We start from the raw sequence: 288,358 nt of genomic DNA, 5'->3' as shown, positions 1-288,358 counted from the left end.
AGGCTTCCAAGCAGTGATAGGGCTGCTGAAGGGATGGGGTTTTCACAGACCTTGCTACATGGGAGAAGGGATAGGTGGACAAGGTTTTCTGGGTGCACTCTGCCTAGTGGGAACTTTGAGGAGCTTCAGGCGCCCCATCGCCCTGGCTGCATACTCAGCTCTGAGGCTCCCCCACTGTGACACACAGCCTGCTGCACCTTCCTCCTGGCGTGACGGCACCTGCTGGCAAACCAGCAGTCACTGTGCAGGCATCAGGCAAGCCAGAGGTAGGCCCACCTACAAGAGCTAGAGATGCAAAGCACAGAGCCTTACACCTGTGTGCTCATCCCACTGGCTCTGACACTGGAGACAGGCACCAGAAATGGAAATCACTAAACAGATCTTTCCTCCCCCACACACCAGCACCACTCCCCTGTGACCCCCAACCTCACTCAAGGGGCTGAGCAGCTCCAGAGACTGGAGTTTCTGGGGACTAGAGGGCACCACATAGAATATTATGAAATGTTAAAGGAACCTGATTCAGACCAAAATCTCACAAACCCCCAAAAAAGGGCCAAATGAAACTGAACTCACCAAACTTCCTGAAAGAGAGTTCAAAACAAAAATCATAAACATGTTCATGGAGTACAGAAAAATATACAAGAACTCAGGGACAAATTTAAGATGGAGATTCAATCAATACAAAATTCCATGCCTGAAATGAAACATACAATGGAGGGATTTAAAAGCAGATTAGATGTAGTAGAAGAGATGGTAAATGGAATAGAAATTACAGAAGAGGAAAACAAAGAAGCTGAGGCACAGAGAAAAAAGGATCTCTAAGAATGAAAGAATATTGATAGAACCATATGACAAATCCAAATGGACCAATATGCACATTATAGGGGTACCAGAAGAAGGAGAGATAGAAAAAGGGATAGAAGGTGTTATTGAGGAGGTAATTGCTGAAAACTTCCCCAATCTAGGGAAGGAGATATTCTCTCAATCCATGCAGGTGCACAGATCTCCCAAAACAAGGGACCCAAGGAAGACAACATCAAGACATATAATAATTAAAATGGCAAAGATCAAGGATAAAGACAGACTTTTTAAAGCAGCTAGAGAGAGGTAAAGGAGCACATACAAAGGAAAACCCATCAGGCTATCACCAGACTTCTCAACAGAAACCTTAGAGGCCAGAAGAGAATGGCATGATATATTTAATGCAATGAAGCAGAAGAGCCTTGAACCAAGAATACTCTACCTGGTAAGGTTATCATTTCAATTTGAAGGAGGGATTAAACAATTTTCAGATGAGCAAAAGCTGAGAGAATTTACATCCCACAAACCACCTCTAAGGTGCATTTTGGAGGGTCTGCTATAGATGGAAGTATTCCTAAAGCTAAATAGATATCACCAGGGGAAGTAAAACCACAGCAAAGTAGAACAATTAATTACTAAGCAGATGCAAAATCAAATCAACTACCCCCAAAGTCAATCAAGGGATAGAAAAGAGTAGAGAATATGATACTGAACATATAAAGAATGGAGGAGGAAGAAAAAGAGCCTTTAGGGTGTGTCTGTAATAGCACATGAAATGAGTTAAATTAGACTGATAGATAGTAAGGGAATTTTACCCTTGAACCTTTGGTAACCACGCATCTAAAGCCTGCAATGGCAATAAGTAAATTCCTATCAATAATCACCCTAAATGTAAACCATCTGAATTTACCAATCAAAATACCTCTGAATGGATAAAAAAACAAGACCCATCTATGTGCTGCCTACAAGAGACTCACTTCAAACCCAAAGGCATATACAGACTGAAAGTGAAGGGATGGAAAAAGATATGTCATGCAACCAACAGGGAGAGAAAAGGAGGAGTTATAGTACTTGTATCAGACAAATTACACCTCAAAACGAAGAAAGTCACAAGAGACAAAGAAGGACATTACATAATGATAAAGGGGACAGTCTAACAAGAGGATATAACTATTATAAATATCTATGCACCCAACACAGGATCACCTACATATGTGAAACAAATACTAACAGAATTAAAGGGGGAAATAGAGTGCAATGCATTCATTTTAGGAGACTTCAATGCACCACTTACTCCAAAGGACAAATCAACCAGACAGGAAATAAGTAAAGACACAGAGGCACTGAACAACATATTAGAACAGATGGACCTAATGGACATCCACAGAACACTTCATCCAAAAGTAACAGGATACACATTCTTCTCAAGTGCACATGGAACATTTTTAAGAATAGATCATATAGTAGGCCACAAAAAGAGCCTCAGTAAATTCAAAAAGATTGAAATTGTACCAACCAGCTTCTCAGACGACAAGGTATGAAACTAGAAATAAATTACACAAAGAAAACAAAAAACCCCACAAACACATGGAGGCTTAATAACATGCTCCAAATTAAGCAATGTATCAATGACCACATAAAAACAGAGATTAAGCAATATATGGAGACAAATAACAACAAAAATTCAACACCGCAAAATCTGTGGGATGCAGTGAAGGCCATGCTAAGAGGGAAGTATATTGCAATACAGACCTACCTCAGGAAAGAAGAACAGTCCCAAATGAATAGTCTAAACACACAATTAATGAAACTAGAAAAGGAAGAACAAATGTGGCCCAAAGTCATTAGAAGGAGGGATATAAGGAACATTAGAGCAGAAATAAATAAAATCAAGAAGAATAAAACAATGGAAGGAATCAATGAAAGCAGGAGCTGGTTCTTCCAGAAAATAAACAAAATAGATAATCATCTAGCCAAACTTATCAAGGAAAAAAGAGAGTCTACACACATAAACAGAATCAGAAATGAGAAAGGAAAAATCACTACAGACACGAAAAAACACAAAGAATTATGAGAGAATACTATGAAAAACTATACACTAACAAACTGGATAACCCAGAAGAAATGGAAAACTTTCTAGAAAAATACAACCTTCCAAGGCTGACCCAGGAAGAAACAGAAAATCTGAATAGACCAGCAATGAAATTGAATTGGTATTCAAAAAATGGCCTAAGAACAAAATGCCTGGACCAGATGGTTTCACTGCTGAATTTTATCAAACATTTAGTGAAGACCTAATACCCATCCTCCTTAAAGTTTTCCAAAAAGTACAAGAGGAGGGAATACTCCCAAAGTCATTCTATGAGGCCAACATTGGTCTAATACCAAAACCAGGCAAAGACACCACACACACACACAAAAATTACTGACCAACATCCCTGATGAACATAGATGTAAAAATACTCAACAAAATATTAACAAACCAAATTCAAAAATGCAGCAAAAGGATCATCCATCATGATCAAGTGGGATTCATCCCAGGGATGCAAGGATGGTACATTCACAAATCCATCAACATCATCCACCACATCAACAAAAAGAAGGACAAAAACCACATGATCATGTCCACAGATGCTGAAAAAGCATTCAACAAAATTTAACATCCATTCATGTTAAAAACTCTCAGCAAAATGGGTATAGAGGGCAAGTACCTCAAAATAATAAAGGCCATATATGATAAACCCACAGCCAACATCATACTTAACAGTGAGAAGCTGAAAGCTTTTCCCCTAAGATAGGGAACAAGACAGGGATGCCCACTCTCCTCACTTTTATTCAACATAGTTCTGAAGGTCCTAGACAACAAGGTTCTGAAGGCAATCAGACAACACAAAGAAATAAAAGGCATCCAGATTGGTAAGGAAGAAGTCAAACTGTCCCTGTTTGCAGATGACATGATACTGTACATAAAAAACCCTAAAGATCCACTCCAAAACTACGAGATCTAATATCTGAATTCAGGAAAGTTGCAGGATACAAAATTGATACACAGAAATTAGGTGCATTCCTATATACACTAATGATGAACTAGGAGAAACAGAAATCAGAAAAACAATTACATTCACAATTGAATACAAAAGAATCAAATACCTAGGAATAAACCTAACCAAGGAAGTGAAAGAACTATACTCTGAAAACTACAAGACACTCAAGAGAGAAATGAAAGAAGATACCAATAAATGGAAACATCCCATGATCATGGATAGGAAGAATTAATATTGTCAAAATGGCCATCCAGCCTAAGGCAATCTACAGATTCAATGCAATCCCTATCAAAACACCAACAGAATTCTTCAGTGAGCTAGAGCAACTGGTTCTGAAATTCATATGGAACCACAAAAGACCCCGAATAGCCAAAGCAGTCCTGAGAAGGAAGAATAAAGCAGGGGGGAATTACGCTCCCTGACTTCAAGCTCTACTACAAAGCCACACTAATCGAGCAATTTGAATCTGGCACAAGAACAGACCCGTAGACCAATGGAACAGACTAGGGAGCCCAGATATAAACCCAAGCATGTATGGTCAATAAAAATATAATAAAGGAGCCATGGATATACAATGGGGAAATGACAGTCTCTTCAACAACTGGTGTTGGCAAAACTGGACAACTACATGCAAGGGAATGAAACTGGATTACTGTCTAACCTGTTACAAAGAAATAAACTCAAAATGGATCAAAGATCTGAATGTAAGTCATGAAACCATAAAACTCTTGAAGACAACATAAGCAAAAATCTCCTGAATATAAGCATGAGCAATTTCTTCCTGAACGCATCCCCTCCAGCCAGGGAAACAAAAGCAAAAATGAACTCATGGGACTACATCAAACTAAAAAGCTTCTGTACAGCAAAGGACTCCATCAACAGAACAAAAAGGCACCCTGCAGTATTGGAGAATATATTTGTAAATGACATATCCGACAAGGGGTTAACATACAAAATATATAAAGAACTTACACACCTCAGCACCCAAAAAGCTTAAAATAACCTGATTAACAAATGGGCAGAGGATATGAAGAGACAGTTCTCCAAAGAAGAAGTTCAGACGGCCAACAGACACATGAAAAGATCCTCCACATCACTAATCATCAGGGAAATGCAAAGTAAAACCACAATGAGATATCACCTCACACCAGTAAGGATGGCCAGCATCAAAAAGACTAAGAACAACAAATGCTGGCCAGGATGTGGAGAAAGAGGAACCCTCCTAACACTACTGGTGGAAATGTAAGCTAGTTCAACCATTGTGGAAAGCAATATGGAGGTTCCTAAAAAGACTAAAAATAGAAATACCATTTGACCTGGGAAGGCCACCCCTAGGAATTTAAACAAAGAATACAATGTGGTTACTACATTCACCCATATTATCAAGTTCCCACCCATACCCCAATGCAGTCACTGTCCATCTTCTCTGTGTTACACTGTCTTCCCTGCGACCCCCCACACCATGTGTGCTAAACATAATACCCTACAATCCGCTCCTTCCTCCCACACCCTTGTAACCACTATCCCTTCTTGGAGTCTAGGAGTCTGCTGCTGTTTTGTTCCTTCAGTTTTTGCTTTGTTGTTTTTATTCCACAGACGAGTGAAATCATTTGGTACTTGTCTTTCTCCACCTGGCTTATTTCACTGAGCATAATACCCTCTAGCTCCATCCATGTTGTTGCAAATGGTAGGATATGTTTTCTTCTTATGGCTGAATAATATTCCATTGTGTATATGTACCACATCATCTTTATCCATTCATCTACTGATGAACACTTAGGTTCCTTCCATATCTTGGCTATTTTATTGTAAATAGTGCTGTGATAAACATAGGGGTGCATATGTCTTTTTGAATCTGAGAACTTGTATTCTTTGGGTAAATTCCTAGGAGTGGGCTTTGCAGGTCAAATGGTATTTCTATTTTTAGTTTTTTGAGGAACCTCCATATTGCTTTATACAATGGTTGAACTAGTTTACATTCCCACCAGCAGTGTTAGGAGGGTTCCCCTTTCTCCTCATCCTCGCCAGCATTTGTTGTTCTTAGTCTTTTCAATGCTGGCCATCCTTACTGGCATGAGGTGATATCTCATTGTGGTTTTACTTTGCATTTCCCTGATGATTAGTGATGTGAAGCATCTTTTCATGTGTTGTCCACCTGAATTTCTTCTTTGGAGAATTGTCTCTTCATATCCTCTGCCCCTTTTTTAATCTGGTTATTTGGTTTTTGGGTGTTGAGATGTGTGAATTCTTCATATATTTTGGATGTTAACCCCTTGTCGGATATGTCATTTACAAATATATTCTCCTATACTGTAGGATGCCTTTTTGTTCTGTTGATGGTGTCCTTTGCCGTACAGAAGCTTTTTAGTTTGATGTAGTCCCATGTGTTCATTTTTGCTTTTGTTTCCCTTGCTGGAGGAGATCAGCTCGGGAAGAAGTTGCTCATGTTTATATTCAGGAGATTTTTTGCCCATGTTGTCTTCTAAAAGTTTTATGGTTTCATGACTTACATTCAGGTCTTTGGTCCATTTCAAGTTTGCTTTTGTGTATGGGGTCAGATAATAATCCAGTTTCATTCTCTTGCATATAGCTGTCCAGTTTTGCCAACACTAGTTATTGAAGAGGCTGTCATTTCCCCCACTATATATCCATGGCTCTTTTATTGTATATTAATTGATCATATATGCTTGGGTTTATATCTGGGCTCTCTATTTTGTTACACTGGTCTATAGGTCTGTTCTTGTGCCAGTACCAAATTGCCTTGATTACTGTGGCTTTGTAGTAGAGCTTGAAGTTGGGAAGTGAGATTCCCCCTCCCCCTGCTTTATTCTTTCTTCTCAGGATTGATTTGGCTATGCAGGGTCTTTTGTGATACCATATGAATTTTAGAACTACTTGTTCCAGTTTGTTGAAGAATGCTGTCAGTATTTTGATAGAGATTACATTGAATCTGTATATTGCTTTAGGCAGGATGGCCATTTTGACAATATTTATTCTTCCTAGCCAAGAGCATGGGATGAATTTCCATTTATTAGTATCCTCTTTAATTTCTCTTAAGAGTGTCTTGTAGTTTTCAGGGTATAGGTCTTTTCACTTCCTTGGTTAGGTTTATTCCTAGGTATTTGATTTTTTTTGATGCAATTGTGAATGGGATTGTTTTCCTGATTTTCTTTCTGCTGGTTTATCATTAGTGTATAGGAATGCAACATATTTCTGTGTATTAATTTTGTATCCTGCAACTGCTGAATTCAGATATTCTGGTAGTTTTGGAGTAGATTCTTTAGGGTATTTTATGTACAGTGTCATGACATGTGCAAAACAGTGACAGTTTGGCTTCTTCCTTACCAATCTGGATGCCTTTTATTTCTTTGTGTTGTCTGATTGCTGTGGCTAGGACCTCCAGAACTATGTTGAATAAAAGCTGGGAGAGTGGGCATCCTTGTCTTGTTCCCGATCTTAGGGGAAATGCTTTCAGCCTCTCACTGTTATTGCAGGATTTGTGTCAAGCACCAATGAAGACTTAACACAGTGAGTCAGCTTTGGCAGACATTGTTGAGCTGGTAGCTACCTGCAGACCAAGTAGGAGAGGTGGGCCTAACTAATGTTTGTTGACTAGCTCTGAGGACAAGTTGCTCTTTTCCAAGTGCTCTCCTGATCTTCTGGTAAAGTTTGCTCCCCAAATACTTTCCATGGAAGGCTCTGTATCCTTTATCTGTTGCTGCTTAACAAGTTATGACAAATGTGGCACTAAAAACAACACTGTTCTCTGGGTCAGACATCTGGCACTGCATGGCTCTCGAGGCCTTCCAAGGCAGAGATTAAAGTGTCTGCGAGCCACCTTCTCCTTTGGGTGCTTGGGATCCTCCTACAAGTGCACATAGCCGTGGCAGAATCCATTTTCTGTGGTTGTAGGACAAAGGTCCCCATTTCTTGCTGGCTGTCACCTACGGGCCAGTCTCAGCTCCTAGAATATCATCCACATTTTCTTATGATTACACCTGCACCTCCCAACCAGTCAGGGCTTTGAATCCTTCCAACTTCTTCTTCTGTCATTAGCCAGAGAAAACTGTAAGCTTTTGACGGGGCTCATTAGATTAAATAAGGCCCATCTAGTAAAGTCAACCATACTGTATAAACATACCCACAAGGGCAGTATCTCACTGTTCTCACAGGTTCCAGGGGTGAGGGGGAGGTAGAATTCTGCCTGCCACAGCTCTCATTAGTGAGTCTGTACATGGGGACCATTAACATGTGGCAAAGCACTTAGGGTGTGGGTGCAGACGGACAATGGCCTATAGGTAGAGGATCTTGTCGTCATACATTTATATGTGATGTTTCTGCAGAAAGAAACATTCTGTATCCCACGCTTCTCTTTTTCTCCACATTCTCTTTTATTTTCTGTGCTTAGAATAGAAACCATCTTCATGTGGGTTTGCACACTTATCAGTCTGTAGTTTGTGTGACCATCACAAATCACCACTATGTTTAATGATGTTTCTTGCCTACTAGGTACAATTCCAGAGTGTTCTTTAAAGAAGATGCATCTTTATTTTCACAGATGACATCATACTCTATTTCAATATGTGACGTTCTTATGCTCTGCATTTTTTGTGGGGGGGATTAGAGAATGTTGCATGAATGGGGGGGATTGAAGCTTTCATTTATTCAACAGATCTTTTTGAGCATTTGCTGTGTGTGAAAATTGGTAGCGCCACAGGCACATGCAGAGCCAAGGTGCCTGGTCTCTTGCTGGGGAGGGTAAATGCTGGTCAGGAGGCAGCCGCACAGATACATCGCAGCATGTCTTCCTCATACGCTGAAGTAGACAAAAATGTAACAGGGGCATAGAAACTTGAGATACAGGTGTAATTTCACTTTGTCTGTTGAGAAGAGTCATGATAGCTCTCACTGTTCCAGAGCAAACTGCTATCTCAGAGCAGATTATTCTGGATGAGCCTAGAAGCAGGGATCACCAGGAATTCTGGGTATTCATTGATGGCTTTCACCAGTAGGTGAGAGGACAGGAGTCATGCACCTTGAGAGTGCATACAACTTGCCGTAATGGGAGCTTCCAGTCTGTGTTACTATGTGCGTGTGTTCAGAATTTTATTAAATGCCTAAGATACCAGAAGAAACCAATACTTGGTTCTGTTCAGCAGAATGAAAGGGATGGATCCTTAATTCGATCCTCAGCTCCTGAGAGCAGTTTTTCTGGGCCAGGGATTAAAGCAGAATCAGAATGATGAAATGTTTCCAGAATCTTGTTTTCCAAATTGGTTAGTTTTCCTCCAAACAGGTGGATCTCTCAATATATCTTCCAGGAATCTAGGCAGGCACTGGTGAATGGGCTGAAGGCCTGCATGTGAGGTTGGTGTCCTGTGGGGGCTGGGTGACCTGACTCTATAGCAGCGGTTCTCCAATGGAGATGCTGTCCCCAGGACACACTGGGCAATGACCGGAAGACACCTGTGGTGGTCCCCACTGGGATGCAGGTGCTGTGGGCATTGAGAGTAGTGGGGTCAGACCAGGAACGCTGCTCAACTTCTCACCATACCTAGGAAGGCAACACCCCCACCCCTGCCATGAAGGATTATCTAGCACAAGATTTCAGTAGTGTTAAGAAATCCTGGAGCAGACTAAAGACAGATGGTGAAATTCTCCTGAAAGAGGCAGGGTTGAAAAATGACCCCAGAAGTTGTCAAAAATAGCAGCAACCAGTTTGTTCCCAGTGGCGGGTTACCGACATGTGTTTTTGGTTTCCCTTCAGCCAGCATAGAGCGTTGGCAAGAACGTGATGCATTTCTGCCGCATTCTATTATTGTGTATCGGGATGGGTGGGAGATGGTCAGCTTCAGGCATTGACTGACCATGAGATACCTCAGTTTATGTCCTCCTTTTAAGGATCTTTACAAACAACAAATGTAGGTAGGTATATAAGTGGTAAAGTGCAGATTTTGTAAATTCACAGTTTTGTCTTTGAAAAAAATCTAAGAGTTATGCATGAATTGAGTGAGAGAGAGTGTGCATGATCCGGAGGGCTTAGAGTAACTGGGTAGGGAGAAAGCAGACCCTTCCCCTTTGGCTTTGTGCTCCATGCCCAAGTCAAAGGACAGAGTAGAGTTGGAATATGGCAAGACAGATTGATTTCCCCATGGAACCAGTAGGAATAGTTCTATTTTTCCCACCTCCCTCTAAGCCTGATGTTAGGAGGGCTTGTGAACCTCAGGTATTCATTAAAAACTCTTGAGCATAGCCTGTCAATGGGTTGTACTTACCCACCACCTTTATCCTGGAATCCTGTAGGTCAAAGGGCTGGAGATTCCTCCCTCCTGCCTCTTCTGGCCTCATCTATTTGTCAATGACACTGGTACCCAGCATAGATGGTAGAAGAGACCCTTCCCCTAGAACGTGGGTGGCTGTGCATGCCCATGCACCCCAATCAAGGACCCCAGTTGCCTCCTCTCTTCTGTTTTGAACAGGGGCAGAGAAACTGTTGGCAGTCTTTTCAGGTCAGCTGATGGGTTTGGAAGAGGGATTTCATGAGATCAGCCAGGGCTTGTGGCTTTTCCAATGGGGAATTGTGCTTTTAATTGAGCAGGTTAGTCATGGAGAAGGGTTGATAGTAAAAGCATGGACCGGCCAGGCTGGATGGTCCCGTCTTTATTACACCTTTCAGGCTCCCACATCTCTTGCACCGGCATCTGAAGGGCGCCTTCTCCTGGCCGAGAGTGCAGTCTCGCTGCTGGTCCAGGGGTGAGTGGGTCCACTGGTTCTGGAGTTGGTGGGGAGGCTGATGGTGGCAGGGTGTCTGAGACCAGGAGCTGGGTGCTGATGGCCTTGGGATTGCATAAGGTGGGGGCAATATTGGCTCTTCCTCTGTATCACCAGCAAGAATTTGCGGAGGCTCAGGCTTCTGTTGATTCTTTGTGGGCTGCTTTGTTGAGGCGACAAAGACCCTACTTTGTCCCTGCCTGCTGCAAGTGAATCGCACCCAAGGGGGAAGGGTCTGGGCAACTCCTAACTGGGAGTTAATGTATGGGAACTGATTAGGATGACCTGGATTTCTAGTGATGACCTGTTAGACTTGGTGGATTGTTGGGACATCTAGGGCCCCCTCTGGAGGCCACCCTACACTAAAGGTGGGCTATACAGATTCACACAGGGTTTTCAACCTGCTAGGAGTTCATTTTACTCTGTAGTTTTCTAAAAATTCATTCATTCCTGAAATTTTTGATCATGGTGTCAAGAACTGTGGGTTTGCTGTGCCCTGACCCCATAACGTGTCTGTGAACATGGTGTGACAACAGACAAGGGAGGGGGTGCCCCCTTCAGAGAGGAGACCAGCCAGATGCCCATCCGTTCATGCTCCTCACAGAGACTTTGGTCAGCCTTGATTAAGGTGCACCCATAAAAGTCCTGGACCAGGTTAGCCGAAACTGAGTCACCATTATGTTGTGGCAGCCGAGACCTGGGACAGAGACCCCTGCATGCCTGGACATGAGATAATACCCTGGGCACCCAAACCAAGCCCTCTCCTCGTGCCCTTCCTCACATCTTTCTGTCCCAGGGCTGCTGAAGGGGGACAGCTGGTGCCCTGAGAATGGCTCAAATTCTGACCCAACACCCGGCTCCAGGTTTCAATTCCTGACCCCAGAATGCAATGCCCTTCCTCCAGATGAACACCTCCGAATGGACTGGGGTGGGGGGTCCAAAACAGATGTCCCTCCCCCCATCACCTGCCCCCCCCCAGCATTTGATTCTATAGCATAGTAAGATGCTATAGAGTCACTATTTGATAATAGGGGGTAATGTACTAACCACAGTGTTGCTCATGTGAAACCTGAGGTTGCAAAATGAAAAAGAAGACCAAAAGGGGTGCAGTCAGGATTCACAAAAAAGTAATCTGTGATCAAGAAATGGGCATCTAGCCTTTCCAAGCCATCTCCCTGCCCCCTCAACCCATGGTCCTCTGTAATGAATGAGCTGGGCCTTCAGCAACCAGCCCTGGTGAACGGTCAGTGCTTAGCAATGAGGGAAGTGACCTGGCAGGCAGAGTCGGGGTGGAGGAGAGAACCTGGGCCCCACTGCTCCTGGGATGGAGTCCCCAGACTCAATTCTGTTTACAGCCCCTCATCGCCCCAGGGGCTGCAGTCGCCTCGCCTCAGCTGATAGAATCAGAATCACAGACACTGATGATCCCAGGACTCCATCTTCCCTGGTGAGTCTGGGTTCTTCAGGATGAGCTTCACACAAAAATAGAGAAATTACATGCACATTTTTTTAATGATATATATTTGTTTTATTATTATCACCCAGTGTAAACATTCATATTTTTTACATGAAATGGAAAAATAAGTCAGTATTAAACCTCCCTATGGACTGCAGCTTTATTTTTAAAGGACTAAAATGTCTCATGAAGTATCATTTTTATTGATGAGAAAATTAAGAACTCTTTGAAAAAGTAAATATTTAAGATTTTGCTTCAAAATAGAAGACAGCTTTTTTTTTTTAAAGGATCAGAGTGGCATTGAAATAAAACTTTCTCTAATGATATTCTACAAAACATTCACTTCACCAATTAGATTTTGTATCTGGAAAAATAACATGACCTCTCATATTTAAAAGAATGGAAGCCTTTAAGGTATTTCAAACCTGTGACCATGTATCAGCGTGTTTTTCTTCAGCATTCACATCTTCTGAGTTCTTAGGAAGGTCAGGTTCACCTTGGGCAGCTAACTCTTTCCACCTCTGTTCTTCTGGTTGATGTCCACCAGGTTGTTTTTGAAGCTCTTCAGGTCCACACTTTCAAGGGAGGTGTCCTGGAAATAGGTTCCATTGTTCATGGGGCCTTTCTTATTGGATAGTCTGCTTGCCCCATCGGAAGAAGTTTCTGCTTTTGAGGCTTCCTCTAGAAGAGGAATAATAATTTTCTCTGTTGATTCTGTCAGAAGAGAAAATGTTGGCTCTACTATAAAATCAATGAAATCTATTTGTGACTGGGCCACTGATATGTTGACTTCTGATCACAAAGTAGGGAAAATGGAAGCTCTAATTCAGCTTCATCTCCCTGTAGGAAAAACTCCTTCATCAGGGCCATGGTCCACTGTGGTGCAGCCTCCAGGATTTGGCTGGGTTGCTGATGTTTGCTGCATGGAGAATCAGGGACATGGTTTTGGCTTTGCCAATCCCTTCAGGCTGCTGCAAACTATTATATTTTTAATTTGCTGGAAATGACCCAACATGTCTGTAGACAAAACCATTTCAATCATTAGATTCTGAAGATCCCTCCAAGTCATCTTTGGATAAATTTATCAAGACATTCAGTTGTTCTTGCATAAGTCAATAAGCTACACTTACGTGGTGATTCTCAAGGTCAGAGCGATCATTATGCAAAATAGCAATATCTGACCATGTTTGAATATGAAAGTTGTTTGTGGTTCCTGTACATTCATAGTCATGGTTGGCAGCAGCAAAGACCATTGCTAAAATTTCCAGTTCAGTGAAGCATGATATAATGCACAGTTTGAGTGACATCAGTTGCATGAATCAAAATGTGATAGGGATTTTTGATAACCAACTTCAAAATTAGCTTCTGCAAAGGAAATTGGGCAAGAAACAGGAATCTTGAAATGGTTGATAAGATCATATCTGGTAAACTAAGCTTAAGTTTTTAACATTAACTGTGATTGGTACATGGTGGGGAAAGGTGAAGGTATAATATGCTGTGTTTTCCAAATTTATTTCCCTAGAATTTTTTTTCAGGAAATCCCACTTGGAGGGTGTTGGCTGGTGCTATTTGCTCCATGCCACGCCTGCACAGTATGCTGTGGCCAGAGAGGGTCATGCCACATTTTTTATTTATGCATCTGTCTCCCTGTCTGCAAAATCATCCTTGGTAGGCACAAGGACAGGATGCGGGGTGGCTTTAGTGATTGAGCTGGTCAATTTATCCACACATAAAAAACATATGGTTTAGCAAATTTTTTTTTCAGAATATGAACATTTATTACTACTCTTGTTTTCACCATCAAAACTTATGATATTGGTCTCTCCTGTGTAAGGCCAAAAGAGAGACACTGGCTACTTTGGCAACCTTAAAGCGGGGTCCAGGAAGGTCACCAACAGCATGACCTTTTCAGTCAATTCCAGCAACCAGAACTTCATTTTCTTCACTATTATTGGATACAAACGATGCGGTTTTTTTTAGCCATTTGATCAGCTGGACTGCGGCACACTTCCTGATGGAAGAATTTGGCTATTTGGCTTTTAATGTTTACTTTAGTTTTTTTTTAATGGACTGGATTTTCTTTTTATTTTGTTCTTTTAATATGACTGAACATCAATATTTGCAAATGAAAAATTTTGGAGGATGACAAATGTTCAATGAGTGCAGTCAAAAGTTATGTTTCAGACTATTTTTCACAGTTCAGGCAGGTTAATATGAAAGGAAAGTCTCCTAGAGAATGATGAGCCTTTGTAGTTTTTCCCAAACGGAACAAGGATCAGTCATGTCACCATGAATTTAATACTGGCTCTTGTGTTTTCTTTTGCAGTCTCTTAGATTTGGATTATGTTCAAGGATACATGGCCTTTTGTCTCTTAAGTCCATTTAAGAGTTAATTTCCCAGGTTTGACATTCAGCTCAGGAGTTTCAACAGCAATTAATCAGAACTGTGCCTATCAGAAACATCATTAATCTTTAGCAGACAAAAGCAGTTAATGTTTGCAACCCAACTTCAATGGGCTTTGATATCAAGTGGGAGAAACAGTTTAAAGAGTTAGAACCAAAATCTGAGAGTCACTCAAGTCCTGGAGGAAACATTTGTTTCAGCTGCAGGTGATGAGAACAGTCACTTCCAGGTTGAACACTATCTAGGTACCTGTGCATTAGGGCGCATGGTTGTCTCCTCCAGATTTCAGTCCAAAGCTGTTCTCCGCCTTCTCCCCCTGGAAGAGCTCATTTCTTTCTGATTTCAGCTGTCACCTCAATGCCTCAGTGTAGGTGACTCGTGGATTCATTCAGTTACTCAGCAGGTACCAAATTCCCAGGGCTGTAATGACTGCTGGCATAACAACTTGCATTTACTTTTTTTATTATAATTTTTTAATTAAGGTATTATTGATATACACCCTTATGAAGGTTTTACATGAAAAACAATATGGTTACTACATTTGATAAGGAAAATATTCAACACAGCCATGAAGGTCAGGAAACCACATTTTTCCTCCAGTTGGCAAAGCACTCCCAGCTTCCTCCAGGCTCCTCTTTTGCCCTGCACATGCCATGATGCCACATATCAAAATAATATAAATTGCTCCCCTTGCTTGTGCTCAGGGCTCAGACCTTGGGAGATTACTTCCCTCTGAGCCCGCCGGTGTAAAATAAACCTCAACACTCCAAGACCTCTGAGTGCCGCTTGGTTCTTCCATCAGTGATCCAGTCCAGGTTTTTCCTTGCATCCCTGAGATGAATCCCACTTGATCATGGTGTATGATCCTCCTGATGTATTTTTGAATATGGTTTGCTAATATTTTGTTGAGTATTTTTGCATCTATGTTCATCAGGGATATTGGTCTGTAGTTTTCTTTTTTTGTGTTGTCTTTGCCTGGTTTTGGTAGTAGAGTGATGCTGGCTTTGTAGAATGAGTTTGGAAGTATCCCCTTCTCTTTTGTTTTTTGGAAAACTTTAAGGAGAATGGGTATGCTGTCTTCTGGTAAAATTCAGTGGTTCAGTGGTGAAGCCATCTGCTCTTGGGCTTTTGTTCTTGGGTAGTTTTTTGATTTCCAATTCAATTTCATTTGTGGTAATTGGTCTGTTCAGTTTTTCTGTTTCTTCCTGGGCCAGTCTTGGAAGGTTGTATTTTTCTAGAAAGTTGTCCATTTCTTCTAGGTTATCCAGCTTGTTAGCATATAGATTTACATAGTATTCTGTAGTAATTCTTTGTATTTCAGTGGCATCCATAGTGATTTTTCCTTTCTCATTTCTGATTCTGTTTATGTGTGTAGATTCTCTTTTTTTCTTGATATGTCTGGCTAGGGGTTTATCTATTTTGTTTATCTTCTCAAAGAACCAGCTCTTGCTTTCATTAAATCTTTCTATTGTTTTATTGTTCTCAATTTTATTTATTTCTTCTCTGATCTTTATTATGTCCCTCCTTCTACTGCATTTGGGCCTCATTTTTTCTTCTTTTTCCAGTTTCAATAATTGTGAATATAGACAGTTTATTTGGGATTGTTCTTCCTTCTTTAAACAGGCCAGAATTGCTATATACTTTCCTCTTAGAACTGCCTTCACTGCACCACACAGAAGTTGGGGCATTGAGCTGTTGTTGTCATTTGTTTCCATATATTGCTTGATCTCTGTCTTCATTTGGTCATTGATCCATTGATTATTTAGGAGCATGTTTGTTAAGCTTCCATGTGTTTGTGAGCCATTTTGTTTTCTTCATACAATTTAGTTCTAATTTCATACCTTTGTGATCTGAGAAGTTGGTTGGTACAATTTGAATCAATCTGAATTTGCTGAGGCTCTTTTTGTGGCCTAGTATGTGATCTATTCTGGGAAGTGTTCCATGTGCACTTGAGAAGAATGTGTATCCTGCTGCTTTTGGGTGGAGTGTTCTGTAGATTTCCGTTAGGTCCATCTGTTCTAATGTGTTGTTCAGTGCCTCCATCTCCTTACATATTTTCTCTCTGGGTGATCTGTCCTTTGGAGTGAGTGGTGTGTTGAAGTCTCCTAAAATGAAAGAAACCTATAATTATTTATAACCCTTAATTAAGCTCAGTTTCAAGGTTTAAATTCTACATTTGCCTGCATTGCTAGTGATGCAAGGGAGGGATCCTTGGAGGCAAATGGCACTTTGATGTTTTAGGAGAATTGTTGGGAAAAGAAAGGGACTTGGGCAAGGGGAAGAAGAGGGAGAAGGTACAGAAGGAGGGGTGTTATAAAGATAAAGGTAATAAGGAGAAGTGGGTAGAGGGACACAACTGAAGGACAAGAGAGGCAGGTTCACTGGGGAAATGAGTCTAGTTTATCCATGCTTAAGTTTGTCAAATTGTTCACTTGCTGTGGCCAATTTGTTAGGGAAACAATTTTTGATTCATACTCTTATGCACAAAGGAGAATCAAGTCAAATTTTTTTAATAAAAAAAAAGTAAACCAATGGAGAAAAAGAAAAACAATTTTTTTTGGAGACCCCAGCATATCAATAAAAAATGTGCTGCCCATTGGACACATGGAATCTTATTTCTCTACTTTTCCAAGGTACCTCTCAAACGAACATTTTGATGAAATCAAGCATTCTCTGAAGTTGGCACTGAAGACCCAAATCATACTTGGTGAAGGTGCCATTTACAAAGGGCACAAGAATTAGGAGTGCAGTGCATACATGGAAGAAGTAGGGATTTTTCCTGCCAGAGGAGAGGACTTAGATTTAGTTAACCCCAAAAGAGCTGGTAATGGTTGCTAGAAATGTAACATTTATGCACCTCGTGTCTTGGGGCCCCAAAATGACAGTTGGCTGCCTCTGAACACAGACTTTACAATCTCCTCAGCCAGTGGAAAACCAGATAGAATTCTCTCTCAGGATACAGGATCTAGATGGAAGAAGACCTGGACAGATGGTTTGATCAGTGACCTTCAGCCAAGTTTATCCAGGTAGATGTCAGTCAAACTCACTGGTCCCAGAGGCCAACTCAAACAAGATTCATAAGGTCCATTCCTCATTCTACCCTCTGATTCTCATCATGACACACCTTTGCCCAGCACAACACAAAGCTGTAACACCAAAGACAGATGAAAGAATGTCCAGATCCCACCAAGGAGGTCAAACACATGGAGACCAAAAACAAAACCCAGGCCCCAAACTGAGAAAATATAGCCTGAAAACTCACACACAGAGCACAGTTGAGATCCAGTGCTGACTCACCACATCATCCCAGCCTCGGCAAGCTGCAGGCTGCAAGGCACGGGGGCCTCAGAGGGGACACACTTGCCTGAGGGCTGGGTTCTGCAGCAATGGACAGCTCACGCTGGGTCTTGGGAGGACCCCACGATGAACTGTCTGTAAACAAAGCCAACCAAGTGAGAATAAGCAAAGGATATTTATTCAGAGCTTGTTGGAGCAAGGAAGTCAACCGCCATCACTTGGGTTGTGGCAGAGACTCAGAATCAGGCAGAGGAGTGGGAAACCATCATTGTGGGGAATGGGAAGGCCTCACTTCTGCTCTGATTGGGGGCCATGGGCAGGGGCAAGCTGCAGTGAGCAGTCCAGGTACAGGGCATCCTCTGTTGTTATCAGGGGTATATATTTGGCTTTCTCTTTTTGGTCTTAAGTTGGGAATGGAGACCAACAGGGAAGCTCTGTTATAAATACAGCCATTTGGGGCCAACTGTTACAAGGGTTATTTAAAGTCCTGAGCTGGTTGCTAGATACTACAGTCAACTTCCTACAAGGCTAACGTACAAGGAGTAGGCCTACCTCCTGGGCTGAAAACTGTTGATACTTGGTTGGTCCTTGGGTTGATTGCTGCTGATTGTGGGACCTATTTTTATATGTGATACCTATGGATCATTTGTAATTTTAGTGTCTCACTGTAGACTGGGGGTCAGAAACCAGGTCAATGCTAAGAAAATGCGTGATCAGGGCTGGAGAGATTTTATAGACATTGATGACCCAAGGACCCCATCTACCTTGATGAGACCAGGTCCTTCAGGAAGAGCGTCACAAAAGAAGAGAGAAATTACAAGCAGATTGTCGATTTATTCATTGGAGTCCTCCACATACTCAAAATAATGTTCCACGGTAATGACAGGAAGGCCTTGGGAAGGAAAAGGCAGAGTCAGGCCTGAGGAGAGAACCTGGGCCCCACTGCTCACAAGATGGTGAGGCCCAACCCCAGACTGAGTTCCATCCCCAGCTCTGCATCCCCTGCCGGGCTTCAGTTGCCTCGCCCCTGCCATGTGGAGTAGGTCTCTGATCTCCAGGCCAGTCCCAGCCCTCGGATTCCATAACGGACCATGAAGGAAGGCCCATGTCGCCCTGTCCCCCAAGAGGCCGTCTCTGTGTCCCTGGATTTCTGGGCCTGAAGTTGCCTTCCACCCTCCTTCCCTCCCCTGCTGCTTTCCTTTCCCACCTCTCCTGATTAGCGCTCATTTCCTTGCTCCTTGTCAGCTTCTACAGGCCATATTGTTGTACAATGAGGGCACACTGGAGGAAGCCTGGAGATGCACCCCACCTTCTCCAGTTCATCCTACATGGGGAGCGCCTGTGGGGTGTGCTGGCCCTGTGGGAGACCCCACATATCTAGTGACTGTCTTGTGTCTGAAATGATCCTAGGTTCTTGATGGACATTTAAATCTCACAACACCAAACATTTTCTGAAAATGAAACACAAGATTGGAGGTAAAGGAACTTGTCAAAATACCCCTAGTCTGTGTGTGAAGAACAACATGGTGGCGCAGGCACAGGGTACCCACCAGGATTGGTGCTGGGCCCCAAAAAGTCCCACAGGGAGGGGCCTCTGGAGGCCTGAGGGAAGGTTATGGGATGGGGATATGGCTGGGCTCTGGGGCAGGGCGGTACTGTGTGGCCAGAACACTGGGATCTGAGAGGACCAGTAGCCCCCTGCCCTGCTGCCCCAGGCTCTGTTCGTGGGCCTGGGCACCTGAAGCCAGCTCAGTAGGCCATGAGAGCAGGTGTGCTGCAGCCAGCAGCCCTTCCCGCAGCCATCTAGCATCCTTGAAGCCATGGAGGCCCCTGGGCAAGTGCGAGGGTCCCAGGAAAGCAGGTGCCAGGTGGAATGTGGGCAGGGACAGAGAAACATGCCCCAGGATGTGCTACCACGTGACTTCTACACAAGGATCTGGGAGCACGTGCAGGGGCAGAGTGGAAATGTTGTCTCTGCCACGAGCCCTGGGAAAACCCATTTGATCAGGAACATGAGGACAGGACAGAAAGCTACCCACTGGATGCTGCAAGTGCAGGGGAGGGTCTGCTCCCAACCCTCCTGGCACCCATGGGAGAACTTCTCTGCAGGCTAAAGGGCAGGTGACAGAGCTGTGTCCCGCCAGAGAACCATCATCACGGAGGAACACTAAACAAAGCAGCCTCCTGCTCTGTTCCCACCACATGTTACCCCAGGACCAAAGGCTTTGGTGCTTTGCAGAGGCAACGCCAACAAGCCCTGGCTTAGGAAAGATCATCTTTAAGTAAGAAGCAAGAAAAGTTGATTATATGCACAGCACTCTCAAAACGCAAAGGCATAGTACCTCCACTATTGGGTATTTAAAATACGAGAACAAAATGCTCCTCCACACGTTTCCTTTGCCTTTCTGATACCGCGCTTCCCATCCTCAGTCTCCAGAGCTGCAGGTGGAACCCCGCTCCTCTGGCCCAAGGTAGTTCCCTACCTGGACAGTCCTTCTCTTCACTGATGCCGCTGAGGAAGCTCTCCACATCGCTGTCTTTAAAGACACAAACACAAACAGGAAGGTTATGAGAGAAAGGGGCTCCCACTGTACCTCCTCCTGTTGGAGACATGCTGACCCACAGCATCACCCTGCTCTCTCCCTGGGTCCTCAGACCTTCCCTGGGCTCCGTGGGATCAGAACCCTTCAACAAGACATTGATTACAGATGCAAAGCTTCAGATGAGAGGGAGGATCCTCCTTCAGCCTGTCACTCGGGCCATTTCCACCAGGCCATTCTCGCTCTCACCTGCAGAACCATCACCCTGAAGTTCCAACTGTTGGGGGGAGGTTACCTTCGACGTGTTGACAGGTCAGAAGCCTAGGACGCTTCCAATAAAATGGGCAATGATCACTCTGGGAAGATGGAGACGTCCTCTCCGTGTGGCGAACATCCACGGGACGATGAGGTTCTACTAAACTACAATATTCTCCACAGAGGAATCATGATTCAAAAGGAAGCCAAAACCATAAGTCACCTTGTTTTATATTTCTACTCACTTAGAGACCTCCTCTCAGCTTCCTTCCTGGCAAAGGCTTTCAGAGGAAACTAAGAGCCTATTTTGCCTTTTCCCACAGACCAGTTAAATACCATTATGGCTGCTAGTGTTTAACAGCCATTGCACAAACAGCCTTGAGGAGAATTCAACAGCCTACTCAGAGGTGAGGTTTATTATGAAATGAAGTTGTTATTGGCTGAGTCATGGTGACTCCAAATTTGTTTTGCTTTGAGAGCCCTGTGAACACTTTCCTGGGTGGGGATGGGGTTTTTTATTTATTTGTGTGTCTGTTTGTTTTTTCAGATTACTTGAGGTGTATCTGGCATACAATGAATTACAGATATTGAAATTGTACAATTCTATACATGTGGACATACATAACTATTGAGGAAGCAAGGTGATGGGATTTTTTCTTACTGGGAAAGTTCATACTGGCAACTGTGCTGCTTGGGAGGATATAAATCTAGGGAAGCAGAAGCATGCACATGTACACACTCAGAATCCCACCTTATCAACTGACATACAGACACAGCTCATCTCCCTGTACCCTACCCACCACCTGTACTACTTCTAGAAATGTGACCATAGTTCTCTGCCTGGAAAATACTATTTTTTTGTTCAATTCACCTCTAATCCTTGACAATATGGCTGTAAAATGTGCAGTGCAAAGGGACCTTTTTTTTTTAAGGAAGTTGATCCTGGCAAGTTCAGTGTAAGTGTGACACATCCCCTGGAAAAACACACCACCCCATCCCACTGTCTATCTCTCTTTCTCTCTCTCACACACACCCCCACTCATTCACAATCACACTCTGTAGAGTCGCACAAAACATCCCCAAGCCTTGTGCACACAACCTGATCCCACATAAAAGGAACGCAATCCTGGAGCACAGGCAATGGACTGAGAGGAAATGTTGTCTCTGCCACCAGCCCTGGGAGCACCTTTTTGATCAGGAACATGAGGACAGGACAGGAAGCTGCCCACTGGATGCTGCAAGTGCAGCGGAGGGTCTGCTCCCCACCCTCCTGGCAACCATGGAAAAACTTGTCTGCAGGCTCAAGTGCAGGTGACACAGCTGTGTCCTGCCAGAGAGCCACCATCCGAGAGGAACACCCAACCCAGCAGCCTCCTGCTCTGTTCCCACCACATGCTACCCAGGACCAAAGGCTTTGGTGCTCTGCAGAGGCAAAGCCAACAAGCCCTGGCCTAGGAAAGATCGTCTTTAAGTAAGAAAGCAAGAAAAGCTGATTATAGGCACAGTACTCTCAAAACCCAAAGGCATAGTACCTCCGCTATTGGGTATTTAAAATACGAGAACAAAATGCTCCTCCACACGTTTCCTTTGCCTTTCTGATACCGCGCTTCCCATCCTCAGTCTCCAGAGCTGCAGGTGGAACCCCGCTCCTCTGGCCCAAGGTAGTTCCCTACCTGGACAGTCCTTCTCTTCACTGATGCCGCTGAGGAAGCTCTCCACATCGCTGTCTTTAAAGACACAAACACAAACAGGAAGGTTATGAGAGAAAGGGGCTCCCACTGTACCTCCTCCTGTTGGAGACATGCTGACCCACAGCATCACCCTGCTCTCTCCCTGGGTCCTAAGACCTTCCCTGGGCTCCATAGTGTCAGAGCCCTTCAACAAGACATTGATCACAGATGCAAAGCTTCAGATGAGAGTGAGGATCCCCCTTCACCCTATCACTTGGCCCATTTCCACTGGGCTATTCTCGCTCTCACCTGCAGAACCTTCACCCTGAAGTCACAACTGTGGGGGGAGGTTACCTTTGATGTGTTCACTCTTCCGAAGACTAGGCGGCTTCAAATGAAATGCCCAATGACCACTCGACGACGATGGAGATGTTCTCTCCGTGTAGGCAACATCTATGGGACGATGAGATTCTACTGAACTACAATGTTCTCCACAGAGGAGTCATGATTCAAAAGGAAGCCAAAACTGAAAGTGACCTTGTTTTACATTTCTACTCACTTAAGAGACCTCCTCTCACCTTTTTTCCTGGGAAAGGCCTTCAGAGGAAACCAAGGCCCTATTTTGCCTTTTCCCACAGGCCAGTTAAATATCATTATGGCTGCTTGTGTTTAACCACCATCGCTCAGACAGGCTTCAGGACATTTCAATAGCCTACTCAGAGGTGAGATTCATTATGAAATGAAGTTGTTATTGGCTGAGTCATGGTGACTCCAAATTTGTTTTGCTTTGAGAGCCCTGTGAACACTTTCCTGGTGGGGATGGGGTTTTTTGTTTATTTTTGTGTCTTTTTGTCTTTTCAGATTATTTGAGGTGTATCTGGCATATAATGAAATACACATATTGAAACTGTGCAGTTTTATACATGTGGACATACATAACTACTGAGGAAGCAAGGTGATGGGATTTTTTCTGACTGGGAAAATTCATACTGGCAGCTGTGTTGCTCAGGGGGATATAAATCTAGGGAAGCAGAAGCACACACACATACACACTCAGAATCCCACCTTATCAACTGACATACAGACACAGCTCATCTCCCTGCACCCAACCCACCACCTGGGGACTATGCGACTGCTTCTAGAAATGTAACCATAGTTCTCTGCCTGGAAAATCCTATTTTTTGTTTAACTTCACCTCTAATCCTCATTCCAGTGGGAACCCAGAGTTAAATGGCTCCTCTAACTAAAGACAGCAAGGGTTTTCCCCAACAAGTGAGTGACTTCAGAATACGTACCACTTTCACTTGTTCCTGAAGCCATCTGCAATTACAGAAAAGAAAACCATGAGAATCACGTCACCCTACACAGGGACTGCACAGATCTTAATTCTCTAGGTGAGTTTAGCAAACCAGATAGGACACTGAGGCTGTGTCAATGTCCCCCACAGTAGGTGGAAGCTGATTTTCCTGGAGGCTGTCTCTCAAGTCCACTGAGATTGGCAATGACAAAACTCTCAATCCAAGGAGGAGAAATTGCTGCTGAGAAACAGGCTCCCCAACCACACTATTTGTATGCAGGTTTGGTGTGGCCCGTGGCAAGTGTCCTCTTGAATCAGGGGTCACTTGGCCAGAGATGACCACCCAACACTCTCCCTGCCAGAGAAACTGTATGTATCATCTGTAATGTACACTGTCAAATTTTCCACTGAATTTGATTGGAAAATGTTAAAAAGACACAGGCCAAATGTGGTGTGACTTCTGCCAGGTCAAGTCACCAAACCAGAGCTCTTTACCAAACTCGATGGCAATTTCAACCTCCCCCAAAATGTAGTCACTCAGGAATTTTCTGGTCAGCACTGATAAGAAAATGTCCCATGTGTCCTCTCCATCCCCCAAAGGAATCCACCCAATAGAACACTTTTGTTCCCAGATGAAGATGTCCTCACCTGAAATAGTCCTTTTTTACTTTTTATGACTTCCTTCTCTGGCCTGTAAAAACCTCTCCCTATCGTAGCCCTTGGGAGCATCTCTGTAGTTGCTACAAGGGATGCTGCCCAATTCATGAATCGCTTAATGAAGCCAATTAGATCTCCAAATTTACTTGGGTGAATTTTGTTTTTTAACAAAAGGAAAGATATCAAGAAAGCAACATTTCTACCTCAGAGAGAGCAACAGTCTGTTCCTCAGCAAGAGGCACAGTCTCCTCTGCCTGGTCCATAGGAAAGACCTCGGTTACTGCGTTAAGGGATAACAAGAAAGACACAGAGTAGCTGTTAGTCCATTGGTGGTGCTGCTCAAGAATGACTCAGGGAGGGATGCTTGATATGGACATGGGGCCAGAAAGTACAGAAGCAGGTGGTTACCAAGCATGACTGAACCACTGCTATGGGCCATCCCTGACAATATGGCTGAAAAATGTGCAGCGTGAAGGCACTTTTTTTTTTAAGAAAGTTGATCCTGGCAAGTTTAGTGTTAGTGGGACACATCCCCTAGGGAAACATACAACCTCATCCCATTGTCTGTCTCTCTTTCTCTCTCTCACACACACCCCCACTCATTCACAATCACACTCTGTAGAGTCACCCAAAACACCCCCAAGCCTTGTGCACAAAACCCGACACCACATAAAAGGAACCCAATCCCGGAGCATGTGCAGGGGCTGAGGGGAAATGTTGTCTCTGCCGCCCACCGTGGGAGCACCCTTTTGATCAGGAACATGAGGACAGGACAGGGAGCTGCCCACTGCATGCTGCCAGCACAGGGGAGGGTCTGCTCTCCACCCTCCTGGTGCCCATGGGAGAACTTGCCTGCAGGTTCAAGGGCAGGTGACAGAGCTGTGTCCCGCCAGAGTGCCTCCCTCACAGAGGAATATCTAACCCAGCAGCCTCCTGCTCTGTTCCTACCACATGCTACCCAGGACCAAAGGCTCTGGTGCTCTGCAGAGGCAAAGCCAACAAGCCCTGGCCTAGGAAAGATCATCTTTAAGTAAGAAAGCAAGAAAAGCTGATTATAGGCACAGCACTCTCAAAATCCAAAGGCATAGTACCTCTGCTATTGCCTTTCTGATATCATGCTTCCCATCCCCAGTCTCCAGAGCAGCAGGTGTGACCCCGCTCCCGTTGGCTCTGGCCCAAAGTAGTTCCCTACCTGGACAGTCCTCCTCCTGACTGCTGCCGCTGAGGAAGCTCTCCCCATCGCTGTCTTTAAAGACACAAAAGCAAACAGGAAGGTTATGAGAGAAAGGGCCTCCCACTCTTCATCCTCCTGTTGGGGCCATGCTGGCTCACAGCAGCGCCCTGCTCTCTCCCTGGGTCCTCAGACCTTTCCTGGGCTCTGTGGGATCAGAGCCCTTCAACAAGACATTGATCACAGATGCAAAGCTTCAGACGAGAGAGAGGATCCTCCTTCAGCTTGTCATTCGGCCTGTTTCCCCTGGGCCGTTCTTGCTCTCACCTGCAGAACCATCACCCTGAAGTTTCAACTGTTGGAGAAATGTTACCTTCCACGGGTGCAGTGATCAGACCCCAAGGCCCCTTCACACGAAATGCCCAATGACCACTGAGGGATGATGGAGATGTTCTGTCCATGTGGCCAACATCTGTGGAACAATGAGATTCTACTAAACTACAGTGTACTCCACAGGGGAGTCATGATTCAAAAGGAAGCGAAATCTTAAGTGACCTTGTTTTCATTTCTATCGTACAGCACTCATCTCAGCTTATTTCCTGGCAAAGGCCTTCTTAAGAAACCAAGACTCTATTTCATCTTTTCTCACAGGCCAGTTATATACCATTATGGCTGCTAGTCTTTAACTGCCATCACACAAACAGCCTCGAGGAGAATTCAACAGCCTACTCAGAGGTGAGGTTTATTATTAATGGAAGTTGTTATTGGCTGAGTCATGGTGACTCCAAAACACAAGTTGTTTTCCTTTGACAGTCCTGTGAACACTTTCCTCAGTGGGGATAGGAACACCATTGTTCCCATGTGATTTAGAAAGAAGGACATGGTTTTTCCCTTGGGCAATCCATTTCCCTACCCCACACTTCGTATTCTTATTCTCTACAGGAAATTGGAATCAGTATAAATCTTCATATTGGAGATCGCAAGAGTGTACCACCTGTATTAGCATGTGAGCAATCCCCGAATATTTAGTGTTTCTGCCCTGTCTGGAGGCCACCTGCAATGAGAGAAAACACTGTTGCATCACGTTCTGTGTGTACTGTGTCCTTGGTGGTTTGGCAACTATTGCAAACGAAATGAGTAACAGTAGTAAGTCAGAGGCCCCCAAAACAAGTATAGAGTGCTCCAATGGAAAAGGGCATGAGCTTTTCCTGGAGAATGTATCTGTCAAGTCCATCAAGGGAGCAATTGAAAAACTCTTAATCCATGGGGAAAAAAATTTTTTTTTGAGTAAAAGTGTCCCTACCATACAGTTTACATCCTCCCCTTCCACCACACCAAGAAAATAGTATCTAACATCTAGAATGTACGCTGTCATTTTTTTCATATCTGAACTCAACTCAAAAAGAGAGGAACCAAGAAAGCAACATTTCTATCTTAGGCAAAGACAGGCAAGCTTGCCTTGGAAGTAAATGGAGACTTTCCCTCTGCCCCGTCTGCAGGAAGCTCCTCATCCAGGCTCTCAGGGAGATCTAGGACCCAGAGAAAATGTCAACCCGTTGGTGGTGCTGTTCAGGAATTACGTGGGGATCTTTAGTGATACAGACATGGGGAGACAGTGTATGGCAGTCAGCTGCCGCTGGGCCACCTTCCTTGGTGGACAACAGGAAGTCAGCCTATAACAACTCTATTTGTAACCACCAAAACTAGAAGCAACCAAGCTGTCCTTCAACAGGTGACTGGATAAACAGAGTGATACATCCATACGATGACACATTATTCTGTAATAAATATAACTGAGCTACCAAGCCACACACACTCACAAAGACAAGGATGAATATTAAATAGAGATAAGTGAGAAAGTCAGTGTGAAAAAGTCCATAGTTTATGATTCCAACTATTTGACATTCTGGAGAAAGAAAAACTATAGAGATGATGGAAAAGATCAGTGGTTGCTAGGATTTTATAGAGAAAGGGAAGAGGATGAGTAGGTGAAACTGGATTTATGAATGATAACCTTGCTGGGTAGAGGATTCTTGGTTGTAGGTTCTTCCCTTTTAATTCATTGAATTGTCATGCCTCTCCTTTCTGGCCTGTAGAGTTTCTGCTTAGAAATATGCTTATAGCCTTCTGGAGTTTCTGTCTAGGTAACTATTGCCTATAAGATTCCCTCTTTATCTTTAATCTCCATTTCTTAAACACATTACATAAGGGGAAATGACCAGCCTCCCAGATACAGTCAATAACCAAAATTTCAGGGTTAAGTGGGAAAGACAAAGCATTTTGAGAATAAATAGGAGTCCCATTTTTTCTGTGAAATACCATCCCTTCCCATTTCTAGAATCCTGAGTCACCAGACATTTCTAGAATGATTTAAAGTCAGTTCCAGATGAAATAAAGAGCAGTAATCGAAATTCAGTTTAGAAAGTCATATTTCTCTAAGCACATATTCATCAAAATATATGTCTTTCTCTCATCATATATGTATCCTACCTACTTTTTCTCTGTGTGAGCCAAGACTATGTTCTTAGATCTCTTAATCTTTGTGAATTTGCTGAGCAATTTCTTGGTCATTGTGTGTGTGAAAAAGGTAACTTCACTAAATAATGAATGGGAAAAAAAATCACTGTGTTTTCACCACTGCATTTCTTTGATGCTGACCGAGTTAAGTGAAAAACTTATACTTAATGCTTTTCTAAATGAAGTACTTTGAATAGCCCCCTAACCGTAGGATTAAATGTGTGCATGGTTGCAGAGGCCATCTCTGCAATAATCCAGCTGAACCTGAGAGGGGTGGATGGGAGATTCAAGAAAAACACAGAGAGAGATATAAGAAAGACACAGAAACCAAAGCTGGGATCAGGATATTCACTGACCACTGGTGGCAGGCCAGTGACACGGTTTTGTTTCTGAGCACAACTTGTGCACACAACCTCTTCCTGCCACATTGAGCAGGGCAGGTGACCTCGGGGCTGCTGGCCAGCAGTGTACGGGTCTCCCAGAGGGTCTCGACACAAGTTCCCTGCAGCCCAAGGACCCTGGGACCTGGATGCGCACTTGCCTTACCTCCCTTGGTCTCTTCCTCTGACAACATATTCCCCCACCCTCCCACTCAGAAGGCTGGGTCCCCATCATTCCCAGGCCTCAGGATAAGAGCAGAATGGCAGCCCCTGAAAATTCACCTGCCTCAAGGTCACACCCTGAAACATGAGCAGGCCATGAGGCAACCTCCATCCCCATAGGCTTCTCAAGTTCCCCAAACCGCCTCCATGACCTGCATGTTTCCATGGGACAGCTCCCCAAGGGCTGAACATGTGTCCTTGTGTGTCTGCCCAGGTGCAAGCCTGGCCCCCTGGAGGAGGAAGGCTAGGCCCCACGAAAGGAGGCCTATTGGGCCAGAGTGCCAATTTGATGCTCGGAGAATGGGAAGCTTGTGAGCCATGATGGGTAACCTATTGCTGATTTTCAGGGTGCTGGCTTGCCTAGATTTAGGGATATGCCTATCCCAAGAGGGGGCTGTGGGTGAGAATGAGGGGTGGTAGTGCATTAACGGGGCAAGCTGCCCCATGGGAGGCCCCAAGATGGGGCACCGGTGGCCAGCAGCCCTGCAGAGCTGAGCTCCCCTCCCAGCAGCAGTGCCCCTGCCAGGCTCCCGCTGCTTCTGGAAGGCACTGATTGTCAGACAGGGGAGGGGTTTGCTCCAGGAGCAGCAGGTCCTCCTGACCACCCTTCTGTTTTTGCCAGCACCCTTCCCCAATACCGAGGCAGAGGCCCCCCATTACTGCCCACCAGGTATTCAGAGCCACACCTTTCCCTGGGACACTAGGGTGACCTGGGATGTGTAAGGGCTCAGATGAGTGAACACATGGACGGGGTCAGTCTAGCGCATGGTGTGGGCCATCCCAGCCCACATTTTGAGGGGGACCCGCTGCCTCAGGCTTTCAACCAAAGCTGAGGAGAGTCCCCTAGGCTGAGCCCACCTGGGGAGGGGACCCAGAGATGTCCCACTCTTCAGGGACTGCATGTCTAGCATGACCCCAGGCATGAGCATCCAGGGTACAGGGTTCATTGGGGACAAGAGAGCTCACATCTTTTTGTCACAAACATGGGTGCAGCAGGGCCAAGGAGGCCCCCAAATTTGTGCTCAGTGGGTGTGAATCCTGGACTTACGGGGCTGTCAGCCCAGGGTGGTGAGGCCCCCAGGGGTGGATGTGGTGAGGCTCAGGCTGAAGGCAGCAGAGCCGTGAGCTCAGAGGATGAGAGACCCTGGAGAGGGTGCAGGGTTGGGCTCTGGGTTTGGAGGGGAGTGTGGGGGCCCCTCGGGGCAACAGAAGGTGACTGACCCTGGGGTGGTGTGCTGGATGGGGGAAGATTTGAATGGCCGTTATCCAAAGGACAAGAAATTACAAGTGCTGGCAAGGATGTGGAGAAATGGGAACCCTCTGACACTCTTGGTGGGAATATAAATCGGTGCCGCCCCTATGGAAAGCAGGGTTTAGGTTCCTCAATCAATTGAAATAGAAATATACAACCCAGTAATTCCACTTCTAGAAATTTACCTGATGATAATAAAATCCCTGAGTTGTAAAGGTATATGCATCCCTGTGTTTATTGCTGCATTATTTACAATAGCCAAGATATGGAAGCAACCAAAGTGTCCATCAATAAATACATGGATAAAGAAGAGGTGGTACATATACAGAACGGAATATTACTCAGCCATAGAAAGAAAGAAAGCCTGCCATTTGTGACAACATGGATGACCCTAGAAGGTATTATGCTAAGTCAAATAATCCAGGCAGAGAAAGACAAGTACCATATGATTTCACTTATTTGTGGAATCTAAAGACAAAACAAAGTGAACAAAATAGAAGTAGACTCATAGACACTGAGCAATGACTGGTGGTTACCTTGGGAGAGTGGTTGGGATTAGTGGGTGGGGGTTGGGATTAGTGGGTGGCGAGCAGGAAGGGGATAAAGGGGCACAAAAGTTCTCAGTCATAATACTAGTTGCTCATGGGAATGTAACACAGCATGGAGAATATAGCCAATGATTCTCTCACGTCTTTATGTTGCCAGACAGTAACTGCAGTAGTTGGGATCAGAATTTAATAATGTGAACCACTGTGTTGTACATTTGAAACTAATATAAGATTGTATATCGTCCATACTTCAATTAAAAATAAAAGGTGTTTGAGTTTCAGCTGCATTGGGTGGGGGTCAGCGGCCCCAGCCCTGCACTGTCCAGGGGTCAACTATATATGAACAGGACCGACAGTGTGCTGACCTCAACACCTCAACACACATTCAGTGTCAGGAGCGCAGGGAAGGTTTGTGATGGTGATAGATTCCCTTTTTTGTGGGAAATGCCTCCATACTCATCTCAACCGTTCTAAATTTCTGAAGTTAATTTTAATTGATGAGGCAAAAAAAAACTGCCATATTTTCCCCAGAGCTGGGAAGTGAGAGGTGCAGAGTATAAGAGGAAATAGTATGTTTTTCTAAATGGAGAAAAGATAAGGCAACGAACTTGATAGAATAACCAAAAATAGAAATTGAGGAATAAACAAAACTATACAACATATTTATAACTCTGTATACAGACTAAATTAGAGAAAGGAAATTTTTAAAAGAAGAGAGAAATATTTTGAGAAAAAGCTGACAAGTCCATTAATAATAACTGTATTCTGAGAACATCTTTGTGAACATACCTGTACAACAATTGAAGTTTCCCATCTCAAAAGGCTCTGGGTATGAAGCTGAGAGTTTCTCACCTCTCACCAGAGTGAACTACTCAGCTCACAGTGTGGCCGATGAAACAGAACCCAAGGTGGGCATCACCACGTTACCATGGCCACAGTGCATCATAGAAGCCTGAGAGTGGATGCAGCCCCGCCCACCTCAGGTCCCAGTACCTCTGTCGAGACAAGTGTGTATTCAGTGGATAAGTGTGGCACTTAAAAGAAAGTTCTGTTTCAAGAACTGAACCCTAGTCTCACACATTATTCTCCATTTCTTAAACACATTACATAAGGGGAAATGACCAGCCTCCCAGATACAGTCAATAACCAAAATTTCAGGGTTAAGTGGGAAAGACAAAGCATTTTGAGAATAAATAGGAGTCCCATTTTTTCTGTGAAATACCATCCCTTCCCATTTCTAGAATCCTGAGTCACCAGACATTTCTAGAATGATTTAAAGTCAGTTCCAGATGAAATAAAGAGCAGTAATCGAAATTCAGTTTAGAAAGTCATATTTCTCTAAGCACATATTCATCAAAATATGTTTTTTCTCTCATCATATATGTGTCTTACCTACTTTTTCTCTGTGTGAGCCAATACTATGTACTTAGATATCTTAATCTTGTGAATTTGCTGAGCAATTTCTTGGTCATTTTGTCTGTGAAAAGGTGACTCTTCACTAAATAATGACGGGGGAAAATCACTGTATTTTTCACCACTGCATTTCTTTGATGCTGACCAAGTTAAGTGAAAAACTTATACTTAATGCTTTTCTAAATGAAATATTTTAAATAGCCCCCAAACCACAAGATTAAATGTGTACATTGTTGCAGGGGCCATCTCCGCAACAATCCAGCTGAACCTGAGAGGGGTGGATGGGAGATTCAAGAAAAACACATAGAGAGATACAAGAAAGACACAGAAACCAAAGTTAGGATGACTGCTCACTGACCAACGGTGGCAGACAAGTGATAGAGTTTTATTTCTGAGCACAGCTTATATGCACAGAAGGGCTCTGGGTTTCACGGGGGCAGGTTTGACAGTGCTGTGGACGCTAACCTGGCCAGAGATAACAGACACAGTATCTACCTACAACTCTCTGCACGATGGCATGTGCATGTGCGTATATCTGGTTGCTTGCATGTACATGTGTGCACTGGCCATGTGCCCCTCCTGGCCTCCGTCAGCCTTTTAGAGAGGACAGGAGAGTGCCCAGGCCAATGGCCAGGCTGCCGCCTCAGGTGCAGTGCAACCACCACCACCCCCAGCCTCCTTGACGGCTGCGCTTTACACATTTTCACATAGATCGTCATGTGACCCCTGGGGCTCAAACTGTAAACAGTGAGCCCACAGCCAGAGCAGAGAGAGTGGCACCTCAAAGCCCCTTCCCTTGGATCTGCATCAGCATCAGGCTGCCATAGGTTTGAGCTGTGTCTTTGAGCATCTGTGCTTCACCTGCATTTATTTTGTGCATCCGTTAAGAAGATGCACCCTAAGGTATCAGAAAAGCCTTAGGTTCTTTTGGGGGTCTGCAAATGCTCAAAAAATTTCCCTATGAATTAATGGTAATTGAATTTTGCTTCACATCATTTTGGCTTACAAAAGGATTCATATATACACTCTACTTTCAGGTATCGGGAGAAACCGGAACTAGAACCTAGTTTTTGTGGGGCTTGAAACTGACCTTCTAGGAGGATCTCTAAAACATACATATATATACACACACACATACATACATACACATGGGTGTGCACAGCTTTGGGAGGAACCCTGGAGATTAGAGCTTGCCAAACTGCACTGTAATTGCCTCTTGTTCCTTCCGTGGAAGCCCTTCCTTTCCATTTATACCTCATGGATATATCTGCATCTCTACCAGGTTGTCATACAGTGTCACTTTTGGGTTATCTTGACTCTACGTGAATTCATTGTCCGCCATGTATTGACCACTTTGTACCTACTACTTTGCCAAGTGTTTTCCACACATCCTGTTTAATCCTTTAGAAATGGGTTTCTCAACCTGGGTAATACTGTTGTTCTGGACCAGGTGATTCTTTTGGGGGAGGGGAGACGGTCTATCTTGAGAGCTCTTAAGATATTTAGCAGCATTTCAGCCTTTACCCACTAAATGGCAGTAACGCACCACACTCCCACTCCAGGTGATTAAAATATTTCCTGGCATCGCCAGATGTCCACTGGCGGCAAAATCCCTCTGGTAGAGAACCACTGCTGCTGTAGAAATACTGTTCAAAGAGTGGTTACCTGCAAAGAGGTGACCACAGAAACTGAGATGAAATGTTTAGAAATTTAACAGTTTGACATTGTTGCAACATCCAATCAAGTAGATAGCTACAGGTGTTCCTGAACTGGCATGCTTTGCAGATACACAGAGCTGCTTATTAGTCATGCACAGTAGGGCTATTTAGTGGCCTGGGACAGATTAAAAGTTACAAAAACTAGCCCTTTACCACAGTTTGAAAAACACTACAGTGGGTATTTTTGTCTTCATTTTTAAAGAGGAGGAAACACTCCTCTTTTTTTTCTGCACTTTTATAGAGGAAGAAACAGGCAGATTGTATAACTGTGTAAGGTCATGTAGCCTGTGAATGTAGATGGAAACCCAGACAGTCTGACCCCAAGCCCTGAATTCTTTTTTTTTTTACAGTGGTATATTTATTTATTTATTTATTTTTAAATTTATTTATTTTTTGGTATCATGAATATACACTTACATGAACAACATTATGTGTACCAGATAACTCCCATTATCAAGTCCCCACCACATACCCCATTACAGTCACTGTCCATCAGTGTAGTAAGATGCTGTAGAATTACTACTTGTCTTCTCTGCTATACTGCCTTCCCCGTGCCCCCCCCCAACATTATGTGTGCTAATCATAATGACCCTTTTTCCCCTTATCCCTCCATTCCCTCCCATCCTCCCCAGTCTCTTTCCCTTTGGTAACTGTTAGTCCATTCTTGGGGTCTGTGAGTCTGCTGCTGTTTGTTCCTTTAGTTTTTGTTGTTGTTGTTGTTTGTTTGTTTTCAAAATCCACATTTATGTAAAAGGTATCTTTAAAACAATGCCATGGATACTTAAAAAGGTTACCTGTAGTTTTGATTTAATATGGCCATGAAAATACAGCATTACCCATATTTTCTGTACCTAAGGGAAAGATGCTAAGTATAATGAGGATCAGATAGTCATAAAACAATAAACTTGGAAGATATTTAATGTATTCTTTCTCTGTTTACTGCTTGTTGGAGGGGTGTGGGTTTTTAAATCAGATTTTTTTCAAAATCACTAAAAATAGTCATTCAAGTACAAATAGCTATATTATTTCAATCTGAAGAGGTAAGAATATATCTTACACCTTGAGGAATGGTTAACATACAATACAGGAGGAAAATGATATAAAAACAAATTCTATTAAGTCAAGAGAATCACTGGGAAACTACATGTAATGCTATATAGACTTTATATTTCAGATTTCTAAAATAATAATTTCAACCTGTAATAACTAAAAGGGCTTTGACCTTTTAATGGTCAATTTTACTATACTTTCCTATTTTTAAATACAATATTGTCACTAAATCTAAACACAGATATGAGAACACTTTAGGAAAGAGTCCTTCTCACTCAAAATGTTACTCCCCCACTGCATATATTTAGTTTTTATACTCTTATTATGATATGCACACAATATTTTGATATTTCTGACTCACTGAGCAAATGAATGAGTTTTGCATGGAATCTGTATCATTTCTTCCACATGGATGCATCTCTATTCTTGTTCTCAATGATTTTGTCGTGAATCTCCAAGCCATCTGGTCTGTCAGCAGGGCCATTTTCCAAAATTTCTGAGACATAAATTCCTTCTGGTAATGTTTCTTCCTCATTATTCTGATTTGGTCGACCTCCTATAATATTGAATCACAATGTGTCGTTTTCTCTTTCTAACACAATGGTGAGTGGCTGGTAGTCTCCATCCAGGTCCAGGGTGCCATGGCGGGCGCAGGCCGTGCCCTGGGCGAGCCGCTTCTGCAGCTCCACAGGCCCTGGGACGCAGCCCCAGCCGCAGCAATGCGGAGGACGCAGCGCGGCACATGCACCGCCAGCTCGCAGGTCTAAGAGTTTTATGGTTTCATGACTTACATTCAGGTCTTTGATCCATTTTGAATTTACTTTTGTGTATGGGGTTAGACAGTGATCCAGTTTCATTCTCTTACATGTAGCTGTCCAGTTTTGCCAGCACCATCTGTTGAAGAGACTGTCATTTCCCCATTGTATGTCGATGGCTCCTTTATCATATATTAATTGACCATAAATGTTTGGGTTAATATATGAGATCTCTGTTCTGTTCCACTGCTCTGTGGCTCTGTTCTTGTGCCAGTACCAAACTGTCTTGATTACTGTGGCTTTGTGGTAGAGCTTGAAGTTGGGAAGCGAGATCCCCCCAACTTTAATCTTCCTTCTCAGGATTGCTTTGGCTATTTGGGGTTTTTGGTGTTTCCATATGAATTTTTGAACTATTTGTTCTAGTTCGTTGAGGAATTTTGTTGGTAATTTGATAGGGATTGCATCAAATCTGTATATTGCTTTGGGCAGGATTGCCATTTTGACCATATTAATACTTCCTAGCCAGGAGCATGGGATGAGTTTCCATTTGTTAGTGTCCTCTTTAATTTCTCTTAAGAGTGTCTTATAGTTTTCAGGGTATAGGTCTTTCACTTCCTTGGTAAGATTTATTCCTAACTACTTTACTCTTTTTGATGCAATTGTGAATGGCGTTGTTTTCCTGATTTCTCTTTCTATTAGTTCATTGTTAGTGTATAGGAAATCCACAGATTTCTGTATGTTAATTTTGTATCCTGCAACTTTGCTGTATTCCAATATCAGTTCTAGTAGTTTCAGAGTAGAGACTTAAGGATTTTTTATGTACAATATCATGTCATCTGCAAATAGTGACAGTTTGACTTCTTCTTTACCAATCTGGATTCCTTGTATTTCTTTGTCTTTGTTTTTGTTTTGATTTTATTTTGGTATCATTAATCTACAGTTACATGAAGGACATTATGTTTACTAGGCTCCACGCTTCACCAAGTCGCCCCGACATCCCCATTCACAGTCACTGTCCATCAATATAGTAAGATGCTGTAAAATCACTACTTGTCTTCTCTGTGTTGCACAGCCCTCCCTGTGCCCCGCCCCCCCACTATACATGCTAATTGTAATGCTCCCTTTCTTTTTTTACCGCCCTTATTCCTCCCTTCCCACCCGTCCTCCCCAGTCCCTTTCCCTTTGGTTACTATTAGTCCATTCTTGGGTTCTGTGCTTCTGCTGCTGTTTTGTTCCTTCAGTTTTCTTTTGTTCTTATACTCCACATATGAGTGAAATCATCTGGTACTTGTCTTTCTCCACCTGGCTTATTTCACTGAGCATAATACCCTCTAGCTCCATCCGTGTTGTTGCAAATGGTAGGATCTGTTTTTTTCTTATGGCTGAGTAATATTCCATTGTGTATATGTACCACATCTTCTTTATCCATTCATCTACTGATGGACATTTAGGTTGCTTCCATATCTTGGCTATTGAAAATAGTGCATCAATAAACATAGGGGTGCATCTGTCTTTTTCAAACTGCAGTGCTGCATTCTTGGGGTAAATTCCTAGAAGTGGAATTCCTGGGTCAAATGCTATTTCTATTTTGAGCATTTTGAGGAACCTCCATATTGCTTTCCACAAAGGTTGAACTAATTTACATTCCCACCAGCAGTGTAGGAGGGTTCCCCTTTCTCCACAACCTCGCCAATATTTGTTGTTGTTTGTCTTTTGGATGGTAGCTATCCTTACTGGTGTGAGATGATATCTCATTGTGGTTTTAATTTGCATTTCTCTTATGACAAGTGATGTGGAGCATCTTTTCATGTGTCTGTTGGCCATCTGAATGTCTTCTTTAGAGAACTGTCTACAGCTCCTCTGCCCATTTTTTAATTGGGTTATTTGCTTTTTGTTTGTTGAGGTGTGTGAGCTCTTTATATATTTTGGATGTCAACCCTTTATTGGATCTGTCATTTACGAATATATTCTCCCATAGTGTAGGATACCTTTTTGTTCTATTGATGGTGTCTTTTGCTGTACAGAAGTTTTTCAGCTTGATATAGTCCCATTTGTTCATTTTTGTGTTTCTTTCCCTTGCCCAAGGAGATATGTTCAAGAAGAGGTCACTCATGTTTATGTCTAAGAGATTTTTGCCTATGTTTTTTCCTAAGAGTTTTATGGTTTCATGACCTACATTCAGGTCTTTGATCCATTTTGAATTTACTTTTGTTTATGGGGTTAGACAGTGATCCAGTTTCATTCTCTTACATGCAGCTGTTCAGTTTTGCCAGCAGCATCTGTTGAAGAGACTGTCATTTCGCCATTGTATGTCCATGGCTCCTTTATCGAATATTAGTTGACCATATATGTTTGGGTTAATGTTTGGAGTCTCTATTCTGTTACATTGGTCTGTGGCTCTGTTCTTGTGCCAGTACCAAATTGTCTTGATTACTGTGGCTGTGTAGTAGAGCTTGAAGTTGGGGGGTGAGATCCCCACCACTTTATTCTTCCTTCTCAGGATTGCTTTAGCCATTCGGGGTCTTTGGTGTTTCCATATGAATTTTTGAACTATTTGTTCGAGTTCATTGAAGAATGCTGTTGATACTTTGATAGGGATTGCACCAAATATGTATATTGCTTTGGGCAGGATGGCCATTTTGACAATGTTAATTCTTCCCAGCCAGGAGCATGGGATGAGTTTCCATTTGTTAGTGTCCACTTTAATTTCTCTTAAGAGTATCTTATAATTTTCAGGGTATAGGTCTTTCACTTCCTTGGTTAGGTTTATTCCTAGGTATTTTATTCTTTTTGATGCAATTGTGAATGGAATTGTCTTCCTGATTTCTCTTTCTATGAGTTTATTGTTAGTGTATAGGAATGCCACAGATTTCTGTGTGTTAGTTTTGTATCCTGCAACTTTGCTGAATTCTGATATTAGCTCTAGTAGTTTTGGAGTGGAATCTTTAGGGTTTTTTATGTACAGTATCATGTTACCTGCAAATAGTGACAGTTTAACTTATTCTTTACCAATCTGGATTCCTTGTATTTCTTTGTTTTGTCTGATTGCCGTGGATAGGACCTCCAGTACTATGTTCAATAACAGTGGGGATAGTGGGCATCCCTGTCTTGTTCCCAATCGCAGAGGAAAAGCTTTCAGCTTCTCGCTGTTCAGTATGATGTTGGCTGTGGGTTTATCATATATGGCCTTTATTATGTTGAGGTACTTGCCCTCTATACCCATTTTGCTGAGAGTTTTTATCATGAATGGATGTTGAATTTTATCGAATGCTTTTTCAGCATCTATGGAGATGATTATGTGGTTTTTGTCTTTCTTTTTGTTGATGTGGTGGATGATGTTGATGGATTTTTGAATGCTGTACCATCCTTGCATCCCTGGGATGAATTCCACTTGGTCAAGGTGTATGATCCTTTTGATGTATTTTTGAATTTGGTTTGCTAATATTTTGTTGAGTATTTTTGCATCTACATTCATCAGGGATATTGGTCTGTAGTTTTCTTTTTTGCTGGGGTCTTTGCCTGGTTTTGGTATTAGGGTGATGTTGGCTTCATAGAATGAGTTTGGGAGTATTCCCTCCTCTTCTATTTTTTGGAAAACCTTAAGGAGAGTGGGTATTATGCCTTCTCTGTATGTCTGATAAAATTCCGAGGTAAATCCATCTGGCCTGGGAGTTTTGTTCTTTGGTAGTTTTTTGATTACTGCTTCAGTTTCATTGCTGGTAATTGGATTGTTTAGATATTCTGTTTCTTTCTGGGTCAGTCTTGGAAGGTTGTATTTTTCTAGGAAAATGTCCATTTCTCCTAGGTTTTCCAGCTTGTTAGCATATAGGTTTTCATAGTACTCTGTAATAATTCTTTGTATTTCTGTGGGGTCCTTCGTGATTTTTCCTTTCTCATTTCTGATTCTCTTGATGTGTGTTGACTCTCTTTTCCTCTTAATAAGTGTGGCTAGAGGCTTATCTATTTTGTTTATTTTCTCAAAGAACCAGCTCTTGGTTTCATTGATTTTGATAATTTTGATATTAGACCATTCATTTGAGATTGTTCTTCCTTCTTTAAATATGCCTGGATTGCTATATACTTTCCTCTTAAGACTGCTTTCGCTGTATCCCACAGTAGTTGGGGCTTTGCATTGTTGTTGTCGTTTGTTTCCATATATTGCTGGATCTCCATTTTGATTTGGTCATTGATCCATTGATTATTTAGGAGCATGTTGTTAAGCCTCCATGTGTTTGTGAGCCTTTTTGTTTTCTTTGTACAATTTATTTCTAGTTTTATGCCTTTGTCCTCTGAAAAGTTGGTTGGTAGGTTTTCAATCTTTTGGAATTTACTGAGGCTCTTTTTGTGGCCTAGTATGTGGTCTATTCTGGAGGATGTTCCATGTGCACTTGAGAAGAATGTGTATCCTGTTGCTTTTGGATGTAGAGTTCTGTAGATGTCTATTAGGTCCATCTGTTCTAGTGTGTTGTTCAGTGCCTCTGTGTCCTTACTTATTTTCTGTCTGGTGGATCTGTCCTTTGGAGTGAATGGTGTGTTGAAGTCTCCCAGAATGAACGCATTGCATTCTTTTTCCTCCTTTAATTCTGTTAGCATTTGTTTCACATATGTTGGTGCTCCTGTATTGGGTGCATACATATTTATAATGGTTATATTCTCTTGTTGGACTGAGCCCTTTATCATTATATAATGTCCTTCTTTATCTTTTGTTAATTTCTTTATTTTGAAGTCTGTTTTGTCTGATACTAGTATTGCAACCCCTGCTTTTTTCTCTTTGTTGTTTGCATGAAATATCTTTTTCCATCCCTTGACTTTAAGTCTGTGCATGTCTTTGGGTTTGAGGTGAGTCTCTTGTAAGCAGCATATGGATGGGTCTTGCTTTTTCATCTATTCTATTACTCTGTGTCTTTTGATTGGTGCATTCAGTCCATTTACATTTAGGGTGATTATTGAAAGGTATGTACTTATTGCCATTGCAGGCTTTAAATTCGTGGTTACCAAAGGTTCAAGGTTAGCCTCTTTAGCATCTTACCGCCTAACTTAGCTCGCTTATTGAGCTGTTATATACACTGTCTGGAGATTCTTTTCTTCTCTGCCTTCTTATTCCTCCTCCTCCATTCTTGATATGTTGGGTGTTTTGTTCTGTGCTCTTTCTAGGAGTGCTCCCATCTAGAGCAGTCCCTGTAAGATGCCCTGTAGAGTTGGTTTGTGGGAGGCAAATTCCCTCAACTTTTGCTTGTCTGGGAATTGTTTAATCCCTCCTTCATATTTAAATGATAATTGTGCTGGATACAGTATTCTTGGTTCAAGGCCCTTCTGTTTCATTGCATTAGGTATATCATGCCATTCTCTTCTGGCCTGTAGGGTTTTTGTCGAGAAGTCTGATGTTAGCCTGATGGGTTTTCCTTTGTAGGTGACCTTTTTTTTCTCTCTGGCTGCCTTTAATTCTTTGTCATTGTCTTTGATCTTTGCCATTTGAATTATTATGTGTCTTGGTATTGCCCTCCTTGGATCCCTTGTCATGGGAGTTCTGTGTACCTCTGTGGTCTGAGAGGCCATTTCCTCCCCTAGTTTGAGGAAGTTTTCAGCAATTATTTCTTCAAAGACACTTTCTATCCCCTTTTCTCTCTCTTCTTCTTCTGGTACCCCTATAATGTGGATATTGTACCATTTCAATTGGTCACACAGTTCTCTTAAAATTCTTTCATTCCTGGAGATGCTTTTATCTCTCTCTGCATCAGCTTCTTTGCATTCCTGTTCTCTGTTTTCTTGTCCATTAATGGTCTCTTGCATCTCATCCATTCTGTTTTGAAGTCCTTCCAGAGCTTGTTTTATTTCTGTATTCTCCCTCCTTAGTTCTTGCATATTTCTCTGCAAGTCCATCAGCATGGTTATGACTTTTGTTTTGAATTCTTTTTCAGGAAGACTAGTTAAATCTATCTCCCCAGGTTCCTTCTCAAGGGAAGATGTAGAAGATGTCAAAGCTGTCTGGATTAGTCTTGTCTGGATCAAACTTTTTTGCCTTTTCATGTTGATAGGTGCAATGGTGAGCTATTGACTCATCTGTCAGCTGGGAGAGCGAAGACTTTCCACTTGCTCTTGGCCTTTCTTTACTGGGATAACTGTGACCCCTAGTGACTTGTGTTGGGCAATTGCGTGTAGACTGGGTCTCTGTATCTTGCCTGGCCAGTATGGAGGAAGCTCCCTTGCTGGGGGCATGGCCAGCCTCAGGCTGCTGCTCTGCTATGGCGGGGCCCTGGAGGGGTAATGGACAGGGGGCTGTTTGGCTGTTTACCTCTGTAAGGGGTCTCAGAGCTGTTGCCCAGGGGGTTAGTGTGCCCAGAGTTCCCTGGAATTTCCCACTGCTGGACTGTGACCCAGGATGCTTCTGTCCATCAATGGGGTCCCTGTCCCTTTAAGACTTTCAAAAAGCACTTGCTTTTCTTTGTCACAGGGGTGCCAGCTTTGGGTCCCACTCAAAGATCTTACTGCCCTGTTTCCCTAGTGTCCAGGACCCCATGCATACACTGTGTGTGCGCTCTAGTGCTGATGGCTGGGGCTGGGTGTTTTGTAGTCCTGGGCTCCCTCTCCCTCCCCGCTCCAACTCCTCTCCTCCCGCCAGGAGCTGGGGTGAGGGGCCTCAGGTCCCACCAGGCTGTGGCTTGTATCTTACCCCTTTCACCAGGCAAGGACTGCAGTTCACAGCTGCAGCAGGAGCCTGAGATGCAGGCTCAGGTGGGCAGACTCTGCAGGTGGGGTGGCTCCTGGGCCCTGGCTGGCCAGCTGGCTCCACTGGTCTGCCCTTTGGCTGGGAGGGAGACTTCCCAGCAATGCTAATGCATGGGGTGGCTAGGATAGACTTCAGACCTGTTAAAATGTGCAGACCCCAGGGAGGAGGGAAGGCTGGCCTCAGAGCCTACATTTCTGACAAGCTTCCAGATGGCACCACTGTCCATACTTCAGGGAGCAAGGTCCCCAAGAGCAGGCCCTTTAAGAAGGCTAGGTCTCCTTAAAGTTTTCCAAAAAATAGAAGATGAGGGAATACTCCCAAACTCATTCTATGAAATCAACATCACCCTAATACCAAAACCTGGCAAAGACCCCACCAAAAAAGAAAATTACAGACTGATATCCCTGATGAATGTAGATACAAAAATACTCAATGAAATATTAGCAAACAGAATTCAAAAACACATCAAAAGGATCATACACCATGACCAAGTGGGATTCATCCCAGGGATGCAAGGATGGTACAACACCCAAAAATCCATCAACATCATCCACTACATAAACAAAAAGAAGGATAAATACCACATAATGATCTCCATAGATGCTGAAAAAGCATTCGACAAAATTCAACATCCATTCATAATAAAAACTCTCAACAAAATGGGTATAGAGGGCAAGTACCTCAACATAATAAAGGCCATATATGATAAACCCACAGCCAACATCATACTGAACAGTGAGAAGCTGAAAGCTTTTCCTCTGCAATTGGGAACAAGACAGGGATGCCCACTATCCCCACTGTTATTCAACATAGTACTGGAGGTCCTAGTCATGACAATTGGACAAAACAAAGAAATACAAGAAATCCAAATTGGTAAAGAAGAAGTTAAACTGTCACTATTTGCAGATAACATGATATTGTACATAAAAAACCCTAAAGACTCCACTCCAAAACTACTAGAACTGGTATCAGAATACAGCAAAGTTGCAGGATACAAAATTAACCCACAGAAATCTGTGGCTTTCCTATACACTAACAATGAACTAATAGAAAGAGAAATCAGAAAAACTATTCCATTCACAATTGCATCAAAAAGAGTAAAATACTTAGGAATAAACCTAACCAAGGAAGTGAAAGACCCATACCCTGAAAACTATAAGACACTCTTAAGAGAAATTAAAGAGGTCACTAACAAATGGAAACTCATCCTATGCTCTTGGCTAGGAAGAATTAATATCATCAAAATGGCCATCCTGCCAAAAGCAATATACAGATTTGATGCAATCCCTCTCAAATTACCAACAACATTCTTCAATAAACTAGAACAAATAGTTCAAAAATTCATATGGAAACACCAAAGACCCTGAATAGCCAAAGCAATCCTGAGAAGGAAGAATAAAGTGGGTGGGGAGGATCTCACTCCCCAACTTCAAGCTCTACCACAAAGCCACAGTAATCAAGACAGTTTGGTACTGGCACAAGAACAGAGCCACAGACCAGTAGAACAGAATAGAGACCGCAGATATTAACCCAAACATATATGGTCAATTAATATATGATAAAGGAGCCATGGACATACAATGGGGAAATGACAGTCTCTTCAACAGATGGCGCTGACAAAACTGGACAGCTACATGTAAGAGAATGACACTGGATCACTGTTTAACTCCATACACAAAAGTAAATTAGAAATGGATCAAAGACCTGAGTGTAAGTCATGAAACCATAAAACTCTTGGAAAAAAACATAGGCAAAAATCTCTTGGACACAAACATGAGCAATTTCTTTATGAACATATCTCCCTGGGCAAGGGAAACAAAAGCAGAAATGAACAAGTGGGACTATATCAAGCTGAAAGCTTCTGTACAGCAAAGGATGCCATCAATAAACAAAAAGGTACCCTACAGTATTGGAGAATATATTCATAAATGACAGATCTGATAAAGGGTTGACATCCAAAATATATAAAGAGCTCATACACCTCAACAATCAAAAATGAACAATCCCATAAAAAATGGCAGAGAAGCTGAACAGACAGTTCTCCAAAGAAGAAATTCAGATGGCCAACAGACACATTAAAAGATGCTCCACATTGCTTGTCATCAGAGAAATGCAAATTAAAACCACAATGAGATATCACCTCACACCAGTAAGGATCACCACCATCCAAAAGACAAACAACAACAAATTTTGGCAAGGTTGCAGAGAAAGGGGAACCCTCCTTCACTGCTGGTGGGAATGCAAATTATTTCAACCATTGTGGAAAGCAGTATGAAGGTTCCTCAAAATGCTCAAAATAGAAATAGCATTTGACCCAGGAATTCCACTTCTAGGAATTTACCCTAAGAATGCAGCAGCCCAGTTTGAACAAGACATATGCACCCCCCTATGTTTATTGCAGCATTATATACAATAGCCAGGAAATGGAAGGAACCTAAGTGTCCATCAATAGATGAATGGATAAAGAAAATGTGGTACATATACAGAATGGAATATTATTCAGCCATAAGAAGAAAACAAATTCTACCATTTGCAACAACATGGATCAAGCTAGAGGGTTTTATGCTCAGTGAAATAAGCCAGGTGGAGAAAGACAAGTACCAAATGATTTCACTCATACGTGGAGTATAGGAACAAAGAAAAAACTGAAGGAACAAAACAGCAGCAGAATCACAAAACCCAAGAATAGACTAATGGTTACCAAAGGGAAAGGGACTGTGCAGGAGGGATGGGAAGCGAGGGATAAGAGCAGGGAAAAAGAAAGAGGGCCTTATGATTAGCATGTATAATGTGGGGGGGGGCAGAGGGAGGGATGTGCAACACAGAGAAGACAAGTAGTGAGTCTACAGCATCTTACTACACTGATGGACAGTGACTGTAATGAAGTTTGTGGGGAGAGACTTGGTGAAGGGGGAGTCTAGTAACCATAATGTTCTTCATGTAATTGTAGATTAATGATAATAAAATGAATTTAAGAAAAAACAAGACCCTTCTATATCCTATCTACAAGAGACTCAGGTCAAACCCAAAGACATACACAGACTAAAAGTAAAGGGGTGGAAAAAGATATTTCACAAAACTAATAGAAAAAAACAGGAGTTGCAGTACTTGTATCAGACAAAATAGACTTCAAAACAAAGAAAGTCACAAGAGACAAAGAAGGACATTACATAGTGATAAAGAGGTCAATCCAACAAGAAGATATAACCATTATAAATATCTATGCTCCAAACACAAGAGCACCTACATATGTGAAACAAATACTAACTGAATTAAAAGGGGAAATAGAATGCAATGCGTTCATTCTAGGAGACGTCAGCACTCCACTTACTCTGAAGGATAGATCAACCAGACAGAAAATAAGTAAGGACACAGAGGCACTGAACAACACATTAGAACAGATGGACCTAACAGACATCTACAGAATTCTACACCCAAAAGCAGCAGAATACACATTCTTCTCAAGTGTACATGGAACATTTTCAAGAATAGACCATATACTAGGCCACAGAAAGTGCCTCAGTAAATTCAAAAAGATTGAAATTGTACCAACCAGTTTCTCAGACCACAAAGGTATGAAACTAGAAATAAACTATGCAAAGAAAATGAAAAATCCCACAAACACATGGAGGCTTCATAACTTGCTCCTATATAACCAATGGATCAATGATCAAATAAAAACAGAGATCAAGCAATATATGGAGACAAATGACAACAATAATTCAACACCATAAAATCTGTGGGATGCAGCCAAGGCCATGCTAAGAGAAAAGTATATTGCAATACATGCCTACCTCAAGAAAGAAGAACAATCCCATATAAGCAGTCTAAACTCACAATTATTGAAACTTGAAAAAGAAGAACAAATGAGGCCCAAAGTCAGTAAAAAGAGGGACATAATAAAGATTAGAGCATAAATAAAATTGAGAAGAGTAAAACAATACAAAGAATCAATGAAATCAAAAGCTGGTTCTTTGAGAAAACAAACAAAATAGATAAACCCCAAGACAGACTTATCAAGAAAAAAAGAGAGTCTACACACATAAACAGAATCACAAAGGAGAAAGGTAAAATCACAATGGACACCACAGAAATACAAAGAATTATTTGAGAATACTATGAAAAATTATATGCTAACATACTGGATAACCTAGAAGAAATGGACAACTTTCTAGAAAAATACAACCTTCCAAGGCTGACCAAGGAAGAAACAGAAAATCTGAACAGACTAATTACCAGCAATGAAATTGAACTGGTAATCAGAAAACTACCTAAGAACAAAACTCCGGAACCAGATGGCTTCAGTGCTGAATTTTATCAAACATTTAGTGAAGACCTAATACCCATTCTCCTTAAAGTTTTCCAAAATAGAAGACGAGGGAATACTTCCAAACTAATTCTATGAGGCCAGCATCAGTCCAATACCAAGACCAGGCAAAGACACTGCAAAAAAAGACAATATCCCTGATGAGCATAGATGCAAAAAAATACTCAACAAAATATTAGCAAACCGAATTAAAAAATACATCAAAAGGATCATATACCATGATCAAGTAGGATTTATTCTAGGGATGCAAGGATGGTACAGCATTCAAAAATCCATCAACATCATCCACCATATCAACAAAAAGGACAAAAACCACATGATCATCTCCAGAGATGCTGAAAAGGCATTTGACAAAATTCAACATCCATTCATAATAAAAACTCCCAACAAAATGGGTATAGAGGGCAAGTACCTCGACATAATAAAGGCCATATATGACAAACCCACAGCCAAAATCATACATAACAGTGTGAAGCTGAAAGCTTTTCCTTTAAGATCTGGAACAAGATAAGGATGCCCACTTTCCCCACTTCTATTCAACATAGTACTGGAGGTCCTAACCACGGCAATCAGACAACACAAAGAAATAAAAGGCATCCAGATTGGCAAGGAAGAATTTAAACTGTCCCTGTTTGCAGATGACATTATATTGTACATAAAAAAAACCCTGAAGAATCCACTCCAAAACTATTAGATCTAATATCTGAATTCAGCAAAGTTGCAGGATACAAAATTAATATGCAGAAATCTGTGGCATTCCTATACACTAACAATGAACTAGCAGAGAGAGAAATCAGGAAAACAATTTCATTCACAGTTGCATCAAAAAGAATAAAATACCTAGGAATAAAGCTAAGCAAGGAAGTGAAAGACCTATACCCTGAACAGTATAAGACACTCTTAAGAGAAATTAAAGAAGATACCAATAAGTGGAAACTCATCCAACACTCAAGGATAGGAAGAATTAATATTGTCAAAATGGCCATCCTGCCTAAAGCAATCTACAGATTCAATGCAATTCCTATCAAAATACCAACAGCATTCTTCAACAAACTAGAGAATCATTCTAAAACTCATATGGAACCACAAAAGACCCCAAATAGCCGAAGCAATTCTGAGAAGGAAGAATAAAGCTGGGGGCATTACGCTCCCCAACTTCAAGCTCTACTAAAAGCCATAGTAATCAAGACAATTTGGTACTGGCACAAGAACAGACCCATAGAGCAATGGAACAGACTATAGAGAGCCCTGATATAAACCCAACCATATATGGTCAATTAATATGTGATAAAGTAGCTGTGGATATACAATGGGGAAATGACAGCCTCTTCAACAGCTGGTGTTGGCAGAACTGGACAGCCACATGTGAGATAATGAAACTGGATTATTGTTTAACCACATGCACAAAAGTAAACTCGAAATGGATTAAAGACTTGAATGTAAGTCATGAAACCATAAAACTTTTAGAAGACAACATAGGCAAACATCTCCTGAATATAAGCATGAGCAACTTCTTCCTGACCTCATCTCCTCAAGCAAGGGAAACAAAAGCAGAAATGAACTCATGGGACTACATCAAATTAAAAAGTTTCTGTATGGCAAAGGACACCATCAGCAGAACAAGAAGGCGTCCTACAGTATGGAAGAATATATTTGTAAATTACTTATCTGACAAGGGGTTAACATCCAAATTATATACAGAACTTACACATCTCAACACCTAAAAAGCAAATAACCTGATTAACAAATGGGCAGAGGATATGAAGATACAGTTCTCCAAAGAAGAAATTCAGATGGCCAACAGACACATGAAAAGATGCTCCACATCACTAATCATCAGGGAAATGCAAATTAAAACCACAATGAGATATCACTTCACACCAGTTAAGGATGGCCAGCATCGAAAAGACTAAGAAAACAAATGCTGGTAAAGATGCGGAGAAAGGGGAACCCTCCTACAGTGCTGGTGGGAATGTAAGCTAGTTCAAGCATTGTGGAAAGCAATATGGAGGTTCCTCAAAAAACTAAAAATAGAAATGCCATTTGACCCAGGAATCCCACTCCTTGGAATTTACTTCTCAGATTACAACTTCTCAGATTCAAAAAGACATATGCACCCCTATGTTTTTTACAGCACTTTTTACAATAGCCAAGAGATGGAAGCAACCTAAGTGTCCATCAGTAGATGAATTGATAAAGAAGATGTGGTACTTATACACAATGGAGTGCTATTCAGCCATAAAAAAGAAACAAATCCTACCATTTGCAACAACATGGATGGAGCTTGAGGACATTATGCTCAGTGAAAGAAGCCAGGGGGAGAAAGACAAATGCCAAATGATTTCCCTCATTTGTGGAGTGTAACAGTGAAGCAAAACTGAAGGAACAAAATGGCAGCAGACTCAGAGACTCCAAGAAGGAAGTAGTGGTTACCAAAGGAGAGGGGTGTGCAGGGCAGGTGGGGAGGTAGGGAGAAGGGGATTCAGGAGTATTATGTTTAGTACACATGGTGTGGGGGATCACGGGGAGAAGAGTGTAGCACAGAGAAGGCACACAGTAGATCTCTGGCATCTTGCTGCATTGATGGATGGTGACTGCATTGGGGTATGGGTGGGGACTTGATAATATGAGTAAATGTAGTAACCACATTGTTTTTTCGTGTGAAACCTACATGAGAGTGTATATTAATCATGCTTTAATTTAAAAAAAGAAGAAAAAGAAAATGAGGCAGAAATACTGAACACCAAAGTAGTAATTGGCATAAACATTCTGAACTCATTGTCAGACCTGCCAGTCTTCAGAGAGAACCACCCAGCCAGGCATTGGTGGGGTGCAAGGTGGCCTGCCCACTTGGCCAGCAGAGAGAGGCACTGTCTGCACCTGGGACCTCTGCTTCACGTGTGCACCCACACACACACACCTAGACACACACACGTAAACACATGCAGCTATGCACGTACACACACACACACACACACACACACACTCCCTGCTTTTCTTAGCATCACGTTGAGCTTCAGGACTGCAGGATTGCTGAGCCCACGCTTCTCCTAGCTCCAGGCTTTGGGACTCACCCAAAGGGGACGCCTACTTTCCCAGAGCCATGGATTTCTCTCCTGCCCACTTATATTAAGCAACCAAGTGTCAAATATTTTAATTTGGTGCATGAAAACCTCTTGACCTCTTGTTCTTTCCCTGTGTATCTGGTCCCCCTCCAGAGCTTCAACTGCCAGGTAAGCGAGCAGCAGGCGGGGTGGAGGGACACCAGAAGTCCCAGCTGTTTCCCGGGGACCCCGGAGGGCCAGGTCCCAGCGTGGGGGCGGCTATGACATGCCTGTGTGACATCAGAAATGCTCTCCACATACTGAAAGTTACTGCCTTCACATGGGCATTTTAATTGTGTGAATTTAAAAGAATAAGAATATCACTTTATGTAAAAAATTGGAAAAAATAGATATCCCACCCCCTCACTGAGAATTTTTTTTTTCTCAGAACTACATATTTTCAAAGCAGGCCAGCAGAGTGAATGTAAACTGTGCTTCCCCTGCGTGGGAGAAGAGAACACCCCCACGCTCTTGAGACTGGCTTAAGTGGTACAAAATCCACAGGAATGTGCTGCTTCAATGCCACAGAGATCCACACCCACCCAGTTAAGTAGTCTGGGTCTGGAGGCAGCTGCAGGTCCAGGCTGGGATGAAGGGTAGGGAATCAGGGAGCATTTACCTCTCCACTGTCCAGGAGGGGCCATGGAGTGAATTCCAGGCATGGAGGACTTCCTGCAGGAAGGGTGCTTCCTCTGGAAGCCAGAATGTGTGTAGGACTTAATGAGATAGGGAAGGAGCAAGCACTCAAGGGGGCATGGGGGGGTGGCATGTGCAAAGGCCCTGTGTTAGGTGGTAGCCTGGCAAGGAAGAGGTTTTCACAGGTGGAGAGGAGAAGGCTGAGAAAACACAGGGTAAGCAAGGCAAGAGGTGGGCTGGAGCCAGGACATCCTGGGCACCAGGGAACATGGGGCACTGGGCCGTGAAGCCAGTGCCGACTCTCCCTCAGGAGCTGGGGAGCCAGTGAGAGGAAGGGGGTGACCATGTCCTTCTGCTGCAGCGTGAGGATGAATGGGGGGAAGCTGCATATGTGTATGACCATTACAGAAATTATAAACAAGAAGGTCCCAGCTCCCTCCCTGAGGAAAGCCAAGGTTGGCTTCTAGTAAAGCTGGATTTGCCTGCAAAGGGGAGTGAAGGTACATCACAGAGGGAGATGAACAGATGGAGGAAAGGACTGCCAGAAGAGGTGGCCAGTGCTGACAGTTGGCCGAGGGGCACAAGGGAAGGAAGGGGTGCTGGTTTTAGCAACGTGGGGTCCTTGGAACCCTCAGCAAGGGATATTTGGTTGGAGTAATGGGTCGAGCTGCATGGGAGAGAACTGAAGAAAGAGGGAGAAGAGGAAATAGTAACATCAAAGGAAGAAGAGGAAAGGCAGCTGTGGGCTTGTCCAGGGAGCAGCTGTTTTCTTGCTGTTATTGTGTAGACCGAGAATGAGTCTGTGAGTTAAGGGCCAAGGGGCTCTCCGGTTGGACATATTGCCTGGACCACACCCTTGCTCCCCTGCGACCTCACCACGATGTCTGTGCATGCACACAGCTTGACAGTCAAGGCACAAGGAGACGTGGACCAGAGAGCAGGGAAGAGACACATCAGCAAACTTTGGGACAGGAAACCTGGAGGAAGGGGTGGACAAATCCAAAGCTTGAACTTGAAGAGAGAGTGCGAACCCCAGGCAGCCTCAGGATCTGGGCACTGGGATGAAACTGGAGAATCCTACAACATCCAGACCCCGGAGACAGCAATACTGGATGTGGGTAGAGAGCGGCACACTTAGACCAAGTGGGAACAGCCGAACAGGAAGCTGACTGCAGACTCTTCTCCTGGCTTGGCCCCTTTCATCGCCAATGGTAAGAAAGGACGAGGAGGAAGGGTACAGACAGCAGCAAGCCTCCTGCAGAGCCGCCATCCTGACTCTCCTTCTCAGGCATCCTGGGGTTTGCTCCTGTGTTGGATTTCTTACTTCAGGGCCGGGGACTGTTCTCTTAGCTTACTCTCTCATTTTGCTGAAGCTCATCCTCAAGTAACTCCCAAGAAAGGGGGCAGAGGAGGTGAACTCCTTGCTTTGTCTGAAAACATCTTCTTAATCCCGTTGCATGGGGCTGAGGGTTGGCTGGGTGCAGAATCCCAGGCTCCACTGCTGTCAAAGCTGCAGCAAGAGGTCTAGGGCTGTTCTGCTGACCTTTTCCCAGTAGGTCGCCTGGCTTGTCTCCCCTCTGCCTGAATGCTGTCAGTCCTTCCTACGCCCTGTGTTCTGAAAGGCTGGGATGATTGGTAAGGAATCCTCTCACTCATGGTCCAGGCACCTCCTGAGACTGGAGACTTGAGACCTTCAGTTTCAGAACTGCCTTCCCCTCTGTTTTCTCTGTTGTCATGCTGAATGCTGAATTCCCTGGATTTACTCTGTAAATGTATTCTTTTATCCCCTATTTAACTTTTGTCTTTTTACTTTAATTACTGGGAAATGAGTTTTATTACTTTATCTTCCAGTCCCATCCAATGCATTTTAAACATTTCAGCTATTATATATTCATTTCCCCCCAGCCCCACCCCCAGGTTGTTAGTCTGTTCCTTTTTCATAACTCCTGTTCATGTTTTATTAATGCAGTATTATCTCTGTAGCTATTAGGTTTGTATATTTTCATTATCATAAGATCTATTTAATCACCATGAAGATCTCTCTCATGATGTTCCTGTACATCCACACCCACATCTCCCTTACCACAAGCCCCCTCTCAGTGCCTGACCTCTTGCCCCCACTACTGTTCTCCATCTCCACTTACGGCATATACCGGGAGTCCTACAGCATGTGACCTACAGAGACTGGCTTTTCACTCAGCATGATATCCCTGACATCCATCCAAGTTGTGCATCAACAGTGGATTCCTCTTCATTGCTGAGTAGTACTCCATGGTCTGAAAGACTACAGTTTGACAGCTTACCTATTGAAGAATATTTTGATTGTTTCCAGTTTTTGTTTATTATAAGAAGAACTGCTGTGAACAATCTTCTACAGATTTTCTGTGAACAGTTTTAACTCCACTGGGATGAATGCCCAGAAGTAAAATTGTGAGGGCATATGGTACTGCATGTTAAGTTTTTTAGGAAAATGTCAAACTGTCTTCCAGAGTGGCTGTACCATTTTACATTCCCATCAGAGTGATCCAGTTTCTCCATACCCTCACCAGCAATTGATGTTGGCACTATTTTTTGTTTTAGCTATTCTCTTAGGTATAGAATGAATTTCACCATGACCCTGATTTGCATTGCACCAGCCCTTATGGCCAGATGCATGTCTATTCTCCATCTGTATTCCTCTTCATGCCTCTTTTCCAATTCCTATTTGGACTGCCTTTTTTTTAACATTGAGGTTTGAGAGTTCCTTATGTTCTCCTAATACAAATCCTTTCTCAGTATATACTTTGCAAATATTTTCTTCTGGTGTATAATTTGTATTTTCTCCCTCTTAATGGGTCTTTTGCAGAGAAAAAGTTTTATTTTGATGAGCTCCAATTTATTGACGTTTTTCTTTTATGGAACATGCCTTACTGTCATGTCTATAAACTCTTCACCAAACTTCAGGTCCCAAAGATGTTTTCCTATGTTATCTTCTAAACAGTTTGTAGTTTTACACTTTACATTGACATTTATGATCTGCTTTGAGTTAACTTTTGTGTAAGATGTGAGGTTTAGGGCCAGGCACATTTTTTTTTGCTTATGGATATCCCATTGCTTCAGCAACATTTGTTGGAAAGACAATCATTCCTTCATTGAATTGTTTTTGCACCTCTGTCAAATATCAACTGACTTTACCTTTGTGGGACTATTTCTGTGTTCTCTATTCTGTTCCATTGATCTAAGTGTCTCTCCTGCCAATACCACAGTCTTGATTAATGTAGCTATGTATTACATCTTGAAATTTGATAAAGTGATTCCTCCCATGTTCACTGTTTTCAGAATTGTTTTAGCAACTTTCATTCCTTTGCTTTTCCATAGAAATTTTAGAATAATTTTGTCTATTTCTACAAAACATTTGCTGGAATTTTATTTAAACCTGTGTATCAATTCTGGGGAATTGACTTCTTTGCTGTGGTGAGTCTTTTAATCCATGAACATGGTATGTGTCTCCATTTATTTAGATCTTTGATTTCTCTTTTCAGCACTTTGTAGTTTTCAGCATACCAGTCTTGTGCATGTTTTGTTAGATTTACAACTAAGAATTTCACCTTTTTTGTGATAAGCTGTATTATATTTTTTAACTTGTTTCCATATTTCTAATTCTAACATATAGAAATACAATTGATTTTTGTATGCTGATCTTGTATCTTGCAATCTTGCTTATTAGTTAGAGGGGTTTTTGTGTGTTTTGTAGATTCTTTGAGATTTTTATGAAGACAATCATGTCACCTGCAAAGGGCAGTCTTATTTCTTCCTTTCTGTTTTATATGCCTTATATTTCCTTTCTTTTCCTTACTGTGCTAGCCAGGACTTACAGTACATGTTGAATAGAAGTGGCAAAAATGGGCATCCGTGTTGTTCCTACTTTTTCCTAGCTTCAGCGGAAGGAATTCAGTCTTTTGCCATCAAGTACGTCACCCATACGTTATTTGCGGATAGATGCTCTTATCAAAGTGAGGGAGGTCCACTCTGTTCCTAGTTTTCTGAGAATTTTATCATAAATGGATGTTTTGTCAAATACTTTTTCTGCATCAATTAATATAATCTTATGGTTTTTCTTCTTTAGGCTATTAGTATTATGAATTTTATTACTTGATTTCTTAATATTAAGCTACCATTCAATTCTTGGAATAAGCCCAACTTTGCTGTGGTAAAAACTATTTTCATATATTGCTGAATTCTACTAATATTTTTTTAGGAACATATGTGTCTATATAAGGAATATTGGTCCGTATCTTCTTTATTGGCACTGTGTATGCCTGGTTTTAATATCAAGATAATACTATATGCAATAATTTGGAAAGTTTTTATTTTCCAAAAGTGATTCTGAAGAATTAGTGTTAATTATTTTTTATATGTCTGTAGAATTTTCAGTGAAACCGTCTGGACCTGAAGATTAATTTTTTTAGAACTCATAAATAAATTCCACTTCCTGTTCAAATTGTTTATTTCAACATATTGGGAGAATTGGGGTAATTGTGCTTTTCAAGGAGTCGGTCTGTTGTATCTAAGTTGCCAAGTGCACGTGCAAGGGGTTGTTCCAGGTTTTTCCTCATCATCCTTCTGATGGCTGAGGGTGTTTCCTGGCAACTTCCATTTAATTCCCAATACTGGTCATTTCTGTCTTATCCCTTATTTTCTTTATCAGTCTCACTAGAGGTTTGTCAGTTAATGGATCTTTCAAAGAACCACCTTTTGTTTAATTTTGTTTTTCTGTTTTAAATTAATTAATTTCTACTCTTAGCTTTCTTGTGGCCTTCCTTCTGTTTGCTTTGGGTCTCCTTAGCTCTTTTTTCTCATTTCTTGAGGTGACAGCTTAGATCATTAATTTGAAACTTTTTCCATTTTCTAAATTCAGCTTTTTAAAACATTCTTTAATCAAGAAGAAAAGTTGTTGCATAGTTCCAATTCAATGAAAATGGAAGGAGGTTTTCACACATATGCATATTGTATAAAGTTGTAGAGTTTTATTGATCCCTGTAAACGTCCAGATAGCAACATTGTACCCACTGAAGGCAGTACAGTGTACCATGTTCCAGATACAACTCTGACACTCAGAAATTCAATAGCTTCTTTAAAAATTCGGACTGAAACTAGAAAAAAGATTCCCAGCCCTCCTCCCACTACAGCATCCAGACTGCACTGGCCACCCTCACGGGTAAGAGCAGGGGCTGTCTGTCTATAAAGGATCTGGGCAGGTCCCGTCCAGTCTCCCCAAACAAGCCATGCACATACCAGGTCCAAGAGCAGGTATGGGGGCCGGCAGCACCACGACTCTGCAGATGGCACCCCAACTCCCCTTCTTGCCCTCAAGGGTCAGTCCCCAGGCCCTCTGTGGGCCCCCTCGTATTGATCCACGCACAGAGGGCTTTCAGGAGGGTTGCAACTTCCAAAGAGCTAAAATAGAGCCATGAACTCCAAATGAACAGGGCATTCCCATTCTGCCACCTACCAGAGCAAATGGAACACCATTTGCCCGTCAGTTTTTTCTGCTTAAAACCCACAGGACTTGGATATTGGGTGAATGAGGAAATTGTCAATTACTATTGGCACTTACCACCCCTTCTTTCTCAACTCCCACCACCAAGCACACCATTCCACAGCCAAGAAAAAGGGAAGTTATTCACCAGTGTTGCAGACACTTGTTCAAAGGGCCCGGGGCATGGGCGGTATCACAGAACTGGTCCCAGCAGAGAGCAGACAGGTTTCCACGTACCTGCCCGTCCACTGTGGGCTGTGAATGATTGTATAAACCGGCCTCGGCTCTTTTGCTGAATTACAATGTAAACAGTCTGCGTGTAAACGATCTTCTGCGAGTGGAGAGTGCTGCTCCGTGCCCCATGGGGCATCTGGGAGGTCAGCTCCTTTCTGGGACTCATGTGACTCAAAGCATCCGGGCTGCCGAAGACTGAGTGACTGGGTGGTGGGATCCAGGTGCAGGCCTCGGCACCAGCCCCAGACCCTTCCCTCCTCTGTCAAAACAAGGGAGAGGCGCGAGGGTGCCTCCACCCAGCCCTTCTCTTGCTTTCAGAACAAAGCCCCACGTGGTGGGCCCGCCTGCTGGAGCAGCGCCGTTCACTCGCGGAAGACCGTTTACAGGCACTGTTCAGGCTTCTCCTGAACACACAGGTAGGTGCATGCGCACAGCACCAGAGACCCTGCTGCCTCCCCAGGCCGAGTCCACATCTCCCTGGCTGGCAGTTCCCAGGGAAGCTTCTGCCAGGCCCACCCCGTGTCAGGCTTGCTCATTTGCTAGAGCAGCGCGCAGAACTCAGGGAATGGCTTACGTTTACTGGCTTCGTGTAAAGGGTACAGGTCAGAAACAGCTGGATGGAAGAGATGCAGTCGGCCGGGCACGAGCGAGGGGAGTGGAGCCGCCACCCTCCCAGCGGCGGACAGAGCTCTCCACACCTGTTGTTTAGGGGCTTATGGAGGTTTCATCATGTAGGCAGCAGTTATTAACCCACCAGCATTGGAGACTCGCTCCATCCCCAGCCCCTCTCCTCCCTGTGGGTAGGAGTGGGACTGAAACGCTCTAATCACTGGTGGTTCCTAAGTCAACAATCTCCATCCTGAGCTACCTAGCCCCCTGCCCCCACCAGTAGCAGCCTCGTTAACATACAGAAGAATTTTAGGAGGTCTGTGCCAAGAACCAGGAACAAAGACCACATATTTATTTTGTATTATGCCACAGGGCCCACCTGTGTGTTCTCTATGGCTGGTCAGCCACATCCCCTCCCTCACGGGAGTACAGTCCCTCTGCAGCATGTGCCCACACCTGCACACATACATCCACATGTATGCACACCCACACAAACACACATGCATATGTGCACATTGATACACACATGCCCCCACTTGTGTATACATGCACACACATACACAGTTTCACACTTACATGAACACACACACACACACTATTGCAGCGTCTGAGTATTAGAAGCACCCTTAACAAAATACAAAACATGAAAAGAGCAATTCCTGGCATCTCGATTGACTCCTGGCTGACAGTGAGGGTGGAGAACCCTGCGCATGAAGCATAGAGACGAGGACAGGGAGGTAGGTAGTGACTGTGGAAGTCACAAAGCCATGCTTTGGTAGCTGTCTCTGTCAGCAAACGAATACCTACTGCGAAAGAGCCAGAGAGCCAGAGGCTTTATTTGGGTCCAGGCAGGATTATTGAACTGAAGGTCAAGCTTCGTTTTGCAAATCCATATCCAGATCAGTGTTTTAAAGCTGTTTCTCGCCAGTGCTGTGCAATGATTTGCATCATGGTGACCTGTCGGAGAACCACAGACCTGGGTCCCCAACATTGCCTGTTTCCCCCGGGCTCCTTTCTACCAGGCACCCTTCCCAGGCTCCCGCCCAGGGCTCCCTCTGCAGGTTTGTCCACGTCACACCACATCACCCTGCATGCTGAGGAGCGGCCCCCGAAGACCAAAAGAGGGGTGCACATATTCACTCAAGATAAGGGCTGAAAAAGAGCTACAAACCAGGGTGCTGCAGCTTAATTCTGCCCTGCGGCCTGGGAAAGGTGTTCCGGGCCCCAGGAGGCTGAGGCTGGGAGGGAAGGGAGGAGAAAAGAGGGGCATTTATAGGGCAAGTGCCTGGCCTTCTCAGCCCCTCAGCTCCTGCACGGCGCTCCTGCAGCGCTGCGGCTCTGCTGGGAAAGGTCTCCCAGTGGGTCAGAGTCTTAAAACTGGAAGTGCCTCAGCCACGCTGCACGTGCTTGCCAGGATGCAGCGCGATGTTGGGAAGGTAAATGTGTGTCTTTTTTAAAATTACAATTAAATGTGTAATATATCACAATATGTAAATATTTGTTCAAAAGATATTCAAGTGGCTTTCAAAAGTATATAGATATAAATCAGACTTTTTCTCTTATTCCTATAGGCCTAGGTTTGATTTGATAGCCTGAGCACAGAAGTGAAGATATTTTTAAATTTATTTAGCACCATTTTATTTTTATCCAATTTTTCATTTTTGAAAAATTCAAACATATAAGAAAAGGAACACATTGTATAACACCCCATTATCCACCACCTAGATCCAACAAATGCTGGCATTTTGTCATATCAGCTTTATGTTTGCATACTGGTTTGCTCAATCATTCAAAAATAAGTTTCAGATGCCAAGACAGTTCACCTTTCAATAGGTCAGCAGGCGTCTCCTAAAAATGAGGGCATTCTTCTCAATATGCATTTTGCTGTTATCACACCTAATAAGATTAACACTAATTCTGTAATATCATTCAAAACTCCATCCATATCAAAATCTCCCCCAAATTCATTCAAGCTGTTTAGTTGACCCAGTTGATCAGGGTCCATGCTTGTAATAAATGTTGCTTCTCAGCTGTTTGTATACTGGAACATTCCTGTCCTTTTCCTGATACTGATTCTTGTTAGGAGACCAGACCAGCTGACTGGAGCACGGCCCTTTCTCTGGGCTTGTCTAGTTTTCTCCCCAGTGTCATTTACCTTGCTGAGCTTTCCTTTCTCTTTCCTGTAAATAAAGTGAAGGCTACAGGCTTGACCTTTATCCCAGTTAAGCATTTTTAGCAGGAACAGCATCAGTGATGTTGTGTGCTGGATTTTACATCCCATAATGTCAGTGTGAGCAGTGCTGTTTGATCCCTCATTAAGGTGCTGACAGCTTGGGGTCTCCACTGAAAATGGAGAATGCTTTTCCTTTCCAGCTGGCACTGGGTGATTAACCAGATCTCCGTGCTTCCACCGCAGGGTGCATTAAATTGCTTTGTTCTACTCAGAGATTTCATTGAGGACGCATAATGGGCATTTCCTAAATCTCCCCTCCCTGTCTGTCCATGAGATTCCTGTAAATTCCTCATTAACCACGAATGCCCAGGGGAAGACTTACTCAACAGACTCCTAGGAAGGGCCGGTTTTCTGGAGAGAAGTAGTGAGAGCATATTGTCTCCAGGGGTTATGGGGGGCACTGAGCCCCACACCCTCCTTGTCAGGGTCTAGTGTCTGAGCTTTAATGCCAAGGGAGGTGGGACACAATACGGGTAGGGCACTGGGTCAGTGGGGATGGGAATCTTTGGGGAAAGAGCCCTGCCTGAAGAGTTTCTGGACTGCCTGTCTGTTAAATCCTGCATCTCCCTCGGTGGCACCTGCAGTAAAGAGCCAGGTGGCTTCTCGGGGCTTCTGGAGTCCAGGCCCTGAGAAAGGTTTTGGAGGCATCACCAGGCTTCAGGTTGCCCTGTCACATCTGCGTTTCAGACCTCCTCCAGTGAATAGAGACAGGGGTGCCCATCAGAACTCCAGTTGGCACCCAGTGGTGAATTAACATAGTGCTAAGCCACTACTGAGCCGGGTTGTTGATGAGCCAGCTACCCCTTGGTTGGGTGCAAGCCACAGTGGCCAGCACGCTGCATTAACCGGCCCTGGAGAGCGGCCAAAGAGCACAGACCCTCCTCTCCTTTGCTTGGCCTGACGCTGCAGGAGTGGGGAAGTGGAGGCACATTCGGTCCCACCTGCAGTTTGGGACAGAAACGGCTTCTCAGAGATTGCAGGGAACCAACACCGAGCCAGTTTGGAAGGCTACTTTGCAGAGGGGCTAGGAACAGCTCAGGCAACTGGATTAAGTGGGCACAAGGCCAGGGCAACGCCAGCCCTCCCCTGAGAGCCAGCGACAGCCAGGAAAAGCCCCCAGGGTCTCCAGGGCTCAGGGTGTGGAGAAAGAGAAGGCCGCACCAGGGGGGGTGCTCTCCTGCCCATTGGGCTACGCAGCCCCAAATAAGCATCCGCCTGTGGTTCTAGGGGGAAGGCTGGTGGAGAGCCTCCGTGGAGGCAAGGGCGCAAATCAGGGGCAGGTAAGTGGCCCTGCCTCAAGGCTCCGCACCCGGCTCCGGGTGGCCACGCAGCCCCCGACCTGGCGGCTCTCAAGGCACGGCTCGCGGACTAACAGGCCTTCTGCCTCACCCCGACCCGCAAGCTCTTGGGCCGGTGCTCGTTCCCTCCCTCCGGTCTTCACTTTCCTTTCCAACTGAAAGCTCCGCAGTCGCCGCCGGAGAAGGTAAGCTTCTATTCACACCCAAGGGACGACTCCACGGGCGCCCGGCGGGTCCACGAGCTGGGCACGCCGGGGTCTGCCCGGCGTCGACCCACAGGCAGCGCCCGTGAAGGCGGACGAGGACCGAGAACAATGGAAGAACCACCATCACAGCAATGCAGGCGCCGCGGGCCCCGGCCCAGCCCGGCCCTGACCCTGTTCCGACCGGCCCCGGCTGGGTCCTGGGCCCCGGGGACGACAGTCTGGAGTTCGCCCACGCAAGGAGCAGGGTCCGCAGGCCGGCCAAAGGCGGGGGCCGAGGGGCGAGCCGGGCCCCGAAGGGCGGCGAGACCGGAGGGCGCGGGAGGCCTTGCAGGACCCGCGAGGGGGCGGGCGCGGGGATGGGGTAGGTGGGGAGGGGTTGGAGAGACTGGGAGGTGGGAGTGTGGGCTGGGCGGTGGGGAGGAGAGGGGAAGTAGGCCCGGGTCTGGGAGGTGGGGAGGGGCCGGGGACAAGGTGGGGGACTGGGGATCGGGAGGGATTGGCGTGGGAGGGGCTGGGGAGGGGCCGGGGGCGGGGCGGGCGGCCGAGCGCAGGCCCCGCCCGCGGGCCTCCGGGGAAGTTTGCGCTGGGGCCGGCGAGCGGAGAGTCTGAAAGGGTCGGGCTGGGGACAAGCGACAGGCACTCGGCGCCGAGCGCGGTGTCTGGACTACCCGAGCTGCATTCCCGCGGCCCGGGGACGAGCCCCAAGTCCCCCGATTACCCTGGTGTCCCAGCCTAGGCTGCATGTGAGCGGAGGACGGAGTCTGAAGCTACCTTTCCAGATGGAGGTGAAAGGGCGGGGCCTGGGACGCCGGTCCCGGGGGCGCCGGTCCTGGGGGTGCGATGGGGGCGGCCGGCCCACTGTTCACATTGAATTCCAGCAGATCCCGGGCGCGACAGAGCCTGTGCGGGCGAGCGCACCACTTGGGCATTACCCCCTCCTCCAGCCCATACATTCCGGTGACCTCGCCACGGCTCCGGGACAGGGGGTGGCTCCGTTTTAGCTGCTGTTGGAGCAGTTAGAACAGCTGCGTCTTAATAACCCGAAGGGAAGAGAGGTGGCTCTTCAAGGAGACGCTCCACCCGTGGTTTTCCTGTGACAACTAAAAAGTTAGGCGCCCTCCCAGGATGGAGACTTCACATTATGGCGAACTGCGGACTCGGGGTGTGTGTGGTTGCGGTTCTACTGGAGAAAAAATCGTTCTTTTTAATTACATTCGCCACAAAATTCCATTTTTCGTTCTATTTCTGAAATGAAGCAAGCAGGGCCTGTCAGAATCCCTCAAGAAGATAAAGGCCATACAATGCAATAATGAGGCACCCACGGAAAATCAGTATGCCACTTTCATAACTGGGATACAGCCCAGAGAAAGGGCAGGACAAGGCCTTGGGCCAGATGCTGGGAACTTGGGCAAGCTTCGCCTTTTCAACCACCCCGTCTGCAAATGGTCAGTGTCTCTCTCTGGCACTGGATACTCCCGGTGACATTTCCTGGTGGGTTTTTATATTTAGATGTAAGAGGGGGGCTTCTTGTTGGATTTTTAAAGGGAACACGCTTTGCTATGCAGGTAAAGGGGAGCAGTGTGAACACAGGGTTCTCCAGGAAGATGTTTTGAAAATGGAAGGTCCTTGGCTGCACCTGGAGCTGAGGCTCTGAGTGCTTCCAGAATTAGGCATCTTTCTGAGTCTGGGCCTTAGAGGTGGCAGACACTGTTCTGAATTTTTTTCAACTTTCTTTTCTTTCTTAATGAAAATCTTGCAGGCACTGTTAAATCTAGGAATTGTGAGAAGTCCTAGAAAGAGCCAGGGCAGTAGGTTCTGCAGAAGTGTGACTAACAAGGATGGCTGTGCCCACAGCTGGTAGAGGTGGGGGTGGGGGTGGGGGTGTTGTGCTCAGGAGTGGTGGAAGTGTCTGGACCCACAATTTCTCTCTCAGCTGATGCAGAGCTCTGAAACAGAATGAATAATGCCGCCATCCACAGAAGAACCACACACGTTGGGTTTTCTCAGCAACCAGCCGTGTGGCGCCTGCTGTCTACTGCCTTTGTCACCTGAGGGCAGAGACCTAATGTGCGTAGTCAGCCCTGAGGAACCTCCCCTCCTATGTGCGCAGAATGATTTCTCAGCCAGTTTTCTCTTTGAAAACGTTGCTTTCCTTTTTGCATTTGTGAATTTCCCTAAGTGCATGACTCTCCTAATTTTCTGCCACTTGTGGATTGTCAGAACCCCCATTTCCTGTAGAAGGAGCCTTAAGTATTGGCTAAATGACTTTCACAAAATTCTGGGACTGCGTTTCCTTCCTCTGGAAATTCTAACTCGTTTAATTCCATGATATCGCTTCCATGTTCCTACAGATGCTTCAGTATCTACGGCATATGCATGTATTTTAATTTTTAAAAGTGTGAGAATTTGAACTGGCCATCATCTTGAAAATCTGAGGGTCTCTCTACTACAGAACCCTTTTTTCTGCCAGGACTTTGGGTCGTGACTCAGGTGCCGTGACACATAGCCAGCCAGGCACCCACAGACAGAATAGGTTAATGCCTTAGCCAAAACCTACCTATTTTCTCACATTTGGCTTAGTGATTCCTTTATTAGGTTTGGAGCCATTCCATATTATTTCTTTGCTGTATGTTTTCTGCGCCATTAATTAATTGCCTTAAGAGATTTTCATAAGCTCTTGGAGATGATACGATATCCTGAGTGGAATCCGGTCTGGTTTCAGTTAATACATTTCAGTGATTGTTCTTACAGTGACCGGCCACACAGTCACTTTTGTTTTGTTTTGTTTTTTTCACTCCATTTTTAAGAAATTGCAGCTGCATCTGTAAGAGCGCAGGCAAGAGGCCGGTCAGGTAAATCAGGGACAAGGTTGTGTGGTGCAGCATATGGTCCCCGGCTGGGCGATCTGGCATCTGGTCAGCACCGTGAATGGAGAGAGAGTCCTGAGTCAGTCAGCCAGGCTGTCTGGCCCTGAAGACGCCGCTCCATTCCTCTGGCATGAGGACTTCCCATTTGTTTCAGGAAAGCCCCCAGATTAACACTCCAGCATTCTGCTAGCATACTAGCCATTTGGCCCTAAAGCATGCTGGTGACACTCTTGTCACCATCTAGATGAAGAGCACAGGGAAGGGGGTTGAAAGGAGCTTGCTTAAAAAGCAAAGAGAGTAAGCCCTCCTGTGTCAGAAGCAGTTCCCTTCTGGTGGGCCAGCTGGGCACCCGGGAGAGCCCCACCGAGGCAGGCCCTGGGCTCCAGGGTTAACCCTGAGCCTTGCTGACCTGGGCGATACCTTGTGGAAAAGCCACTGGTAGCAGAAAGCCTGACGGTAGTCATGGGCTCATAGGAGCTCTGTTACTGGGCCTGGAGCACAGCACAGCCTGCAAGGCTGTGTGTGAAACCTCCCGCCTGGACCACCTCTGAAAGCGGAGTGAGATCGCCTAGGAAATCCGCAGCGAGGGAAAACGCTCTCAGCAGAGGAATTTGCTGGGCACAGAGCAATGGCCACTCACCAGTTCCTTTCTAAATTCTTTTAAGCAAGCAAAAATCTTGACTTTCCAAGAAATGTTGCCTGTTGGCCAATGTTTAGTGCTTTAATTGAGCTTGGAGGATGAACTATTTGATTCCCTGGGAGGACATGCCTTTTAAAGCACAATAGCCTACATCTGGCCGGGAGAAATTTCCCACTGTCTTACTGTGCTTTTCTTCTTTGCCTTTGCAGAGTGGGGGAGGGACGGAGACAGACCCCAGACTGTGGAAATATTTTCCTTAATTTTTTTCTTCTTTTTATAGTTTGTCTATTTTTCAAATTGACGTGTGTAGAGAGTGAATGGCCAGCCTAGAAAGCACATCTGGAACTCATCGGCCAACCCGGGCTTGCCCCTCCCCAGGGACGCACCCCGTAGGGGTGGAGGGGAGGGACACATGACTGCAACAGCAGGGTCTGACCTGGGTGACACACAGGGAGCCACCTTCGAGAAAGCGTTTATTTCTTCTTGGCAAAAAGATAAACTGCTGGTGTTGAAAAGCCTCGAGGATCCTGATTTAATGGCAAAGGGCAGTCTTCCTAGATAATGGTGTTTGGTGAGTAATCTCAGGGCTGCTCAGGTGCAATGCAGGCACCCCTCACTCACGGTGGGTGAGGCAGAGGGCACTGCAGGGGTCGAGGCCACCTGAGTGCAGCTCTTGGGGGTGCAGCCCTGCCAATGGACCCAAACCAGGCCTGCTCACAGGTGTGGCCTCTGGGAATCTGGAAGGCCACAGTGAGCACAAGCACCCCTATCCTGTCTCCCATCCCACGCCCCGGCTCTCTGAAGACATGCAGATGGTTGGCACTGGTCATGTTTCCCAGCATCAGGCCTCATGGAAAGTAAGCAGTGATCAGGTTTCTACGAGGTAAAGGCAGGTGGTGGCTGCTACGAGCCCCAGACACTCATCTTTTAAAATAAAACAAAATGTAAGTGTTTCTGTGTAAATCCTGCTCTCGGTGGGGACTTGAGCTCCCCACAAACACCAGTTTGCAGGAGGGCTGGCTGAGCCCTGAGCCCCTGCAGAGACCGTCCACATCAAAGCCCATCCTGGACACCAGCACCAGTGCTCGGAAATCCAGTGTCCCAAGGAGATACAGGTGGGTTCTCACCGTGAGGATGCCCTCCACAGCCCTCGGAGTACTGGTTCACAGCGTGTGAGCCCTGGTGTGGAGGCCACCCCATGTCCGTAGACGAAGACAGTGGTCCATCTGTCCACATGATGGGAACATCGCAGTGGAGTCACTGCCCCCCCACATCTGCGCACGGGACTGGCACCAGTGTGAGGCTGGGAGGGAGGCACCAGGGCCAGTGGGTGCCTCAGCGCTCCCTTTATGTGGAGTCTGGAACAGGCTGCACTACTCAAGGGAGTGAGAAGCCCAGCTGGTGGTCCCATGGGGTGGGGAGTGGCTACAGGGGCTGAGCTCAGGGTGCTGCGTCAGGACCCTTCTCTGTGGGTTGGGACAGGCTCTTGCCAGGAGTGCAGTGCCCAGCACGGCAGTGCAGGATGGATGTGCCGGGGAGGCCTGGTGTCCCACCTTGCCCTGAGCAGAGCTGGGAGGCTCTTGGAGATTTGGCGTGGGGAGGGGGCACTGCCTTCTTCCCGAAAACTCGAGGTCTGTGCTGCACCCCCTCATGGTGGAACCGAACTCCTCTGAGATGCTTTGACCACACAGAACGATGCTCAGACGCACCCAAAATCAGTCTGGCCTTTTGCCCAGCACTAAACTGTCAAGATGGGGCCAACTTTCTAATGCTGATAATCTGAGGAAAGGCAGCTTTTAGATTCCAAACAGTGGGATACCTTCTAGTTACCCAAAACGTGCAGAATCACGCCTCACAGTGTCCTGAAAGATTATGCCTCTTGAGTGATGAGTATTTAATTGTGGGAAATGACAGATTGTTGGGAGCCGGGGCTATGTCCCTTCCCCCACGTCTGAACGCAGCATGGGAAAGCACAAGCTTGAGAGCAACCAGTGCAGTCCTTGGAAGTTATCTGCTCACAAAAACATATCTTGTCCTTGAAGATGAGCCAAGACTCCTCACTCTGAAAATACGGAGACCTTGAGGATGTGTGAAAACACCTCCCCACCAGCGCCACCTAAGGTCCAATTATCTCCTGACCCACCCCTTACTTGCTACTTGTATAAATTGAGCCTGTAAACAATAAACTTCGCCACCTTGATCAGACATCCTGTCTTGCTGGTCATTCTTTGTGTCTCTTGCTTGTCTCATTTCTGCAGGCGTCTCCGGTACACTCCACGTTCGTCCCGCGGGCCGGGACAACAGATCAAGTATCAATGGGAACATACGCTCACCCTCCAGAGCCCTGGTTCCGGCAGGCCCCCGGCACAGGCCCTCTGCCGCACTGTGGCGGTGCTCCTGCTGCTCAGCTCTCACTGCTCGCTCGCTCTTCTGCTCTGCTCGGTTCCATCAACTCTGCACCTGCAGGGAAAGAAGAAGAAGATGCGGGTTGGTGTGGGCTTCCTCCTCTCTTACCCCTGTGAATTGGGTCCAGCAGTTTCACGGGAACTCACTTCTCCGTGCTGTGTGAACAGTCACGGGCTGGGGGTGTCTGGCGGGGCTGGGAGGTGTGTCAGCCGCCGTGGAGTCTTCCTGAAGACAAGCTTTGGATGTTTTGGGCATTCCGACCCTTTCAGAAGTGATGCCTGGAGCTCTCCTCCCCAGCTTGGTTGTAAATTCACACGTGATGTCTGCTCCTCATCCTTTTAGGGGCTACTGGTGTGTTCTTATGATTCAGACTGGTCGGGTGCCAATCAGTTACCTTCATGACTCAGCATGTTAACCACTGAAGTGCCATTACTGCTTCTGAGACAGAAACCCCTGATAGGGGTGCCGATGTCCCTGAGACATCTTGCGGCAAACTGGATGTGGCATAGTGGAGGGGTGTCCACCTGGACATGGCAGCAGGCCACCTGACATGGGGAGCACATGGAGGCCCTTGGCCAGCTGGCGAGCTCACTATTGTCCTTGGGGCACCAGGTGCTACTCCCTCAACTCCAGGGGGTGACATAGAGCATTTCTCTTCCCTACCCTGTCTGTGCCTGTTCCACAGCAGGCACACATGTGGTGCGGATGGTGCTGCCCACGTGGGGATGCTGCGCCTTGCTCAGCAGGAGGTGTGACCCTGGGGCCTGATGCTAATGGGCTACCTGTCCTGTGCCTTCAAGGCCCAGAGCCCAGCTGGCGAAGCTGGGCATGGGTTCTCCACTCACGGGCAGTTAGGGATGAGCCTCGATAAGCAGCGATAATTTACTTTTTAATTAGCCTCATGAACATGTGAATGCTCACTGGAACACTCAGGTGCTATGAGTCTGTGTTAAGTAAACCTCTCCAGGCAGAAGGCTCAGAGACTGTCAGCTGCCATAACTATTTCTAACCTTTAAGAGACAACTTGCAATTTGTTTTAAAAAGTGTTACACAGCCTCAGAGAAAAGTCAGCAGGGGCTGGGCAGGAAGAATCTGACCTGAGGCTTGAGGGACAGATGAGATTTAAATGAAAATGGATGGGGGGCTGGGGGAAAGCTGCCATTGAGTGGCCTGTCCAACTCTGGGCCCCTGCAGACAAAGTCTGTTGTCCTTGCTGGGACGCCATCCAAACTGGTGGGGAGCCCTGCCTTCTGCGCAAGGCAGCAAGGTGCCCTTGGCCTGCATAGGCCATGGTTGGGATGGTGGGTTGCAGTGTCCTATGTGGCCTCCAGGGGCACACTGTAATGGGGGAGATGCTGGCAGGTCCCCCCAGCCCTTCATCATCAGCCCAGCCTTGGAATTTGCCTGCTCCTCCCTTTGGAAGTTACGGAAGTTTCTGCCACTCTTGACATTCAGGCTGACCCCCAAGTCCTCTGCGACCTCAGACAGCTGTCACGGGGGCTGAGAAAGGGCCAGGGGGCAGTTCCAGGCAGAGCACAGGCATCGGCTCAGACACTGGGGACTGTGCGTTTCCAGAACACGCAGCACATGGAAGCTCCCAGATGTGGAAGAGATCGCTGTGAAGATGTGGAGGACTCCCCCTTCCCAATCTCCAGAACCCCAGCTCCCCTGGCTGGTGGAGGTGGGCCTGAGGGCCGGGAGCCCTGGCTGGAGCCCCCATTCCTCTTCCACAGAGCAGCTGCCGTGCTGAGCCCTGCTCCTTCCAGGGACCGAGGCCTTCTCCAGCCCTGACCGGCACTTGGAAATGAGCTCAGTGGTGGGTGAGGACTTCAGACCCCACCACACCCCAAAATGCAGAGCCCAGATGTCCATGTATCTCTGAACCAAGCTCAGATCTGTGACTTAAACATCACAAAAGTGAAAAAGAAAATCTCCACTGGATACACACAGCAGGCTGTTCTGAATTCACCTCATTTGCTCTTAATTAAATACTCCTTTTAGTTGAAAAGCAGTGAGTCCACGGAGAGCTGTGTCTCTGGTAGCTGGTCTGCACCACTGTGGATGTCACAGGAGACGATAAGCATCACCATGGTGAGGGTGCGGAGATCCAGATGGGGGCAACGGTACGACTCAGCCATCGAGGGCCTAGCCCTTGGGCTCCCCACCTTCACTATCTCACTAGTGCTCCCGGGTTGTTGTTGTAGTGCATGTGCGCCGAGTTAGTTTTGGGAGTTTAGAGTCTGTATCTAAACTGAATTTAAGCCAGGTTCAAAGCCTGAGTGCTTGCCCCTTGCTTTTTCCTCCTTTGATTGCAGGAGAAACTGATGCCACTTTTACAGGCTTGTGTTCCCTCCCGCCTTTGCTCCATGCTCAGCTGCTCACCGGAGAAGCGGCCACGTGGGCTGTGCGTGGCCTTAGGCTGGCCCTTCCTTGGCCACGTGGTCCAGCCTCAGGGCTCTGTGCCAGGCATGGCTGGGGGCCATTTGGACCCAGTCTCTGTCCCTGGCCATGGAGCCAGAGGATACCATCAGCCAGGTGGGTGCTGCCCACGGTGTCACTCTGGACTCACCAGGAAGGTTTCAGAAATCAGGCAGGTGCCATTTGGAGTCCATCCTTTTTGTCCTAAGATAATCCTGATTTTCTCCCAGTGACTGGGTGTAACGGGTTACCATTATTGGACTGGGGAGCATTTCAAAGTGCCATGAGGCTTCCGGATAGAAGTTTTATTTGGGTCTGTATGTCATCATTACCCGAGTGAGTGGCTGTGGCGCTCATGCACAGTTTCCCTCCTGGGCAGCTGCAGACACCAAGGTGCTTGCTTCGGTCCCAGTTACTTGGGAGGGGCCCTCTCCGGGCCCTTACACCACCGGCCATCCAAATGCTTCAGCATTTTGGTGCCTTTCTCCAGCTTTTGCTGCCTCTCTTATGCAGAGGTACTTTATCTCTAGCGCCCCCCTCTGATCTTTCTGCAGGAGCCTATACTCAGCACTGGCTGGGGTCTGGCCTGGGTCTCTGATGAAGCCTGAGCTGCTGTGCTTTCCCTGGAGATGGACGTTCCCAGGGCGCCCTCTGCCGGATCCTGGAGGCAACCACTGTGAGTTCCAAGTGATGGCGACCATCCTGTCAGCGCTCCCCAGACTTTCCCCCTGGAATGAGACCCTGCACCAGCATTACAACTACGTGGGCAAGCTGGAGGGCAGGCTGAGAGACGCCCCTGAGGGCAGCACACTCACCACTGTGCTGTTCTTGATCATCTGCAGCTTCATCATCTATGTTTTTGATTGCCATATGGAAAAACAATAAATTTCACAACCGCATATACTTCTTCATTGGCAACCTGGCTCTCTCTGACCTGCTGGCCGGCATCGCTTACAAGGTCAACATTCTGATGTCGGGCAAGAAGACACTGAGCCTGTCCCCAACGGTGTGGTTCCTGCGGGAAGGCAGCATGTTCGTGACCCTCGGAGCGTCCACCTGCAGCTTGCTGGCCATTGCTATTGAGCGGCACTTGACCATGATCAAAATGAGGCCTTACGACGCCAACAAGAGGCACCATGTCCTTCTCCTGATCGGGATGTGCTGCCTTGTTGCTCTCTCGCTGGGTGCCTTGCCCATCCTGGGCTGGAACTGCCTGCACCACCTCCCGGACTGCTCCACCATCCTGCCCCTCTATTCCAAGAAATACATCGCCTTCTGCATCAGCATCTTCACGGCCGTCCTGGTGACCATCGCGGTCCTGTACGCGCGCATCTACTTCCTGGTGAAGTCCAGCAGCCGCAGGGTGGCCAGCCCCCACAACTCGGAGCGCTCCCTGGCCCTGCTGCGGACCGTGGTGATCGTGGTGACCGTGTTCATCGCCTTCTGGGCCCCGCTCTCATCCTCTTCCTCATCGACATGGCCTGTGAGGTGAAGCAGTGCTCTGTCCTATTCAAGGCCCAGGGGTTCATTGTGCTGGCCGTACTCAACTTGGCCATGAACCCCGTCATCTACACGCTGGCCAGCAAGGAGATGCGGCAAGCTTTCCCGCGGCTGGTGTGCGCCTGCCTGCTCAGGGGCCGGGGTGCCTACTCCTCACCCGCCCAGCCCACGCTCGACCCCAGCCGAAGCAAATCCAGCGGTAGCAATAATAGCAGCCCCTCCCCAAAGAACAAGGAAGACCCTCCGCAAACAGCTGCCTCACCTTGCATAACAGACAGAAACGAGACTCTGCACAATGGCACCCTTTGCTAGTGAGGGCGTTTGCCCCCCGGAGCGGGGTCCTCCATCCCCTGCCTCTGCAGCTGCGACCTTATTTATTGCAGGCCTCATGTCTGGGGCTCTTCCAGAGCTGTGAACAGGACGTTTAATTTGTCAGCAATTAAAGCCTGCCCAGTGTGGACATCTGTCAAGGAGGGGACCCAAGGACTCGCCAGCCCTCTGCAGTGTAGACAGCATGCCCTGTCCGATTCAGCTCCAGAATCTACTGGAGGTGCCCAGCTGCTGCCCTCATCAGCTGCCTCCCCCTGATGCCCAGAGAGGGAAGGAGGTGGGCACATGGTGCCCGGGGTGTGTCCCCATGTGGGCACAGTATGTGGCAGCTGCATGGAGTGCCGACTGCATGGACCATGTGCTGTGTATTTGCCATGTCTGTGCTGCGGATTGCTCGTCTTCCCAGTGTCCACTGCTGATACACGTGGGAGCTGCCAGCACAGCTATGTAACAGGCTGGCCAAGTACTTTCTGATGGAAGGACAGGAGTAAGGATACAGTGGGATCGAGGTGGACATGCCAGCCCATTTCTCAGACCAACGGGAAGTCTGGTGTTAAGCAGGTTTTGGATGCCCAAATTCCCATAAAGAGGGTTTGTCCGCAGCTGGTCTCAGATGCAGGGGTCTGACCCCAAACAGTCCCAAGACATCCTGACATCTGACGGATCCTGGAGAAAACCCCCAAGCTCAACAGTGTCTGTCTCCACAGTCATAAGCTCATCCAAAATCCAAGTTAGCCAGATTACATGATTGTTTTGGGATTTTTCCAAATCACAGAAAAGCCAGCCAGCGTCTTCCAGCAGCCTGTGTCCCCAGAGAACCTGGAGAGGACCCATGAGGGAGAGCTGGAGGATGGACGCCCGGCCTGTGTCACCTCCAGCTTGCAGAAGCAGCCTTCTGTGGATGTGGGCACTTTGGCCACGAGTGCAGTGGGCAGTTTCTTTTGAAGTCGTGGAGGCCTACGAGATGGCACTGTGATCTCTTGTTGAGTTTGATTCTGTATCAGAAAAGCACCAAGTTGGTATCAGCCCTTGCCCCCACCGCCCCGCTTGGTCACAGCTGAATCGCGGGGGCTGTGAGCGTCTCCCGGCTTCTCGAAAGCTGACCCTGACAGGCACTCTTAGGGCAGCTGAAGCATCAGACAAGGCTCCCGCTGTGCATTCGTCAGAGGAATGTAAAGATGCTCTAAGCTTACTTTTTAATGGAGGTTGACCCTGTATCTTCACCTTAACATTAGTTAGAAGGCATTTTGTCCTTCCCAAGGACTCAGCAAGCCACACACACGTGTGAAGGGGAGCACACACATGTGTAGAGCTCCCACTGACATAGGTGACGTGCTGAGCTCTTTGGGAAGCAAAAACGAGACAACCTTCAAGAGGATTCTTACTTGGGTAAACCCACATCATAGCTCTTAGAGATTGTTAGGTTTGATGAGAAATTTGCCTGAGTAAAAAAGGGAAGAGAAATCTTCATTTAATTTTTGAAGAGAAATTGACTCCCGTTTGTTACCCAATGCCAGTGCCCCTCAATGAGGAACATTTCCGTGGGGCCTGGGGGATCCCCATGTACTGACCAAAGACTGTCCTCATTTTTGTTACTGATGAGATAAATCCTATTTATAAGGAGATGCTTACCAGTGGCATTTTTTTTTGCCTTCTTTAACATCGCTGAAAAGGAGCTTCTCTTATTAAATAGCTTGAGAAAACCCAGGGCATTTCTAGAAAAGTTAAGCATTAGTGTGCACTGGGTTAAGAAAACAGAGCAGGGCTTCAGAGAGCCAGAATGTTGGCTGTTCACTTTCATGTAGGTAACAAAATGACTTTAGAGCTTCCTATCTGAAGGGCTTTGGGGCTCCCTGGCTAATATTTGTAACACCTTGCATGATAACCCCAAATCCCTTTTAAGATAACACAAAAATTTCAAGCAATCTGAATGAAAAATACTTGTGTTCATTTGACATATGCAAAAAAAAAAAACAAGGATCAGCTTTAATAACAACATGTCATTCATACATATGTCTGTCCATTCATACATGTACCCCAGGGCTGGACAGCACTGAAATGATTCACAGCCGTAGGGAACTAGTGCATTCAATCTCATTCACTTAGTGGCCTTCACTGTGTCCCATGTATGTTTTCTAAAAAAGTAAAACCAAAAAGCCTTTGTTTGGACCTGTTGTTGGGAGTCATTGTAGGGGGCTAGCCCTGTGGTATGCAGAACCCAGCCTGGGTTCCCGACTGCTCCCAGAGTCTCTCCAGGACCGAACCACTCCTGGAGCCTCAGTGACCCTGCCATCCTACACCTCCACCAACACAGTGGGTGGCAGTGCGGCTTTGGGTATCAGGGTGCATGCTGCCAATGTTAGCAGGCCAGCCTGCTTTGGGGAAGGTCAGTAGAGTGCCCTTCATTAGGGAAAGGGTTGGAGGTCGTGGCAGGCAATGTACAGCTGAAAGAGCTGCAATGTTCTGTTCTGCCCCATTTGCAACAGGAAAGAAGAGTTCACAACCAGCCCCTTGCGGGCTGCTCCTTACAAATGGTGTTTTATTTAGCCTGTGTCTGTGTGTCCACCCTCTGCTTGACATAGAGAGGCCAGTGCTCCACGTAACTGGTGTGGCGGTGCCCCAGCATGGCCAATGACTGCAGCCTTCTGCCACTTTTGGTTCTGCCCAAGGCCGACTAGGCAGAAGGTGAGCACAAAGCCCCATCAGGAACACTTCTGCCAAGCTGCCGCTTTCAATCAACACCTCTGGTAGATGGGACCTGGCTTCGCTGTGATTGATAGTGTTTTAAGGGGTGTCCTGGGAACAGCAAAGTGCCTGTTTTCTGTGCAAAGGCTTCAGAACCCCCTCTTCTCCTTTGTGAGGCAATACAAGATGCACCACCCAGATGAGAGACTTTTCACAAATCCTTTATTGCCTACAGACTTATATCAACAGTCATTTAAACAGTTAACAATATAGAAACAGATGTTTCTCTCTACCCTTGACCTGTGGCTATTCTGCACTGGCAAAGAGCCTTTCACAAAAATGTATCAGGACACTTCAAGTTAAATTACCAAGTCTATGCTTTTAAGTTGTATATATGCTGGCAAACCTCAAACCCAAACGTTGTTGGTATCTGAGTCAAATACCCAAGGGTTCGCTACATAACCTGGAGCACACACCACAATTCCTGAAAGGAAGGCACGTGTTCTGATGACCAGTGGTAAGGAGGGCACAGCATTGTTTGAATGGGTCTGGCGGCCTCCCACCTGGGCCACAGCGATGGCACCCAGGGACACCACATGGCAATGCCACTTGGTTGCTATGGGAGCACAGGGACGTGCCTGGTGCATCCCCAAAGCCTCGCTTCCTGGAGGAGTGGAGTGGACTTGCCGACAGCGAGGAGAGAAGCCAGTTCTCTTCACCTGGATTGTTGAGTGTCCCAAATGTTGGCCAAATCACTTAGGTGTTATTTTTCATGGAACAGAGATTAGAAAACTGGAAATTGGTTTTGTATTTCCACTCCTCAGGCTCTAAGGACCGATTCTGTTCCAATATCCAAGTAGAAAGTGGTGAATTCGCAATAAACCCAGAGATCTTCATGGTAATTCTTTTCTGTTTCACAAAAGTTAATGGAAAAGAAAAAAATTTCAAACTATACGTATGAATGTATATAATTTGCCATCCAAATGCTTTTTAAAAAGTGATATCTTATTACACATTAAATTTACATGGAGTTCTCTCCTAATCCTTGGACTTAAACACCAAATGTTTAATTCTTGTTTAATTCTGACTACAAAGAAACATTCACATACTTAACTTTACAATATTTATTCTGGAACAAGTTATATTAAAAAGTCAAATGAACAGCGAACATTCCACTTGGCAACCGACACAGTTGTTACAGGAACAGCAAGTCAACGTTCAAAGGTGGATTTGCCCCTTAATTTCTGCTTTGTTAATTGTCGCTTGATTTGATGGTTAGAAACTGTGGTTGTGATAAAAATGTCCCAGATGAGTGTGAGTGAGTCACTTCACACGCTCGGGCCCCCAGCATGTGCTGCCCATGCACAGATTTTCTCCCTATGTAGCATTTCAAGGTGAAACAATGAAACAGACCCTTGACACTGTGGGATTCATTTCTGGCACTTTCCTCTGAGAGAGTGGCCCTCTTAGCACTCTTGGGAAGTCCTGTGTGCTTTGTGCGAACAGGGTCATCACGCAGGGAGGGTGTCTGTGACTCAGGGAGCAACCTCCCGACTAACACCAGATGTTGGGTCCAGGAGGGTGACCTGCCCTCCCCAGCCTCCCACGCCTGCTGGGACCCCCCAGTCCCAACTGCCACCAGTTTACCAGAACTGGGCCTCCAGGGTATTACTGAACTTGTCCACGCCAGCAGCAGGCTTGTTCTGCTCCTACTGATGGCAAACTCAGGCAGGAGGGACCCTCAGGAACTCACTTCTTTATCCGGGATCCCAGCTCAGTGCTGGCCACTCATGATCTACTGTGTGATGAGGCCAGAGGAGGCTGGTTAGGAAAGCCTGCATGCATCTGCACAAGGGGAGTCAAACCTTGCCCCGAGCATGCCTGTGGGGTCAACCTTGTCATACCTGCTCCTCCTCGACAGAAGCTGCTCTGCCAGATAAACACCTGGTGTCGGTCTGAACCTGCTCGTCCCCAAACCCTCCTTCTTGCCTTTATCCTCTGCTGCCCTCTCATCCTCTCCTGTCCTCATCTGCTGGCTTCTCTTCCTCATGTTCTTCTGTCCAGTCCACAATGACCCCGGGGCTGTCCCCTGGCTTGCGCCTGCTCCCTGCAGCAGCCAGACCCTTCCCTACATGTTTCTGCAGGTGCCAGGACATGCCAGTCTCCAAACTCTTAATGCCTCTTTAACTTTCTAGTTGCCCTTGTTAGTTAAAATACCAACCCCCAGAGAGGAGTCCCAAGGTGCATGTTGCATGGCTAACCAAGGGGCACATGCGCACGGCCAACCAAGGGGCACATGCATACAGGCAGGGCTGCACATAGTGACTGGCATAGGGAGGTGCATGTGGGTATATATGCAATTGTCATTCACAAGTCCGAGTATAAAGTTGCAAATTTTCTGGCTGCTATAAAATGTGCCAGTTTTAAAACTGTGCATTTGTTGCTTGCAAACTTATAAATATGTATAAACCCCATTATAAATAAATTGGGCTGGCAGATGGCATTTTATTTGCCAGCAAAGACTATATGGAGTTAAAAATGCTTATTAATCCTCCACTTTTAGAACTCACAGCATAGACCCTGGGATCTATGACATGAAGCAGCATGAAAACATAATCATAAATTGCAGGGGAAAGCCATCAATAAGGGACAGGTAAGGGCTGGCAACTCACATCTGTTGGTGGCTCTCCAAGTCTGGACCCTCTGGCAGCATCACTTGCCGTCTGTTAGAAATGCAGTTCCTGGGCCCCATCCAGACCCAGGAAGGGGTGCCCAGGAGGCTGTTGCTTGCCTTCCACTCCAGGTCTGCTTAGCGTGAAGGCCTGGGACTCTGGGCTCGGGGAGTGTGCTCAGGGGTGCACAGGACCAGCCAGGACATTGCAGCTTCCACCAGTGATGGGCTGGGCAGTGCCCACTCTCCCTGCCTGGTGGGTGTGTGCTGCTGAGTCGTGTCCAGCCCTACCTCCCACCGCTCCCCATGCTGTGGCAATGTGCCTGATCATGGTCCCCTCATCAGGCTCCTCCCCTCCCTTCCTTCCACTCCTGGGTCATCACCCAGAGAAACCACATACACTCAGACCTCCTCAGGTTCTGCTTCTGAAGGACCCCAAGTCAGAGTAAATAGAAACACTTCCTCGTCCACCTAAGACTCATGCCTTTATGCATTTTACCAAAAGGAGTATAAAGGTAAAGCCAAGGAGGAAAGGACCATTGCCTTTTCCGTCTGGGTGTGAGCTTTATGCACAAGCCCTAAAGGACCATAATAAGTCCTGTGCTTGGTCCTATTTTTGGCCACTGACTTGTTGCCACCTGAGGTGAGTCAGCTGCTTGGGCCCCTCACTGGGAAGCAGTATCTGCAGTCCCAGCACCCATGGCACTCCCCTGCTGTTATCTCGGGGGCAGCGACCACTCCAGGTGGAAACATGTGCCAGCAAGGTGAGTTTTTCACTTCATCTTTCTCAGGATGCATTTTGAAAGTTTCAGTTAAAACCAGAGTATAATTTTGAAACCCAAAGCCAAGGTGTGTGCATCCTGCAGGAACCTATGTGTAGTCTTCCCACTGTCTCCTTCCTATTCCCAGCCAGGCCATCACCGTCCGCAGGAAGGCACAGCACATGGTGTGTGTCCGTGCTCGGCCAGTGAGGGAGAACCGTCATGCTTCTGAGCATGAAGCATTCGGGAGGCAACCATCCTTCATGTCACATGTACTCATGCCCCCTCCCACATCAGGGACTCTGCATGGCCCTGCAGTGCGGTGCTGAGCCACGGCTCAGAGAAACCCAGTGATGGGCATGCAGCCACATGGCTCTTGGGAGGCAGTTCCCAGGTAGGCTCAGGGTCCCAGGAAATGTGTGACTGGCCTTCACATAGGGACTGATTCAGGGAAGTAAGGACTAGGTCTTTAGTGTTAAAGCATAACTTAAAAAGGCTGCCCAGGCATGTGATGCTACCTGGAGGAAAGCTCCCTCAGGAGTGGGGGCCCCTCAGGACCCCAGGACAGGCACAACACCAGGAGACACATGTGACAGTGTCTCCAAGCCCAGGCCCTTCTGGGGGTCACACAAAGGGCTCCTCCATCCATTTCTTTCCCTTCTCCCACCCCCGCCGGGGCCTGCCCTTCCTTCTAAGTCAGGCCTTTCCTCTGCACATGGTTTGTCACTTATGTTCTCATTGGAAATTATGTGTGGTGCACCCTGTACGGGAGACCCTCAGGACACCATGTGCATCCCACTGAGTCTCTGTCCAAAACCTGAGATGGCCTGAAACAAAACTGTTGCTCACAGGAAACACAGCACAAGGCCAAGTGGGCACCTGGTCCTCTTGCCTCTGAAAACTGCAGCCCAGAGTGGTGGCTGAAGCATGGGGGTGAGACTGGGAGTTGTTGGGATGCGTGGCCCACTAGACTGTCCCCTGGGCCCCTTAGGGTCTGAGGCATCACGCTGTGATATAGCCATAGGCAGCCCCAGGGGGCCTCAGCAAGATGAGACTGTCACTTCAAAGAGCAGGTGACCCACACCACATGGTGCAGGAGTGAGGGGGGACCAGGGGCCTCCAGACAGGCACTGTAGGACTGTCGGACCTCCCTGGGGTCAGGGGTGGGGCCTTGGAGAGGGACAGCAGCCCAGGTGGTTCAGCGCCATGTCCAGTGGCCCTGAGGCCCTGGAAGTCTCCACCCTGCCCAGGCAGAGGTATAGTGGCAAAAACCACACAGGGCCCAACTGGGGGTCCTGCACTGCAAGAGCAGCAGAGCACTAGGACGTGTGGGGGCGCCACTCAGCTCTGCTGCCATGAGCAAGGCGGTGCACCCGTGGAGCCTTGGTTGCTCCATCTGTGAGTGAGGCTCAAAGGAAAGCCTGTTACATAGTGCTTGGAGAGGAGACGGGCTCTAGCACATGTCACAGTAGGCGGGGCAGTAGGACGGACAGGGTCTAGAAAGCCCTGCCTTCTGCCACGTCACTATCTGCTTGGTAGCTACAAGAAGGGCCACTTTCCATGGCGTATTGGAAGCAGTCTAGTAATCTGAGCTTAAAAATGCATATTTTGTGACCATATTGAAGTAAAATTTGATCCCCCATAATTTAAATTTTCTAAATTGAGTCTCATGCAAAAAAAAAAAAATCATATGTATTGCTTTTCTCTATTGAGATAAACATCAGCTTCAAAGCAGAGAGCAGCTAAAACTGCAGACAACCATTGTTTCTGTCCCCCAAGAGGAGAAAGAAAGCAGGTCAAATGTTCAGGTGCTCACAGTTCTTAGCTGGCCTGCCTTATCTGCTTTGCCCTTCACATTAGCATTGTGGCCTTACACGGGGGGCATGCAGGGCTATCAATAGTCATTTTATCCATGTTTATATGTGGGTATATTCACACAAAGAAGGGCTGTGTGTCCCCACAGAGGTCGGACTCCTGTATATGTCTGTAGGGCTGCAAGCCTCAGGAGACTGAGTGAAGGGCAGTGCCCACAGCCACTCCAAAGTCCACATCATCACAGGGCATAAGCCTGAACCAGCTGCTGACCCCCATCCCAATTCAGCCCGCACTGCTCCTGTTTCTCGGAGCAGGGATCCACACTGGGACTGAACCTGAAACCATCCGAGAAGAGGCAGGTTAGTCTAGATCAGTGGTCTCAGATGCCTTCCAATTCACTGCAGACATCCTAGAAGATTGAAGTCACCTTGGATTCACTGGACCCTCAAATGACAAAATCTCCAAAGACAGCTACATACCCATTAGCTCCAGCCTCCCCTCCTTCATGGCCATCGCACCCCCAAAATGAGAAATGGGGTTCATTTAGCATTAGAACATGGATTAGTGCTCATTGGAATTTTTTAAATCTACCCTTAGCTCCTCATTCTTGAAGCAGCAAGTTTACTTCCATCCAGCTCTAAGGGTGTGGGGGTGTCTTTCTGTTGCACATCAATGGGGTGCCACTCAGTACACAGGTATAAGAGCCAGTGTTGTAGCCCCATGAGATGGTGCCAGCTGACAAATGAATCCTTCCATCTCCTAAAGAACAACATCTGTTAAATCACATGGAATATCAACCCAGATGCTTTTAAATTATAAACGGTTGCGGACGTCCTAACACCACAGGACCCTCTGGGGCATCGCAGTGCATTGCCTCGAGGGAGGGCGCCAAGGCGAGGCACTGTGCGGGGCACCCACCCCTTCACAGACTGAGGGAACACCTGCTGGAGGGGCAGCCAGCCCCTTTACCCGCCTATCACTTGGAGGCAGAGACTCAAACTGACCCCCAGAACTCCAGAGCCCCAGCTTCAGGCGAGCATAGACCCAGAAGCAACTGTGATGCAGGTGTCTCAGGACTGAGCAGACTCGCTTGCCTCCATCTCTGGCACAGCTAATACACCTGCGTTGCTCTCTGCTGGATATGAGGGGTGAGCAGTTTTATTAGCTACCAACCCATTGGCTAGAAGGGCACAGAAACCAAGATTTTGCCCCAGTTACCCCTCCACACGGACTCGTTTGTTCATCATCTGGATAAAAGCAACGGCAGCATTCACCAGGCAACATCTTCAACAGTGAAGCTTGTTTTGTGCCATATTTGGCAGTAAAATGAGTCCTCAAGAACCCCTGGACAGCCAGGGTCAAGGAAAGTGTTCCTGTGCTCAGCATGACCGGAAAAAGCAGGAGCGACACCTGTTCATTCATGCAGCTGCCTGGCTGCCCCATGCTGGAAATGCCTGCAGGCAGGTGGGATGCACACAGCCTGGGTGGGCCGCCAAGGAGGAGGGCACCGACACCCCGAAGGACCAGAGAGTCACCCTGCTTTCCGTGCAGACTGAGTCCTCTTAGGATAACATCTTGCTCTGCCACAACTCTGTTTATTACCAACCCTCCTGCTTTCCTCTATTCCCCGTGTTGTGCCTCTTAGCTAAGCCTGCAGGTAACACCTTCCTGGTGGGATTTCCCAGTGGAATGGGTCAGCTGAATTAAATTTTTGCCTGGACAACTACAGTCAGACCTTTTTTTTTTTTTTCATTAAAAACATACAGCACAGAACATTAGTCTTACATCTTTCTTAGTCTTCAAAAATATAAATATAGAGGGATACTTTGTACAGGATGTACAGGTATGTACACCTCCAATATGCACAGGAAAAGTCGGAACAAGTTGTGAACCTTGCCCTTTCTGGAACCTTCCTCCTGGGGCTTGTGAACAAGGCTCTGAGCCTGAGGGCAGCCCCAAGGTCCCGCAGCCCCACACCCAGCTACCGAGAAGGACTGGGCCCTCCTGACCACAGGTGCAGCGTCACGACAGGGTGCTGGCAGGTCATGGGTTCCTCTCCACCGGCTGCTGGAGGCAGAGCTCACTCCCAGCAGAGACGATGGGCAGGCTCTTCTCCAGGTGGTGGTTGATGAGGTGGCTGATGCTATCGAACACCCTGTCTCTTGTTCGGATCTGCGAAGGACACACAGGAAAGGCTGGTGTGACCCAAAGGCAGAAGAAGGCAGAGCCAGCTGGACCCTCTGAACCAAGGGGGAGCCTCCCAGGGTCCCCACACTTTCAGAGACAGTGTCTGCAAAGTCCCTGGTCACTGTTGCCAGCCAGACAGTTCAGTCAAGTCATCTGCCCCCGTCTGGGACTGAGCCATGGGCTCCTCCACCCTCAGCAACCAGGCACCCTCCACCAGCCTTCTCTCTCCTGACTCCTCCTGCCCCGTAGGAACCGTCCCAGACACCTCTGCCCAGCTGTCCTGCAGCACCCCACCCCGCTGGCGCCTGCAGGCTCCCCTTTCTCCTCTCACCTACCCACCTTTTCATGGGGGCCCCCAGCCAGAACATGCTACCTCCCCTGGGAACTGGGCCCCACATCGGCACCTTCAGGCCACCTCCCCCCCATCCCCAGACCACCCCAGCATGCTGCACTCCCACCGGAAGGGAGCCAGGAGTTCTGTGGGGGGAGAATGCTGCTCTTTTAGTGTCCCCCCCCCAGGGTCGGCCTGGCTGGGAAGGAGGGGCAGCGCAGTACGCCCCTGGGGGCTCAGCCCTGCAGCTGCACATGGTGCCTGCCCGCCCACTCCTACTAAAATGAATGCCTGGGGTATGGTGGGCTGGGGGGCAGGGCCCCACTTCCCTCTGCTGTCTGGGCCTGTGCGCCGGTTCCCCACCCTGAGCTACTGCGGTCCCAGTGCAGACCACACTGGCCAGGAGCTGTCTCCCAGCTCACCCTGGATGGGCCCCCTAGGGCCTGCTCCTTTGAGAGGGGGTGGGAAATGGGCAGGGAGCAGGTGCCTGCAGGTGGATCTGGGATGCCCAGCTGCCCCTGCCAGACCTATTTTGAGCTCTACCAATTAGCACCCAAAGTCAAGAGCGGAATCTTTGAAATTTCCTCTCCTGGGATCCAGCTCTGAGGTGGGCCCCTGCCCACCCATCTCTGTAAGCACCAGAGGGGAAGAGGCCCCCTCAGACCACAGGCCCCCTGAGTCCTGGACTTGAGCCTCCCTAAAGATGTAATCTGATGGGCATTTTGTAAGGCTTTCCTGCATCTTTCCATTCAGATTGTCTAATCTTCCTGGGACTCCTTAGAATTCCTGACCCAGAAAGACCCCTGGTGATGATGCAAGCAGACCCCTTCCTTGGAAGCTGGGGGCACCCAGGAATTCAGCTTGAGACTGCGTGGTTGGAGGTTCACCTTGACATCAACCCCTTACTCCCCCTCTTAAGGGTTAATACTCATTTATGTTTGGGGACAAGAGGGCTGGATGAAGGATTTATGACAGGGTGTGTCTGGGACAGCAGTCTCAACCTGAGCTCATGTCCACATTGTCTGAGGAGCTTTCAGTCACCCCATGCCCAGGCCAACTCAACCGGGTGCTTGGGGTGGGGCCCAGCTACCAGCCTCAATCCCTCCATGATTCCAACATGCTGCCCAGGCAGAGAGCCACTGGTCATTGTCCTTGGGGTACATACACTGGGCACCATAAACCCACACACATGTGAACGAGGGCCCACGAAAGAGGTAAGTCATACCTTTACTGCCTAAAGATGCAGGCCAGTTCACTTCATTCCCATGCATACCTGCTGAAACTCTGGCCTGGCTCCTGCCAGAGAACTTGCTGCCCACAGAGGTATTTGTGTGGACCCACCTACTGTGTGCTAGAGATGCCAGTCGCTGATTAAATGCACCCAGCAGCCCAGACAAACCTGGACAAACTTCTTCAGAGACCTGAAGGGATTCTGCTATAGCAAAGATACATGGGATGTTAACCCCAGACATTTCTGCATGGCAAAAAGGAAACAAAATTTGTTCTGAAAGTCAAGCTATAGAGGAATAGACTAAAACATGCATATATTGGGAAAGAAGAAAGATCTGAAATCAATAACTAAACTTCGAGAAAAAGAAGAGCAAATTCAATCCAAAGTAAGAAGAATTGTACAACGAGAGTGGGAATCAATGAGACTGAAAACAGGAAAACAATAGAGAAAATCAATGGCCTCCAAAGCTGGTTCTTAAAAAAGATAAAGTTAATAAGCCTACAGCCAGGCTAACTAAGGAAAAGAGAGAGAGAACACAAATTAGTAATATCAGAAATTAATAAAGGGTTAACACTACAACTTCTATGGACATTAAAAGGATAATAAAGGCATATTATAAACAACTCTATGCCCACATATTTGATAACCAGATGAAAAGGCCAATTCCTTGAAAGACACAGCTACCAAAACTCTTACAAAAAGAAATAATCTATATTAGCCTATAACAAAGAAATTGAATTAATAATTAATAATCTCATAATACAGAAAGCACCAGGCCTTTATAGGCTTTTTGGTGAATTCCACCAAACATTTAAAGAAGAAATTGTACCAAGTCTCTACAATCTCATTCAGAGGACTGAGGCAGAAGGAATACTTCCTAACTCACTCTATGAGGCCACTATTACTCTAATATCAAAAGCAGACAAAGATGATTCAAGAAAACTACAGACCAATATCTCTTATGAACATAGATGAAAAAATCCTTAATAAAATGTTAGCAAATTGAATTGAACAATGAATAGAAAGAATTATACACCACAACCATGTGGGATTTATCCCAAGTATGTAAGGCTGGTTCAACATTCAAAAATCAATTAATATAATCTATCACATCAACAAGCTAAAGAAAAAATCACATGATCATATCAATAGATGCAGAAAAAGCATTTGACAAAACTCATACAAGTTCATGATAAAAGTGCTCAGTAAATTAAAAATAAAGGGGAAGTCCTCCACTTGATAAAGAATATTTAGAAAAATCCTATCCTACCATAAACATCTTACTTAATGATGAGAAAGCAGAAGCTTTCCCACTAACACCAAGAACAAGGCAAGGATGTCCCCCTCATCACCCCTTTTCAGCATCATACTCAAGTCCTAGCTAGCTACTGCAATTAGACAAGAAATGGATATAAAAATTATACAGACTGGGAAGGAAGAAATAAAACTGTCTTTGTTCACAGATAACATGATTCTCTGTGAAGAAAATCAAGAGAATTGACAAAAAACCTCCTAGAACAATAACCAACTATAGCAAGGTTGCAGGTACAAGGTTAATATACAAAAGTCAGTTGCTTTCCTCTATACAAGCAATGAACAAGTAGAATTTGAAATTAAAAAATAATACCATTTTTATTAGCATCCCCCAGAACAAAATACTTAGGTATAAATTTAAAGATATATATATACACAATTAGATAAGAAAAATTACAAAATTCTAAACAAAGAAATCAAAGAGGAATGAAATAATGGAGAGATGTTCCATGTTCGTGGGTAGGAGGACTCAGTATTGTCAAGATGTCAGTTCTTCCCAACTTAATACATAGATTAAATGCAATCCCAATTAAAATTCTAGCAAGTTGTTTTGTGTATATTGACAAACTGATTCTAAGTTCATGTGGAGAGGCAGAAGACCCAGAACAACCAGCACAGCTCTGAAGCACGACAAAGTCGGAGGACTAATGCTACCCCACTTCAAGACTTGCTATAAAGCCGCAGTAATCCAGACACTGTGGTACTGGTGAAAGAACAAATAGATGAAAGGCACAAAATAAAGTGCCCAGAAATAGACACACAGAGATAATAGTCAAGTCATCTTTGACAAAGGAACAAAAGCAGTCAATGGAGCAGAGACAGTCTTTCATCAAATGGTGCTTGAACAACTGGACATCCACATGCAGGAACATTAATCTAGACACTGGCACCCTTCACAAAAATTACCACAGAATGGATGACAGACCTCAATGTATAAAGCAAAACTATAAAACTTCTATAATATAACATAGGAGAAAACCTAGATGATTAGGCATTTATTATTATTTTTTATATATGACATTAAAGGCATGATCCATGAAATAAAGAAATGGTCATTAAAATGGAAAAGTACTTATGCTTGCAAATGACACTGATGAGAATTAGAAGACAAGTCACAGACTCAGAGAAAGTATTTACAAATGACACATCTGATAAAGGATTTTTAGCCAAAACATACTAGAACTCTTAAAACCAACAATAAGAATACAACCTCCAGATTAACAGCCAAAGACCTGTACATACACTTCACCAAATAGGATATAGAGATGGCAGATAAGCATATGAAAAGCTGCTCCACATCATATGTCATCAGGGAAATGCGAGTTAAAACAATGAGAACCATTACACATCTATTAGAATGGTGAAAATCCACAACACTAACAATACCACACACTGGTGAAGATGCAGCACAGCAGAAACTCACATTCATTCCTGTTGGGAATGCAAAATGGTACAACCACTTTGGAAGAAAGACAGTTTGGTGGTTTCTTATGAAGCTAAACATACTCTTAACATATGATCCAGTAATCCTGCTCCTTGGAATTTATCCAAATGAGATGGACACATATTCACACAAAACCCTGCACATGGATGTTTATGGCACCTTTATATATAAATGCCAAAACTTTGAAACAAATCAAGACATCCTTCAGTAGGTGACTGGATAAATAAATTGTGAAACACACAGAAAATGGAATATTTCTCAGTGCTGAAAAGGAATGAGCTATGAAGCCATGAGAAGACATGGAAGAACCTTAAATGTGTATTACTAAGTGAAAAAAGTGAGTTTAGAAACTTCAAAAAACACAGTATTTGAAATGAAACATACAATGGAGGGATTTAAAAGTAGATTAGATGAGGTAAAGGGGACAGTAAATGAAATAGAAATTAGAGAACAGGAAAACAAAGAAGCTGAGGCACAGAGAGAAAAAAGGATCTCCAGGAATGAAATGAATAATAAGAGACCTGTGCGACTAACCAAAATGGAACAATATTCACATTATAGGGGTACCAGAAGAAAAAGAAAAAGGGATAGAAACGCTCTTTGAGGAAATAATAGCTGAAAACTTCCCCAGTCTGGGGAAGGGAATAATCTCTCAGATCATGGAAGTATAGATATCTCCCAACACAAAGGACCATAGGAAGACAACACCAAGGCATATAATAATTAAGATGGCAAAGATCAAGGACAAGGAGAGAATATTAAAGACAGCCAAAGACAGAAAAAAGATCACATACAAAGGAAAGTCCATCAGGCTACCAGCAGACTTCTCAGCAGAAACCTTACAGGCCAGGAGGGAGTGGCATGATATATTTAATGCAATGAAACAGAACGGTCTCCAACTAAGAATACTCTACCTGGCAAGAGTATCATTTAAATTTGAAGGAGGGATTAAACAATTTCTAGATAGCAAAAGTTGAGGGAATTTACCTCCCACAAACTTTCTCTAGAGTGTATTTTAAAGGGACTGCTATAGATGGAAGTGTTCCTAAGGCTAAATAGCTGTCACCAGAGAAAATAAAACCACAGTAAAGGAAGTAGGCCAATTAATTACTAAGAAAATGCAAAATTAAATCAACTACCCACAAAGCCAGTCAAGGGATACAAAAAGAGTACAGAATATGACACCTAATATATAAAGAGTGGAGGAGAAAGAAAAGAAGGGAGAAAAAATGAGGAACCTTTAGATTGTGTTTGAAATAGCATACTGAACAAGTTAAGTTAGACTGTTAGATAGTAAAGAAGCTGCCCTCGAACCTTTGGTAGTCACGTATCTAAAGCCTGCAATGGCAATAAGTACATATCTATTGATAATCACGCTAAATGTAAATGGACTGAATGTACCAATTAAAAGACATAGAGTTACAGAATGGATAAAAAACAAGACCTATCTATATGCTGCCTACACGAGACTCACTTCAAAACCAAAGACATACACAGGCTAAAAGTGAAGGATTGGAAAAAGATATTTCATGCAAATTATAGGAATAAAAAAGTTGGAGTTGCAGTACTTAGACAAAATAAATTTCAAAACAAAGAAAGTAACAAGAGACAAAGATGGACATTGCATAACGATAAAAGGGTCAGTCCAACAAGAGGACATAACCATTATAAATATCTGTGTACCCAATATAGGAGCACCTACATATGTGAAACAAATACTAACAAAGTTAAAGGGGGAAACAAAATGTAATGCATTCATTTTAAGAGACTTCAATGTACACTTCAATCCAAAGGACAGATCAACCAGACAGAAAATAAGAAGACAGACGCACTGAACAGCATATTAGAATAGATGGACCTAATAGACATCTACAGACCTCTACACCCAAAAGTAGCAGGATACACATTTTTCTCAAGTGCACATGGAACATTTTCTAGAAAAGATCACATATTGGCCACAAAAAGAGCCTCAGTAAATTCAGAAGGATTGAAATTGTGCCAACCAGCTTCTCAGACCACAAAGATATGAAACTAGAAATAAATTATGCAAGGAAAACAAAAAAGCCCACAAACACATGAGGCTTGACAACATGCTCCTAAATAATCAATGGATGACTGGCCAAATAAAAACAGAGATCAAGAAATATGTGGAGACAAACAACAACTCAAAAGCCCAAAATCTGTGGGATGCAGCGAAGGCAGTTCTAAGAGGAAAGTATATTACAATACAAGCTTATCTCAAGAAAGAAGAACAATCCAAAATGAACAGTCTAAACTCACAATTAATGAAACTAGAAAAAGAAGAACAAATGAGGCCCAAAGTCAGTAGAAGGAGGGACATAATAAAGATAAGAGCATAAATAAATAAAATTGAGAAGAATAAAACAGTAGAAAGAATCAATGAAACCAGGAGCTGGTTCTTTCAGAAAATTAACAAAATAGATAAACCCCTAGCCAGACTTATCAAGAAAAAGAGAATGTATACACACAAACAAAATCAGAAATGAGAAAGGAAAAATCACTACAGACACCACAGAAATACAAAGAATTATTAGAGAATACTATGAAAAATTATATGCTAACAAACTGGATAACCTAGAAGAGACTGACAACTTTCTAGAAAAATACAACCTTCCAAAACTGACCAAGGAAGAAACAGAAAATCTGAACAGACCAATTATCAGCAATGAAATTGAACTGGTAATCAAAGACCTACCATGACCAGATGGCTTCACCGCTGAATTTTATCAAACATTAAGAGAAGACTTAATACCCATCCTCCTTAAAGTTTTCCAAAAAGTAGAAGAGGAGGAAACACTTCCAAACTCATTCTATGAGGCCAGCATCACTCTAGTACCAAAACCAGGCAAAGACACCACAAAAAAAGAAAATTACAGACCAATATCCCTGATGAAATAGATGCAAAAGTACTTAACAAAATATTAGCAAACTGAATTTGGAAATATATCAAAAAGATCATATATCATGACAAGTGGGATTTATTCCACAGATGCAAGGATGGTACAATATTAGAAAATCCATCAACATCATACACCACATCAAGAAAAAGGACAAAAATCATATGATCATCTCAATATATGCTGAAAAAGCATTTGACAAAATTCAACATCCATTCATGATAAAAACTCTCAAGAGAATGGGTATAGGGGGAAAATACCTCAACATAATAAAGGCCATATATGACAAACCCACAGACAACATCATACTTAACATAAAAAGCTAAAAGCTTTTCCTCTAACAGTGGGAACAAGACAAGGATACCCACTCTCCCCACTTTTATTCAAGATAGTTCTGGAGGTCCTAGCCTCAGCAATCAGACAACACAAAGAAATAAAAGGCATCCAGATTGGTAAGCAAGAAGTTAAACCGTCACTGTTTGCAGATGACATGATATTGTACATTAAAAAACCCTAAAGAATCCACCCCAGAACTACTAGAACTAATAACTGAATTCTGCGAAGTTGCAGAATACAAAAATTAATACACAGAAATCTGTTGCATTCCTATATACTAATGATGAACTAGCAGAGAGAGAAATCAGGAAAACAACCCCATTTACAACTGCATCAAAAAGAATAAAACACCTAGGAATAAATCTAATCAAGGAGGTGAAAGACCTATACCCTAAAAACTACAAGACACTCATGGGAGAAATTAAAGAAGACACAAATAAATGGAAACACATTTCGTACTCATGGATAGGAAGAATTAATACTGTCAAAATGACCATCCTGCCTAAAGCAATCTACAGATTCAATCCAATTCTTATCAAAATAGCAACAACATTCTTCAATGAACTAGAACAAACAGTTCTAAAATTCATACGAACCACAAAAGACCCTGAATAGCCAAAATAATCTTGAGAAGGAAGAATAAAGTTGGGATGGGGATTACACTCCCCAATTTCAAGCTCTACTACAAAGCCACAGTAATCAAGACAATTTGGTACTGGCACAAGAACAGATCCATAGATCAATGGAACAGAATAAAGAGCCCAGATATAACCTACGCATACATGGCCAACTAATATATGATAAAGGAGCCATGGATATACAATAGGGAAATGACAGCCTCTTCAACAGCTGGTGTTGGCAAAACTGGACAGCTGCATGCAAGAGAATGAAACTGGATTATTGTCTAACCCCATACACAAAAGTAAACTCAAAATGGATCAAAGACCTGAATGTAAGTCATGAAACCATAAAACTCTTAGAAGACAACATAGGCAAAAATATCTTAAATATAAGCATGAGTAACTTTTTCCTGAATGCATCTCCTCAGGGAAGGGAAACAAAAGCAAAAATGAACTCATGGAACTACATCAAGCTAGCAAGCTTCTGTACAGCAAAGTACACCAACTTCAGAACAAAAAGGCATTCCCACAGTATGGGAGGCTATATTCATAAATGATATATCTGATAAAGGGTTAACATCCAAAACGTATAAAGAGCTCATACGTCTACACACTCAAAAAGCAAATAACCCTGTTAAAAAATGGGCAGAGGATCTAAACAGACACTTCCTCAAAGAAGAAATTCAGATGGCCAACAGACACATGAAAAGATGCTTCACAGAGCTAATTATCAGGGAAATGCAAATTAAAAAATATTACCCTACACCAGTTAGGAGGGCCAACATCCAAAAGGCAAGGAACAACAAATGCTGGCGAGAATGCGGAGAAAGGGAACCCTCCTACACTGCTGGTAGGAATGTAAATTAGTTCAACCATTGTGAAAAGCAATATGGAGGTTCCTCAAAAACTAAAAATAGAAATACCATTTGATCCAGGAATTCCACTCCTAGGAATTTATCCAAAGAAAATAAGATCACAGATTCAAAAAAGACATATGCACCTCTATGTTTATCACAGCACTGTTTATAATAGCCAAGATATGGAAGCAAGCTAAGTGTCTATCAGTAGATGAATGGATAAAGAAGATGTAGTACATGTGCACAATGGAACATTATTCAGCCATGAAAAGAAACAAATCCTACCATTTGCAACAAAATGTATGGAGCTAGAAGGTATTATGCTCAGTGAAATAAGCCAGGCAGAAAAAGACAAGTATCAAATGATTTCCCTCACTTGTGGAGTATAACAACAAAGCAAAACTGAAGGAACAAAACAGCAGCAGACTCACAGACTCCAAGAAGTGACAAGCAGTTACCAAAGGGGAGGGGTGGGAGAGAGTAAGTGAAGAGGGAGGGAGAAGGGGATTGAGGGGCATTATGATTAGCACACATAACGTAGGGGGGTCACGGGCAAGGCAGTACAGGACAGAGAAGACAAGTAGTAACTCTATAGCATCTTACTACGCTAATGGACAGTGACTGCAGTGGAGTGTGGGGAGGACTTGATAATATGGGTGAATGCTGTAACCACAATGTTGCTCTGTGAAACCTTCATAAGACTGTATATCAATGATACCTTAATAAAAAAAAAGAATACGTATTCAAATCGAGAATGTTGGGTGGGATGAAATTTCCAAATGAGTAGCTGGGGAGTTGGGGTATCATGAAGCAAAGAAGGCAGCCACTCAAAACAAGGCCACGTTGGGGCCTCTGGGATTGTTCTTGGAGAGAAATCCCTATTTTGGTTTAATTTTGTAAACCATTACTGCTAAAAATGTGTTACCTTTTGAGACAGAGATCCCCACAATCCCACTGCAGGTAAATGAGGACACACCCCTTCCCTGGGCTAGGAGCAAGTTTGGCTCCAAAGGGCGTGTGGTCAACGGGCATCGTGTCAGTGTCTACTAGGGAGAGGCTGGGTGGGGCAAGTGTGGGGCCAACCTCAGGACTTGAGTGTCTGGAGTAGAATGTCCAAGCTGGGGCAGCACAGGAAGAGACCAAGGTAAGTCTCTGAGCACCGTCCATCAATCCTAGATAGCACCCTCATCAAGGCTAAGCTGTGGGTGGACATCTGTACAGGGACACCGTGTGTCTGGATCTTGCTCTGCATTCAGGGCTTTTGACCTTGGTGGACATAAAGAGTGCCCAGCAGTGGAGACAGGAAGCCATGTGTGTGGGCACCTCAAGGATGAGGGGAAGTTTGGGTGATGCCAGGGTGGCAGTGGGCAGGGGGAGGAGAGCCGAGTTGCAGGCCTGTTTTGCCTGTGTATCACTGGTGAGCCTCAAAGCCCTGGCAGAGGTGGGGCCAGCGGACCAGTCCATGGAAATGCTGACATTCAAAGGGTGTGTAACCTTTTGTTCTAAGTGTATGGGGAGAGTAGTAAATACTAGCCGACAATGGCGGCTGTCACAGAGAATTTTACCATGAGGATGGCTTTCTATGTGCTCCGTGGCTGGTGAGAGCAATGGTCTCTCCAAAAACAGTGCCATCACCCCAGGGAGCCTCTCCAGAGCCCTGCTGGTTCCAGGGGCTCCCCTCTGAGGCCTCCAGGATGCCAAGTAAGTCATGGCTCAGGGAACCACGGAAAAGTTCTAATTCAGCTGCTTAAGGAGGAAGGCTGGGGCTGCCTCTCAATATATCCCCAAAGCTGTCTTCCCCCACAGGGTCCTCAGCCACCAGAGGCCACTGCAGACGCTCACAGAGGGAGGAGCTTGGGCCTGGGATGCCGAAACAGGGAGAACACAGCCATCCTGCAAAGCTGACTGACACCTTCACATAAGTCCATGAACAGAACAAACTGCAAGGAGAAGCGCAGGAGGGCGTGAGCAGTAGGCTCTCCTGCAGGCCTGGCTGGGCCACTGGGCCACATGGAGGCCCGACACCCTCACAGGCTCTTACAGGTATGACTCAGCTGCCCCCTGCTGGGCTGGAAGCCATGTGCCTTCTGTACACTCCTGTGGCCCGCAGAACACAGAAGTGGGGGCTTGAAACCTGAGAGCCAGAAGGTCCCTCCCACACTCTCTGCTGCTGCACTCCCCAGGCATTTTCTTCTCATCTGTGGAACACCACCATCCCAAAGCCCCAAAATGTATACAGCCCTGGAAGGAGGTGGAAGAAGGCAGGTCCCGGCACCCTCTAGGAGCCTGCCTTGCTCAGGGGCTTCGAGAAGCTGTACTGGAAGACCATCCTTCTTACTCAAGACTTCCACTTAAAGGCCAGGCGACGAGTCATGTGATTCACTCAGGGCCAGAGGAGACTGAATCGGCGCCTTAATCTCCATGTGTGCTTTGTAGCAAATGAGGCACGATGCCCGCGATGGAGGGCAGCCGATCACCCAGGATTCTAGACAGACCTGCTCTCCTGCTCAGCAGAGCATGCTGCCTCAGCCCTAAGGCCCAGCAGAGGCAGGCTAAGACCTTGCAGCATCCTCACCTCCAGCTGCGACCAGCTGGAACCTCAGCCTCAGGCACTGCTGTGCACCCTGACCATCCCCCAGGTTGCAGAAACCTGGGAGGAGATGCAGTGACAGGAGGGTCAGCCCTACCCCCCTGCCCACATAGGCCTGGGCCAAACTGAAGGGGAAGCTCAACCAGCCACGGTGGTTGGCCACTGGGTTTTTCTCCACTTTGGAGAGTTGGCCTTGCCCCTCTGTGTGATGTGGGTAGGCATAGCTTTCCTCGTGTGATGTACACACAAGGGTGAGAGGCTTGCCGGGGTCAGATGCCCACTCGCATCTACAACCTGAGAGCTGACTAGCTTCAGTATCAGGAGCCAGGAATAAATTCAGAGGCCAACTTGATAAGGTACCTCTGAATTGCTGACAATACTGGAAGGGCTGGTCTTTGTTAGGCCCAGAATGCCTGGGAATCTGAGAAACAACTCAAAAGTGGTGGGGATTAAAATACATACCAAATACACAGTGTAGTCTGATTTTTCAGTGAGGACATAATAATCTCACTTTGTCTACACTGCCACAGCCTCCAGAAAACTGGTGTGGCATGGGGAGGCGGGATTGCTTCTGGGGTATTTCTTCTTTTCCTATCTATTCTTAATACACCTTTCAGAAATGTAGTAGAAATTACTCTTTCACTTTATTCATCTCGGCTTCTAGGTTATCCACTTTTGTGTTTAAATGGAGTGCAAAGCAGAACAGAATCGATGGTACCACCCTGGAGGGGAGACACTACTGGCCTAGAAAATCATGGGTCTTGGTTCAAATCCTGTCTACTGCTAATTGCTGTGTTAATTCAACTGGTTACCCAACCTATCTGTGCCCTTTTTAAAAGGGTGTGTTCACTAGACCCTGGCCCTCATTTTGGGTGGTGCTAGAAGTCTGGGGGTGTGGGGGTGCAGACTGGGACCCCCCAGAGGTTCTGACTCCGCAGGTCTGGGGTGGGCCCGAGAATCTGCATTTCTAGCAGGTTCCAGGTAATGATGCTACCAGACTGGGGGCCCCTCTGAGAGGGTCTGGCTGGAAGGGCACAGTCCAAAGTCGCTGCTCACCTGCACTGTTAGCTGGACCATGGCAGCGCCTGCCTGCTTCATCCAGCCCCTCCTGTTGTCCAAACAGAAACAACGGGGCCCCTCGGGAGCTCCCCTGGGGGTGAACTGGCCAGAGGCCCTGAGCTGCAGCCCCTTCTCCCTCTCCCAGCTGGCTGCACAAGTAGTGTGCCCCATGGTTTGTTAGGTGCCACCGGTCCCCCCATCAACCCCGGGAGAAGTGTCTGGTGCCTGAGGAGAAGGAGGTTTGAGCTCCTGGGCTCATGTCTGCGGCCACCTTCCAGTGGTGCCCCTTACGGCCAGTTACTGAGTCTCTAAGCCTCTATCTCCCTGTGAAGTGGTTATCACACAGACCCGCTTCATAGGACTCTAGTCAGAATGAGGGTTAATGTGCACAAAGGATTTGGCGCAGTGCAGGGCCCTGCTCAGTGCTCAGATGTGTTTGCCCTTCCTGCTTTTCTCACCCTACTGAGCAGCCTAAGCCACCCTGGAGGCTGCAGACACCCTGGGAGTTGGGGCAGGAAGTGGGATTAACAGAGCCGCCTGCTGCTTGTGGTGGGGACAGGGGCTAGGCGCTGCCAGTCTAGGTGGGTGGGGAAGGAGGGGTGCTTTCAGGGATATTTGGAAAGTGGTCAATTCCTGAATGTGGCATGTCAGGGGGGAGGTGCTGGTGGCTGGGGCTTGGTGACCAGGCGGCCACGGGGTGTCCATGGGGCAGCTGGGGGAGGAGTGCTACCTTCTGCTGTAGGCGTGCTGGGCTCCTGGGCCTACGGAATGTTTACCGGTTAGAGCTTGTACTCTCATGCGCACACTGAACTGGTAACAAAATGATTACATTCGTCCCATTCCAAAGGGCGTGCTGGCCTGGCAGCCATTGGTGGCAAAGTCTCCTGACTGAGATGCTGGGCCCCTTGGAGCAGGCTGCACACTCAGACCTGCTGTCCTTTGTCTACTTGGGTTTGATCCCCTGGGAGGCCCTCCACCCCAGGGCTTGTGTCTGAATGCGGCCTGGCTCAGGCAGAATTGCTGACCTGCCCTGGGTATGTTGCTCGGCCTGTTCCAGATTTGAAATTAAGGTGAGGTCCAGGTCCTGCCTAGAGCCACTGACCACAATGCCAGGTCCACACGAGCCCCCAGGAGCTGCAGTGCCAAGGGTGAGGCTTGGGATAATCTATGCCAATTGCTTACATCCGTCTAGTCATCACCTTGCCCCACGTAAGCACCGTACTCCGTCCAAATACAGAGCCTAGCCTTGAATCCCTGCACAGCAGGGCTCTTAGCTGGCTTCCTCCCACCCTTGGCAGCCCATGCTTTCCCCAACTGGCCACATCAGTGTGAGGGGTACACCTGTGAGCTTCCCTGGATACCCCTTAGTCCAGTGTCCCTCGCCCCCTTTCCTTCTGGGGGGGGGGTCTAACTTCCCTCCCATTCCCTGTTGCAATGTACTCTGAAGTCCCAATCACCCCTAAGTCTGCCCACAAGTCAGCAAAGTCTGTTCCTGACAATAGAAAAGTCAAGAGGTGGAGGGCTGACCACAGCAACCAAAATGGAAGCTCATAGGACATGGTCACCAACCAGGACTTCTCCAGAGCCATGCCAGAGATGTGCAGAAAAGCTGTGGACTAGCAATAGTTCCAAGCTCCTTTGGGGCAAGACCCACTAGTCCTGGCCATCCGCATATTTACAGAGAAAAGGAGTGAGGTTCCTTACTGATATCAAGTGAGGAAGATGCTGAAATGTATATGTTTTTATTTCCTTAATCTTGTTTAATTTTGAAATCTTTGCTAGAAAATAGAGAAGCGTGAACAGCTGATGTTTTATATCATTAAATAATTCTATTTTTATAGGAAAAGCATGAGTAAAGGAATTCTAAGTTAAAATGTGAAGCTGAGTATAGGCATTGTCCTATCTTCCTCCTCAAACCTCAGGTAACTGACAATAGAGGAAGAAACTTCTAAAACAAAATAGGAGGCGAATCAGCAGAAGATACTGTGACCTCAGCACCTTGTGGGCTAGAACGAAAGATGGAAGTGCATTGAATAAAAAAGCAAGGAGGAGCAGAGTGGGTACAGGGGCCAGGCAGACACTGCAGCCCCGGGAAGACAGGAGCAGCAGCGGGAGGGAAAGAAGCCGCTGGGAGGCTCCGAGTCATTGAGTGACAGCTCTGTCATTCCTCCTTCCCACTCACTTCCTTGCAGCCAAACTAGCATTATATCTTCAGGGAAGAAGCCAGAGAACATTTATCCAAAGAAATTAAAGCGGCCTGGGCAGAACTAGGCTGTAGGTAGGTGAGGGCCATCCCCCAGGCTCCTGAGTCTAGGCTCTCCCCTCCCCATCTCAGCCTGCAGCCCTCTGACCTGTCATTACAGGTCCCCAGTGATGTATCACTAAAGCCCTTCATTCTCTCCCCACCCCATGCCCCACCTCACATGACAAGGAATCTCAGTTAGTCTTCCAATGCAATACCAGAAGACCACAGGGAGAAAGACTGACATTGATTACAGCAGAAGAGACCCACCCCAGGAAAATCAATCCAACCTGTTTTCATATATAGTGAAAATGTAGCAGGAATCTTAAGAGTGCCTGCACTGTGAAAAGACAAATCATGATGAGCAAAGAAGCACTTGGCCCTAGAAGATAATTCAGAAAACAGACAAAATTTTAACACAGCTCATATAAAGAACATTAAAAAGCAAAAAATATACTTCATCAAAAGAACAAGTTATATGAAAAATAAGACAAGATAAATTTTCTTTTTAAAAATCAAATACACAACTTGTAAAATGTAAAATTTTTATACATATGACATAGAGTTTGAAAAATCAGTCTAAGATATTTATACCTGAACCACGTGTTCTGGAAAGAAACATAGAAGGCAAAAAATTATGAAAGAAATAATATCCAACCATGAAGTGAATCAAAGTGATTTCAAAATACATTTTCAGACATGTAAGGATGAGAAAGTTCATGTCCATGCACTGTTCTGAGGAAGAACTTCAAATGAAAAGTGAGTAAAAACCAAGAGAGGAAGACATAGTATACACAACAAGATGAAACTCACCAGAAGGCCAATGAAAATATGTCCCTAGAAATATATTAGTCCACATTAGAAGAGGAAGTCAGCTGTGTTAACGTGTGTTCCAAAATAGATGGAATGAGCTGGATAATAGTAATGATGTTGTGAGGAAAACAGATCTCTTCTCTCAAGAAGAAAGCAATTAGAAACTCCAGGATTAATTTATTTCGAAACCAATTGTATAAAATATGGATACAATGGTGCATTGGGCATAGAAATATAATATATGTATAGCAAATTTGTCATTAACAGCACAAAGGAAGTGGGTGGGAGCAAAGCTTCACTAGGCTAAGGAAATAATTTCAGAGGGTAAAGTAATAATTATGACAATATATTGTCTGATTTATAACATTAATAGATATAATATGTATAACAATAATGCCACACAAAGGAGGCATGTTCTCTGACCAAAATGGGATGAAATTGGGAATCAATAGCAGAAAAAATTTTCAGAAACTCACAGGTATGTGGAAATTGAACAACAAACTCCTATACAACCAGTAAATCAATGAAGAAATCAGAGGAAAATTAGAAAATATGTAAAATAAATGAAAATGAAGAAACAACAAACCAAACTTAAAGGATGCAACTAAAGGTGAGAAATTTATAGCTCTAAATGTCTGTATTAAGAAAGAAAGATCTCAAGTCAATAACTTAACTTTCTACCTTAAAGACACTGAAAAAAGAAAAGCAAATTAGACTAACACAAGTAGGAGAAATTAAATCTTAAAGATTAGAATACAGATAAGCAAAATAGAAAATAGAAAAACAATAGAGAAAATACATGAAGCCAAAAGCTGGTTATTTGAAAAGACTGACAAATTTTACAAACCCTTAACTAGACTGACCAAAGGAAAAATGCAGAAGACTCAAACTACTATAATCAGAAATGATAAAGGGGCACATTTTCACCAACCTTATGGGAACAAAAAGGGTTATAAAGTAATACTATGAATAACTGTATGCAAACCAATTTGATTTCAGATGATATGTACAAATTCCTAGAAAGACATGAACTATCAAAACCAACTCAAGAAGAAATAGAAATTCTGAATGGACCTATAACAAATGAAGAGATTGAATGAATAAACAAAAAAACTATCCATAAAGAAAATCCCAGGACCAAATGTCTTACTATTGAATCCTACCAAATGTTTAAAGATTAATATAAATTCTTTAAAAATTCTTCCAAATAACAGAAGAGTAGGAAACACTGAACTGTCACATAGTCAGTATTACCCTGATACCAAGACTAGTCAGAGAACCCCAAATAAAACTGCAGACTAACATCCCTCATGTGAATGCAAAAATTCACAACAAAAATACTAGAAAACCAAATCTAGCAACATATAAAAAAACTTGTACACCATACCAAGTGGAATTCATTCCAGGAATGAAAGGTTGGTTCTACATCTGAAAATCAATTAATGTAATACAGCATGTCAATAGAATTAAAACAAAAACCACAGAATTATCTCAATAGGCACATAAAAAGCATTTGAAAAGATCCAATACCCTTTCATGTTAATAAATACTCAGCAAAAAAGGAATAAAAGGAAATTTTCTTAATTTGATAAAGGACATCCAAGAAAAATCCACAACCAGCATCATACTTAATAGTGAAAGCCTGGGTGCTTTTCTGTTAGGGTCAGTAAGAAGATTATAATGTCTAGTTTTGCCACTTCTACTCAATATTGTATTGGATTTTCTACTCAGGGCAATTAGTTAATAAAAAGAAGTAAAAACTGTCCATATTTGAATGGAGAAATGAAACTATCTCAATTCACAGATGACATATCTTATATATGGAAAAGCTCAAGGAATCCACTAAAATATTATTAATGTTAATAAATAAGTTCAGCAAGTTTGCAGGACACAAGATCAATGTACAAAAGTCTATTGTATTTATATACACTTGCAATGAACAGTATGAGAAAACAAAACCTTTCACAAAAATAACCAAAAAATAAAATATAGGAATAAGTTTAACAAAACAAGTGTAAAATTTATACTCTGAAAACTATAGAAAAATTGTCAAGAGAAATGAAAGCTCTAAATAAGTGGGAAAACACCCCATGTTCATGGATATGAAGACTTAACATTGTTAAGGTGGCAATACTCACCCACAACCATCACCAACTGATCTACAGATTCAACACAATCCCTATAAGTATTTCACCTGATTTCTGTGTAGAAATTGACAAGCTCATTCTAAAATTCATACAGAATTGCAAGGGCCCCTGAGTAGCCAAAACAATCCTGAAAAATAATAAAGTTGGAGGGCTTGCTCTTTATAACTTAAAACTTACCACAAAGCAACAGTAATCAAAACAGTATGGTACTGGCACAAAAATAGACATAGAGATCAATAGAATAGAATTGAGAGTTCAGAAATATAACCATACATACATAGTTCATTGATTTTCAACAACTATGACAAGTCCATTTCATGGATAAAATAATAGTCTTTTCAACAAATGTTGCTGCAAAAACTGGATATACACATGCAAAATAATAAGTTGAACCATTACCTCACCCTGTATACACAATTTAACTCAAAATGGATCAAAGACCTAAATGTTAGAGCTAAAACTATAAAAATCTTAGAAGAAAACATAAGGGTAAATCTTCATGACCTGGGATTTCACAAAGAATTCTTAGACATGACGCCAATACCCTGAGAAACAAAAGAAAAAATAGAGAAATTGAACTTTATCAAAATTAAAAACTTTTATGCTTAATGAATACCATCAAGAAAGTGAAAAGACAACCCACAGAATGGGAGAAAATATTTGTAAATCATGTATCTGATAAGCAGCTTGTGTCTAGAATATATCTAGAATATATAAAGACCTTATAACTCAATTAAAAAAATACAACCCAATTTTTAAAATGCACAAAAGGAGATATTGGGGTGATGGTATGGTAGGATACATTAGGAATCTATCTCCCCACCCAGAAAACAGTTATACAGGCAGGATCTTTCTGATGTAACTACCTTGGAACTCAGAGTCTATTGAAAGCTTACAACTTCCAAGGGAAGGTTTAAATGGTAAATTGTTGCTCATTTCAGTCAATATCAGTTGCTGCTTGGCAGCAGCACTCATCGCCACCCCCAACCCCATGGTAAGTCACTTTGCATGTGCTCCTGAACAGGTGGCACACAGCTTGTGGAAGCCAGGGTGGACGTAAAGGACCCTGTCCTCCAAATATTGGGGATCTGTGTTCTGATCACCAATCACTGCTTCTGATCACAGAGGTGCAGACAAAGAGGCAGTAGCCATTATTTTTGCAACTTTCCCAATTGTTCCAAGCCCTCAAGAGAATTCAGAGGATTGAAAGGGCCAGCATATTTTCCTTTCCTCTATTTCATCATTTTCTTTTCCCTGTTTTAGGATCCAGACATTAAAGGCTAGGACATTCTGAAGTAACTATATATATGAGGGAAATTAAAAAAATCACCATTCAGGCCCAGGGAAAAGTACAGGCTCAGAAAAGACCTGAAAATACCTGAAATTTACACCTCAGGCTGGTCCTCAGAGCCTACAGCAATCAAGCAAAGTGAAACAAAATGAACAACAACAACAACAACAACAACAAACCCTGGGAAAAGGGTGAGAATCTGATTTCCAGACCTAACACATTATTAAATTCAAATGTTCGGTGTTCAACAAAAAATCACAAGGCATAAAAGAAACAAGGAAGTGTGGCACATTCAAGGGAAAAAATAAATAAACCAGGAGAAACTGTCCCTGAGTAAGACCTGATGGCAAATCTACTTGACAAAGACTTTAAAACAGCTGTCTTAAAGACGCTCAAAGAGCTAAAGGAACATGTGGAGAAAGCTAAGAGGTGTGTGAACAGCATGGAAACATCAATAAAGCCTACTTCAGAAAACCTAAATACAAACCAGAAGGAAATTCTGGAGGTGAGAAGTACAGTAAGTGAAATGAGAAACTCACCAGTGAAATTCAAAGGCATATTGGAACAGACAGAAGAAAGAATAAGGGAACCTGAAGATGGGACAATGGAAATTATTAAGTTGGAGGACCAGAAAGAAAAGAGATGGAAGAAAAGTGAACAGAGACTAAAGAACCTGAGGAAATACCATCAAGCAGACAAACATACACACTGTGACAGTCCTACAAGGAGAAGAGAGAAAGAAAGGGAAAGACAGAATATTGAAGAAATAATGACAGCAATTTCCCAAATTTGATGAAAGAAATGAATACAAACATCCAAGTTGTTCAATGAACTCCAAGAAGCATGAATACAAAGTGACCCACACCAAGACACACTTTAATCAAACTATCAAAAGCCAAAGAGATCATCTTGAAAGCAGCAAAAAAGAAGTGACTTGTCACATACAAGAAATTCTCAATAGTATTAGCAGATTTCTCATCAGAAATTTTGGAGCCTAGAAGGCAGTGGGTTGATATATTTGAAATACCAAAAGAAAAAAACTGTCAACTCAGAATCCTACATCCAATAAAACTATCCTCCAAAAGTGAAGAAATTAAGCCATTCCCACACAAACCAAAAAGAAGGGAATTCATTTCCACTAGACTTACCCAAGATGAAATGCTAAAAAGTCCTGCATCTTGGAATGGCAGGACACTAGACAGTAACTTGTAGCATGAGGAAATAAAGATCACAGTAAAGGTAAATACATAGGATATTATAAAAGCTAGTATGATTGTATCTTTGGTCCATAACTCCACATTTTGTTCTCAAAATATTTTGAAACTAAAAATAAAAAAAGTTTTAGTTTACATTTTTGGGCATACAGCATATAAAGGTATACTTTTGGGACATCAACAATTGAAAGAAGTGGGGACAGAGCTGTAAAGGAGCAGAGATATTGTATGTTATTAAAGTTTAGATGGCATAAATACAAAATAGACTGTTACAACTTTAGAATGTTAAATGTAACCCTATGGTAACCACAAATAAAATAGCTATAGAATATACACAAAAGTTAATGAGAAGGGAATTAAGATGTTTTGTTACTCCCCAAAAATCAACTGAATACAAAAGAATATAGTAATGCAAGGAATGGGAGATGAAAACCTATAGGGTATGTAGAAAATAAAAAGCAACATGACAGAAGTAAATCTCTTCTTGATAGAACTTACTTTTAATGTAAATGGATTAAACTCTCCATTCAAAAGATAGGGATTTGCAGAATGGATATACAAATACTAATTAATACTACTACAACTAACAATAATAAAAGATCCAGTTATATGCTGTTTACAGAAGACTCACTTTAGATCCAAAGACACAAACAGGTTGAAAGTGAAAGAATGGAAAAAGATATTCCATGCAAACAGTAACCAAAGAAGAGTGAGTTAGAAATACCAATATAAGACAAAATGGACTTTAAATCAAAAAAGGCTACAAGAAATTAATAAATGTTTCAATACAGTAAGAAGATATAACAATTATAAACACTTACACATCTAAAAACAAGACCATTAAAATATAAGAAGCAAAAATGGACAGAATTAAAGGAAGAAATAGAGTTTTCCAATATAGTTGGAGACTTCAATACTCCACCCTCAGTAAGGATAAGTAAGGAAATAGAGGATTTGAGCACAATAAACCAATCAGACCTAACAGGCATATACATATCACTCTGCCCAACAACAGAATACACACACTCTTCTCAACTTCATTGGACATTTTACAGAATAGACCATATGTTAGGCCATGAATTAAGTTTCAATAGATTAAAAAAGAGAGATATCATATAAAGTATCTTCTCTGACCACACATTTAGATATTAATAATAGAAAGAAATAATTAATAAATATGGAAGGAAATAATAATAATAGAAGGAAAACAAGCATTCACAAATTTGTAGAAATTATACAACATACTCTTAAGCAATCAATGGATCAAGAAGAAATCACAAGGGAAATTAGAAAACATTTAGATATGAATGAAAATGAAAACACAACAGAGCAAAATTTACAAGACCACAAAAGTAGTGCTCAAGGGAAAATGCATAGCTTTAAGTGCTTATATTAGAAAACAAGAAAGATCTCAAAGCAACAATCTATCTTTAAGAATTTAAGGAACTAGAAAAAGAACAAACTAAACTCAAAACTAACAGAAAGAAGAAGACATAAAGATTAGAGCAGAGATAAGTGAATAGACAAAAATCAATGAAAAAAATGTTGGTTCAATGGAAAGATCAACAAAATTTAAAAACCTTTAGCTAGATCAACTAAGAAAAAAGAAAGTTCAATATAACTAATAATAGGAGATATTGCTACTGATTCTACATAAATAAAAAATAAAATCTTTTTTAAAAAGAATTATAAGAGTACTATGAAAAACTGTGTATAAACAAATTGGATAATCTAGGTGAAATGGACAAATTCCTAGAAACACAGAACCTACAAAGTTACAAAAAATGTAAATAGATCTATAACTAGTAAGGAGATTGAATCAGCAAACAAGAATTCTCCTGACAAAGAAAAGCACTGGACTTGATAACTTCCCTGGTGAATTTTCCCAAGCATTTAAAGAACTCATACCAGTCCATCTCAAACTTTTCCAATAATATGAAGAGGAGGGAGCACTTTCTGACTCATTCTCGGAGGCCAGCATTACCTTGATACCAAAGCCAGACAAATATGCCACAAGATAACAAAACAACACCAACATCCCTTATGAACATTGGTGTAAAATTCCTCAACAAAATTTTAGCAAATAAATCCAGCAGCAATATACACTATGACCACATTACAGTTATTCCTGGAATGCAAGGATGGCTCCACACATGAAAACTAATCACTGATAATCAACCCTTTCATGACATACACACAAAACACACTAGGAACAGAAAGTACCTCAAAATAACAAAAATCGCATATGAAAAACCCATAGCAAACATTATACTCATTGGTGGAAGACTGAAACCTTTTCCTTTAATATCAAGAGCAAGTAATGATACCTGATTTCACCATCTAGTGAAAACAGTAACTAGAAGTTCTAGCCAGAACAATTAGGGAATAAAGAAATTAAAGGCATCCAAATTGGAAAAGAAATAAAATGATCTCTGTTTAAAGATGATATGATCTTATACGTTAAAACCCTAAAGAGTCCACAAAAATTGTTAGAACAAATGAATTCAGCAAAGTAGTGGGGTACAAAATCAACACACACATGCATTTCTATATACAAACAATGAAAAATCTAAAAAGGAAAATAAGAACACAATTCCACTTACAATTGCTCCAAAAGAATAAAACACTTAGGAATTAGCCTAAGAAGGTAGGTGAAAACTACAAAACATTGCTGGAAGAAATTAAATCAGACAAGTCGATAAAAGGAGAGATATTCTGTGTTCATAAGTTGAAAAGTTCAGTGGAAAGATATTCTATGTTCATGAATTGGATGACTGAATATTGTTAACCTGTCAATACTACACAATGCAATTTACAGATTCAATGCAAACCCTATCAAAATAATTTTGATCTCAATGACATTTTTGGTAGAAACGGAAGAACCCATCCTAAAAGTCATAAAATCTCAAGGGACCTGAATAGGCAAAAAATAATAATTAAAACAAAACATGAAGCTGGAAGACTCACACCTCTTGATTTCAAAACTCACCACAAAGCTACAGTAATCAAAACAATGTGGTACTGATATAAAGATAGGCACATAAGTCATTAGAATAGACAGCCCCAAAATAACCCTTGCAAATATGGTCAAATGATTTTTTACTAGATTGCTAAGACCATTCAATAGCAAAAGGGCAGTCTTTTCCACAAATGGTTCTAGGAAAATGGATATTCACTTGCACAAGAATGACATTGCATCCTTAGCTAACACCAAATACCAAACACAGGGTAAAAGCTCTGAGACCTTAATTTGCAATGATTTCTTGGAGATAACACCAAATGCATAAGCAACAAAAGGAAAACACAAACATATTGGAGTTTAATGAAAGTTGTAAAATTTTGTGCACTTAAAGATACTATCAACAGAATTAAAAGCCAACACAAGAATGGGATAAAATATTTGTAAAATATGTATCTAATAAGGAATTAATATCTAGGATATAGAGGGAACTCCTAAAGCTCAACCTTCTTCTATGGTTGAGTAAACAACCCAATTCAAAAATGGGTAAAGAAACTGAACTGACATTTCTCCAAATATATACAAAGTGACTAATAAACACATGAAAAGATGTTCAACATCACTGATCATTTCAGGAATGCAAATTGAAACTGCAAGAAGATATCACCTCACACTCATTAGGATGTCTACTATCAAAAACATGGAAAATAGCAAGTGTTGGGGAGGAGGAGTAGAAACTGGAACTCTTGTGAACTGTTGGTGGGAATAGAAATGATGCAGCCACCATGGAAAACAGCAGGATGATTTTTCAAAAAATTTTCAAATTGAATTACCATATGATTCAGCAATTTCACTTCTGGATATATACTCCCAAAATTGGAAGTAGGTCTTGAAGAAATACTTGCACACCCATGTTCATAGCAGCATTTTTCACAATAGTTGAAGTGTGTAAACAATGCAAGTTTCCATCAACTGATGAATAGATGAGCAAAATGTGGTATATATAAACAATATTATTCAGCCTTAAGAAATGGAAGGATCTGGCATAGGGTACAACATGGATGAACTTCAAGGACATTATGCTAAGTGAAATAAGCCAGTCACAAAAAGACAAATCCTGTATGATTCCATTTATATGATAGCCCTAGAGGAGTTAAATTCATAGAGACAGAAAGTAAAATGGTGGTTGCAGGGGGCTGGGGTGGGGGTGGGAGGGAAGAGCAGTTATTATTAAATGGACATAGAGTTTGTTTTACAAGACAAAAAGAGTTCTGGAAATAGATGGTGGCGATGTTTGTATGAACATTATGAACATAATACCACTGATCTGTGCACTTAAAAACACTTAAGATGGTAAATTTTATGTCATATGCATTTTACAATAATAAAATATTAAAAAGAAAGAAGAAAAATAAGCAAAGAATCTGAATAGACATTTCTTCAAAGGAGATAAATAGCCAATAAGCATATGAAAAGACAACTGGCATCATTAGTTTTCAGGGAAATGCAAATCAAAACTGCAGTGGTATACCACTTCACACCCACAAAGATGGCTAGCGTCAAAACATTAAATAACAAGTGCTGGTGAAGACAGAGAGAAATTGGAACCCTCATACACTGCTGGTCAGAATATAAAATGGTGCAACTCCTTTGAAAAACTGACAGTTCCTCAAGTGATAAGTTATAGAGTTGCCGTATGACCCAGCAAATTCACCCCTGGGTATATATCCAAGAGAAAAGAAATGTCCCCATAAAAACTTGTACATATGTTTGCAGCAGCATTATTAGTAAAGCCAAAGACCATCAACAGATTAATTATAAATGAATGTGGTGTCTTTATAACTATTCATCCATAAGAAGGAATAAAGTGCTACAGCATGGTTGAACCTTGAAAACATGATGTAAATGAGAGAAATTAGTCTACGTAGTGTATGAACGGGTTAGCGTGAGAACGAAGGGCCGAAAAGCCATTTTCTGAGTACGTGACTTGGGGGAGGACGAACTGGGTAAGGCTTGATAAACAGGTTTTGAAGAACAAATTAATCATGGACACCGGGTTGTGGGCGGCTGCGACCCTGGTCGGCTTATCTTGCAAAACCAGTCTGTCTAATTGAGGAGTGGTCTTATCTTGCTCTTGCTTAACCCCAGGATGTGTGACTTGCAAAAATAATATGTAACTGTGGAAAATTACTGTGAGTTAAGTGCTTTGAAAATACTATATAAACCCTTGGCTTTGAGTGCTTTGGGTTCTTGTTGAAACCCTCTGTGTCGGGCAGACACTTGGACCCAAGCTAGCTTGAAATAAACCTCGCTGTGTGACTTGCATTATTGTGAGTGTCTTCTGTCTATCTGAGAGGTGATCGACTCCAGACCCTAACATTTTGGGGGCTCGTCCGGGATCAGTAGACCCCTCCTCAGAGAGACAGACACCCCCCCCAATACCGAGGTTTGCTCAGAAGCCACGGAAGGAGATTTGGCCACCTCCAAGAGGGGAGAACTGAAACAGGTCCTCAACCAGAGAGGCTGAAACAGGTCTCTGCCCAGTCCCAATTGAGAATTCTCACGGAAAGGAAGGAGCAGGTTACGAACCTGGAGGCTCCATTACTGGAAGTTGTGGGAGACGTCCCTGACGAGGTGGTGCCCAAATGACGTCCGCAGTGGACACCATTTGGACAGCCTGGTAAGGATCCTGAGCGTTGTGTGATTGAGATGGCACCTGTGGATGTGGTGTGGCTAATCGGCTGGTGGGTGTTTGAAAACTCAGTTCGAATTTGTATGTTTGCTTGCTTTGTGTCCCTTGTCTTTTTCTGGCTTCTTTTTGTAATAACAATGGGACAGGCTCAAGTAACACCTAAGACCCTGCTCCTGAACAACTTCCCTGAGATCCGCACCAAGGCTCACAATTATGGCGTGGAAGTAAAAAAAGGTTAAGTTTGATACCCTCTGCACTGCAGAATGGCCTACCTTTAAGGTGGGCTGGCCACCCCAGGGGACTCTTGAAAACTGAGATACTTTTAGTCAAATAAGCTAAAAGGAAAGGCAATTAGATATCAGTAACTCAAGTCTCTGTGTCAGTTTATCTGTCTGTGTATATGTTCTCTTTATGAAGAGTGTTGCTAACTGTAGTCATTATGTCTCAGCCTGTATGTTTGTGTGTCTAAGCATGTAGATAGATCAAAGATTTTCCTACCCCCGGATGGTATTAATAAAATTGATTTAAAGACAAGCGCTTGTGAAAATTGGGCATTCTAAAACTTCCAGAGAATTCTAATGGAAAATATTAAGCATTAATGCTAATTAAAATTGAACTGAAACGGACATGTCCTTATGGTTATCAGCTGCCTAAGTTTACCTAAAGTCATGTAAGTTAATGTTACCTGCTAAATCTTTCAAGAATAAAATGCTTAGAGGCTTGACTTTGTCTAATATTCAGTAAAGGTTTTGTAAGTAGTCTAGCATAGTTAAGAATGAGTAAACTAAATGTAGCAAGTGAACTTCTTAATAATAATTGTGTGTTACAGTGTGTACACCTACCTACATACAGCTTGAGAATCTTTGTGGTAACCTAAAATCTTAAAGGTTTGCTAAGTTCAGAAGATATACTTTGTGCTTAGTGAGAAATTGTGTTGTAAAGCTCGTGGTTACAGAAATTATAAAATGTGTTCGTAAATTTGTCAATCTAAAAAATGTTAGCTTAACAGTTCACAACAGCCTACTTCTCCGTGTTCACTGAAATTTAAGGTTCCTAATGGTTTAAGTTCTAATCAAAACTACTTAAAGTAATAAGGAAAACATTTCTCTATGCTAAAAGATGTATGTTTTAATAAGAGAAGGTATAAAGAATGGAAATTCATTCTGCATGCTAAAGAATGTGTCTTTTGATAAAAGACAGTAACTGTTCTAAAATACAGCTGTTTATTTAGAGGGAGAACTGACTGTAAAAGAAAGCTATAGAAAGTTTTAGAAGAATTTAATATAGTCATGCTATATAAAATTAAAGCAAATAAGTCTCAGTATCAGGTACACAACAAAATTAAAATTTTGTTTTCAGTTAAAAAGACAGTCTTCTTAACTGTTAGTCTGCTCTTAATATTGAAAGATTGCAAAGGGTTCTCTAATTGTTTTATCAAAGCAGTTTCTCATGCTTAAAGTCTCAGTGAGTTCTTGGAGTATTTAAAAAATGAGATCTTAATATTAAAAAGACTAAAAGCTAAAGTTTGTTAACAACTGTGTGACCTTCTTTATTTGCCTTTGAAGTGTTTTGTTGTCATTCTGGTTAAATAGATAAGAATTGCTTCATAGCAACCTATAATCTTATTTAAGCAAATGCCAAAGAAACTTTCTTTTGACAACATTCCAAAATCAAATTCAAAAAGGTACTTTTATCTCTAGTTAACTCTGATATTTTCCAGAGGGCCCCTGGAAGATGACAGAGGAATTTTTTCTCATTGGAGAAAGTATTTGGCTAATTTGGCTTATTTATCTGATATATATTTACCTGGAAGGCACTGTCAAAGGGAACGATGCTAAACTTTGTTACTGAACGTTTTGTGTTACAGAAATATCCAAATTTTCTTATATCAACTGTCTTATAGTAAGTTCTCGTCAAGTCTTTAACCATTGTCATTTGTAAGTCTTTCGTCATTTATAGTCACTGTTTTATTAATCCTAAACTACTAAAGAACTAGATTTCAGCAGAATAGGTATTAGTTACATAAGATTAAGTAAACTAAAGAAGATGGTTTTGTGGCTTTTTGTTTCAAATGTTGCTGATAAAGTGTTTTAAGCTTTTTCTCTTAAGCTAACAACAGTTTAGTAAATGACTAATCTTTATAAGCAGAATTGAAACTTATCTTTCTCTCTATCTGATCCCTCCAGGATTTAAAAACTTTCATTGACTATTTTTATATTTCATGGCAGTATGTTTATTTGCATAAGTTCAATAAGAACCTGCTTTCTTGTAAGAGGACCAATTAAAATCACAGATTATACTACCAAGGCTTTGACTAGAATGTCATACCTGAGAGACAGGTGCATAAAGCTCAGATATGAACAGCTTTAAGGAACAGGTTGACTTTATAAAGCCAACAAAACCCCTTGGAAGAACTGGCCTGGTACCTTGCTTACAGAGTTCCCAGCAGCCTTACCAGGTGAGTAAGGAAGGTCACTTCCCGGCAGGTGCAGGAACCTCACAGTGTCTTGGGGACATCGAGAAGAGAGGAATTCACCCAAATCTACAGGTACTGCAGGCAAAACCTGATGGCAAGTATTACTTGGCTTTCTGGCCTCAAGAGGCCTTTAAAAGTTCAATCTGAAATTCCTTACAAAAAGTTCCAGCAAAGCACATTTAAAAGAGCCTATGTAATCAATTGCTCTTCTTGCTGCACTTATGCAAATAATTAAGCCAAGTGTTAATTATTAACCTGGTTATTTCTAATAAAAATGAGGGTAATTTTAGAGAAAAGTACTGTTTCAATAATGCAATCTTACCTATACTAAATCCTAATACTAGTCATTGAGATGTAAACTTGAACTTAGAATTCTAGTTTCCCCATGATACCTGGCTATGATTCTCAATTAGAATCTTCATATTTCTAGTTCTCATATTCAGCCATGCATTCTTAATCTTGTCAAGTTTGTCCTTCCAGAATGGAAAATCCAACTCCAGATGTTGCTACTTAACTTAATAACATGATTTATTCTATCTCGTCTAGAAGCCACAAAACTGCAAATAGTAATAGAAATGGAACCTGGAATAGAAGTGCCCATCTTCCGAGGCCCTCTCAACTGACCAGTGATAGAGACCTAATTGCACCCCATACTGCGTTCCCTCTCAGCATAAAGCAGCCTGAGCAGTCATCTCCCCCTTTCCCTAGTGGCAGCTAGGGTCTTTATCTGTAGAGGGAGGAATGAGACAGGGACCATAGAGTCAAAGTCAGAGTAGGGTGAGGGCCTCCAGAGGGGACAAAGTGGGATATTTGCATTCAGAAGCAATGTAACTACATGCAAGGAAACCCCCCTACTAAAACTCTATGTTAAACATTGAGCTCTAGAATCATTCTTCAGTGAGATCAGTTAATGTTCCCCAGAATAGAAGAGGACTTGATTTATTGTTTCTCCAACAAGGGGAATATGTCCTGCGCTAGGAGAAGAATGCTGTTTTAACGCTGATCATACAGGAGTAGTAAGAGATTCCATGGCTAAAGTTAGAGAAGGATTAGCCAAGAGAAAGAGAGAAAGAGAAGCACAAGAGAACTGGTTTGAAGCTTGATTTAATAAGTCTCCCTGGCTCACCACCCTAGTTTCTACCCTAGTTGGCCCATTGATTTTACTTGTATTCATTTTAACTTTTGGCCCCTGCATTCTAAACAAACTTATTAATTTTGTAAAAGACCGTGTTAATACCGTCCAACTCCTGTTCTTAAGACAACAATATGAAAAGTTGCCCCCTCCTGAGGGCCCCTATGACTACCCTACAAATGAGCTGGATTCCTCATTGTAACAACAAAAAGGGGGGAATGTAAGAATGGGTTAGCATGAGAATGGCCATCTTAAGGGCCGAAAAGTCATTTTCTGAGTACATGACTTGGGGGAGGACGAACTGTGTAAGGCTTGATAAACAGATTTCGAAGAACAAACTAATCATGAACACCAGGTTGTGGGCGACTGCGACCCTGGTCAGCTTATCTTGCAAAACCACTCAGTCTAATTGAGGAGTGGTCTTATCTTGCTCTTGCTTAACCCCAGGATGTGTGACTTGCAAAAATAATATGTAACTGTGGAAAACTACTGTGAGTTAAGTGCTTTGAAAATGCTATATAAACCCTTGGCTTTGAGTGCTCTGGGTCCTTGTTGAAACCCACTGCGTTGGGCAGACACTTGGACCCCAGCTAGCTCGAAATAAACCTCGCTGTGTGACTTGGATTATCGTGAGTGTCTGTCTATTTGAGAGGTGGTTGACTCCAGACCCTAACAATAGTATATGATTCTACTCATAGGGAAGTCCAGAAAGGAAAAATTTAGAAAGACAGAAAATAGATTAGTGGTTCCTAAGGACTGGAGGATGGGAGGGTGGGGAGGAGGTAGCTCATTGGAACAGCATCTCTCTTTTAGGGGATAAAAACATTTCAAAACCAACTGTGGTGATGCATGCGCACATCTGCAAAAATACTATAAACCACTGCATCATGCACTTCAAATAGCACGGATGTATCCCAATAAACCTGTCTTTAAAATCTCCATGCCTACTCACGTCTAGGAAACACAGGGGACAAAGTAGATGAGATGCCCCAAGGAAGCAACGACTCAGGTCACAAGGGGACATTCTACAGACAAGTATCTGCTTCCTCCATGGAACCAGCAGCACCCAGGGAATGGAAGAAAACCTCAGTAGAATAATATGGGTCTCAGGACACCACAAAATGCACCGTGGACCATGTGTGGCTCTCGCCTCCAGCAAACTTACCAAAGCATAAAAGGAGCACCTTTGAGATAATCAGGAAAATCTGAATATGTTAAGTAATTATTTTTAGCTTGTTTGATGTAACAATGATGTTATGTTGTTGTTTTTAAAATATGCTTATTGTTAGAGATGCAAGCTAAAGCATTTACAGCAGAAATGACAGGTGGCCTGGGATGTGCTATGAAACACTCTGAAAAGCTCCTCCCTCCCTTTCCTCTTCATTCCCTTTCCATTCTGAATGAACAATCAGGCAAAAGCCAAGAAACAGGTATCTGAGAGACAGGGGGTGGCTGGCCACAGTGTCCCCTAATAGGGACCTGGAGTTCAGGCAGAGTGCTGAGTCCCCAAGGGAAGACCAGCTGGCACAGGGTGTCAGAGGCATCCATGCCAGGAGGAAGGTGGGGGCCCAGCATGTGATGTCAAAGCTGAGAAGGGGGAGGCAGAGGGGCTTGGGCTTCAGCGCGTGAATCAGGGAGGAGCAGCCCGCACAGGCAACGGCTGGGCAAAGCAGGAGGGCCGGGGCGAGGACAGTTTTTACAAAGGGGAGGGGCAGCAGCAGCTGTGATGGGGGTGCATCCTACACAGGGGAGTTAATCAAGTAGGTAAATATAATAAGGGTGAGGGGAGTCAGGTTCCCCATTGTTTTAGAAGAATTATAAATATAGAAAAGGACAAAAGTAAAATGACCTTTGTGCTGTCAGAGTGGAATTGGAAGAATTTGTGTGAACTCATGGTTTCTAATATACACAGACAGATACAGAAATAGGTATAAACCCATATGGTGCACATGTGCGTGTGTATACATATATGTGCACGCACACACGTGTGTCTGTGCGTGCATGTGTGTGTGTTTATGTGCTAACTGTGCACTTCGAGCATCTCGGAACAGCAGCACCTTCACATGCAATCAGAACATGTAGTGCCCAGGTCTTGGTCTCCCCTTGAAAAAGAATCAGGCTGAGGTTCCCCCAGCGGGAGAAGTGGCTGGTCGCAGAACTTGGCAGAGGAAGACAATCCTAATATATTTTCTGTATCAGGAGGAGGAAGGTGCTGAAAGAATGAGGAGGACATGTCAGAAGGACACAGAGGCCAGCTGGAGGAGCATCAGAATAACATGAGGGCCACTGAATAAATATAAAGCCAAATCCACAAGACAAAAACAAAAGAATAGATTGGAAGCTTGATTGGGAAGAAAGTATTCATGTAGTTTCAAAGTACCTCCCCAAATATTTATGAGTTACAAGGAAAAGACACAGTCTGCAGTGGGGAAGCCCGTGGAACGCCTCTGTAATCAGACTAGCCGACTGCATGCTCACAATGTGGGCAGCAACTCCCACAGCAGTATTTCTTTCCAAGATGTATAACCTGAACCCCAAACAAGCAAACACTGGACAGACCGGGACTGAGAGGAGTCCCGGGTTGAAGGAGACCAAGTGACATGAACACTAAACGCAGTGTGTGAATCTGAACTGGATCCTTCGCGATAGTGGACATTCCTGGGGCCACTGGTGGAACAGAAAAGGACGCTGGAGGACTGGGTGGTGGAGAGACCTGGCTGTCGACAGTGCTGTGGTCATACGGGAGAAAGCGGTTGCACAGGAGAACAGTGCTGAACAGGATAATATGATGCTTACAGGAGAATGCAGGTGTACGGTGCTCAGCGTGTTGGAGTATTTGGGCAAGTTACTCTCAAATGACTCCAAAGAAAAATTTTCCAAACTATACTTTCAAAAAATACTCCCCCAAAATTGATGGGGTGGGATACAAGTGAATCAGTATTTGAGCAACATGGCAATTTTTGCCACCAACCGTAGGCACGGGGGAGTTCATCCAGTCTGTGTTTTTCTCTCTGGTGCCCCCTAGGGAAAAGGAGAGATGTGTTGACAGAAGACGGGCGGAGGGCAGAGGGGGAAGGGAGGGAGGATCAGCGGCGCGCCCATCCCCACGGGCAGGGAGGAAGCTGATGGACCCACACAGGCTCTAGGCATCTCAAGGCATGGGAGGAGCCTCTGGAGAATCTAAAATGCTTGTCAAAAACTGAAAAATGAGCGAAATCTTTAGTTTTCAGAGTGAAATGACACCTCAAAATACTAAACCACCAGAGAACAATAAACACCCCAGTAAGAGAACTTGGAAGATAAACTGTTGGCTGTGCTTGTCTCTGGGAATCAGGAGTCGGGCAAGGAGGTGGGGGGAGACCCCAGAGAAGGACGTCCCCTGGGCCCCAAATCCCCCAACCAAGGACCAGGGGCTTGGCGTGAGGGGCCTGCGGCTCTGCTGGGGTAAACCAGGGGGGATTCCCACTGTGTTACTGCTGCACAGCCTAGGCTGACTGACAGAAGGGAAATTTGAAATAACAACAGGGCTTTAAGTGGAGGGATCGGAGGACGTTTTGTTTTCTTCAATACGCTCAGAAGAAAATTAAAACCTAATGAATGTGGGGTGTTGGATGGTTGCCGTTTTGTGATTTTGGCAGGCCCAGCATGTGCTTTCAAGCGTGCCGGTGACCTGCGGCTGCACGAGCCCATGGGACGCCCCGTAGGTGAGGCAGCAGCTTATTCAGATGTAAGAACGGCCCCTGCCTCGCCTTGCTGGGCCTTCAAGCGCAGCGGGATGAATCTGCAAGTGACTCAGGGAACAGTCTCAGACACGAGGTGGCTGACAAAGGGATTCTGAAGGTGTTGAAATGAAACGGAGGTGTTCAGAGCCCAGCACTGAGGCCGCTTCTGCAGACGCAGTCCATGGCCTCTTCCCAGCGCTCCCCGGGGCAGTGTCTCTAACCTTTCCAGGAGCCAGGGGCCCCTCCGGTGCCCTGGGGCAACCCCTGCAAGGTGGGAAGGCACATTCTTTGGTACACTTTGGAGCAAATTTAGATGCAAAACTGTTTGCATCCTTATTTCTCTGAGTAATCTGTTCTGCCAAGTTCCCCCTTTATAGTCAGGGACCAACCAATTACCATGAAAATCAGATGAATAAATATTGAAGAGAATGTGTTCATAGTCTATTTTGGTGTCCTCACAGCAAAGAAGTGACATTACATTTTTAATTAAGTCTTTAATTTCCAATTTCTTTTTCTGCTAAAGCTGTCCTCCATAGGATCAATTAAACTAGATAATCAGCAAAAAACCTCCCCAAAGGACAGTTATTAGTAGGTGTGACTTACAAATTTTCTCAGTGGTGCCACAAAATTCTGCTCCAAAATTAAACTCATATACACAGCACAGCCCGGGGTATAGGCTTGCTTGAACACCTGGTTTAACCACATCATCCCAACCTCCCTTCCTCCTTATCTCCTATATTACCTTGATACTGGCTCGTGACTGTGTATAATTAGAAGTACGTATCTTTTTTAATCATCCCTTTGTCTACAAGAAATGAGCGAGCAAAAAAAAATAACCATCTTTGGTCTATGAGATGGTATAATTTAGTTAAGTTTTCACTTTTCATTTTTAAAAAGTCTCTCAAATTTTCAAATTAAATATTTATAGCCTCACAGAATTGCTTGGATTATTTCTCGCCTGTTTTGTTTTAGAAAACAACTGAATTAATAGACAGCTTTTGCAAGTGGAGAGAATGCTGGACTGATTCTGCTCAGAAAGGCTGATTTGTGAGGCCACACCTGCCAAGGGCACCTGAGCACCTCACACCGCCTCCATGGGCTCTCAGTTCCTAATCTGCAAAGCCAGAGGTCCGTCTGTGCATTCACTTGCAGGTGCTTGTTGAACACCTACTTTGTGCTACACACCCTTTAGTACTGCGGGGGACTCCGATAAACAAGACTGCTCCCTGCCTGGAGATTATAGTCTCATGGGGGGAGACCAATTAATAAGCAATTAACAAACAAAGGAGTGCTTGTTTGTGATAAACATTTTAAAGTAAAAATAACTCAGGTAAAGAAATAGAGGTTACCCAGGGGATTCTATTTGAGATAAAATGGTGAGGGAAGGTATCTGATTTGGAGTGAACCTAGCTAATTGTAGGAGGTGAGTACAGTGCTGAGACCTTGACCCCCAAGCCAGGTGAGCACACAGAAGCAGGAAGTGAAGGCAGCAGACATGATAGAGATGGATTTCACTTGTGGACAAGGACCAAAAAAATTCCTCCAGCAAATACTAGGTATCCAAATGCAACAATGTAGCTCCACAATTACTATGTCAAGACCAAGCAGGGTGTGTGCTCTAAGATGCAACATCAGAAAAATCTGCCTATGTGATTCCACACATTAATAGACTGAAGAAAAAAAATCACATTATTATTACATTATCTCAAAAGATGTGATAGAAGAATTTGCTGAAGCTCAATACCTATACATGATAAAAGTAATTAATAATATGTATGAATTTCACAGGAATTGAGATTGACTTTTTAAACTGGTTCATGGGCATATCCCAGGTGCCAAAGAATAGTGCCTGGATTTCATAGTCACTTGGTACACATTTGTTGGTGAGTGAATGAATGAAGATATGAATAAAGTACTTTAGGCTGATAGAGATAATCTACGAGAGCTTATATCATCCTTAATGGAGCAAAACCTCACACTCTCCCTTTCAGGCTAGGAATGAGACGAGGCTGTCCTCTCTGGGTCAAGATGCCCCAGCTGGTGTGCTGGCACTGGAACCACCGTAAGGATGAGGTTGAGGTGGGAAACAAATTGCCAATGTTTGCCCTGGCTGTTCCAGAGAAACCACTGCCATCAGCGAAGCTTCTGGGCACAAGATATACCACATTCCTCTTCCTGCAGCAATAGCTGTTGAGCAAAAGTGCCCCAAAGTAACACCCCTGACACTGGGAACTAAAATCAGACACTTTAGGATGTAGCCTAACAAATGAAGCAGAAAAACTTTCTGGAAAGAATCTTAAAATTCTAACGACCATCTTAAAACTAAAGAAGAAGAGACTTAAGACATGTTCATGGATGTGATGATTTAATATGGAAAAATGTCAGCTCTCCCCCCAAAATTAACCTATAAATTCAATGTGAGTCCTATCAAAATCCCAGCATGTATTTTTGGTCACTTGATAATCTGAGGCTAAAAGCAGAACAAAGAAAAACAAAGGTCTGAGAATACTAAGACAATTTAGGGAAAGGAGAGTTAAGAGGGAGGGCTCATAGCATCCCATATGAAGACAGTTTCAAAGCCATAATGCCTAAAACAGTATGGTGGTGCCTGCACAAGGAATTAACAGGCAGACCAGTAGAGCAGAACTAGCAGTCTGGAAACATACCCCCGGCACAGAGAACTCAGTACGTGACAGGAGGCGCATCAGCAGGACAGAGCAAAGATGAGCTTTTTGGTAAATGGTGAAAGGTCAGCTTACAACATTTAAAAATTTTTGGCTGCCTATCTTATATCACCTTCAAAAGTAATTTTAGTCTGAATTAAAATGTAAATGTAGAAGATAAAACTATAAAGCTAATAGGAGAAAAATAGAAGAATAGAGTATATTTGTGATTTGTTGGTGAGGAAATCTTTTAAAACTCAAAACCAAAAATTCTTTAGAAGGGGAAAATGGACAGATTTGGCTACAGCTCAAAGACAGGCTTCTCTCTGATGAAAAATGTCATAAACAAAATTATCAGATAGGAGAGAAAGCAGGAGTATGCATGTGGAAATTCTACAGCTGAAAAAGCCAACAAGAAAACCCAGTAAGAAGATCAAAAAGAGAAATATGGGGAAAGACAGGAACACGGAATTCACAGGAGAAACCTGCTGATGAAATGCAATAAAAAGTTACACACTGCGCACTGAGATGTCACTTCACTCCTCACTCTCCCCTCGCCCCCAGCAGATTAGCCAGGCCAGCAGGAGAGGGTCAAGGGCAAGGAGCACATGGCTGCCCTCATGCTCTGCTGCTGTGCACACGGGAGTCCAGCCACTCTGGAAGCAGATGCAAAACCCGAGCGAAATTAAATCCACTCCTGGGATATGCCCCACAGAGGTGACCTGGGTGTGAGGAGCATGCGTGAGGGTCAGTAGTGCCTTCAGTCCTTCCCAGACAGCTTGGGAAGGGACGTGTGGACTGTGGCTGCAGGGAGACCCAGGCAGCCCACCCAGGTAACCATTCAGTGTACAGAAAGCACCACAGCCTGATCTCAAAGCCTTGTACCAGGGGAGAAAGGAAGAAATTAAATGGGATTTGAGGAGCAATAACATGTTTACAAATTTCTAAAATGCACAGATATAGAACATATACTTCCCCTGATGCCCGTATGTGTTAAAAACATCCATACAACTAAAGCAGATGGATTGGAAGGATCTACATTGCATTCATGGGGAATGGTCACCCAGGAGGGGAAGGCCGGGCAAAGGTGGTGTCTGGAGGGCTGAGTTCGGGACACCTGGAGTGATCCTGCGCCTCCCCAACCCCCAGCGCACACCAGCTGCGCTGAAGTCCACTTGCAGACTAAGGCGTCACCTCTACCTGCCAACCGAGAAACGCAATATTCTCAGTTACCATTCAGATCATCTAAACTTGGGTTTACTGGATAAAGTTTTAAACGGCAATCCTAGAATTTACTCAATGGTTAGGTTAATGTAATTACATTTATTAAATTCAGCATTTCTTGGACTGTGTCAGCATGAAATCAAATCTGTTTACTGACTGTAAGGTGGGATATTCAGTGAATTATTCAGACACAATAGTACCACCAGGAACAGCCAAATTGCTGTCACCAGACATCACTTCTCTGAGCGGGAGAGTAAGAGACTAATCAGTGGGGGTTTCTTGACTGCCGCCTCATCACATGCTACAGCCTGAGAATGAAAACCTCAGAATGCAGCTTTTAGAGACATTTGAGATAAATATTAAAAACCTGGGAGCTCTGCACTTTCTAGTCCACTATGAATGCATTAGGAAGGAAACTTTCTCAGTTTCTGTATTTATTTATTTTAAAGGACAAGAGAATTAAGGCTTTTAGCTCAGGGTCTAGTGATTTTCCAAGTTTTACAACTTGCACAGACCCTGACTGTGGGTCCTATAAGCCCAACTATGGCTGGAAAGCATAAGCCTTCTGCCTGGGCTCCAGGACCCTGCAGGAGGGACCATCAGGACTTCAGCAGGCAGAGGGTGGAGGAGGGAAGCTCAGTCACCCAACACAGTGGCCCAAGGGGAGACTGTTGAACGGGGCCGACATGCAGGCCCAGCTGCCCTGTGCTCACCGTGCCTTCTGGGTCCACGAGCAGCAGGTGCTTGGCCTGGCCGTTGTGCATGCCCGTGAGGACGAAGGAGCCCGGGTTGGTGGTGCTCTTCCTGACCAGGAAGTCTCCATCTCTCTTCAGCAGACCCTCAGCCTCCTTCCTGCTCATCTCCCCTTGATACCAAGGCTCGCCTTTCAGCCCCTCCAGCATCTTGGCATCCGGGGCTCTGGGGGAGACCGGGCTGATGCACTCCACGGAGGCGGCCTTGCTCAACACAGGCCCCAAGGACTGGTTCTTCAGAGCATCTTCAAAAGGTTCTGCCAACAGCATTTGCCAGCAACAAGTTAACCCCAAGAAGAACAAATGCAAAGAGAGCAATGTGAGAGATGGAAATGCAAAGGCAACTTCCACCAGAAAAGAACTAGAGAAAAACGACTGGCTGGTGATGTAACAAGACTCATCATTACACGTGTTTGAAAGCAGAGCCAAAATCTTGGCATGACTCTTCCTGATGAGTCTGCTTTCCCAAGAAAGCTAGGAGGTGTGCCCTGTACTAAGGATTCAAATACACCCTTTGCCTGATTAGTTAGAATGACTTCATTTCTGCACTCTGCAAGAGGTCATGCATACTATATGCTATCCATTTCTCTAAAATGTCAGCAAGCCTCTTTAATAAATCTGTTCTCTTCTGAATAAAACCTGCTAATACTAAACTAAATACACAGAGGAAAGAAAAGCTGCAAGGCTCTGATTTCATGCAAAAACCTAAGCCCAAGTCATCAAATGTTTATTTCAAAATCTTTGCATCAGGCAAATTTTTTAAGAGGGGAAACTGACATATATTGGATAATTTTTGTTTCACTTGCCCCAAGCTAGGAGCCCTACCTCCCCTTGACCTTCACTTGTTTCCCTCTGGAAAAGGCTCCTGCACGAGTGTCTGGGATTGAGTGGTGCCTTCATGTCCTTCAGAACACCTTCTCACCACAGGGGTCCGTGAATGGCAAGACTGTTGCTCTAGCAGCAACAATTATCAGCATCAAAAGAAGTTGCCAGGCATGTCTAATTCAGTCTCAATGTTTGATTTTCAAATAAGGTAGTATGTGCCCATTGCTATGCAAGTGTAAGGTGTGGTGATGATGATTGAGGACCACTCTACCAATCCAGGACAATGCAAGCACCGGTTCTTTCTTGGGCACAGCTACAACCCCAGAGCCCAACATTGGTCCTGGGACATAGTTCACACCCTATAAATATTCAACAAATGCTGTAAAATAAGACCAATTATTAGTACAGGATCAGCATGGTGAGGTGAATAAACAAAGCCAAAACTGGGTCATTTTGACACTTGTTAAATCATTCACAGACTTGGGGGAAAAGATGTTAAAACTGTTAGCTAAAATTGGACTTTCTTTCTATATCCAATTTTTTTCCTGATTACCTGGAGTAGCTGAAAATTTGTATTGTATTATTTCTGTACCATCACCACCAGCATCATCATCACAACCATCATCACCATCATCTCTACCACCACCACTACCATCACCGCCACCATCATTACCACGACTGCTAGAATCTTGGGAAAGTCTTTCTACATTTTTTTAAAGAGAAAGGATTGTAGTAAGTAATTTCCAGTTGCTTCCAAGCATGAGATTCTACAGTTCTGTCCCTGGTGATTTGTGTAAGTCAGATGGGAATCCAGTGTGTGAGAAACCAACATAGCTGAGAAAAAATAGACTATTGTTGTCATAATGGCACTTAAACATTAAAGCACTCAGCTGTGTCCTCACTCATACAATACCATGAATAGCAAGTGTTGAACTAGTAGTCAGGCCACCTCTTATCAGAATAACTTACTCAATTTCTAGCATTTTCTGTTTTTTCTTCTACAAAATAGAGATAATAATAGTACTAGTACTAGTATCATCTACCTGCAGGGCTGTAGCAAAAATTAAATAAAACAGCAAGTGCCTTGTTCATGGTAGAAACTCATTGAATGCTAGTCTCTTCCCTGCTTCAGGCTGTAAAGTTCTCTAGGAATTTGAAAAAGAAATTTGGGAAGGTAAGGCTCTCTGGGACTGGGGAAGCTCTTTCAAATTTCTTAACAATGATTTCCACTTCCCGTGACCAGTTCACGGAGGATAGAATTTTCCCAGTCTATATGACAACAGAAGGCTCATGTCCATCACATGGCATCGCTGTCCAACCAGCTTCCTGCCACTCCTCTTTTCTTTTCCATCCAGGCACCTGTCACTCCTTGGTAATACAGACATAGTGGTTACTTCAGCTCCATGAGAGCCTGGGTTTTGTCTACTTTGTTTTCCTGTGTAGCCCCAGTAAGGGGAATGATGCCTGGTACACCATAGGTGCTCAGTGGAGAGGAATTGGGGGAGCGGGGAGGGCGCACGTGCAGCCTACAGGAGGGCAGCTGCAGCGTCTTGCTCACCAGACTGAGCTGAGTGAAGACAGGGGCTGGACCATATTGTCTTGGCATCCTTGGCCACTGATACAGTATTTGGCATATAATTGCCAAATAGTATTTAAGTGAACAAATAAGTGAATGCATATATTTATATATCTTATTTGTCTTGATTCATGTGCAGATCTTCAAGAAGAAAGTCAATTCCAAAAAGGGGGGAAAACAGCTTTGCCTCTGGGATGCAGACAGGGTCATCATCCCAAACCATCCCCTGGAAAAGTGCAGCCAGTCACCACCATTCATCAAAACCCCGCTAGCTGAGAACTCAGTTACTGTGTAGATTTCAAATAAAAGGTAGTTGTAAAAAGCAACCTCAAGAGAGAAGAAAACCAGAGACAAATGGAAACCCACTCATGTCAAAGAGATCTTTCCGTGGGCTGCTCTCTGTGCTGCTGCCCGTGGCCGGGGCGGCCTGCGAGGCAATGTGCTGGGTGTTGATGTAGGTGGGGGCTTCTCTCGTAGGGGCCACATGGACTTTGCCCTCTGGCACGCTGTAGACATCCAAGGACCCTGCAACAAGGAAACAAGTCCTCTTACCTCCTACAGCGGAGTCTCTATCCATGCATCTGCAGTTACACCACCCAGTCTTTAGAGAAAAGCTCCCTCAGCCTCTCCAGAAGAAATTCTTCTTGTTGATCCCCACTGGTTAAATTCCTCCTTCTGAGCCTGTTGCATTCTGCTGTCTACTGGCTGGGATGCTTTCCCACCCTTCATGTCAAAATGGGACCTGCTGGCCCACACTGGTGGATGCCCATGAAGGAGAGTGCCTTGCCCTAGTCCTGACCCCTACTGGCCAGGGTGCAGAGAAGCCACGCCTGCAGCCAAAGCTGCCTCCATCTCCTCATCGCCTTTGCAAATGCCCGGGGAACAAATGTCCCAGCAGAAGAATTTTAATTACCCTTTTTTTCCTTGAAGTATAAGTGAATGCTTTGTAACTTAGGTCCATTCTAGCAAAGCAATCCTGTGCTGCAACCCCATTTTAGAAAGTTATTTCCTAATAAACTGAAACACCTTCCTTACAAAATGGGCCGGCCTTGCTGTCTCTGGCTCCAAGCAGGAGTCCCAAGATGAGCGGATGATTGAGGACCCGCAGGCAGCCTCCAAGGGACCTCCAGGCTGGCGCAAGATGGTACTGAGTCTGGCGCAGGGTACCTGCTGCTGTCATGTGAGGTGAGTGAGGGCTGTCCCCTGACCGCACCTGCTCAGGTCACTGTCAGATTCTTTCTATGGGAGCCCTGTTTCTAACACATTTACCAGGCACACTCTCAAGATCACCTTTTGGCAGTCACATCTCTGAGGGAGGTTACCTTTTCACACCCCATGGCGGTGGGGCGCTGAAGTGGCCTCAGCCCAGCTAGCAAGACTGACTCAAGGCTTTTTAAACTTCTCCCAGAACCCACTGCTGGCCTTTGGCAGCACACCACCCTCCCTGTGTGTGACCGTGTGAACACACATGTCCTGCTAAAGACTTTCTTGGGCACCATCTCCAGCACAGCCATGCACTGTCTCTACATCTATTCCTAAACATGACTTCTGTGCTTCGCAGGCTGCTCCCAGCTTACATGTCCTGGCTTAGTGGTGCTGTGTGCAGTTCACACATGCATAGATATTGCAAACAAATCAGTCTGTAAAAAGAATTTTATAAACTACTTTAAGTAGGAAAAGATGAAAGTGAATAACTCTCCTGCCGACGGCCCCTTCCCACTCAGGTGGTGCAGGTGCCAGGCTGCAGCCGGTGGACACATCCAGATGGCGGGAGAGCTGATCTTCATTAAGGGGAAAAGCTGCTGGCAAATTCAGAAGGTATGCTCTTACTTGTTTGATGAGAAAGATATTTACCGCCTTCAAATAAGAACTTGAAATGTATTGAGTTAGGAGGCTCATGTTCCAGGAACTTCTAAGGCTCAGTTTTGCCCTGGGGAGGGTCTCACAATGTCTGTTTGGGAGCTGGCTGGAGCAACTTGAACATACAGAAAAGGACCTCATTTTTAAATGAACCTAACATATTTGTCAACAGAGTAAACATCTAATGTAAATAATGTGTCTCCTTTAGTCTCCAGAGGTTATATGTCTGGGCGCATAGATAATATATAAGCACATTTCAAATGTGTGTAGAACAGGGGTGAAAACATACTTAAAGAGTGCATCTGACAAAGCTCTGACTTAGGTTTGCTGTTCCATCCTATTCTGAGGCATGACCATGTGGTGGCTTCCACCAGGCCCTCTGTGAGGTTGACTGGGCTGGCACCAACAGGCCCTCTGTCCCCTGCGGCAGGCAGGACACGAAAGGCACTCACAAGGGGGAAATTTTAAAAGTTGATTGTTATTTTCTCCCATCACAAATGGCTATAACGAAGGGAAAAGCCTCAACATTAAACCAATAAATGGTTAAATGCACACAGGAAGCATGAATTGGATCTTAATCCACGTGATGCTCCATCTCCTCCAGACCCTGCAGAGCCAGTAGCCAGGGCCCCAGAGCTACTGAGAGGAGGAAAGGAAGTTTGAAATGAAAAGAAATCTTTAAACCACACACAGATATATGCATCTGTACAAGCATATGTAAGTACAGAAAGAACTGTCTAGAGAATAGAGACTTGTGTCAGCACGTGGTTCTGAGTCATGTCTGACTTATTTTTAATGTGGGATGTAGGTGTGTGCTAGTCGCTTCGATAGGATGTGGCAATGTCCTCTGCAGCGCCCAGGGCCTGTGAGGGCCTGGTATCCATGGCGCTTTCCCTGCCTAGGTGGGTGCTGCTCCGCTCCCCTGAAGCTCCCCCTGGGAGTGCAGGGCCAGTGGCAGCTACAGGAATGGCAAAGCTACTAGTTCCCATTAGGAGCTTCTGAGGTCAGCCTGCTGGGGAGATCAGGGCAGTGCAAACACGCTTCAGAGTCTCCCCGTAAAGTCCCGTTTGAAGTGGGAGGTGCCCCTTGGGAGGTCAGTCCTTTGGCCCAATGGAGGGAAAGCCCTCCTGCCAGGAGTCAGCCTCCACAGGGCATGAGAGGTGTCAGTGCTGAGGGACAAGACCTGTCCTTGTGCCTGGTGAGGCACAACTGATGCACGGCTGGGGGCACCCCCAGCAGCCCCTATTTCCATTCTGCCATCTGTCGGGAACCTGCACCCCAAACACAGCAGATATCCCCAAGGGCTCCCTCTGCCTCCCCCTGCCCCACAGAGATAAACCGCCTCCCGGGGGCCCACTGGGAGGACATCAGTTCTGCGTGTTTCTCTTCTACCCATCTTGCCTCTCACCTTGTCTGACAGGTGTTTGCTGCCAGTCTTCACCAAATGCATCTCCTAAGTGTCTCCCCTGGTAATAAGTTTGCTCTTTTCCTGCAAACTATAGACACATGTGAATATACAAAGAGAAGTAAGGTCTTCATCTCCAGAAGGCATGCAGTGGAAGGGGCCTCAGTGGGGGTCAGCTGCATCCCCAGTTACACCAGACTTTTCCTTCATGCCCCACCGTTGGCATTAAGGTTTGAGAAGCGACTTTGTGTGGGTGCGATGAAGGCACCGCCTCTCACTGGAGCTACACACCCCCCATTTTCATTTCCCCAACAAACCCTCCCTGCATGTGGCCATAGAGTATAAGCCCTTCTACACGCAGCTGCGTCATTCAATAGACCCTACAGTAAATTTGGAGAGTTTCTATGTGGACACACCTCCCACCCAACACATACACCCATAATCATTCACACCTGGGCCAGGCCACCCAGGCCATTCCCTCTGAGTCATAGCTGTTGACACTTGATTTCAATGTTATTTTGCCACTTTCATTAGTGTTATTATTCACATAAGGTAGGTGATATAAAAAATTCCCTATTAACAAAACAGAGATCCCATAAACATTAGAAAACAATTGCCTTACTAGAATTTTGAGTTGGAGGGAAAGTCAGGGAAATGGGTAAAATAGAAAACTCATAAAATTCTAGTCATTTCAGAGGCCTACATCCACTCTCTTCGCAAGGAGTGCAAAATACCCCAGGCCTTTTAAAAGTCTTGGACTATCTCTTCTCCTCATTGTGATCATTGTATAGTGGAATTCATCCTAGGATGGAGAGGAGACCCCCCCAGACTTGTATCTCAGGAATCATAATATAGCTCCAAGGCATCTGACACCTTGTGATGCTGAATCAAAAACCTCCCTACTTGTCTGCTTTGTGCAATCAAGGGGAGAAAGTTTGTCAGTTATTTATTCTGTCAAAGACTGGAGAGAACACCAGCCTGAAAATAAAGTTGAAGGAAATAAAGTTTAGTTAGCTGCCATCCAAGAGAAAAGGTACAGGCCGTACCTGGGCTGAGTCAGGGGCGTGGGGTCTGGCTTTTAGCCGTGCATCCACAAACCCCCCTGGAGGAGGTGTCTTGCCTGGAATGCTGTTATAGTATGGGTGGTCAGGTCCGTCCTCCTCCTCTTCAGTCCATGGCTCATCCAGGCTCTGCATTCTGTTGAAAGAGGATTTTCAAGGGCTTTAGCCAAAAATTGAGATTTCAGTCAAAACCAATAAATCTAATGCTGGTACCTATTACCCAAGAAAAGAGAGTTGTCACTGCTCCCTCAACTCTCTAGGTCTCAGGCATATATGAAAAACAGATGAGCAGTTTGGTCAAATATCTCTGCCTTATTCACAGTCTTACTCTTTGGACAATTCCAGTCATATTTGATACAGGAAAGAACTTCTTTTCTAAAAGTACATTTAATTAGGAAAAAAAGAATGTGTATCTAAGAACAATCAGATCTTCAAGGCACAAACACACATTTCTATGTCATGAAATTTATCTAAAGCAAAATCAACTAAAAAAATGGAGATTTAGGGACATCAAGGAAAACTGCAGAATAAGGACCTCTGAAAATTCTCTGTTCCATTAAAGCAACAAGAAAACTGGCAAAAAAAACAAACACCTTTTTCAGAACCCTACTTAATTTTCAGAATTAGGCAGAAGCTTGCAGCAACCTAGGGAGTTCTTTTTTCCCCCAAACTGTAAGAACAGCAACTTATGGCATTTTAACCTGCCCTATTCCCACCACCATGTTAGCATTGAAAAACAACAGTACATGATCACAGTGAAAACCAGTAGCCTGACAGCCACAGAAGGGCAGAAGAGCACTGGGCTCTTTCAAAGCCCCATTCCCAGAGAACAGTCATAATATGACCTCTTTGGTCATTCCTGAGAAGACCCACTTCAGGGCTCTCTTTATTTGACCTGATTCAGAGCTGGCCCAGGGAAAAAAGCTTCCATGTCAAAATCAATTAGAGGCAATTGTTTAACATCATGGCCCCTGAGGCAATGGATAACATTTGGGGCAAAGAATAGGCTAATCAAAAAGCTTAAAAAGAAAAGCTGGGGAATGGGATATCTAGAGGGACTTTGATTAGCTCTAACATATTACTGGAAATCTAGAAGGCCACAGGTATACATAGTGCTAGTTCACATCCAGTGTTCTCTGCATCCTCAAGAAAGATGAGAAAAGGTCCTAGTTCTCACCTCTGGCTGGCCTTGCAGCTTGCACGAGCAGGAAGTGACAGGTCAGGCAGAGTGGTCGACTGCCTGGCTGAATGTTGAAGAAGTGCCCCAACACACAAAGAGCCACTCAGTAAACACTGGAAGATTTAGTGGTTCTCAACACTTAAGGAAATCTCTCTCAAATCATTAGCTGACTAGTAAATGAATCAAGCAAAGTTGTCAGTGGCCATATATGACAAAGGAACACAGATTTTACAGAGTTCATTTTGAAAAGTTATCCAAACAAACAACCTCAACAAAAGGCAACAACAAGTTCTGCTCTTCAGACTTTCCTTGGAGGTGCTGCAGGTTCAGTCCTAGACACTGCATTATAGTGAACATCACAATAATGTGAGTCAAATGACTTTTTCTTTTGATTTCCTGCTGCATATAAAAAGTTATGTTTATACTACACTGCAGTCTATTAAGTGTGCAATAGCATATCTAAGAAAGTATATACTTTAATTTTAAAACATTTTACTGCTAAAAAATGCAAATCATCATCTTAGCTTTCATTGAGTTATAATGACAGATCACAAATCACCACAACAATATAATAATAATGGAAAAGTTTAAAGTGTGAGAATTACTAAAATGTGACAGAGACACAAAGTGAGCAAATACTCTGGGGAAGATGGTGCTGATAGACTTGCTTGATGCAGGGTTTCCACAAACCTTCAGTTTGTGAAAAACACAGTATCTGTGAAGCACAGTAAAGTGAAGTGCAATAAAACAATGTATGCCAATTGTTTAAAATTTTCAGTTTCAACAAAAAAATATGAGACATGCAAAAAACAAGAAAGTGTGGCTCAACACAAGAAAAAAAAATCAATAGAAACTCTCCTTGAGGAAACTCAGATTTTAGACTAGCTGGACAAATACTTTAAATTAGCTGATTTAAATATGATCAGAATAAAGGAAACTATGGACATAAAAAAAAAATGAGGGACTCTCTTATCCCCTCCTGGTGTGAGCCAGGAGCTCTGTCCTCTCGCTTTATCTCTAAATAAAAGCCTCTCACCTCTCACTTGCTCTCCTACCCTGAGTGTTTGCAAAGTTCATTCTTTGACTCCTCAAACAAGATGCCCAGCATCATTTCTGGGGGTTTGTCTGGGATAACTTCAGAGATGGGAGCATCCTCTTCAAGTTTAAAGCCATACACGCCTCTGGCATGCATTCTGCAAGACTTGGGATCAATTTGATCCCCAAACCCTGAAAAAGAAGTCCCTTATCTTCTGCACACAAGCCTGGTCTCAATACAAACTCTCTGATTGGAGAGGCTTGGCCCCTCAGAGAAGTATACAATATAATAAGGTTATGCAGTTAATTTATTTTGCCACAAGGAAGGAAAATGGTCAAAAGTCCTGTGGACTACTACAATATAAAACTGGTTTTCTAAATCCTTTTACTGGAAATGTATTCTACTTATTGGGTTCATCATTATCATAAAAAATGGAGAGGTTTATAAACTAGACTCCCTGAGACACAAATTTATCTTCTGCAATACAGCCTGGCTTAAACGTTTCAAAAGAAAAGAATGCTTAAAGAGAAGCTTGACTTTGTCATGTTTAGTGAAGGCTTTGTAAGTAATCTAGCACGGTTGTTAGGAATGAATGAACTAAAAAAGTGTAGTAAGTGAACTTCTTAATAATTGTGTGTTACAGAGTGTATATGTATATATGGCTTGAAAATCTTTATGGTAACCTAAAACCTTAAAGTTTTGCTAAGTAGACATATTTTGTGCTTATTGAGAAATTGTGCTATAAAGCACATTTCCAGAAATTATAAAATGTGTTCATAAATGCCTCAATCTAAAGAATGCTAGTATAACAGTTTACAATAGCTTACTTCTCAGTGTTCACTGAAAGTTCTAATTAAAACTACTTAAAACAATATGGAAAACATCTCTGCATGCTAGAAAAGATGTGTGTTTTGATAAGAGGAGGTATAAAGAATGGAAATGCATTTTATTGAGGGTAAAAGAAGGTAAATTTGTTCTAAAGTACAGCTGGTTATTTAAAGAGGGAGAATTCTGAATGTAAAAAAAGTTGTAGGAAATTTACAAGAATTTAATATAGTCATATAGTCATGCTATGTGAGATTAAAACAAATTAGTCTTGATATCAAGTACACAGCAAAACTACAATTTTGTTTTCAGTTAAAAGGACAAACTTTTCTTAAACTGTTAGCCATCTCTTAATGTTGAAAGATTGCAAAGGGTTTTCTAATTATTTTATTAAAGCAGTTTTTCATGCCTAAAACCTCAATAAGTTAATGGGCATAAATTCCCCTTCTCCTATGATGCCACAAAGAATTTAACTACCATTATAGCTCTACCCCAACTGCAAAATGCCTTCAATGTGCTAATTCTCCATGCAAATAACCACAGATATGAAAGTAGTATTTTTTTCAAATCTTGGATGAGTGCATTTGGGTTACTCCAATGGCAGGATGCTTAAATCAAAAGGCTCCTCTGTGCTGGGAGCAAAGAAACCATTCTAACAACCATTGCCCAAGCTTCACCCGATATTTAGGCTGGCTTGCCAAAGACCACTGTTCACATATAATAACTTTGCAGGCTACATATTTGCTTGCCACAGATGTACAACCCACCCTGGTATCTGTTGTCCAGCCCCAGACGGCAGTCACTGGCTGTGTGGAACTAATCTCTGGCCATGGCTCCCTCCAGGGTGGATAGGGAGGTGCACTCTGGGATTTCCTTGGTTGCAAGGATGTTGGGCTAAGAACATCCTTCAAACTTCCCAAGCCTCCAACATCAATGGACTAGGAGTGTTTTTCATTGGTATAATCACCTAGCCTCCATTTTTATACCATCTCTTGGTTTAGAAGATGTAATTTGGCATATCAAAACCTTAACCAATTTTACTCAAAAGGCCTTAAATGATACTATCCAAGAGATAGCCCTCCTAAATACTAAACTTAAATTAATGCGCCAAGCAGTTTTACAAAATAGAATGGCACTAGACACCTTAACAGCAGCACAGGGTATGATCTGTGCTATAATTAAACTTGAGTGTTGTGTGTATATTCCAAATTATTCACAAAGTGTCTCTGGTTCACTCCAGGACCTCAGAAAGCAGGTCCGATCTACATCAGGCCCAGAAGTCCCATGGACTACTATTATATGGAGCTGGGTTTCTAAATTCTTTTGAAGCCATAAAACTGCAAATGGTGATGGAAATGGAACCTAGGATAGAAGCGCCCATGATCCAAGGCCCTCTCAACTGACCACTGATGGAGAGAGACCTAGCTGCACCCTTTACTGCACCCCTCTCAGCATGAAGCAGCCAGAGCGGTCCTTGTCCCCTTTCCCCTAGCAGCAACTAGGGTCTCCATCTGCAGAGGGGGTAATGAGACAGGGATTGTGGGCTCAGAGTATGAGGGCCTCTGGAAAAAAACAAAGCAAGATAACCCATTGCGGGGATTTGCTTTGGCCTGCTGGGGGGCCCAGCTTATTTTTCTGATTTTACCCAGGTGCTGCTTTCCTGCCTCTAGCCCTTAGGGATTTGCAACCTGGGCAATTTAGCAAGCAAGCCCAAAAACAATGTAGTAAAAACAGGAAGGATTCCATCTTGAAGATAAGATTGCATTTTAAAACTCAATTAGTTAGGGGCGGAGCCAAGATGGCGGCGTGAGTAGAGCAGTGGAAATCTCCTCCCAAAAACACATAGAGCTATGAAAATATAACAAAGAAAAATCTTCCTAAAATAGAGACCACAGGACACAGGACAACATCCAGACCACATCCACACCTGCAAGAACCCAGCGCCTTGTGAAGGGGGTAAGATACAAGCCCCAGCCCGGCGGGACCCGAGCGCCCCTCCCCCCGGCTCCCGGCGGGTGGAGAGAAACCGGAGCGGGTTTTTTTTTTTTTTTTTTTTTTTGGCGAGCGCTTTTTGGAAGCCTTAGAGGGACGGGCCCCCGTTGCTGGGGAGGCAGGGTGGCGGGACCGGTGAGGAGGTGCCTGGGAACGGCGCCGGAGGACAAAGAATATCCCGCGTTTCTCCCTGCGAGACCTGGGGGCGGGTGCCTGAGACCGGTGCCTGAGGACGGAGGAGGTCGCGTGTTTTTCCCCTTTTTTTTTTTTTCTCTTTTTGGCGAGCGCTTTTTGGAAGCCTTGAAGGGACGGGGACCCCAGTGCTAGGGAGGCACGGTGGCGGGACTGGTGAGCGGGTGGCTGGGACCGGCGCCTGAGGACAAAGAATATCCCCCGTTTTTCCCTGCGGGACCGGTGGGCGGGTGCCTGAGACCGGCACTTGAGGACAGAGGAAATCGCACGTTTTTCCCCTTTTTTTTTTCTCTTTTCTGCGAGTGCTTTTTGGAAGCCTAAAAGGGACAGGGACCCCGGTGCTAGGGAGGCAGGGCGGCGGGACTGGTGAGCGGGTGCCTGGGACCGGCACCTGAGGACAAAGAATATCCCGCATTTTTCCCTGTGGGACCGGTGGGTGGGTGCCTGAGACCAGCACCTGAGGACGGAAGAAATCGCACGTTTTTCCCCTTTTTTTTCTCTCTTTTTGCCGAGTGCTTTTTGGAAGCCTTGAAGGGACAGGGACCCCGGTGCTAGGGAGGCAGGGCGGCGGGACTGGTGAGCGGGTGCGTGGGACCAGTGCCTGAGGACAAAGAATATTGAGCGTTCCTTCCCTGCGGGACCGGTGGGTGGGTGCTTTTTGGAAGCCTTGAAAGGACAGGGACCCTGGTGCTAGGGAGACAGGGCAGCAGGACCAGTGAGCGGGTGCCTGGGACCGGCACCTGAGGACAAAAAAAAAAAAAAAAAAAAATCGCTTGTTTTTTCCTTTTTTTTCCTTTTTTTTTTCTCTTTGTTTCTGTTCCCTCTCTCATTGTTGCTGCTGTTGTTTTGGTGTGGAGAGTGCTTTTTGGAAATCTTAAAGGGGCAGGACAGGTCACTTAGACCAGAAGCAGGGAATCTGGGGATCTCTGGGCACTCTAACCCCCTGGGCAGCAGGGAGCACAGAGGCCCCTTACGGAGATAAATAGTCTCCTGGCTGCTCCCCCTCCAACGGGGCTCCACCATTTTGGAGGAACAGCCCCAGCCAGGCCAAGCCCACAGCAACAGCGGAGATAAACCCCAAAGCAACTGGGCAGGAAGCAGAAGCCCTGTCTGCGCACAGCTGCCCAGCATAAGCCACTAGAGGTCGCTATTCTCCCAGGAAAAGGCTACAAACCAACAAGAAGGGAAGCTCTTCCAGCGGTCACTTGTACCAGCTCTGCAAACTATCTCTATCACCATGAAAAGGCAAAACTACAGGCAGACAAAGATCACAGAGACAACACCTGAGAAGGAGACAGACCTAACTAGTCTTCCTGAAAAAGAATTCAAAATAAAAATCATGAACATGCTGACAGAGATGCAGAAAAAAATGCAAGAGCAATGGGATGAGATGCAGAGAAAAATGCAAGAGCAGTGGGATGAAGTCCGGAAGGAGATCACAGATGTCAGGAAAGAGATCACAGAAGTGAAACAATCCCTGGAAGGATTTATAAGCAGAATGGATAAGATGCAAGAGGCCATTGAAGGAATAGAAGCCAGAGAACAGGAACGTATAGAAGCTGACATAGAGAGAGATAAAAGGATCTCCAGGAATGAAACAACACTAAGAGAAATATGTGACCAATACAAAAGGAAAAACATTCGTATTATAGGGATACCAGAAGAGGAAGAAAGAGGAAAAGGGATAGAAAGTGTCTTTGAAGAAATAATTGCTGAAAACTTCCCCAAACTGGGGGAGGAAATAATCGAACAGACCATGGAATTATACAGAACCCCCAACAGAAAGGATCCAAGGAGGACAACACCAAGACACATAATAATTAAAATGGCAAGGATCAAGGACAAGGAAAGAGTTTTAAAGGCAGCTAGAGAGAAAAAGGTCACCTATAAAGGAAAACCCATCAGGCTAACATCAGACTTCTCAACAGAAACCCTACAGGCCAGAAGAGAATGGCATGATATACTTAATGCAATGAAACAGAAGGGCCTTGAACCAAGGATACTGTATCCAGCACGACTATCATTTAAATATGATGGTGGGATCAAACAATTCCCAGACAAGCAAAAGCTGAGGGAATTTGCTTCCCACAAACCACCTCTACAGGGCATCCTACAGGGACTGCTCTAGATGGGAGCACCCCTAAAAAGAGCACAGAACAAAACACACAACATATGAAGAATGGAGGAGGAGGAATAAGAAGGGAGAGAAGAAAAGACTCTCCAGACAGTGTATATAACAGCTCAATAAGCGAGCTAAGTTAGGCAGTAAGATACTAAGGAAGCTAACCTTGAACCTTTGGTAACCACGAATCTAAAGCCTGCAATGGCAATAAGTACATATCTTTCAATAGTCACCCTAAATGTAAATGGACTTAATGCACCAATCAAAAGACATAGAGTAATAGAATGGATAAAAAAGCAAGACCCATCTATATGCTGCTTACAAGAAACTCACCTTAAACCCAAAGATAAGCATAGACTAAAAGTCAAGGGATGGAAAAACATATTTCAGGCAAACAACAGTGAGAAGAAAGCAGGGGTTGCAGTACTAATATCAGACAAAATAGACTTCAAAACAAAGAAAGTAACAAGAGATAAAGAAGGCCACTACATAATGATAAAGGGCTTAGTCCAACAAGAGGATATAACCATTCTAAATATATATGCACCCAATACAGGAGCACCAGCATATGTGAAGCAAATACTAACAGAACTAAAGAGGGAAATAGACTGCAATGCATTCATTGTAGGAGACTTCAACACACCACTCACCCCAAAGGATAGATCCACCGGGCAGAAAATAAGTAAAGACACACAGGCACTGAACAACACACTAGAACAGATGGACCTAATAGACATCTATAGAACTTTACATCCAAAAGCAACAGGATATACATTCTTCTCAAGTGCACATGGAACATTCTCCAGAATAGACCACATACTAGCTCACAAAAAGAGCCTCAGTAAATTCCACAATATTGAAATTCTACCAACCAATTTTTCAGACCACAAAGGTATGAAAGTAGAAATAAATTCTACAAAGAAAACAAAAAGGCTCACAAACACATGGAGGCTTAACAACATGCTACTAAATAATCAATGGATCAATGAACAAATCAAAATAGAGATCAAGGAATATATAGAAACAAATGACAACAACAACACTAAGCCCCAACTTCTGTGGGATGCAGCGAAAGCAGTCTTAAGAGGAAAGTATATAGCAATCCAGGCACACTTGAAGAAGGAAGAACAATCCCAAATGAATAGTCTAACATCACAACTATTAAAACTGGAAAAAGAAGAACAAATGAGGCCTAAAGTCAGCAGAAGGAGGGACATAATAAAGATCAGAGAAGAAATAAACAAAATTGAGAAGAATAAAACAATAGCAAAAATCAACGAAACCAAGAGCTGGTTCTTCGAGAAAATAAACAAAATAGATAAGCCTCTAGCCCAACTTATTAAGAGAAAAAGAGAGTCAACACAAATCAACATAATCAGAAATGAGAATGGAAAAATCACGACAGACTCCACAGAAATACAAAGAATTATTAAAGACTACTATGAAAACCTATATGCCAACAAGCTGGAAAACCTAGAAGAAATGGACAACTTCCTAGAAAAATACAACCTCCCAAGACTGACCAAGGAAGAAACACAAAAGTTAAACAAACCAATTACAAGCAAAGAAATTGAAACAGTAATCAAAAAACTACCCAAGAACAAAACCCCGGGGCCGGACGGATTTACCTCGGAATTTTATCAGACACACAGAGAAGACATAATACCCATTCTCCTTAAAGTGTTCCACAAAATAGAAGAAGAGGGAATACTCCCAAACTCATTCTATGAAGCCAACATCACCCTAATACCAAAACCAGGAAAAGACCCCACCAAAAAAGAAAATTACAGACCAATATCCCTGATGAATGTAGATGCAAAAATACTCAATAAAATATTAGCAAACAGAATTCAACAGTATATCAAAAGGATCATACACCATGACCAAGTGGGGTTCATCCCAGGGATGCAAGGATGGTACAACATTCGAAAATCCATCAACATCATCCACCACATCAACAAAAAGAAAGACAAAAACCACATGATCATCTCCATAGATGCTGAAAAAGCATTTGACAAAATTCAACATCCATTCATGATAAAAACTCTCAGCAAAATGGGAATAGAGGGCAAGTACCTCAACATAATAAAGGCCATATATGATAAACCCACAGCCAGCATTATACTGAACAGCGAGAAGCTGAAAGCATTTCCACTGAGATCGGGAACCAGACAGGGATGCCCACTCTCCCCACTGTTATTTAACATAGTACTGGAGGTCCTAGCCACGGCAATCAGACAAAACAAAGAAATACAAGGAATCCAGATTGGTAAAGAAGAAGTTAAACTGTCACTATTTGTAGATGATATGATACTGTACATAAAAAACCCTAAAGACTCCACTCCAAAACTACTAGAACTGATATCGGAATACAGCAAAGTTGCAGGATACAAAATCAACACACAGAAATCTGTAGCTTTCCTATACACTAACAACGAATCAATAGAAAGAGAAATCAGGAAAACAATTCCATTCACCATTGCATCAAAAAGAATAAAATACCTAGGAATAAACCTAACCAAGGAAGTGAAAGACTTATACTCTGAAAACTACAAGTCACTCTTAAGAGAAATTAAAGGGGACACTAATAAATGGAAACTCATCTCATGCTCATGGCTAGGAAGAATTAATATCGTCAAAATGGCCATCCTGCCCAAAGCAATATACAAATTTGATGCAATCCCTCTCAAATTACCAGCAACATTCTTCAATGAATTGGAACAAATAATTCAAAAATTCATATGGAAACACCAAAGACCCCGAATAGCCAAAGCAATCCTGAAAAAGAAGAATAAAGTAGGGGGGATCTCACTCCCCAACTTCAAGCTCTACTACAAAGCCATAGTAATCAAGACAATTTGGTACTGGCACAAGAACAGAGCCACAGACCAGTGGAACAGATTAGAGACCCCAGAAATTAACCCAAACATATATGGTCAATTAATATTTGATAAAAGAGCCATGGACATACAATGGCAAAATGACAGTCTCTTCAACAGATGGTGCTGGCAAAACTGGACAGCTACATGTAGGAGAATGAAACTGGACCATTGTCTAACCCCATATACAAAGGTAAACTCAAAATGGATCAAAGACCTGAATGTAAGTCACGAAACCATTAAACTCTTGGAAAAAAACATAGGCAAAAACCTCTTAGATATAAACATGAGTGATCTCTTCTTGAACATATCTCCCCGGGCAAGGAAAACAACAGCAAAAATGAGCAAGTGGGACTACATTAAGCTGAAAAGCTTCTGTACAGCGAAAGACACCATCAATAGAACAAAAAGGAACCCTACAGTATGGGAGAATATATTTGAAAATGACAGATCTGATAAAGGCTTGACGTCCAGAATATATAAAGAGCTCACACGCCTCAACAAACAAAAAACAAATAACCCAATTAAAAAATGGGCAGAGGAACTGAACAGACAGTTCTCCAAAAAAGAAATACAGATGGCCAAGAGACACATGAAAAGATGCTCCACATCGCTAATTATCAGAGAAATGCAAATTAAAACTACAATGAGGTATCACCTCACACCAGTAAGGATAGCTGCCATCCAAAAGACAAACAACAACAAATGTTGGCGAGGCTGTGGAGAAAGGGGAACCCTCCTACACTGCTGGTGGGAATGTAAATTAGTTCAACCATTGTGGAAAGCAGTATGGAGGTGCATCAAAATGCTCAAAACAGACCTACCATTTGACCCAGGAATTCCACTCCTAGGAATTTACCCTAAGAACGCAGCAATCAAGTTTGAGAAAGACAGATGCACTCCTATGTTTATCGCAGCACTATTTACAATAGCCAAGAATTGGAAGCAACCTAAATGTCCATCTGTAGATGAATGGATAAAGAAGATGTGGTACATATACACAATGGAATACTACTCAGCCATAAGAAGTGGAAAAATCCAACCATTTGCAGCAACATGGATGGAGCTGGAGAGTATTATGCTCAGTGAAATAAGCCAAGCGGAGAAAGAGAAATACCAAATGATTTCACTCATCTGAGGAGTATAGGAACAAAGGAAAAACTGAAGGAACAAAACAGCAGCAGAATTACAGAACCCAAAAATGGACTAACAGGTACCAAAGGGAAAGGAACTGGGGAGGATGGGTGGGCAGGGAGGGATAAGGGGGGGGAAGAAGAAGGGGGGTATTAAGATTAGCATGCATGGGGGGGAGGGAGAAAGGGGAGGGTGGGCTGCACAACACAGAGAGGACAAGTAGTGACTCTACCACATTTTGCTAAGCTGATGGACAGTAACCGTAATGTGGTTGTTAGGGGGGACCTGATATAGGGGAGAGCATAGTAAACATAGTATTCTTCAGGTAAGTGTAGATTAAAAATTTTAAAAAAAAGAAAGAAAGAAAGAAAAGGGGGATTACTCCTTAACAGGATAAAACTATTGGTAAATCAAAGATCAACGCATGCTTTAAATATCCTTAATGTTGATCACTTAAAGGGTGTCAGATGATCAGCTATGGAGATACTCTTTTCTGATAATATTCCTTTCTCTTAATTAAAAAAAAAAAAAAAAAAAGCAGTTCCTGTGTGCTGACCTCCAATGAGTTCTGCACAGTGGTATAGAGGGCATGTCAAAGTGTGGGCAAAGGGTCTGTTTGTTTCTACGCAGAAGATCAAGGCCTAGCTTGGATACCCAGAAAATGAACTAAGATACGATATGAGGAGGAGCTTCCGGCATCAGCACTCTCTGGAGGACTCGTGCCGGGGGATGATCATCAAAAAGCCTCCACAGGGATCCGGACGATGCTGCGGTTGTGACTGCATCCAGCCCACCGTCTCCTGGACTTGCCATAAGAAGGAGGAGGGAGATGTCTAGGCTGGCATGTGCATACAGTGAGACAACGAATTTGACTGGATCTGTACTGTTGGAACTCAACCAGGAGTTGGGAGGGGTGCAAGTTGTAGCACTCCAAAATCTCATGACTATAGACTATCTATGGTTAAAAGAACATATGGGATGTGAACAGATCCCAGAAATGGGCTGCTTTAATTTGTCTGATGGTTCAAGTACAGTTGGACAATATCCATCATATCATAGATAAATTTTCACAAATGCCTAGGGTGCCTAAATGGTTTTCTTGGCTTCACTGGAGATGGCTGGTAATTATAGATTTGCTTTGTTTATGTCACCGTATTCCTATTATGTTAATATGTGTGTGCAAATTAGTTAGTAGTTTAAAACCTATACATAATTAAGGTACTATACAAGAAGATATGTCAAAGAAATAATCAATCCTCCCAAGTTTCCTTCATATGCTACATCTATAGCTTTTCTTATTCCTTCCTAATTACAAACCTTAAATAGAATTCGTGCCTCATATCGAATTTACCGAGTATCATAATTCCTCCAGGTGGTAAAGATACCTCGAGACAAGTGCTGGGCATAGAAGCCACAGGGCATAAATCTGCAAAGAAGTAAAAAGCTAACCTTTGCAAACAATATGGCTTCTCTCTCACTTACCAACTTTACATTTCCCTGTATGGCCCCGGAAGATGACTGGTTAGCCAGAGACGGGTAAGATTCCTCAAGGGAGGAACAACCTAAGACAGGCACAGTCGCAGGGGGGCCATCAGGTGAGAATTTGGGGATCAACAGAGGTGAGGCTCAGAACCTCACCCCCCCTGCTTTGAGAGAAATCTTCTGCATCCGTGGATGTCTTGCTGCCCTTGTCTAGCCTGGATTAATACTTAGTCCATAGGCACACACCTGATCATCTGATCATCTATATTTGCCTTCTTACAGCACTAAACTATGTTTTCTACCTTTATCTTGCATCTACCTACCACTTCAGCATTTTATTAAAAATAAAAATAATAATAATAATAGGAGAAATGTGGGATCAACATATAAATCAAGTACAAAAATCAAATGAATATTCATATTTGACCTGATGGTTTATAGGTCATATTGCATGATCAAAACCGAAAGTTTCTGTGATGAATGCCCTTGTACTGTTCACCATGTAAGAATTTATTCACTCTGTAAGAATTCGTTCACCATGTAAGAACTTGTTTGTTATGCTTCAGAAGATTGGAGACTGACGAGAATTAGGCTTGAGATGGATTAATGATTGTACATTGAGCATTGACCCCCCTGTACTGAATTTTATTGTTGTTAACAACCATTTGATCAATAAATATGAGAGATGCCCTCTCAAAAAAAAAAAAAACAACTCAATTAGTTAAAGAGTAAGTTTCTTAACATACTCTTTAACAAACAGACAATAATGCAGCCCACCTTGGGAGCAAAGCAGACAGTCTTGAGTGATATGCTCCCAGACCAGGAAGCTGCTATCCTGGGAGGACATCAGAGCAGTAAATTTCTTGTAAATAACCAGGAAGACTAATAAGAAACAATGTATCTTCACAGATAAACATTTTGGAACCACTTAGCAGGTGTGCATCCCCAGCACTTTGTCTCTCAATCACCTCTAAATCCCCTAGACAATGCACTACCCCCGGGCTCTCTTGTCCCCTCCTGGCCTGAGCCAGGAGCTCTGTCCTCTCACTTTATCTCTAAATAAAAACCTCTCACTTGCTCTCCTAAGAAAAAAGAATGAGTCTCATCAAATAGGAAATATCAATATAGAGACAGAAATAATTTTTTAAATAACCAAATAGAAATGTTAGAGTTGAAAACTTTAATAACCGAAATAAAAAATTCATACAGGAGCTCTCCAGCAGGTTTAGCAGGTAGAAGAAAAAAAATGACAGAACTTAAAGATAGACCAATGAAGACTATCCAATCAGAGGGACAGAAATATAAAAGAATTAAAAATGAGCAGAGCCTTAGAAACATATAGAACTCCATTAAGCATACCAGCAGACACATGATGGAGTTCCAGAAGGAGAGAAGAGACGAAAAGGGGTAGAAAGAGTACTTGAAGAATTAGTGGCTGAAAACTTCCCAGATTTGATGAAAACCATTGACTTACACATCCATGAAGCTAAAAAGCACTCCAAATCTAATAAATTCAGAGAGAATTCACACCTAGACACATGATAATCAAACTGTTTAAAGCCAAAGAGGGAGTCTTGAAAGCAGCAAAATAGAAGCAACTCATCATGTACAAGGGATAATCAATATTATCAACAGCTGATTTTTATCAGAAACAATAGAGGCCAGAAGGCAGTGAGATGGCATATTCCAAGTCCTGGAAGAAAGAGTGTCTATCAAGAATTCCATATCCATTTAAAACTCTCCATCAAAAATGAAACAGAAATCAAGACATTCCCAGATAAAAACCAAGAAAATTCATCACTAGTAAATATGTCTCACAAGAAATACTAAAGGAAGCACTTCAAGCTCAAATTAAAGAATACTGAACAGTAATACACATCAACATAAAAAAATAAAAACAGCATACCAATGCTTATGGGAGAAAGATAAGGGATTGATTAGTGGGGAATTTGTAGGTACACATGCCTCTATGACAAAAGATTCTCAAATCAATAACTTGAACTTCTATCTTAAGAAATGAGAAAAATAAGATCAAACTAAACCCAAAGAATATAGAGGGAAGAAAATAACAAATATTAAAATGGAAATAAATGAAATGTAGAATAGAAAAACAAGAGAGAAATCAATGAAACCAAGAGTTGGTTCTTGAAAAGATCAACAAACTTGACAGATTGACACAGGAAAAGGAGAAGACTCAAATTACCAAAAAAAGGAAGGAAAGAGGGGACATTTCTACTAACCATACATAAACAAGAAGTATTATGGGAGAAATTATTAATAATTTTATCCTAATAAATTAGATAACCCAGATGGAATGGAAAAATTACTACAGACTCAAAACCAAAACTGATACAAGAAGAAATAGAAAATTTAAACAGATCTGTAAGAGATAAAGAGATTGGATTAGTAATTAGAAAAAAAAAACACCAAACCTTACATTCCAAGAAAAGCCAAGAATCACAGGGTTTCCTGGTGAAGTCTATCAAACATCTAAAGGAGAATTAACAACAATTCTGCACAAACTCTCCCAAAAAATGTAAAAGGAGAGAATGTTTCCAAACTCAGTCTGTAAGGCCATTATTACCCTGATACCAAAGACAAAGATGCCAGAAGAAAAGAAAAATGCAGACTAATATATCTCATGACTATGGATGGAAAAATACTTAACAAACGCTGACAAACCAAATGCAGTAACATATAAAAACAACTATATGCTATGACTAAGAGAGATTTATTCCAGTAATGCAAGGTCAGCTCAACATCTAAAAATCAATTGTCAAAATATATAATATCAATAGAATAAAAACAAATACCAAATACTCATCTCAATAGACAGAAAAAACATTTGATAAAGTCCACCATCTTTACATGATAAAAATATTCAACTAATTTGGAAGAGAAGAGCATTTCTAAACCTATTAAAGGGCATCTATAAAAAGCCTACAGCTAACAGTATAGTTAATGGTGAAAGACTGGGTGCGTTCCCTTTAAGATCAGGAACATGACAAGGATGTCCTCTCTTTCCACTTATATTCATGAGTGTACTAAAGATTCTAGCCGAGGCAATTAAATAATAAAAAGAAATAAAAAGCATACAGATTAGAGAAAAGACTAGGAACAACAAATGCTGGTGAGGATGTAGAGAAAGGGGAACCTTCCTACACTGCTGGTGGGCATGGAAACTAGTTCAGCTATTGTGGAAAGCAGTATGGAAGTTCCTCAAAACACTAAAAATAGAAATACCATTTGACCCAGGAATTCCACTGCTAGGAATTTACCCTAGGAATTCAGGATCCCAGTTTCAAAAAGATAAATGTACTCCTAAGTTTATTGCAACACTATTTACAACAGCCAAGAAATGGAAGCAACCTAAGTGTCCATCAGTAGATGAATGGATAAAGAAGATGTGGTACATATACACAATGGAATATTATTCAGCCATAAGAAGAAAACAAATCCTACCATTTGCAACAACATGGATGGAGCTAGAGGATATTATACTCAGTGAAATAAGCCAGGTGGAGAAAGACAAGTACCAAATGATTTCACTCATCTCTGGAGTATAAGAACAAGGCAAAAACTGAAGGAACAAAACAGCAGCAGACTCACAGAACACAAGAATGGGCTAACAGTTGCCAAAGGGAAAGGGACTGGGAAGGGTGGGTAGGAAGGGAGGGAGAAGGGAAATAAGGGGCATAACATAGTGGGGAGGAGGTCACAGGAAAGGCAGTATAGCACAGAGAAGACAAGTAGTGTTTCTATAGCCTCTAACTACCCTGATGGACAGTGACTGTAATGGGGTATTTGGTGGAGACTTGATAATGGGGGGAATCTAGTAACCACAATGTTGCTCATGTAATTGTATATTAATGATACCAAAAAAAGGCATACAGATTAGAAATAAAGAAGTAAAACTATATCTGAGACATGATCTTATAAATAGAAAATCCTAAGGAATACATGAACACAGACATGACAGGAGTTAATAAGTTCACTAAGCTTGAAGGACACAACATCAATGTGCAAAATCAATTGTATTTTTATACATTAATGGAAAGAAATAAGAGTAGAATTAACAGTTCCATTTATCATAATATCAAAACAAAAAGGATATTTATTATTTTGGTAATAAAACTCACCAAAACAAGTATGACTTGTATGCTGAAAGTTACAGAACATTGTTGAGAGAAATGAAAAAAAATTTAAATAATTGGAAAGACATCTTGTGTTCATGGACTGGAAGGCTTAGTGTTGTTAAGATGGCAGTACTTCCCAAACTGGTCTACAGATTCAAAATCCCAATTGTCTTTTTCTGAAAAACTAGAAAAGCTATATTAAAATCGATTTGAAATTACAAGGGACCCAGAATAGACAAAACAATCTTGAAAGAGAAGAACAAATTTGGGGGACTCATACTTACCCATTTCAAACTTACTACAAAGCTACAGTACTCAAGACTATGTGATATTGGGATATGGAAAGACATATCAATGAATGGAATAAAATTGAGACTCCAGAAATAAAACCATGCAGTAATGCAGAATTAATTTCAAAAAGGGTGCCAAAACAATTCAATGTGTGAAAGAAGAGTTTTACCAACAAATGGAGCTGTGACAGCTGGATAGCCACATGCAAAAGAATGAAGTTGGATTTCTACCTCATACCACTTGCAAAAAAACTACTCAAAATGGATGAAAGGCTTGAATATAAGAGCTAAAACTTAGAAGAAAATGTAGGCATAAATCTCTATGACCTTGAATTAGGTAGTGTTTTTTTACACATAATACCAAAAGCAAAAATAATCAAAGAAAAAATAGAAGTAAATTGGACTTTATCAAAATTAAAAATTTGTGCTTCAAAGGACACTATCAAGACAGTGAAAAGCCAGCATGCAAAATGGGAGAAAATATTTGTTAATCATATATCTGAAAAGAGACATATCCAGAAAATATAAAGAATTTCTACAGCTCAACAATAAGAGACAAATAACTCAATCTTAAAAATGGGCTAAGGATTTCAGCAGACATTTCTTCAAAGTAAATTTACAAATAAGCATAAGCACATGAACAGATGTTTGACATCATTAGTCATCAGGGAAATGCAAACAAAAATCAGACTCAATAGGGCAGCTATAATCAAATAGTAATAAGGACAGTAACAAGGGTTGGTGAGAGTGTGGGGAAACTGGAACCCTCACACACTGATGGTGGAATTGTAAAATGGTGCACCCCCTTTGGAAAACAGTTTGGCAGTTTCTCAAAACATTTAGCAGAGTTAGCATGTGACCCAGCAATTCCAATCCTAGGTATTTATCTAAGTATATCAAAACATCTGTCCACACAAGAACTGTACACAACTTCACAAAAGTGTTATTCATAAGATCTAAAAGGTGGAAACAATTCAGATATTCATAAAATGAATAGGTAAAAAAGGAGTGTATATTTGTACAGTAGAGTATTATTCAACCCTGAAAGGGATGATATATGGGTTCATGCTGCAATGTGGATGAATCACAAAAACATTCTGCTAAGCATGAAGGCAGATACATATTGTATGGCTCTATTTATACAAAATATCCAAAATTGGCAAATTCATGAAGACAGAACATGGATGAGTGGTTGCCTGGGAGAATGGGTTGGAAAACGGATAGCAACTGCTAGTGGGTGTGAGGTTCCTTTTTAGGGTAATGCAATGTTCTGGAATTAGGTAGTGGTGATTGTTGCACAATCTTTGAACATAATAATACCACTGAATAACATACTTCCAAAGGGTAAATTTTACCATAAATGGGTTACATATCACATGTAAAAATGGAGCTCTAACAACATTTGGATTGTTTTTCATTGTCTTCCCTGGTTTTGTGTTGAAAATGACCTGGGGTTTTTGTAAGAAAAGTTGCAGGAAAAATCTTCCAAGGAAAATCATACCACAAAAGAAACCCCTTTCATTTAAAAGTACCATATTTGATTTCCAGTTTAAGATGGATGATGAATCCCAATCAGTTTGAGTCTCTCCCTTAGTGATTAATGCAACAAACAAAATGGAATTCATTAATAAGTGAAGCCACCCATTCACCAGCAGCAAAAGAAGAAGGGAAGAGAGAGCCATGTGCTAAAAACACAGAACTTGGGTGTTCTGGGGCAGCTGGTAGCCCGAACATGGCCGCACTCACTGCCATGTGCCTCCACACACTATCACTCCCAGCAGTGTGGGCCGCGAGGTGGTGTGTACCAGATTTTCATACCTCTGGCTCATATTTCCCAATTTGGAGAGAAACGGCCTGAAGAAGCAAGTAGACAGCCAAGGAGAACTCCTTGGAAATAGAAGCCCCTAAGTTGTGGGCCCCTGGGAACTTGGCATATCAGAAGGAAAACCCACCAGCACCCCCACAGTCTAGGATTGGGGAACAGGGCAGGGAGGGGAGTCAGGGATGTGGCAGCTGGAGCAAGGGTGGGTTCTCTCATGGCCAGGCTGTCCCTGGCTGGGACAGAAGGTGGCATATCTGTCCCCACATGTTTCCAGGCTCTCAGACCTGCTCAGAGGATGTGAGGAGCTGCTGGTCACACAAGGGGAGACAGATGTCAGGCAACCCACTCCCCCAACAAAGCAAGAGGCAGCTGCCCTGACTGCTGCCATTGTGAACGAGACATGTGATGCCCATACTTGTATTTAGAGTTGAAGGTTTTCTCAGTAGACAAGGTCTGGTCTACCTCATTTTCTTCTACCAAAACATCTTCAGACTTGATTATACAGAAAATATACAGGACCTTCATACCCAAGTATGTTCCCAGAGAAGCCTGGTAGTTCAAGGCCCCTTGACCCATTTTTGTACCTATTATTGTTACAATATGTATTTCACTTCTAGCAACATTTCAAAACTACAGAAGTAAATCAAAACACACAAGGCTGTCAAAAGTATAATTAACATAGAGATACCCACACCTCCACCACTGAGATTAAACAAGTGTGAGGATTTTGCTCTATTTGTTTCCTTTTTTTTTAGGAAATACAATTTGTCAAACTTATTTGGATGGGTAGATATGTGAAACTAAGGGGAAAATGTTAATGGTAGAATCTAGAAGGTGGGTGTACAGATTTTCTCTGTAAGATTCTCCTTGTATAATGGGACATTTCCACTAGGGAGGAAACACACTTGGCAAGTGCAGTGAAAGCCCTCTCAGCCTCGGCTACCCTAGAGTAAGTGTGTCATGTCCTTGCATGTTTGTATGCTCCTTATACACACACATTCATCCACAAACTGCAGACACAATTGTGTATGTGTTTTCAAAATTCCATTAACTTTTCATAGACATTTTCACTCCATTTAAAATTGTTGAGAGGTGGAGCCAAGATGGCAGCGTGAGTAGACCAGCAGAAATCTCCTCCCAAAACCACATATGTTTTTGAAAATACAACAAAGACAACTCTTTATAAGAGACCAGAAGACAAAGGACAACAGCCAGAACATATCCACACCTGCGAGAACCCAGCACCTTGCAAACGGGGTAAGATACAAGCCCCAGCCCGACAGGAACCGAGTGCCCCATACCCCAGCTCCGGGCAGGAGGAGAGGAGTCAGAGTGGGGAGGGAGAGGGAGCCCAGGACAGCTAAACACCCAGCCCTAGCCATCCACACCAGAGCGCAGACACAGTGCATGTGTGGGGTCCTGGATAATAGGGAAACAGGACAGTAAGAACTGTGAACGGGTCCCTGCAGCCAGCACCCTGGGGACAAAGAAAAGTGAGTGCTTTTTGGAAGTCTTAAAGGGACACAGACCCCACCGCCGGATGGAAATGTCCTGGGACACTTAGTCCAGCAGCAGGGAATCTGGGGAACTCTGGGCACTCTAACCCCCTGGGCAGCAGGGAGCATGGAGACCCATCACAGAGATAAATAGCCTCCCGGCTGTTCCCCCTCCAACGCGGCTCCACCATATCAGAGGAGCAGCCCGAGGCAGGTCACGCTCACAGCTACAGTGGAGATAAACTCCATAGTGGCCGGGCAAGAACCAGAAGCCCCATCTGCATGCAACTGCCCAGCACAAGGCACTAGAGGTCGCAGTTCTCCCAGGAGAGGAAGGCCACAAACCAACAAGAAGGGAAGTTCTTCCAGCCGTCACTCATGCCAGCTCTGCAAACTATCTCTATTGCCATGAAAAGGCAAAATTTCAGGCAGATAAAGATAACAGAGACAACACCTGAGAAGGAGACAGACCTAACCAGTCTTCCTGAAAAAGAATTCAAAATAAAAATCATAAACATGCTGACGGCGATGCAGAGAAATATACAAGAGCTAAGGGATGAAGTCCAGAGGGAGATTACAGACGTCCGGAGGGAGATTACAGACACCCGGAAGGAGATTACAGAAGTGAAACAAACTCTGGAAGGATTTATAAGCAGAATGGATAAGATGCAAGAGGCCATTGATGGAATAGAAACCAGAGAACAGGAACACATAGAAGCTGACACCGAGAGAGATAAAAGGATCTCCAGGAATGAAAAAATATTACAAGAACTATGTGACCAATCCAAAAGGAACAATATCCATATTATAGGGGTACCAGAAGAAGAAGAGAGAGAAAAAGGGATGGAAAGTATCTTGGAAGAAATAATTGCTGAAAACTTCCACAAACTAGGGGAGAAAATAATCGAACAGACCACGGAAATACACAGAACTCCTAACAGAAAGGACACAAGGAGGACAACACAAAGAAACATAATTAAAATGGCAAAGATCAAAGACAAGGAAAGAGTTTTAAAGGCAGCTAGAGAGAAAAAGGTCACCTATAAAGGAAAACCCATCAGGCTATCATCAGATGTCTCAACAGAAACCTCACAGGCCAGAAGAGAATGGCATGATATATTTAATGCCATGAAACAGAAGGGCCTTAAACCAAGGATACTGTATCGAGCATGATTATCATTTAAATACGAAGGAGGGATTAAACAATTCCCAGACAAGCAAAAGTTGAGGGAATTTGCCTCCCACAAACCACCTCCACAGGGTATTTCAGAGGGACTGTTCTAGACGGGAGCATGCCTAAGACCAAACAGATGCCACAAGAGAAAATAAAATCACAGCAAAGAAAGCAGACCAACCAAATACTAACTAAAGACAAAAAATAAAATCAACTACCCACTAAAATCAGTTAAAGGAAACACAAAAGCACACAGAATAAAATAACCAACATATAGAGAATGGAGGAGGAGGAATAAGAAGGGAGAGAAGAAAAGAATCTCCAGACAGTGTATATAACAGCTCAATAAGCGAGCTAAGTTAGGCAGTAAGATACTAAAGAAGCTAACCTTGAACCTTTGGTAACCACGAATCTAAAGCCTGCAATGGCAATAAGTACATATCTTTCAGTAGTCACCCTAAATGTAAATAGACTGAATGCAATCAAAAGACACAGAGTAATAGAATGGATAAAAAAGCAAGACCCATCTATATGCTGCTAACAAGAAACTCACCTCAAACCCAAAGACATGCACAGACTAAAAGTCAAGGGATATAAAAACATATTTCAGGCAAACAACAGAGAGAAGAAAGCAGGGGTTGCAGTACTAGTATCATAAAAATAGACTTCAAAACAAAGAAAGTAATAAGAGATCAAGAAGGACACTACATAACGATAAAGGACTCAGTCCAACAAGAGGATATAACCATTCTAAATATACATGCACCCAACACAGGAGCACCAGCATATGTGAAACAAATACTAACAGAACTAAAGGGGGAAATAGAATGCAATGCATTCATTTTAGGAGACTTCAACGCAACACTCATCCCAAAGGATAGATCCACTGGGCAGAAAATAAGTAAGGATATGGAGGCACTGAACAACACACTAGAACAGATGGACCTAATAGACATCTATAGAACTCTACATCCAAAAGCAACAGGATATACATTCTTCTCAAATGAACATGGAACATTTTCCAGAATAGACCACATACTAGCTCACAAAAAGAGCCTCAGTAAATTCCAAAAGATTGAAATTCCACCAACCAACTTTTCAGACCACAAAGGTATAAAACTAGAAATAAATTCTACAAAGAAAACAAAAAGGCTCACAAACACATGGAGGCTTAACAACATGCTCCTAAATAATCAATGGATCAATGAGCAAATTAAAATAGAGATCAAGGAATATATGGAAACAAATGACAACAACACAAAGCCCCAACTTCTGTGGGACGCAGCGAAAGCAGTCTTAAGAGGAAAGTATATAGCGATCCAGGCACACTTAAAGAAGAAAGAACAATCCCAAATGAATAGTCTAACATCACAATTATCTAAACTGGAAAAAGAAGAACAAATGAGGCCTAAAGTCAGAAGAAGCAGGGACATAATAAAGATCACAGAAGAAATAAACAACATTGAAAAGAATAAAACAATAGAAAAAAATCAGTGAAACCAAGAGCTGGTTCTTTGAGAAAATAAACAAAATAGATAAGCCTCCAGCCAAACTTATTAAGAGAAAAAGAGAATCAACACACATCAACAGAATCAGAAACGAGAATAGAAAAATCATGACAGACTCCACAGAAATACAAAGAATTATTAAAGACTACTATGAAAACCTATATGCTAACAAGCTGGAAAACCTAGAAGAAATGGACAACTTCCTAGAAAAATACAACCTTCCAAGACTGACCAAGGAAGAAACACAAAAGTTAAACAAACCAATTATGAGCAAAGAAATTGAAACGGTAAACAAAAAACTACCAAGAACAAAACCCCCGGGCCAGACGGATTTACCTCGGAATTTTATCAGACACACAGAGAAGACATAATACCCATTCTCCTTAAAGTTTTCCACAAATAGAAGAGGAGGGAATACTCCCAAACTCATTCTATGAAGCCAACATCACCCTGGTTTTGGTAAACCAGGCAAAGAACCCACCAAAAAAGAAAATTATAGACCAATATCCGTGATGAATATAGATTCAAAAATACTCAATAAAATATTAGCAAACCGAATTCAAAAATATATCAAAAGGATCATACACCATGACCAAGTGGGATTCATCCCAGGAATGCAAGGATGGTTTAACATTTGAAAATCCATCAACATCATCCACCACATCAACAAAAAGAAGGACAAAAACCACATGATCATCTCCATAGATGCTGAAAAAGCATTTGACAAAATTCAACATCCATTCATAATAAAAACTCTCAGCAAAATGGGTATAGAGGGCAAGTACCTCAACATAATAAAGGCCATATATGATAAAACCACAGCCAACATCATACTGAACAGTGAGAAGCTGAAAGCTTTTCCTCTGAGATCGGGAACAAGACAGGGATGCCCACTATCCCCACTGTTATTGAACATAGTACTGGAGGTCCTATCCATGGCAATCAGACAAAACAAAGAAATACAAGGAATCCAGATTGGTAAAGAAGAAGTTAAACTGTCACTATTTGCAGGTAACATGATACTGTACATAAAAAACCCTAAAGATTCCACTCCAAAACTACTAGAGCTAATATCAGAATTCAGCAAAGTTGCAGGATACAAAACTAACACACAGAAATCTGTGGCATTCCTATATACTAACAATAAACTCATAGAAAGAGAAATCAGGAAGACAGTTCCATTCACAATTGCATCAAAAAGAATAAAATACCTAGGAATAAACCTATCCAAAGAAGTGAAAGACCTATACCCTGAAAACTACAAGACACTCTTAAGAGAAATTAAAGGGGACAGTAACAAATGGAAACTCATCCCATGCTCTTGGCTAGGAAGAATTAATATCATCAAAATGGCCATCCTGCCCTAAGCAATATACAGATTTGATGCAATCCCTATAAAATTACCAGCAACATTCTTCAATTAACTGGAACAAATAGTTCAAAAATTCATATGGAAACACCAAAGACTCCAAACAGTCAAAGCAATCCTGAGAAAGAAGAATAAACTGGGGGGAGATCTCACTCCCCAACTTCAAGCTCTACTATTAAGCCATAGTAATCAAGACAATTTGGTACTGCACAAGAACAGAGTCACAGACCAGTGGAACAGACTAGAGACTCCAGACATTAACCCAAACATATATGGTCAATTAATATTTGATAAAGGAGCCATGGACATACAATGGCGAAATGACAGTCTCTTCAACAGATGGTGCTGGCAAAACTGAACAGCTACATGTAGAAGAATGAAACTGGACCATTGTCTAACCCCATACATAAAAGTAAATTCAAAATGGACCAAAGACCTGAATGTAAGTCATGAAACCATTAAACTCGTGGAAAAAAACACAGGCAAAAACCTCTTAGACATAAACATGAGTGACCTCTTCTTGAACATATCTCCCCGGGCAAGGAAAACAACAGCAAAAATGAACAAGTAGGACTATATTAAGCTGAAAAGCTTCTGTACAGCAAAAGACACCATCAATAGAACAAAAAGGAACCCTACAGTATGGGAGAATATATTTGTAAATGACAGATCCAATAAAGGCTTGACATCCAAAATATATAAAGAGCTCACAGACCTCAACAAACAAAAAACAAATACTCCAATTAAGAAATGGAAAGAGGAACTGAACAGACAGTTCTCCAAAAAAGAAATTCAGATGGCCAACAGACACATGAAAAGATGCTCCACATCACTAATTATCAGAGAAATGCAAATTAAAACCACCATGAGGTATCACCACACACCAGTAAGGATGGCTGCCATCCAAAAGACAAACAACAACAAATGTTGGCGAGGTTGTGGAGAAAGGGGAACCCTCCTACACTGCTGGTGGGAATGTAAATTAGTTCAACCACTGTGGAAAGCAGTATGGAGGTTCATCAAAATGCTCAAAACAGACTTACCATTTGACCCAGGAATTCCACTCCTAGGAATTTACCCTAAGAACGTAGCAATCAAGTTTAAGAAAGACAGATGCACCCCTATGTTTATTGCAGCACTATTTACAATAGCAAAGAATTGGAAGCAACCTAAGTGTCCATCAGTAGACGTATGGATAAATATGTGGTACATATACACAATGGAATATTATTCAGCCATAAGAAGAAAACAAATCCTACCATTTGCAGCAACATGGATGGAGCTAGAGGGTATTATGCTCAGTGAAATAAGCCAAGCGGAGAAAGACAAGTATCAGATGATTTCACTCATCTGTGGAGTATGAGAACAAAGGAAAAACTGAAGGAACAAAACAGCAGCAGAATCACAGAACCCAAGAATGGACTAACAGGTACCAAAGGGAAAGGGACTGGGGAGGATGGGTGGGTAGGGAGGGATAAGTGGGGGGAAGAAGAAAGGGGATATTATGATTAGCATGCATAATGTAGGGGGTGTGAGAAAGGGGAGGGCTGTGCAACACAGAGAAGACAAGTAGTGATTCTACAACATTTTGCTATGCTGATGGACAGTGACTCTAATGGGGTTTGTGGGGGGGACTTGGTATAGGGGAGAGCCTAGTAAACATAATATTCTTCATGTAATTGTAGATTAATGATAACAAAAAAAAAAGAGAGAGATAGAAAAGGGGGATTACTCCCTGATAGGATAAAACTAACTGCAAATCAATGATTAATGCATGCTTTACATATCCTTAATTTTGATCTTTCAAAGGGTGTCAGATGATCAGCTATGGAAGTACATTTTTCTGATAAAATTCCTTTCTTTTAAATAAAAAAGCAGTTTCTGTGTGGTGATCTCCAACAGGTTCTTACAATGGTATAAAGGGCATATCAAAGTGGGCAAAAGGTTAGTTTCTGTTTATACAGAGGATCAAAGCCTAATTTGGCTACCCAGAAAACAAATTAAGATATAATATGAAGAAGAACTTCCAACACCAACATCCTCTGGAAGAGTCATTCCAGAAGATGATCATCAAAAAACTTCAACAAAGATCCTGGCGCTGTTGCAGTTGCAGCTGCATTCGTTCCACCAGTTCCTGGATTTGCCATTGGAATGAAGAAGGAGATATCTAAGCTGGCCTGTACATACAGTAAAACAACAAATTTGACTGGATCTATACTGTTGGAACTCAACCAAGAATTAGGAGAAGTGCAAGTTGCAGGACTCCAAAATCTTGCTACTATAGACTATCTACTGTTTAAAGAACATATAGGATGTGAACAGTTCCCAGGAATGTGTTGTTTTAATATGTCTGATTTTTCTCAAACTATTCAAATTCAGTTAGACAATATCCATCATATCACTGATGAGTTTTCCCTAATGCCTAGGGTACCTATCTGGTTTTCTTGGTTTCACTGGATATGGCTGGTAATTGTAGGTCTGCTTTTGTTATGTAGCTGTATTCCTATTATGTTAATGTGTGCATGCAATTTAATTAGTAGTTTAAAACCTATACATGCTTATGTTACTCTACAAGAAGATATGTCAAAGAAATAATCAATCTTCCCATGTTTTCTTCCATCTGCTACTTCTATAGCTTTTCTTCTTCCTTCCTAATTACAACCCTTTAGTAGAATTCATGCCTCATATAAAAAATTACTGAGTATCATAATTCTTCCAAGTGGTAAAAATATCTCAAGACAAATGCTGGGCATAGAAGCCACAGGGCATAAATCTGCAAAGAAGTAAAAAGCTAACCTCTTCAAACAATATTGCTTCTCTCTCACTTACTAACTTTACATTTCCCTGTATGGCCCCGGAAGATGACTGGTTAGTCAGAGACGGGTAAGATTCCTCAAGGGAGGAACAACCTAAGACAGGCACAGTCACAGGGGGGCCAGCAGGTGAGAAATTGGGGATCAACAGAGGTGAGGCTTAGAACCTCACCCCCCCTCTGTTTTGAGAGAAATCTTCTGCATCCGTGGATGTTTTGTTGCCCTTGTCTAGATTGGATTAATACTTAGTCTATAGGCACAGACCTGATCATCTACATTTGCCCTCTTACAGCACTAAATTATGTTTTCTACTTTTATCTTGCATCTACCTACCACTTCAGCATTTTATTAAAAAAATAATAATAATAATAATAAGGGAGAAATGTGGGATTCACATATAAATCAAGTATAAAAATCAAACGAATAATCATATCTGACTTGATTGTTTATAGTTCATGATGCGTGATCAAAACCGAAAGTTTCTGTGATATGACTGCCCTTGCACTGTTCACCATGTAAGAACTTATTCACTATGTAAGAACTTGTTCACCATGTAAGAACTTGTTCGTTATGCTTCAGAAGATTGGAGACTGTTGAGAATTAGGCTTGGGGTTGATTAATGATTGTGCATTGAGTCCCCTATACAGAATTTTATTGTTGTTAACAACCATTCGATCGATAAATATGAGAGATGCCCTCTCAAAAAAATAGAAAAATTAAAATTAAAATTGTTGAGATTTATTCTGGCAACACATATATTCCAATCTACTATCTTTAATAGCCATTATATTAAGCCGATCCACCTATTCTCCTGCCAAAGGCCAGCTGGCCTTGTCTCTTTCTAACACTAATTCTTCTTACCCACAGGCCTGTGGGAGCTTCTCTCATCCAGGAAAAAGTGGGGCCTTCACAGGCACTTACAAAACAAATATATTAAAAGATATTTCCAAGTGGATGAGAAAAAAAATTAAGTCTCTCTTAAGAAAGTTGAAGACTTCTAGAGAAGGGCAGACACCTTCGTAATAATTGGAAGTAGATGTAGACACTGCCTTCAGGATTAAGTCACAGAACATGGCGGCCAAGGTTGGGGAAAAACTAAGTAAATTTAGGAGAAGTACAGTTGTGTTCACAGTGAACCCAGCACTGTGACAGGCTTTCCTTATGAAGGTTCAATCAGGGAAGACTAGTGAGTGCCCACTGAGACTCCCTTTCTGATGCCATAGGCTGCGTGAGCCACCCTTGTGTCCGAAGGAAACTCTGAGGTGGATTCTGAATGTTTCTTACAGATCCTGTTCGTATTTACAATTTCCTCTAACATAAACGATTTCATCCTACATAAACAACGGTCAAGCCACTATTATTCCTCTTTCACAGAGCAAGCTGCTGAGGCTCAGGCCGGCAAGACCTTGCCCAGGGCCACACAGACGCTTCCGTGTCTCAAAGCTACAGAGGCCAGGGAAGCAGCCCCCATGGGGAGTCTGATCAGACCCGTGGCTGACCTTGGTGACGGGGACAGGTAACTCCAAAACCTGTGGAAGCACACAGACCCAGGAAGGAGCCCACAGGTATGTCACGTGGCTGCAGAGCAATCACAGCAAGAACATATTACGATGCTTTGTTGGAATCCTGGCTACTGACTCCATGGTTTCAAGAAAATGTCCTTTACATTCAGAGCATCACCTGCGTGTCAGCCTCCACCTGTCGGTTTCCTGAGCCTGGCCCAGCACTGGCCAGGGCCCCAGAAAGCCCTGTGGTTAATTGTGTCTGTGCAGACTCACCTTGGGGCACTGGTTTTCTCCTTTCCTGCTTTTGTAAGAGGTACCAGTTGTAAATCAAACAGTGTCACAGCATTACTCACCGGTCATGGAAAACAGGAATCTTGGAAGGACACTGCAAGTACTGCTTAAACCGGAGCTCAAAGGCTTGTCCAATGGAGCCAATTACGTCCTGCGCCAGCCCGTCGCAGCATTCCAGAATGTGACAAGCTGTGAGAGCAGGGACAAGGCCAGTTAGGGACACGGGGTATCCCCGCCTCCTCCACACAACCCAGTCCTGAGGCGAAACCCCTCAGCAAGGGCGAGGAGGAGGGCAGGAGGGGGGAGTGCCCCTGGCGGTGCCCAGCAGCTCCACTGGGCCCTGCAGCTGTGCCCTTTCATAGTAGGAATGCATTTCTTAATAGCCTGTTTCCTCCAAAATTAAAGGTTCTCTATCTGTAAAAAATAACATACAGGCTGTTACAAGAGAAAAACTTCACTTTGTTAAATGATGTAAAAAAAAAAACTTAAAAAATTTAAAGTTCAAAGCAGTTGCTCTCAACTTTTTTACAGTCTATAAAATACCAATTCAGAATTCAAAAGAGAAACAGGGTTTGGAAGGAAACCTCGAAAGAACAAAGAACCAGATTGGACAAAGAAATGAGTTCCATTAAGGCCCATGAGCCTTAAAAAATGGAGAATCCTGGCCTGTTTGATGGACATAGAGTAAGTTGTTTGTTTACTTCCTGCTCGGAGTGAATGTCATCACCAAACGCGGCAGCTTGAAACAAGAACCACACCTTTAAGATGAATTTAAAGGAATCTCAATTAATCATGGGACCACCAGTATGTTCATCCACTCTAATGGGAGCCTGGATATTCATGCAGGTTCTCAGAAAAGCAGCCTGTGCTAAAGCCTAGATCAGAGTCAGGGGTGTTGGTGGCCAGGCGAGGGACCCTCAGAGCTTGAAACAGCCTTAACCTCTTTGTGGTGGGCACCCTCCAGCCCATATGACTGCGGTACAACCACGGGACACATTCAGAGGAAAGAGAGTGGAGCAGGGGAGGGTGTGGGAGAAGGTCCCCACCTCCACAGACACTCACCCACACATCCACAGGGGGCCCAGCCCCTCCATGGGTGGCTGTGACCACTGACAGGGTCTTGTTACGAGTGGGATTAAGTTCTTCCTGGAGACACTGATAAATGCCTGTGTCACCATCTGTCACACACACCTTTCTCTTTCTCTGGCCAACAATAGGATGTCATTGTATTTCAAGGAGGGGTCCTCCAAGGCACAGGTGGGGGGTGCTGGATGTGAGCTGGACGTGCAGCACAGGGCTGACTGCCCTGGCAATAAAGGGGTATCAAACAGTCCCATCTCCTAGGGCTGGTGACAATCGCATTCTTACTCGTTTCTGGGCAGCAATCCCAGTGGTAACCCTGCTTTGATCTCCATCCTGAATCTCAACACCAGGCCCCCTCCAACCGGGGAAGAGGGAGCAGCAGGCCCTGCACTGATGGGCTCCCGAGCTCTGCACTGGGCCCACACATGGACGTTCACCCAGCCCCTCCTGACCAGGAGGTGCTGGCTGGAGCAGCCTTCTGTGACTCGGCAGCAGCAGGAGACAGGATGTCAGGAGCACCAGTGGTGCCTGTCACACCCACTGAACCCCAGATGCTTTCACTTCTCTAAATCAGAGGGCATAAGGGTGTTTTCATACATTCCTACAGCAAAGAATGGTTTGCTACCCCAAGCATGTGTCCCAAATACATGTCTACGTAGTTACAAATTATTAACACGTATTCCTGTATGTATATAATATTATGCATATTATAAAAATGTCTTTTAAAAAGATGTTAAAGGGATAGGGACCCCAATACTAGGGAAATAGGGCAGCAAGATCAGTGAGAGGGTGCCTGAGGCTGGCGCTGGAGAATAAAGTAAAACGAGCAGCCATTTTTTTTTTTTTTTTCCAGTAGTCGTTGATTTGTTTTGGCGGGTGCTTTTTGGAAGTCTTAAAGGGGCGGGGTGGGACACGTAGTCCAGAGGTAGAGAATCTGGGGATCTCTGGGCACTTTAATCCCCTGGGCTGCAGGTAGCACGGAGGCCCCTTACAGAGATAAATAGCCTCCTGGACGCTCCCCCTCCAACGCAACTCCACCACTTTGGAGTAGCAGCCCGAGCCAGGCCATGCCCACAGCAACAGCAGAGATAAACTCCATAGCAGCTGGACAGGAAGCAGAAGCCCTGTCTGCACACAGCTACCCGGCAAAAGCCACTAGAGGTCGCTATTCTCCCAGGAGAGGAAGGCCACAAACCAACAAGAAGGGAAGTTCTTCCAGCCGTCACTCATCTCAACTCTGCAAACTATTCCTATCACCATGAAAAGACAAAATTACAGGCAAACCAAGATCACAGAGACACCAGAGAAGGAGACAGACCTAACCAGTCTTCCTGACAAAGAATTCAAAATAAAAATCATAAACATGCTGAGAGAGATGCAGAGAAATACACAAGAGAAATGGGATGAAGTCCGGAGGGAGATCACAGATGCCAGAAAGGAGATCACAGAAATGAAACAAACTCTGGAAGGATTTATAAGCAGAATGGATAAGATGCAAGAGGCCATTGATGGAATTGAAATCAGAGAACAGGAACACATATAAGCTGACATAGAGAGAGATAAAAGGATCTCCAGGAATGAAACAATATTAAGAGAACTGTGTGACCAATCCAAAAGGAACAGTATCTGTATTATAGGGGTACCAGAAGAAGAAGAGAGAGAAAAAGGGATGGAAAGTATCTTGGAAGAAATAATTGCTGAAAACTTCCACAAACTGGGGGAGGAAATAATCGAACAGACCAAGGAAATACACAGAACTCCCAACAGAAAGGATCCAAGGAGGACAACACAAAGACACATAATAATTAAAATGGCAAAGATCAAGGACAAGGAAAGAGTTTTAAAGGCAGCTAGAGAGAAAAAGGTCACCTATAAAGGAAAACCCATCAGGCTAACATCAGACTTCTCGACAGAAACCCTACAGGCCAGAAGAGAATGGCATGATATATTTAATGCATTGAAACAGAAGGGCCTTGAACCAAGGATACTGTTTCCAGCATGACTATCATTTAAATATGATGGAGGGATTAAACAATTCACAGACAAGCAAAAGCTGAGGGAATTTGCTTCCCACAAACCACCTCTACAGGGCATCTTACAGGGACTGCTCTAGATGGGAGCACTCCTAGAAAGAGTACAGAACAAAACACCCAACATATCAAGAATGGAGGAAGAGGAATAAGAAGGGAGAGAAGAAAAGAATCTCCAGACAGTGTATATAACAGCTCAATAAGCGAGCTATGTTTGGCAGTAAGATACAAAAGAGGCTAACGTTGAACCTTTGGTAACCATGAATTTAAAGCCTGCAATGGCAATAAGTACATATCTTTCAGTAGTCACCCTAAATGTAAATGGACTGAATGCACCAATCAAAAGACACAGAGTAATAGAATGGATAAAAAAGCAAGACCCATCTATATGCTGCTTACAAGAAACTCACCTCAAACCCAAAGACATGTACAGACTAAAACTCAAGGGATGGAAAAACATATTTCAGGCAAACAACAGAGAGAAGAAAGCAGGGGTTGCAGTACTAATATATGAGACAAAATAGACTTCAAAACAAAGAAAGTAACAAGAGATAAAGAAGGACACTACATAATGATAAAGGGCTCAGTCCAACAAAAGGATATAACCATTCTAAATATATATGCACCCAACACAGGAGCACCAGCATATGTGAAACAAATACTAACAGAACTAAAGGGGGAAATAGACTGCAATGCATTCATTTTAGGAGACATCAACACACCACTGACCCCAAAGGATAGATCCACTGGGCAGAAAATAAGTAAGGACACGGAGGCACTGAACAACACTCTGGAACAGATGGACCTAATAGACATCTATAGAACTCTACATCAAAAAGCAACAGCATATACATTCTTCTCAAGTGCACATGGAACATTCTCCAGAATAGACCCCATACTAGCCTACAAAAGAGCCTCAGCAAAATCCAAAATATTTAAATTCTACCAACCAATTTTTCAGACCACAAAGGTATAAAACTAAAAATAAATTCTACAAAGAAAACAATAAGGCTCACAAACACATGGAGGCTTAACAATATACTCCTAAATAATCAATGTATCAAAAACAAATAAAAATAGAGTCAAGGAATATATAGAAACAAATGACAACAACACAAAGCCCCAACTTCTGTGGGATGCAGCGAAAGCAGTCCTAAGAGGAAAGTATATAGCAATCCAGGCACACTTGAAGAAGGAAGAACAATCCCAAATGAAGAGTCTAACATCACAATTATCGAAACTGGAAAAAGAAGAACAAATGAGGCCTAAAGTCAGCAGAAGTAGGGACATAATAAATATCAGAGAAGAAATAAACAAAATTGAGAGGAATAAAACAATAGCAAAAAATAAATGAAACCAAGAGCTGGTTCTTTGAGAAAATAAACAAAAGAGACAAGCCTCAAGCCAAACTTATTAAGAGAAAAAGAGAATCAACACAAATCAACAGAATCAGAAATGAGAATGGAAAAATCACGACAGACTCCACAAAAATAAAAATTATTTAAGACTACTATGAAAACCTATAGGCCAACAAGCTGGAAAACCTAGAAGAAATGGACAACTTCCTAGAAAAATGCAACCTTCCAAGACTGACCAAGGAAGAAACACAAAAGTTAAACAAACCAATTATGAGCAAACAAATTGAAAAGGTAATCAAAAAACTACCCAAGAACAAAACACCCGGGCCAGACAGATTTACCTCAGAATTTTACCAGACACACAGAGAAGACATAATATCCATTCTCCTTAAAGTTTTCCACAAATAGAAGAGGAGGGAATACTCCCAAACTCATTCTATGAAGCCAACATCACCCTAATACCAAACCCAGGCAAAGACCCCACCAAAAAAGAAAATTACAGACCAATATCCCTGATGCACGTAGATGCAAAAATACTTAATAAAATATTAGCAAACCAAACTCAAAAGTATATCAAAGGGATCATACACCATGACCAAGTGGGATTCATCCCAGGGATGCAAGGATGGCACAACATTTGAAAATCCATCAACATCATCCACCACATCAACAAAAAGAAAGACAAAAACCACATGATCATCTCCATAGATGCTGAAAAAGCATTTGACAAAATTCAACATCCATTCATGATAAAAACTCTCAGCAAAATGGGAATAGAGGCCAAGTACCTCAACATAATAAAGGCCTTATATCATAAACCCACAGCCAACATTATACTGAACAGTGAGAAGCTGAAAGGTTTTCCTCTGAGATCGGGAAGTAGACAGGGATGCCCACTCTCCCCACTGCTACTGAACATAGTACTGGAGGTCCTAGCCACAGCAATCAGACAAAACAAAGAAATACAAGGAATCCAGATTGGTAAAGAAGAAGTTAAACTGTCACTATTTGCAGATGACATGATATTCTACATAAAAAACCCTAAGGACTCCACCCCAAAAACTACTAGAACTGATATCAGAATACAGCAAAGTTGCAGGATACAAAATTAACACACAGAAATCTGTAGCTTTCCTATACACTAACAATGAACCAATAGAAAGAGAAATCAGGAAAACAATTCCATTCACAATTGCATCAAAAAGAATAAAATACCTAGGAATAAATCTAACCAAAGAAGTGAATGACCTATACTCTGAAAACTACAAGTCCTCTTAAGAGAAATTAAAGGGGACACTAACAAATGGAAACACATCCCACATTCGTGGCTAGGAAGAATCAATATTTTCAAAACGGCCATCCTGCCCAAAGCAATATACAGATTTGATGCAATCCCTATAAAATTACCAGCAACATTCTTCAATGAACTGGAACAAATAATTCAAAAATTCATATGGAAACACTAAAGACCCCAAATAGCCAAAGCAATCCTGAGAAAGAAGAATAAAGTAGGGGGGATCTCACTCTCCAACTTCAAGCTCTACTATAAAGCCATAGTAATCAAGACAATTTGGTACTGGCACAAGAACAGAGCCACAGACCAGTGGAACAGAATAGAGACTCCAAACATTAACCCAAACATATATGGTCAACTAATATTCGATAAAGGGGCCATGGACATACAATGGAGAAATGACAGTCTCTTCAACAGATGGTGCTGGCAAAACTGAACAGCTACATGTAGAAGAATGAAACTGGACCATTGTCTAACCCCATACACAAAAGTAAATTCAAAATGGACCAAAGACCTGAATGTAAGTCATGAAACCATTAAACTCGTGGAAAAAAACACAGGCAAAAACCTCTTAGACATAAACATGAGTGACCTCTTCTTGAACATATCTCCCCGGGCAAGGAAAACAACAGCAAAAATGAACTAGTGGGACTATATTAAGCTGAAAAGCTTCTGTACAGCAAAAGACACCATCAATAGAACAAAAAGGAACCCTACAGTATGGGAGAATATTTTTGTAAATGACAGATCCGATAAAGGCTTGACATCCAAAATATATAAAGAGTTCACATGCCTCAACAAACAAAAATCAAATAATCCAATTAAAAAATGGGCAGAGGAACTGAACAGACAGTTCTCCAAAAAAGAAATACAGATGGCCAACAGACACATGAAAAGATGCTCCACATCACTGATCATCAGAAAAATGCAAATTAAAACCACCATGAGCTATCACCACACACCAGTAAGGATGGCTGCCATCCAAAAGACAAACAACAACAAATGTTGGCGAGGCTGTGGAGAAAGGGGAACTCTCCTACACTGCTGGTGGGAATGTAAATTAGTTCAACCATTGTGGAAAGCAGTATGGAGGTTCATCAAAATACTCAAAACAGACTTACCATTTGACCCAGGAATTCCACTCCTAGGAATTTACCCTAAGAACATAGCAATCAAGTTTAAGAAAGACAGATGCACCCCTATGTTTATTGCAGCACTATTTACAATAGCTAAGAATTGGAAGCAACTTAAGTGTCCATCAGTAGACGAATGGATAAAGATATGGTACATACACACAATGGAATATTATTCAGCCATAAGAAGAAAACAAACCCTACCATTTGCAGCAACATGGATGGAGCTAGAGGGTATTATGCTCAGTGAAATAAGCCAAGCGGAGAAAGACAAGTATCAGATGATTTCACTCATCTGTGGAGTATGAGAACAAAGGAAAAACTGAAGGAACAAAACAGCAGCAGAATCACAGAACCCAAGAATGGACTAACAGGTACCAAAGGGAAAGGGACTGGGGAGGATGGGTGGGTAGGGAGGGATAAGTGGGGGGAAGAAGAAAGGGGGTATTATGATTAGCATGCATAATGTAGGGGGTGTGAGAAAGGGGAGGGCTGTGCAACACAGAGAAGACAAGTAGTGATTCTACAACATTTTGCTATGCTGATGGACAGTGACTGTAATGGGGTTTGTGGGGGGGGACTTGGTATTGGGGAGAGCCTAGTAAACATAATATTCTTTATGTAAGTGTAGTTTAAAGATAACAAAAAAAAAAGAAAGAGAAGGGGGATTACTCCCTGATAGGATAAAACTAACTGTAAATCAATGATTAATGCATGCTTTAAATATCTTTAATTTTGATCACTTAAAGGGTTTCAGATGACCGGCTATGGAAGTACATTTTTCTGATAATATTCCTTTCTCTTAAAAGAAAAAAAAAGCAGTTCCTGGGTGGTGACCTCCAATGAGTTCTATACAATGGTATAAAGGGCATATCAAAGTGTGGGCAAAGGGTCTGTTTGTGTTTATACAGAGGATCAAAGCCTAATTTGGCTACCCCAAAAATGATGTAAGATATGACTTGAAGAAGAACTTCCAAAATCAGCAGTCTCTGGAAGAGTCATACCAGAAGATGGTCATCAAAAAACCTCAACAAAGATCCAGGCGATGCTGCAGTTGTAACTGCATTCATCCCATCGGTTCCTGGACTTACTATTGGAATGAAGAATCTAAGCTGGCCTGTGCATACAGTAAAACAACAAATTTGACTGGATCTATACTGTTGGAACTCAACCAAGAATTAGGAGAAGTTCAAGTTGTAGCGCTCCAAAATCTTACAACTACAGACTATCTATTGTTAAAAGGACATATGGGATGTGAACAGTTCCCAGGAATGGGTTGTTTTAATTTGTCTGATTTCTCTCAGACTGTTCAAATACAGTTGGACAATATCCATTATATCATAGACAAATTTTTACAAATTCCTAGGGTGCCTAACTGGTTTTCTTGGCTTCACTGGAGATGGCTGGTAATTATAGATCTGCTTTGGTTATATAACTGTATTCCTATTATGTTAATGTGTGTGTGCAATTTAATTAGTAGTTTAAAACCTATACATGCTTAAGTTACTCTACAAGAAGATATGTCAAAGAAATATTCAATCTTCCCATGTTTTCTTCTGTCTGCTACCTCTATAGCTTTTCTTCTTCCTTCCTAATTACAACCCTTAAATAGAATTCGTGCCTCATATCGAATTCACCGAGTATCATAATTCCTCCAAGTGGTAAAGATACCTCAAGACAAATGCTGGGCATAGAAGCCACAGGGCATGAATCTGCAAAGAAGTAAAAAGCTAACCTTTTCAAACAATATTGCCTCTCTCTCACTTACCAACTTTACATTTCCTTGTATGGCCCCGGAAGATGACTGGTTAGCCAGAGACGGGTAAGATTCCTCAAGGGAGGAACAACCTAAGACAGGAACAGTCGCAGGGGGACCATCAGGTGAGAAATTGGGGATCAACAGAGGTGAGGCTTAGAACCTCAACCCCCCTGTTTTGAGAGAAATCTTCTGCATACGTGGATGTTTTATTGCCCTTGTCTAGCTTGGATTAACACATAGTCTACAGGCACACACCTGATCATCTACATTTGCTCTCTTACAACACTAAACTATGTATTCTACCTTTATCTTGCATCTACCTACCACTTCAGCATTTTATTAAAAATAATAATAATAATAATTATAAAGGGAGAAATGTGGGATTCACATATAAATCAAGTATAAAAATCAAATGAATATTCATAATTGAACTGATTGTTTGTAGTTCATAATGTGTGATCAAAACCGAAAGTTTCTGTGATGACTGCCCTTGTACTGTTCACCTTGTAAGAACTTACTCACTATGTAAGAATTTGTTCACCATGTAAGAACTTGTTCATTATGCTTCAGAAGATTGGAGACTGATGAGAATTAGGCTTGGGGTGGATTAATGATTGTGCATTGAGCATTGACTCCCCTATACAGAATTTTATTGTTTTTAACAACCATTTGATCAATAAATATGAGAGATGCCCTCTAAAAAAAAAAAACAAACAAACGAAGAAAAAATTCTCAATCATAGTATAAGTTGGTCACAGGGATGGAAGTGCAGCATGGAGAATACAATGATCCTGTAATATCTTTCTATGTTTATAGATACTAACTGTACTAATTGGGGTCAGGATCTAATAATGTGGGTAACTGTTGAATCACTGCATTGTATACCTGAAACCAATATAATAATTGTATATTGACACTTTAATAAAATGTTTTTTAAAAAAAAGATGTTAAAAAGTATAAGACCAACAAAATAAAAGTTTAAGTTGTCTTGGTCCTGAGAGCATCACACAGGAGGTCCTCTGACACACCACCCAGACAGCCCTGCTTCTCAGCTAATGCCTCCTTCAGACGGCCGCACAGCACCGCGGGAAGAATGTGGAGTCTGTGGTAGCCCTGAGCATCAGTGGGCCTGGGGAGAGGGTCTGGTCAGCTCCAGTGACACCGGGTCAGCTAGCCTGTCCTCTGTGGGCTGTCTTGAAAATATGTCCAAGATACGGTGTTGGGGCAGGAGGTTGCAAAACAGAAAAAGCAAGATCACCTTTGTATAAGAATTTAAAAAGGAGACTATACATGCAGGTATATGGGTAGAGAAATGTTCTGCAAAGCAAACCAGAGAATTTTAACAGGGAGGTGCTGTGGGTGCTGTTGCAAACCCCCAGGGTCAATGGGCGCTAAGGATGGGGGTGTGGCATGGAGGCAGCTGTCAGAAATCCAGGGTAGCATCCTCGTCAACCCACCCCCAGCCTAGCTGGAGTCCCGCGGGTGGGTCTTTAGTTTTGTAAAGAAGACATGGGTGGTGGGTGGGAGTTGTAGTCAGGGGTCCATGGGGATGGAAAGTACTGGAATGTCTGGATTCTCCACCCAAGCTGTGTCTGAGGTCCTAGCAGCTTTGTAGGGTGTCAGGGGACTGTTCCTGAGCTTGGACACGAGCCTCCAGGGATGAGCAGGGCAACTAGGCTTCTGGGGAGGATTGGCTGGCAGTGGAGCAGGACTGGACAGGAGGAGGCGTTTGTCCATATCTGGGTGTAATGGGGCCGCTTTCAGATTACACGTGGGAGCTGTACCATGCAGGGTGGGGTGTCTGGATGTAGGTGTGTGCCTGAAGCTCACAGTGTCCCAGGGCCTCCTGCCCCAGCTGGTCTGCTGCCCCACTTGGCTGCCTGCACACCTCAATTACCTCTGACAATATGATATAGCATCTGCTCATTTTGGTGAAGACAATGGGGAATATCTGGAATCCAGGGTCAAGCCGGCTACCTACAATCGAGAGAATGCAAGACTCAAACATGACTTACCTCTGCGATTAACAGGGTCCTTAGCTACATAGGCAACGTAGTCTGTTGTGTCCTGTCAAAGAAAAATGGAGATATCCATGTCACAAATGACAAGTAAGAGCCAGTGCAGCCAGACACACAGTGCACAAAGCAGCCCAATCACCAAAGGCTGGCCAAACAGCCGCCCAGGAAGGTGGTGTCCCCCAAACCGCATGGGGGTAGGGGTCTTCAGAAATACAGGTTTTGACAGCTTAACCATGCCCCACTTTGAGCAGCCAGGGCGGGAAGACCACCTGTTCTCTGCAGGTTGGGTCACCTGAGAAGCTGTGAGTCTGAACCCCCAGATAATCTAACTGCGTGGGTGTGAGACATGGGCATGCGGAACGTTTAAAAGCTCCCAAGTGATTGTAAAGCTGGAGCGGCAGCCACAGGTGTTCCCAGGCCAGCTGGCTCGGAACCGCTGCAGGGCTGGGGGAAACACAGGTCACTAAGCCCCCACCCTTGGGGTTGTCAGTTTGGTGGGTCTGGGGTGAGGCCCCAAAATGTGCATTTCCAACAAGTTCCAGTGGCTGCTGCTGGGCTGGGGGCTGCACTTTAAGACTCACAGGTGGATGTTTAAACGGTCCCTCTTGTGTGGATGCGATATGATGACTCTTTTCTTCTTGGACCTAAGAAGTGATTTTAATCCTTTTAAGATATTTCAAAAATATGAGCTCTATATTTTTGAAGAAGTCTCCTGTTACATGGGACTGCATGGCTGACGTCTACCTCCTCATCTCATCAGCACACAGAGGAAACCATGACCTCAGAAGGGGGCTGAGGCACCCAGGGGACTTAAAACCTCTGAACAGTCAGAGGAACCAATAATTCTCTTAATGTTTGAAAGCAGAAAAGACTTCCCTGCAGTGTTGACATTTTCAACACTCAAAAAAGTGTAAGGGGGTAGGGTAAGTGGTGAAGGTGTGCACCATCACCGCAGTCACTTCCTTCCTTACTGCTCCTCAGTGACTGATTAGCTCCTGCTGTTTGCAGCATCTGACAGTTTCTCCATCGTGAGTTCCTTCATTGCTCCCAATGGGCAGAGGAAACAGTCCCTGCTCTCTTGACAGCACTCCAGAAAAGCCCTCCCACGGGAGAGGGAGGGAGTGCATGGGTATGGATGGCATGCCATGGCTACTGAGCCCCTGCTGCAGGTGCGAGGTGCTTTCCACATGCCATTTCTCAGGACGCACACTGCCCTGCTAAGACTAGGGAGAAACCTGGGGCTGGGCAGGTATGTTCTCCAGTGTTTGAGATGTCACCAGAATCTCTTTGTAACTTTGTGTTTTCATTTCCATGGGAACCTTAATATAATACACAATCTCTGGGATCACCTAAATGATGACATGTCATCAGGTTCTACATGCAATTTGGGTGCCAAGATTTTCAGTTGGGTTTCCAGCATTACACATGCCAAATTTTAAAAGAACCAGAGAGAAAGGAAAAGCTAGACTGCATGACTTTGCCCCACCTCAAGCAAATGAGTGTCACATTTGTACACAAGGATGCGCGATGAACTGTTTCCTTGAATGGAAGAAATGAGTGGAAGGGCTGAGCCGCCAGCACCGGCGGCAGTGGCAGCGGGCGACTGCAAGAGTCTGCACATGGTGGCCAGTTCTGGAGTCACACTAGGAGTAGAAACTTTGTTTCAGCAAAACTTTATCCATCACAGCAAATTAATGTTACTTTGGATGTTGTCGGCTTTACTGTGTTTATCGGTATTAACTTCCAAGTTTGACTGGGGTTTATAGCTCAACAGAAAGTATAAGCCTAAGGAGTCTATACTTAACTTATTTTTGTATATATTTGGGACAAAATTAATTTGAATCAACACTAGTGGCACATCCAAGGAAAATCTTCTTTTTAAATTCTTACTCCAGTCTGAGAAACTCTGCTCTGGCTCAAAGCTGGAGGAGGAGGGCAGGAAAGGGCTGTAATGTGTCCCTGTCACTCAGAGGGCCCATGGCCAAGCCAGGACACTGCCCTTCTGATGCCGATATTGATCCTTGTCTGGCACAGGGGAGAGCATATTGTCATTCTACACATTGTTCTTGACGTCACGCAGTCACTGCGAATGCTCTTGTTTCCGGGGGGACTGCCAGTGCCTGCTCTGGATGTAGTCCAGTCCGTCCTCACTCCCCAGGACCTGAGCTGGACCCTTGTTCCTGCACGCTCTTGGTGGTCTTTTAACACTGCTAATAATAGTAGATTGCAATTACAGTGTGCCTTTTTGTTTGTTTGGAGGGATTAACAGTGTTATCCAGTCTGTCATAGTTGACATTTCAAAACACATTTCCTTGCCAGGTACACTGAGGCACAAAGCAATAAGTAGATTCCACACTGGCAGCAGCACAAGGAATAGAACTAGAATGGGCTGTATTTAAAACATCTACCAATTTCAATGATTACAAACTAGTCTGGAGTGGGAACTCATGCACAATGTGATATGCATTTGGATTGGTTGAAATGAGAAGTAACCATGCTCCTGTTTAGTGGCGTCATGACATTTTCTGTATCAGAAAAAATAAAAAAGGTTATGAATTACTTTAAGGGTCACAGAATTCTTCCTGTTTTGTTTTTTTTTTTTTTGTAATGAAGAAGTGATGGGGAAATTTGAAAACAGTTCACAGACTGTGTGCATCCTGGAGGATAAAATAATTTTAATGTAAGCTGGTATATTTAGCTTCTATTTTCTTGATCTCTGTGCATCCCCTTATTAACATCATCAGGGGAATGAGGTTTGAGACAGGGTCCTGCTAGGATCCGTAGACACAATTTTGCAATGTGTCTTCCTTTGATCTTTCAAGCTGGGTTACCTCCCAAATTTCAGAAACTATGGTTCTAAATACCTCATTGATTAGAAAGCCCTGCAGGTTCATCAGAGCCGGATGCAGATGCAGTAAAGGTGTAAGTGGGGCTAGGTGAGCAGGTGCGGTGCAAGTGCAGAGGTTGTATGCAAATGTTCAGATTAACCTTGCAAACACACCATGGATGGGCTTGATCGACTTCCTCTTCCTACATGTACATCTCAGGGAGGCCCTTCGTTTTACAATGAAACAAAAGAAACTAAAGGATTGGGAAGAAAGAGGGAAAGGAAGGAGGAAACCATCATGGGAGACTTTGGAAAACAACAAAGAACCACCTGCAGGATGGCCAAAACCCTATCCTGCAAGTGGTCTTTGGCCAAGGGTCTGGGATGAGACCCTGGGCCTTGCTGCAGAGCCATGCTGGACCATGTGGGACCGGGAGCCCAGCAACTGGTGGAGGGGAGGGAAAGGGAGGGCGGCTGGCTCTCCTGTGGCTTGGACGCTGGTGTCACCCACTGCCCTTGGGAAATGTCGAGACCAGAGCCAACAGTTGGCTGTCAATGTGCTGACAGCAGTTCTACAGTCAGGCCACCCAGGCAGAAGGTGCATGGGGCGTGAGGTTGGGAAGACAGGTAAACACAGGGCATGAGGAAGTCCCTTTTCGCCTATAAGTAGGCAATACCCTGGCTTGGGAGGGACCAGTGTAACCCATCAATGACTCGGGCTACCTTGGACAGTACCTTCTACATAAACGTGAGTGTTGCCTACTGATAATTGGCAAAAAAAATATAAGACAGTGACAATATTAACACAGTACCACTTATGTACCACCATTCCTTTATTAAAAAAGATGTTTAACAGCAGAAGGCAGTCTTCCCAGGAAATAGTACAATTTTTTAACTGAGTAAATCTAGCTCCAAGAAAAACTCACTCCATTGTTGTAATTTCTAAATGTTTCTTCAAGCTGGAGAAAACTTTACCCAGGCCAGTGAAGAGTCCCATGACAATAGGCTGAGGGACCCTTTTCTGCCCCTGGTGGCCTGCAAAGCTGACTGTGTTTCTGGCCCTGGCAGCTGACTTCCTGCCTGGTGTCTGCAGAGGGCCAGGCAGCAACAGGGAACAGCAGGCTGTCAGGGGGTGGCCCTGCTGGAGGAGGGGCCCTTTCCTAGTTCTGCCTCTGGTGATGCTGAGTGAACCCAGAGCTCATATACTGTGGCATTCCTGACCAAACTTGGGGGGCTCTTGTTATTCCACCTTCTTCATTAAGGAAATAGGACAAAAATAGAAATTCTAATTCTATTGTCTGTCTCTCCCTCTTTATCTCTGCAACGCCTTCCCTGTTGGCAAAGCAAAATGTTGAAAGAGTACAGAGTTAAATTTGGAGAGAAAAACACCAATTTCAAATATGCATGAATAAACCAGCCTAATTCACAGCCTTCGAGTAACTTCAAGTGCAAAAGCAGAGGGTGCAAGTGGGTGCCCAACAGCAGAAGGGACAGGCTGCACTTGCAGAGCCACGAAGTGAGAGCACCCTGGCAGCCCAGGAACCATGGCATCACCTCCTGAGAAGGCTGAGCCTTCAGGGATTTTTTTTTTTTGGTATCATTACTCTACAATTACATGAGGAACATTATGTTCACTAGACTCCCCCCATCACCAAGTCCCCCCCACATACTCCATTACAGTCACTGTCCATCAGCATAGTAAGATGCTGTAGAATCACTCCTTGTCTTCTCTGTGTTGCACAGACCTCCCCGTGCCCCCCCCAACATTATACATGCTAATCGTAATGCCCCCTTTCTTTCTCCCCGCCCTTATCCCTCCCTTCCCACCCACCCTCCCCAGTCCCTTTCCCTTTGGTAACTGTTAGTCCATTCTTGGGTTCTGTGATTCTGCTGCTGTTTTGTTCCTTCAGTTTTTTCTATGTTCTTATACTCCACAGATGAGTGAAATCATCTGATACTTGTCTTTCTCCGCTTGGTTTATTTCACTGAGCATAATACCCTCTAGCTCCAACTATGCTGTTGCGAATGGTAGGATTTGTCTTCTTCTTATGGCTGAATAATATTCCATTGTGTATATGTACCACATCTTCTTTATCCATTCATCTACTGATGGATACTTAGGTTGCTTCCATTTCTTGGCTATTGTAAACAGTGCTGCGATAAACATAGGGGTGCATATGTCTTTTTCAAACTGCACTGCTTAGGGTAAATTCCTAGAAGTGGAATTCCTGGGTCAAATGGTATTTCTATTTTTAGTTTTTTGAGGAACCTCCATACTGCTTTCCACAATGGTTGAGCTAATTTACATTCTCACCAGCAGTGTAGGAGGGTTCCCCTTTATCCACAACCTCGCCAATATTTGCTGTTGTTTGTCTTTCGGATGGTGGTGATCCTTACTGGTGTGAGGTGATATCTCATTGTGGTTTTAATTTGCATTTCTCTGATGACTAGCGATGTGGAGCACCTTTTCATGTGTCTGTTGGCCATCTGAATTTCTTCTTTGGAGAACTGTCTGTTCAGCTCCTCTGCCCATTTTTTAATTGGATTATTTGCTTTTTGTTTGTTGAAGTGCATGAGCTCTTTATATATTTTGGATGTCAACCCTTTATCAGATCTGTCATTTATGAATATATTCTCCCATACTGTAGGATGCCTTTTTGTTCTATTGGTGGTATCCTCTGCTGTACAGAAGCTTTTCAGCTTGATATAATCCCACTTGTTCATTTTTGCTTTTGTTTCCCTTGCCTGTGGAGATACGTGCATGAAGAAGTCACTCATGTTTATGTCCAAGAGATTTTTGCCTATGTTTTTTTCTAAGAGTTTTATGCTTTCATGACTTACATTCAGGTCTTTGATCTATTTTGAATTTACTTTTGTATATGGGGTTAGACAATGATCCAGTTTCATTCTCTTACATGTAGCTCTTTCAAGGATTTTGACAGCTTTTGGACAGTAAATGAAAATAAACAAGTCAAGAAGGGCTTCTGAAACCAGAGGGGGAAATAGTAGACATCATAGTCAACCTTCTGGGTAGTGTCCTAAGAGGCACCCTTTGCAGGAGGGTCCTGTCTCAGAAATTCCCGACAATGGCAGGATAAAGCAGCTCCAGGGACACTTACCGGGTCTCCCCCAGAGGCGAAGGAGATGGACTGCATGTGATGGTTCGCTATAATCTGCCCAAAACAAGAATGACAGGTGCCATTATTACCCTCCGTGGCTTGGAAAACCAAGTGTTTGTTGGCAGGCGATACAAATCAACATGGCTTCCTGAGAATTGGTAAAATTGGTAGCCCGTGGAAAGGATGATAAAGGTCATAGTGATAGCAAGCTCACCCTGTTCATCTGGCTGCTTTGCCAGAAGTGCCCCATTTAGTCTGACAGCAGCCCTGTGAAGGAGGGGTGACTGTAACCCCATCTCTCAGAGGGCTACCTGGCCTGCTCAAGGTCTACAGTTCAACCTGGAGTCTTCACCTCCATGCCCCTTTGAGAAGGAAAATGTACCACCCACTCACACAAGTTCAATTGTGCCATTTCCATTTTCAAAGACATATAGGGTCTTCAGCATACACCCCACAGCCAGAGTGGAGGGAGGGTGGCTGACACTACTGCATCCCGTGTGCACTACGGGCACATAAATTGGAAAGCCTGCATCCAAGATCAAAATCGCTGCCCTCTCAGGCACTCTTGTCATTTACCAACTTAAAAACCAGTGAGGGCATTCCAGGTTAATTTTAAAATGGGGAATTCCCATTAGCATTATGAACGGCTGCATTCAGTGGAATTTAGTAGGCACAGTAAATTAGAAGCTGCCCTAAATTTAAAGAGCTACATAAGTCTTCCATGTTATTTTTATCTTTTAAAAGACAATGTAATGACACTGAAGTAAATTTCCAGGAGTGGGAACAATGCTGTGGTCTCCATCCCAACATAACCAGATTTAGTTGTGCACAGCCCTCTTGGCCCCTTGCTGGTGAGCAGTCTGAATTTACAGAGCTGTGATTGCACCACCCCAGGGATTTTCCAACTAAGCTCCTGTAAAACTCAAGGGAAGACTTTAACTGAATTGTAAGATAAAATAAGATACTTTAAAATGCCCACCTCAGTTGTTGGCACTTGCAAAACTACTCAGGACCTAGAAAGACTTGAGTATAAATGAATAAAACAGCATAAATAATATAAATAACAAATGAATAAAAACCCTGAGGTGGCTCTGGAACCCACCCGCGCCCAGCTGTTGGTGGCCGCTCACAGCTCTCCAGAGTCCCGCCTGCCGTAGTCCAGAGGGGAGGGCTCCCAGGAGAGCAGTGTGGACATAGCAATCCTCAAACAATGAAAAACTAAAGTTGCTGAGTTTTGCTTATTTAATTTTTGCTTGTAAGGCAGCTCTAAAACTGGGGTTTGGAAATTAAAGTGAGCAGTGGGGAAAAATGCAAATTGTATTTGGGCAACACAATTCATGACCATTACGGTGTGATTGCATTTAAGCCCTTCAGGTAAGACAGAAATCAAGGAGCCAGAAAATGAGCACTCTACTCTGTGAGAGCCCTGGAGAAAGCAGGCACCGCCTCCTCTCTTGCAGAGGCGGGGTCCAGTCAGGCTTGCTCTTAATTTGCACCAGCCAGGCCCTAAATTCAGGGGGACAGGAGAGCCAGCAGGCAGGAACCTCAATCCTGGCCTTCCTCAGACCGTGCATGTCATCAGAGACAGCATCCCTCGGGGCCCGCAGGCCAGCACTCACACGGTCCTCCAGAGCCCAGGAGAACCAGACACGCCCGCTAGCCCCAACCCCAGCTGGAGAGGCCAACTGGGGTGGCCTCATCCATTCTGTTCTGAGTTTGTTTTCCTTTTGTTTGAGGTGGGGAATGAGGTAGGAGGGGGAATTAGGACATCTATCCCACAGAATTCAGGGCCATGGTCTGAGGATTCCTAGAAATAAAAGGTGTAGCCAGCAGGATGAATAAAAGTGGACATGGGTGTAGAACACAGAGCCAAGAGCACTGGACTCTGGTAGCCACCTGCCGAGGGGGCCTCTGCAACCTGGCACCACTGTGCTCAACAGCTCAGAGACTAAACCTGCTTCATCCACCACCTGAGTGACCGATTAACCAGCGGTTAGGAGGGCCCACATGAAAAGATGTACGGTTACCTATTGGTCAGGTGAGGAAACAGAAATGCCGTGACAAGTGGCATCTGGTATGTCTCAACAAAGCCCGGATGCTGAAGCTCCCTCCTACTGGATTTAGAATCTATTTCAACATCTCGGGGGTAGAGAAGAGGTATAAATGAGGCTGAGAACTCTGCTTGCTTACCTGGCACACAGAAATCAGTAAATATAAATACAGATGGCCACATAAAGGTAAGCCCAGCATTGCTGGGAGCACTCTGCCTGAGTTGGGAGGTGTGGCACTCACCGTGTGAGTCCACCTACTTTCCAGTCCACAGTGCTGGCAGGTGGGCCCGGGTTAAGCAGAGGTTATGAAGATTAGGCTCCATGGTCCTGGTACAGTTCATGGGCACATCTGCCTGCTGGCACCCAGGACGGCTACTCCTATGCCCATTTTTCCAGCAGAAGGAACTAACGATCAGAGAAGTTAAGACACTCCAGAAGAACCAACCATCCTCGCCAGGATTCACCTCCATAAAGGCTGCAGCTGCACCCTCTGGGTTAGCAACAAACTCTTCCACCCTGGGGAGCTGCAGGGGCGCCCCACCCATCTGCCCTGCATACTGTGGACTGAGAGAGGCTCCAAAACAATGGACCTCTGAGCCAGAAAAACGCTCACTTCAACTGTGACACATCACCCATTTCAAAGATGATAAAATGTGATGTGAGATGGCTGTAGCACCAATGAAATATGGCATAAAGACAACAAAACGGGCTAAAGGATAGGGAGAGGAGACCACACACACACCTCTCTATGTTGCACACACATCAGCAACCATGCACCCCCCCTCTCAAAAACATAAGCCAATTGATGAAGAATCAAAGGACACCAACTGCATCTATCACTCTGTTAGTGACCCTCCCAAGTGGCCAATCTGGGTTTGCAGACAAGCAAAGGTTTTACACAAATGTGCTCCACACAGGCTGCGTAAGGCTGGAAGCCCTGCAAAACCCCATCTTGAGGAGGGGTGGGGGATGAGGGGCCTGAGCGCTACAGACCTGTTTTGAGTCGGGCGTCCGCAGGTTCAAGCTGGCGGTGGATATGGTCAGGGAGATGTTCGTCCCTGCAAACTGCAGGTTGCTCTTACCCAAGATGCTGGACAGCATTTTGCTTGGAGGCTGTGAAACCAATCAGCATAATTTTAGCTTTTGATTTGTAGGAAGACTGTTGGGGCTTCAGGGTTGCAGGCGATATATCACACCCCAAAACCCCACCTGTGTGCCCTCATTAAGCACAGGAAAAAAAATCGTGCCACAAAGGAGCCAGGAGGGCAGGATCTCACACTAAGGCACAAATTCTAGAATATGCAATATGCAGTGTGGAGCATCTAACGTGCACACAGTGGGATGAGGACCCTGTCAGAATGTCAGAGGTGACCGTGTTCTGGGCAGCTCATGTTGTGGTGCGTCTCATGGGTCACTCACAAGCTTGGGGACAATGCTGAGGCCAAGGTCTTCAGCTCTGCAGACTCAGAAACCAGTTTGATCCCACCAACAGTGAAACTGCCCCAGGCAGACTAAAAGGCTTACAAGTGATCCCCAGGAATTGTGAGGACGCCACAGCTGAACGGGATGGACACCAATCCTCTGCTGCAATATCCTCCAGGTCAGTGCTCACCAGACGGTCCAGTCAGAACCAGGTGGGCCTGAGTGGGCACGAGGGTGGATGAAATGGTCCAGCTCCAGCCTGCAGCTGTCAGCCAGTCAGAAACGCCCTTGGTGTGGGGATGGACAGGCCACATTTTCTGGCCAAGCACCTTCTCCCCAGGTACCTGGATAGGTCATGCCCACACTTGTCTCTGTCCTTTGCTGGCCAACTCATCCTTCCTTTTCAGATTAGAACATGTCCTATTTATAGGCAAATTAACACTAGTTCTTAACCAAGCAGACACTGTTTTCAATCTCCTGCAAGCTATTTAAAAATAGAGAGGCCTACGACTCACCCCCGAGATTCTGATGACAGAAACCCACATTGTTTCTACCACCTTCTCCCAGAGAACCACGAGGGCACCCCAGAGCTTGCCAGTCAGATGACACCTGGCTCTGAAAGAGGAGGTTCCCTACGTCTGTTATTAGACTCCCCCTAGTTCCTGTGGTTAAGACTCTGGAATCTTGCTTGGCTCCCTGTGTCCCCCGGGGCTGATTAGAACATAGGCTGCAGTCTGAGTCTTCATCCAAAGTTCTCTGTCTGAAGTCACAAATGTCCCCAGATCATGAAGACAGAACCTACTTGCAGTCCAGGGAGTGGCAGGGGCAAGCACCTGACCTCCCCAAACCCCAGCCTCAGGACAAATCCGGAGATGTGCACAGTCAGTCCAGGCAAAGCGAAGTCCTAATGGTAGGTATTTACTAGACTCTTAACTAAGGAGTTTTTCTGAGCTTTCTCTTAATCCAACCACCTTCTGGTGTAAAGGACCGGGCTTGAAGGTGCAGTCCCTGAAGCCAGGCCACCTGGGCTTGAGCAATGCCTGCTAACCCTGTGACTTCTCACCTCTCTGCCTCAGTTTTTATCTTCTGTAAAATGGGGATACCCAGTGGTGCTATACAGCTGGCTTATACCCCTTTAAAGTTATTAAAAATTTAGGAATTTTATGAGCTATCCATTAAAACCAGCTGACAGGAAAAGTTACTTATGTAAACTTAGAGTTAAACAAATACAATTAAAAAAACAAGCAAGAAATATTCAAAATTCATCACTTCCTTATTGGTTTTGCTACATAAACGGCCATCTATGCCGTTCAGGTTACTTGTGTCCACTGCACGTGTGGTGGAAATACACATGATCACGGGCTGCAGCTGCAGTTCAGGGATGTCATGGTAAAGCTCAAAGTCAGCTCGGTGAAAGCATTTGCACCACAGAAATGGGCAAACACTGCCCTTTCCTTCACCCCTGAGCTTGTAGTTCCACACTTACCAGCTTGCCCCTGGGGTGCCAGCTGCAAAGACTTGTTAAAAGGAAGGGAATTAATGTTCAAAAGCGCTCAGGGGAATGCTGGCCTGTTGCATCATCGTCTCTAGGCTCAGTGTCAGATGACTGTCCTGTCAACCACATGGCAGAGGGAAGGCCATGGAAAGAAGGTACCAGCTGTGTAACAAAAGCTCCTGTGTGGTGACGCGAGAGTGGGGAAGTGCAGGAGACAGCGATGCAGCATGGCCGGTACCTTTCTCTTCCTGAAGGCTCCCTTGGCTCCAGGCACGGCTTCGCAAACACGGCTGATGGCTTCCCTAAAGAGGGTGGGAGCAGAGATTGTTTTATTTTACCAGCTCAGTCAGGATTGCAGCCAGAGACTCCACCCGACCATGTCCCCAGAAAAACAGCTGCCTGTGTATGTCAGCATAGGAAAGGGACTGGTTTCGGGAGTCATCCGGGCTCCTGATAAACACAGTGAAGCAGACACAAACGGGTCACCTTAACCCCTGACTGGCAGCATCCCAATTCTTCCTGTGTGGTGTTGTGTCCTAAAGGTGTTATCTGTACCAATGCCATTCTCTTTTATTGTATGCTTGGTTAAGGTTCCCACTGAAAACATCAGCCTCTGAAATGTCCACATCCAGGACCATGGCACAAGGCCCAACCTGATCCAGCACAGTTACTGATCAAGGCCCTTCCAAAGTAAGTCAAGGTGAAATCAAAAGAAATCTGGTGGTCTGAGCATTATCCCAGCTTCTGATGTTAGTAAATACCAAAACATGACAAAACCAACAGGAAGTTGAAGGAGGGGAGCTCCAGGGGTATACACATGAGCCAGAAATGAGTTCTGTGGAGGGCGCCCTCCTGGGGAAGGGGACCAGGGGTGTCCCAGGTGCTGGGACCTGAGGAGGCCCAGCTGCAGAGGGGTCTGCACGGGCATGGGGACAGGCGCGAAGGTGAGAGCGGATGGGGGCTGGGCTGGCGGGGTTGGGTAGGGGGACGTGGCTTCGGGGACGGGGCAGCTCCAAAGCAACACAGACTTTGGGAGGTGGCCTCATTGAGAAATGACCGAGATTTGCAGAAGATGGCTGCCAAGTCAGGAGCCCAGAAAGGAGCCGGGTGACCTCTCAGCTCCCTCCCCGGGAAGGGTTGATAGGGAGGGAACACAGGGAGAATACACAACCAGGGACTGGGGGACCCGCTGGGTGATCAGGAAGACAGCAGTGCTCAGGCACATCCCCCAGCTTTCTCAGCTGGGTTCTGCTTGAAATTATTCCCTGTTCTTTAGAATCACCATCACCATTCCAACCCTGAAGAGCCCTATGTCCTCGTCAAAGCAGGTGTGAGACTATTAAGAAGCTTTGCATTTGCCATTCATTACAGGGAACAGGGAAAGAAATGCCACTCCAAAAGTTCAGACACCTCTAAAACTGTAGACGATGAATCACTGTGACTCAAAGTTTATTTAAAAGAAATAAATGTTTTTTATGTTTATGCCCAATCGTTTATTTTATAATAATATTCTAACTATGTATATGTTCTATAGAAATTATACAAAATACTCTCAAAAAGTAAATTCCTTACATAAGAAGGTAAACTGTCTCCTTAAGGAACTATGTAAACCCCAGTATCTGTAGTTTACCTGTTTAATTTTAAAAGTCCGATGCATCTCTGCACCGTGCTTGTTTTATTAAGTGACACACTTAGCTGAGCAGAGCAGCTCAACCTCAGACGGTTCCAGCAGGCCCCGAGGATGTTACGTGTGGGAAGACTCCATAAGTCAGTCCCTAAATATCTGTGATAAGTATGGCGTTTCCGCTATCCACCGGCATGGAAGGTAAGAGAAAGAAATCAGTCTTGGAGGACAGTTTTCAAAAAAGTTAACCGTCAAGTTTCTAACCTGTTATACAGGTTAGATGCCACCCACATCTCATCTAGATGGGCCAGGAAGCTCTGGCAGTAGGCCCTGCTGTTTCGGGGCCCCATCTGAAAGAGGGTGGTGGAAACACAAGTGAACATGGAGCCCAGGCCGGGCAGAAGATGCTGCAAATAATGAGCACATTCCATGAAACGCGCCCTCCCCCAGAGAGGCACACAGGGTCACAGGGCACAGACGCTCAATCTCATGCCCTTAAACTTCTCAAGTGTCAGAAATTCCAGACATTTCTCAGAGCTCATGAATTCAAGAAAGTCCTAAGGATCCCCCCATTAGACTTTAAAATCCCCAAAAGGTTTGCAAATCAAGCTGCTTTTCAGAAAAATGTTCCCCCTCGTCATTGACATACATTTGTTTTTAATGGCCACGTGACAACGTATGCGTGTGAATTCTCATTTTGACCAAGCTGATCATCTCTATTTCTGTCTTAAATGGAAATGTAACATAATTACTAATGACCGCAACATTTAGGTGACTGCAATTAGTCACTTTAACTCCAAAGTCTAATTTTTTTTTTTTTTTTTTTTTTTTTTTTTTATTTACTTAACTTTATTTTTTTTTTTTTTTTTTTTTTTGAGAGGGCATCTCTCATATTTATTGATCAAATGGTTGTTAACAACAATAAAATTCAGTATAGGGGGGTCAATGCTCAATGTACAATCATTAATCCATCTCAAGCCTAATTCTCGTCAGTCTCCAATCTTCTGAAGCATAACGAACAAGTTCTTACATGGTGAACGAATTCTTACAGAGTGAATAAATTCTTACATGGTGAACAGTACAAGGGCAGTCATCACAGAAACTTTCGGTTTTGATCATGCAATATGACCTATAAACCATCAGGTCAAATATGAATATTCATTTGATTTTTGTACTTGATTTATATGTTGATCCCACATTTCTCCTATTATTATTATTATTTTTATTTTTAATAAAATGCTGAAGTGGTAGGTAGATGCAAGATAAAGGTAGAAAACATAGTTTAGTGCTGTAAGAAGGCAAATGTAGATGATCAGATGATCAGGTGTGTGCCTATGGACTAAGTATTAATCCAGGCTAGACAAGGGCAGCAAGACATCCACGGATGCAGAAGATTTCTCTCAAAGCAGGGGGGGTGAGGTTCTGAGCCTCACCTCTGTTGATCCCCAAATTCTCACCTGATGGCCCCCCTGCGACTGTGCCTGTCTTAGGTTGTTCCTCCCTTGAGGAATCTTACCCGTCTCTGGCTAACCAGTCATCTTCCGGGGCCATACAGGGAAATGTAAAGTTGGTAAGTGAGAGAGAAGCCATATTGTTTGCAAAGGTTAGCTTTTTACTTCTTTGCAGATTTATGCCCTGTGGCTTCTATGCCCAGCACTTGTCTCGAGGTATCTTTACCACCTGGAGGAATTATGATACTCGGTAAATTCGATATGAGGCACGAATTCTATTTAAAGTTTGTAATTAGGAAGGAAGAAGAAAAGCTATAGATGTAGCATATGAAGGAAACTTGGGAGGATTGATTATTTCTTTGACATATCTTCTTGTATAGTACCTTAAGTATGTATAGGTTTTAAACTACTAAGTAATTTGCACACACATATTAACATAATAGGAATACGGTGACATAAACAAAGCAAATCTATAATTACCAGCCATCTCCAGTGAAGCCAAGAAAACCATTTAGGCACCCTAGGCATTTGTGAAAATTTATCTATGATATGATGGATATTTTCCAACTGTACTTGAACCATCAGACAAATTAAAGCAGCCCATTTCTGGGATCTGTTCACATCCCATATGTTCTTTTAACCATAGATAGTCTATAGTCATGAGATTTTGGGGTGCTACAACTTGCACCCCTCCCAACTCCTGGTTGAGTTCCAACAGTACAGATCCAGTCAAATTCGTTGTCTCACTGTATGCACATGCCAGCCTAGACATCTCCCTCCTCCTTCTCATGGCAAGTCCAGGAGATGGTGGGCTGGATGCAGCCACAACCGCAGCATCGTCCGGATCCCTGTGGAGGCTTTTTGATGATCATCCCCCGGCACGAGTCCTCCAGAGAGTGCTGATGCCGGAAGCTCCTCCTCATATCGTATCTTAGTTCATTTTCTGGGTATCCAAGCTAGGCCTTGATCTTCTGCGTAGAAACAAACAGACCCTTTGCCCACACTTTGACATGCCCTCTATACCACTGTGCAGAACTCATTGGAGGTCAGCACACAGTAACTGCTTTTTTTTTTTTTTTTTTTAATTAAGAGAAAGGAATATTATCAGAAAAGAGTACCTCCATAGCTGATCATCTGACACCCTTTAAGTGATCAACATTAAGGATATTTAAAGCATGCGTTGATCTTTGATTTACCAATAGTTTTATCCTGTTAAGGAGTAATCCCCCTTTTCTTTCTTTCTTTCTTTTTTTTTTTTTAAATTTTTAATCTACACTTACCTGAAGAATACTATGTTTACTATGCTCTCCCCTATATCAGGTCCCCCCTAACAACCACATTACGGTTACTGTCCATCAGCTTAGCAAAATGTTGTAGAGTCACTACTTGTCCTCTCTGTGTTGTGCAGCCCACCCTCCCCTATCTCCCTCCCCCCCATGCATGCTAATCTTAATACCCCCCTTCTTCTTCCCCCCCCTTATCCCTCCCTGCCCACCCATCCTCCCCAGTTCCTTTCCCTTTGGTACCTGTTAGTCCATTTTTGGGTTCTGTAATTCTGCTGCTGTTTTGTTCCTTCAGTTTTTCCTTTGTTCCTATACTCCTCAGATGAGTGAAATCATTTGGTATTTCTCTTTCTCCGCTTGGCTTATTTCACTGAGCATAATACTCTCCAGCTCCATCCATGTTGCTACAAATGGTTGGATTTTTCCACTTCTTATGGCTGAGTAGTATTCCATTGTGTATATGTACCACATCTTCTTTATCCATTCATCTACAGATGGACATTTAGGTTGCTTCCAATTCTTGGCTATTGTAAATAGTGCTGCGATAAACATAGGAGTGCATCTGTCTTTCTCAAACTTGATTGCTGCATTCTTAGGGTAAATTCCTAGGAGTGGAATTCCTGGGTCAAATGGTAGGTCTGTTTTGAGCATTTTGATGCACCTCCATACTGCTTTCCACAATGGTTGAACTAATTTACATTCCCACCAGCAGTGTAGGAGGGTTCCCCTTTCTCCACAGCCTCGCCAACATTTGTTGTTGTTTGTCTTTTGGATGGCAGCTATCCTTACTGGTGTGAGGTGATACCTCATTGTAGTTTTAATTTGCATTTCTCTGATAATTAGCGATGTGGAGCATCTTTTCATGTGTCTCTTGGCCATCTGTATTTCTTTTTTGGAGAACTGTCTGTTCAGTTCCTCTGCCCATTTTTTAATTGGGTTATTTGTTTTTTGTTTGTTGAGGCGTGTGAGCTCTTTATATATTCTGGACGTCAAGCCTTTATCAGATCTGTCATTTTCAAATATATTCTCCCATACTGTAGGGTTCCTTTTTGTTCTATTGATGGTGTCTTTCGCTGTACAGAAGCTTTTCAGCTTAATGTAGTCCCACTTGCTCATTTTTGCTGTTGTTTTCCTTGCCCGGGGAGATATGTTCAAGAAGAGATCACTCATGTTTATGTCTAAGAGGTTTTTGCCTATGTTTTTTTCCAAGAGTTTAATGGTTTCGTGACTTACATTCAGGTCTTTGATCCATTTTGAGTTTACCTTTGTATATGGGGTTAGACAATGGTCCAGTTTCATTCTCCTACATGTAGCTGTCCAGTTTTGCCAGCACCATCTGTTGAAGAGACTGTCATTTTGCCATTGTATGTCCATGGCTCCTTTATCAAATATTAATTGACCATATATGTTTGGGTTAATTTCTGGGGTCTCTAATCTGTTCCACTGGTCTGTGGCTCTGTTCTTGTGCCAGTACCAAATTGTCTTGATTACTATGGCTTTGTAGTAGAGCTTGAAGTTGGGGAGTGAGATCCCCCCTACTTTATTCTTCTTTTTCAGGATTGCTTTGGCTATTCGGGGTCTTTGGTGTTTCCATATGAATTTTTGAATTATTTGTTCCAATTCATTGAAGAATGTTGCTGGTAATTTGAGAGGGATTGCATCAAATTTGTATATTGCTTTCGGCAGGATGGCCATTTTGACGATATTAATTCTTCCTAGCCATGAGCATGGGATGAGTTTCCATTTATTAGTGTCCCCTTTAATTTCTCTTAAGAGTGACTTGTAGTTTTCAGAGTATAAGTCTTTCACTTCCTTGGTTAGGTTTATTCCTAGGTATTTTATTCTTTTTGATGCAATGGTGAATGGAATTGTTTTCCTGATTTCCCTTTCTATTGATTCGTTGTTAGTGTATAGGAAAGCTACAGATTTCTGTGTGTTGATTTTGTATCCTGCAACTTTGCTGTATTCCGATATCAGTTCTAGTAGTTTTGGAGTGGAGTCTTTAGGGTTTTTTATGTACAGTATCATATCATCTGCAAATAGTGACAGTTTAACTTCTTCTTTACCAATCTGGATTCCTTGTATTTCTTTGTTTTGTCTGATTGCCGTGGCTAGGACCTCCAGTACTATGTTAAATAACAGTGGGGAGAGTGGGCATCCCTGTCTGGTTCCCGATCTCAGTGGAAATGCTTTCAGCTTCTCGCTGTTCAGTATAATGCTGGCTGTGGGTTTATCATATATGGCCTTTATTATGTTGAGGTACTTGCCCTCTATTCCCATTTTGCTGAGAGTTTTTATCATGAATGGATGTTGAATTTTGTCAAATGCTTTTTCAGCATCTATGGAGATGATCATGTGGTTTTTGTCTTTCTTTTTGTTGATGTGGTGGATGATGTTGATGGATTTTCGAATGTTGTACCATCCTTGCATCCCTGGGATGAACCCCACTTGGTCATGGTGTATGATCCTTTTGATATACTGTTGAATTCTGTTTGCTAATATTTTATTGAGTATTTTTGCATCTACGTTCATCAGGGATATTGGTCTGTAATTTTCTTTTTTGGTGGGGTCTTTGCCTGGTTTTGGTATTAGGGTGATGTTGGCTTCATAGAATGAGTTTGGGAGTATTCCCTCTTCTTCTATTTTGTGGAACACTTTAAGGAGAATGGGTATTATGTCTTCTCTGTGTGTCTGATAAAATTCCGAGGTAAATCCGTCCGGCCCCGGGGCTTTGTTCTTGGGTAGTTTTTTGATTACTGTTTCAATTTCTTTGCTTGTAATTGGTTTGTTTAACTTTTGTGTTTCTTCCTTGGTCAGTCTTGGGAGGTTGTATTTTTCTAGGAAGTTGTCCATTTCTTCTAGGTTTTCCAGCTTGTTGGCATATAGGTTTTCATAGTAGTCTTTAATAATTCTTTGTATTTCTGTGGAGTCTGTCGTGATTTTTCCATTCTCATTTCTGATTATGTTGATTTGTGTTGACTCTCTTTTTCTCTTAATAAGTTGGGCTAGAGGCTTATCTATTTTGTTTATTTTCTCAAAGAACCAGCTCTTGGTTTCGTTGATTTTTGCTATTGTTTTATTCTTCTCAATTTTGTTTATTTCTTCTCTGATCTTTATTATGTCCCTCCTTCTGCTGACTTTAGGCCTCATTTGTTCTTCTTTTTCCAGTTTTAATAATTGTGATGTTAGACTATTCATTTGGGATTGTTCTTCCTTCTTCAAGTGTGCCTGGATTGCTATATACTTTCCTCTTAAGACTGCTTTCGCTGCATCCCACAGAAGTTGGGGCTTAGTGTTGTTGTTGTCATTTGTTTCTATATATTCCTTGATCTCTATTTTGATTTGTTCATTGATCCATTGATTATTTAGTAGCATGTTGTTAAGCCTCCATGTGTTTGTGAGCCTTTTTGTTTTCTTTGTAGAATTTATTTCTACTTTCATACCTTTGTGGTCTGAAAAATTGGTTGGTAGAATTTCAATATTGTGGAATTTACTGAGGCTCTTTTTGTGAGCTAGTATGTGGTCTATTCTGGAGAATGTTCCATGTGCACTTGAGAAGAATGTATATCCTGTTGCTTTTGGATGTAAAGTTCTATAGATGTCTATTAGGTCCATCTGTTCTAGTGTGTTGTTCAGTGCCTGTGTGTCTTTACTTATTTTCTGCCCGGTGGATCTATCCTTTGGGGTGAGTGGTGTGTTGAAGTCTCCTACAATGAATGCATTGCAGTCTATTTCCCTCTTTAGTTCTGTTAGTATTTGCTTCACATATGCTGGTGCTCCTGTATTGGGTGCATATATATTTAGAATGGTTATATCCTCTTGTTGGACTAAGCCCTTTATCATTATGTAGTGGCCTTCTTTATCTCTTGTTACTTTCTTTGTTTTGAAGTCTATTTTGTCTGATATTAGTACTGCAACCCCTGCTTTCTTCTCACTGTTGTTTGCCTGAAATATGTTTTTCCATCCCTTGACTTTTAGTCTATGCTTATCTTTGGGTTTAAGGTGAGTTTCTTGTAAGCAGCATATAGATGGGTCTTGCTTTTTTATCCATTCTATTACTCTATGTCTTTTGATTGGTGCATTAAGTCCATTTACATTTAGGGTGACTATTGAAAGATATGTACTTATTGCCATTGCAGGCTTTAGATTCGTGGTTACCAAAGGTTCAAGGTTAGCTTCTTTAGTATCTTACTGCCTAACTTAGCTCGCTTATTGAGCTGTTATATACACTGTCTGGAGAGTCTTTTCTTCTCTCCCTTCTTATTCCTCCTCCTCCATTCTTCATATGTTGTGTGTTTTGTTCTGTGCTCTTTTTAGGGGTGCTCCCATCTAGAGCAGTCCCTGTAGGATGCCCTGTAGAGGTGGTTTGTGGGAAGCAAATTCCCTCAGCTTTTGCTTGTCTGGGAATTGTTTGATCCCACCATCATATTTAAATGATAGTCGTGCTGGATACAGTATCCTTGGTTCAAGGCCCTTCTGTTTCATTGCATTAAGTATATCATGCCATTCTCTTCTGGCCTGTAGGGTTTCTGTTGAGAAGTCTGATGTTAGCCTGATTGGTTTTCCTTTATAGGTGACCTTTTTCTCTCTAGCTGCCTTTAAAACTCTTTCCTTGTCCTTGATCCTTGCCATTTTAATTATTATGTGTCTTGGTGTTGTCCTCCTTGGATCCTTTCTGTTGGGGGTTCTGTATAATTCCATGGTCTGTTCGATTATTTCCTCCCCCAGTTTGGGGAAGTTTTCAGCAATTATTTCTTCAAAGACACTTTCTATCCCTTTTCCTCTTTCTTCCTCTTCTGGTATCCCTATAATACGAATGTTTTTCCTTTTGTATTGGTCACATATTTCTCTTAGTGTTGTTTCATTCCTGGAGATCCTTTTATCTCTCTCTATGTCAGCTTCTATACGTTCCTGTTCTCTGGCTTCTATTCCTTCAATGGCCTCTTGCATCTTATCCATTCTGCTTATAAATCCTTCCAGGGATTGTTTCACTTCTGTGATCTCTTTCCTGACATCTGTGATCTCCTTCCGGACTTCATCCCACTGCTCTTGCATTTTTCTCTGCATCTCATCCCACTGCTCTTGCATTTTTCTCTGCATCTCATCCCATTGCTCTTGCATTTTTTTCTGCATCTCTGTCAGCATGTTCATGATTTTTATTTTGAATTCTTTTTCAGGAGGACTAGTTAGGTCTGTCTCCTTCTCAGGTGTTGTCTCTGTGATCTTTGTCTGCCTGTAGTTTTGCCTTTTCATGGTGATAGAGATAGTCTGCAGAGCTGGTACAAGTGACCGCTGGAAGAGCTTCCCTTCTTGTTGGTTTGTAGCCTTTTCCTGGGAGAATAGCGACCTCTAGTGGCTTGTGCTGGGCAGCTGTGCGCAGACAGGGCTTCTGCTTCCTGCCCAGTTGCTTTGGGGTTTATCTCCACTGTTGCTGTGGGCTTGGCCTGGCTGGGGCTGTTCCTCCAAAATGGTGGAGCCCCGTTGGAGGGGGAGCAGCCAGGAGACTATTTATCTCTGTAAGGGGCCTCTGTGCTCCCTGCTGCCCAGGGGGTTAGAGTGCCCAGAGATCCCCAGATTCCCTGCTTCTGGTCTAAGTGACCTGTCCTGCCCCTTTAAGATTTCCAAAAAGCACTCTCCAAACCAAAACAACAACAGCAACAATGAGAGAGGGAACAGAAAGGAAAAAAAAAAGAAAAAACACGCGATTTTTTTTTTTTTTTTCCTCAGGTGCCGGTCCCAGGCACCCGCGCACTGGTCCTGCTCCCCTGTCTCCCTAGCACCAGGGTCCCTGTCCTTTCAAGGCTTCCAAAAAGCACCCACCCACCGGTCCCGCAGGGAAGGAACGCTCAATATTCTTGGTCCTCAGGCACTGGTCCCACGCACCCGCTCACCAGTCCCGCCGCCCTGCCTCCCTAGCACCGGGGTCCCTGTCCCTTCAAGGCTTCCAAAAAGCACTTGGCAAAAAGAGAGAAAAAAAAGGGGAAAAACGCGCGATTTCTTCCGTCCTCAGGTGCTGGTCTCAGGCACCCACCCACCGGTCCCACAGGGAAAAATGCGGGATATTCTTTGTCCTCAGGTGCCGGTCCCAGGCACCCGCTCACCAGTCCCGCCGCCCTGCCTCCCTAGCACCGGGGTCCCTGTCCCTTTTAGGCTTCTAAAAAGCACTCGCAGAAAAGAGAAAAAAAAAGGGGAAAAACGCGCGATTTCCTCTGTCCTCAAGTGCCGGTCTCAGGCACCCGCCCACCGGTCCCGCAGGGAAAAATGGGGGATATTCTTTGTCCTCAGGCGCCGGTCCCAGCCACCCGCTCACCAGTCCCGCCACCGTGCCTCCCTAGCACTGGGGTCCCCGTCCCTTCAAGGCTTCCAAAAAGCGCTTGCCAAAAAGAGAGAAAAAAAAAAAAAAAGGGGAAAAACGCGCGACCTCTTCCGTCCTCAGGCACCGGTCTCAGGCACCCGCCCCCAGGTCTCGCAGGGAGAAACGCGGGATATTCTTTGTCCTCCAGCGCCGTTCCCAGGCACCTCCTCACCGGTCCCGCCACCCTGCCTCCCCAGCAACGGGGGCCCGTCCCTCTAAGGCTTCCAAAAAGCGCTCGCCAAAAAAAAAAACTGCTCCGGTTTCTCTCCACCCGCCGGGAGCCGGGGGGAGGGGCGCTCGGGTCCCGCCGGGCTGGGGCTTGTATCTTACCCCCTTCACAAGGCGCTGGGTTCTTGCAGGTGTGGATGTGGTCTGGATGTTGTCCTGTGTCCTGTGGTCTCTATTTTAGGAAGATTTTTCTTTGTTATATTTTCATAGCTCTATGTGTTTTTGGGAGGAGATTTCCACTGCTCTACTCACGCCGCCATCTTGGCTCCCGCCCCCCTCCAAAGTCTAATTTTAAACATAATGGTTCTGATGTCCCGCCTCACTGTTTAGCACAGTGCATTTGGCACAGTACCGTTTCAATTTGCTCATTTAGCAATAATTATTTAGCTTTGTATAATTCCATTTAATCCGGGTTTGAGTCTCAGGTAGCAATTTTGCCCACTTTTTAATAACAGAGATTGCTTCTTAACTGACACTTGGACCCCAGCTACTATATTCTGTGCAGCACAACTCCATTTCGGGAAGCCAAACCATGACCTCAGAGCTCAGCTCATATGAAATGGACTATTTGGCGCCTGCACAGCCCTCTGAAGGAAGCTGCAGCCAGCCCCAGATGATGACCCTCACTTTCTCATGCGCTCACCTTCTTCCCTCTTCCCCTACTCAGTATCAAACTGTAAAGGAGCGCAGAGAGCATCAAGAGTCAGGAAAAAGAACTAATAAAACTTAGCTAAACCCTAACAGCAGACCATTCCGGAATAGTAAGAGATTCAATGTCTAAACTTAGAGAGAGGCTAGATCAAAGGAAGAGAGAGAGAGAGGCCAGCCAAGGGCTATTTGAATCCTGGTTTACTAAATCCCCATGGTTTACAACCCTGATATCCACCCTGGCAGGGCCCTTGCTTATTTTCATACTGCTTCTCACTTTAGGTCCCTGTATCTTTAACCGGCTAATAGCCTTTGTTAGGGAAAGAGTGAGTGCTGTTCAGGTGCTAATGCTGAGACCCCAGTATCATTCACTCACACAGCAGGAAGAAACAAACATTCCATGATTGGAATGGTCAAAGGAAAGTGGGGAAATGTAGAATCTAAGCATTAGTAAGATTAGTAAATTAGCATAAGCATAGCCATCTTAGAAACCTAGAAACCATTTTCTGAGGGTGTGACTCAGGAAGAAAAAAAAAACAAAAAACCTGGGCCTGGGTAAGGCCTTGAAAAACAAGTTAATCATGAGCACCGTGTGGTGGGCAGCTGTGACCCTTGGTCAGCTAACCTTGGTCAGTTAATCTTACATACCAAGCTTATCGTGCAGAACCTCCCTAACCATTGAGAAGTAGTCTTATCCTGCCCTTGCTTAACCCCAGGATGTATGTCTTGCAAGAATAATGTATAGTTGTGGAAAATTACTATGAGTTATGTGCTTTGAAAATGCTATATAAACCCTTGGCTCTGAGTGCTCGGGGTCCTTGTTGAGACCCGCTGCGTCGGGCTGACACTTGGACCCCAGCTAGCTGGCTGAATAAAGACTTTGCTTGAATTTACATCTCTATGCCTGTGTAGTTTGTTCCCTGGAGAAGCCTCGGAAGCCCGGACCCTAACAAAACTCTCATCATTAGATCCAAACCCTTTCTCATGTTATGTTAGCATGTAGGCTTTCAAAACTGGACCCTATGAACTCATGCAGCACCATCTCTGTCCCTACCCAGCTCTGTCTTCTCTGCCACACACACACACACACACACACACACACACACACACACACTTACTTTACGCATGAAACCATAAGAAATAGGAGACCCGAATGCTGATTTCTCCCTTCATGGGTTTCTATTCTGGAGGGGGGGAAGGAGCAACAAGGAAACACATACACCTGGCAACTCAAGATCAATTTCATGGAGACACAGAAAGGAGAGATACACATGGTGAAGGGTGGCAGAACTTGCTGTCCCAAACAGGCCACTTTGGCAGATGCATTATTTTGAACTGAAGGCAGCTGCGAAGAAGCAGATGCAAGGAAGGCTCTCTACCTAAAAGCAAGACATACATTTATAAAGGCATCCCTCTCCACCCCCTACCAGGAGGGACAGAAGTCAGTCACCCCACAGCTCCAGACCCTGATCAGCCCTGAGAATCTGCAGAGGAATCTGTAAACAAACCTCATAACCTGTTCTTTTCTTCATTAATTTTCCCCATATTTACCTTCCCTCAATTTACCACCCCTAGAAACTCAAAATCCTTTCCCTGAGACCTTTCAACTCTCCACAGATTGATTTTTCTTTGTAAAGATGCTATCCAAGCCCAAGTTTAACTACTTATTTGAGTTCGCCATTGTTAGGAAAGAATATAAAACCTAAATGTGATTTATTCCCACGAAGATGTTTAAACATTTTAACAGTAAAGTATTAACAAAGGGCCATGTGGTGGAAGCTGCTTGAGCTGAGAGTGGGGGTGGAGGAATTGATAAGGGCCTGGCTATACCTGTTTGAGTTTTTTTAACCTACCAATAAGAATAAGACAAATGTAAAGGAAAGATATAACGAGCTTAGGCGACATCCGGGGAAGACTGTGAACCCTGTAGTACTCAGCCAATGGGGAACCAGGGGAGGGACTCCCGCACCAAGAGATAAATTATTAGCACCAAACTCCCCAGGTGTCCCTGCCCACCAGACACCCGATCTTGCAAGGCCATCATTAAAGCCCTGCTCTGCTGTTCTCTTTGTCTCCGTGTCCACTTATTGAGTTTGGACCAGTGAGTGTGTTTCTCACAATTTGGGGGCTCGTCCGGGATCCTCTTGCCTGTGCGAGGTGGGGGCCCAAGCAGAGTGGGCAGACACATCCCACCCGGCTTTGGGCGGCCCGCTGTGTCTGGGCATCTCACCTGTGCACAGAAGCTGAGGGGAGACCCGAGACCGTTGTGCGGAGACAGCGTGACCGACGCAGGGGAGAAAACGCAGGCACGGCGGCAACCAGGCAACCTCGTGCATGAGCCAAGGTGGGAAAATTGGGCTATAAGTGCTGCCTTGGTGGTTGGGCATTTTTCAGAGGTCGAATGTGTGTGGCTGAGACGTGTAATCTCAGGTTGTGTGCAAGAAACTTCCGTTATGGGGGGTTGAGTACACAGGGAACTCAGACGCAGGGACCTCTTGAAGGATGGGAAATACAAATTCTAGGCCTAGGGAAGCAGAGAAAGGGAACCAGATGAGCTCCCTTGGAATTCCCCCCAGATAGCCTGCTGGGGTGAAGGTTGCGGTACTTGGGGGACGCCTCCTGTACCGGGTTAAGGACAAACAGATGATCAAATTTTGCTGTTTTGTCTGGATTAAAGTTAGATCAGATGAAAACTGGCTTTGCCAGGTTTGAGGGTTTTTTTTTATAGTAATAAAGCCTCCAGTTCACCTGAGGAATATGTTGGTTACCAAGGGTGCTTCCCCTATTTCCCCTCAACACCAGGGAAGGGAAAGCTAGGGAGGAGGAAATACAAGAGACCTCCCAGGACAAGCCCTGGTGTTGGGAGAACGTTGTGTGTTTTCCTCAGTCCCTTTACCGTCGCAGACGCAGCGGAGAGTACAGAGGCAGGGACACGGCGGTGAGGAGTGAAAGTTTTGTTTGGAGTTACTGGGGGAGAGAGAAAGTGCTGGCGGCCTTGGCAGGGAGGGGCACCCTGGGAGGTTGGAGAGATAAAGTTTTAGGTTAACAGGTTGTGCACTTTGAGGGTGCTGGTGGCCTCGGACAGAGAAGCGCCCCAGGGGTTGGGGGTTCCCTTTTTAAAGATTCTTTAAGAGTGTGGCCGGCACCTGGAGGTGTAGACTTGTTAAGTGGTCTCAAGTATCTTTGGTGAGACATATTTCTTATCAGTCCTCTGGGTAATTCTGCAAAATTAGCTTAACACAAGAAATTTACTGCTTTTGGTCACCTCCCAGGATGGCAGCTTCCTGGTTTGGGAGCATATCAGGACTGGCTGCCCTTCTTCCAGGGGGTGGGGGGGGGGCAGAGTTATTGTCTGTTTGTTAATGAGTAAATTGAAAATCTTGTTTCTTGACCTCCTGGGTATTAAAATGCAATCTTTGGGATGAAATCCTTCCTGCCTTTTGCTATGTTGTTTACGGTTGCGGCTGCATGATAAATTGATTTCCTGGGTTGCAGACTATTTGGGGTCAGAAAGAAAAAAAAATAGCATATAGGTAAAGTTAAAAAAAAAAAAAGAAAAGAAGAGGCTGAGCCTGTATGATTAACATAATAAAGGCAGGCTATGCTGAGGTACCCTCTCCTTTATCTGAAGAATATTCAAACATTCCAGGCCAAGTTGTTCCTGTCTTTTTGAGCTTTAATTAATTAACTCTGGATCTTTTTAGTAGACTTTCCTAGCCTTTTTCTCTTTCCACCCCACTCATATCTCATATCAACAGGCGTTCAGAGGTGGAAAGAAGTATAGCTTTAGTACATTTGCATCTTTCCTCTGGGGTGGAGAGAAATCATGTCCATATCAATGAGTGATTACCTGGGCAACGGAAGACTTATCTGTACCTGAGAAGTGAGGGGGAGGGCCGGTTTTTGGCTGATGCTGGAGCCTGAAAGAGAGAAACGGCCCCAGACTGCAGCTTGTGAGTAATAAATAGATTTTAAACTTTATTTCTCCCTTTGATTTCAGTTTTTAGAGGTATTTTGCCCCAAGATTTCCTCTCCCCGGACTTAACAATGTAAGAAGGACTTAGTTTCCCCTTGCCTTCTGGGAAGTCCACCAGGAATCCCGAAGTGTTTCAATGGAGAGAGGTCCCACTAGGACAAGGGGAAATTTGTTAATGCTCCCCTCATGGGTATTGAAGTGAGAAATTTTAAGCATTGCTAGAAGATCCCCTTGGCCTAGTGGACCAACTAGATCAATTCCTAAGACCTAATATATATACTTAGGTTGAACTGATGTCCATCATGAATATCCCATTCCCTGGTGGTGAGAGGGGGGTGATCAGGAGAGCTGCTGTGTCCATTTGAGAACAAAAACACCTACCGGGCCAGGATGTCCAGTCAGCGGAACAAAAGTTCCCAAATGTAGGTCCTAGATGGGATAATAATAATCTAGGGGATAGAATTAAAATGCGAGATCTTCGAGGGGTAATTATAAAGGGAATTAGGGAATTGGCCCCAAGATTTCAAAATGTTTCTAAGGTGATTGAAGTCCAATGGGAAAAGGAAGAGACCCCAACTGCATTTTCATAAGAGACTCAGGGACCAGATGAAAAAGTATTCAGAACTTGACCCAGAAGCTCAGCTAGGACAAGGTCTTTTAAAAGTCAATTTTGTAACCAAAAGTTGGACAGATATTCCTAAGAAATTACCGAATTTAGATGGATGGAATGAAAAACCTATGGAAGAATTACTAAGAGAAGCTCAAAAGTGTTTGTTAGAAGAGCTAGAAGCTTGTATTTCAAATTGTTAGAGGGAGAGCCAGACCCTCTCCAATGGACCCCAGGGGAACTGCAAATTCTAGAGAAATTGAAAGCAATCCTTAGTCACCACCCCAGTCCTGGCACTCCCATCATTAGAGAAGCCGTTTCACTAGTTTGTTACTGTTGAACAAAGTTCTCTGTAGAGTTTTGACCCAAGCCTGGGGAGGAAAGAAACAACCAGTAGCCTTTATATCTAAACTACTAGACCCTGTCTCTTGAGGATGGACTGAATGCGTTCAGGCCATTGCAGCCATGGCCTTACTGATGGAAGAGAGCAGGAAATTAACTCGGAGGAACCCTCATAGTCAGTACTCCTCACCAGGTTCGGGTCATGCTTACTTAATCAGTGGGCTGGGCACTGGCTAATAGATTCTCAAATTTTAAAATATGAACCAAGTTTACTTGAAAAAGGTGGAATATGTGCTGGCCATGTCTTCTAACTTATCTTCTTTCAAGCTGAAAGGACCCACACTCCCCCACTTGAGTTCTTTGCGCACTGCTTCCAGCCTAGAGACCTGGTGTTAGTAAAATCCTGGAAAGAAGATGGACTCCAGCCAGCTGGGAAGGCCCCTCCCAAGTGCTCCTGATCGTGGAGACTGCAGTGAGGACGGCTGGAAAGGGTGGGGCTCATTACACCAGAGAAACTGACTGGGAGATCTGGGGACAAAACAGAATTGGCACGTGTCCCAGGTGGCTAACCAACCCTTAAGGCTGAAACTAAAAAGAACCTAAAGATGTTAACCTGTATCCTTCTAACTCTGTATTTCACAGGCAAGTCACAGAGAGCCCTAGAAGGAGAAGGAACTCCTGGTTATCCTGTCAAACTGGTAATCAATATTATTAAAACATCAAGCCCCCAAGCCATTAGGTTTGATGCTTGTCAGGTTCTCTCTTGTGGTGACCTAAATGACCAAAAACAGCTTTCTGGAGATAATAAGTATCTCTGTCCTGAATGGATAAATTTTAATAGAATAAAAAGGGCAAGTGAGCCCCCATGTCCAAGATGGAGCAGTGTTTGGTGGACTACACAGTTTCAAGGGTGGATGGCCCCTCATGCAGCAGAAAAGTCATTAAAAAGAAAGCTTCACTTAGCTAAAGGAATTCCTCCTGATAATTGCCAGGACAGACAGTGTAACCCCCTTTTATTAACTGTACATGAACCTCATGTTTACGGACTCAGTGCAGATGTCATTAGAGTAGATCCCATGGGAAGGTTTAGTCTTAATTTAATCAAAGGCAAGACTTCACCCATAGTGCCACCCCCAATCCTGAGGGAAATACTGAGCCAGAGCTTCTCCAAAATGACCCTAGACTAGTTACTGTAACAGAGATAAAAGACCTAAAACAGACTCTTGAAATAGAGACAAGTTATAGAGACACCAATGCCTGGGTAGAGAGGGTTAAATTTTCAGTACTCACTTTAAATAAAAGCAATTGTTACTCATGTGCTGCTAGATGGCCACAGGTGCAGGTGGTCCCATGCCCTCTCTGCTGGGACACAGACCCCACTGGGGTGAACTGCATGTTGGCCCTGTACCAGGACAAGGACACTTGGAGAAATGAGACTTGCAAAAGCTTGTCTTTACTCTTTCATGCACTAAAGAAGTCAGACCCAAGGGCAATCCCCTCTTTTTCTATAAGGAAGATGAATCACTCCTCATGCCTCTCTAGGCAAAGGGAAGGTTTCAAAACTCCTGTGGGAAACTTACTGACTTGTACCCATGTCCCAAATGTATCTAAAGAGGGCAACTTCTCAAAATTACGCATCCCCCGAGTGGATGTTTGGTAGTACTGTGGAAAGGGGAACCTGCACTATTTGTTGCCACCCACCTGGACTAGGCCTTGTGCTTTAGTCCAATTGGCCATTCCATTTACCCTGGCACTTCTCTCCACACCCAATGAAAAAACTTTTTTTCATAGAAGTTGTAGATCATTACAAGGCACTACTTTAGCTAAGGAAATTAGCTAAAAACCAGTGACCCTTTTATAGACTGGTTGGAAAAATGGTTTAGAAAATAGAAAAGTATAGTTGCCTCTGTTTCAACATCCCTTGTTATAGTTGCGAGACTTAACTGCTGTAGGACGCTGTATCATCCCTTGTGTGAGAGGCTTGACTCAAGCTTATAAAGGCAGCCATAAACAAGCAAATACCTATGACCTACACCCAAAATAATCTTATTAGAAGAAAATCTGAACTATGAAGAAGAGAGTAAAAAGCTATTAGAGAAATTTGAGAAAGGACCAAGTGTAAATTAAAATACATTTCTGGGAATAAAATCAGAAATTCTTAAATAAAAAGAGGGGGGAACTGTGATTTATTCCCACTAAGATGTTTAAACACTTTAACAGTAAAGTATTAACAAAGGGCCACGTGGTGGAAGCTGCTCAGGCTGAGAGTGGGGGTGGGGGAATAATTGATAAGGGCCTGGCAATACCTGTTTGAGTTTTTTAAACCTACCAATAAAATTAAGAAATGTAGAGGAAAGATATAACTGGCTTAGGGGACGTTCCGGAAAAGAAAGTGGACCCTGTAGTACTCAGCCAATGAGGAACTAGGGGAGGGACTCGCGTACTAGGAGATAAATTATTAGCACCAGACTCCCCAGGTGTGCCTGCCCACCAGACACCTGATCTTGCAAGACCGTCATTAAAGCCTCGCTCGCTGTTCTCTTTGTCTCTGTCTACTTATTGAATTTGGACCAGTAAGTGTGTTTCTCACACCCATCAGTGAGTTTCCCTGCGTGCATGCACACTGCATGCATTAATCAACAGTTTTTCTCCTGGCAATCTTTCACCAGTTGTATTTACAGGGCCCCAGCCAGACATCACAGGAGGACAGTCAAAAATATTTTCCCTCCCCTAGAATGATAAGTGTGGCATTACATACTGAAGAAGAGAAGGAGTCACCAGTGAGTGGCACTGGAGTGTCTGGGCTGCTACCCAGGAAAAAAAATAAGTTGGGTTCCTATCTTGTGACTTCTATGCAAATAAATCCTCAAAGGATGCAAATTTAATTTGTCATGAAACCATGAAAGTACTAAAAGAAAACGGGGAGAAAGTTTTTCTTATTTTCTTTGGGTTGAAAATCCAGAACCATAGAGGAAAATATTGACACACTCAACAGCATAAAAATAAACCTTTACACAAAAGGGAAAAAAATGGGAGCATGTCACAGGCAAAGATAATTATATTATTGTAAGTCAATAAAGAAAACATAAAAACCCAAAGTAAAAATGGCAAAGGGTCTGACCAAAGAGCTCACAGCAAAGGAAATGAAATGGCTCTTGAAAATATGGCAAGATTCTTGACTTTATGCAAAATAAGAGAACAAATCAAAGCCTCTACTGAATGCCATTTCACAACCAAAGCCAGAGCCTGATAAGACCATGTAAGGAAGGAGATCTGCATCTGCAGGCAAGTAGCTCGGCACAGCCCCTGTGGAGACAGTCTGGTCAGCCCCCTAAGTAAAGCAGCCTGCACCGGCCCTTGGTCCAGCATCTCTGATTCCAGGAACACGCCCAGGACTCGCAGCACCACTGCTGGCGCACCACAGCCGTCAGTCGGATGGGAAACAGTCCATGGTCCTCACAGGAGCTGGGTTGATGAGGGTGCTCTCTGGGCGCTCACCTCTCCTTTCCTCCACGCCAGCTCTTCTCACAAGCTGCCCTGCAAACCGCAGATACCCTTCATGGCACCAGAGGCAGGGGGCAATGTGCAGCCCCAGCCGGCCCTACACTTCCCTGGCACACCTCGACTCTCCTGACGCCCCACCCTCCCGGGTGCCCCCTCGGACTTTCTTCCTTCCCAGGACTCAGCCTGGGGCTCCACCTGCCCACCTCCTCTCTGTCCTCCAGGACGGAGGGCCTGCAGGTACAGCCTGAGGATGAGCTCACTGCCCTGATCCTGCCTAAATGTGCCCCAAGGCCCAGCTCCTCCCTGGCCCTGGATGAAGCCCTGGGCATGCCTCCGTATCTATCCCACTCACTTTCAGACAAGAAAATGTCTTCAGTCACTTACAAGCTACTCTGTCTCCCTATTTCCAGTAATAAAAATGTCTCAGCCCCACATGCAGTGAACACTGTTAGAGCTCCCTCTCTCCCTGCCCTAGAGCAGCCTCGGGCTGACAGCTCCAGGTGGCCAGACAGGAAGGCGCCTCCCCACCTCTGGTTGCAGCTCCTGACCCCTTCACCATGGTGGGGCTCAGGGGTGGGTGTGGAGAAGTCAGGGCATGTGCAGGGAACTGGGCAGTCCTGGGGCTGGGCCCTCTGTCAGAGCTGCGGGTTGCAGCTGGCTCCTCTCACTCGTGAGCATTGCTTCGTTAGAGGGTTGCCCCTCAGGAATATTTGGGTGTCTATGCGTCTGGGCAGGGGGGGCACTCCAGGCTCTTGTTGGCATGGTCCCAGTCGTTAGGCCCATTAGGGTGCCCCTGCCCCAGCACCTTTTCCCGGTCATCCACTGAGGGTTTCTCCCCAACGCACCCACTCCTGCTTCAGGCTTTGCTGATGTGGGTCCATCAGTGCTCTGGGCCCCCTGACTCTGGGGGACACCTGCAGAGTGTGCATCATCTCCCCAAAGCCCTTCACTCTGAAGCAGAAGGGAACCACTGGGCCCGTCCTGCTGGGTCTCACAGGGTACAGAACCCCTTTCCCGTCTCATCTGCTCCACTTTCCAGATGGGTGTGGAGCGAGTCACAGCAAACTGAACTCCCACCTCCTCTTGTCTCCCCGCTCCCTGCTTGTGTGGCCCCACCCTGTGCCCCTCTGGGTGACAGAGGCCCCTTTTATTCAGAGTAACTGGAGCGGTTACTCAATCTGCTCCAGTCCTGAGGGGCCTTCCTGTCTGCTCCAAATGCCCCACCACTTTTACCTGCAGCCCCAGCACCTTCCCGAGTGCCAGGACCTCACACACAGTTCCCACACTAGGTTGGTGTCTCCACCTCATTGCCTTAAGCCTTCTCGGACCTCGCATTTCAAGCCGGCCTTGATTGCTCCCACCGAAAGCATTCACCCGTCCCACACCTGGTGCGTTCCTGAGTATCTGTGCCACCCCACACCCAGCCTGTCACAGCCCTGACCACCATAGGGAGGGCAAGGCAGTCCGTGTGCACCAGGAGCCACAGAGGGAAGCGAGAACAGGGGGAGCAATCTGCAGGCACACCGGCCAGGGTGCACTGGGCCCCTCTTTACTCAGAGAAATCTGTGGCTAAGTATGCTGGGCAGCACAGAAGCCTTGGTGCAAAGGCAGCTGGGGACCCAGGTGGTAGAGAAAATACACAGTGGGTCTGGGAAGGGAGAGGAGTGGGCTGCAGAAACAGAAGTGTGCGGAACAGCCTTGGGGAGCCACGGGTGTGCTGGGAAATGGAGGGCCCGGCCCCATGTGCAGAGCCATGAGGTGGGTGCTCAGACTTGGGTCCAAAGGCACTAAGGGGAGAACTCAGCAATGACCAGCAGCAGAGGCCTCGTAAGTGGGGCTGAGACAAAAATGGACATAACAGACAGAGCCACGCAGAGGGTGCCAGACACAGAGAAGGCTGAGAAAAGGCAGGCAGCAAGGATGGCCCAGACCTTGGTGGTGGGAGTGACAGTGAAAAGGGGGCCATTTGGACAAGAAAGACTCAGGCCTTCCTAACTGGTGAGGGACAGAGAGAGTGGGGTCCTAGATGGCGAGCTGGCATGGTGGGCCAGCCTCTCTCCCTTCCAGAGGGTACAAGAAAAAGAGTCATCATCTCCCTCCTGAAGCCATGAGACGAGGTGGGCCATGTCTGAGACACCAGCCAGGGCAGAACCAGGAGGCTGGCAGGTGGGTGGAGCCCAGAGCACTCCGAGCCACAGCAAAGGGCTCCTTCCCAGGGTCACTGCGGCAAACAGATGGCAGTTCCCCAGCCCCTGCAGTCTCAGGCACCACGTATGACCAAAGCTTTTGCAAATGTGCAGTTAAACATTCATTTCAGGCATCAAAAATACTTCAGACTTAATTCCTAAAAAGTAACTTCACCAGAATGGGTTGAAACTGCTTAAATCTTCCAACAATAGGAGTATGGCGAGCATAAACAGAGCCACAAAGTTGTAACTCTGAGCAGCACTTGAGAAATCTGTGAGTCGCCAAAGCAGCTTCTCTGATTGCTCATAACTCTCTGGGATCACCCCGACATTCTCAGCATCTGTGATTTGCTCCAGACACGTGTACACAGTAGGTGTAAATGAATAGCAGTTGCTTATTGAACAGATACAGGTTCTCATAAAAACCTAGCAGAAACTGGAGAAGAGATTCCTCACCCAAGCTGAAGGGTATCTCACAAAATGAGAGAGCCTTGGGATTGCTGAGAATGTGCAGGCCAGAGAGTGAGCCCAACTGAGATCCTGCTGCAGCTAAACTCCTCAGGGTTTGCGTAGCCAACTTTAAAGTTCACTGAAGGCCAGAGAGGGTGCCAAGGACGCCTTGGACAGATCAGGGACTTGCTTTATTCTTATGAACACTTCCGCTGAATTTTGTTATCCCCTTAAAGTTCTAACCATTGAGTTAGAAGTCTTCTGCTCGCATCTCAACTGCTCCACAACGTTCACAGGCCAGTGAGTGAGAGAGAATTTAACCCCCAGTCGTTTTTAGGCAGGGGCAATTGTATGAGCCAGCTTCTCAGGCAGTCAGGATGGGCCCACCAACCACACTGCCCTCAGAGGGCCACCGAGGGGCTGACAGGGCCACCAAAGAGCGGGGACTCCACAGACCTGTGGAAGCCCTGCTTATATCTGCCTCACAGCCAGATTTTAAGGGTCACTAATCATGCTGGAGAGATGCATCTTCTGAGATCAAAGACCACAAGCTTTAAAAAGAACCCAATTAATTCCTCTGAAACCTGCTTCCTTACAGGACAGCAGGGATGCAGGAGAAGTGGGTGAACAAAACCCTAGAGCTTCTGACCCTTGGATTCATATGCCAGACACAAAAGGAGACCACCACAAGCCTGACAGGGTGGGTGCGGCCTCTTTCCATCTCATGCCTGGCGGGCAGGCCCATTTGCAGGGGATGGAGGCACCAGGAGGGAAGTGGCGTGCTCAAGATCACGTGCCTGCACCTGCAAAGGCCAGGGGGCAGGGCCACACGACGGGCTGGGTGGGAGGCCCCCCGATAGGGCTTTTCCTGAGCTCCAGCCTGCAGACCTCTGGGGAGCCCATCCACTTGTTCCCCAGAAAGCCCACCCACAGCAGAGTCTTAGTCCTTACAGTCACAGAGTCACATCAGACCACAGAAATTCTCAACACCAATTCTAATGCACCAGGAGCTGGGGCTGTGTGCACCACTGGGCTCTGGGGGACAGGAACCAGGCGCCATACTATCCACAGATCCCCTGCGGGAGTGAATAGACTGAGTTAACCAGTGCTCTGCAGTGAAAAGACTGTGCACGGCATGAAAGAGTTTGCCTGTGACCGTTCTGCAGGATTCTGTTTACATAGAAAACTCTAGGAAATGCAAGCAGATCTACAGTGACATAGCCACATGGCAGGACTTGGAGGCTGCAGGAGGCAGTAAAGAGGCTGCTGCAATACTCTGGGAAGAAGATGGGGTGCAGGTTTCTGATGTCATCCTGGGGGCTTGACACAACCTCAATCACACCGATGCTTGCTCTAGGCTCCACTGACCCTCATAAACCCAGACCAGACATGAAGCATCCCGTGATCTTCCTTGTTCCCTTTCCTTGTAAAAGGGCAGCAAAATCATTGTGGGTGCCCCTCTAGCAGGGCAGTGTGACCCAAGGCCACGACCCTGTCCTGTTCTCCCCTGTATGGGAGACCGAGGGTGCTGGTCCCCCTGAAATCTCCCCCTTTGCTTCCTGCAGGGGGTGGATGCAGTCTTGAGGCAGCTGATAAGAAGAGGTCTGAGCAGGGGGAGGATTTCGAGTGCAGCCCAGTGTGATGGCCCCGTGCCATGCACAGACACACACACAGACACGTGTAGTTATTTTATAGATGCCATGATGTTCTGACAGCTTGAAAATCTTTCTAGCTGGGAGGGACGACCCCTCCTAGGCTAACCAATTCTTAGAAATGGCAAAGGACCCAGCTGGGGGCAGCCGGGGACCTACAAACCAGCCCACAGGACCTCCTTCCCCCCACCAGAAGTTTTAGGGAAAGAAAAACAAAGGAGTGCCATCTTTCCATGATTGGCTATGTGTCAGGGAGCATTCATGGAATATTTATGTGTAAAGTTGTAAGGAAAAAAGTCAGTTCCTCTACCTATCACTGTCCTCAGGCTCCAGCCTCTCGATCTGCTCTGCCCAGAAGTGGAGAATAAACATATCCCCCTACACAATGAGCACAGGGGAACCAGGCTCACATGTATATGGAAGAGTTAAAATCTGAACTAGGTCCTCTGGGCTTCAAAACTGGGCCTTTCCTAGGGTGTGACGGGGAGGCCCTGGCTGCTGCCCCCACCCAGTCACCAGTGACCCCGGGACCACACTGCCATCAGTCCCCCCGTGAGTGAAGAAATCACACAGGAATGAGGGCCTGCCCATCAGGCCCTCCCCAGCCTCTGGGGTGAGACCTCGCCCCAACATGTGTGAACACACAGTGCCAATGAGTCAGGTGAGGTGAGCGCCTGTGGATACAGCATCTCGCCTGGATGACAGCTTATGTCCCAGCCCGAAACATCTCACTCTCCTCCAGAGGTGCAGGCAGGCCAAGCAGGTGGTCACAACCACAAAGCCAACACTCGCACTGGGGCCGGCCTGGGCCCTTTCCTCTGTGGGGGTTGAGTGTGTGCAGAGCAGTTGAGGCCTGGCAAGGAGAAGAGCACCCCCACCCCAAGTGGGCTCAGAGCCCACACGACAAGGTGAGACCAAAGGCAGGGAGTGAGGAGGAGAGGACACACCCAGCCCCACCCTGTGCAACGTGGCAAATGCCCTGGAGGAAGGCTGTCACAGCAGATAAAGACTCCACATTCTCCCAAAGCCAGGCACCGACACAATGATTGCCATTCTAAGGCAATCTTTTTGCACTGAACAACATGCTGTTAAAATGCATAAGGAAGTTCACAAATTGTGAAGAAATTTCTTTAGACAAGAAGAAAGAAAGGGAAGGGAGAGGCCTCCTGCCAGATCAGAAACCTGACTATAGGATTAAGCACCCGTTACCCACCTGAGAGAACCAGACACACCAGGGACTGATGCAGTGTATGGAGACAGCCAAGTGCACAAGGGATGACCAGGTGGCACTCCCACTCAGCAGGAGACTCCAGTGTGGGCACAACTGGCTGTCTTTTTACACATAAAATAAAAATCCAAAGGTAAAAAGTAAATAAAAGTATTAGAAAAATGTTACTGTGATCTCACAGTGAGGCAGATATTCAAGACAGGAAAATACAAACCACAGAGGAGCCACTGATACACATGCACTAATAAAACATTTAATTGTATTGCACAATATTTCCAGCATGTATGGAGTGTGCAAAAGAGCCCATACAGATGAGAAGATACAGAAGAACTCAGTAGAAAATTGGGCAAGTGGTGTGAAGACGTAATTCATTGAAAAGGAACAAAGCCAGCCAGCAAACCTGTATGAGAAGGTGACGCCTTTCCCATTCAAAAACCCTCACAGTCAAACAGTGCTCGGGCCACAGAGCCACCACCAGTGCTGCAGAGCCTGGAAGAAAGGAACGCTGTGACCCTGGGAACCGGGTGGCCCTCTAGGGGAGGTAGAGCTCCAGGGCCATGACAGAGGCCCCTGGGTGCCCCCAGCAGAGCTTTGCCAGCAAAACAAACCGAAATGGGGATTACCATAAAGTCATCATGGTTTGTAGCCATAAAAATGAGGAGTTAGGCAGCATCAGATAGAAACCGCAGTTCCACTCACGAAGAATCGTGGAGTAACGGGTGTGGTGCCATTCCTGTTCTCACCAAATGGAGGGGAAGGAAACGTGATCTTTTCTTTCTACATCTCTATATTGTTTCACTTGTTACAATAAGCATCGATTGTTTTAAATGAACTTTTAAAAAGAAAAATACTTAAACAGAAGCAGAAATTAGTCCATGACGTCCCATGCAGCAGTAATTCCTTCTCGTTTGTTGCCATGAGCCCTTTTTAGCCTGCACCTCCCGGGCTGCGCTGCCCTGCCCTCTGCTGGGTGACAGCCTAGTGGCCCTGCTGGGCCCGGGAGGAACAGTGTCACTATGAACCCTGGCGTACTGTGGGCCTATGCTTTCATTGCTGGGTTGTAGGGTAAACTTATACTTAACTTCCTAAAAAACTGTCCAGCTGTCCAAAGTGCTGTGCCACTTTGCACCCCTACAAGCAGTGACATGCAACAACTAGGGGGACCCTGGAAACAGTGCTGAGTGAACATGGGTGGACCAAAGCCGTCACCCAAAGGAGGTACACTCAAAGAAGTCATCCAAAGATAGTGGACCCAAGATGTCACCTGTGTGCGACCACTTGGGTAAAATTCCAGAAGAGGCAAAGGAAGCGTGATGGTTGCCTGGGGCAGATGTGGGGACAACCATCCTGCACAATGTCCAAGGGCATTTGGAGGGGACAGAAATGTTCTGTCTTCTTTCCGGTGCTGATTAAGTGACAGTATCTGATTGCCAACACTCACCAAACTATGCACTCAATATGGGTGGGCTTCATGCATGTAAATCAGGCTTTAATGAAGTTAAGGGAAAAATCACAGTCACAAAAACATTTTTAAATGTGACAGGAAACGCAGCCCACCCTTTGACCCACCAAGGCATGCAGAGGTACCTGGCCTAGAGAAATGTGTGCACACGTTGTGTGGGAGACACCCACAGGACTGCAGGGCAGCCTTCTCGTTCCACTTTCCACGCAGCAGGACAAAGAGCAAACCAGTGGGCCGCCAGCAGCATGAACGAAGGCCCCAGGCAAGATGAAAAGGAAAAGGAAAAGGCAGGATACGTTGGACCCTCTTGTGGACAAGGCAAGGACGGGTGGGGGGCGGGTGGCTGGGAGGTAGACGGCACACTCTGGAGCCAGGGAATGTTCTGAGTCTGGTCTGGGTGGGAGCTGCTGCCTGTGCGCAGGGGAGAAGCCCCACTTAAGGTTTGGACACTCTACCAGGGGTAGATTATTCCTCAACAAATTCATTTTGAAACATAAAAACAAGAATAAAAATTAAAACAAGAAAGCCAGCCAGCGGGATTGGGATATAACCTGCTACATCATCAGGAGCTACTGTAGCTCTTGAAGCTAGAGAAAAATGTGAAGAAAGTGATTTGCAACAGGAATGTGGCATTTTTTAAGAAGACCCGGTGGAAGGAACATTGCCAGGCAAATCCTGAGGGGTCTGTGGTGGACAGTGCTGGGGACGAAGGGTCCTGAGAGGGGCAGAGTGGGCTGCAGGGCAGACAGGAAGCCCAGAGGCACTTCCAAGAGGAGCACACACAGCCTGAACGTGGCAGCCTCATCCAGGTGACGGCATTGCCAGGGCAGGCAGACAGTAAAGGGAATAATCACAGCCACAACTAATGTTTGCCGAGTATGTGCTACGACTTCAAGAGTACCGACCTTTCACAGTGGTAGGAATCATTAGGGTTCATTCCCATTTTACAGCTGAAGACTGAAGCCCAGACAGGTTCACACAGCTGGGAGGCAGGGGTGGGGAGGCGCAGTTCATAGCAGGAGTCCTGCATGCTGGAAGAAAGGGCTTTGGGATTAAAAAATCAAAGGCTGTACAGTGCAGGCCAATGTTCCTGTTGAATCCAGGAGATATCCTGTCTCATCCACTATGAGGACTACTACAGAAACAAAAGCAGAAAATAATGAGTGTTGGTGAGGATATGGAGAAACTGGAACCCTGTGCCCTGTTGGAGGGAAGGTGAAGTGGTGCGGCTGCCATGGGAAATGCTATGTAGGGGATGGGGCGGTGGGTCGTCAAAAATTAAACACAGTATGTCCCTATGATCCAGCAATTCCCCTTCTGGGCAGGGACCAGAAGGAACCGAAAGCAGGGACTCAAACAGGCATTTGGACACCCATGTTCGCAGCAGCACTATTTCCAATATCCAGAGGGTGGAAGCCACCCACGTGTGCAGGGATGGATGAACACAACAAAACGGGGTCTGTCCACACTGGAATTCACACTTAGAAAGGAAGGAATTCTGACACCTGCTGCAACATGGATGGGCCTTAGGATATCATGCCAAGTGAGATAAGCTGGTCACTCAAGGACAAATGATGTATGACCCCACTCCTATGAGGTCCCAAGAGGAGACACATCCATCAAGACAGAAAGCAGGATGGCGGGTGCTGGGACTGGAGAGAGGGTGGGGCATTAGTGTTTAATGGGACAGAGTTTCAGTTTGGAAAGATGAGAAAGTTCTGGAGATGGATGGTGGGATGGTTGGGCGAGAATGTAAATGTACTTAATACCACTAAACTGTACACTTAAAAATGGTAAATTTGATGTTACGTATTTTACCACAATAAAAAAGTAGCAATTCAGTAGGAGCCGAAAGCAGAGGCAGACCCCAAGGGCGAGCAGTCGCAGGGCCCCTGGCGGGAAGCTGGCTCCATCCCCCCCACTGCAAGCCGAACCACCAGGCCATGCACCTGCAGTTGAGACTCACATTGATTTTAAGCTCTTCCTTCATTCTGGGCATAATTAAATCTTCAGTATTTCCTGTCAAATGTATCATCATTTTCAATGCATTTTTATGCCTATGATGATAGAATTCCTGCCCGAGGCTATACGTAATTGAGCAAAGGCCTTTTCAAACCTAAAGATAATATGCTTCTCATAGGCCATCCTTGCACACCCTGAACTCCACAGCTATTAAAAGGCTTTGTGGGCGTCTGGCCACATGTCAGAAAGTGCTGCCTCAGATGCAAACAAACCACAGCGAAGAAATAATAAACAACATACATTTAGGCAAATCCCCACCAGAGGACTTGATGCTACTCTACCCCATGCGCTTACGTTGAATACAGATGACAGACTCATGACCAGATAGAAACAAGAAGTTAAGCAGACACAAAATGTTGTCCTCTGATAAGCAGGCAGGAAATGGTTCTTGGTTCCCCAAGCAGGACCCTTGGTACTAGCTTCTGTCCTGGATTCAAGAAGGCCAGCGGAGGCTGCAAGGCAGATGCCACCCCGTGGCCCCACTGGGGTCTGCGCTCTGCTGGGCTTGTGCCCAGGAGGACCAGGCCAATAGGTTGGACAGGTGACCTAGAGGTATACACACACATAAATGAAATTAAATTAACCTATGAGCCTGGTTACTTAATATCACAGCCAAGAAAATATGAAGGGCACAAAACTACATAAAGTATGATTGCAAAAATGGGAAACAGCCCAAGAAAACTTCCCTATCCTTGTTTTCTTGTACTGTTTTCTAAAATTTCCCAAGTGGGCATGTCTGTGTGAGTATTGTGATGAAGTAGAGGTGTAGGTCAGTGGAGAGCAGTGACTTTAACCCAGGAGACATTGGGTGGAGTATGCGCACAGGTTTGGTCACCAACCACAGTGCTGGGAGGGGGCCCTAGAGGGTAGAGGTCAGCAGGGGCTCAGCACCCTGAAAGGCCCAGAGCAGCCTCCACAGCAAAGCATGATGTGGCCCCAGTGTCATGAGGCCAAGGCTGCAAAGCCCTGGAGTGGCCTGTGCTGTGTCTCTCATACAGACCTGCTTACAGCTCCCATGCCCCAGGCCACCAGCAGTGACAGCTGCGCAGATCTCCCAGGAGCAGCCCTGGATGTGCTGTCTGCAGACACGTGTCCCAGGAAGGGAGGCCCCCACATGCAGGGAGTGACCAGTGTGCAGCCTGCAGGGGTGACCCGACCCCACCTCACTGTCGCTTGGCTGTCCTGCAGGTCCCAGGGGGTCAGAAAGGAGCATGGATGTGGACAGCTGGGCCTCTGGTGGTCTCAGGCTCCGGAGTGGGTTTGCACATACTGCAGATGCCTCTTGGCAGGGTCCAACTGCCTGCTGCCCTCCCTTGGCGAGGGGCAGGGTGGTCACCTCCACGAGGCTGGTCCTGGGCTCTGCAGGGCAGCCTCTGGCGCAGGTGCTCTCAGCTCAGGAGGACAAGGGTTAGAAGCTCCAGCAGAGGGGCTGCAGAGCCCTGGTCCTGAGGAGCTGCCCCAGGTCAGGGATGCCAGCAGGCAGCCCAGGGACAAGGATTCATTCTCTTAAAAAAACTGCAGCTACAAAACCTCTACCCACAAGGAGCAGGGTGCACACCATTCAACAATATGTATCTCTCTTGTCTGGTATTTAAGGTTTTAAAGTGCTGGTAAGTAAATTACAGGACTTACAGATTGGCTGGTTGAGTTTACTTTCCAGGGCTTGAAGGCTTTACATTAAAAGGGGTTATAAACTGGTGGTCTTGAAATCATCCAAGCGGTCTCCATTTTTCCAGCCAGGCTGTAAGTAGTAACTGACAATGTATAGGGAAGATGCTCCTCCACCTCCTCACCCCCCACAAGGGAAGTGTGTCTGCTGCACGGAGTGACTTCCTTGCGGCTCCACAGACACCACTGCACTGATTTTCATAGAAAAGGCTCCAGGGACAGGAAGAGAGGACAAATTACTTAATATCACTTTTTCCACACAGACTTTGTCTCACTAATCACATCCTCTGGGCTACTACTACCAGAGAGTTGCTTTTTCTGATGTTTCATTCTTGGCCATTTTGTTGGGCTCCTGAAAATTTAGGATGTCAACAAATGTTGACTGACCACCTACTATGTATGAATACTGAGTGTTAGGAGCTTTTAATGATGAGAAGAGGCTTATGACTCTGAGAGGAACAGTGTATATAACCTGCATACAATCTGAACACTATTATATCAAAAATGCATAGGAAAAGTACACTACCTTAACTAAATCACCAAAGTCGACATCATCAGGATGGAGACATGGGGTCATCAGTGCCTCCAAGTGTGATGCCCCAAGAAGGTCACAATTTCTATTGTTTACTGACCGAAATGCATAACCTAAATGAAGCATGGGAAAGCAACTCATTAAGCTTGAGGAAAACTCTACAAAATAAAGGTGTGTACTTTTAGTAAATGTCAATATTAAAAAAGACAGAGGGAGACTGGGGAGCTGTTTCACAAGAAAGGAACCCCACATTGTAACAACTAAAGGGAATGCATGACCCTGGATGGAGTCCTGGGTGGGACAGAAAATAGCTGTGAGGGACATCACTGGGACAGCTGGTGAAATGTCTAATGGCTGTGGATGGAGCATCAGCCAACAGAGCTCCATCAGAGTTCAAGTTCACTGTGCTATGCAGAAGGAAGAAAGTGTCATTGTCTCAGAAAAGACACTTTTGTTGTTAGGGTCAGAGAGGTACACTACCTCCATTTTATTCTCAAGGTGTTCAGAAAGAAATCAGAGATATGCAAGAATCCTCTGTCTTATCTTACACTTTTTCTATTAGTTTAAAATCATATGAAATGTTTTAAAATACACAAAAGAAATGAAGGAAATGTCATATTTAGTCAAATTGAGGATGCAAGCAATTGTAAGATGGAACATACTGAACATCCCACAAATAAAGAAAAAATGCAGCCAATTAAACTGTGACACAATATCTTATCACTGAGAATTTTTCTTTTATAATTTTAAAGGACTCTTTTAGACTAATGCATAGATTTTTATTATATATCATTCTTCTGTACACATAAAAGAAATAGGTGAATGAGGTAATTAGGTCAAAGTAGTCCTCCAACTCCTTCTCATTCTGGTTTCAGTACTTCAGGAACACTTTTGATCAGCTAGTATCTGCATTTCTGTAAAACACTGTCCTCTGAGCCATCAAGAATATAGATGACACTGTGGTTCTTCAAAAGAATGTTCCATGACTCTTCCAGTATTTCCTTCTAAGCCTCTGAAGCTGAAGCTCATTCTGCAAGTTTCAATGCTTGGCTTTTCCAGAAGTAGTTGGGTAAGGATTTTGGCCAACAGTGAGGACTTGTGTTCCCTTAAATGGATCGCTGAGGATCAAAGTCATCTAAATGAGCTGATATGAACACAACCAGATGCTTATATTCTCAGCAATGTCAGCAAACACACAACTTGCCCACCTGGCAGGAAGAGGTTAAGACACAACTAAACACGAGATGCATCTGGATTTCAGTGTTGTTAAAATGTCAACAGAGTTGAATTGACTCAGAGTTGAAATATGATATTTTAATATACTTCAAGTGTTGGATTTGTGGGTAGGTTACTCTGCTTCTTTATGCTCCACTTTAGTCCCAATAGCAAACATTAATTTTGTTGGTGTTATTTATAATCAGAAAAAGAGAATACATCTTGATTCACGGAATATAGTTACTTCACTAAAATTTTATGCCTGATTTTTATGTGTGCATTCTCTGTGTTTCCCAAATCACAAAATTCTCCACCTGTTAGGTCAGGTCTAAGAAGCTTCTGTGCTGTAAAATGCATTCGTTCACCCAAAATATTAATCAAAGCCTACGAGTTGTAAGGAAAGGCTAATCTCAGTTGATGCCATCAAGGGTTTTAGGGCTTCCCTAAGGAAGAGAAGAGACCACATTGAACTGATTCTAAGATGCACATTATTTCATTTTCACGGAACATTTCTGAGGTTGCAGGGGGCCAAGCAGCAGTCCTGATGTAGTCACCATTCCCTGTATATATGTATCACAACTTATAGAATGGGTATAATTTATTTGAAAGAAATTTCCAGAAGCAAAAGTGAATCACCTTTTATAAGGTCAGGTTTATTGGTATATATATAATTTACATGGGTAATATTCATTGTTTTTAGTTCTATGAGTTCTGAAAAGCACATAGAGTGATGTAACCACCACTGAACCTAAGACAGAACCTTTCCATTTTCCCAGTAAGTTTCTCCAGGCCCGTTTGTGGTCAGTCCTGCTCCCCTACCTCCAGATCCTGGCAAACAGAGATTTGATCTGTCTCTAGTTTTATCTTTTCCAGAATGTCATATAAATGGAACCATCTAGTATGCAGCCTTTTGTGTATGACTTCTTTCATTCAGTAGAGTGCTTCTGAGATTTATCCATATTGTTGCATGCATCAAGATTTTGTTGAGTAGCCCAATTATGAATAAGGAGATTGAATGGGTAGTCAAAAAGTAGACAAAGAAAATTCCATGACCAGATGGCTTCACTGGTGAATTCTATCACACATTTAAAGAAGAATTAATACCAATCCTTCTCAAACTCTTCTAAAAAAAATAAGAGAGGATGGAATTCTCCCAAACTCATTTTATGAGGCCAGCATTACCTCTATACCAAAACCAGACAAGAACACCACAAGAGAAGAAAATTACAGACTGGTATCACTGATGAACAGATACAAAATCCTCAACAAAATGTTAGCAAACCAAATTCAACAGTGTATTTAAAGGATCATACACCACGATTAAAAGGGACTTATTCCAAGGAAACAAGAATGGTCCACAAATCAAACAATACAATATGCAGTTTACAAAATGAAAGATAAAAATCATATGAGCATCTCAATAGATGCAGAATAAGCACTTGACAGAATTCTACATCCATGCACAATAAAAACCCTCAGCAAACTGGGTGTAAAGTACATATCTTAATGTAATAAAGGATATATATGAAAAGCCACAGCTAACATCATACTCAATTGTGAAAAGTTAGAAGCTTTTCCTCTAAGATCAGGAACAAGATAAGGATGTCCACTTTCACCACTTGTTTTCAACATTGTATTGAAAGTCTTAGCCAGAGCAATCAGACAAGAAAAATAAATAAAAGCATCCAAATTGAAAAGGAAGTAGTATAATAGTCACTATTTGCAGGTGCCATGTTATAAAAAGACAGCCCTAAAAACTCCACCAAAAAACTATTAGAAGTAAGGATTTCAGTAGAATAAACTTGTGGGATAGAAAATCAATATACAAAAATCAGTTGCATTCTATACACTAACAATGAACTATCAGTAAGAGAAATGAAGAATCCCATTTATAATTGTATCAAAAAGAATAAAATACCTAGGAATAAATTTAGCCAAGGAGGTGGAAAATTTGCACACTGAAAACTGTAAGACATTGATGAAAGAAATTAAAGAAGACACAAATGAATGAAAAGTTATCCCATGCTCATGGATTGGAAGAATTAACATTTTTTAATGTCCATAATATCCAAAGCAGTCTATAAAACCAAAGCAATCCCTATCAAAATCCCAATGGCACTTTTCACAGGAATTTTTAAAAACTCTAAAATTTGTATGGAACCACAAAAGACCCTGAATAGGGTCTTGAGAAAGAAGAATAAAGCTGGAGACATCATACTTCCCAGTTTCAAGCAGTATTACAAAGTTACTGTAATCAAAACAGTATGGTATTGGCATAAAAACAGACACATAGGTCAACAGAACAGAACAGAGCTCAGAAATAAGCCCATGTTTATATGGTCAATTAATCTGTGGCAAAGGAGCCAAGAACACATGATAAGGAAAATACAGTCTCTTCAGTAAGTGGTGTAGGAAAACTGGACAGCCACCTGGAAAAGAATGAATTGAACCTCAATCTTACACCATACACAAGAATTAGCACGACATGGATTAATGACTAAAACATAAGACCTGAAACCAAAATTCTCCTAGGAGAAAAAAATAAAGAGTACTCTCCTTGACATTGGTCTTGGCAATGATTTTTTGAGTTTAACACCAAAAGCAAAGGTAACAAAAGCAAAAATGAACAAGTGGGACTATATCAAACTCAAAAGCTTCTGCACAGCAAAGTAAAACATCAATAAAATGAAAAGGCAATGTATGGAATGATAGAAAATATTTGCCAATCATATGTATGATAAGAGGTTAATTTCCAAAACATATAAGTAATTTATACAACTCAATAGCAAAAACCCCCAAACAAACCAATTTAAAAATGGGCAGAGGAAATGAATAGACATTTTTCCCCAAGAAGATATACAGCTTGCCAACAGGTGCATAACAAGGTGCTCAGCATCACTAATCATCAGGGAAATGCAAATCAAATTCACAATGAGATGTCATCTCACAACAGACAGAATGACTGTCATCAAAATTATAAGAGATGACAAAGGCTGGTGGTGGTGTGGAGAAGAGCGAATGCTTTTGCACTGTTGGTGGGATTGTACATTAGCACACCCACTATGGGAAACATTATGGAGGATCTTCAAGAAATTAAAAATAGAAATACCATGTGATCCAGCAATCCTACTTCTGGGTATACCCAAAGAAAATGAAATCACTATCTCAAAGAGATAGCAGCACCTGCATGTTCATATGTAAACAATGGAATATATTCAGCATAATAAAGGAAATTCTGCCATTTGTGACATGGATGGACTTGAGGGCATTATGTTAAGTGAGACAAAGAAAGACAAATACTGTCTGATACCACTTATGTGTAAAATCAAAAAAAATTAAACTCATAGAAATAACAGTTTGGTTCTTGCCAGAGATGAGGGGGTGGGGGAAATTGGTGAAGAGCCCAAAGGTACAAACTTCCTATTAAACTAGCTAAGTTTTGGGGATGTAATGCCCAGCATGGTTCACTATAAAAAAAATATTCTACAAGATTTTGTTCATCTTTATTGCTGAGTAGTGTTCCCTTATATTGGCATATAATAACAGGTTTGTCCCTTCTCCAGTAGGTGTATATTTGGGTTGTTTCCAATTTGAGGTAATTATGAATAAAGATGCTATAAACCTTCATATATTTGGTATGTTATATGGATATGTTTTCATTTTTCTTGAAAAAAAGTAAGATTGCTGGGTCACATTGTAAGGCACAATTTAACTTCATGAGAAATTGCCACACTGTTTTCCAAAGTGACTGTACTGCTGTGCCTGCCCACCCAGCATGTCTGAGGATTTCAGCTGCTCCTCCGTGTCACGGCCCGGCCTTGGTGTTGCCAGGGTGTTTCTTTATGCTGCTGGCCCTTCCAGCAGGTGTGTAGTCGTGTGTCAACATAGCTGTATTTCCCTAGTGATGATGATACTGAGCATCTTTTCCTGTGTTCATTTGCTAACCATCTCTTTTCTTTGGTGAAGTTGCTATTCACATCACTCACCCAAATTGGTGTGTTGCAAGACTTCTTTCTATATTCTGGATGCAAGTCCTTTATCAGAGGTGCGTTTTGTATATATTTTTGCCTAGTTAGTGGTTTGTCTTTCATTCTTTTAACAATGTCTTTCAAAGAGAAAATGCTTAATTATGATGAAGCCAATGTGTCCTTTTTTTCTTTCATAGCTTGTGGTTTTGTGTCCTGAGAAATCTTTGCCTACCCCAAGATTACAAAGACTACCTCATATGTTTTCCTCTGCAAGTTATGTAGCTTCAGCATTTGGATTTAGGTCTACGAGCCATTTCAACTTTGCTTCTATATAGGGGGTGAGAGGTTCGTCCTATACAGTGACAGAAGTCTGTTGCTGTGGTTATTGGTTTTTGCAGGTAAAAATCCAGTTGTCTCAGTGGCATTTGTTGAAAAGACTATCCTTTCTCCTTAGAGTTATCTTGGCATCTTCATAAACAATAGATTATTATTTGGGGGTACATTCCTGGACTCTACACCTCATGTCCTTATGCTAACACCACACGACACTGATTACTGTAACTTTACAGTGTGAGCTCTCCTTGTTCTGTTTTGACTATTCTAGGTCATCGTACATATATTGAAGAGCCAGCTTGTTAATTTCTACAAAAGACCTACTGGAACTTTGATTGGAACCATATTAAATCTACAGGTCAATTTGGAAAGATTTTACATTTGAACAATACATTGAGTCTTCAGATCCATGAACACAGTAGATTTCTCCATTTATTAGGTCTTCTTTCTCTCATCATTGTTTAATGGTTTTCTGCATATAAATCTTAAACATATTTTCTTAAATTTAACACCATTGTTATGCTTCAGAAGATTGGAGACTGACGAGAATTAGGCTTGAGATGGATTAATGATTGTACATTGAGCGTTGTCCCCCCTATACTGAATTTTATTGTTGTTAACAACCATTTGATCAATAAATATGAGAGATGCCCTCTCAAAAAAAAAAAAATTTAACACCATTGCATGTTTTTGTTATTGTAAATAGTCCTCTTTAAATTTCATTTTCCAATTGATCTTTGCTAGTATGTAAAAATACAATTGAAATTTGTATGAATTGTATTGTCAACCTTGCTAAAGTCACCTATTAGTTCTAGTAGCTTTTATATTCTAGTAGCTTCGGAATTTTCTATGTAGATGTTTATGTCATCTGCAAAGAAAGAGTTTTCTTTCTATCCAATTTGGCTTCCATTTTTATTCCTTGTGTAACTTACTGCACTTATATCTCTCATACAATGTTAAATAAGAGTTGTGGACACACTTGCCTTGTTGCTGTTATTAGAGGGAAAGTGTTCAGTTGTTTACCATTAACTATGATATTGGCTGTAGGCTCTTTGTGGAAGTCCTATTATCAGATTAAGGAAGTCTCTCCTTCTTTTCCTAGTGTGAAGAGAGTTTTTATCACAAATGTAATGTTTAATTCTGTCAAAGGCTTTTTTGCATCTATGGATATTTTAATGTAATTTTTATTTTTTAGTCTATTGATTTGGAGAATTACATCAGTTGATCTTTAAAGCTGAACCAACCTTGCAATCCTTGATAACCCCTCCAGTATATTAAGTATCATTATCTCTTTGATATGTTGCTGACACCAATTTGCAACTTCAGTGTTAGGGTTTTATGTCTAAGTTCATGAAGTTCTTTTTTTCTTGGAATGCCTTTGTTTGGTGGTGGTATCAGGATAGTGCTAGCCTCATAAAACGAACTGAGAAGTGTTCCCCTGTTTCCTGAAAAAAGATTGTGGAGAATTGGTATTAACTCCCTTAAATGTTTGGTATAATTCATCAGCAGAACCATGTGGCCCTAGAGTTTTGTATATGAGAATGTTTGTTTTTAATGTGAATTTACAGTTTTTAATAAATATAAGCCTATTCAGGTTATCTTGTTCTTTAAGCCATTTTGATTGTTGTATCTTTCAGTGAATTTGTCCTTTTCATCTAAGTTATTCAGTTTATTGGCATAGAGTTGTTCATAATACTCCCCTATTATCCCTGCAGTATCTGCAGTTTCTGTAGTAATGTCCCCTCCTTCATTCCTGTTATTGATAATCTGAATTTTCTCTTTCCATGATCAGTCTAACAAGCAGTTATTAATTTTAATGCTTTTGAAAAACCACCTTTTGGTTTCAAATATTTTCTCTATTGTTTTTCTGATTCCAATTTCATTGATTTCCAATACTTTCAAAATGGCCTAAAGAACAATAAAACTTAAAAAAAACATAGATAGTGATAATTCTGAGTGAAAGAAATGATTCACTATATTCAGAATAGGAATTAGAAGAAATTTTGGGGGATATCTTTTTCATATTGCTTCTAATTTCCTTTTAACAGATGTACAAGTGTTATAATGATAAAAATCTTTGCAAAAATCCAAAGTAGCTCTTTCAATATATATAAATTGATTCTAAGTAGTATGAAAGCTTTGTGTCAAATTTTAATAGGCAGTGCTTTTTTTCATTCTTAGTGGTTATAAAGTAATGAAGTGGTTTTTACAAGAGATAGTATTTGAGAGTAGAAGAAATGTAGTCTATGTCTTTAAAAGTCCAAAACAATGTGCAATGATGAGGTGAAGGACTCAGTTCGAAGCGGTCTTACAGCTCAGGGGAAAAGCCTGTGTTTCTGTGGCTGAATGTTTGGCCTTGTGGTATGGACGGATGGTGGACCAAGGTAATGGGGCAGGATATAGATCAGTGTGGTTGCACAAAGTGTAATGAGGAGTTACAAGAAATATATTTGGAAAAATACGCTGGGGAGGGCAAGTAAAACACTGAAGGCTAAATTTAAGAATTTAGCATTGTATTCTCCAGGTAATGGATAAACAATGAGGCGTAATAGGGAGTAATATATTTTAGGCACATTAACCTATGAGCAGATACAACAGGAACTAAAGGGGGGACTAGCAGAAAGGGAAGAAATTACTAGGGAGGCTTCCATGGAGGAGCAACAAGCATTGGTAATTGAACAAGAAGGAAAGGTGAGAGAAGAGGACTCTGCAGTTTCTATTTTGGGAGATCATGTGGGTTGTGGCTATGCAATGAACCAGGAGATGTGAGCTGGACCAGACAGCAGGTGAGATGGTGGGAAGTGAACAGAACAGAAGGGCAGAGACAGGGCGCCAATGCCCTGACCCCTGACAGAGAGTCTCCACGCAGGCACAGGTATGGCTGATTGGCTGCTATAGATACAGGATGGGACTTAAGAGAAAATTCAGAAGAGCAGGTACAGATGCATGGGTTACACATCTCGAAGTTCTGCACAGCAATAAGATTACCAACATGGAGGCGATATAACGAACACGGAAATAACAGCGTTAGCTGACATGCCTTGAGCCCTTCCATGTACTGGACAGCAGATGAAGCATTGCTCAGATATTAATTACTTCTCAACCCTACAAAGGAAATGCCACCATGATGGCAATTTAAAGATGCAGAACCTAAAACACAGAAAACTTAAGTTACTTGCACACAGTCACACAGCTGGAAAGCTGCTCAGCCTAGACAGAAGACCAGATAACCTGAGTCCATAACCACAAAGGTTGGCTGCTGTCTGCCAAGGCAGAGATCCCTGTGGAATGATATATTTGAGGGGTAAGTGAACTCAGAGAAAGAGACAGAAAAGGAGCAATCAGAGAGGTACATTCTGACACAAATGTGCTTCTGGCATGAGGATTATAAATATGCACCATGCCAGATGGTCCTTAAGGAGAGTACGGAATGGAAGCCACGCATTCATCTTATGGTTTCTATTTAAACCATTCTAAGCCACCAAGTCGTCTCTGCACTCCATTTTTAAAATTTTTAGATGAGTGGGATCACTTGAAAAAAATAAATGGACTTGTTTCCAAAGCTGTGGTTTCAGAGATGGTAGTTGCACATGGTTCTGAAGTTAAAAACAGATCTCTGGAACACTGCTCCTCAAAGTGTGGTCCTGGATGCAGCATCAGCTTCCCCTGAAAACTTGTTGGAAATGCAAATTCTCAACCCCCACCCCAGACCTGCTGAATCAGAAACTCTGGCGATGGGACCCAGCCATCTGTTGTAACAAGTGTTCCACGTGATTTTGATGCATGCCCAAGTTTGAGAACCACTGTTATAGAAAGGGAGGTGGTGCGTGTAGGTGGACCAAATCTTTGGAGACCCTGTCCAGGTCAGAGCCAGATGGAGCACAAGATCCCTGCAGCCCTACCTGCAGGATTCATAAGGACACAGGATACAGATGCTCAGCCTGCTGGATTCATAAAGGAATTCATATCACAGTTGTGCTCAGGGTAGATGAGGCCATTCCTTCTGGTGTGCTATGAAAAAAATAGATCTATTGCTGTTGCCACCATCCTGAGATATTAGCAAGGTCACCTGGGGGTCACCCACTTGTCCCCCTGTGGCAGAATCTCCACTGCAGGGTGTCATGGCGATTAACAAGATTCCTGCTTCCTGAGCATACAGAGAGTGCCAAGTCTTTCCAACCAGAAAGTTCCACTAGGAGACAGAGTCAGCTTAATAGGTTGCCAAGAAATAAATAAAGAAGTCATCCACCAACCACATCTTGAGGCTTGCTTGCATGTGAGGCGCTGCAAAGTCCTTGATTTGCTTCCTAAAACTCTTAGACAATGCCATACTCCTTTTGCTGCATTTCAATGACTTCTCAGCTTGTCCTAGCCACTTGCCCTTCCTTGTGAGATCCTGGCCCACCTGTCAAACAAGTGGGTGCCCAAGCCCATGCCAGCCCCTGGGCCTGCTGTCGATCCATGCATGCCCAGTTGATTGTGACAGTCCCTCCAGGGGACTGTCACTAGGAAGATCTTCCCACCCAGGTTCCCAGGAACAGACCTCATGGTCGGAAGTTTCCAAGTTGATGGGCGATAAATGCCCGTACTGGCACAGACAGCTACAGAGCTTGCCCTGGAACTCCAGAAACAAGTTGTTGGAAAATTAGGATACTGGGGTCATCTGAGACGGTGTCACCCAGTGCTTGAGGTAAAAGAGGATGCAGGAAGGGGAATGATGTCTCTATTGTAGCAAGGGAAAAACCAGAACCAGACTGGTTTATTCAGATGTTCAGGGTGTCAGGGTGAGGAAAGGAAGGCATATCTCCCCAGACCTCCACCCCTGCTTTCCACCTAGGCCCCAGCCACCCCAAACCCCACCCCAGCCTGCCCCTCCAGCCCATCCCACCCCATGTCCCTCCATCCAGCCCCCCAGCTAATCCTTCCTGACCCCCTCTGCCCTCCACCCCCATCCTTCCCCTGCTCACTTGGAGCAAGCTGAGGTAGGAGGGCCTCCTCCTTTCTATATAAACTGTTCACATGAAATTTTTGTTCCGAACAGTTTTACCACATTTCCTTCTATTAGCTGGGGAAATTCAGCAAAGAGCTGCTGAGGCTCAGGGTGAACCTTCCGGGGGGAGAGGAGTTGGGGTTGGCATGGCCCACACTGCCCTAACTGATCCTTTTCCTCCCAGGCCCTGCATTTCCATACCTTTCTGTCCTGCTCAAGGCTGCCAACCCCTAGGCCAGGGCAGGTGTGAGCATGGAGCAGGGGCCTCCATCCCCAGGGCGGCGGCATTCTGCCAGCAGGCTGCTCAGCAGGACAGATCTGGATGCAGGCCACCTGGTTCAAGCCCTGGCTCTGCCGCACCCCAGAAGGTGGCCCTTGGCTGTAAGCTTTCTGATGCTCAGCCTGCTGGTGTCCACACAGTGTGCCTCTGGGTCCAAGGAAAGGCCCCCATGCTTTCACCTCTCGGAAATCACTACGCTGGTGGCAGGGAATTGCTGCACTTAATATTTTCATCTACAAAAATGACAAGGTCATGTGGCTTGCCTTAATATCCTACTTTCATGTCTATGTGTTTATTTTTCTCTCTCACCACAATAGAATGTAAGCTTGTGTCATATTCTCAATCTCTAAACAGTGACTGGATGTGGATGTGATCAATGAAAATCTGTTGAATAAATCAATGGCAAGCTTAATGCAATGCCCGGGACATAGTCATATTCAATACTAGTGGCATCATCATTATGAGCAATTGGCAAGGCAGGAGCATAGAATAAAACACCAAGACAACATTGGTTCAAGGGAAAGGAATACCACAGTACCAAAGAGTTCACCCTTTTCTCAGGAATTTCAGTTTGCTACATCAAACTGATCTTTCTTTTCAGCTAGAAAAAATACTCTAGTCAAATGGGTTGATACTTACAATTACTAGTATCAGTAATTACTATTATCATACACAGGAATTTGGAAAGAGTGAACAGCAAAGATAAATTCACCATGATAACCCTCTACAGATTTGGGGAGCACCCACTGTGTGCAAGGGGCAGCACCAGCACTTTGCGGGTCTCATTTCTAAGGCATTCAACCAGACTGCAGGTAGGCTTCTACTCTGATCCCAGCTGAGGACCCCACCCCAGAGAGGTCACATGGGGTGGAAAGTGTTTCTCTGATAAAAGATTGTGCTGGGCTGACAGCTGGGGATCCCTTTACCCACCTGCTAAATTAGGAACCTCACCCCATGTGAATGGGGCCCTGCTATGAGAGGTCAGGAGTCAGCAGCCCAGCTGTTCAGAGGGGCCTCAACTGAAAACCCCATTCACATGGACAGGCCCAGGAGCTGAGGGGTCTGGCTTCAGCCCACATGTGGTCCTACAGCCTGTTGCCGGCTCCGAGCTCCACAGATGATGCCCATCACTGCAGCTATGTGGCCTCAGGGGCCCAGCCCAGCCTCCACTGCTCTGATGGAGGCTTCTACACAGCCTCCTTGGCCCACTCAGGGGCCCCAAGTGCAGAGCTCTGTCCCTGCGCAGGACAGACCTGCACAGCTCAGCACCTTGCACAGGTGTTTAATTTAACTTACTTTAGCAGAGGCAGGGTGAGCAAATTCTTCCACCATGGGAGAATTCTAGGCCGCTCCTGCTGGTGAGTGGGCCCTCGGTCGGTGCCTGCAGCCCTGCTCCCACCCGGTGCTGCCTGCCACACCCTCCCAGTGAGCTCCCGGCTCCCCCTCTCAGGGTCTGCTCAGGGGGCCAGCACATGCTGGGTTGGTCAGGGAAACAAGCTCAGGTGCCTTCCCTGTGCACGGCCTGTGCCCAAGCCTTCCAAAGTGATGGAGTGAGGGATCGATCCATCTGCACATACACATGTCACAGGTGCAGATGGAACAGGAGAGTGAGCTCCATAGGAAGCTGACTCCATGTGCCTCTGCCCTTCCTGGTGTCTTAAGCGGCCCCGCCAGGGGCCAGACCCCAGATGGGCCCAGACAGTCCTCATGCTCCTTTCTGCATTCAGCTCAGGCCTCCCCTTCAGTGCGCCCTAGAATCAGAGCACAGAGTCAGATGGACAGAGCCCTGCTGGGGCCAGCTACAGGACTCTCAGGAGTGACTGCCCACATTCCAGATGCCCTTGCCATCTGGCTTTAAAGCCCAGCCTGAGGGGAAGCAATTGCCACAGTCCTATGCTTCCTTTGTCCTTGGCTTGGTTGAGGGAAGAACCTGTTCAGCTTAAATATCCCCTCCTCCAGGAAGTCTTCCTGGACTTGTCTAGGCCCCAGGGGCCATTTCTGTGGTCCTTTCAATGCCTACACTGAAAGCCTGTCCATCTACCCTGTAACTCAGGGTCTTTGCCCCACATGGTGCAGGTCCCCTGCACACATGCACACGTGCACCCATGCACCCTGTACCCAGTATGTTGTCTCATGCAAATGCAGTGAAAAAGACACAGGGGTGCCAGTTATTCTGGTTGCTGTTAACACCTGAGTAACAATGTTGAGTGAAGCGGAAGGACCCAGCCTGCTTTATTTCAAAGCCTGGGTACGTTTGCACGCAGGCAAGCTGGTGTTTTCCAAAAGAATTCTAAACTGAGAAAATGCTAATTCCCACCCTCCCAGGCCTCACTCCGCTGGGGGCGCAGGGCTGTGAGAGCCCCAGCCCATGAAATGTGTTCAGAACAAGTAAATTTAGAATGAACCAGTAAGGTTAAAATCACAAGCTAGCCATCTGCATTACCCGTGGGGGGCGGGGCGTGGGGGTGGGCTGCTCCCGCCTGCTGCTCTGCCTTCTAATTCAGAGTCACCTGGCCTCAGGGAAGATTTTTAAAGATTTGCTCCTTTTCCTGACACATTGAACTTAACTTGGCATTGAGGGCGGGGTGGGGGGGGAGGTTATTGAACAGAAAGTGAGGAAGGAATCCTAGAATATCATGACCCAGTAGTCGATGGGGCACCACGGCACCTGAGCACATGTCAGCCTCATGTCCCATGTCACCTGTCAGGGGTGGGCATGCACACCTCAGCACCACTGGCAGGCTGGGTTTTCAACACGGTCCTTCCGAGCCACTTCCTCTGGCTTCGCAAGTAAGACAACCATGAAGCCAAAGTCCAGTCCATTTGGTGCGGCACTGCCGCACACCGCTGTTCACAGCCTAGGACCCCAAGCCAGTGGGGGCCCCACCCTCCTGTTGGCAGGATGCAGTCAGACCGCGCTGGGCACAGTTCTCCCTGCTGAGCCACCTGCCCCTCTGTCCCTGCACCCATTAGCTGCCTCTGAGGCCCAAGCAGCCCCTGGGGACGGCAGAGCCCCTAAAACACAAACAGCCTTTCCCCAGACTGCACAGAATGCCTGTTCCCATCCCCAGATGAACTTTGATGAGCTGGCCATGTGGAAACATCTGAGAGAGCCTGGGTGGGTCAGCAGAAGCTGGGTGCAGGGGGCCAGACATAGGGGCTGGGTGCAGAGGCTGGGTGCAGGGGTCCAGGTGCAGAGGCTTGGCGCAGGATGCAGCTGGGACTCCAGGCTCAGGAGCTCCCACAGGTAACGGAGGGTGAGCTGTATATGGGCCATGGATGGACCATCGCGGGGCTCAAGTCTTACTTGGGACTTCTTTTAGAGCATGCAGACAATGTTGGAAGCCAGACATGACTAGGAAGGGCTTGTGTGCCCAGCCTCCTGCGTGGACTCAGAGGAGTTGGGCAGGGTCAAGGAGCCAGGCTGAGGTCACAGGCCTGTTCTCCTTCGGCTGAAGATGGCCCCTCCAGGCACAGACCAGGGAGAGGCGCCCCGAGGCGAGGCTGCCCTCTGTGACATCACAAGCACTGCCACTCAGAAGGTCACTCTCTGCATCTCTGCTCCCTGCTCTTCAGAGCACCCGGCTTTTCTGTCTGCACTCCAGGCCTGCAGCCCTGCAGGCCCAAACCACACAGACACACCTTCCAAATGAGTCCTGCAGGAAGCACGGACAGAGGCAATTCCACTGTCACAGTACTGAAGACAGGTTCTGTGCCCATTTGCCCTCTGCCCCGTGTAGGGTCACTGGCACTAAATGCCTGCACACGTGCTTTTGGGAAGGAATCCCCTTTTGTTCTTATTCAGCATACTATTGGGGTCTCAGGCAACAGTAGACCCCAACAGTATGCTGAATAAGAACAAAAGGGGATTCCTTCCCAAGAAGAAAAAGTTTCCCTCTCACAGGTTTTGAGTTTAATTTTCAAACTAAAAGGATTTTATGAATATTCCTGGAGAATTTTCAAAAATACCCTGATTGAGAAGCAGAAGCCTGGGGCCTGGGTGTGCAAAGTGGTATCAGGGAGCAGGTCACTGGAGGGGCAGTGCCTCGGGCATCAGGTCTCCTGGGCACACTGAAACTACAACAACCTTTAAAGTAAGGGAAACAGAACCCTAAACGAGATTCCTTTGCTCACTCTCCATGGTATGTCAAGAGCTGGTTTATGTGGGCCCTGGGCACTGTGTTTACATCCATCTGAGCTCTCCTTGGAAATGCAGCAAAGCCACGCATGGCTGAAGCCACACGTCTGCCTGAGTGGAAAACAAATGTGGCCATTTTCTGGCTAGCCCAAGCAGGGTGGCAAGTCAGCTGGGGTCCTTTGGAACCAAGAATACTCATCAGATGTGCATGTATTGGTGGAGGACCACCTCACTGGGTGATCTGGGCTTAACTGCACATGTATTTGTAGCCTTCCATTACTGAAAAGGCTTAAGGTGACTCTCAGTAATAGATACAATTTAACGTGATAAATTAAATAAAAATGAGCAGGTGAAGAAGTGAAAGGCGAGGGGGTAGATGGTAAAGCTGTGCTGGCCAAGTGACCACTTCATGCTGGGGCCTCCTGTCAGCGTGCAGCGTGGACCTGGCAAGCAGAGAGCACGTCCTCCCCAGGTCCCCATCCAGTGCAGCATGTCCCTCTCTTGTGGGAAATAGTGTAACACAGTTTAGCCCTGCCCCCCAGTGAGACATGACAGTGACAGAGAGAAGAGTTCTCAGGGAGGTGCATGGTGTGGTCCCCACGGGTGGTCAACTGGGCCAGACAGGCTGGTCCCAAAGCCATAGATGGAACCACGTGGTTGGCACCCCTCCATGGATAGGCACTGATTAGCGTGAACAAGTCTCCAAGCTCCTTTGCCCAAAGTGTTATGAGCACGGGTGTTTGACAGCCACTCACGCAATAATCATGTAATCAGCCACAGCTTCCCCAGGTGGCTTTAAAGGTTACCTACTGTGAAGACATTAGTCATGCATGGGTGCTGACACTGAACTTACCACAGCCAACCCAAACTCTGACCCAGGAACAACATAAAACTGAACTGACCCCAAAAAGTGACACTATTTCAAAACTGAAATAGTGGAACTGCTGAGTGGGGGTTGGGTATTTGCTCATTTACAAAAATATTTTTATGAAAGGCATGGCTGGGGTCCTTCGGAACAGGTTTCCCTCAGCCAGTGTAGCATAACCTACTTACAACATCAGATTTCCCTGCCTTCAGTATACAAAGTAAACTATGGTGGGAGAGTTCCACCACAGGCATGGTCAGCACTTAGATACCACAAGGCCTTAAAAGCTTCACCATGTGCCTCATCTACGGGACACCGCTGGATATTCTCCTCCTGGGTGCAAAGGCTTCTTTCTGACATTGATTTGTCAAATTGTTTCCTATGAGGAGTTTCCAGCAATTAACTAAAATAAAAAGCATGTCAATAGGATAAAAACAAGGCAAAAGACAGTAAAAACTATGTAATCAAGCAGACATAGTTGTCAAAAAGCCTAATAAAGCCAAGGCTATTCTGGCACAACCAGGATTCAACACTACGTGTCCTGAGTCCAAGAGCACATGCCAGAAGGTGAGTGTGTCACCGGTTTCTGCTCCCCAGGCTGCCTTCCCACGGGAGGAGCAATGAGTGATTGACTGTGTAAACATTCCAGCTTTTCTTCTCAATGCTCCCACTTCAAAATACCATTCCTTTGCCATGGCAATTGTCATAAGCCCCTTGCTACAAATATTTGGAGAGGGATTCTTTCCTTAGTGTGGATTACTAAGGTTGGTGTGTTCCCAGCATGTGCCTTGAGTCACTGTTGAGAGAGAGGCAACATCAACTCTTTTGAACACAAATTTCCTCAATAAGGAAGAAAAGCTATCCGTGTGGTGCTTAACTGTGACATATGGAATTCAGGTGTGGACATTATTTAATTTAGCAGCTAATTACCACCAGTGGTTGCTTTCTAAAGTGCAATCTTTACACTTTGCTTTGGTAACACAAATATATGCAATAGAGTGATTTGAATGCAATAACTATGAGGCATTTTCTGTGGGCACTGGTTAGATTAAACAATTCCACAAATGCAGAAGCTTGCCACCCACAGGAACATTGCTGTTCCTTGGCCCTGTCTAGCTTTCCAGCTCTCCTACAAGAGGACATGCAATCGGCATTTTTCTAAAGGTATAAGCTTTACTAGACCATTAATTGTATAAAAACAATGCTTATATACAGACTGGCCCTCAAGAAGTTTAGAATCTCTTTGATGGTGGAGAATATACAAACCTGTTCAAAATCATTGACTCCTTAAAGAATTCATCTGCTTTCTAAGCTGCTACTCCCATGCACATTTCAACTTCAAATTCTATGCATTTTATTCCTTGTACATACAGTTGGAAATTATCTCCTAACGATTTGATTTTTTTTAAGAAAAGAAATAACACACTTCAGTATGTATTAAAAATCAGTCTGGCATTAGAGTTTCATAGATAAAGGAATAAACAAACATTGCATTTGTCTTCAGCTTAATTATAAAAAGAGCATCCTCAGGATGCTATGTCAAGAGACACATGTCACAAACATGGATGAAATCTTGTGATACAGTGGGTCCTGACTCCCTGTCACTAGTCACTAGGATTCGAGGGACAGACTTTCCCGCTGGAGAATTCTAGGATGCTGACCTCTAAAGTCTTCTTTTCCAGAGTAAAATCACAGGAGTCCATTTTCAAGAGGGCTTACCTGGTAATCTGTGTTCTTGTACTGAAATCAAGAGACCTCATTGAGCGTAGAACTTCAATGCATCCCAAGTACTGCAAGGGGAAAAACACAAATCATGAGCCCTGGAACTGAGATGAAGACAGAGTTCCTAACGGCATCAAGGGCAGTTTTGGAAGCCATGCACACTTTGTCTTTGTATTCATGGTAGTGCTTTGTTCTCTTTCTAGAAAGGCAACAACTCACCTATAAAAAAATATCCAGAATTATTACATTGGCACTAAACTCAGCTCTTCTGAAACCCATTAGTATTTTCATTTTATTCAGAAGTACGTTTTTAAAAACTTTTGTTGTGCTATAATTACTGTACCATAAGAGGCAGAAGTCTTAAATATATATAACTCAATGGTTGTTTAACACATACCTGCCATGTAACTGCCACCCAGACCTCAACACCCCAACATCATATTTTTGCTCCTTTACAAGAATTCTAGATGGTTATAATTTTTAAATGAAGAATGAAAATACTACAATCAATACCAAAATTTTGGCCAACATTAGACTTCATTATTCGATAAATGTATTTTGGGCTCTACGAATAAACTATAAGATTACCCTCAAAGGTGTTTTATTTTCATTTACCTGAAAGTCCTCTTCTGCATCAATATATGCTTTCAGAAGTTCCATGTTTACATCTAAAAGTTAAGCTCTTTCTCAGTTTCCCACCTGAGAATGCATGTGTGTGTATGAATATATGGGCATAATTAAAAGTATAAATAAACAACTGGGAAGGCAGAGATTTGTGTTGCAAAGCCCTTGGGGAGTTTAAAGGACAGATATTTTATACCAGTGTCTTTAAATTTAGACTTAGCAGGAAGAAAACTCATGGTATAGTGCAGAAAAGACTGTTTGAATTATTCAGAAAGCCAGAATTGAGACTCTCTGTGTCATATCTTGTTATGTAACTTAAAGCGAAACTTTAAAGTTCTCTGAGCCTAAAGTCTCTTACACTCATAAAATGGGATGTTACTCTGACCACTGCATAGCTCTGCAGAACCATCACCACCATATCAGTTATGTGGATACCGTGACCAGCACCTGAGCAACATGTGGATTAGACAACCAGGACTGCAGAGCCCTGCAACCACAGAGCACAATGGCACAGGCGCACGTGAATACCAGTACTAACACTGCAGTGACGCGTGACTCCTACCAGCGCTAGCACCACAGAGTGCCACAAATGCCACATCCGCCATCACAGAGTCACATGGATACCATGACTGCCACTGTCAAATTATGTAGATGGGATGATGTCACAAGTTCTATGAAAACTGTGAACAGTCGTACAGGCTTGTGTGAATACCCTGCCGGTACAGAGTTGTGTGGATGTCATTGCCACCACAGTAGAGTTATGTGAATATTACCATTGTCACTAAGGTACATCAAGACAATGACCTGCTTTGCAGTTACAGGATTGCCATGTCCATCACTGTCACAATCTGGCAACATCACAATGGGCCACAGTGTGACCATCACCACCAGCATCTGTATGACCAAAGTGGCAGCAACACCTCTCCTCACGAAGATACACAGATACCGTCACCACCAGCATCGCAGTTATGCAGACTTTACATCCAGCTGCAGACTGATGAGATACCCCATGACCACCCTCGCAGATGCATGGATGTTAACAATGAGCACGGCAGAGTATCCTGATGCTGTGCCCTAGGCCACCATCAGAGAGCCAGTGGTTACTACAAACACAGCTGCAGAGCTAGATGAACAGCGCCTGACCATCAGAGTCGTGTGAAAACCACAAATACTGTCATGGTTATACGAACACCACTAGCAACACTGCAGTGATATTTGAGGACCTTGACCACCACCACTGCAGAATTATATTAATACAACCACAGCCATCACAGAATTCTCTGCATACCGCATCCAGACTCATAGTTATGTGACAACCATGACCAAAGTCACAGAGCTAGATGAACAGCAAACCTACTAACATCATAAAGTACTGTAGGTGCCATGGCAACCGGGGCAGGGCTAGGTGGGTGCCATGGTGACCTGGGCAGGGCTAGGTGGGTGCCACAGTGACCATCCCAGGGCTAAGTGGGTGCCAAGGTGACAGTGGCAGATCTAGGTGGGTGCCACAGTGACCATCCCAGGGAAAGGTGGGTGCCATGGCAACTGTCCCAGGGATAGGTGGATGTCACAGCGACAATCCCAGGGCTAAGTGGGTGCCATGGCGACCATGGCAGGGTTGGTGGGTGCCATAGTGACCATCCCAGGGCTAGGTGGGTGCCACAGCGACCATCCCAGTATTAGGTGGGTGCCACAGCAACCATCCCAGTGTTAGGTGGGTGCCACGGTAACCATTCTGTGCTAGGTGGGTGCCATGGTGACTCTCCCAGTGCTATGTGGGTGCCATGGTGACCATGGCAGGGCTAGGTGGGTGCCACGGCAACCATCCAAGTGCTAGGTGGGTGTCACAGCAACCGTGGCAGGGCTAGGTGGGTGCCATGGCGACCATCCCAGGGCTAGGTGGGTGCCATGGTGACCGTCCCAGGGCTAGGTGGGTGCCACAGTGACTGTCCCAGTGCTAGGTGGGTACCACAGCGACCGTGGCAGGGCTAGATGGGTGCCACAGTGACTGTCCCAGGGCTATGTGGGTGCCACAGCGACCATGGCAGGGCTAGGTAGGTACCAGACGACCATGGCAGGGGTGGGTGGGAGCCATGGCGACCACCCAGTTGTAGGTGGGTGCCATGGCGACCGTCCCAGGGCTAGGTGAGTGCCAGGTGACCGTGGCAGGGCTAAGTGGGTGCCATGGCTACCATGGCAGGGTTGGTAGGTGCCATAGTGACCATCCCAGGGCTAGGTGAGTGCCAGAGCAACTGTCCCAGTGCTAGGTGGGTGCCACAGGGACCGTGGCAAGGCTAGGTGGGTGCCATGGTGACCGTGGCAGGGCTAGATGGGTGCCACGTTGACTGTCCCAGGGATAGGTGTGTACCATGGAAACTGTGGGAGGGCTAGATAAGTGCCATGGCGACCATCCCAGGGCTATGTGGGTGCCACAGCAATTGTGGGAGGGCTACGTGTGTACCATGGAGACCATGGCAGGGCTAAGTGGGTGCCAGACAACTGTGGCAGGGCTAGGTGGGTGCCATGGTGACCGTCCCAGGGGTAGGTAGGTGCCACAGTGATCATGGCAGGGCTAGGTGGGTGCCACAGTGGCCGTCCCCAGGGCTAGGTGGGTGCCATAGTGACCATGGCAGGACTAGATGGGTGCCACGGCTACCGTGGCAGGGTAGGTGGGACAATGAGGATCATAGCAGAGCTAGGTGTATAAGGTGACTGACATTGCAGTATTATATGTATCCCAACACCACCATTGCAGTTATGTAGATATAAGTACCACCATCACAGAATTGTGCAGATACCACCAGTACCATGAATACCATCACAGCCACCATTGCAGAGTCCCTTGAATACACCACCAATGCCATCCCACACATATGGGAGTATGAACAAAGCTACTGAAGAGGGCTGTCAATACTGACACCAACATTAGTTATGTGACTCCAGCAAAATCCCAGCTCTGGGAACACCACAACCACTAGTGCTGGGGTGTGTGAAAACCACAGTAGTACCAGAGAGGTGTGTGAATCCTACTACCACCATCGCTGCGTTATGTGAAGACCACCAACTGCCACGTGGAGTTATTTCGATACTTCAACCACTGTGGCAGAGCCCGAACACCATCCCCAACATCCCTAAGGTATGTTGACACCATGTCTGCGTCATGGAGCCATGCAAATGCTGCCACCACCACTGCTGCAGAGTTTTATGAATACATGACCACCACTGAGGCCAAGTTACGTGGCTGTGCTGACCGAAGTCTCAGATTCACATGAACACCACCACCACCACTGCACGTGACACATTTACGCCAGCACCACTGTCACTGTAGAGTTGTATAAATAAATACCATGTCCAAATTATAGAAGTGCCTGAATTATACCATCACCACTGTCACAGATATGGTGAATAGCACCAACAGTGTTGCACAATGATGCCAATACCATGACAAACCGAGTGTGTGAGCATGGCCTCCACCAGCATTGCAGGTCATGTGAACACGTGACCACCTGTACCATCCTCACGCTGGTATGCAAACACTCACAAAGTCCTGGGGATAAGACTGGCAGCAACGTCATAATGTCACATGAATGCAATTGTGCATGCAACCATTGTTTTATGTGTTTGCAAACACCACCATGACAGGGCTATGTGGCTGCCATGACCAGGGCACAGAGCTCAGGGGACACTGTGACCAACATCATAGTGCTGTGTGAATAGACAGCCAAGGACTCAGTGATGGGACTACTACACCCACACGCCCAGGGCTGCACGACCGCCAGGACCAGCACCACAGGGTCATGTAAATTCCATGACCAAAATGGCAGTGCTGTTTGAATACCACTGCCGCCACACCATTAGTGTGGAATATTATGCTCGCCATGCAGGGCAAGGTCACTACCATGGCAAACCTCACATAGCTCTGCGGACTCTGCCACCACAGACGGAGGACCACCTGACACCAACATCCCCAGTGCTACAGAGTCATAGAGATATGCAGAACACAATTATGTCAGTGCCATAACAAAAGTCACAGAGCAATCTGAATGCCCCCTGCCAGCACAGAGCTGTGTAGAGACCTCAGTGTAACAGAATTCTGTGAATACTACCAGCACCATCCCGGTGATGTGACCATCACCAACACCTTTGCAGTTATGCATACTCACGTCTCAGAATTCTGTAATTACTGCCACGACCTGCAGCTACTACGTCAGTACCGCCACCTGCCATCATGAGCCATGTGGATGCGACCCCACTGCTGCCGTGGAGTCACACGGTGACCAGCACCGCCACATCCCCAGGGCTACGGCGATACCACTGCCAGTGCCCTGGAGCTGAATCACCCTCCTAGGGGCCTGTAGCCCTAGTTCTCTCAACACCAATGTCTAGGCAAGTTCACATCCCTTTGTCCCTCATCACACTGTACAGCATCCATGTTTTGACTCTTTGCTATCATGCGCAAAAGTATTTTGTTTTCATTTTAATTTTCAATTCCCTGATATCTAATAAGGTTGTGAGGCTTTCTCATTTGTTTATTGGCCATTTGTACTTCTTTTTCTGTTAACTGGCCCAGTGTTCTATTAGTTTCTTTATCTTTATTGTATAGATGAATAGGATGTTAATTTCCCATCCATTTTTCTTTTGACAGTTTATTTTACTTAAAACAATTGTTACTGTAACAATGTAGTAGTAACTGCTGTAATCACATGTCTATCATTTTCTGAATGGCTTTGGGATGTCCTGTCTTGCTGGAGAAGGTTTTTCTGTCCCCAGGTTCTTATAATATTCACCTAAATTTTACTTAACAATATTTATTTATTATTTGTGTATGCATTCACTTATTTAAGTGTTTTATTTAATGTTTTCTTGCTTACCTTTTAAATCTACTTGGAATTCATTTGTCTGTGTAGAGTAAGGTATGAGTTATAATCTTATCTTCCAAATGAACTATTACTTACATTAGTATCACTGATTTAAGGACCTGCCAACTCTGTGGCATATTAAACTCCTATTTCTATATGGATCTTTACCTGAACTCAGTTTTGTTACTCTTCGTCAATTCCTGCATAGAATCTGCTTTATCTTAAGAACTTTAAAATTATTTTGTAAAGTCCTCCCATCCCTCAAAAACTGTTTGGATTCTGAGATTTCTTACTACCTTGAGAAGAACTTACATTTGCTATTTTATCCATAATTATGAGAGTTGTCTCCATTTTAGATATTACTTATTGCCTGAAACGAAACTTTGTGGTCTCATATATATTAATATCCTTTACTTTTCTTCTTCAATGTCTTCCAGAGCATTTCTTTTTCAGAGTTTGGTTGCTATTGGGAATGCAAGTTTGATTTTTCCATCCCATGTCTATCAGATTTTTGCTAGCAGAGAGAAAATCTATTGATTCAGGGCATAAACAGGAAACTCAATCAATGGGCTCTGAAGATACAACACTGAATTATGAAAGCTGGACAATGGAGCCCAGAAAACCTCCCCAAACCGAAGGTAACCCCCCAAAACCAAAGGAAACTTCCTGGCACCAAAGAGACTGAAATACAAGAGAAAGTGTAAAGTTCTGGGATTTAGATACAGATGTTCCTGCATCTGCTTCATAGAAAAGCAAAAGGAAATTCCTGCTAGAGAAAAGGAAAGAAACAATAGATGGGAAGAAATATTCAAGAGCAAGAGAATAAAATATTTAGTGTTGGAGGGAGACAGGAATGTTTCTATTTTCAAAGCTCCCTGAAGAAATATGAAAAATAAAAGGTCTGCTTGTCGACACATGGCAGCTTAATTTTAGGACTAAAGGATAAGAGAGAAACATCGTGAAAGCATGAGGGGACGAGAAACAGGCCACCGACAAAGGAAGCTCTCTTTCCGCACCAAATGCAAGAAGACAAACAGCACCACGGAAGATCTGGAGGAGGGCAGCACTGAGCCAGGACCGCGGATACGTCCGGACGGACACTCCAGGGAGAGGGCAAAGCGAGAACTCAGAAAGCGAACCACCCACAGGCACGCTCTGAAAGAATTATTCCAGAAAACAGTGAAAACAGAAAAAAGGAGAATGTGGGTTATGAAAAACAATAAGAAAAGAATCAACACAAGGTACAGGTACACTTTATGCCTTAACAATTATCGGTACATATCTTACAATATGTTTTTTTTGCAATGATAGGGAACTAAAATCCCAAATCTCCACATGGCTGGTAAGGGACAGAAATAAAAGAGGTTGAGGAGAAGGGAAGCATGTAGGTATAGGACTGACTCATCCTAGGTAACAGTAAAAAATGATGTAAGTTTACATACAGGTGTAACAAATTGTAAATCACTGTAAAAATAAGAATAGAATGATCAACTTTCAAACTACCAGGGAACAGAAAGAAGAAACATACAAAAATAGCCCAGCAGCAAAAGGAAAGGGGAAAGAATAAAATGAACAAAGAAAAGACAAAGAAAAAATAAAAAACAAAACATCAATTAACAGGTCCAAACCTCTGAGTAATCACAAAAATCATGAATGGATCTAACTCACCAATTAAATGTCAAAGCCTTTCACACTGGTTACAAATACATTTGTGTTAAAAAGAGTGACAAAGATAATAAAACATATTCTTTATCAGGCAAATGCTTACAAAGAAAGCAGTGAAATAATGGGGAAAACATCTCATTTACAATTTCAAGGAAGAAAAAACATGAAATAAACAAATGTGCAAGACCACATTGAAAAGAAAAGTTAATGAAGGATGAATAAATAAAGAAAAACTGCATCTATGGAAAGACATTGGGAATATTTCATAATAAAAATTGTCAATTCTTCCCCCCAGTTAATCTGCAATTTTACTGTGATGCCAACTGCAGACCCAAGAGAGCTTTTTTCCCCACAACTTTACAAAACTAATTGCAAAGTTTATATGATAAAGAAAGATCTTTAAGAACAAAATTACTGCAAAAGAGAGAAATAAAAAGGAATTGGTAAAAAGTACGTGATATTGACATGGGAATCAACAAATCATGCAAAGAACTAGAAAGAGCCCAGAAGGACAGGGCACACAGGTCCGTGGGAATCGCTAAGAAAAAACTAAGCCAGTGAGGGAATGTGAGTATATGGCCAGCTGTCCCCTGGAGAAGAGCGCAGCCACACAGCCCTGCCCAGGCTACGGTCGTGGCCGTGTAGAGGCCGTGCTGTGGTACACGGTGCTGCAAGAACAGCATGCCCTCTCCAATGTACCCACCTTACCCCGTGCACAAAAATGAATCCAGAAAGGATCAGAGAATACTACCGTATAGAAGCATCAGAGGAAAAGAGAGAAAACACTACTTCTATAACAAGACCTAAAAACAAAGCCCATAAGGGAGCTCATGAAAACTATTAATTTTTATAAGAAAAGACAAATGATGTCAATGACATGAAAAGGCAAGTGAAAGACTGAGAAAAAAATGCAATAAAATATAACAGGATAAATTTACGTCCATGGTCCTCACAGAGTTTCTATGAGTCATCAACCAACAGAAGAAAATGGGTCCAGGAAACAAACCCGAGAGCAGGGGTAAGAAAGACAGCTGGCCGGAGGGCAAGTGTGGGCGGGGGGATCAGAGGAGGGAAAACCAGCGCCGAAAGGAGATGCACGTCTTTGGCCAGCCAAGTGGTCGGACTGGGTGAGGTAACAGGAAAATGGACCCCCGGTGTGTTCTCATGGCAAGTCTGGGTTGGTGAGACCTTTCTGGAAGATTATTTGGAAATATCTGTGGATACAGAAACTGTGCTTCCCTGCAACAATGTCCTGTAGGGCTTTATTCATGCCTAGGGGCATGAAGCGTGTATGCAAAATATTCAACACCTCATTGCTTGTATAGAGTGACAATTTAAAGCCCTCCTCAAAGGTTTATTAATAAATGCATGGCTAAGCACTTAGGGCTCATCCAAAGTAGGATTCCAAATAAAGCCATTTTTGAAATGATTTACGCTTAGTGTCCCAGCGACACTGCTACTTACTCCACATTCTACTGGCTAATGCAGGTCACAGGGTCAGCCCGGATTCAAGGGAGGGGGCTCGGTTCACTGGGCCCACCTTCGGAGACCTGAGAGCAGAGAGGAGACGCAAATGGAGGCAGGAGGGGTAGGGGAAGAGGGGTGGTGGGAGGGAAGCTCTGTCTCTGAGTGCTCATGCCTTACACTTAAAATAAGAACGTATTCATTTAGCACTAATACAATTACAAAATGAGAAATCTAAAACATTTTCCACCAAAACAAAACAAAAAGACCATGCTTAATAAAATAGGGCCTCCATGCCATGAATTGATCTCAAAGTGCCCAGGAACTCTGCAGACTCATTATAAGATGTTTTGAGCCTCCCTTCTCAGCCCTCGGGACAGCCATTTTGCTCTGAGGATGCCATGAGGGAATGAAGTGCTCAGTGATCCAGAACACTTCTTGGGTGGGCTGTTCCTACAGTGGGCATCATTGAGTTCCAGGCCCCAGCCTCAGCGATGGGTCGAGAATGGGTGTGTGATCCCAGCCAGGCCCACAAACCAAGGTCCCGTGGGCTCTGTTGGCCCGCCTGGACCATCTGTCATCCAGCAGTGACAAGGCCCAGTGCAGTTTCTGAGGCTGCACAATTAACTGTAACTGGGTTACGGTGAGGGGCCCCCAAGCCAGCGGAGGTTAGGAGAATTACCAGTAATTAACCCGGTGATTTCTACCCTTAGTGACTATTAGAGGCATCTTTTAAAATTCCTTTGGAATTACGGTGTGCCCAGGTTTGTTATTTCCAAGCAAGGCCCCAAAATAGGAATGTTTTCTGTGCTACACCTAAAGAAAATCTATTATATCTTGAATATTTTATTGTGAGCATACTAAGAAATTTGCCTTTTAGACTTCTGGCGCTAAGCAAAAAAGTGTCTTTTAAATGACTTTAAAGTACCTAAGTAGTCATTACATTGCAACTAAAAATTATATAAGCATTTATTTGCTAATCACATGTAAAAATTTCCTACATCATTAATGTCACAATTAATAAACACATACGTGCATCTGTTAGGAGAGGTGCACACATTTCTTTCTCTAAAGTAGAGAAAAATGGAACAGGTTCAGAGAGCCTTCAGGACCTTCCAGTTTACAAGTCACACCTATGAACGCAATCACTGGGCAGCAAAAGAAAATACCAAAGCCGAGATGGGACAAACTGCTGGGAATCAGGGGGACCGTGGAGCATCATCCGTGGGAGCAGTAAGTCTGGGACAGTGAATCTCAAGGGGTTTCCCCAGCCTGCAGCATTGGCAGCATCCAGGAGCTTGTTAGAAGTGCCAGTCCCAAACCTCCCATGAGCTCCCAGGGGGAGCTCCACTTGAGTCTGAGATCTGTCTGCACAGAGACTTTCCAAGCTGTCTCTGATCGTGTTGAACACAGGCTGTGTAAGTTCAAATCTTGGGGTTTCCAATTAATAGTTGTAACCTTAGCTTCATAGTATTTTTTAAAATTAAATCTCCCTAAGCCTTGCTTTCCTTAAATGAGAATAGGGGTGATAATATTTACTTCCTGGATTTTTAAGTATAAAACCCCCCTTAAAGTATCTCATGCAAAGAAAGTCTGGCACACGTGTGGCTTGAGATATCAGTAATGGTATTACATTATTAGGCTCTAAGCCAGGTTGTGAGGAGCACCTTCACACACACACAGGTCAGGGCTTAGCTACAGCTCACACTTGACTAAGAATGGCATAAGGTTCAATGTGCTTTATTTCTTAAAATTCTAGATTACCCAGACATGATGGATTTTGGCTCTTGTTTCTTTCAAAAAGACCTGGATACACGGCCCCCAGTTAGGGAATCAAAATATCCCAAATCTTTGGAAACTGATCATATAACATTATAGGTGGACTTGTGAAAATTCACGTTCATGACATTAAAAATAAAATAACTCCAATCAAGTTTCTAAAGGCTTTCTTTGAGAAACAGGAATATGGGCAAACATCACTGTTATTAAAAATAACACCTCAAGGGCACATAATAAAATCAGCTTTCTGGATGAAAAAACATTAAAAGCAAAAACATCTAGGGGCAGAGACAGAGACAGAGTTCTTCCAGCAGAAGCAAGAATCACCTATAGAAAAATGAGTTAGCTTGTTTAGAATTCAAAGAAATGATGGGGGTGTGCCATCCAGGAACCAGAGCCATCAGATGAAGTGCGACTTAAAAAGGCCCTAAGAGAACCCGCAATTCACCCAAGCAAGAAATGAAGGAAGACATTGCTCCTTCCATTCACATGAACAGCGGTAGCCGCTGCAGCACCAAGGCAAAACCATCAGTACTTCAGGCAGCTCTCTGCAACTGTGGGTTTGAGCCAGCTACAAATGAATGCAAAGGGCAGGAAGCTGACAGAATGGGGAAGGATTTGTCACAGATATGTCACCGCCACAGACTGATGGCTTTCACCTCACCCTGGAGAGATGCAAGCTGCTGTCTCAGAGGTCTACAAAGATCTGGAGGCCCAGCAGGGCACGTGACTGCCCAAGGGCAGTGGGGACAGCCGAATTGGCTGGCAGTGGGTCAGTTCTTCCACAGGGAGTCTCAGAGAGAAGAGGGGTTGGGAGACAGGGAATATTGCTGGAGCTAGAATAGCACATGATCCCCACAGGATTCAGGAAGTAAGGGACAGAGGGACTGAGGTCCAAGAACAACAGAAATTTGTTGGCATTGAGGACTCACAGGAGCGCCGGGAGGTCAGAGGACGCTTGCAACATTCACAAACTGCAAGCAGTACTCAGACTACCAACACACCCCCACTCCTGGGCAAGTGGGAAGTAGCACTGCGCCCTAGTGCCCCCGAGAGCCGTGGGGACCCTCGGGGGCTGAGAGTGTCTGCTGGGGCTGTGTCTAGAGCACTCATTTCTTCTTCAGAACCCCGGCCCAATCTGAGTTTTCACAATGAGGGCTCACCCACAAAGGTTTTTTTCAATAAAGGCAAAGTATAGCTTGAAATTCCTTGGACCTCAGAAACAGTAGGTAAATCATAATAAAAAGTGTGCAAAGGCTGAAAAAAGAAAGGTAAGGCAATATTTAACATAATAATAATCCAAATTATTTTTTCCTCATGTTTTTTCTGCCTAATCAAACACACAGCCACACTTCTGTGTGTGATTGTGTAGATAAAGGATGTGGCAGGAGATGCACCTGGTGTGCCACAGGAAGTATGCTGAGGAACAGAAGTGGCCTTGTACTTTTATTTCACACCTTTCAGGACTGTTGGATTGTTTGTGTAATGAGTACAAATTACTCTTACAGAAAATGAGTTATCTACACATATAAAGAGGTCCAAATCAGTTCCTGTGCTTCAGAAACTTCCTTTCTATCATTATAACATGAGAAGTGGATCTTAATTATCTCTACTCCAAAAAAGCTTCATGCACAAAGATGCTTTATCAACAATAATTAATCACAAAACAAAGAAACAAACTAAACACCCCTCAGAAGATGGCGCTCCACCCACCGGATGGGCTATGTCATCATCATCACCCATTTGTGAAGACTGTAATTACTGAGAAAAAGGATGTAACAGAGTCAGTGAAAAACCCAACTCTATATACAGTATGATTATAACAAAGTCTTCCAAAAGCTACATATAAAAGACAGAAGGAATTATACCAAAATGTGACTCATAAGAAGGAGCATTTATCAAGCACTCACTGTGTACCTAGCATCTTTGGGTGGTGATCCTGGCAACAACCAGAGTGACAGCTACTATTACTGGTCCCATTCTACAGTGAAGCAGAGTATGAACAGGAAATTTCCAGAAAATACCTGACTGGACCACAAACATGTGAAGATGGACTAACTTCATTAGTACTCAGAGCTATGCAATTTCAAGACACAATGAGAAATCGAAAACTGGCAAAAACTGGAGGGCTTAATGGCATCAGTGTAGGGGAAGTGAGATGAGACAATGCTTTCTTACTCACTCTTGGTGCACCCGTAATCAGACAAGCATTTCAGAGAACAACCCAAAGATTTACATGTGCACTCTTCTCTTTTGACCCGAAACTTCTCTTGTGGGAAGTTAGTTCAGGGAGATTCCCACACATTTTAAGAAGGAACATGTGCAAAGATTTTTACCATGTGGTTGATCCAAGCAGTAATTAAAAGGAAAAAGATGGATCTCTTTTTGGAAAAAATCTCCAAGGCAGGTAAAATAATCATAATTGTAATCATAAAGCTAATTCAGGAAAATATGCATATTGTGACATCATTTACATTAAAACCAAAAAAGAAAACCCCACAAAACTACCTACCTATTTCCAGGGCTGTATATGTACCTGCACAGATGCATGTGCATGCACATAACAAAGGTCTGTGCACAGGCACCTGGTGGGCAACGGCAGTGACCATTTGGTTCCTGATAGTGGTGTGAGGAACTTTTGCTTTTCTGCTTTTTGTATACCTTATGATGCTATTTTTTTACAATGAGAATGCATTCACTTATTGCCTATGCAGTTACAAATAATTACATCTCTAAAGGGCAAATGAAAGAAAGGATCTCAAATCTGAGCGTGTTTTAGAAGTACCTGGAGTATCAAACCCAGAGTGTGGGCACCCCCTCCCCCTGAGATTTTCTGACCCGGCAGGTCTGGGTGGGGCCTGATGCCCATGGTCTGGCCAGCCGTCACAGTGGGGGAACCAGTGCCTTAGAGGGGTCGCCCGCTGGGCTCACACGGTCACGGCAGGAGCCACTATTTGAACCCAGATCACCTCGGATCAGATACTAACTCTTGACCTCAATTGTCTGCTGCCCAGGCCCAGGGCTATCTTTGTGTGGCAGGATTAAGGAAGATTTGGTTTTTTAACATTAAAAAAAATGTTTTGACATATATACTTACTGGATTTTTAACTACATAATATTAGCTTATCCTGAATATTCTGTGTTTCCTAATGTTTCTCATTAATTTTTTAAAATTTACATAATGAGCTCCCTTTCTCTCAATGAAATGACTGCCCAAGATGGGGTAACCCCAAGCTGACCTCTGAAAAGGACCCAGCTCTCCAGGCAGGGATGTGCTCTCGCTCCATTCATGAAGGACATACAGGGCTAGCAAGGGCATATGCTTTCCCTACCGGCAGGCATCATCCCAAAATAAGAGGGGACTTAACTAAACAAAGAAATTAAGAAAGAAACATGTCTATGTTATGATTGAGAAAATTCCGCCCTGGGGGATATGAACCTGTTTGCCCACCAAAATAAATGTAAAAACATATACGTGGTAGCACTGTTCATAATAGCTCCAAATTGGAAAGAAAACCAAATATCCGTCAGCAGTGTAATGAATAAATAAATAGTGATGTGTTACGCAGTACGGTGACGGCACAGCAACAAGAGGGGGGCAGTCTCGGCCGCTCGTGCACCGACCTCCCAAACGGGCGCAGGAGGCCCTTCGGCCCATCATCCCCTCTAAATGTTCACTGAGCCCTGCTCTGTGCCAGACGCGAGTCTAGGCCCTGGACAGGACACCAGCAAGCAGGGCAGCTGAAGTCCTGCACTGGCTGAGGACCCCTTCCAGTCAGGAAAGCAGGTAAGAAATATGAACAAATGGTTCCTTAACTTTTGGGTTCATGAGCCAGCTCCCCACCCACACTCTTGCCAACCCAGACTTCTCTCCCACGACTTCTCCATCCCATCCTACCCCATGTCCTGTAGCCACACACACAGTCTCCCCTGCCTGCAGTCACTGCTGCCTTCCCTCCCTCCCCTCTGCCCCTTCTCAGATCCCTCCAACCCTCTTAGATCCACATGGAGGATCAGTCAGTCCCAAGGCAGTGCCTCCCACCCCTAGGGCAGTAATAGTCTTGTCTGAGAAAGCAGGAGGGCTTTCTGTGTCCTCTTGCCCCGGACCTCGTGGCCTTTCCCATGATGCCTCAACATACCTTACCGCGTCACAGTGCTTGGCACAGAGAGAGGAAGATAGTCATGCTGCCTGAATTCAAAACAGAAAATGTAGACCTTGAAGGCTGTCTGTCATTGTCATCCCCTCCCTCCCTGTCAAGTGCCTGCCACCCCAGCTCACCTCTGAAATGTAGACTTAGTGCCCTGTGCCATCGTCCCCAAGCCCAGCAGAGGCTCCAGCACCTGTTTACACATTTTGTCACCTGAGGACACTGCAGGACTATGCCTGTTCCTCTTCACATTCCTGAAACCTCACATGTAATGGTACCTAACCAGTGTTTGTTGAATGTATTCACCAAGGGCTAACACAGTTAAAGATGCTGTCAACATCCCTCCAGCAATCAGAATTAGAAAGCTTACAACACTTCATTTGATAATGCAGGAATCTCATGAATCATAATTTTTCATTAACTTTTTATTTCACTTATTAGCCCAATTTGTACTGGTTTGTGATACTTAAGGTACTTAAAATTCTGTGTTTCCCCGAAATTATTCTGTAATTTAGATATCTGACTGTTAAAAGGCCTTTCCCCTCAGCTGTATAATTCCAAGTGAGCATCTCAGAGTGTGTGCACGCAGTTAAGAGCACTGTGAACAAAAGGGGGTGCTGATCCTAGCAAAGGAAGAGAGAGAAAAAAGGACACTACATTTGCAAATAATATGTCTGTGATTATTTCAAAATAAAAAGTGTTAAAAACAAATCAGGAAAGAAAAATGTAGGCTATAATGCTATTGTTATAGATTTCAAAATCTTCTCTCTGTCTATACCTACATGCCAATACAGGCAGCGTCCAGTTGGGCCTACAGGCACACTTCCTAAAAGATCAATAAATTGACATTTGCTCAACTCAATCACATGTGTAGAGTTTCCCAATGATTCTTTATAATTTAAAGATGAACATACAGTCTATGAGTTAACTACCTAATCATTAAATCTAAATCTTAAATGGCATGTGCACTTTTAAGCCAAACATGTCATAATTACACAAGTCAACATTTAATGCTTCCATATGCCAAGCCTTCAGATTTAAAAGTGAACAAGAAAAACCACTGGCTTCAAATTTCACTCCTCTGTCTCTTGTTCTTTTAAAAACATGAGACTACAGTTCTATGAAAAGCACATGTCAGTTCTGCTCTGCTGGCAAAGGACGAAGCCCTGGAAAACAGGCACATATTTCTGCATTTGGCTTGATAATCAGACAAGAGCAGACTCTGGACTCGTACAGCTCCAAGTTGCAGACCATCTCATGGCTGACCCCCTTGTGTACTTCAGCAAATCACTGGACCTTTTTGGAGGGATGTTTCCTTACCTGTTTAATGGGATTGCTATGAGAAATATATGAGGCAGCATGGATTTTAAACAGTGGCATTATGCTGTACACGTGTTCTGGACACTGTATAGCCACACATGTTCCCGTGATAAGTGTTTCCAACTGGCTTTCCATAAAACTTGACACCAACTGACACCTCTGACCACAGTGTCAGAGGATCTTTCCCTTCCCTCTTTGCCAATTCTGTAGGATGTGCTTATAAGTGATTTATTTTCATTTTGCTATTTATCTAACATCATAATTTTTTACAATGAACTTTATTGCTTTGGAAATGAGATTTTATTTAAATTTTAACGTGCAGTTAAAGATTTCACCTAATTTAAGGAGATAATGAGAGGTGCAATAGGGAAGGCACTGCCGCTCCACACCCCTCCCAGGGACCTCTCTCACTCACTCCTGTTATCCAGAACATTTCTCATTCTCTCCCTCTAGACAGCTCCTGCTTACATCCAGACCTTGGGTCCTTGAAGAAGTCAAGTCCCCACTTACCTCTGGCTCATTTTATTTAATATACTACATGTCTTGTAATTATTTTTTAAGATATAATTCACTCACCATAAGAATTCCTCCTTTTAATAAAGTGCGCAATTCAGTCATTTTTGGTATTTTTCAGTATTTTGCAACCATCACCACTATTTAACTCAGAAACATTTCCATCACCCCAAAAATTAAACTGGACAGGGACCCATTACCAGTCACTCCCCGTCATTTCCCCAGCCCCAGCTCCTGGCAGCCACTAATCTTTCTGTCTGTAGAGTTGCCACTTCTGGAATAACATCACACACTACGTGTCCTCTTGTATCTGATTTCTTTCACTCACGTAATGTTTCCAAGGCTCATCTGTGTTGTAGCCGGTATCAGTATTTCACTTCTTTTTATATCTGAGTACTATTCCATCCTAGGGTTAGACCATATTCCAGGTACCCATTTGAAATTGATGGACATTTGAGTTGTTTCCATTTGGGGGCTGTTCTGATTAATGCTGCTTTGAGCACCCATGTGAGTTTCTATGTGCGCATGTTTTCAGTTCTTGTGGGTGGACAACTAAGAGTGGAATTTCTGGCCCCTGTAGTAATTCTATGCTTAATATTTTGAAGAATGGCTAAACAGTTCTCCAAAGCAGCCACAGCATTTTACATTCCCATCAGCAGCGTATGAGTTCCAGTTCCTTCACGTCCTTACCAACAACATTGTTTCTTTTTCTTTTATCCATCCTAGTGGATATGAAGTGTTATTGTGGATTTGATTTGCATTTCCCTAATGATTGATGATGTCAAGCACCTTTTCAAGTGATTACTAGACATTTGCATGTCTTTTTTGGAGAAATGTCTATTCAAATACTTTGCTTATTTTTTATTTAGGCTATTTTTCTTTTTATTTATATAGTTACAATAGCTCTTTATATATTCCAGATGCCAATCCCTTATCAGACATATGATTTGCAAATATTTTCTCCATTCTATGGTTTTTTCACTTTCTTAATAATATCCTTTGAAGCACAGAAGTTTTTCATTTGGTGAAATTCAATTAAAGTATTTTTCTTTTGTGGCTTGTGCTTTTGGTATCACATCTAAAAATCCACTGCCTACTCCAAGCTCACGAAGATTTACCCTTATGTGTCTTATGTGAGTTTGATAGCTGCTCTATATTTAGATCGTTGATCCATTTTGAATTAATTTTCATATATGATGTGAGAATATGATTCTTCTGCATGTGGATATCCAGTTGCCCACAACATCAGTTGAAAAGACAGTTACCATTGAATGGTCTTGTGCTCTTGTCAAAAATTAATTGACCATAAATAGATGGGGTGATTTCTGGTCTCTCTTTTCCACTGATTTGTTTTTCTATACCTAAGCCAGTATTATATTGTCTTGAAATCATAAAGTGAGTCATCTAACTTTGTTCTTTACCAAGATTGTTTTGGCAATTTGCAGCATGACTGTATTTTCAAATTATTTGATTAGTTATTTAATTAAGTCCTATTTGATTCATTCGTTTGATTATTTGGCTAGTTTCTGACTTCTTTACCAGAATGTAATCTCCAGGAAGGCAGAGACCACATTTAGTTTTTTTTAATCCCCACTTGTATCCTCAGTAGCTATATAGAGCCTGACACATAATATGAACTTAATGCAATTTATTGACTAAATGAATGAAAGGTTGACTACTCAATTTTTTACAATGAGAAGTATTGGAAGCAGCTTAAGTACTCAAAATAGGAAAATGTTTTAAGTAGCAATACATTAATGGGATAGAATATTATGCAACCATTAAAAACCATGTCTTCCAACAACATTAGTGATTTCAAAATCACTGAGCATAAATGGAAATAAAGGATGAAAAAACCAATAAAAATTTGAATAGAAGTTATGGAAGATTGTGATTACAGGTGATTTTAATGTTCTTCTTTCTGCTTTCTTCTATTTTTTACTTTTTCTGCAACTAGCATGTATTGCTTTCACAAAAGAAAGTTAAACATTATTAGCTAAAAGTATCCACAGTCATTAAATTGTGTACAGACTTCTGGATCTGCAGTAATAGTCGATGTGCCCCTTTCTAGGATTTTGTTCTTGGTGGAGCTGACCCCTAGTGGACTTGAATTGCTTCAGGTTCTATCAGGAGACATGATCACGCATGTGTAAGTATTCTCTGAGAAATTAAGCTAAAGATGCAGAATGTAAAATACTCTAGAAGCAAGCTCCTTCCTGAGTCCCAAGCCTCCTTGTAAGTTATCACTCTACAGCCTGCGAAAGCCCTAGGCCCAGAGAAGGCGGGAGCTTCACCTTTTTCACACAAATCCCCAGTAGCTACCAGCACACCTGAGCATGTGTGAGCACTGCTGCCACATGGCCAAGAGAGCTCAAGGTCAGCAACCCTCCACCACAGGCCACGCTGCTCCTGCAGTGGCCCGAGGATGAGTCCCAGAAGCTGGGAAGCTGAGAGCCCAAAACAGTGCCAGCAGGGGCACTCGGTTGCTTCCGGCCTTCAGCACACGGAGGTTCCCCCTCACAGGCACCCCAGAGCAGTGAAGACATCCCTGCACCAGCACGTCTGGGGACGAGAGTCACGTGAGTTAGGAGGATGGGTTGACACAGAGCTGGTGTCACAACCTTGTGATATGAAAATACTCCTTCTTAATAAAGCAAATGAATGATCAACCTCTGACTGGAGGCGGAGGTTGGCCCTGGCTTATGGCACTGTGGAGAGGCGCACTTGGGACTCGACAACAGGGCACTGACAGCTCAGGTAGCAGACACCTGTCATGCACTGTGCCAGTGGCCCCACAAATGTTCACTCACTTCACTCCTACTGATGACCCTATAAAGGTGGTGCTGTTGTCATCCCCCTTTTAGGTAAGGGGCTTGAGGCTCAGGCACACCTCCACATGGCAGGCAGCTCCCTTGAGACATGGAAGACTGAGAGGCGGGTGCAAGTGCCCACATGTCCAGAGAGCCCAGACACCCGCTGTCAGGGTGGAGCCCAGTACTGAGGGCAGGCACAGCAAGTGGCCGAGGCAGGGCCCAGGAAGATGGGAATGAACGGGTTGGATATTGAAAGTGGTGACGACCCACTCTCAGTTTTCCTGTGTCCTTTGTCAGGTTATTTTCAATTCCTGAACAGGGGAGAAATTAGCCATCTGGTCACATCTGAACCTGAGGTCTAAGTTTCCTTAGCCAGTGAGATGACTTTCTTTTAATCTTCTTCTCACAGAGAAAATTACATGAGTACACATGCCATATAGGCTTTCATCAAAAGAGCTAGGATATCTTTGTAAAGGTTCACTGGTGGCGTGTCCTCTGTCTCATTTACAGCAAGGAAGCTGAGTCAGAGAGAGGAAGGATGACTAGCTTTCGGTTAAAAGTAAACCATTGTGCTTCATTCCATCTGAGAATCACAGCCACTCCATAGGCCACATCTGCCAGTCAAGGTCAAAGGAAAAGGGGGAAGAGAAATTCCAAAAATACATGCCAGTGTTACAGCGAAAGCCACGTCATGGCTGGTGAGTGAAGGGGCAAAGCTGCCCCCTTTGTCCCAGTGTTTCTCCGTACACCACTTCTGTCCTCACTCTGACACTGACCCTGCTGCTTGCCCCTAAAATGGTAACCTTCCACCTAAGCACTGGTTTCCTTCACTCCCCAAAAAATAAATTGAGAGATTATTTGGCAAGTCGGCCCCCGACAGTCTCCTTTGCTCCTCTGTGCAGCTGGCCCCTTTGTAGGCCCTAGTCCAGCCCTTTCCTGGGAACCCACCAGGCCTGGGCCCGTCTCAGTGCTGGGCCTCTGTTTCATGGGCCAGACTGTACCTGGATGCCTGGTTTCGCTCTCTGGGTCACAGACCCTTTGCCCGGAGCTTGAGTCACCCTTCTGGCTCTTAGGAGGCAGCCATGAGCCTGTGGCCAGGACTCCAATGACTGAGAACAGGGCCTCGCTGCCTCAGGGGCCCTGTCACAATCACAGGGTGTTGAGATAGCCCCTGTTTCACTCTTGCTACTGGTGATTGGTCTTCACTCTTTTTCTTTGTCAGTCTTGCTGGGTCTACCCATCTTAGGGATGTTTTTCAAAGAACCAGACTTACGTTCCATTGATTCTTTTCTATTGATGTTCTGTTTCTGATTTCATTGGCTAATGCTTCCACCTTTGGTACTTCCTGCCTGCTGCCTGCTGCCTGCTGCCTGCTGCCTGCTCTGGGTTTGCTTGATTCTTTGTTAAGGTCTTGAGATTGATGCTGGGTTATTGGTTGCAGAACTTAGCTTTCCAATGTAAGCACTTGGTGCTATAAACTTCTCTCCCAGCACTGTTCTACCTGCATCCTGTATATTTTGATATATTATGCTTTCATTTTCATTTAATTCTGTGTGTTTTTTAATATTCTTTGAAATGCCTCCTTTGTCCCATGGATTATTTACAGGCATGTTGCATAGCTTCCAAGTGTTTGGAGATTTTCCTGTTGCCTTTCCTTATGGATTTCTAATTTGAATCCATTTTGGTCAGAGAGCAAATTTCAATTATTGTATGATTTCAATCATTTTAAATTTACTTAGATTTCTTTTATGGCTCAAGAAACAGTCCATGTTGGTGGGTGTTCCATGGCACTTGCTAAGCAAGTTGATTCTGCTGTAGTTTCACGGAACACTCCATGTATATTTACTGAATACTTTTGGTTACTTATGTTGTTTAGTTTGGCATTTCCTTGCTGATTTTCTACATTGTACCCTATCAAGTGCTTAGAGTGGGCTGTTGAAGTCTCCAATTATAGTTGTGGATATCTACAAGCACTTCCATACTTCTGTATATTTCTGTTACAAGAACAGACTCACATCACACACATCTTGTTACATCACATCTTTCTACCAATAACACCTCGTAAAAAGCTTTTCCAGTTCCAACCACAATGGGACCTGGGTTCACTGTTTTCCGTGCTGCGTGTTGCTGCTTGGTGCGAATGCACGGGAACTCATCCAGCCATTCTGTGATGGGACCTGCTGCTTGTTGGACAGGTGGCATAATTCCCAGGCACCATCCCACTGGCCTCTCCATGGCAATTCTGAGTTTCGATGACAGAGGCTGATGGTTGGAAACTCACAGCAGTTGACTGGCCTACAGTGGGCAATGGGAATGGAGTGGCAGAGGTGAGCTTACATTGAGCCTTTTGGTAAAAAGAGGAGTGATTCTGAAAATCATCAGTAATGCTGCTTGTAGATCATAATGAACAAGCCACAGAGAAAAAGCCCTACATCCTTTCTTGGGAAAAAGAGCACCTGCATCACGAAGATGAATTTACCTCTCAGTCTAATAGGCATGTGAACTGAGGCCCAAATTATTTCAAGGACAGGACAAAACCCTTAAAAAAAGAATATACACCAGCCCAAGACAGAACTACAGTTTCACAAAACTCTTTACATGGGCAGAGCCTCTTAAATTTGCAAACTAGGATGTAAACAGATAAACCAGTGAATCCAGGCTGTTGCATGAGGAAGCAATGTTTAGCCTGGAGAGAAGAAGGTGAAGAGATATATCTTCAGCTTCCTTGCGGACTGTCACCTGGCAAGGAAGGAGATCAGTCCACAAACGTCAGCCAGATGGAGGAAGTCATCAAGGGCAATTCAGCAAGAGCCAGCAATCCATCAGATAGGGAGCATGAGACTCTAAGAGGCTTTGGCTCACGTTGGCCACCAATGACGGCTGGCATCTCACTCCCTGACCTTGGACTGATGAGTGAAGGGGACAAAGCTGCATGAAAATGTCTTCCCCACCCAACGGGCAGATGCAAGGGGTTCCTCACTCCGATTCTTCTGCCTCGAACATCCTCCCCCGACCCCCACCCACGTCTGGACCTTCTTTCAGGACCCAGAAAATGTCCCGCCCCCTCTTTGAATCTCTTCCTGATAGCACTTGCGCACCCTAATCTCTCACCATAGTCTTAGCACTTTATTGAACATGACGCTTTTCTCTTTAAAATGGAGCAGCTTTTCCTGCTCGTGTGGATCTCAAGTTCACTTGGAAAGTTGCCCTAAACATCTTTTGCAACCAAAAATACCTTCCACAGGACAAGGCTCCTAACAGAGCCCTCAAAAATATGTGTTGATGCATTTGTTTCTTCTGTTCTTTTTCATAAGTCCATGTCAGTCTATGAAAATATGTTCTTTTTCATAAATTAGAGGTGGGGGCACATGGAGTGTTCAGTTCAGCTTTCCTCTTGGAAATGCCTTAGTGAAACTTGGCCTTACAGTATTTGAACTTAACCATGATCACTCATGGCTCTCATTAAAGCTGGTTCTCTTACCGAAAGCTTCCTGTAATCAGCTTTAAACAGAAAGGGTGGAAAAAACAGAATTCATGGGCCTGCTGCTAATGCTTCCCATCTATGGAACAGCCTGTACAGACTTTGGGTGGGCTGTGTCATTCATGCTGGTTCGTAGAAAGAACGATTACCAAGGAACTTTTAAATAGGACAGAGTTCAAAATGTGCCTCTTGGGAGTTACATTCTTAATTGCCACAATATGCAAATAGGCCCAAAGGTCACCCTGCTGACCAGTCCCTTCTGCTCCATCACACTCGCCTGTGTCGCACAGCTCCCTCCAATCCTGCTTCTTCATGTCCTAAGTGTTTATCATGGGCTCTTTCCCCAGGCAAGTCTCGGGAAAAGCTGACTGACTATCTTCCCCACAATTCATGCATGGCCTTCTCTCACACATGTGCAGACCCCCAAAAGAACAATTTCCTTTAAGTAGAGATCAGCTGATCTACCTTGGGTTCTCAGGGGCCCCAGTGGTAGGCATCAATTCCCAGTTAGTGTGTGTGAATTGCAGAGAGAAAATGACCCGGACCTGTGGGCGGCAGCCTGAGGAGGGGTCATTGGCTCTACCCTCATGACAGGGACAGGCAGGAACAACGGCCCGGTCATGAACGCGACAGGATTATTGGCCCCAGCTGGCCTCAGTGGGGTAGTGGGGAGAAGAGGCTGAGCTCAGGCCAGAAGCACAGCTGGTCTGTGGGAAAGAAGTTGTGTCAGGCAGTGGGTGTAATGACTTGAGAGGCAAGAGAGGAAGCCCAGGAGCTAAGGAAGCCAAAGCAGGAGTTTGTGTCTCATAATGGGGAGTTTGGGCTGAATTCTGTAAGCAAAGGCAAGCAACAGAGAGCTTTTCATTAGGAAGATGAGACATGTATTTTTCAAGGATAAATGATTCACCATATTACCAGAAAAAGGACGGAAAATATATTATTTACCTCAGTGGATGCTGAAAAAGCCCTTAGAAAAATTCACCAACCATTATAGTTTTTTTTTTTAACGTGGAAAACTAGAGTGACAGGAAATTTTTCCTCATTTGTAAAAATGGACATAGTAGTAAATACCTTCCTTGATAGGTGAGTACAGAAAGCCTCACTTTGTAGCCAGGAGTGAAAAAGTAACCTTCACCAGTAGAAGTGGTTGCTCTACTCACAACGCCACCAATGGAATGAGAAAAGGATCCAGATTCACTGAAACTGATTTGTATAATAGAGCAGAATGTAGACAATGCTCATGACTTTATTATTTGTGAGAAATTGGAAACGCTACATCTAACAACAGGGATCTGTTTGAATAAATATTAGCACTTCTGTACATTTCAGTATAAGCAAATGCCAAAAAGAAGGAAGCCAAACTAGCAGTGACTAACATGGAAAGATGCGCAAGGCAGACTGTGTGACAAGAGCACGTCACAGAGCAGCATAAGGAGAAGGCTGTGCCTTGTGCACGGGCGGCGAGAGGGAAAGGGGGCAGGACGTGCGTCTGGCAGTGGAGTAGCCAGCCGCTGGTGATTCTCTCTGGAGGAGGAAAATTACAAGTAAGGGAAGGGCATTGAAGGGAAACTTTGAAACATTTTGGTGAGACTATATCTAATTTTTAATCAAATTTAAAAAGAAGAGTCTTTTCCAAGTCAATCATGGGAAGACCAGTTAGTATTGTAACGATCACAGAAAGAGACGGGAAGGCACGAATCAGGGCAAAAGGGAGGGACGAGGAGAATGATCTGAAGACCTGCGTAGAGAGGAGACTGGTCATTGACTTGGGCTCAGTGATGCATTCAGGGGGAGGAGGTACTCAGGGGTGGCTCTGCAGACTCAGACTGGGGAAGCAGGTGAACAGTGACGCCATTCGCTAAGGAACGGATGCCAGAGAATAAGCTGTGAGCTCACACGGAGACGGGCTCCGCTTAAAGAGGCCCAAGAGCCAGGGGATGGACGGGTTGCCTGGACACGGAGCCACACAGACCTGGGCTCAGGACCACGGCCCATTTGCCCGTGACCCTGGCCGAGGCCATCGTTACCCCTCCTGGTTGTTTCCCATTGCCCCCACTTTACTTCCGGCCTTTCCAATCTGTTTTCCACACAAAAAGTGGAGCAAGAATGACCTTTCAGAAAATCTTGCATGGCTTCTCTCTGTACTTGCCTGGTGCACCCCCACCCTGGGGGGTCTGCCTGGCCGGCCTCCCCCAGTGTTCCACAGCCACACTGGGCACTTTTAGGCTGTCTCCTCCTAGAATGGGCCCCCACACACTTGTGTGGCCACAAACCATGCTGTCCATTGCACCTGCTTCTGCAGGGAAGGGGCTGTTACACCACAAAAATCCACGAGCACTGCAAATCACAGCCTTTTGTCCAGAGAGCCGGGTGTTGGTGCTTGCCAGCACAGCCTGCCTGAGACCTAACCATGTCGGCAAACAGAGCAGGGTGCAGAAGTGGTGGGCAGTGTGGGGCAACAAGGCCCTCCCCTCTAGACAATGTTTGATGGGTCTTATCTTCTCCTTCCATGTGAGTTATTAAGTCACTCTACAAACTGCCCTGCCATGACACCTGCCACCTCCACCCTGCCACTTCTAGGGGGAGAACCACAGCCATCCTTTGGCCAGGCAGTCACTACCGCCTTGAAAACAGCCACCCTTAAAGGAGCAGGGTCTCCAGCCCAGATACCAGGACGAGGGTCTGCAGGGTTCCAAAGGGGTGAGATGGGGGACCAAACAAGCCAGGGGTGGCAAGGTTGACAGCCGCATGGGATGCAGCCCCAGCTTCCATCAGCCACAAGGACACAGACAAAGAATAGAAGCTTCTCAGGACATGAGCTCACAGGGGGCTCAGGTGCCCGACAGCGTCCTGGGCCTGGGGCTGAGGTCCACTTGCTGTGTGAGCACTGGTCTCCCATGAAAAGCCCAGCTCTCTCAAGGGGCCCAGGCCTGGCTACTTCGTTTTCTGCTAGTGCTTGCCCTTTGGTTTAATTTGGTTAGGGCTAACAAATAGAAACACACATCAAAATACTTCTTAAAAAACCCATGAGAGGAAACCTTAAATGGAGAAAACTGCACCTGTAAGTTGTTAGTATTTGCAAATAAAAAAACCACACATGTTTTTCACGTTTTGGGGGAGGCTCACCTTGATATGGCTCTTTCCTCTCATGGGACCTCTGCCCCCAGCTGAGGCCACATCCCCACAGTGAGCTGGCTCTACCTCTGTGATGACATGAGGAGCGACACCGTGTTCCTCAAGGGCAGGAGGCCCCCCGAGCCTCCATTCTGACCGAGCGCAGGAACCCACCCACAAACCCTGGTAGCTGTATAAAGGCCGGTTTCCCAGCTCTCCTCGTGAGCAGGGGTATCGCTCACCTGTCACACATCCCAGACCCCCAGGTCAACATCCACCCAAAGCAAATCTCAGCGGTTGTTGGAGGGATTTTAAATGTGTCTCCATTTGGTGCCCACAGGAATGGAAGGAAATCTGAATTCTCCAGGTGAGTTAGTTTGTCATTTCTTGTCCCTGGTGTCCATTTTTCCAGGGAATCAGGATCTCTATAAGTGTCTGGATCAGCCAGTGGCCACTGTAGGTAAGACTTCAAAAGTTTGTGTACATATGTGTGATAGCAGATTTTATGTGTCTTTAAATTTTTTGTGATTTTAGCACTTAAATGGATAGACTGAGTAAAGCAGGTGGCCTCTCCTAATATGGGGGCCTCATCCAATCAGTTGAAGGCTTAAATAGAACAAAAAACTGACCCTCCCCCACTCCCTGTAAGGGAATCCCTCCCACCTGATGGCCTTCAAGCTGGGATGATGGCTGCTCCCTGCCTTCAGACTCAACCTGAGCCACCGGCTCTCCTGGGCCTCCCCTGCCCACTCACCCTGCAGAGCCTGGGGCTTCTCAGCCCCCACAAGCTCATCAGCCCATGCCTTAAAACAAATCTCTGCACATACGTACAGCCAACTGGGTCTGCTTCTCTGGAGAACCTGGACTAATACCCTAGTATAAAAACCATTTGGCAGAAAACCCATTTCCAAAAGGATGGTCTGGATGCTAGAGGAGCCCCCACAAGCTGGGTCCAGGAGGCAAGGTGGTCCGGGGAACCTGAGCAGGAGGGACACCCACCACGTCACCTGGGGATGCCATCAGAGTTGTCCTCTGGAGCCAGTCTCATCATCTGAAGGAGAAATCAGAGGAGGCCACACGCTACCTCACTGCCGTGGACCCGCAGGGTCCAGCTTGGGGGCACTGAGCACACCTGGATACAATGCGCTCTGCCACATCTGGAACCGCCAGGAAGACCAGTCCTGCAACCTATTTGTCAAAACCTTGACTTCTGTCTGAGCACAGAAGCACGAGGCCCACCCAGCCCCGCACGATTGGAGCAGTGGGGGGACAACAGGTGCTGTGGCTTTCTGCTAAGGCCAGCTGCTGGTTGCTGGGTCCCTGCGGTGCGGTGCATGAGATGCTCTCTCCCCTTCTGAGGTTGATATGGTCTGTATGGCGTATGAATGCTTGAAAACCTCCATGACAAATGTTCACATTTTATAAGCAAAGGTTTATAAAAGAACCTGATGGATGATGTCACAAGGTCCGCAGGGCTGCCAACAAGAAAAGGTGGCCATCAGTGTGAGGCATGGAGGCAGGGAGAGGTTCCCTGGGGCTGGGGGCCCATCTGACCACAGGTCCCAGCCTTGGGAGGCTGACACGCCCCTTGCCTTTTCTCACAGTTCCTGCCTTCCAGAAATAGTTCAAGTTTCAGGGGCAAATGTCTGTTCACCCACATGCCTCCACCAGGCTCAGGGGCAGGCAGGACCCCTGGGGCTCCATAGGAAGCAAGAGGGGCTTGCCGAGTCTGGGAGCTGAAGGGGCGCCTCTGTTGTCCTGGTGGGCACCCTGTGTGCAGAGGCTGTGTCCAGCCCCAGCAAGGCCGGTAAGTCTGGAGGGAGCTATCTCCTCACACGAAGAATTCTCAAAACAGCCACATTTTCAGCGTTTGAGCCAAGAGGTAAATATGTTCTGTTGCTCCCTCTTTGGGGGAAAGAAAGGGGCGCTGATTTTATGGTGTTTTTGCTAAAATCAGGTTAGGGGCTAGTTTCCATCCACAGAGATAGAAACATGTTGTGCTTTTCAAACTGTTTTCAAACAGAAGGTTTCTATTTGGGCAAGTGGCATTAGAAATGTTTGATATTTGTAAAGCAAAATGCGAAAGTGTTGAACTGGTCACTCTAGATGGCCACACAATTACATTTAATGGGATCTGGTAAAGTTTGTCAGAAGGATTTTGGGAGAGAGCACTGCTGGCGTGAGGCGGGGTGAAGGGGCCAGGTCCCCTAAGTTCGCAGGGCTCATACAAGTTTAAGGTCTTCAAATTTGGGATGAAATCTTCACTGCCTTTTCTGCCCATTCAATAGACAGAAGTGAGGAGAGGCTCTTCTGAGGGGCTATGGCTTTAGGAAAACACATTCCAGGTGTTCCATGAGAAAGGCTTCCAGTCTTTCGTGATAATGAGTTCTGTGAACCTTCTTTTCAGAAAGCCTTGCTCTGAAGGGGTTCAGATATTCCGACGCTGCTGCGTCAGGGAACCCGGAGACAAGGCAGAAACTGTGCCAGCCCTGGGCTTGCCCTTCTCTGCAGCTTCTCCTCTGGCACCTGGATCGCTCCACAGTTCCCGTGGGAGACTGGAATCCTGGCTAGACCCCCATCCCCAACAGAAGGCAGTGGAGCCTGGCAGACCAGCTGTAGGGCAGCAAGACAAGTCTGGGCCAAACTCCAAGGACACAGCTACCGTGGATGCACCAGCTCACTGTCTGACCAGGCAGAGCACTGGGGTCATGTGGTATGTGCTGGCCAGCTCCCCACCATGCGAAGAACACAGCACAGCTGGAACCTCAGGAGCTCAGGACTGGACCTGCCGGCCTGTGGGACCCAGAGGTTCATGGGTTCCTGCCCCCACCCCAAGGTTAACTAAGGTAATTCTATTCACTTAAACATGCCCACTCAGAAATTCTGGAATGATCGCTCAGGGATAGTCACCAATCTGAGTGTGGGAGGCACAGGCTAAGCTGCTTCCTAGGACACTGTCACCACCCTGCTGGCAGGAAGGGACAAGGCGAAGCCACAAGGGACAGAACCGTGCACTGTTGTACCTCAACTGAAAACTGGCACTTACAAACTCACAGGACCAGGAGCAACTTGCAAGGATGGTCATAAAGATGCCAACATCACACACATTCACGGTCTTCACAGGTGCATGCACACATGTGCACATACACACATCACATGTACCCACACCATGCACATACCTCATGCATGCCTACACCACACACATGTGTGCACCTATCAACACACACATCATGTTCAACACCCATCCACTCAGGAGGCCATTCCTATGTTTTCTGCCTCCCACCAAAAAGACTTTCTTTATCCACGACATATTGGAGATCTTTTATGCTGCAATTCAAAATTCCTTCATTCAGGAAATATGCACAACGGGTCACGTCCATCTGAAGCCATCTTATTTCTAAATTAGACATTTCACTTCCATTTAACTTCATCTGTCCTCACCATCATCATGTAAAATGCTGAACGCTCCTGGCACTCCCCCTGCCCCCACAGCACCTTAGGGCCACAGCACCGGGGTCTAGCCTGGCTGCAGCCACCCACAGGCACCTGACCTGGATGCATCCCACAGACCCTTTCTTCTGGTCACACCAGGTATAGAAGCAAGAACTGCCCCCCACCCCCGTGACACCTGCCACCTCCACCCGGCCAGATCCCCGTCACAGGAGCCCAGCTGCACAGCCTGCCCCTCTGCTTCCTGACTCAGGCATGGAAAGATCCAGAGAGACAGGCTGACCACTGACCCCGCACTTGGGCATAGCAAATGGAGCTGGAGTGTGGGTGTCCAGGAACCCAGCCAGGCCAGGCCACCGGCCAGGCCCTTCCCGCCTCCAGGGCGCCATACCAAGCACAGGGCAGCAGGCCTCACACACCCTTCAGAACAAGCCTATTGGCTGGAAAGCCAGCCTCTCACATGGATTTTCCATGCTTGCTGCCCAAGTTTTCCATTACTAGGACTTTGCTTAGGTAATACTTATCATACATTCCTCACAAATCTGACTGCTCAGTGGGGAAGATAAAAGCCAGTGGGGAAGTAGAGGAACAAGAAGTCTACTCTTTGAAGGATTCAAGTTTCATTAATTACTTATCTTTCAGAATTATTTTCTCTTAAACATGAAAATAAAAGAAATGAATGAGATAATCGGGTATTTCTGTACATATGACATTTACTATTTTCTAACAAGAAAGAAAAGAGCCCCTGTCCAAAGTTGTCACAAGTTGTCTATCTGTACATGTGTGTGTGATCTGTGGTGTGTGGTGTGATATGGTATGTGTGTGATGTATGGTATGATTTGGGTGTGCAGACACACATACTAACACATTTTCTTTGTGTTACATAAAAAGACAGATGACACACTTTCCAGATCAAATGAATTTACTCTCAAAAGAATTTCCTAAACTGTTTTCAAACCATGTGGATATTATTTACAGGTAAGCCACCCATACTATGAGATTTTTCAACAATTTTAAGAAAAAAAACAACCTTTAAAGTTCTACTCCATATCAAAGAGCAATTTTTCAATCTAGAATTAAAACAAACTCAATCAATCCCACTGTGATAATATGTGATGACCACATTTGAAATAACTTTTCTGATGACTGCTTAGTGTGACCTTTGCTCGTAAGAATAGTGTCAAAGGAATACAATGCTAAGAAAAAGAAGATTCAAGACACTTTTGCGGACACTAAGGCAAGTGAAAAGAATACCAATTAAGAATAAATTTTAGAGTAAATGCAGTTCATCAAGACCATCTGTAAAGAGCAACAGAATATTTATAAATAAAATGAATAATTTTTACCACCCAAAATATCACATTCACAAATGGGAGAAACAAAATACTGTTTAAAGAGTTCTGGTAAAAACAAGGCCTGGTTCTAGCTAGCATACCAGGATGTAATTCAGTAGCTCTCTTGACGGCTAAAATCTCTTGTGAATAGCTCATGACTTAGATTGTCAGTAAAGGCACCGTCCTTGGCGGCCTGAAACCCGCGTGAGGAGCAGCTAGCATGCACATGAGTGGTGCCAGCACCTTCTTGCTGCCCACTGATGGTGATCAGAGCTTCTGAGGGGCAGCTACAGGCACTGCTCCCCACGAGGGTCTCCTGAATCTTGCCATGGGCACTCGGGGGCCCTAACTATGGCCACTTCTTACCCTGTTTTGAGTCTGTGGTGTGCTGTGCTATAAGAAGGAGCCCCCTTGGGGAACCCGGGGCTAATGGCTAGCCCACTGCAGCCCGCACACTAGTGCCTTGCATTTGGTGGCTCAAGGCTGTATCCCAAGGCTGTGATAGTCCCCAGACGGCTCTTCTGCTCAGCCTGTGGCCATCCTCAAGAACTGACTCCCTAACTGTTCATGTCCATCCTTCCCAACCTGTTGGCTCTGTGCCCTGTGGTAGACACCTGAGCATTGCCTTTGAGAGCTGCTAAAGCCCAGCAGGGGCTCCCAGGGGCACTCAGGATCCAGCCAATTTGGACTCTCGGGCAATGGAATTTGAAGGTGGGCAGCAGCATAGTCAGTCTTCTGTATTTCTATCTGCTCATCAGCTCCAAATTTAAAATGGAATTCCAATGAAAGTGTTCCGTGTTCTTTGCTGTCAGATTTTCCTTTTCTGTCTCTCAAGGGCGTGTTTTCTTGTTCTTTCCCTTTTGTGCTACCAGAAGAAAAATCCAAGTGTCAGGCACATGTAGTAAGTACGAAGGTGTCATCAGTGAGGCCTCTAGCATAGATGCCACCCTGGAGGCTGATGACGGAGCCTTCCTTCTGAGCACGGCCTCATGCTGTCATCAGCAGCAGACTCCAGCCATGGTGCACAGCACTAATTAAACACGCTCTCAGCTCTGAATTCTGCTGCTCAGGAACTTCTTCCATTTTTAATTTGTATACCCCTCATGAGTCAATACTACAACCTACTGCTCAAATAGTTTGATGTTTCCTAGATTATCAAAATCCACCAGACTTCTGTATTTTACAGCTTCCATTTTAATATAAGTTGATTAAGTTTAAATATTTTTAATAATAATTAAAGTATCCTGCTGTTGTCTATAGGTAGGTATTTCTATCGGGGTGGGGGGGAATCTGTCATTACACAGCATATGAATTAAGGTTGGAAACATTTGGAGGCTTTCCTTACTTTATAAGTAAATTTAGATCAAAGAGACTAAGTTCTTTCTCAAACCCTAAGCCTTAAGATTTCATAACTGGTAGACAATCATGGTACAAAGATTGGCCCTTTCCATTTATCAGAGATCTTTTAAAGTAAGGATAACAATAAAACTACTCACAAATCAGCAAATAATACCAAGTTAAGACTTTTTTCAAGAAAATAAGTTCATGGTTTTAAGGTCGGCATGGGCAATGTGGAAATCTGCGCCAACAGAGGGCCACGTGAGAGTGAGACCCACACATGTGCACGACAAATCGTCCTCCTCGTCTGCTCTCCTTTGCGGTGTGACTGCAAACGTCTCTGGGGAAGCCTGACTCCACTGCTCACCACTAAGGATGGGCCAGGTAGTGGCACGAAGCATGAACTAGCCATGTTCTTTGCCCCCAGGTCACTGCAACCCTTTCCTCAAAGTAAAGTGTTCACCACAAGACTCTGGCCCTGGGCAGACCCAGCCATCCACCTATCTGAGCTCTGCTGCTGCAGGGAGAGTACAGCCTGACATCAGCAGAGCAGCCCAGGGGAGCGCTCCAGTTTTAGTATGCTCCTCACTGACCTTTAGAACTGAGCATCTGCCTTCATTCTTCAAAAAGCAAAAGCAAACCCTTAAGCAAAGTGAATGATTTCTTTGTTTTTAAGGGAAAACTTTACAAGCACAAGTTTTGAGAATTCTCTCTCCATTTGAAAACATGACAGGTACAGAAAGCTTTATCAATGTCTATCTGATTTAAATGTAGGCTTGTTGTTTTTTTTTTTGGGTAGCAGTTATATCAATATGCTAGAAGTAATATACTCTGGAGTCACTTCTTCACCCAATGGTTGCCAGGGTTTCTTGTTTGGTTTTGCTTTTTATTTTTCTTTTCTCTTTGTTTTTGGCTCCTGGTTATATAATTCAAAGGCGTGCAAGAAGAATATTCATTTTCTTTTTATAATACATTCAACCACATGTGCATATTTTATGCTGATCTATAGCCCTTTTATAAAATGTATTAATTCATTTTTCAGAAGCTAAGAGGAAGATTAAATTAAAAGCAGCCTCATAAGGAGATGCCCCATTTTTAACACTGATGATCACATTTCTTTGTCACTATTTTTTAGACAAAGATAATTCACAAAACTAACTGCTTCCTTGAATATTTTGGCTCCAAAATTACCAAGATACAATACTGTACTTGAGGATGTGTTCTGTTGGATGTTTAAACTGGATCTGTGACCAATATGTACAGACCAGGCACCCTGTAGGTTTCTGAGTGATTGACAACATTGTGCAGACAGTTTTGTGTCTTGTTTTGTTTTAAACACAAAGCCATGCGTTGGAGTGACAGGACCGAAATAATGCTGCTTTGACCCCCTTCCCGGTCTGGTGGGTGTCTGCCCAGCTGTGGGGCACTGGGAGAGCTCGCTGCTGCCCGACAGGCAGTGCATCAGTGTGGTGCATGGACGGAGGCTGCATATTTGCTCCTCAAATATCATAAAACACTGCATAAGGGAGGAATTTTATGGGCCTCATTGGGCATGATTGTGTAATTCTTTGTGTGGGAGGAAAAATCTCCCTCCAGCCTGTGGCTCTGGCGCTCGGTGCTCAGGCCCCCTTAGCCTATTTCAGTGGAAGACCACAGTACTCGGAGAAGCCGACCCAAATGTTCCTATTGCGATGTAAACCAAAACCACGAGGTGTGGAAGGAAAGGCAGACACCAAAGAAAACCTTGCTGGGTGAGAAAGTACACCGTCTTATATAAAGCAAGACAGCCTTAAGTCTGCACTGCAAGGAGCTGGGAATCTGGCTGCGGGGAAATGGAGCCGCCCACCCTGCCGCCTGGGGCAAGCACGGCAGAAGTAGTGACACCGCCGGTATTTCTCTTGGCAGGGGTGCCGTGTTCCTCCAAACACGCTCTCTCCGTCCTAGGTAGGCCTGGTGCAGTTCCCAGGCACAGAGGCCCGTGCCCAGAGGGGCACTGGCAGGACATACGGCAAAGTGAGGAAGGAAAGGAGTGGAGCCCAGGGGAAGCCAGGTCAGAGTGAGGTCACCCATTCAACCTTCTCCTCATAAATGTGCAGCCCGCGCGTTGGTAGTCCTGGCCCAGCAGCAGGCCAGGCGAGCTGACCGCGACGACGTGCGCGCCCCTGGCCTCCGATGCAACCCGCCGCGCCCCCTCGCCTGCACTAGCTCCCCCTACCCTTACCCCGGCGCCCGCGCCCGCGCCCGCACCCACCTTGACAACGTAGGTGACTCCGGCTCCCAACACCTGGTCGCTGGCGTGCGGGGCGCGCGGCGGCAGCTCGTCGCCCGGCCGGCCCTTCCTGGCGGCGCGCATGGCCGGGGCGCGGGGGCCGGGGGCCGCGCTGCCGTCCGGGGCGGCCAGGCTGGGCGCGCTGCAGCTGCCCGAGAGCCGCGAGCCCGCCCGCTCCCTGACAGCGGACAGGCCGCGGAGGCCCGAGCTGGAGAGTTTCAGGTGGGACACCTTGTGGAGCAGGTGGCCCAGGCTGCCCGGCCCATCATCGGGCGCCCTGCGGAGCGCGTCTTCGGACACCAGGTAGGGGGCCGCCTCCGGGCCCGCACGCGCCGCGGAGACCTTGCCGCCGCCGCTCACCGACAGGTTGTGCAGAAGGTCATCGACCGATGTCACCGAGTCATTCCTGAAGCGGTTGTACTTGGTGCGTGGAAGCATGCCCCTCCGTGGGCTCGCCGCATCCGCCCGGGCGCTGCAGGTGCCGGCCCCCGCGCGGGCAGCCGCGCATCGCAGGCGAGTCGCGGCCGGGGCGGACGGCGCCGGACGGCCTCCCCGCTAGCAGCGCGCTGGGCCGCGCAGCCCCGGCCCTGGGCTTGGCTGAGGAGGGCGGCGCGCTCGCCGCGCAAAAGTCATAGTTTCCGCTGCTGAGTGCCCAGCTGCTCAGGGCTGCTCACAGCAAAAGCATGACTCACTCTGAGAGGGGACCCTTCTCAACAAAGGCTCGGTGAGCACAGCAAATCACTTCCTGTAGCAAAAAAAAAAAGAAGAAAAAGCCACATACACCCACTGACAGCACACTTGAGCCAATCAATTCTCAAATTTCCTTTTCTACCTTCCCAGACATTCTCTCCCAAGCTCTGGTTTTTCGCCTCACCATCCCCCTACTTCAGCATTTGTGCCAGAGGTCAGTCCAGTCCCTCCTGATGATCAGGTGAACTTCATGGAACCCGCTATCCTATGCTAGAGCTTTCTAGGGCTTTCTGTCCCCGTCAGCCCGTCTGTGTGAGCCGTGGAAGTGTCTGACAGCGATCGTTAAAATGTGACGAAGGCTTTTTAAGAATAAGATCTTCAGCGGATCCTCATGGATTCTGATTTGGAAAGCAGCAGGAACTGGTAAATAACTGAAACATTTTTTTAAAAAGGAAATATACACTCTCAGGTGAACATAAAATACCAGTTTCCTGGGTTTTTCTTTTTTCTGTTCAAATCAACGGAGCAGCCATGACAAGTGTCTTTGTGGCAATGCAGTTTCTCAAAAAAAAAAAAAAAAAATCTGCATAGGAACTTCTGCTCGGAGCCAGTGAGGGTGTCCTCCCTGCTAATTCGCAGCAGTCTTTCTCAGCCAGGGTTAAGCTGAACACCTACTTCCCAAAGAGAAGAAAGAGCGCTTCTTTCATGAAAGGCAACAGGCTCCAGGAACCCATTCCAAAAAGGGGGCTGTGCTGGGAGCTTTATCCCAGCTGAACGTGCCCACGCTCTGGAAACATGCCTAAGAAACGCGGCAAACACCGTTCAGTGTCCCTTCCGTTGCCACTTGCAACCCTGCAGTAAGGGAGGAAAACATGCAGCTGCTCCGTCACACAGCAAATCCGCAGGGAAAAGCCTCTGTTGAAGCTTCAGACTCGGGCTGCAAATGACACCCACAGGCCTCCTTCCTCGGCTGAGAGAACAGGGTACCAGCAGCCCCCATAAGGTCTGCGGAGACCCAAGCCCACCGACTCCTGTCCCGTGGGCTCTGTGGCCTTCCTCATGCACGGAGACAATCTGCCCCAAGCGTGAACAGCTCCTTGTCCAAGTTTCCAGGCAACTCTGTGCAAGCAAATGAATTTACCTCTAGCACGTTTTCAGGTCACCCTGCGTCTTCTCACACCCACGCCTAGACATGTGACACACGAGGCACCGAGCCTAGCAGAGCTCATGCAAAAGGGCGGCAGGAGTGCCAGGCCTGGAGCGCCAGGTGAGGGCCCAGCTGGGCGCAGGGGCGCGGGGGCGCAGCGGCCCCTCCCAGGGCGCAGGCCTAGCCCGGCCTCCAGGCACTCTCCTTCCCCAGCTGGCTGCTTGCATAGCAACAGCAAGGCACACCCCACGGAGGAGGGTGACGGTTAGCAAAGCCCCCCAAATCTGGAGCAAAAGCGCCCTGTCATTCCTGAACCGTGATCTCCATGAGAAGTAGACAAAAACAGCAAACTGTGAATGAGCTGGTGTCTGCGTGAATGAAAGGCCAGCGAGGAGCCCGGTTTCTGTGAATGAAGCGGCCGCCAGCCGCGCCAGGCAGTCCCCGGCTCCGAGGCCTCCGCCAATGAGCGGCCGCCCCGGTGACTCATTCAACAAAGGCCCGCTCCATAGTGGAAGATTCCATTTCAATCAAAGGCGGGACCTTTCCTCCTCTGCAGTGTGGGAAAAAAAGCCAGCCTGGACACAAAATGCAGTGAAGAAGACACCGCTGTCGTGGGGAAGGAAAAACTAGATTTCTCAGGAAATTCAAGAGCTATGGGTCACGTATGTGCGAACACAATCGCCCTCTTGGAGGTGAGCTGTGCCCCAAACTTCCATTCAGCTGTTCATTTACATCAGGAGCAGCCATGAATGTGCCCTTCGGCTCAGCATTTATTATGAATGTACAGCCAATGCACATTCAAAACCTAGGCTCCTCGCCCTGGATTCTTTTTGTGAAAGGAACACAAGAACACGCGTGAACAGTGTGACTCTCCCAGTAGGAAAAAAAAATTGAAAGCTGCACAGTTAACCCTTTGGCCAACAGGAGACTTATTTCTTTTACTATGATGAGCTCTTTATTGTGATGAGCCATTTCTTTTATTGTGGAGAGAATTTGGCCATTTTAAAATTGAACGGCAGTATAAATTTACTACAGATAGGAAGGTATATAATCAAGGAGACTGATTAATATGCCAAGAATGTAAAAGCACAGTAAAAGCTCACTGATTGGGAAGACAGTTACGCATTTTGGAACACGCAGGGAAAGCAGAATGAAACTTCAAAGGCATCTCAGCCCCAAAAGAGAAGCTGCAAGCCCAGCTCAGAAGCCCTTGCCCACCCAGCTTCCTGGATTGCCCTGGGGTTCCTCCCTGGAGGCTGTTACTGCCTATTTTAGACCCTACCCAAAAGCTGAATGTCTGCCTTATCAGCCTGTGACAGCCTAGAGATGGATGACAGAGTCGGCCACACAGAAGAAAATAGAAAAATGGAAACCTCTATAAATCTGGCCTTGAGGGTCAAGAAAACCAGGCAGCCTGGGGCCATTTATAGTGACCTTTCCAGAATACTGTAGTTTTCCTTTTTAAATCTATTACTTTAAAAGTGCACTGGCTTTCTGTTGCTGCTGTAACCAATGTTTTAAAATGACACAAACTGACTATCTCCCACACCTTAGGTCAAAGGTCTGAAATGGGTCACACAGAAATAAAGTCAACGGGTGGGTAGGGGCCACTCTTAGAGTTTCCAGGGGAGAATCCCTTGCCTTGCCTTATTCTGCTTCTAGAAAGCACACATTCCTGAACGGGGCCTTGGGAGAATGGGTTTCCCCCTAGAAGGTTTCACTCTTGCCAGAGAAGCAGGAAATCTAAGATTAATATTATATCCCAGGATATTATGTGGATTTTTAAATATGTGTGGGATACAAGAACTCTTCAGAGGAGAGTGTTCTGACCTTGGCCCAAGGATATCAGGGGTGATTTCCATGGGGATGACCCTCAAGCAGAGTTTTGAGGGTTGCTGGGATCTTCCAGGTAGAGGGAAGGGGAAAGACACCTCACGAGAAGGCACAGTGTGAGCAACAGCTCAGTAATGCCAGAATCCCATGGAGACTGGTTGGGTTGGCAGGAATGTTGGGAGGTCAGGCCCTGAAGAAGGTCCGACCCAGGGATCCTGCAATGACCCATAAGTCCCCTATGATGTGCTGTGTGGGCAAGCGCAATGCACTAGGCTTGCATTTTGTCTGAATGCTCTGACAGTGCTGTCAGCGGCTCAGGAGAGCTGAGGGAAGTAGACAACAGTCCAAATCAAACAGGATGGGGTCTGGAGGGAAGGCAAGCACAGCAGGACAGAAAGGAGAGGAGGGGTTCAGGGTGTGGAGAGAAGGTTAAATGGTCTGTATGACTGGAAGGATGAGGCAGGGGGCAGGCTGGTTTCTTTGGAGGCAGAGCTGAGATAGAGTTCCAAGTGCAATGTGCTGGTTAGGGACCAAGCTCTGTGGACAGCAGCAAGCGACTGCAGGATTAGGGAGAGGGAGAAGTGAACTGTGTAAAGCCTAGGGGGAGCTCCCAAGGGCCCCCCTCTTCTGCACTCACTCAGCTGCCCAGGGGCATGGCCTCCAGCCAAGCTGCTTCTGCAGCTGAGCCCTGAAGAAGTAGGCAATGGAGACCTGCATCCCACAGGGGGCAGCAGGGCAGGAGGCCTGCCGTGGAGGGCTCAAAGCAGGGTCCTGTGCGTCTCCTTTGGAGAGGAAGGTAGAGCAAAGGCTACACTCCTGACATGAATGCTGAGGCTGAACACTCCCGTCCACCAGATGAAGCACATGGGTGGTGGAGGAGGGCAAGGCTGGGTCCTGCATGCCAGGAGCCCAGGAGCAGGGCCATGTCCAGGGCAGCTGTCCAGGGCTGAGGAGCCAGCATGGCTGAACATCATCAGCACAGGTGGCACTGAGCTCTTTAGTGTCTATGCAAACTTAGGAAGAAAGTGAGAAAGAAGGAAGCACCAGACTTCTAGGATGGGGGCTAAGGAACACTGTCATTAGTGGGAAGGTACATATGGAAGCCTGTTTGGGTGGATATCTGAGTTCAGGGCTGCTACAACACAATACTACAGGCTGGGCGTCTTTAACAACAGTCATTTATTCTTCACAGCTCTGGAGGCTGGAAGTCCATGGTCAAGGCTCCAAAAGAGTAGGTGTTTGGTGAGAACCCACTCCCTGGTTCATAGATGGCTGTCTTCTCTCCCATGTGCTCACATGGTGAGAGGGTGAAAGCCTCTGGGGTCCCTTTTATAAGGACACTGATCCCATCATGAGGGCTCCACCCTCATGACCTTCTCACCTCCCAATGGCCCCACCTCCCTAACACCGTGCCTTTGGGAGTTATGTTTTAGCATATGGATTTGGGGGATACAAACATTTGTTTCAAGAGAAAATCAATGACAGTTGACAAGAGCAGTAGTAGCAGTAGTAACTACTTTGAGCATCCCCTGTGCCAAATGATATATACCCAGCGTCTACTTCAGATCCCAGGGCTGTGAGATAGAGTTTAATTTACATCCCTTTCTGCACAGAAAGAACCAAGGATCAGAGGATTTATGAAGAGTGGTGGATCCATGCAGGGTTAGGAACTGGCCCAACTGCCTGACTCCAAATCCATGTGTATGGCCAGAGACACACCCAATGCAGAGAGCTTGAGTCAGGTACACACTGGTAATCCCCCTTGGAGGTGGCAAAGACCCATCACAACACCTTAGCAAGAAGGGGGGACTGCCACTTAGCTCACAGGATGGCACCAACCCAATAAGAGATGAGAAAGTAGATTTAAAAAAATATCATGCTTTCCAGAAGACCGAACGCAATGAAAGAGCAAATGTGGGGCAGTGGCTGGAAGTTCAGCAGAGTATAGAGCTGGAGGAAAGAGTTGTACTGTGTACAGTAAGTGAGTAGGGCAGAATGGAAGAGAGGACACCCAAGAAACAGGAGGGTAAGCATAGTGGAGCTGCCACCCTTGAGTAGCTGGTGGGAGAGGGGTTGGGAAACAGATTGTTTAGGGTTATGATGCCAACAGGTGGTTTCAAGGAAAAGATGCTAGTGCGCAAACACTTTGAGAGACAGGGTTAAGGGAGTGCAGGTGATGATGGCACACCAGGATTCTAAGAGCCAGAAGTCATCCCTCCCTTTGGGGCTGAAGGAAAGGAATACAGTGAAATCTCTGCAGCTGGTGGAATTGCAGCTGAATTTTGGAAGGGTTGCCATAGTGAGCTGTAGTTTTGGAATAATAAAGTTATTGACAGAGAGGCAGAACCTATGAAGGGAGAAAACAGGGAAGAAATGCCCCAGCCTCTGTCTCCCCACTCTCTGATTTCCTGTTGGTGCTGCCCATGGGCCCAACCCATGGGAAACCAGAGGTCCAAGGAGCCTGGTTATGGGGGTTGGGGCTGGGCAGGGTAGGAGGAGATGGGCCAGAGCCAGCACAGTGAGAGTGTCTGCAGATAAATTTCTCTGTGGCCATGATAAGAAGCCAAAAGACTTTTATGCCTGACTTGAATGTTACGCCTGATTTTCTCTGTAACATAAAAGGCAAGGTTGTACATAAAAACTGAAAGGGATCCATTTCAGTAACCGTGAGTTGAGAGTGAACGCTTAGTGTGCCTGCTGAGGCAGACAGAAGGCACTGCTAACAAATGAGGAAGAGGAAGGTGTCTCTGTGTGGCATTGGGAGCCCACCAGGTCTCTGTGGTATCCTCTAGGGCAGAGGTGATTTTCTCTAAAAGGTTTTATCTACCTACATGTGAGCTGGAAGAAGGTGAATCACTAGATGAAGGTTCATTCAAGAATGCAGACAGGGGAGGGAGCGAGAGGAGAATGCAGGCTAGCAGAAGTGGTGATGGGCCGTGTGGAGGGAAGTACAGAGACAGAAGCAGCCGCCCAAGGAGGACCCAATACAGGAACAGTGGCCTTGAGGTCCTTGAAAGGTGGCAGCCTGAACTGTTGGTGATGCAGGGAACTGTATGGGAGCAAAAGGTCCCCGATGGTGCCCCTGAGACACAGGTGGGAAGAGGGAGCAGCCTCACCAGAGGGCAGGGAAGGAGGGGGAATCTCAGTTTCAGTGAAGCCAGAGATTGGGAACACTATGGGAGGAGGCTGGGGATGGAAGCTAGCTCATTCCTGATGACAACGGAAAAGGCTGATGGCACAGGAAGAGAGAAAGAGCACAGGACATTTAGAAGGGAAGAAGTACCAGCCACACCTAAACTGGCAGAAGTGGTGGGCACCTGACTTGGGGGAGTGCACCAAGACTGAGGTGGCAGGCATGCTGTCTGCAGAGTCCCTCGGGTGTCCACCCTTCCAGGTGTAGGAATGTCTGTGGTATAAGAGTACTCTGTACCTCGGTTCAGAACTGAGGACAGCACCTCATGCTTCAGCACCGAGGACAGCTCCTTCGACCCTGAACTGCGGGAATCCTGGAAGGAGCCTAGGCCAGCTCTGCAGAAAGCTCCCAGGGCCCCAGGACCTCTCCACAAGTGCTTTTCCTTTTTCTAGGGTTCAAATGTTGTCCAGGCAGCTCTAGCTGCCCACACTCACATGAGCAACAGGGCGAGGATCACTCATCCTGCATTCTCAGGGGTCACTACTGAGCAACTACTTGCCAAGCCAGGCCCTGTACCGAGCCCTTCATGTGAGCCTGTCAAGTCATCACAACTCTTACTATCTCTTACTATCACCCCATTTTACAGATGAGAACATTGAGACCGGAAGGGGTTGAGTGACTTCACAATGTGACCCATCTAGTAGGTGGCAGAGCAGAAATTCACACCACAGCCAGCAGGACACCAGGACCCAAAATAAAATCACGGAAAGGGGAGGCGAGCCTCATTCCAGCCCTGCCAGGGCTCAGTTCCCACGTCTGTGGAAAGAGAATAATATCACAACTACTACCTCCTTGCGTTGTTGCCATGGTAACCGGATTGCAAAACACAAGTGTCACGCTGGCTCAGCATGAGGTGTTTTCATTATTGCTCAGGAAAGACTGGCAGGTGATCGCCTACTGTACACAAAGAAATGGGATGAAACAAACCTTGGGAAAGCTGTTGCCATGCTGGCCCAGGTGGTGAAAACAGAGAAGGAAGAGAACACTAATGCACTCTAAAAATGAACACCCAAAAGCAAACTACTAGGAAGCATCAGTTCTCACTTCAGAGGCATTGGGTGCAGAGCTTCAAAGAAGGGGAAAGAACCACAAGGATTTGTAACTCTGAGGAGCAGCTGGGAGGTTGCTTCATGCTGAAAATAATTGCTCAATTAAAATGTGTAAGAACCTCATTTCATTTGTAAAATAAATTATAGCTTTTCCCAAAATTTTAATTCATTTAAAAAAATGTTAGCGGACTCTATTCCTGTCAATTCCTTGGCCATAAGCATGTCTAGTTTTATGAAGAAACGATTTTGTGTACTTCATTTTTCCACAAAAGGATCTATTTTTGGAGACACTTCATTTTATAATATAATCTTCACAATTACATTTCATGACTGAATAAATGTTCCATGAAGCTGAGAAAATGTGATTCCCTTAGGCATCCCCAAAACCCAACACTTGTTTGTTTCTAATTCATCAATGCCAGAAACATCGCCGCAGTGGGAGCCTTGCACATTCAATCCATTTGCATTATCGAATTGTTCCTCAGTGTAAGCCACCTGGGAATGCAAACTCCACCATTCTTGCGTGGCTTTGCTAAGTTGCTTTCCTGATGCCTCTACCAGTACTCTGGGAAGCAGGCCAGTTTCATTCACTGCAACCTCACCAGCTTCAGTTTTTGTTACTTTTGCAGTTTTTGTAGTTGCAAATAGTTCCTCATATTTAATGGTTGCAAGACTTTTAACTCAAGAGTCTAGGCCAGACTAGAGAGGGTGCCATACTTTGCCTTCATTCTGAGAATTTGGCTCCAAACCAAAAGTGGTGAGATTTACCCAGACCCCAGAGGGGGGCAGTCTTCCTGTGGACATGAAACTGTGCAGCCCCTCACCCACACCTTTCCCTCAAACGAGGCCATGCTTCAAACCTCACACTCATCCTTTTGGACTCACAGTATTGCGTTAGCTACTTTTAATTTATATTATTTTTGCCAGACTCTGTGTGAGTTTTCACTAAGTTTTTCAAATGTTTACCATTTATGTTTTTCAAAAAATATTTCAGCATGTGTAAAATGATGTATAATAGTTACATTACATTATGTAATTATTCACATACTGTCTATTGTGCATTATGATTTACATATAATTATATACAGTAATATTTTTCTATAACCTGTATTGGTACAATATTGATACATAGAAGAATTATCCTTATTCATATGGATAGGTTATGATTTCTACATAATCATATATACTAATATACTTACATGCCTATATTTGTCTAATGTTTACATACATTAATTATATATATTGTTTTTTCACATAGCTGTATTATGTCTTATGGTTTGTGCATAATTACATATATTAACATACTTATAAAACCTGTGTTAGCATGGTATTTGTACATATCATTCACAGTGTCACTTCATCCCGTGGAGACTCAGTAACAACATGAGGTCATCAATACAAAGACACAGAGAAGCCTTTCTGTCTCAGAGGCACTTGGCAAGGCTGAGTGTGCAAAGCCTTTAAGTTTTCACACTGCAGTCTCCAGCAGCCACACTGTGTTCAGTCATCCTCAGACTCGAGGGTCCTCTGAGAGGCTGTCACCAAGAAGCTTGCTGCCCCAAGCCCCCAGGAGGTTTCTGCTTCAGCAGGTGAAGGGCGACACCCAGGCGACCACCGTGCTGCCCAGTCACAGACAGGGCCTGCTGACCACTTGGCAGCTGTGCAGGCTGGTGGTCCCAAACTGGAAACCAAACCACTGGACGTGTCCCAGCCACAAGGCACGACAGGCTCCACCTGCCAGAATCTGGGGACATCAAAGTGGTTAATCTGGTGAGACAAAATCCTGGAAAATTCCCAACACAGCATTTTGTGGAGCTCAGGAGAGTCCTCGGAGAACTTCATGATGTGAAACCACCCTGCAATAGAGCTTCCAGAGCTGGATGGACATCAGAAACCTCAAGAACATCCTAATCAAAGAAGCCTGTATTTAACCTAAGAACTCCCAAGTAATGAAAATAGCTAAAAAGATGTACTGTGTACTTTTCTGAGTACTTAGACGTGTTTCACCTTTGGAAATGCCCTAATGACTTAGGCACTGTTAGTGCCTCTGTTTTATAAATGTGGAAACCGAGGAACAGAGAGGTCAGATGAGGGGTTTCCAGTCATAGGCTAGCTAGGGCAGAACTGGGCCTAAGCCTCAGCCACTCTGGCTGGGTGGACTGTGGGTGGATGGCCCCACAGGGAGCTGGGGCATGGGCACAAAGGGAGAGGCTGACATAAGGAGCTTGCTTGTAAAGTCCCCTTCCCAACCCTACATGTCCAGGCTGTAGCTTCCTGTCTGCCTATGAAGACAACGGGAAAGTGGGAGGGGGCGTCTGACCTGGGACTGCAGGGGACAGTACAAGAGAGTGGGGCTGGCATAGGTGTCCCCTCCCTGATCCCATGCATCCACCAGGAGGGCTCATGCTCCTCCACACTTTCCTGTCCAGACTGCACAGTAGTGACTCCTTCTCTGGGCAACTGGCCAGCCTGGTTAATGGCACTGACAGGTCACCATATGGTGGGGCTGACCACCAACATACCTCCCCAAGCAGCAGGCCATGTGGTGCCCCAGTAGCGCAGATGAGCAGAGAACACAAACACCTGGAGGAAGCTTCTAGTATGAAATAAAGGGACCAAAACAGACAAAAAGCAACTTGGAGGGAACAGAATATGCAAAGAGAAGAAAACAAAACTATTAAAAGTATTCTGAGATAAGTTTGCATCTATGAAATGACAAGATGACAAAAGTGAAAGAAAGGGAGGGAGAGAGGGGAACAGGTAGGGAAAGGGGAGGAAGGGAGAAAAGGGAAAATGACGTTAAAAGAATAAAAAGAATTTTTTTATAATTAAAACCCAACAGAAATTTAAAAATCTATTTCATACAGGGTTTAGATAATAAAATTGAAGAAATCTAGAGAGCAAAGCAAAATTACAAAGTGATGGAAAATAGGAGAGAAAAGATAAAAAATTAGATGACCAGACCAAAGAGTCCATCATCCAAATGACAATAGTAGTAGGAAAAAGAATAGAAGGAAGGCTGGAGGAAGGGAGAAAGGACAGAGTGAGGAAATGGAGGGATTCATCAATGATCTAATGCAGCAAGATTTACAGAACAGAAGCACATAAATACCCAACTGGCCAGGTGCTCAACATGATCAGTGAAGCCACCTGAGGATTTAGAGACAAAGAGACCACTCTGTGAGGGAGAGAGAGAGAATGAGAAGAAGGTCACATAAAAAGTATCAGACCCTGGGAACTAGACTTCCCTAGAGCAATGCCCTCCAAATTAAGAGGAGAAGGATTTTCAACTAGACTTTTATATCCAGCCAAATAGTCAATTAAGGATGAAGGTAGAACAAAGACAGCTTAGACTTTCAAAATCCCAAAAATGCTGCATCTCTTCTCAGGCAGCTGCTATGAGATGTGTTCCCCCATACTCTACAGGGTGCATAGCCAACCCAAGATGGTGGGAAAGGGAAATCCAGGATGATGATGACTTCCAGGATGCCCTGCAAGGGCAGGCAGGAGGCCCCAGGAGAGCACATTTCAGGAATAGAAAACTGGAGACATTGAGAGGCAGTCTAGACTCCTGAAAGGTTGGAGTGCATGCATGATAAGCATAAAGAGCACTAAACCAATAAATAACACCTTTAATTCCAATAAGTATGAGGAGCTGGGCAGAAAAGGAAGAGTCACAGCAGCGTATTTTGTGGCTCAGTCTTCAGTGACATTTACATAATCAAAACAGCATAAACCCTGCATAGTAATTAACCAAAACACACCAACTGTAGTGGGAAAATTGGAGGTCAGGAGCACATATGCAATGTGGATATATTATAAATTCCCAACAACCCATTGATTCCAAGGAATAATTGAAGCTCATTGCTGCTGGGATGTGAGAAGTGAGAATGGGGGCTGCTGTTTCTCTTAACAGGCCTTCTAGAACTGATAGACCCTTGAGTGACATGCACACATAACGTCCTCCCGGAGGTTTCTAGATCAAACGCTGCAGTCAGAAACCCCACTAGGAAAAATATTTTATTCTCCCTTAAGCCTCTGATTTTGACAGTTTGTATCTTCAAGGTCCTGCCAAGGGGACCTGGCTGCAAAATATATCCCCAGATATCTAAGTGAATTGACCTATTATATGACATTTCTTTTGCTTGTCTGTCTTCATGTTGAGAATCTGCCAGTACTGAGGGCTGGTTTCAGAGCATTTGATCCAACCGGTTCTGTCAGTCATTAGAGCTGCAATTTGGCTGATCTTTGGGCCACTACTGATGGCAGCCTCAAAAGTCAATCCATCCTCAGAGCAGGGCATTGCCATTTACTAAGGAAGAGGGCATGCAGCTCACTTACATAAAAATTTAGTCAGGTGGGAATGTAAAATGGTTCAGCCACTCTGGAAAATAGTTTGTCAGCTTTTTAAGAAATTACACATAGACTTATTCACCCATCCAGCTATTCAACTCCTTGGAGTCTACCCAAGAAAAAGGAAAATATATGTCCACAAAAGACAAATGTTCACAGCATCATTATTCATAATAGCCAGTGGAAAAAACCAAATGTCCATCAACTTATGAATGGAACACAACTGTGCAAACAAATGAACAAACTACTGATACAAGCTATAGTGTGGATGAACCCCACCAAGTCACGATGCTGTGAGAAGCAAGCCAGACACAGCAGACCACCAGCATGACTTTATTTATATGAAGTATTCCCACAAGGCAAGTCTATTGAAATAGAAAGCAGATCAGCAGATGCCTGGGGCAGGAGAGAGAGGGAATTGGGATTGACTGTAAGTGGGCACAAGGGAAATTTTTGAGGTGATAGAATGTTTTAGAACTGGACGGTGGTAATGGTGTACCATCCTGTAAATTTATTAAAACTTACTGAGTTTGAAAGATTATTTAGTAAAAATTACTGGATTTTTGAATGGGTAAATTTTATGGTATGCTAATTATCCCTGAAAAAAATCTGTGTCAAGAAAAATTTTACTTGGAAATAGTTTTTTATTTAAAAAAAAGGAACTGAGATGATTTTGTATAAAACCATTTTCATTCTGAATCTCAGTGCTATTACAGATTAGACTTAAAATCTTTTATTCCTCATTCAAGATGTTAGGTAAGGTCAACTGCACTGCACCTTACTAATAGCAAGGCTGTTGGGGGTGAGAGGGGATGAGATGGGAAGGGAGATACCCAGCAAAATAAAGGAGTTGCAGATTTAGCAATAAAGAAGGAATCATTGCCAGTTTTAAAAATGGGGTATGCTATGCTTTAAGCTTTCTCTGAGGAGTTGAGCCCAGGCCATTAAATTTTGCAGTCAAAGATCTTCTCTGAGGGCTTCTCAACATTAAAGGTTGGTTAAGGTTGGTATTACTGAGACCCACCTAAAGGGGATGTTGGTGTCTACAAATACGATAGGATATCCACAAAGGTGTAAAGTGGAGAGAAATAAGTCGCTCAGCAATTAATGTAAACTGGTGCCCAATACTAATCTACTGTGACCTACTATAAAAAGTCATTTTTAAAAATTTGTTTAAAAAGTTGAATCATTTGGTGTGAATGTCTCCAAACTGAAGGCTTTATGGATTCCATTTGGCCTTCCTCACAGGTTTCCTCAAACCAGCAGAGCACACTCTGTTTACAGAGTTAGCATGGATTTAGGAGGAGTGTGACTGCATCTAGCTTCCTAAGACTTCCCCTCAGGACAGAGAATAACAGAGAACTGACTAATGATAATCTGTAATGCCACAGTAATTTATAATACAATACATGAATAATAACACATGAAACCTGTGTAATAATCTGTAGCGCTACTTGTGAACATTCCCTTACCCTGAGTCCTCAGGCTGCCATTCAGCACTGTTTAGTTGTGCTTACAGGTTAGCTTTGCCCTGTATTTCCCTCCCTGAATCAGACACTTGCTCTGAAGTGGCCCAGAGAAAACAGCTTTTCAAATCTAGATCTTACAAATAAGAGTTTAAAACAGCTATTATTTGATGTTACCTAGTATTCACACTTCCTAAAACAGTAATGCTGACATAGAATGTACAACATTCAAAACACTAAGTTTAAATTAGATATGTGAGTGATATCCATTCTTTCAAAAAAGGAATTTGTGTATTCAGACAAAACAAGCTAATCTTATTAGAAAGTGAGGTCAAGAACAGCAAAAATAAATGACACTCAGTTCCAGGAGACTCAGACATTTTGTCTCTGTTACTAGTGGATCCACATTGTCAGGATGGACTAGGCTATGCCAGGTAACTAAAGACCCTCCATGTCCACGGCACATTTTCTGCCCTCTCTACATATCCGCCCTGGATCAGCTGGGCTTCTCTCACCGGGACTCAGCTGGCAGCACAGCCTCTTCGTGCCCATGACTGCGTGCAGACGGAAGAGAGCTGACAGCACTAAGGCCTTCAGCTTCCACCAGGAAGTGACACACACCACTGCTGCTCGTATTTCACTGACCAAAGCAAATCACATGACTTTGGCTAAGTTTGGCAGGGTGATGTTGTTCGATCCTCCTGGGGAGAGTGCAGCAACGATTATGAATTTCAGGACAGGGTCTCACAGCCACATTTGTCTCTACTCAGGAGGCTGCAAAGTCCCTTGAGGACAAAGACTGCCTTAAGTATCTGTGTGCCTTCAGCATCTCAATTCTGCCTGGCATGAATTCCATGTTCATTTGCATATCAGGAAATACCAGTAAATGGATGGATGAGTGGGTGGATGAAGACTGAATGAATTCTGAAGTCACCTAGTCTCAGGCTTGATTAGAGAAAGGCTCAGAGCCTCCACCATGAAGTAAAGGCACTATCCATGCTCAAAAATGGCATGGTCTGCCCATGTAGCCTCAAAACTGGTGAGAAAGCAATTGTGGGCAGACAATCACAAGTGTGACATGAAACAGGAACAACTGTGCTTCTGGGAACGTTTAACTGGGTACCTAAAATGCAGGCATGTATAAAGAACAAAACTAAGCCATTGGTAATGTTTGGTCCATGCATTCATTCTCTGTCCATATTTTCCCACATAAGTAAAATCACATTGCTTTATCTCCTATTTCTTTCACTTGATGATATTTTGAACATCTCTCCTTACCAATGGATATGCTTCTAAGATAGCAGGGTTCATAACCTGGGACTCATGGAACTCCAGTGCAGTGGTGGGGGAATGAGTGTTTAATTGGAATTTAGCATTTCAGTAAAGTATAGATTCAGGCAACAGTGACAGTAGTTGGCTATCACAGTATAACTGTTACATGTGTTTTAAATGTCATTTATATTCCTCACTACTTCAAAAATACAGTCATAATAGCTACCACCACTATATTTGAATAACACTAATAAGGAAGTATCTTTATCAGCAAATGTCAAATGTCTTTTTAAATATTGATAATTCCATTTAAGTATAATTATCTTTATAATTCTATGAATTTTATTCTGTGAATTTAAAAACAGTATCTGTCAAAATATATGATATCTACAAAAGATCCACTTTATATCAAGGACATGCATAGGTTGAAAGTGAAAGGAAGGAAAAAGATATTTTGTGCAAATAGTAACCAAAAGAGGGCACGTAAGGCTATACTCACATCAGACAAAATAGACTTTAAGTCAAAAACTGTTACAAGAGACAAAGGACATTGTATGTGATATGAGTCAATTCACCAATAAGACATAATAACTATAAACATATATGCATCAAACATCAGAGCTCCTAAGTAAATGAAGCAAACATTGACAGAATTGAAGGGAGAAATAGTTCTACAATAATAGTAGGAGACTTCAATACTTCACTTGCAATAATGAATTAACAACCAGACAGAAGATCGATAAGATAAGAGGGGAAGTGAACAACACAAGAAACTAATGGAACCTAACAGACATGTATAGGCACTCCACCCAATAACTGCAGAATACATATTTTTCACATGGAACATTATCCAAGATAGAACATACGTTAAGCCAGAAAACAAGTCTTAATAAATTTTAAAATATTAAATCATACAAAGTATCTTTTCTGATCACATTGAATTAAAACTAGAAATCAACAGCAGAAGGAAAATTGAAAAATCAACATACATGTGGTAATTAAACAACACACTCTTAAACAATCAGTGGGTTAAAGAAGAAATCACAAGAGAAATTAGAAAATATCTTGGCATAAATTAAAATTAAAACACAACATATCAAAACTTATGGGTTGTAACTAAAACAGTACTAAGAGGGAAGTTAATAGCTGTATAACTTCATACTTTTAGAAACTAGAAAAGGTATAAAAAAACTAAACCCAAAACTAGGAGAACTAAGGAAATAATAAAAATTAGAGTAGATATAAACAAAGTAGAGAACAAAAAAATCAACAAAAATCAAGATTTGATTCTTCAAAATTATCAAAACAAACATTTAGCTAAATTGACTAAGAAAAAAAGCAAGAAGACTCAAATAACAATATTAAACAAAAAGAAGGTATTTCTTGCAATTTTACAGAAATAAATAAAAAAGACTGCAAGAGATGATTGTGAACACACCAACAAATTAGACAGCCTTTTGAAATGGATAATTTCATTCTGGTAAAGCAGATTGAATCAGTAATCAAAACCCTCCCAACAAAGAAAAGCCTAGGACCAGATGGCTTTCACTGATAAATTATACCAAATATTTAAAGAAGAATTAGCACCAATTCTCCTCAAACTCTCCAAAAATTGAAGAGGAAGGAAGATTTCCAAACTTGTTCTATATGGCCATTATCACTAATACCAGAAAAAGATTCTACAAGAAAAGGAAACTACTAATAAATATCCCTGATAATTATCTTAACATCATACTCAATGGTAAAAGACTGAAAGCTCTTCCTCTAATATTTGGAACAAGACAAGGATATCTGCTTTCACCATTTCTATTCAGTATAGTACTTGAAGTCCTAGCCACAGCAATTAGGTAAGAAAAAGAAATAAAAAGCATCCTAATTGGAAAGGAAGTAAATTTATCTGTTTGCAGATGACACGATCTTGCATGTAGAAGTCACTAAAGCTTACACACACAAATACATACAAAATAAAAGCCTGTTAGAACTAACAAGTTCAGCAAATTGCAGGATATAGAATCAACACATGAAAACCAGTTATGTTCTATACACTAACAATGAACAATATGAAATGGAAATTAAGAAAACAATTCCATTTGTATCAAAAAGAATAAAATTAGGAATAAATTTAACTAAGGAGGTGAAAAACTTGTTCACTAAAAACTAAAAAATGTTACTGAAATTAAAGAAGACAAATATAAATGGAAAGACATCAGTGTACGTGGATTAGAAGACTTAATATTGTTAATATATCAATGTTTCCAAAACAGATTTAATACAATCCCTATCAAAATCTCAACAATGTTTTTGCAGAAATAGAAAATCTATTCTAAATTGAGATGGAATATCAAGGGACCTGATAGCCAACACAATCTTGAAAAAGAAGGACAAAGTTGGAGATCTCACCCTTCCTGATTTCATAATGTATTACAAATCTACCATAACCAAAGCAGTGTGATATTGGCATAAAGACAGACATATAGACTAATGAAATAGAATAGAGGCCCTAGAAATATATTCTTGCATTTATGCTCAAATGATTTTCAACAAGGGTTCCCAGGCCTTTCAATGGGAAAAGGACAGTATTTTCAACAAATGGTGCTGGGAAAACTAGATAATCACATGCAAAAGAATGAATTGAACTGTTGCCTTGCACCATATCCAAAAGTTTATTCAAAATCAATCAAAGGCCTAACATAAGATTTAAACTATAGAACTCTTAGAAGAAAACAGGGAGAAATCTTCATCACTTTGTATTTGGCAATGATTCCTTGGATATAACACCAAAATCACAGGCAATGAAGAAAAGTGATAAATTGGACTCTATCTAAATTTAAAACTTCTAAACCAAGGAGATAAAAGGCCTGTAAACTGAAAACTATACAACATTGATGAAAGAAATTGGAGAAGACACAAATAAATGGAAAGATATTCCATGCTCATGGATAAGAAGAATTAATATTATCAAAATGGCCATCCTGCCCAAAGCAATTTATGAATTCAGTGCAATACCCATCAAAATACCAATGGCCTTTTTCACTGAACTAAAGCAAATATTCCTATAATTGATATGGAACCACAGAATACCCTACGTAACCAAAGCAACCTTGAGAAGGAAGAACAAAGCTGAAGGTTTCATGATCCTTGATTTCAAGCTATACCACAAATCCACAGTGATAAAACAGTGTGGTAGTGGCACAAGAATTCATGCATGGATCAATGGAACAGAATAGAGAGTCCCCAAATAAACCCATGCATATATGGTTAATTAATATATTACAAAAGAGGCAGGAATATACAATGGGGAAAAGCAACAGTCTCTTCAATAAATGGTGTTGGAAAAACTCGACAACTATATGTAAAAGAACTAAACTGGGACATTGTCTTACACCATACACAAAAGTAAACTTGAAATGGATTAAAGACCTAAATGTCAGACATGAAACCAGAAAAGTCTTAGAAGAAAACATAGACAGGAATCTCTTGAACATCAGCATGAGTAATTTTTTTCTGGATATGTCTCCCTGGGCAAGGGAAACAAAAACAAAAATAAACAAGTAGGATTACATCAGCGGGCATACAGTTTTAGTCTTACAAGATAAAAGAAGTTCTGGTAGTTACACATGAACGTACTTAAGACTACTGAACTCTACATTTAAGATGGTTAAGATGATAAAAAGCTTCAGCACAGAAAAGGAAACCATCAACAACCAAAATGAAAAGACAACCTACCATATGGGAGAATATATTGGCAAATGATATATCCAGTAAGGGGCTAATATTCAAAATATATAAAGAACTCATACAACTCAATCCCCAAAAAGAAAAAATAACCCAATTAAAAAATGGGCAGAGAACCTAAAGAGACATTTTTCCAAAGAAGATATACATATGGCCAGTACACACATAAAAGGATGCTCCATATTGCTAATCATCAGGGAAATGCAAATCAAAACCACAATAACGTATCATCTCACACCAGTCAGAATGGCCACTACCCAAAAGACAAGAAATAACAAATGTTGGTGAGGATGTGGAGAAATAGGAACCCTCCTACACTGTTGGTGGGAGTGTAAATTCGTGCAACTTCTGTGGAAAGTAGTATGAAAATTCCTCAAAAAACTAAAAAACAGAAATACCATTCTACCCAGCAATTCCACTTCTAGGAATTTACTCAAAGAAAACAAATTCCTGATTCAAAAAGATATATGCACCCTTATGTTTATTGCCACATTATTTACAGTAGTCAAGATATGGAAGCAACCTAAGTGTTCATCAATAGAAGAATGGATAAAGAAGATGTGGTACATATGCATAATAGAATATTAATCAGCCATTAAAAAAGTCCTGTCATTTACAACATTTATAATTCTCAGTGAAATAAGCCAGGCAGAGAAAAACAAATGCCATCTGATTTCACTTATTTGTGGAATATAAGTACAAAGCAAAACAGCAATGCACTCATAGACACTGAGAAGTGACTGGTAGCTACCAAAGGGGTGTGGGAGTGGAAGTGAAACAAGTGAAAGGGATAAAGAAGCACAAAATCTCAGTTACATATAAATTAGTCTCAGGGATGAAAGTACACCATAGAGAATATAGTCAACAATATTGTAGTATCTTTCTATGTTGACAGGAACTACAGTAGGGATGAGCATTTAATAATGTAGATAACTGTCAAATCACTATGTGTATACTTGAAACCAATATAACACTGTATATCAACTATACTTCAATTAAAAAATTAAAAAATAAATAAATACAAAACTTCTGTGCATCAAACGACAGTCAGCAAAATGAAAGGTAACACACAGATTGGAATAAAATATTTGCAAATCACATATTATAATCGTAAGAGGCTACTATCCAGAATACACAGGCCAGGTAAATATATAAATATTTATATATAAATATGTAAACTCATGCAAATCAACAATTTAAAAAAAACAACTAGATTTAAGAACAGACTAAGGACTTGAACAGACATTCCTCCAAAGAAGACAGGCCAGTAAACACATGAAAAAAATGCTGCACATCACTTGATCATTAAGGAAACGCAAATCAGAACCACAGTGAGACGCTGCCTCATGTCCATTAGGACAGGGACTATTGGGGGAAAAAAAAGAACACAGAAAATAACAAGTATTGGTAAGGATGTGGAGGAATTGAAATGCTTGTTCATTGCTGGTAAGAATGTAAAATGGTGCAGCTGCTGTGGAATTGAGTATAGCGATCCCTCAAAAAGTTAAACACAGAGTTACCCTATGATCCAGTAATTCCACTTCTGGGTGTGTACCCTAAAGAAGTGAAAGCAGGGACTTAAAAAATATTTGTGCATCCATGTTTATAACAGTACTATACCCAATAACTAAAGGTGGAAGCAACCCTCAGTGGATGACTGGATAAACCAAGTGTGGTGTGTACGTACAGTACAGTATTATTCTGCCTTAACAAGGAAGGAAATTCTTACACCTGCAACATGATGACCCTTGATGACATTAATGGTTATAGGGTTTTAGTCTTACAAGATAAAAGAAGTTCTGGAGATTGGTTGCACATAAATGTACTTAAGTCTACTAAGCTCTACATTTAAAATGGTTAAAATGGTAAATTTTGTTATGTGTTTTTTAGCACAACTTTTAGCAAATAATTTTAAAAATTCACCATACATACAAACCTCTTCATTATGTTGCACACATGAAATGAATGTAATGTATGTCAATTGACCTCAATTTAAAAAATAGTTTAAAAAACCATCAGAACAAGTAGTCTTTTGGATAAACAGAAAAAAAGGGTAGGAGTAGATTTGCCCCATTCAGGAGAAAACAAATACAGAACCCTCAGTTGAATCTGAATCTCAGGTAAACAATGTGCCCTCACACAGGGAGACAGAGGCACAGATGGGCAGGTCACTGTGGGGTGCTGAGTACTGCCTAGGGGGCTCACGGAGCACAGGGGACCCACAGGGACAGAGGAGGCTGCCCTGTACTGGCAGGGAATGGTGCAGGCCCAGCACAGGCCTCCAGAAGGTGACAAGGTCAGTGGATTCAGGATTCCCAACTTTGAGCCAGACTTCAAGTCCCAGGGGCCAGCATGGCAAGCAGAGGGTAGTGGAGTGCCCCTCCAGTGGGGCTAAAGGACGGCCCTGTCCATGGTCAGTGGGAATCCCGGGGAGTGTGCCACTTGTGCTCTTCAGGGTCTAGGTTCCCAGCCTTGAGGTGTGATGGAGAATGGACTGGCAGGAGAGACAGGGAGTGCACTGAACCCTGAAAGACGTGTCCCCCACTGTTGCTCAGATGGGGAGGATGACAGCTGGTGTCAGGCTGACAGACTCACAGTCTGTGATCCCTGGCAGCTGACCTCCAGGACTTCCCTCCTTCAGGGGCCTCACACCTCCCAAGTCTGTTGTGGAGCGGCCCACCCCTGCAAAGGGGTTGGGAGGTAAATGGCAGCCATACGGCCCTCACCCAGCTCAGGACTGTACACATTCTGCAGCATTTGCTCCCTTTCTTGCTGTCAGCACATACTTTTGAGCCATGTGAAAGCTGTCGGCAGACCTCACACTCTTCACCCCACCTCCCACGCCGGGTGCCTCGCATCCTGCATCTCACCATGTCCTAGAACTGCCATCTCTGGGTTAAGTTCCTGTGTGGTTAAGGATGTGCCAGTGGGATTTCTCCCTCCTAAGGGTATCTCTCTCCAATACTCTGTTTTTAAGATATCTTACTTGAAATGTTAGATTCCTTTAGAAAGCAGGCTGTGCCTGTGTCCTGTGTTAAGTGGGCCTGTGTGGATGAGACCTGGGGACTCCAGCACCTTCACATTCAGCTCACTTCAAGGGGGCAAGCGCCCAATTGGCACATTTCATCCATTTCAGACAACTCCATTTGTTCAGGTGACAAGCATTCTTAGTGTTTCCTATGTGCTTTGTGCGTGTGGGCAGGTGACACAGTGTTGGTGAAAGAGTGGCCCTTCCCCTCAACCTAGGGGAGCCCCTGTGTTCTACTAGATCAGCGCAATGTGAAGCCTGGTAAGAGTCAAGAAATGATGGGGTCCAAACGCTGTGAGTAGTTTGCCTCAGATGAGGGGTGGGCAGGTGGTTTGGGACTAGGGGAGCAGGAGATAAGGTGATTTGGAAAAAACCCCAGACCTGAGCCTCCTCCCCAGCCGGGAACCGTCAATCTAGGTGGAAAGACCTCGTTCTGCTTCCCGAAATTCAGGTTCCGCTCAGGAACCCAGGGCGACTGTTGGTGTGATGGGTCCGCAGCCCATCCAAGTCCCTCAGATCCCTGAAAAAGGCCGTACCTGCGGGGTTTGCTCTCAGAGATGAGGACTGCCCCCCAGAAATGCCTTCCGTTGTCTTCACAGGCCGCAACCGCCTGCCATCTGTAATTGAGCCTGTAGGTTTTCAGCCTCAGGATCTGCACAGGGAGCGGGTGTCCAAACTTTCCGGAAACAAGCTGCATGCGGTGTGCTACCGTGGCCAATGGCCTCCACTCCCCCTGGAGGCCAGGCCTCCAGTGGTGAGCGGCCGCTCAAGCTCCCGTGAATGCAGCTGCCTTTGGTTCTCATCCTAGGCCGTGATCCTTTCCTCCACCGTTGTCTTTTCATTCTGAATGAACCTTTCAAATGCAACACCCCCCCACCCCCAAGCGCTCCGTCTGCCCTTCTGTGGCCTTCCTAGTTCTGCTGAAGCGCGCCCCAGGCCCTGCGCTCAGTACCCAGGCGCGGGGCGAGCGTGGTCCCCCCAGTGCGCACGTCTATCCACCAGCTGAGGACACTGGCAGGCTGAGACACGACCTCAGGTCTCAGTTCATCACTTCGCAGTTGTGTCCCGTGTGACCTTTATTGTATTGTATTGTGTGTACAATACAAAAGCCATCAGTTCCCTGAAAAACAGCAAAGGACTGAATGAATCGAACTGAAGAATTTTATTCAGTGTCCCCACCCTGTTCTGAAGCCTCCTTCCCACACTGAAACGGAAAAACAGAAACATTCTAAGATTTCTTTTGTCCTGAATAAGATTCAGAAACACTGGTTATGTGTGTGTGAGGGTCCCTCTGAGTAGGGACCCAGCTTTGCGTGATCTGACAGAACCTGTTTGGCAAATGTGGTTTAGTCACTCAGAGAGAGGGAGGCCAGTCAGTGAAGGTGGGGAGGTTGGGGGTGATTAGTTGAACCCAGCAGGCCACAGAGTGGCCAAGGGGGGAGGGTGGCAGAGCAGTGCCCTCCTGTGCAGGGACAGCCATCCTCAAGTCCCCAGCCACGGTCACCCTGATTTGAACAAACCAAAAGGACCCCTTTGAGGCAACTGGGGAAATTTGAATAAGGACTAGTTATTCAAGAATTTTTGTTAATTTTGCTAGGTGTGTTATGGTTTGAGTGGTGTTTCAAATAGTCTTACCTGATAGAGATTCCTTTTGTGGTATTTATAACTTAATTGACACCATACATGAGATTTACTTTAAAATGCTCCAGAAAGAAAAGCTAGGGGAGTGGGGTTGCAAGAAACAAGATTGGCCAACTATTGATTAGCCGAAAGTCCCAGTGATAGGCTCAGGAGAGGTCATTATGTGGCCCTATGCATTTTTGGGCTTTTGAAGTCTTCCATAATAAAATGTTAATAAATAAAGATCAAAAGTATGGACAATACATAAAAACACCACCATAGAGATTTCTTGTGAGATTTTTTTTGTTACCATGTTCACATAAATGTGCTTTGTCCAAGCTCTCAGTGCTTCCTGGATTACTTAGGAAGTGTTTTGATATTAGTATTTTTGAGAGATAAAGGTGCAGTATCCTTACTAATACTGGAGACCAGTTCATCCCACCATGCAGAAAAAAAACTTTTGGTAATTTGTTTCTGTGGGTTGTGGTCCTATCGGATGGGGGGCATAGACCCCACACTCCCAGAGTACCTGAAGAGTCATGACTAATGCTGCTCCATTTTGTAGGTGACTTTATTTTGTGAGAGACGGGTCACATCGGGGGGAGGTTGCAGGAGTTGCAGGGATTTGGCCAACACAGTTGCCAGGGCTGGCCAGATGCTCCCGGCCAGTGGAAGGTGGACGGCCCGCCCACCCGGCGGTCGGGAGTGTTGCTCCACCTGGAGGGAACCAGTCCAGGTGGTTGGTGAGCGGGTTGGTTGTGATGAGGGTCAGGTCATATCTGGGCCCGGTCTGCGCATAGCCCACTCTGCTCTGCGCACACCCGGTCTGCGCACGGCCCACTCTACACTCGACCCCATTCCTATGTATAAAAGAAGAATGAACTTGTACTTTGGGGTCTCCACCTGTGAGTGTGAGACCCCAGCATGCTGGCTACCCAATAAACGCTCTTGCTTTTGCATCCACACGTCTCCTGGTTATTTGGAGGTCGATTGCACGGACCCAACAGTATCAAGGCCCACGGGCCAGTTCTCTGGAGAGGTTTCTTATATTCACCACCAGAAGCTTTCAGACCATTCCAGCTTCTGCTAGCCTCGTTCATTCATTCATCCAGCACATATTTACTGGGAGCTCATGTGTGCCATTTACACAGTGTACACAAAGTGAAGAGGAGGGCTGAGGCAGCCCCACATATTATGCAACTCCAGAAAAGAGCAATTATGCTCACATGTGGGGGACCTGAGGGTCTAAAGAGCTGTTGATCCTGGCTGGCAGTGTCAGGGACAGACCCTTGCAGGAAGTGGCAGCTAAGCAGAGCCCTGAAAGTGCTGGGTCTGCATGGGCTTCCCTCTGGGCAGCGACTAGGGCCATGCCACGTGCCTGTGGTTTAACACTGCCGTCTACTGTCACAATCTAAAAATTCTTCATAACTGTATCTAGACTGAGAGCCCAATGCCCAGTGGGCAGTTAGATGTGCTCTCTCAAAGCTTTGAACCGAGGACAGTGCCACTGAGAGTGTCTAGAAAATGAACCAAGTCGACTGAAGAGCGTGGTATGAAGTTTCACAAAGCAACACCATGAGCCTGCCCTGAGGGCAGCTTGGCTGGTCTTTGGGTCCCTAACGAGGACCTGCCTTCCTGCCTTCCTACTCCCATGCAGTGGGGCCTGCAGAAAACCTGCTCAGAATGGTTCCCTGAGCTGACCTCCTCTGCACCCCCGTCAAGGGCAGAAACACACCTGAAACTTGTTTCGTACCCTTTATGAGTGCTGATCACTTGGGCAAACATGCAGGATGCTGCCTAGAAGAGCAAATTTTGCCCTCAAAATACCTTCATTCCCAAGAGTCGGTCCTCTGGGTGACCTAAAACACTAGCTTCCACGTGGGCTTATGGGAGCAGTGCCACTGCTCTGTGGACTGGTCCTTAAATCACTGTCTTCTGAGCCAGTTCCAGGGACAATGAGAGACCCTTTGTGTCCAAGGGATGGGCCCCCAGTGTTTCTGTTTCCCAAACGGCAGTGGGATTTTGCTTTGGCATGCATTAACAATTACCTCTGATGCTTAGTTGATTTTGGTCCAGAGCAGTATTCTTCTTCCAGCTGTATTGATGATTGTATTTGTACAATGTGCTTGCAAGTTCCTCCAGAGATGCTATATCCTCAAACTCTGAAACTAAAAATTAAATTTAAATAAAGATTTTAAAATGCATGTATCACATAGAGGAATGAAAGAACAATAGATTTTAATCAACTGAACTATTGCAGAAACTCTGGACTGGGATTCTTATGTTAGGGAGGGAAAGTGGCTGCAACAAGTCAACAAAAGACAGAGGACAGTGTGGGGTTTCAAGACAGGCAGCGTGTACATGAGTGGGAGGCTGGACTAGCATTTATGGAGCACCTATCATATGCGGGGACTGTGTTTGGAGCAACTTAATTACTTCCCACAACAAAACTTTATGAGTTTGGAAGAGCTGTCTGTACCTTTGCAGGTGAGGAAATGAAGAAAGACAGGCCAGATAGCTTGGAAGCAGCAATGGGATATCAGGCCTCTGGGCTGCAGTCTGTTCTGCAGTGTTGGAGAGCAGCCCCCAAACAGCCATTTATTTTTCCAGAAGGACACATGCAGATGTACAACCTCTAGTCAGGAAGCCGGACTCTGAGCCCAGGTTACCTGGAAAGGTGGGTGCGTCATGACTAACCACCTGTGTGTCCCCCACAGAATGGCAGAGCTGGGTTGAGAAGAACTTTAACCTTCAGGACAAATGCTGGAGGGCCATGGGTTGCAGGGGTTGAGGGTGCCAGAGCCTCCCACCATGCGCTGCAGGGAGCTTCAGCCCAGCACTCTCCAGCCCCTCATGGTAGCGACATGTGGCAGAAGACCCCACCACAGCACCGGGGTCAGCTAAAGCCCAGGACACTCTGCAGTGACCCTCCTTCCACCCCTGCCTCTCTTCCAACACGTTCCTGCAGCCCATAAACCCAAACAGCGCGGAGAACAGCTCAGCAAAGCTGGGACTCACACAGGCCCCACTCGTTCCCCTCCAACGGCTGCAGGAGGACTCGCAGAAATCTAAGAGACAGCTGCGCTTGACAGACCAACGTCTGCCACAAAAGCCAGTAAATATGGCAGGCAGGTCACTGGCAGCCCTCAAAGGAGGAGTAGCACAAATCAAGGAAATGAGCCAGTTAGCCAGTTCTGGGGGCTAACGGCACCCTGGTCCCTGTGGCTTCATACTTAATGCATTTCCATCAACTTCACACACCTCCCCATTGCATCCTTAGGATGCCAACCATTGCTGCTACATTTCCCATTATGGTGGAGAAGCTTTGAGGACCAAGAAAGATGGTGTCAGACCCTGTTGTTTCCAGCAGCAGTGTGCTGGAGCCAGCTGGGCTTGCTGACCCCCAGTCATCAGGGGTTTGTGAGCCTGAAATTGTCAGGCTTGAAACCAGCCAGGCTGGAGCACAGTGCTCGGCAAGCCCTGCCGAGCAGGTGGGTTGGTTTGCTTTCCGGAAAGCTGACTGCTATGCTTACCAGCATCCTGGTGCCACCTGCCACTTCCCAGCTGCGCTTGTCACAGCTTCTCTGCCACTCCAAACTTCATTGCCCCCATTCATGAAACAGGAATCCTAACTTCCGTCCTACAAATGAGAACAATGAATGTGCAGGTACTCAGTAAACTGCAAGTGTTGGCCAGATCCCTGCACCCCTCTGGCCCCAGTCCTTAAAGTAGCAGGGATATCTCTGCCTTCCTGTACCTCAAGGTACCAGAAATTTCCTTTCACTTTTCTTTCTTTCTCCCTTCCTTTCTTCTTCCTTCCCTCCCTCCCTCTCCCTCTCTCTCTCTCTTTCTTTCTTTCTGTGTCCATAACCCTGGTTTGAAATGTCAACAAAGGACTGCAGAATTTCTGCTGTTCCTCCATGAAGAACATGAGCCAGGCCATAGTGAAACTAAACAGCACTAGAAAATATGAAGCCCTCCTCTTATTTGCCAGTATGAACTGAGTGTCTTCCAGGGGTCTCTGAGCAGAGCTGGAGGGCACCTGGCACCCAGGGCCTTGAGGCCAGAGCAGCAGGGTGGACAGGGTCACCTCTGCAACACAAGGCCCACAGCCCCAGGCTGCCAGGCTTCCCCATGTGGTCGCCCCGTCTTGCTCTGCTAAGTTGTCCATTCGTTCAGAAGCCCAAAGGCCCTCTTATCAGATGACTGCCACAGAGTGGTCCCTCAGGAACACTAAACTCTGGCTCTCCTTTCAGAAATGCAGGGTACCCTCGCCCTTTCCAGAGCAGGCATGGCCCCTAGAGGTGCCTCTAGGGAATGGTCCCATCCACGGCGGGCTTGGCGAAGGCTGGTAGTCACAGGGTCTCTCCCTCCTCTTCACAGCTGCACAAATCCCAACAGCCTTCAGTGGAGAATAGAGCCTCCATGGGAGCACTTGCATCTCGTGGCTTGCTCAGGCTTAAACAATTCCCTGAATGCCTCCTGGTTAGTGTGGGGCTGAGATGGGCACTGAGGAAGGATGTCCCAAGCCTGGAGAGGCTTCCCGGCCCTGTGCTCCCCTCTGGCTGAGGACTGTCATGTGGCCTGCCTGGCCCATCCTGACTCTGAACCTCTCCTGCTGTCAAGTAGGTGAAGCCTCTGCAATGTGCCTCAACTTTTTGCCACTTAAATGTTTATAGATTTCTACTTCTATTTTTTAAAATGACACATTACTTTATTTCTCTTAATCAGACAAGCTGTGCTGAGCTCCTGGCCTCCTGGGGCACCAGGGAATGGCCCCTCAGTCACCTTAGAGAACCAGAAAAGTGGGGAGGGCACAGGATGGGCCTTTGCTGTCCCAATCTGTGTCCTTACTCCTGCTCCCAGCCACGTGGGCAGCTGTGGGTTTGCTCCCACCAGTTTCAGAGAAGCCCCTTGGAAGTTCTGTCACCTCCCCAGACTCTCAATGCCACTGAGAAGTGCTGCCAGCCTCTGAAAGCATCCCTTTATTAGCAGTCCCCATAGAAACCCCAAGGGCCCTGGGCCCTCACCCCCACTGGGGGCTGAGCTTTGGGTTCCTCCACAAAACAGAAAACACACTTTCTGAGCAAAGGACATCCTTTGGAAATACCATGCAGCAGCTCTTCCCTGGGACTTTCTGGCAGTTGTAGTGCAAGAAGGTAATAAAAACACCATTTAGGACTTTCTTAAATATCCTACTACTGTATCCAGGTTAGTAAAGGCTAAAATCTGTGGGTCTCCTCAAGGACGCCTTCTGCCTGAGGTGGCAGGTGGATTGCTTTTGCTCTGAGTAACTTCCTTCCTCTCAACCAAGGAAATGTGTATTCTTAGATATACACACATACGCACAATGGAATACTATTCAGCCTTTAAAAAGAAAGATATTCTGCTGTTTGCACTAACATAGATGAACCAGGAGGATTTTATACTGAGTGAAATTACCAGACACAGAAAAACAAATGCTGCATGATTTCACTTATATGTGGAATTTTAAATAGTCAAACTCATAGAAACAGAGAGTTGAATGGTAGTATCAGTGGCTAAGGGGAGGGGGAAATGGACAGATGCTGGTCAGATGGTACAGAGTTTCAGCTATGCAAGATGAATAAGTTCTGGAGATCAAATGTACAACAATGTGACTATAGTTAACAATATCACATATTTGAAATTTGCTGAAAGGGTAGATCTTAAGAGTTCTCACCACAAAAATGGTAAATACATACATAAATAAAAATAAACCCAAATAGGAACACACACCCACACAAAGAAATATGACTGGAAAATTCACTGGAATCTCATAGCAAGGATTCCAGAATCACCTAGAAAAGCCTGCTTCCAGATTGTGATGGTTTAATTATCCAGGACAAGCTGTCCTATTTTTAAAGATTTGCAAGGATTAAGATTTCCAAAGATTTCCTGGTATCTCTTGTGAGTTAAAGATTCTATTCCAAAATCATTTTATGGTCAAGAAAATTTTCCTTTAACATTCTCATTGCCAATTTAAAATACACAAAAATAGAAATCTGGTTAGAGAAACTACAGTGTATTCATATGCAATAATATGCAATCTTTAAAAATTATGACATATAGTAT

At 44.3% G+C, this 288,358-nt stretch overlaps 1 protein-coding gene and 2 pseudogenes across 2 annotated transcripts; 1 reads left to right on the top strand and 2 right to left on the bottom strand.

The window, feature by feature from the left end:
- Window positions 1–12,491: 12,491 nt before the first annotated feature.
- On the bottom strand, window positions 12,492–20,386 carry LOC140845557 (dual specificity calcium/calmodulin-dependent 3',5'-cyclic nucleotide phosphodiesterase 1A-like; annotated as a pseudogene).
- A 40,296-nt stretch (window positions 20,387–60,682) lies between these two features.
- LOC118967288 (sphingosine 1-phosphate receptor 3-like) lies at window positions 60,683–72,890 on the top strand (annotated as a pseudogene).
- A 68-nt stretch (window positions 72,891–72,958) lies between these two features.
- On the bottom strand, window positions 72,959–260,094 carry SHC3 (SHC adaptor protein 3). Of its 2 annotated transcripts, XM_036992455.2 has the most exons (13): window positions 258,862–260,094; window positions 224,706–224,776; window positions 176,218–176,281; window positions 174,056–174,175; window positions 171,012–171,065; window positions 165,647–165,709; window positions 165,063–165,114; window positions 154,453–154,579; window positions 125,130–125,280; window positions 124,087–124,174; window positions 121,185–121,343; window positions 118,379–118,674; window positions 72,959–80,375 (listed from the first exon to the last, which is right to left on the bottom strand). In XM_036992455.2, the coding sequence occupies exons 1-13, from the start codon at window positions 259,315–259,317 to the stop codon at window positions 80,247–80,249; spliced, it is 1,830 nt and encodes a 609-aa protein (XP_036848350.2). In that variant the 5' UTR covers window positions 259,318–260,094; the 3' UTR covers window positions 72,959–80,246. The 2 variants fall into 2 exon arrangements, with proteins under 2 accessions (XP_036848350.2, XP_036848351.2); XM_036992456.2 differs by lacking the exon at window positions 165,647–165,709.
- Between the last annotated feature and the right edge of the window lie 28,264 nt (window positions 260,095–288,358).

The sequence above is a fragment of the Manis javanica genome, chromosome 2, assembly GCF_040802235.1.
Source record: "Manis javanica isolate MJ-LG chromosome 2, MJ_LKY, whole genome shotgun sequence".
In the NCBI taxonomy this organism is placed as follows: domain Eukaryota; kingdom Metazoa; phylum Chordata; class Mammalia; order Pholidota; family Manidae; genus Manis; species Manis javanica.
The sequence above is the reverse complement of the archived record's forward strand: the minus strand, read 5'-3'. Positions and strand labels throughout refer to the sequence as shown.

Bases quoted from the DNA above. Each gene is read 5' to 3' on its own strand.
- SHC3 (XM_036992455.2), bottom strand. From the start codon at position 259,317: ATGCTTCCACGCACCAAGTACAACCGCTTCAGGAATGACTCGGTGACA. The intron at 154,580-165,062 runs GTAAGTCATGTT...CTGCTCTCACAG, and splicing joins GGACCCTGTTAATCGCAGAG to CTTGTCACATTCTGGAATGC. The intron at 124,175-125,129 runs GTACGGCCTGTA...ATGTGTCTATAG, and splicing joins ACGCCCCTGACTCAGCCCAG to TTTGCAGGAAAAGAGCAAAC.